The sequence below is a fragment of the Bactrocera tryoni genome, chromosome 2 (genome assembly GCF_016617805.1).
Source record: "Bactrocera tryoni isolate S06 chromosome 2, CSIRO_BtryS06_freeze2, whole genome shotgun sequence".
NCBI classification, from domain to species: Eukaryota; Metazoa; Arthropoda; class Insecta; order Diptera; family Tephritidae; genus Bactrocera; species Bactrocera tryoni.
This window is the reverse complement of record NC_052500.1, coordinates 2,149,850-2,438,207: the sequence shown is the minus strand read 5'-3', so window position 1 is coordinate 2,438,207 and position 288,358 is coordinate 2,149,850. Positions and strand designations below refer to the sequence as shown.

At 38.1% G+C, this 288,358-nt stretch overlaps 15 protein-coding genes, 4 non-coding genes and 1 pseudogene across 24 annotated transcripts; 8 read left to right on the top strand and 12 right to left on the bottom strand.

Moving 5' to 3' along the window:
* Positions 1 to 35,390: 35,390 nt before the first annotated feature.
* Positions 35,391 to 36,760, top strand: LOC120769417. The gene is made up of 4 exons (XM_040096397.1): positions 35,391 to 35,683; positions 35,755 to 35,999; positions 36,051 to 36,227; positions 36,304 to 36,760. Exons 1-4 carry the CDS (start codon positions 35,432 to 35,434, stop codon positions 36,590 to 36,592), a joined length of 963 nt encoding a protein of 320 aa, XP_039952331.1. The 5' UTR covers positions 35,391 to 35,431; the 3' UTR covers positions 36,593 to 36,760.
* Positions 36,761 to 37,226: 466 nt separating this feature from the next.
* LOC120769418 lies at positions 37,227 to 38,516 on the bottom strand (annotated as a pseudogene).
* Positions 38,517 to 38,887: 371 nt separating this feature from the next.
* Trnag-ccc lies at positions 38,888 to 38,958 on the bottom strand. The gene has a single exon. It is a non-coding gene; the product is annotated as a tRNA-Gly (tRNA).
* A 262-nt stretch (positions 38,959 to 39,220) lies between these two features.
* On the bottom strand, positions 39,221 to 39,291 carry Trnag-gcc. The gene has a single exon. It is a non-coding gene; the product is annotated as a tRNA-Gly (tRNA).
* Positions 39,292 to 39,565: 274 nt separating this feature from the next.
* On the bottom strand, positions 39,566 to 39,636 carry Trnag-gcc. Its single transcript has one exon. It is a non-coding gene; the product is annotated as a tRNA-Gly (tRNA).
* Positions 39,637 to 40,208: 572 nt separating this feature from the next.
* Trnag-gcc lies at positions 40,209 to 40,279 on the top strand. The gene has a single exon. It is a non-coding gene; the product is annotated as a tRNA-Gly (tRNA).
* Positions 40,280 to 40,611: 332 nt separating this feature from the next.
* On the bottom strand, positions 40,612 to 41,942 carry LOC120769577. 2 transcript variants are annotated; one of them, XM_040096635.1, is made up of 5 exons: positions 41,678 to 41,942; positions 41,383 to 41,624; positions 41,149 to 41,322; positions 40,853 to 41,087; positions 40,612 to 40,813 (listed from the first exon to the last, which is right to left on the bottom strand). In XM_040096635.1, exons 1-4 carry the CDS (start codon positions 41,873 to 41,875, stop codon positions 40,862 to 40,864), a joined length of 840 nt encoding a protein of 279 aa, XP_039952569.1. In that variant the 5' UTR covers positions 41,876 to 41,942; the 3' UTR covers positions 40,612 to 40,813; positions 40,853 to 40,861. The 2 variants fall into 2 exon arrangements, with proteins under 2 accessions (XP_039952569.1, XP_039952568.1); XM_040096634.1 differs by having other exon boundaries at positions 40,612 to 41,087.
* A 4,773-nt stretch (positions 41,943 to 46,715) lies between these two features.
* Positions 46,716 to 49,011, top strand: LOC120769504. The gene is made up of 5 exons (XM_040096536.1): positions 46,716 to 46,863; positions 47,505 to 47,878; positions 48,103 to 48,338; positions 48,402 to 48,581; positions 48,653 to 49,011. Exons 2-5 carry the CDS (start codon positions 47,609 to 47,611, stop codon positions 48,906 to 48,908), a joined length of 942 nt encoding a protein of 313 aa, XP_039952470.1. The 5' UTR covers positions 46,716 to 46,863; positions 47,505 to 47,608; the 3' UTR covers positions 48,909 to 49,011.
* Positions 49,012 to 51,317: 2,306 nt separating this feature from the next.
* On the top strand, positions 51,318 to 52,927 carry LOC120767715. Its single transcript, XM_040093912.1, has 4 exons — positions 51,318 to 51,524; positions 51,630 to 51,859; positions 52,184 to 52,360; positions 52,432 to 52,927. The coding sequence occupies exons 1-4, from the start codon at positions 51,318 to 51,320 to the stop codon at positions 52,697 to 52,699; spliced, it is 882 nt and encodes a 293-aa protein (XP_039949846.1). The 3' UTR covers positions 52,700 to 52,927.
* Positions 52,727 to 68,112, bottom strand: LOC120767714 (ethanolaminephosphotransferase 1). 2 transcript variants are annotated; one of them, XM_040093911.1, is made up of 10 exons: positions 67,822 to 68,112; positions 64,791 to 65,038; positions 59,039 to 59,107; positions 58,413 to 58,596; positions 57,556 to 57,812; positions 56,968 to 57,125; positions 56,691 to 56,871; positions 55,766 to 55,975; positions 55,575 to 55,616; positions 52,727 to 53,061 (listed from the first exon to the last, which is right to left on the bottom strand). In XM_040093911.1, the coding sequence occupies exons 2-10, from the start codon at positions 64,845 to 64,847 to the stop codon at positions 52,984 to 52,986; spliced, it is 1,236 nt and encodes a 411-aa protein (XP_039949845.1). In that variant the 5' UTR covers positions 64,848 to 65,038; positions 67,822 to 68,112; the 3' UTR covers positions 52,727 to 52,983. The 2 variants fall into 2 exon arrangements, with proteins under 2 accessions (XP_039949845.1, XP_039949844.1); XM_040093910.1 differs by lacking the exon at positions 52,727 to 53,061 and having other exon boundaries at positions 54,787 to 55,616.
* Positions 68,113 to 73,488: 5,376 nt separating this feature from the next.
* LOC120769425 (alpha-aminoadipic semialdehyde synthase, mitochondrial) lies at positions 73,489 to 80,814 on the bottom strand. The gene is made up of 9 exons (XM_040096407.1): positions 80,476 to 80,814; positions 78,425 to 78,571; positions 77,211 to 77,387; positions 76,293 to 76,671; positions 75,650 to 76,224; positions 75,200 to 75,270; positions 74,051 to 75,135; positions 73,810 to 73,986; positions 73,489 to 73,742 (listed from the first exon to the last, which is right to left on the bottom strand). The coding sequence occupies exons 1-9, from the start codon at positions 80,596 to 80,598 to the stop codon at positions 73,624 to 73,626; spliced, it is 2,853 nt and encodes a 950-aa protein (XP_039952341.1). The 5' UTR covers positions 80,599 to 80,814; the 3' UTR covers positions 73,489 to 73,623.
* Positions 80,815 to 84,323: 3,509 nt separating this feature from the next.
* On the bottom strand, positions 84,324 to 88,971 carry LOC120767216 (homocysteine-responsive endoplasmic reticulum-resident ubiquitin-like domain member 2 protein). The gene is made up of 4 exons (XM_040093028.1): positions 88,097 to 88,971; positions 85,772 to 86,292; positions 85,209 to 85,706; positions 84,324 to 85,111 (listed from the first exon to the last, which is right to left on the bottom strand). The coding sequence occupies exons 1-4, from the start codon at positions 88,382 to 88,384 to the stop codon at positions 84,769 to 84,771; spliced, it is 1,650 nt and encodes a 549-aa protein (XP_039948962.1). The 5' UTR covers positions 88,385 to 88,971; the 3' UTR covers positions 84,324 to 84,768.
* A 1,211-nt stretch (positions 88,972 to 90,182) lies between these two features.
* On the bottom strand, positions 90,183 to 94,867 carry LOC120767217 (cyclin-Y). The gene is made up of 3 exons (XM_040093029.1): positions 94,564 to 94,867; positions 92,166 to 93,353; positions 90,183 to 92,092 (listed from the first exon to the last, which is right to left on the bottom strand). The coding sequence occupies exons 2-3, from the start codon at positions 92,902 to 92,904 to the stop codon at positions 91,710 to 91,712; spliced, it is 1,122 nt and encodes a 373-aa protein (XP_039948963.1). The 5' UTR covers positions 92,905 to 93,353; positions 94,564 to 94,867; the 3' UTR covers positions 90,183 to 91,709.
* A 5,365-nt stretch (positions 94,868 to 100,232) lies between these two features.
* Positions 100,233 to 276,116, bottom strand: LOC120767652 (calcium/calmodulin-dependent 3',5'-cyclic nucleotide phosphodiesterase 1). 4 transcript variants are annotated; one of them, XM_040093822.1, is made up of 9 exons: positions 215,008 to 215,486; positions 176,523 to 177,596; positions 137,386 to 137,667; positions 135,193 to 135,877; positions 134,057 to 134,170; positions 129,275 to 129,901; positions 104,671 to 104,920; positions 103,314 to 104,415; positions 100,233 to 101,365 (listed from the first exon to the last, which is right to left on the bottom strand). In XM_040093822.1, exons 2-9 carry the CDS (start codon positions 177,118 to 177,120, stop codon positions 101,310 to 101,312), a joined length of 3,714 nt encoding a protein of 1,237 aa, XP_039949756.1. In that variant the 5' UTR covers positions 177,121 to 177,596; positions 215,008 to 215,486; the 3' UTR covers positions 100,233 to 101,309. The 4 variants fall into 4 exon arrangements, with proteins under 4 accessions (XP_039949756.1, XP_039949758.1, XP_039949757.1 ...); XM_040093824.1 differs by lacking the exon at positions 129,275 to 129,901 and adding an exon at positions 132,761 to 132,835 and having other exon boundaries at positions 215,008 to 215,483; XM_040093823.1 differs by lacking the exons at positions 176,523 to 177,596; positions 215,008 to 215,486 and adding an exon at positions 275,453 to 276,116.
* Positions 126,459 to 128,132, bottom strand: LOC120767654 (polycomb protein esc). Its single transcript, XM_040093827.1, has 4 exons — positions 127,946 to 128,132; positions 127,758 to 127,879; positions 127,520 to 127,691; positions 126,459 to 127,456 (listed from the first exon to the last, which is right to left on the bottom strand). The coding sequence occupies exons 1-4, from the start codon at positions 128,018 to 128,020 to the stop codon at positions 126,539 to 126,541; spliced, it is 1,287 nt and encodes a 428-aa protein (XP_039949761.1). The 5' UTR covers positions 128,021 to 128,132; the 3' UTR covers positions 126,459 to 126,538.
* LOC120767655 (serine protease inhibitor dipetalogastin-like) lies at positions 138,849 to 139,483 on the top strand. Its single transcript, XM_040093828.1, has one exon. The coding sequence runs from the start codon at positions 138,934 to 138,936 to the stop codon at positions 139,417 to 139,419; it is 486 nt and encodes a 161-aa protein (XP_039949762.1). The 5' UTR covers positions 138,849 to 138,933; the 3' UTR covers positions 139,420 to 139,483.
* On the bottom strand, positions 140,455 to 140,887 carry LOC120767657 (serine protease inhibitor Kazal-type 2-like). The gene has a single exon (XM_040093829.1). The coding sequence runs from the start codon at positions 140,786 to 140,788 to the stop codon at positions 140,540 to 140,542; it is 249 nt and encodes an 82-aa protein (XP_039949763.1). The 5' UTR covers positions 140,789 to 140,887; the 3' UTR covers positions 140,455 to 140,539.
* On the top strand, positions 148,719 to 149,099 carry LOC120767659. Its single transcript, XM_040093831.1, has one exon. The coding sequence runs from the start codon at positions 148,793 to 148,795 to the stop codon at positions 148,970 to 148,972; it is 180 nt and encodes a 59-aa protein (XP_039949765.1). The 5' UTR covers positions 148,719 to 148,792; the 3' UTR covers positions 148,973 to 149,099.
* LOC120767658 (agrin-like) lies at positions 149,480 to 150,138 on the top strand. Its single transcript, XM_040093830.1, has one exon. The coding sequence runs from the start codon at positions 149,588 to 149,590 to the stop codon at positions 149,804 to 149,806; it is 219 nt and encodes a 72-aa protein (XP_039949764.1). The 5' UTR covers positions 149,480 to 149,587; the 3' UTR covers positions 149,807 to 150,138.
* Positions 156,633 to 159,525, top strand: LOC120767653 (maltase 2-like). Its single transcript, XM_040093826.1, is given in 10 exon segments — positions 156,633 to 157,098; positions 157,101 to 157,241; positions 157,304 to 157,483; positions 157,552 to 157,709; positions 157,780 to 158,067; positions 158,132 to 158,518; positions 158,587 to 158,737; positions 158,808 to 159,000; positions 159,091 to 159,237; positions 159,310 to 159,525. Coding segments are annotated over 10 exon segments (1,968 nt in total). The 5' UTR covers positions 156,633 to 156,842; the 3' UTR covers positions 159,377 to 159,525.
* Positions 276,117 to 288,358: the final 12,242 nt, after the last annotated feature.

Below are 288,358 nucleotides of genomic sequence, written 5' to 3'. Positions count from 1 at the left end.
TAAGCCTCCTCAACATCGCGTATAAGGTTCTGTAGACCATAAGCGTGTCTACGCCAATAAAGAAGAAGAATCATCTTGAAGCGGAATCGCATACCAAACATCAATGAGAGCATCCCTACAATACATTGAGAGTATTCGAAATTTTTCAGATCTGTCGTGAAACAACAAAGCAATAAGTTGCAGTAGTTGTATTATGAGTAGTTAGCTTCTGGTTATTGAAGAAAGTTAAGCTTCTACTTATCCAGATATTTAAAATGTGTCCTGCATATTGTGAGATCCACATGATTCCACCGATCGCTTTGGTTGTTCGCAAAACCATCTCGTTTAACATCACTAGAGACCAGAAAAAGAAAGTATTACGTCGTGTAAAAAGTCTTTCCCCTAGTCCTATCGTTAGATGACGTCGAAAACGATGCTTACCTGCCATCAGACGCGCCCAAGATAAACTTTAAAACACTCAAAATAACAACATGCTTTCTCATTTGAACTCTTAATCGAGCCTCAATACAATTTCAGTTCACTTGGTTAGCTATTTTATGTATGTGTCTGCAATCGCCGTGAGTTTTCAAGTGTTCACAGAAATAAGTTAAAAATGTACACGGTTGCACACAAAATACAGACACAAAGTTTCAACGCGGGGATAATAAAGAAAATCGCTGTGACAAAAGGATTACGCGTGTCAAGAGATTTGCATGTGAAATGCGCGACAAACGCGGCTATACCTGTGTGTGAGTATAGACAATGACTGAATGTCTGCTTGGCTTTCAGCGTTTTTGTTGTTGGCATATGTTCGCAGCGATTCTCTAATACGCGCTGTGTAGGTGAGTCACGGAATCCGCGAATGTGGCACTCGCTCAAGAACAAAAACGGCGTTTATTTTTGTCGGCACTCAAACGTTTATCTGCGCACCGAATTTGCTGTGTGCATGTATGTGCAAGCCTGGACTATTAAAAATTTCATTTGTCACAGGGATTACATGGCGTAATAGCGGAGCTTTGTGTGGTTTCGCGTAGATATGATTTGGTAGCGCTGCCGCCGCCATCTGCCGGCAGTGGCGGTGTAGACGAAGCAACAGGTGGCGCACTAACAGACACGCAGGCACTGCAATGGTGATTTCCCACACACACACAGTAAAGTTAAGTGACGCGCTAAGCGTGTGCGGCACTTAATTAAATGCGTCGTCGCCGTGCGAGGTGAGGAAAGCTCAAGCATTCTACATATTTTTTAACAGCTCTCGCCACTTGAGTAAAAAAAATCCAAAAACAACACAAAAGCGGACAACCGGACAACCAGCAAGCGGTCTGCAGCACTAAAGCTGATTACTTGCAACAATGCCGCAAATAGTGTGCGGTCTTGCGGTGCGTTATGCGGTCAAGCGCGAGCACATTCAAGCACGCGAGGGCAAGCGGTGCTTGAAATTTACTCGAAAGCTGCTTACATGCACACATCTGTGTGTAGCTAAAAATTAATTTTTCCTCAAGTCCTTAATAAGTTTGATTAATATTTTCTGGCACAGCTTACCGCTGATTAGCCCCCGCTTTGGAAGTGTGCGTTGTTGCGTGGCAGGTGGAGTTGGTGGAGCAGGTGTGCGGAGGAAATGCATTTGACAACTTTGCCCGCTCACTTTGAGCGCTCCAAAGTGGATGAGGTTCGGGAGCAAGGCAACTGTAGCAAAAGCAATTACGTTTGGATGGTGTTGATGGCGGCTTTGATGGCGGCTTGTGGCAACATGGCAGCTGGCGTGCATAATGCGGCAAGGTTAGCGGTTTGTTTGCATGCAATTCGCCTGAAACGTTAGAACTTAGTGCACCGCTAGTCGAACTAAGCTCATGAGCAAGTGCAAGTGTAGATTGTTATATTCGGAATAAGGTGGCGTGATAATATTGCTCGGCTGGCTGGGAGAGGAGTTACACATAAACGATATTATTATATAGTATAATGCGGTTTAAAGCTGTTGCGGGGAATAAAAAACGAAACAAAAAGACTTTCATAGCATATCGAGGGTTAACAGATGAACCCTGTGCAGGTTTGGTTAGCCTATAATTAAAAATGTATTAAATGGTGCTTCACCCAACACTCGCATGTAAAATCATGAGCTCTTTTCAAGCGCTGATAATTCGTAATTTTAGTTATTGTACGATCTCCAAAACCGTACCATTACAACATAATTCCACAAAACAAGACGTCATTATTGCTTATGCGAAGCTAAGTTGACCGTCGACCACAGATACAGAGGCAATGCCAGCAGCAACAACGCAGGTTGAAGAGTCCTTGACGTTGCTTTTGAAGTGGCGTTCACATAAACGCTGCTCTGCCGTCGACTGCAAGCCACGAACACATATGCTTGAATGTACTATATACTTATATATTTGTACGTAAGATGTGTGGCTAATGCTTGCCGACCACCCTAACGTGGAGCTGCTGCTGCTGGCTCACTCAGCCGCGTACTTGTTGAGCTACATTTAATCGCAATTAGCGCCGATAACAATTCTAATTATGAGAAGAAGCCGCAGTAATGATTTGCGTTTGACGTGCACCAAGAGCCAAGTGCTAACGCTAGTAGCAGTGGATTCTGTGGAAGTGGTGCTCCAGCAAATCTGATTGCAATTGCGGTTGGGTCTTTGTACCGCGATAAGCGCTGATTACTCAAATATATGGTACTGTACTATGAAATACCCCCAGCTGGTAGGGGGTTGAATTTACCCGCGGTAAGGTATGCCTGTCGGAAGAGGCGACTTTGAATGAGACTTCTTCCAATGAAAAAACATTTGCAGTTCAAGCGACAAATGCCACCAGTCATTAAGTTTGATAGGTGCTCAACTGGTAGTATCAAAAGCTACTAGGTCTGACTGGAGTCTTAAATCTGGTTCCACGGAAAGCAGTTAGCCCTTGAAGTTCGCTACAATCTGCTCATCGAGTTTGACCCCTTGGGGGATTCGTGTTGGCTATGGCTTAAACCAAAAGGTAGGTAGGATTAAAAATTCAATTGAGTGTGGAGCCGCACTGCGGCCTCGTGCCGGACCCACAGCACGGCAAAGGTTTTGGGTCGGCCTTGAACCGACTAAGGTGGAAAAGGTAACTCTTTTAACTGACCAATTATAACCAAATAATAAGCATGTCTTATTTGGCGCGCAGATCACGCATTGTCTTGATCTATGTACTTTTAAGCACCGTGGAGTAAGGCCGTCGTCGGGAGGTACTAACATATCTCAGCCGAATAGCTATAAACAACTTAGAAGACAGAATCTTGCTATATAAAACTTCTGAACTTAAAGGTCACATCAGAAGCTGCGCAGGAATCAATATGCGGCCCATACTTTTACAACGTCAGGTAAGACGGCCTATTAAGCCCCGAAATGCCCGACAATTAGTCCTGGACTTCTATGCAGACGACATCGTTGCGATAAACTGGTTATAGTTAGAGCACAAACGTGGCTTGACGCTCGTGGCCTTAAACTTTATACTGAAAAAACTGAGCTAATATTTCTAGCTAGCCTAGACTCTAGTCTTACCTACTGCGCACAAGTCCAACATGCTGCACAAAAGACGTATCAAATAACTTTCCAACTTAGCAGGCTGATGACCATCATCGGAGGACCGACGCAGCAGAAACAAAAGATTCTGAAGCCGACTATACTGAAAGTCTTGCTCTACGGAGAGAGTTAAAGGCAGACCCATTCAGAAAAAACCACCGACCTAAATTCCTAGAAAAAGCGCATCGCACAGCTGCTCTAAGGCTGGTATCGACATAGTGCACAGTTTCAAGCGAAGCTGAAATAAGCGAGCATTTAAAAGGAAGAAAATGTGTACGTTGAAGGAACAAAGACCAAATGTCATCACCAAAAAAAAGGAAAAAAAAATGATAACTTGAAACGATGGCAAAATCGTTGGGAGCCCGGACATCAAGGTAGATGGACGACCAGGGCAATCAAAAATTTAAAAGAGTGATCCTGCAGGAAACATAGCTAGGTGGATTATTATACTACACAGATGCTATGCGGGCATGGATTTTTTAGGACGTATTTCCATAAAATGAGAAAATTCGAATAGACTTCATGTGTAGAAACGAAGAAAACTGGAAGAACATAAAGAATTACATAGTAAATGTTCTAAGAATTAAAAAACCGGAACTTGAACGCTGGTAATAATATATAAATCGTATGATGAGAAATATATAATGCCACCCTAAAGAATGAAGAATGAATTCCACAGTCATTGCAGAAATGCGAAAACGGTCACAGGGTGGAACGCGGTTCCTTAGAGAAGAGTTTTTTTGCGACCTGTAAGCGGCATATGCCATTATGTAAAAAATGTAAAAAAAATATACCATATAACTTACTTTTATGTTAATGAGCCGTAAAATATGCTTCATTTTGGTTATGAAGCCAAAATTCACAACAATCAAACTCCAAAATGAAGTCGAGAAAAGTATACGTGAAACCTATCTGAAGTGTTTTTGTTGTGCCAAATATTGTGCAAGCGAAATCGACAAATGGAAGTGTTATGAAGTGAAACTGTAAATTATGAAAGTTCTGTCTGCTGACGAATCGGAAGCAGAAGGAATCTCACAAACTCAAATCTCACAGCTTTAAGCACATTTCGTTGGTAGATATGTTTGCGTGTAATGCAATTGAGTAATATCCTGTGAACCGGTATGCTCTTTATTGCAATTCTTGTATTTACTCTACCTCCCCGCACGCTTGGCAGCGCACTTTAGCTTCGTTTTCATTGTGTCTTTTGTGCATGTTCAATGAAATGGCAATAAAATGCTTACACTTCGCATATGTGTGTGGCGACTTAATGGGTGCAACATTGAAATAGTTTCGAAAATTATACAAGCAACATTAAATTCCTTGTGGTAAATGAGAAAAATTATTATTAATTAGGTACATAGAGCAATTAATGGACAATCACAATGCTCATCAGTAAAAACACTTACCGCTCGGCTGTACCAATGCGTTTTATGCAACACTTCACCAAATGCGTCACCCTGTACATATATGCGCATATTGCAGCATCTGCAGAGACTTGCGACCGACCTTATCCAGAGTCAATGCAATGAAAAGTGAAATTGCACCAAAATGCAAAGATTGTAATGTCTGCCTGTCAAGGAAGAACCAGCAGCAAAGCGGAGAGCTTGCTTGCTGCACTGTTGCAGACAAACCGCTGCATATGCGTGTGTGTGCAACAGTCGCACAACAATCGCACAGTCATTGCAGAAATGATTATTATTGCCATCGATGCAAACATTACGTACATTACACAATATAATTTTGCTGTTGCATGTATTTATTTGCAAGTCTGTCCTTGCAAGCAGGCACACACAAACACATTCATATATGAATTGGCTGTGCGTGTTGTATTCAACATGCGCGTCGCAGCAAGCTCAGTCAATAATAAAACGGGCAATAAAATATTTATTACCATCAACTAGCAATCTCGGTTATGTTTTACTGTTATTATGGGTCACTGCCTACACACGCTTGTGTTGGCTTATGGGCTTACAAACATTGTATTTGTATTTGAATTTGAATTTGTATTTGCTTGTAATCCTCAACCGATTGTTAATCGAATTCAATTTGAGTCGCTGTTGTTGCTGTTTTAGTTTATAGCATTATTCAAATGATTGTTGAATATTTTGCTTGAATTAATCATTTGTGCCAAGCGCCAAGCGCCAAGTTTTATTGCAATCTCACAGCTAAGATCTTTGCTGCAGACCTTGGCAACTATTTTCGGCTTTCAAACAGATTTTATGATTTCGCTCTAATGACCTTTCAAGTATTTGTGAAGGCTGCTTTCTAAGTACTATTCTATTATTTAAATGAAAATGGCAAAAATTCTCCGTAAGTTTCTTCTGTATCACTGTAAATCAGCGAAGTTTAGTTGCAGCAGCACGTACATACACACGCACACAAACACTCGTCACTTGTCATGTGTCACCATGGGTACCTTGTTCTTAATAGAGCGTTAATTGAAGGCACAAAGTGTAATTAAAAATTATGCCACATCGAGAATTCATTTACTTAGATCAATTACATTTAACGGCACTAAATATTTTGCCAGTTGCTACAATGCCACAGCCGTTATTGCCAATTTTGCAGCTAATTAAAGCTTGGAAGCGAAAGCAATGCCTGAAAGCTTTGTCTCATACGTGTAATGGAGAAGTATGCTGCCAGCATAGAGGCGTTTGATGTGTGAAACCAAGCTGTGCGTGTGTGTGTGTCGATTCAGTAACTCAATTAATTGCTTAAAATCGCACTTTAATGTGATTTCGTAATTAGAAGAACGCTCTGCTTCCCCCGCATTCATTTCTCGAAGCTTTTTAGTCGCACTTTGGCACAATGCATATGTATGAGCACACGTATGTATGTGTGATGTATCTTTATTTGTATCCATTAGGGGCTTTTGAGTTTCTTCTTTTGAGACGCGTAGTAATTGTATTACGGTAATTGAATTCAACCTTAAATTGATTGTTTCAAAATGTAATTATCACTGACAATGAAACCATATCGCAACAAGAAAGTGGAGCACGCTTCGTTTTGCTTGTTTTCTAATAGCTAATGGCTGGTAAGCAGCAGAATTACTCATAATGCATTAAAGAATTACTGAATTAACATTTTTATTAATTCTTTCTCTTTGTAACACCAAATAGAGGATAAAAAAATTAACAATAAAAATTCAATCGAAATTCAAAATTTCGCGCAAGTGAGGAAAGTTTTCTGGTTGTCATTCACTTGGGAGCGACCAAAACCAATTCTTTATATATAGCTCACGCAGCTCACGATTTCCGGTTTTAGACCAAGTATCCTCTGGGTAGACAAAGAACATCCGTTTGAAGGCGAGCTAAAGTGAGAAAGCAAACCATCCCTCCTCAGGGTTGTGAGCTGGTCTTCGGACGCACCACCTGAAAAACGCCCCAAAGGATTAGAGGATAACTCGGCTATAATCGCGTAAGCGGTGTCTGCGCCATTAAATAAGAAGAAAAGATTTCAGTCAAGTCAAAAAATAATTTTTCAATTTTCATTTTTTTTACCAAAGTTAAGTTCTCATTTTTAATTCAACTTCGGGTAGCGTTGCTTCGATGGGTTCACGGGTTCCAAAAACTCGATTTTTTTTCGATTATCTTATTAAATTCTACCTACCACTAGAATATTGTCCTAAATTTTCAAATTATCCCGAGTAATAGTTTCGGAGATACAGCCTTGAGAACTTGTGCGTTCGAGGCTAGCTGGACTTTGTGCGCCGTCTTTAAACGCGTTTTTCTCTAAACTGCATTTTCGAAGTCGGTTGGCAAAATTTTTCGAAAACTACTTAACCGATCTCACTGAAATTTTGCAAAGGTCTTTAAAATACAATTCTTAAAGACTTGGAAGAAGGAGTTTTTTTCGATTACAACTATTTAAAAAAAAAACGTTGCGATATTTTCTCTGAAATTTTAATTTTCTTGTACAAATGTCTGCCAAAAATGCAATTTTCAGTGATTCGTTCCTTCGTCCAAGTTCTAAGTTAAGGTTAAGTAACTAAAACACGTATGTATATTGTCACTTTGGTTGATCTTCTAAGGAGTTATCCTTCCAACATGGGTGCATCTTTTTTCCACGGGGTCACCGGAAATGGCGTCGCAATGCCCGAGCTTAAAATATTTTTTTTTTTTCAAAAATTTCAGATTTTTTTTTTAATAGAGTATGTTTGTAACAACAAAAAATTCCAGTAAAATATTTAATTTTTTATATGAGAAAAAAATTGTTGAAGAAAGGCTGTTTCTTAACCGGGGAAACCCATTAAGGGGGTTACCCATTAAAGGGTTACATGCCTTTGACATCAATTTAATATTCGGCCATTGTGAAAATTTCTTTGGCTTCTCTATATTTAATATAGTTATGAAACGAGAGTACGAGAGGATGAACATGAAACTTTAATTAATTTTAAAGCTCTAACAGCAGATTAAAAAGTTCACAAAAACCTTTGAGAGCCAAGCTATGTGAACGAAAGTTCGGCTAAATTACTTTAAAGTGGCTTATTAATAGTGCCAAGCTCGGAGGTTTTATATTCCGACATAATTTCATATATTTTGTCTCAATTAAAGTTTAGGGTAATTATTTACACAGTCATATTTGGATGTCCAATGTTCAATTTCAGCTTTATATTTAGTTTAAACGTATGAACCTGGAAAGGTATGAGAGATTTCATGTGAGTATATCGCCTTATCTTGTGGCAAGCTCACTTACCATTTAGTTTCAGTCAGCCATTGACCTTGATATTAATATTCCACCCACGGCGCGCAATCAATTCAGCATAATTGAGTTCATCATACGCAGTGGTGCACCACAAACTATACATAAACTGCGCATTGTACAAGCTGTACACATGTATGGATTTTGTAAGCAAACAAATAAACAATAATCATTAAGCATGCGATTGCCAGCGCTCAACCTTGACAGTAAAACCAATCAGGTTTAATCTTTATGCATATTTATTTTGTTGCTGTTGCTGTTGCTGTTGGTTTCTCAATATTTGCATTGCATTAATGGCCTCAGCCAATACAAATAAATCGCTGTTGACAAAGTGGGACAAATAATGCAACAACGAAAACAACAACAACAACTACAACTACTACAAATAAAGTGGCTACATATATGTATGTATGTATAAACACTCAAGTGCGCCGTTATGCCAGGGCAGACTGGCGCAAGCGACCACAGCCATTACGCCATAAAAATCATTTATAAAATTGAATTTATGTGCAGCACACTATGTAAACACAAGGGCTTTAATGTGTATGTGTGTGCGTGTATGCATATATGCAAAGGTGTATTGTAATACACGCCTCAGTAAACCAAACATAAATGAGCACTCGCGACAAGTAAGTAAGTGCGCTGCTGAGCCTACTATACTTACTACAACAGCAACAACAAAAGCAAGCAAGAGAGGAGGAAAAAAATCAACAACAATTTAATATGTCCCGTGATACCAATAAATTATGCACATAAATCCCTTTACTCAATGACAGCAACAACGACAACAACAATGAAGCATTGAACCGAGCGGTGAGTGAAATGGCGATGACAAGTTGCAGCACACACACACGCATGCATATGTATGAGTGAACACATGCACGCGGGTTCGTACAACGAATTGTTGGCTGCTTCGCTGGAGTCCAATGAAGCAGAAAATAAATGTATTGCTACCTGGTGACACACCACTCAATGCCGTAACGCTTACCATTGGTCCGTTGGCTGGGGCTATTTTTTAGAGTGCGCCGCTGCCTTACACACAGAACTAATCTAATAATAACTTTAATATGAAGGCCCGTCGATATAAATATTTACTGGAATGTGCTTGCATCGATGCATATATAAATATCCATTAGCATTTACTGAGCGCGACGCTTCTGTAAAGTGTGGGCTGAGTGCATGGGTGTGCCTCGGTATTAAAGCCAAGATATGTCTGTGCTTTGGGAATTACTTCAGTTGGAATATGGTTGATTCTTGACTTTAAAGGTTTTAGTTTGCTGGATTAATAAGGAGCATTTTTATGGCTTTGGAGCAACAGAATACTCGTGTCGAATAGTTGGAACATTGAAAAAAAGAGAAAGTATGAAACCTGAGTCATCTCTTAGTTTGTGTTAGAGGGAGATTATATAACACAGGTCGAGGCTTCTAGCAATGTTAGAGCAACCATCGTAAGATGACAAAGACTATGTAAAAGTCTGCACCAATTCAGGTGGCAACGTATTGAGTATCTATTCGGCGTTTCATTAAGCACATAATACCAATATTACTTATTGATGAAGGATAATGATCATTTGAGAAGTTCGACAGTTGAAAACACATTTTTTAAACGAAATTTCATATTTCATTAACAAATTTACAGAAATAATCGAAAGCGCGCTAAAAGACATATGTTCGCTCGACAGCCGTGTCTAAGTAACCGGCATGGATCCGGTTTTTTATCCGGTCATGGAGTATCAACTCGACACCACTTCTCGAAACTACAAAATTACAGATTGAATTAAGTTTACTGCAGCTACAACAACAACAACTAAGCATTTCTCTGCTATATAATCACTTTAAATTCTTTTAATTATTATTATTAATAAATTTTTATTTTAGTTTAGAATTTCCAAAATTCTAATTATTTCGGAGATATAGGAATTTTGCTGACCCAAGAACCATACTGGTTTAGCCGGAACCAAAACTTTAAAAGCATTTTTCTCGAAACTACTTTTTACGATGAAGTTGCCACATTGAGATATTGTGTGTTCTAGTTGAGCCATAGCGGAATCGCAGGAAATTGTTAAGCTTATGAGCTAGCAAGAAAAGGCATCCTAGAAACGCTATCGGTAGAATGAGAGCGGATCGGTGTTCCATTGTGTTCCACTTCTAGATAGCTGGGCGTCGCGAAAGCTTGACCAGCGCTGGGCCACCATTGGTACTTGCGCTGTCGCAAAAGCTTTTTTAGCCCAAAGTAAGGCTACCCTCTATCTACTTATAGGGCTTTTAACAGGTCATTGTCCTATTGGAATTCATGCCGTAAGATTGAGGATCTTACCAGACGTGGTGGAAACAACTCAACACTTTTTTCTTGATAGTCCCGCGTTTGGGAGGTCAAGACTTTAAGACTTGAGAACGCATATTTGATATTTGTAATACTTTGAAAAATTTCCACAAAGTTAAAAAATTAGTAAAATTTTTTTTTTTTGTTTTTTCAATTAACTTTTTATTATTTTCCATTAAAAATAAACAAATGATAAGAAAATGGAAATGTTTTTTTATCAACTGCTCAAGAAACGTTCGAAATTCGGGCCTCTAGACTAGAATTCTCACTTGATACACATCGGCTGTTGGGATGTTTTCGCTATAAAAGATTGCTAGAAGTTCCGGCAAAGTAGAAATGCCACTGCTTGAGGAAAGTGGGTCTAAATAACCAAATAAAGTTTTTCAGAACATAACATTGTATTATACCTTTCTGTTCTCACAAAATCAATACTTTAGCGTTGCTCTAAATTGAACTTTGTTGCAGAAATGCAAATATTATTGTATTATGTACGTATATATGTATATATGTACTGTGTACACTATGTAAATTAACTTGATATTGCCAAACTATTTAGCATACCTTTGCTATTATACTCCACCCCATATTAGTTACTTTTCCTCATTGCCGCACTTGTCCGCAATTAATTAATTTAGGCAAATTTGTTTTAATTAAGAACTGAAAACTATGCAAAGAAGCCAATGAAGGCTAATAATATCTTGCTATCACTTACTTAACTAACTTATTAGATTAGCACATTTAAATGTTTCTCAGAGAAATTCGAAGAAAATTTCACCACAGATACCGCCAAGGATTATGCAAAATTTTCTGCCAAACAAACTCAGATATCAACAATTTGAATGCCACTGTATGACGTTACTCACAGGAAATGCGCCTTAATTGACTACACATTTATTATGTGTGTGTTTGTGAGCGTAATTTGAATATATTATCGAATTGATACGCTTGAGTGGGCGACCGAAGCAGCTTGGCGCAGAGACACTTGAGCGGATGCATATTTAAAGCTCATAAATTTGCATGCAAGAATTTATTGATTTAGTTATTAAGTAATTATATTTAATTATTATGCATCCTTCGGGACCAAAAACCAATGCCGCACACACACACAGACATGTGCGCTCCTTGGCTTATGTAAATTTACACATCTGGTTGGACACACATACACGCACACACGTAAACACGCAGACGTTTAAAGTAAATAGCTCGGTTTCATCTTGCAGCCGGACTTAAATTGCCCTACACACACATACACACACACTCACGCACATGTGCACATACACTTGCAGAATGAGAAGGCCCTTCCACCAATGAATAAAGGATATTTTATAAAGCATTTCCGACCACTTTGGTTGAACTCGACGGCAAATTACTTAATATAATTTTGCAAAAAAAAATTACAAGGAAATATTGGTTGGCAGTCAACTTGGACGGACGAGCGGCCGCCTTTGGCGCTGCTGTGCTTGCTGGTGTTATGCTGCGTCCTTAACCGGGCGCAAGCGGGGTCGGCGGGGCTATGTTGTGCAACAACGTAATTGAGAGGAAGACGCTTTGCATAACGCGCTGTCCGTGAGCTCAAGCAGACATGTATATGCGTGTGCGTGTGTGTGTGTGTGTGCGTGTTCTCATAATTGTTTGTCTGCGCTTCTGCGGCTGCTTATAAATTATGCATAAGTATGAATTGATATTAAGAAGGAGTGATGCATAAAAACCGAATAAATGAATTAATTTCGCCAGATGAGCCAGCGCGACGACAGTGGTGGGTGGATCGGTGCGTCGGCAGGAAGTCCGAAGCGGGATTTCCTTAACTCTCCTGCTCTTCTTCGCTTTCTCTGTCTCTGTGTCTTCCTCTTGCATTTACATTTTTATTCTTGTGTTCGCTATTTAGTAGGAAATTAAAGCTCATTGATTTCTCTGCCAATTAGATTATGCTGTAAGTGCCACGCACACGGCAGGTGCGTGAGTTGGCGCAGGTGTGTGTGTTAATTTGCGAAGGCATGTGAGCAAAGCGGCAAATTGGTCATATGGCGGCGCAGGCATGCGGTTGAGCGTGTGGGTGCCGGCAGGTGGAGCGGAATGTGAATGCAAATCTTTGCGCATGCTTAAGTGGTGGGTAAATGTCGGGTAACTACGTGCGGCGCATTTGAATTTATTGCGGTGGCACACTTTTCAAAATTACGTACTAAAATGATGACATACGCAACGAGAAAGAGTGAGGAAAAGAATTTAGCGCTAAGACAATTTACGCACTTGTTCGCACTATGAATCTGAATATTTATTTCCCAAACACTTTACGGTGCAACTCTCAACGCGCTTACCCTTTGACATAAGCACAACAGTTTGCGCGTGGAAAGCGAAGAAAACGTGACAGGAATTGTGTAAGTATTTGTTGACACTCTTGATTTTGTTTTCGCTTGACTTTTTGCTTGTCAAATCAAAGTGGAGACGAATTTTTAAATCAAACTAAAAACAAAATTGGTTTGTATCAAATCTGTGAGATTTTTATATTTGCATAGATATTAAAATACCGTTTTTTCAACCGATATTTATGTGCGGAACAAAATACTTTCAGAGCCAATGTGATTTAAGCCACTAAGCCGATTCATAAACCCATCGCAAGCTAAGTTCTGCACCCTTTCGAGTAAAACTTTTTAATTTAAGGAGTATTCTAGTCTAGAGACATAAGTTTCAGGCAATTTTTGAAGTAACGTAATAAAGGATCTCAATATTTTCCTTCTTCTGCCAATTGGAGACTCCAAGTACATCCAGGTCCTTCTCCACCTGGTCTTTTCAACGGAGTGTTTTCGTCCATTCGGATCACATGTCCTAGCCAGTTTAGTTCGCTGAACTATGTCAATGTAGAAGGTATCTTTGGTCACATCATCCTTCTCTTCCGTCGGAGCGTGGGCGCGAATCAGCGATATTTTGAAGACCTTCGCTTTGATGCGGATTGTGGCTAGACGTTCATCAACCGAGGGATTGGGAGGGCTCGGCGACGGAGTCTTTCGCCCACACCGAATTTGCGCTTCTTTATGTGGTCACTGTATTGAGTGCCGTCTCGTCGGCGGTGATGTCAGCCTTTAATTTTACGAAAACATCAACCACCGGACATTCCAGGTGCATGACCTTAAATGATAATCCTTAATGCGTTCAAAGCTGCTTTCTTCTTTTCATTGTGGGCGTTTTTTACATAGCGGGTCCCAAACCCAACGCACAATCCTGAGGAGAGATGGTTCGCTTTCTTACTTAAGCTCACTTTCAAATAGATGTTCTTTGACTACCCAGAGGATACTTGGCCTATGACCGAAAGTCGTAACCTGCTTGAGCCATATGTAAAAGAATCGTTTCTGGCCACTCCCAAGTGAATAGCACTCAGAGAACTTTCCTCACTAGCGTGAACTTCTACACATGACTCCATTTTGAAGGGAGGCCCTCAAAAAATTCAATCAAACTGTGGAGATTTTCCGCACCAATAAAATATTTGATAAATGATCTTACGGATCTTTTCTTAGCTCCAGTCACATCAAATTACAGGTCACAGTTTTTCTCAGAACTACTTCATTTCTCTATCTTTATTCCATCTACTGCCACCATTTTGCCATTTTGTAGGCTCATCTATATATTTCTATAATATTTTCAGAAAATATTATACATGCTTTGCTCTTTCAAAAGAAAAGAATCTTGACCAAAGCTCCCTCCAATATGTCAGCTTTCAGCATACTCTATTCTTAAGTTTCATCAAATTACTTTAATGACAGCAACAACTTAGCATACACCGCAGCTATTTAAAGTAGAGCACAAGGCATCCGCTGCGAAAATAACTTTTGACTTCCACGTTAACCACTTTTCGCCTGCTTCCTACTTTCTGCTTCAACGTTTCAACCGCAAGCTAACGCAAATTCGCAATTCATCAATCCCGTGGACCTTACACGAAAGCTTTAATTTCCGCTACACCCGCTGTTGCACGACGCACGCACACACACACTTCTTCTCTCGCGACTTACTTCCTACATTCGCAAGTTTTAAAAATTTAATTTCATTGCCTCTGCTGCCTTTGCAGGCGCTGCTTTGATCCTCAGCCGCTTTTACATACTCCAATCTGGAAAAAGCGAATCACTGCAGCAGCTACAACGAAAACAACAAGCGGTTAAGTAAGCAACGGCGCATCGCCGAGGCAGCTTGTCAAAGGCAAAACATTATCAATCAATTTCAAAAGCCTGCAGAAAGCCACACCCGCCGCCTGACGTGCAAGCCAGCGCCTACTTGCAAGAGCGCTTCCAACCTCGGGCCTATTATGCTAGACGAAAAGGGGGTTGATGAAGCTCAGCGCTACCAGCAAGCATAATATATGTATATATATATTAAGGGTAGGAAGAGTGTGGGTTTAAGTAAAAGTCAAAGGCAGAAATGAAATGGAGGAAAAACTCCGAAGACGCCTGTGAAAAAATGGAAATCACTCAAAGTCATTCCCTTTCATCATCTTTGAGTGACTTTTAATCGCAGAAAGGGTAAGTGCGTGCCTGAACGCTCCCACACACACACACACATATATATATTTACAAAAACGCAAAGTCAGTGACACAGCTATAATCGTATTTGTTGTTTTTGTAGATGATCGCTCAAACTGTGGATGATGACTTTTCACAAATTTGTCGCACAATATCAATTTCAAGCCAAACCATGTCAACGGCACCGCTTAGCATCAGGCGTCAGCGTCAATATTCCGCTAAATATATGCACACACACACACTCTCGTAATTTTTCGGGAGTTGTGGAATGATTTCCATAAACGAGTAGTTACTGTAGACGCGAAAATGTATGGCTTCAAGAATTTGTTCCCAAAAAAAGCTAAAAATTTCCCGGTTTCCGATATGTCATCGGCTTTTAATGCGATACTTTTTTTTGTGCCTCGGAGGTACGATGTACAAAACATCAGCCTACAAAGGCTTGGGGTATGGATTGCTGGTTTATAGGGCCCGCCTGCCACCTGTGTAGAGTCCTCAGAGATGTATGTAATTCTGATCGCCGTGACCTCTCAATAAGATTCGCTGCTTTTTGTATGCCTCCTCTATAAATATTATTAAATTTCCAACTTAACCCCATTAAATCAACTATTTTACGACAGATCAAAGACGTTTTCAGTGTCGATGCCAAAAATTTAATTTTCCCTTTATAATTGTTCAACTGATTTGCATTCACTTTTATCTCGATTCAATATTTAATTAAATTTCTGCTTAATCTTCGTAAGCAAATAAACAGCAACATCATTAACATGAAAATGTCAGGACCACATTCACCCTTACCAATGGCGGCAACTGCCAGAGTCTCCACTTAGTTTGCTTGCCGCAGCTATCGAAATTTGTATGCGAATTACTCGCAAACCGCGCAGACCAGACGACAGACAGATGCCTAGACAGTTATGTCGACCAGAACGCGCCACACAAACAACAACAACGCCCTAATAAACAAGATGCACAGACAGACGCACATTCGGTAGCAACGGCAATAAGTGTCACATTAACGGCAAATTTAACCGCGTTCCCGTTTTTTTCAAGTAGTGTTTCTTAACTAGCCAGCACTGCAAGTGACCAGATGCATAATTGTTTCACATAAATTGATTTCACAGGCGTTACGTAAAACTTTTTGTTTCGATGGCACCAGGCATTTTTGGAAGGCCGGGATGAGGTCGCTGATGAAGACCGGAAAAATGAGCAAATCTTTCTCGACATTAAAGGCATCGTCCACCATGAATTCGTTCCTCCTGGACAAACCGTCAACGCCAAGTTTTACATGGAAGTCCTCAAGAGACTCAAACAAAGAGTCAGTCGGGTCCGTCGAGACATCGCAGCCGATAGGAAGTTGCACCAAGGCCGTCATCCCAACGCTTCCGACGCCGCCCTACAGCCCAGATGTGGCCCCTCCGGACTTTTTTGTTTTCTTGCCTGAAAGGGCCGATGAAAGCCAAGCATTTTGAAACAACAGAGGGGATCCAAGCAGCATGCACTTCGGGTCTCAAGGCTATTCCATAGTATGCCTTCCGTGACGCCTTCAATGATTAGGAGCCTATTTTAAAAGTTTTTAAAGAATTGTTACGAATCTTCGGCAGTTTTTGAAATGTCCATCCGAAATTTTGCACTCGTCCTATTATCACCAAGAAGTTGGTCATTTGACGGAACCGCCGATATCGAATCACTAAATCATACAACTGCCATACAAACGGAAGGATTAGAATCCAGTGCTTGTATGAAAGACTTTTCCATTTTCCAAGACAACGGTGCAACCTCTGAAGAAATTGTTTAGACCAAATCGCTATAGCATATATAGTCCATAGCTGCCATACAAACTCACCGATCAAAATCTTCTTGCTGTAAAACATATTTCGCATTTGTGAAGGGTATTGCAGCTTTGTTGCAACCGACCGTTTACGTTTTTTCGTGTTTTAAAATACAATGGCGTCGCAGTACAATGTCAAATTGTCTCACCATACGCAAAAGTCTGGAGATTTTAATTTCAACTAAAGCTTCTTGTTTCCGCATCGATACATCAAAAGCCAAATTACATTCGCCATTTCTATTTCTGCGACAATAATATTACCGTCTGACTAGTTTTGGCCGCCAAACAGACATTAATGACTTTACTACTCCTTTCTGAGGGAATTGGAAGCATGAAGTGTAAGCGAAAGGAGAGCTTTTATTTGCAATTATCAGAATACTTTATGCACTTCGTTTGGGCGACAGCCAACATGTTAACACACATAGAAGCAATAAAATTTTATTTTTCAACAAAATAAAAAGTCGAATTAAAAATAAGTGATATATGTTTATTTGTATTTAGCTTCGCCCTCTATAGTTAAGTAGTTTGATTTATTGAAAAATGTTAACAGGAAGCTGAACGAGTCACTTTAAAGCTTTACTGCAGGCGAATATACTTTTGTGTATTTAAGCTTAAAACGTCATTTCCAAGTTGCTCAATAAATATGTAAAGCTTTTCACTGAAAATAATAAAAAAGCTTCAAGCGCTATTTGCTTAGACAGCTTGCAAAAGTTGCAAAAAAACCAAAGCTTATCATTTGCAATAGAGCTTTTTCTTAACTTTTACGAACTTTTAGTTACATTAAATTCTTAAGTGAAAAACTTTCTGTACAGAACTCGGAGAGTATATATTGTATATACTTATGTTATATATAAATTCTCCAGAGCCTTTATGTCTTTGCTTAAAGTTTTCTTTGAGGTATTTCCTATACATATGTATTTATATTTCCTATAATATACACACAACAACAGCAGTGTCAGAATCCGCTAAAAATATAAAAAGCTGTTTATTTGTTTGCGTTTCCATTTCCTTTTCCTTCAAACAATAAAATATCCCTTCTTACTGTTTACAAGTTCCCTTCGACCAGAAACTAAACAATCTTCCTGCCATCTATATGTCATCGGTCGAATAACTTAAGCCTTTCAGGTATTTTATGGGACAGCTAACAATCTGTTACAGGCAGGCACTGCTATATTCACAGCTTTCAGTAGTTTTCAAACTATTAAGCCCCTTAACGTTTTGGTTCATGCAGAGCCTTGAAAATCCGAACTTAATGAAATGTTATTGAAATATCGCAAAACATCTCTTTTTCTTCTGATCCAATATCGGTTCATGTGCTGTCAATTGTAAGAGACAGAGTGAGCTCATTGTCCTTAATAAGGCTAGCCTCTCTCTAGTTGTGGCATATCTAGCAGACCATTGTCCTTTCGGCGCCCAAGCTGTAAGATTGAAAATCTTCTCTGTATGGAAGAAGACGAGATAGAAACACTTCCTTCTAGATATTCTGGCGTTTGCACGGTCAACACTCAAATACTTGGGAGCTCACGTTATCAGATTTCCCAAAGAACTGCTGGGAATAGAAATTAAACGCCTAAGCAAATTTTTATTGGCTACGAAGCGGTTTGCAGACTAGTAAGATGGAGTACAAGAGTTTTGTTTTTATGGCATTACAACGGCCTGCATTCAGTAGTCCTAGTGCGATTGCCGGATCCGCCAACGAATTTAACCTAACTTCTGCTTGCCTCTTTAGACTAATTGATTAAACTGAATGTAACCATATTGCCAGTAACTATCCTTGGTGATCGGTGATGAGTCGGTGGTCAACTCTTCATTTGCTTCCAGCTCAGGAGAATACGGTGGATGCGGAAGTAATTCGAAGCCCAATTTATGGACATTTGCCATTGTTTTCACGGACTTATGACACGGTCTGTTGAAACAGAACTTCATTTTTTTTCAATGTGGCTGTTTTTGGCGACTTCGTCCTTCAAACGGTCCAATAACATTATGTAGTAGCCGCTGTTAATGGTCCTTACTTTTCATAGTAGTCAATAAAAATTATTTCATACGCTTCCCAACATACAGACGTCATATTCTTACCAGTGTACTGTTCCGTCTTTCCAAGGGCGCAGTCCACTCTGATGGTTGTCGATTAGACTTCGGAGTGAAAAGATGGAGCAATATTTCATCCATTACTACATATCTTCGCAGATACTCGGGCTTATTACGCTTGAATATCTCCATACACTGCTCCAAATGATCAGTTCGGAATTTTCCCTTTCAAAAAGCAATATTTATCACAATAACAAACGTTATTTCACTCAAAATGAAGTAATTCACAAACTAATGGTCCAACAGATGTTAAATTTATACAAACGCCCTTAAAATGTTGGCGCTAAAAATTATATGAATTTAATTATTGTAACGCCATCTATATACAAGGCCGGGGACTATTCACTTAATCTGTAATATATGTATATATAATTTTAAACAGACGTTGGCATCATCATGTTGCCACGCTAAGCAACATATTCACTCTATGTTGCTTGTAGACATTCATTTCCCCGCATAAAATACAAAATTCATTTCGAGCTGCGCATGTCACATAATTACACGCAGGGGAAACAGGAACGAGTTGCATTTCCACAAAATTTCCCTCACATACATACATACATATAGACAGCTACGGTTGACCGTAGTAAGCGCTTGGCTAGGCGTAGCACGTAGCACTTGGGAAATGTCGCTACAAATGCATGCATCTTCGAGGAAATGCGAAGTTTACAAATTTTACATTTCAACTGCTTACAACTGAATCTAAGGACTTCAGCGGTGTTTCAGTCTGAGTTAGTTATGGTAGGGTCTATCAAGCTTATGTAAAAGGTATCTGCAGAAAGTTTAGACAGACTTCGCAGCAAAATAAACTTAAGCACTTTTTGTTGAAAGTCAAATTCTGAAAATATAACTGTACTGCGCTATTTTTTCATGTAATATACCGTAAATATTACTAATAAAGAGCGGGATTTACTGCTCATATGAGAAGAATAAGTATTCTTCCAAATTTTGCGCCACAAATCGACTCTTACTTCCAGCGATTAAATTTTTAGTAAGCAAACACGAGTTTCCATACGAGTTAAAGAATTCCTTTGGCTCTACCGTTGTTTGCTAATAGAGTTCATTAACCTTTTCTTAATCCAATTAGAATGCATCCACTTGACTTGAAAGCAGTGTGTTGTGTCTTCTGGCATATTTAAATGTGCGTGTTGCATAAAGAAACTCGTTTGTTAAACTTGGCACCCACTCATAATTCCAGCTTGCGTAAATATTTTCGTAAATATTCAAAAATGCAATCCGATTCAGCATTTAAGCACACAATCCAGCTATGCATACCAACTAAGTATATATGCATGCAGATGTGTGTGTGTGTGTGTGTGCTGCGACTGAGAGTAAACAAAATATTTGCAATGGAGCTAGTCAGTCAACAAGGTGAAATCCTATTTTGTATTATGCTCCGACCTAAAGACAATTGCGTCCATCAACTGTCAGCCGGCTTGCCATTTGACATCAGTTGCACCTTTCATGCCATTCAGGCGTTCAAATGCCATTTGGCAGTTTAGCAGCACAAACAAGTATATCCCCGGTGGCAGCCAGGCATCCGAAGAACTCGGCAGCTAATGAAATGTCTCCTTAGTCGAAAGGCTTGACTTAACAGCTCTGCGCACACGCGCACACACACACATTCTAGCGTTCATATGTATATATTTGATATACGACTTATACATAACTGTATGTGCTGAGTGCAAATGTGTGTGTGTAATGTCCGTGCAAATTGCCAACGAACAGAATTCAAGACATAAAACAAAAGCATGTCGCACAAAAAAGAAGAAAGAAGAGGAAGCAATGACAAAAACAGCATAAATCCATTCACAAGGTGTTAAGAAGACTGAGCAAAATTCTTATCACAAGTTGGCATTTGGATTGAGTTCTCATGCTGCAACAAGAACAACGATCCACCGGCTGCTCGCTCGCGCATGTATGTGTGCGTGACAGGGTGAAAAGATTCCTAGTTTAGATGACGGCACTTTTGTCCTCCATTTAACATAATCGCCGGTCACAGGCAAGCGTTGCCACAAATCATTTGAATATTTAATTAACGTTGTTGTTGTTGTTGAGGAGGTATTCACAGCATTTGCGGTAGTTATTTCAAATAATGAGCTATTCGTACAGTGGCACACAAACTGTGTGGTTCAGTGAATGATATTCCTAACTGTGATTGCTGGTGGTGGTGCCGATGGACATAGGACCATGATGTATGGCCGCGAAAGCTGCTCTTAGACTCAGAAATTCAGGGTACAAAGATGACTCCGCACCTGGGTTCTCTGGAATGCTCGCACACTTTAATTTTATTTCCAAATACTCGAATGAACAAGTCGCCCAGGCTAGCTTTGGCCGCCGTTTCTCTGCTCATATACCTTCGAAGGAGCATGGGAAGGAAGTGCTTACTGGAAAAAAGTGGGGTGAGCTGTTTTAAGAATGAAAGTTTGCTGAGCTTACTAGGATAGGTACTTTAGTCTCGATAACTGCGGAGTGGGAACGTGTAGGAGCTTCATTGTCTTCTTGTGGTTTACTACTGGACTGTTTGGTCTCAGACCAGCTCAGCAAGTGTTGGTCAACTACCAGCAGCTGTGCAGTCGCAATGACCTTCTGGCCCGTGGTAAATCGGAGGAAGTCTGGGGCGCTCTTCGCTTTCAACTAGGTTCAACTTTAAGATTTAACATCTTACCGGATGCCTGGTGCATCAGATGATTGGGAGAAGATGAGATATAATCATCTCAACAGTTCTTCCTCGAATGTTCCGCTCTGTCCCGATTGAGGCAAAACCATCACGGTTGTCATAAGGAGTTTGCGAAGAGGGTAATAGGACTGGTGCATGATGCTTGGATCCCCTCTGTCGTCTCAAAATGCTTCCCTTTTATCAAGGAAACAAAAAAAGTCCGATGGGGCCATATCAGGTCTGTAGGACGGCTCATAAGAAAGGCGGTGTGAGCCGGTGCGTTGTCGTGGTACAACTTCCAATCGGCTGCGATGTCTTATCGGACCCGATTGACCCTTCGTTTGAGTCTCTTGAGGACTTTAACGTAAAACTTGGCGTTGACGGTTTGTCCGGGAGGAACAAATTCATGGTGGACGATGCCTTTGATGTCAAAGAAGAGAATGAGCATCGTTTTCACATTGGATTTGCTTATTCTTCCCTAAGTGTCTAAGTGTGATCCCTCCGCCATTCTGATCAATCAGACATCTAGTCTAACCATCTAACCTACCAAATAACCCAATATATACGAATACTGAAAAAATTAGATATGAGAAGAGTAAATGGTACCCTGTGATCGCTGAACAACTCGGTGCACGGAAAATCGTAATTTTCACAATTGGAATCACATAAAGATATTAACTGGCAAATTCTATTGCGTCGCGTGAACGTGTTAATATGAATCAGCAGCTGCAGTTTGTATAGGAAAAACGCGTAAAATTTATCGCATTCGCACAGAAAAATATTTGCTATTTTTAAGGAAGTGAGAAATGCCTTTTTTATTTTCCGCTTTATTGCTTTCGTAGTTTTTTCGCTAACCGCTGCTTTATGCGCCTTTTTCCAACCCACAATGCTCACGGTACAAATAACTAACCCTCTATGCCACCACCTCACTATGCGCTTACAGATAAAATTTTCTTTGCTGCCTTCCGTTGCTGCCGCCACACAAACAAACATGTGAGCGAATGTGGCGAATGCACGCCGATATGTGGATACCTGTTTTTGTGTTTGGCGGTGCCACGTTTTCGTTTCATTGAATTTCAAATGTGCAACGTCAATAGATGCTGCACTATGCAACCTTGGCTGTGGCTAAGAACACGCGCCTGTGTGTGTATGTTGTGTGAATGGTTGTGCGTTATAGCTTCCCAATCATGGCTGCCGCATGCGGTTGCCAAAGGCAGCGGTGAGCGCGAACGATCGGACTGTGTGAGCTGTGAAAATCGCATAACAAAGTTGGATGCTGCCACACACAAGTTAGCGCAGTTATACGTTTCGTGCCACATTGCGGCGATATATCGAATCGAAATCGAAAATTCGCGTCGATTTGTTGTGGAAAGGAATTTGATTTCCCTCCGCTTTTTTGCTCACCTCCATATTTTTCTCTGGTGCGTGTGTGTGTGTTTTAATGCGTGATTGTATAGTTTTGGTGGGTGCAGTTGCAACAAAGCATGGAAATTACAATGAAATTGAAGTCGGCTATAAAAGTCGTTTGGCCTACCGGCTGTGGTTTCCAATAGAAATGGGACCAAAAAAGGCGACCTAAAATTTCACAACGAAAAAAGCCAAATCAAATATCTATCTGCGGTTATTGCCGGGGGCAATGCTTGTGCAGCATAACTTTAAATGCACATTTGAGGCCACAAAATATTTGGACAAAGGTCTGCTTTAGATAGCAATTTCGAAACAAAGCGGTTTTCTGCAGTCTGCTTTAGAATATTTTTGACTAAAATGTCAGAAGAAAATGACTTGACCACAACGACTATTTCATGAAAGGGTACAACGGATATTAACCAGTTCAACGGTAACTAGACATTTCATGCAAAGTGGACTACATCTACAAAGCTCTGGACGCCATTTTACACATAGCACTCGTTGACTTTACCGGCAGATGCCTTGCTGCGAAATCTTCTCTAAGGCTCCAGAAAGCTTGGCATAAGAAAAGGTCAGAGCAAGGACACGCGTGGCGGCTTTTTCTGTGCTCGCATACAGACGAAGTTTGTGTGAATGGAGAATAATCGCTTGAGAAGCGGCACAGTGAGATTTTTCAAGGATGAGTCAAAGCTAGAAAGGTTGAAGGCATATTAAGAAACTCTCTAGGCTACCGGGATACTGTAGTGTCTTTCAGTTAGAAGCTGCGAGATCTAAGCTAGTCAAGGAGTGTCTGTCTTCACAGGACACAGCACCAAGCTATTTATCAGCACTCTCGTTTGGGTACCTGCTCATAACAGAATAGCTAGGAGCTTCAAAGTCTGGTAAGCGGACTTATTTCAATTCCCCGAAAGCTAATTTTATAGTAATTAACACAGGCCTGTGAAATAAAGCGTACCGAGGCAGAAGTTTTGCTGGATTTTTCGGACATTTGTTATTTCTTATATTTTCTTAATATTCAATTTGAAATTTAATGCAAATACTTAAATACAGTATTCCTTGCAGCAAACACACGATCATACCGTTCCACTTTACACTCATGTATGCTTACGAATGCCACAGCTTGAAGGTACTGCGTTCTGCAGCATATTTAGGTCTATGATGTGCCTTTGACGCCCACGCCAACAGCGCAAAGATCAGCAGTTCTTTTGCTGCCACCGACAGTTTTGTGGCCGTCACGGCACTTCGTCGACAGCGCAATAATCTTGGGCATGCTCTTGTGTACCTTTCATCAAGCACAGCATATTGCCGAAATTGCAGCGCTCTCGTGCTTTGAGAGCACCACAAAATCCTGCCAAAATGTGAAAAAGCGGCGAGCACCTGTCACCTCAGGCCAACATGCGGTGGCCCAATGAAGCGTGGTAAGACGTTGCTGCGGGAAAATGGGAACACAGAAGGAGTGGAAGTGAAGCTTCTTTGTCTCGTGCATAGCCTGCCTTTGAACCGAATGTACTCATATATGCAGTCATGTGGCGTTTAGTAAATGAATATGCCCATATGGAGTCGTGCATAAAATACAAAGAGGAAAAATTAAACGTGTCTGATTAAAACTTTGCTCTACTTAATTTAAAACACTCTATTTTGTGCACTAAAAGCGGCTAATAATCATGGACTACGGAGCTCTTAATTAAATTTTCAAAATATTATGCGGGTTGTTATGGACACGCGGACATTCATACATACACATTAGAGTGATTCAAAAAAAAAAATTTTTTTCATTGAGTTATAAAATTCATAAGAAATAAACAATTTTCCCAAAAATAATCAAACTTTAACTGTTAATATCTTTTAAACGTTTGGGTTTACGAAAAAATCATATCAGACCTTTTTTGTAGAGCATTCAATTTCCTACAAAATCTAAGGAACAAGATATTTTTTTAAGTAGTTGGAAGCGAGATATAAATTTTTCTATCTGATAATAAGAAAAAATAGTATAGTATGTAGGAGGACCTTCCCGTTACAATTAGAAACTCATGTTTGGAGAGGCTTTCTTAGAGGTGTCTAGGAGCCTATTTTTCCGAGTACCAAACGAATTGAATCACTCTAATACACATATATCAAAAGTCGTAATTGCTTTTTATCAAACCACACACTCATTTGACAACATAAAATGTAGGAGAGTGCGCTGGTTAAGGAATTAGTACCAGTTAGTGGTGTTGACCATTTTCGTAAAACAACCACGTTTTGCCAACGAGGGTTGCCAGGTTCTACATATCATGCCTATGTTCCGCCGAAACACGAATTATGCACCGATCATCAAACAGACCCATTAAATTAGCTCGTGCAGCCACCGACCGAAGCAAATGCGACTTAGTTCATGGATCATAAAATTGTCTACAAGTTCCCATTTTCCACCTCAGTGAAATGGAGCAGGTATATGCTTCTATATGACACTCTGTGGAAGTAATGAAAACTCTAAGTGTACTAGTGTGAGACGCTTAACACACCACTCTACCTGCCAATGGAAGTTACGCTTTGTTGTAATTGTCTCAAACTTTACTTCTTTGGCTACATATACACCCGTAAGTTATATATATATAAGTTCGAGTGGCGTTTTCGCTCAATTCGGCATTAACTCCTTTGACAACTGTCTTTTGCGCTTTCAGCTGCGATTGAATAAACTCAGAGACTAAAGTTTTCTCATCTTCGTCAGCTCGTCACTACTAAGTTTTAGTATCACGCGCAAGTTTAAATTACATACTGGCTTTCATGCTGGTTGAAGTGCAGGATAACTTTCGAAACCATTCTCAGCAGTGATGGAACAGCAATTAGACAGTACCAAAAGTTCTCAAATTTAATTAATAAATGGACTCTTGTTTATTTTATTTTAAAAATGGGAGACTTTTAATTGCTGTAAGCGTCTTTTTCTGCTAATAAGTTCTATGATATTTTTATAACTGCTAATATCGTATATGTATGTATATACACTGACATATTGTACAAATGTGTTAAATGTATGTAAGTTCTTACTTTGGACAAAACACTCCTGCTTAGGTACCTAACCTGTGTAGAAAAACCCATCAATCAAATGGGGTTCAACGCTAGGGTAACAGTAACGGTAACTGCATTAGCGGCAGTAACAAAAAACTGTCACTCACGGTTCAACGAAGCAGACATCCCAGCCGCGTTAACAGACAGTAATGGAAAGAGCGAGCATTTCGCATGTCAATATGTATTGCAAGTATTTTTCAAAAGCATTAGTAAAAGCTTTTAGAAAATAGCTTTCAAAAACAAAAAACAACAGATAGCAAAGTGTTCAGCTAGCAATCAATTCGAAAATAAATGGAAGATAGCTTTAGAAAACGTCACTTTAAATATGAGACGAGGAATTGCGTGATTTTATCACGTAACGTGCGTGATTTAGTATATATACATATATTCCGGCCTTCCAAAAAGGCCTGGTGCCACCGAAACACACCAGAAGAATTTAATCGCGTACCTCTACTCTATATAATAATAAATCTTCAGCAAAAATTTCTTCTTCTCGAACACTCCTTGCCTCCGCTTCATATAGCAGGACGCGAATGATGAGGGATTTGTAGAGTTTTGTCTCTGTTTTTCTCTGTTCGTCGGAAAAGGACTTTACATTCTAAAGGGGCACCTGTTGGCAACAGTGATTCTGCGTTGGATTTCAAAGCAGAGACTGTTCGTCTTTGATCGTCAGGAGAGGCCTTTACTTTCCAAAGTAGTACCTGTTAGCAAGAGTGATTACATGCGTAAATGTATAAGTTGGACCAAGCGGAGAGCAAATGTCGTGAGGAAAATGTGGAAAGCTTTCCTTGCTCATCTAACGTCAGAGATGAGGTAATTTGAAAAAGATTTACTTGCAAAACAAAGTACGGTTATGTCGCAAAATTTCTTCGGAGTAATTAAAAGTCCCATATAACCTCCTTGAACTCACACACTGTGCGGATGCAATGAGTGCGCTAAGCCCTGCTACACTTTTATTAAAACTGTCAGTGCAGGAGCGTAGCTAAGTGTTCTTTCCGCCACTTTTCATTTATGCCACTGAGGGAGTAGTATTTTCTATATTTTTTTATTTTGCCCAGCGCCTAAAGTGGGGTTTGTAAAAGTGCGGTGCCCAGAAGGTCACACTCAGGTAATCTATGGGCAGAAAAGTAAACGTGGGTCAGTGCTAGCTTTTCGTTTGCGGCGAAAGGCCTCTTAGCACATTTTCGTGCGTGTATTTTGTAAGCAAATGCAGTGGCGCCGCAAGGTGAGCTGAAGGAACAACACGAAAAGCCTATAAATGCGGCATTTGCCCTGACCTACTGACTCCGCTGACAAAGCACAGCCTTCCGCAGTTGCGTAGCTGGCCACGCGGCTCTGTGTGGTTGTGTGTGTTAAAGCCACCACCAAAGTTTTTATTTTTGTACATTTTCATTTAAATTTCTTTTTGAATGGTGTGGCGTTGCCAACTAAAAGACGCTTTTTTACAGTGAGTCTAGCTTTACCCATCGAAACGGCCCGAAATGTAGACCAGCTAATAAATATAGACGATGAAAGTACCAATTTAAATAACAACACCAACAAGGGAGGTGAGCATAATGTGGATAGAGCTAAAGAAAAGCGAAAACACACGGCGTAAAAAGTGTGAAGAGCTCCGCAAATGCTCGCGAGGCGCTGACCACAACTCGCACCTCGCCGCCAGACACCCTCTCTTAAGCGTTGCAAGTACTTTAAATTTGTCTTGTTAAAGTGCAACACAATTTATGCCACTGCCAAAGCGCAACAGTCGACTAGATAGTTGGGTCGGGCGCTACTTTTGGCTTTGCTACGAAATTATAGTGTCTATGCGCCCGCGCTTTCTTTAAGCACGGCGAAATTTACATGTTGCAATCACAACTTCTCAAGTATTTTAACTTTTCGGAGCAGTTTGGCAGGAAGTTATTTAAAATGTTGCTCTCTACGGTAAAACACTAGGGTGATGCAAAATGCCGCATAAGCTGGATTCAGTTTGGTTGACAACGCATTATAGATATTCCCAGTTGGTTTGGTCAGAAGCGAACAACTTAACGGCTGGTGGTTTTGGTTGGTAATTTCTTAATTTGCCTCAGATCCTGAGTTCCCTACCCAGTATTATTTTATTAAAACTATAGATAGGGATTTCGAACTGGTTCTACTATTTGCGTTTCTTTAGTCCCTATCTTCAACCTCTCATCAGTTATCAGTTTCTGAGGAAGGGAAAGTAAGAGTAATTTATTTCACATATTTCCACAGATTTTTTTGAACAACCCTAATAAACCGAAATTTTCGCAACAAAAGGCGTTTAATTTAAGTGCTGAAATCGCTAATTGCAATTTTATGGCCAAGTGTTGAATCATTTGCATTCGCTATCTCGAAAGTGGACGCTGAATATATCCTCCATCAAATGAGAGATTTTGGCTTTATATTAGCATATATTGGCTTAAATTAAGTGGACTTACAAAGCCAGGTGAGAAAGCAGAAAAGAAAGCAGAGCCAACTGAAAAGTTGAGAATCGAATACGATACTATTGGGTAGTATTTTCATATTTATAATCAAACTACAACTTATTTTTTTTTTATAATGAGCTTTAGTGAGCCAAATATGTACCATTTTGGTCGACCACATTTTGCCATTTTCCGCTAGTAACATTACTTCATCGGTGTAAAACTGTTTTAGTTTCTCGAAAAACTGCGACAAGTAATTCTTGTCTTCAAGCCAACTTTATTCCATTAAGAGAGTTCTGCATTGACCGAAACAAATGGTAGTCCGATTGTGCAAGGTTAGGGCTATATGTTATACGCATCAAAACTTCTCAGCCAAGCTCTGCCAGTTTTAGCAGAGTCATCAAAGATATGTGTGGTCTAGCGTTGTCATGATGGAAAACGGAGCCCTTTCTGTTGAACAGTTCTGGCCGTTTTTTTCGATTGCTTGTTTCAATCTCATCGGTTGTTGACAGTAAAAAGTAGAATCAATCTTTTGACCAGGCTGAAGCAGCTCACAGTGGATGATTCCTTTCCAATCCCACCAAACACTCATAACCTTTCGAGCTGTCAATTCTGGCTTTGTGACCATTTTTTGAGCTTCACCACGTTTGGACCATGATCTTTTTCACAGATTATTGTCGTATTTGATCCACTTTTTGTCGCCTGTTAGCATTCGCAGTTGTTAATTCGGTCCACTAAATTTTTCTCAGACAATTAATTTGGTACCCAAACGTCGAGTTTTTTTTTGTAGCCATGGTTCAAAACCGTTTGATGATGAATGTTAAGTTCCTTAGCGATGTCAAGGTAGCTTATGTGACGGTCCTGGTCAATCTTTTCTATAATTTCATTGACTTTTTCAACGATAGGTCTACCAAAGCGACGAAAATACTTTTTCGACTACCCAATATTATGATTTCCAGAGTATTTTTTTACATTTCATTTAAAGTTTCTGAATTATGCTTTGGTTTCATCATAATGGACGATATACGTAGAAGTTGCGACTTATCAACCAACCGTTGAAGCAAACCCTTTCTCTTTGCTGCCATTCCTTAAGTTACCAGCAACGAATAGCAGACTTTATGAGCTTTTGGCCATGAGCTTTTATTGCAGGCACGATATTTGTGAAGCCTCCAAAGACTTCCCAACTCAGTCTACGTTAATCTTCCAAAAAGTCACTAATTAACAGGCAACCAAGTTTCTTCGTTGAGACTCCTGAAAGCGGGCTAAGTAGTAACGGTATACTATGTATTGCTATGCTACGTTGGCTGGCGCAAGTTCTCCCGTGACGCCATGGTAAACCAAAAATCTGCTTGCCACAGGACGTGCTCCCATTTATCATTGCGATGCAGTACACGCGTAGACGAGTAACTGTACACAGTGCAGCAAGCGAATATAAGCTCTACATGACCATGGCTTAACTCAAAGCCTGGCTGTCGAAATTTTCAAAATGAACTCGCAAATGTGAGTGTGTGAATGGGTGAGTTCAACAACGCATAGAGGCCGCCTCGCATTAACGCCACAACGCATCGACCACCCAGTGGTGGCGCGACTCAACCTAAATAGCGTTGCTTGTACGGAACGAGGCGTGTGGTCGCGTGACGGTGTTAATTCCATGCGCGCCTTCATTCACATATTTGTTGTTGCTTTAGTGTTTCATGGCGGCATTCCTCGTTGTCATTTATGCGCGCTGACTTGTAAAATGCGCTCCGATTGAGCGTGTTGCGTCGACGCTTTGTCTTTGTTGTCCTACGGTTGCTAAGCATAAGTAGCGCCACATGCACACAAACACACTCAATTGGCAATGTGTTGCTGATGCGCGCATTGTGTCGCCTAGTGTTGGCTGTATGGCGGTCATTTGTTCAAATTCAAATTCATTAATGTATACATGTAAGTGTGTGTGACGCGAGTCTACAGGCTGAAAAGACTGGATGGTGGAGCGCGCGTGTTCTTTGACTTGTTGACTCGCATTTGGCGACTTATTTGCGTAAATTTGAATACGACGGACTAAGCCAGTCGCCCTTTGGCAAGCCAGCACTGCAAATTCGGCGACCACTAAACTTGTTGCCGCGCCCTCTCGTGCCTAAAATAAACAAAGCGAGTTGTTGGCATGGTTGGTTGATGCGCTCCATGCATTTGCAATGCAGATGACGTCATGAATCGCACAATTAGGTTGCTAATTTGAGTTGAACTCCATCAAATGAGTGGTGCTGGATTTTAGCGAGAGCTTAAAATGCTTTAGCAGCGCCGCATTTGGGTATAGTTGCAAGTTTTCAAACATTCCCAATTTACATACATATAGTAAACCGATATATGTATATCAATGCAACAACAAAGTAAGATAAATTAAGCGAAATTTCTGCAAAGCAAAAATTTTATCGTGAAACACAAAATCAAAATTTTAGAGAATGTATGTATAATTTGACTAAAAAATACAAAAATCTTTTTCGTTTTTTCGAATCACCAAATCTCCACAGTAACACCTCTATATTACTCTGTTTTTACTCCACCCAAATAATGAGAGAAAAGTAACATATTTTCTCTGTTTACCACTCTTTGTATGCTCTTCCTTTTCGTTGGCATCCGTCTCATTAGCCAATGCATTTTACAGTTAATAATTCAGATGTTGGCGTTTCCTAGGACAATGTAAGAAAGAAAATATGGGCACACAATAGCTACGCGAGCGTCAAGCTTATAAATGCAAACAACTTTTACTTCGGAAATCAAGGCGAAGTTATGACGACCTCACTCTGATAGTTGCTGTCTCAAAAGAAATAACGTTCAATTGCATACCGTTGCTGCTCAATTCTGTTTCATTATCGTCATATCTGACATGAATTCAATATGCGAGTGTATAACAATAAATAAAATGTTTGTCTCATTTGCTCTTTTTCGAGACTTTTTTCACTGCAGAAATTGTCAAATTTCGAAATGGCTTTCATTCCGTTCTCCTTTATTGAAGTGATAGAGTGGTCTACTTTTACATCAACTGAAACTAGTGCATGCCGTTCCGCAGCAAATGGTCATTATCGCTCTTGTTATTTCAAAAATCAAAATGAACAAGTAAGGAAGAGCAAAGTTCAGGTATAACAGAACATTTCATTCTCTTTCAACTTGCAAGTATTAAGGCCGGGAAGCACCTTCAGGTACATAATCCCTGTTAATTATATGGGTCTAGGGAGAGTTTTCACCTTACTTAAGGGAAGTTTGACCCGATTTAACCTCTTTGTAACACACAGGCACACAACTATCAGCAAAGGCTTCTCTCTAAATTTCAATTAAATATCTCAGCCATTAACTGATATTATTTCGATAATAAGGTAATAAGGTAATCTGTTGCCAACGGGTGCTACTTCGGACTAAGTAGACAATTGAGAAGTAAAGTCCTCTCTCGACGAACAAAAACAAAACTCTATAAGTCACTCAATATTCCCGTCTTGCTGTATGGTGCAGAGGCATGGACGATGACGACATCTGATGAGTTGACGTTACGAGTTTTCGAGAGAAAGGTTCTGCGAAAGATGTACGGTCCTTTGTGCGTTGTCCACGGCGGATATCTTATTCGATGTAACGATGAGCTGTATGAGATATACGACGACATTGACATAGTTCAGCGAATTAAAGGCCAGCGGCTACGCTAGCTAGGTCATGTCATCCGAATGGACGAAAACACTCCAGCTCGAAAGTATTCGACGCAGTACCCGCCGGGGGAAGCAGAGGAAAAGGAAGACCTCCACTCCGTTGGAAGGACCAGGGGGAGAAGAACCTGACTTCGCTTGGAATCTCCAATTGTGCCACCTTGCGAAAAGAAGAAACGACTAGCGCGCTGCTGTTTACTAGGCTATAACCGCGTCAACGGTTTCTGTGCCAGTAAAGAAGAAGAAGATATGGAAAGTAGGCGGGTTGTAGCTCGATTTCGCTAATTTTCACACTGGAACACAGAAATTTCAAAGAAATGTTATGTAGCGAGTTTGATTCACATTTATCGAGAATATCGAGATAAGTGATTTCACCCAAAGGAGGGCGGTGCGACGTCCATTATCCAATCTTGACTCCTTCAAAGCCCTATCATACCATCTCGGGGGTAAAATTAAATGTTTCTATTATATGTACTATTTCCTCTAGGCGAATTAGGTTGTTGTAACTTTAGTCGTTTAAGAGATATTAGAGGTCTTACCGGAACACCCATCTACGAATATGCCCTCACTTTTTGATTAAGAAATTATTGTACTAAGTTTCATCAAGGTACCTTCGTTTTAAATCAAGTTATCGCAAGCAAAGAAGGACGGACATACGGAGAGACAGATGGTCACTCGGATTTCAACTCGTCTAATCGCCCTTATCATTTATACATACATACGTAACACTATATCTAACTCGACTATTTTGAGATGATGCAACTAATCATATCATATTTAGTATTATTAGCAGAGAGCAGTCAGTCTAGATACATATATTTTATACTGGGTTACATACAAGCATACGGATGCCTCATCGCATAAATATGCATTTTCATACATTCTTCCACGCCAAACTGTGCTTTTCCACAAATTTATTAGATTTCGCGGATTTGAAATTTGGCTTTGTCAAAATTTTTCATTTTTTCAGCTCTCTTTGGCGCATTTTTCTTCTCTCATACGTTCTTGGTAAATTTAATAGAGAAATTTGTCCAACGTTGACTCAATAAAACTAAATATTTCTCATAAAATCCGCTTAGTGGTTTACTATTTTCGCTTTTCACTTGAAATAGCATTTGTTTGTTGAGTTGAGTGAGTTCTTTGAAATAATATTGCATGCAAATATAGAATCATTTCTACAAATGAAGCGCTAAATGACGCTATTTCGTTTTCTTGAAACAAAGCAATTGAAATGATATCTTTAAGTCCTTTGGTAGCTTAAGTCATACTATACTCGTACACTAGCGATTATTAAATGTCGACGCATGTGTTTACATAAGTTGCCGTTATACCGGAAATTTTTTGCCCATAAGCGCATTGCAACGGCAGCAGACTTAAGTGGCGTCGTAAAGACTGAATTTTCGGACCGTCGGTCTAAAGTCAAAAAGAGTCACGATATTGTCACGGTTCCAATTAATCAGCTAATAGCGACATCTTCCTATATTGACAATAAACGTTAAATCCAATAGTTTTATTTATTAATTCCCTGCCAGACTGATTCTCTCCAAATAATTATAGCACTTAGGGCACATATACAGGGTTTGTCCGGAAAGTAATAGGACTGATTTTCTTCCGCCGCGTCTGTACTTCGAAGTGTGCGCGTACCGACTGGATCGGTAGAGGGCGTTCCTAGCTAACGAACGAGAGGCTAGTCAGTTGTCTCCAAGCACCTGGAGAGTCAGGACACACATTTTCGCGCGACGTGTTTCTGTGAGTGGTGCAAGCCAAAAATGCAGCGTTCTTTAGAGCAGAGATACACGATTCAATTCTGAAACTCGGTAAATCTGCGACAGAGACATTTGATATAATCAAGCAGGCTTGCAGATGTTGCTTTAGCAAAAAGCGGTGTGTTTCGGTGGCAACAGGTCTTTTTGGAGGGCCGGGAATAGGCCGCTGATGAAGACCGGCAGAATGAGCAAATCCAAAGTGAAAACGATGCTCATTGTCTTTTTTGACATCAAAGGCATCGTCCACCATGAATTTGTTCCTCCTGAACAAACCGTCACCGCCAAGTTTTACGTGGAATTCCTTAAGAGACTCAAACGAAAGGTCAATCGGGTCCTACAAGATAACGCAGCCGATCGGAAGTTGCACCACGACAACGCCCCGGCTCACACCGTCTTTTTTGTGAACAGCTACTTAACCAAGGCCGACATCTCAACGCTTCCGCAGCAGCCATACAGCCTAGATGTGGCCCCTGAACTTCTTTGTTTCCTTGCCTGAAAAGGCCAATGAAAGGCGATCCAAGCAGCATGCACGTCGGCTCTTAAGGCTATTCCGGGGAATGCCTTCCGTGACTCCTTCAACGCTTAAAAAGGGCGCTGGCAGCGTGGCATCGACGCAGAAGGAGCCTACTTTGAAAGGTTTTAAAGAATTGTAACGATTGGTTCAATACATTTTTTTAAATCGACTCAGTCCTATTACTTTCCGGACAAACCTTGTACATAAATATTTTCCTCATTTTCGTCTGAAGTGGCCAACTTGTGCAACTGTCTACACACATTAGCACTTGGCATTAAGTAGAAGACGAATACTAATTAGGTGGAGTGTTTTCACTTTAGACTTCATAAAAACACCGAACATTTCCATTGTTGAATGAGCTTTATTTCCCGAAAGTGCACTTAGCTCAAGTGTATAGAAAGGGGCCTGATTATAGATGGAAAATATTACGCACTTGTTGCTACCTTCCTTAATAAATAGAAATACGTATATATAGAACCTAAAATTACAACCTACAACTGCTAACATCTGTTTGTAACAGTTTATCGCCCCCGATATCGCATCCCCGATTCGTATCTGTAAATTTTAATCTTAACTCTGCATAATAATACATACATACACGAAAATATAGCTTCGGCAAGTTGTTCATTTGTTTATATATAAAATGAACTTGACCGCCTGTAAGTCATTCGATTCTTATCATATACACATTTTATAACCCAGTATACAAGATTACCACATTTAACTGCTATGTCCAGAATTGGCATTAATCAATGGAATTATTCAAAGGCCGTAACAGTCTTCAATACATTTTTGAAGTGCCCTTGCGCGTATTGAATGCTAAAGCGGCAAGGGCAGGAAATATATTGATAACTGTAAACGAAAAAGCCAGATATCTAAAATTAGTGAACACTTGCTACCACTCGACTATTAATTGGCGCTGGAGTACTTACAAAATAGGTGTTTGTAGTAGATGGGCGCGTCAGTTCATGTTTCAACGCGAGACCTCGAACATTACAATGAGCAAAAGTAGCTGCGGACAGATCGTTTCGATACCCACCACGGAATGGCCAGCATTACGCGACGTATACCGTAGAGATTGGCCGAAGAATGCATACAGCTACTATGCGCTCGAAAATTATATACAGTGGTCGCGCAAAGACCCCGAACTGTGCAAGCGAGAAGTGTGCATTTGGAGTATTGACAGCAATTGGCGGGAGCATGGCATTTATATTTTAGAGGTAAACGTTTCAAGTGTTTTCTGAGTGACTTTGAATAGTGAACATTCGCGCTATTTTATTAATAAACACAGGATAAAATTAATCACGGTCACATGATTCGAGCAGATATCTGTTCCACCGAGCACACAGCACTTTTCCAGCAAACTTTATGTCGCACGAACTTTAAGTCGTCTACTGAGTTTCTATTTCGTGAGAGAACATGCGCATTCGTGAAGCAGCATCTCGAAGATTTTGGCTACAGAATTAATCTAAAGACGTGCTTTCCAGCGAAATTTTATCTGCTGAGTAAAAGCGATTGCCGTAAACTGGAAGTTAGGTAAGTTAAGCAGCTGCGTTTGTCTCGCTCGCCAATGGAATTTGTTTTCAGACCACGCACCGACTTCATTATCAAACCACTTACATTGAATGATGTTAAAGAAGTTGATGACTACTGGCCTTATAAGTCGGCCAGCTCCCCTTATATTATAAGCAGAAATATCAAGTACAATCTCTCCATGGGCGCTTATCATCCCGAAAGCGGTGAATTGTGCGCCTGGGTAATACAGTAAGTACATCGTATCGAATTACATAGAAAACAAAATTATTTTTTAATAATTTTCATCTGTTCTGTACACTTGTAGCAGCGAATTGGGCACCTTGGCGCTTTTATATGTCAAAAACAACTACAGACGCCGCGGGCTGGCCGAGGATTTGGTGTTGCGAATTTGTCGTACGTTGGCCGAGCAGGGTTGTGATGCCAGTGCGCATATCGAGGATACAAATGAGCCATCGACTAGGCTCTTTACAAAGTTAGGGTTCCGGCCTATTGAGTACAATTACTGGTTCATAAGAGGAGACAACGAAATTAATTCGAAGGCAAGCGTCGCGCCTGTGGCGGGCCTATATGGCCAAACTATGAAGCATGGTTAAGATTATAAATATTATAAAAACCCTTTAGGTTCAAGCTTATATATTGCAAATAACTTAGACCCTACCTAAGGAGCCCAAATTGTAAAGAGTTTTAAAAGGCGAGATCAAGTAGTTAATAAAAACCAATAAGTAAACAATTCGAGTTTAATATTAGTATAGACCTAGTAATACATATTTTTCATTGTTGAATACATTTCCGAGATAAAATATAGGAATTGCCTAAAAGTATTTATAATTTGAAATGGAGAATAGATACTACTCTATTTTTACCCCGCTCGAAACCTAACGGAATCACAGAAGTGCACTTCTGCCTTCACTTTTCTTATTTCCTATCTAAGACTCGAACAAGTTTTCTACGTCTAAGCCGCTTATCTTTGCAGCAAAAAGAAATAAAACAGTTTGGCGTCGGCTTTCCAAAGCGATATGCTGGAAGACAAACTCATGTGGAGGCATGCACCTAGGCATACATACACATTTTCTCCGATCATTTCGTACAACAGTATCTACACACACACACTTGCACACATTTGTAGTCACATTAGTCTTCGTTTCCATAACTTTTCTTTGCAAAGGAAACAACTGAAATCGATTTAAATGCGATTGAAACTAAAGTAAGCAACTAAGTATGTAAGTTCATTGATGGCAACAAAGTAGTCTGTAAAAACCAAGAACAAAACGAGCGCACACTACTTGTTAAGGGTGTTGGCAGTTTGTAGACATTTCAAGTTGCAAACAAGCTTAAAGTAGACTCAATTTTTTTTTGTTTTGTAGTGATTTTATTTTGAGCTCTCTTCTCAATTTCAGGCAGCCACTTGTCTGTGCTGTTCCGCTTTACTTCAGAGATCCGCCTTTAAAAACCAATAGTCGTACTCAATTGCTTCAAATCCCAGCCGCTTAAAGAGTTTCAGCGATGGCATATTTCCGTCCACTATGTGAGCCGTGGCGTCACATCCTTGCTTGAACAACACGTGACACAGGCGGATCACCAAATACTCAGCCAGACCCTGTCGCCGGTAGTTATCTTTTACATACAAAAACCCTATAACGCCCAACTCATTTCTGATTTGGGTAAATGCAGAGAAGTATAAACTGTTAGCGTGTGGTAATTACAGTTATACTACACAAAGAGATTTAGTCAGACTTACATCAAGACCCAAGCGCACAGCTCGCCAGTATCGCGGTGATAAGCGCCAAAGGAGAGGTTGTGCTTTATGTTGCGCTCAATAACGTCGCGGGTGCCCTTCCTTTTGTAGAGCCAAACGCTCTCGACTTCTTCGACGTCTGCCAGTGTCAAAGGCTTAATGAGGTAATCCGCGGGTTCTCTAGAAATCAAGGTAAAGTATAATAAACATGAAATACCATATAGCTGGTTTACCTAAGCTGTAGTTTGAGGCTGCCTTCTTTACCCAAGTGATACAACTGCGCTGGATAGCATTTGTTTTCCACTGAATACCCTTACTCTTTCAGAAATTGTGTAACTCTTTTGGAAGTTTTTTCCCGAAAAATAACCTCATCACAAGATAATATGTCCAGATTACTTAAGGCTGATTGGAAGAGTTCGTTGTGCTCATTGGAGTAAGCATCTACACGAATAATATAGGATTCACCCATCTGATCCTGTGAAGGGTTTTGTATTTATATTTAATAAATTCCAATTTGACAAGATCTTCACTTTAATTGCTCACGTCCACTATGTAAATGCCATGCTCTCGCCAGTTATTATCAATACTCCAAATGCGTACTCCACGTTTGCATAGTTCAGGATCTTTACGTGCCAATTGAATATAATTTTCTAGGACGTTGAAGCTGTATGCATTCTTCGGCCAGTCTTGTCTGTAAACATCGCGCAAGTCCACCCACTCTGCTGTGGGTATCAAAACACTATGTTCTTTGTTGTTCAGGCTCATCGCTCTGTCGGAGATCTAACTCTACTTGTTCAACTAGCGATTCCGTCTTTTGCTATAGAAGTCAATTATCACTGTTATCATTTCAACTATCACTTCAGTATCACGCATGACTATTATGCAATTTATTTACTCTCATAGAGAGTGATGCACTTTAGATTACATTTTCAAAACAAATTCCTACAAGCGTGTATGCGCGGGGCATACGAAAGAGAAAGTTCTATTGGCCATCTTATACACATTTTCTATAGTGGGTATATTCATTGCAAGATCTTTTACGAAATAAGCTTGAACAATTCCATTACATAGAACGTAGATAAATGCGAAATCAAGTTACTCAAAAGAAGATCGCCACACCAAGGGATTTCACCAAAAAGTTTCTTCTGTTAATTGCATCGACCGGGAATCGAACCCGGGCCGTCCGCGTGGGAGGCGAACATTCTACCATTGAACCACCGATGCATATAAAATAAATAATTCTTAAAAATTCTAAAATTTAGTTTATTTTAATAAACTTTTAGAAATTTAAAAAAAAGTCAGATTAAAAAGTTACAAGCATTTCCACGACTCACTATTAGCTCAAGCTCCAGGAGAATATAACTATCTCTCCAGTGATGATATTTACTATGCCTGAAACATCACCCCGCATTTTTTGCAGTGTATCACTGTATTTCGTTTTGAAATAATGTTTCATACAAACATTTTTTAAATAAAAAGTTCGAAATGCATCGGCCGGGAATCGAACCCGGGCCGCCCGCGTGGCAGGCGAGCATTCTACCACTGAACCACCGATGCTTTTAGCAACCCTGTGCACTTAGCTACATAAATAAGTAACTTGTTAACAAGTTACCATAATATAAATTTACTAGTATTAATAACTATACAACACGCTAAAACTGTTTTCTATAATTTTTGTTTCAGTATTATTCAAAAGTCTCTTGAAAAGCAAAACAACATATAAACAATTTAATAAAATATTGTGAAAAAGTTACAAACCTTAATATTATAACATTCCTCTATGAATGTCCACGTATTATTAGTTATTGATAAATATATTCAAAAAGTTGTTTGCATCGGCCGGGAATCGAACCCGGGCCGCCCGCGTGGCAGGCGAGCATTCTACCACTGAACCACCGATGCTTTTAATTCGATCGGTTCCAATTTCTCATTTCCGACAACGTTGCTAGTAACTAGTTACTTAGACTTAAATGTCGATCGATGTCTAAAGCTCTAAACCACACGAAACCAAATTTAGTGAGAGCAACAGCAGCTTAACAGTGTGATAACAGAGAGTAAAGCTATGAAAGAGGCTTTCTGTTATGAAATTGCAAGCAATACTGTCTCTGGTGTTATGAGAGGCTGTTAAGGTTTACTAGCGACTCACTAATTTACAGAGACATTAAGCACATAGGAAGAAGAATATGATTTTGTATTTGGGAATGGAAAAACTTTATTGGTGTTTATTATAAATATAATTAATAAATAATTTATAAAAATATAGAACAACGTTTTTCAGATGGCTTTCGAAAGCTTAATCAGCCTTTCTCTCTTTATCTTTCATTCGAATCGTAGCGCACGTTCATATTGAACTTAATTAAATTACAGGTCGAAGAGACAGAGGCAAACGTGAAACTAGAGATCAGTATAAGTTGGCCCCATTTTGGTGAGGGATCAACGGGGGGAACTTTCGTTTGGAGATTGGAGCAGCATAAGCATCGGTGGTTCAGTGGTAGAATGCTCGCCTGCCACGCGGGCGGCCCGGGTTCGATTCCCGGCCGATGCAATCAAGTTTTTTTTACACACTACTATTAATTAGTCCATACAAGCATTTACTTTACTTCTTTGCAATAAATGCATTTACTTAAGCAAATATTTCAGCCAAAGCTTATCAAAATTTTACCAAGACGCAACTTGAATACGGGGATCACTAACAAATTGAACAATGCAAGCCGTTTAATTACTCAAGATGAGCGCTTAATTAAAATTTGCTCTCTCTATCTCTCTCTTTTTGAGAATGCAGTCTCTTTTAAGTATAGAATATGATAGTACTGGCAACTCTTAACTGCTCTTACTCTTATAATTAGCTATCAAAGTAAAAAAGATTGAAAAGAAATATTATTTTGTTTTACAAGCTTATTAAGATTAAATCAAATAACATTGTAGCACTTATTAGTACATTATTTACTTATTTTGTACCTCACTATTACGTGCGTTTATCTTTGTGACAAGAATAATGTATTTCATAATTTCTTGTAAAGCTCTCAACCTTCTTATCGCTACACGCAATCCAATATCAGCAAATGAAATCATTAGACACCTTTTAAGAATACATTTTATTAGAATTAGCACCACTTACTTCTGACATTTACTTTATTTCCGGTAAAGTTGACCAATACACATTATCGATTGCCTTAAAACCCAGTCTTTCAAACATTGAGCGTGATGCCACATTTTGGAAGATAACAGGTGCGGTGACTTCGAGTCCTTTGGATGCAATCAATTTGGACATATAACGCACCACCAAACTTCCAAATCCCAGACGCTTATGAGACTCCATTACCTGCAGTAAACCCAACGAACCAATCGGTAATCTGCAAGTAAGTACAATCTTGATTATTCATTTCCCATACACACATTCACTGGGTTACCCACCTCAAACACCAGGCCACCAAGTTATCGGAACCGTCGTAGACACCAACACTGTCTGAGTAAGTTATCATTCTTTCCACGAAGAGTAAAGTGTCAGACGTACGATGTGGCCACACGCTGTTCACCAGCTCGGCATTTTTCGGATCCAACCGCCTAAGAGTGAAACCTTTAGGCACGCTGTAATTATATTGAGCGTATAGATACATATACATATCTACATTATACATATTTAGTTACTCTACTGCAAATTGAGTCGCTTTGTCTTTGTCGATATGATACCAAGCGGTGCCGTCTGCCTCAAATTCCTCTTCCCTTGCACCTCTCTCTATGAATAATTGCTTAACAGTGGGCGTTAGACATTCCGGGTAGCCAAATACTAGAAGTGGTTCTTTGTTCTTCAGCATTCTAAGCGCAGTCAGTAAACGCTTTTGATTGTCACTCAGTGTATTCATGAACAAATAGGTTATAGGTTTCTTTTTCTATAATTGAATGAATTAATGACAGAGTACACACATATTGGTGGCCGACTTACAATAGCCACATAGGTCCCATCGCTTCTCCAATCTCCATTCAATGAGTATATGTTTATTTCGAGATCCTGGTTCTGAGTTTTCCAGTCAATCAAGCATTGTATGGTATTGTATGCAAAAGATAGCTGCTTTTGGGCCAAGTAAAGGTCTCGCAAATCAATCCACTCTGCTTGTGGTATGTCAACTAAAGTATTTGCCATGCTCTTAGCAGTACTGCCGAAGATGATGTGCCGCCGTGCGAACTTATAGCAAAACCAAGCAAAACTGTGGCAAAAACAGATTCTGCATTGTCATGTAGCCGCTTGTGCAAATTTTTATAAGAGTCTTACACTCTTGTGCTAAATGCATTGATCTCTTTGAAGAGAATGTTGCAATTCATGTGCAATTGTTTAAAAATGTTCTAATCTTATATCAAAAGAGTCAATTTTATTGTGTTCTATGTGCTAATATATACTCATACTAATAAACACTTATAAGTTTTACATATGTATAAGCGCCCAAGCAGTTATTTCTGTTACTAGGCGCTTGAGTATTTATAGTCAAGGAAATATGTTATCAATTATAAAATCATAAATTTTCGATTGAAGTCATTCACCTGCTGCTGGTTTCAACGCTCAATATGTTTTGCTGACATTTTTGAAACTCAATTTTTCAAGCATGCCTGCCTTGGGATCACATAAGGCTGAGCGTTTTCCAACATAGAAAAGAAGTTAGCTTATACGAGGAGGTAATATAGGGTGGTCGAAAAAGTCTTTTCGTATTTTTAATCAAACTTCAACTTATTTTTTTTATTTATAATGAACTTTAATGAACCAAATATATATCATTTTGGTCGACTACTTTTTGCTATTTTTCCGCTAGAGACATTATTCCACAAATGCAAAACTTTTCTGATTTCTCGGCGAAACACTGCAACAAGCCATTTTCACAGGCTTCTCCTGAAGCCAACTTTATTCCATTAAGGGCCACATGGTGGGTGCATCAAAACTTCCCAGCCAAGATCTCCCAGGTTTTGCCGAAACATCAAAAATGTGTGTGGTCTACGGTTGTCCTGATGGAAGACGAAGCGCCTTCTGTTGATCAGTTCTGGCCTTTTCGATTGCTTGTTTCAATCTCATCAGTTGTTGATAGTAAAATGTTGAATCAATCGTTCGACCAGGCTGGGGCAGCTCATAGTGGGTGATTTCTTTCCAATCCCACCAAATATTCAGCATAAGCTTTCGAGGCGTCAATCCTGACTTTACGACCATTTGTTGATCTGCATCACGCTTGGATCATGATCTTTTTCGCATTTTATTGTCATGTTTGATCCACTTTTCGTCTCCTGTTAGAATTCGCTTCAGAAATGGTTCGATTTTATTTCGTTTCAGCAAAGAATCGTTGATGTTAATTCGGTCCATTAAATTTTTCACAGGCAATTCATGTGGTACCCTAACAATAGCTTCTTTTTGAAGCCAGCCTTTATTAAATGGCTCAAAACCGTTAATGATGAATGTTAAGTTCTTGTGCTACATATATTTTAAATATATATGCTATCACAATCAGCCACCTAAAGGCCCAGGTGTGTCATCAGACATACACTCTACCTGTCTACCTACCTAGACGTAGCTTGCTTTCAAAGAGGCTCCTTAAATAGAAACAATGTCACTTATAACATTCTTCGATCTTTAATTCGTAATTCACAGAATCTTTAAGCGCCTGCAGAGCTTTAAGCACAGCTTCCAAACTGCAGTTGTTTGTGGCTAATGGGTTTCCCAGCAACAAATAATGACCAGACCGAGAAACAGAATTGCAAATCTAAATAAATACTAGTTGAATGCGCCTAACTCACAAACACAAATACAAAGTATATGAACAAACTAAAGCGTAGACCGCGACTACGGCTTGTCAGTGGGAAAATAAAATAGCTGAATGCAGCGTCGTTGCAACGACATTTGTGGCAACTAGTTGTGTAAAAGTCGAGAAATCAAAGAAAACAACCCAATAAACGTCTATAGCAGAAGTGCCTAAGGCGAACGCGGAAAGAGCAACAGCTGAGGTGGAAATTGTGCAGCGAGGCTAAAGAAGGCCGGCGACGGCAGCAAGGCAAGAGCATGGCGCAAAGAAGTTGCACATGCAAATGAAAGCGAGCACATCCGCAGCTGCTGTATTGCCTTTCACTTCCGACGGAAGCCTTTGCCGGAAACGAACTGTGCGACCGGATTTCTTCACAGACATTGTTGTGATTTTCTGCTCGCTCTTTACTCATCTTGTGTACAGAAGAGAGCTAATTCGGTTTCTGCTTAGACATCCAAATATGAACTATGTGAATTTTGACAGTAATTGTGGTATTTATGTTGAATCTGGCAAACGCTTGCCGGAGTATCATAGAGCTAAATAACTAGATTTATATATATGTAGACACATATGACCCTGCCAACGGTTTAAATGTGTTTAAATGATTGGATTTGCAATAATATATCTAAACTCTAAGGAAACACCGAATATTCGTAAATGAGCGCTAAATTTAATAGATAAAAAGTTATAAGTATAAGTAGAACAGATAGAAATACTGATTGTCTACACAATAATGCGATAAAGAATCATTATTAAATTATTGTTAAATATTACCTCCTAAGAAGTTCCATTACAACCAGTGGCAACGCATATTAAACTGACGTTAAGAATATGTTTCGCATTTTTCAACAAACGCCCCTTACTGCTGGAGCACCGCGGCGTATACGCGACCCACCGAATTTCCTTGTACGAACTTTATCGCAGCATTAGCGTGATACTTTCAGCAGCAAGGCGCCCTAAAGTGACAGCTGCTGCTCGCGCTGAGCTAATGCCGCATGCCACAACTGCACACATGCAGCATAGAGGCACACACGCACGTATATTTATGGGTATAATATGAGCGCTAACTGTGCGGTTGCACTCCTTTTCATGATGGCCATGACGTCGCTGATTATGGCGCCGATAATGTTACTAATATTTTTATAGAAATATAAAAAAGCGTGCGAATAATGCATCCTGCAAGCAAACAGCTGGCTGCAGACGCGCATACGTGCCGCGTAAGAGTGTGTGTGTGTGCCAAATGGCTGCTCGCTCGACTGCGCTCGACACGACAGAAACATTTTGTTGCATCATTCGCATCGTCAACCGTTAATGGCATTGTTGACATCACCATTGTCACCTCAGTAATTTCTTAGTTGCGCCACAGTGTTTGCGCTCAGTGTTTACGCTCCTTTCGGTATTTTTGCAATTTCATGCCAGCGTGCGTTTTTACGTGCCACCAACCCCATTGTGCCGCGCTTCGCCATCAAGCACAGTCAATTGTTGAAAATATTGTTGATAATGTTGCAAAATAATAGTTTCGCGAAGAAAAAGCTTTAATTAGGTGAAAAACAACAAAGCGTACAATGAGAAACAGACGTCCGTTTATGGTGAATGGTTTCATGAAAATAACAAATAAAAACTTCACGAACAGCGGAAGTAAGAAAGGACGCAAGTACATGCTGAAAGCGGCATTCCTTCAGTTTTCCTTTTACAGACTAATCAAGTTTTCATGGATGCCATGCTTCTGCATAACGACAGAATAACGCATTTTTTTGGCTTCTCGGTAGCCAGGAACTGTTGATGCCAGCGTTGTTTTGTTGTTATTGTACTGTTTTTTTTATCGATGTTATCACAATTTTGTTTTTGCCGCGGAATTTTACCTTTAAAATTATCGGTGCCAAGTCTGGACTGTACGGTGAAGTACTCATCAAATCGATGTTTTGAGAGCTTGAAAATTCAGTCGTTACAGTACATATATGTGTGAAAGCTCGCATTGTCGTGGTGAGAAGCGATCCGTCTTTTCGGTGGTTGCTTGTCTGATTTCTTGAAAAACAACTGGCAAACAAATAGTTGTGAATCACTTAGAATTCACTGTTCTGCGTTGCTTCAGTGGTATGGTTGCGACATATCCGGCTTTATCTAAAAAAGGCAGCCATTTGCTTGGAAGTGCTTCGAGCGCGAACAGCTTATTTTGGCTTCGGCTTATCGTCAAAAACCCTGCTGTTTACTTTCGAGCTCTTACGTATCTAGGATTCATCATCTGTCACGTTGTCATAGACGTGTTTCAAAGCACCGCTATCGTAGTTCTTTAACATTTCGCTGGACCATTTGCCAAGAGCCATTTCTTGAGCGATTGAGAATTTGTGTGGGATTCAATGTGAACATGTATTTTTGCAGTCAGATGTTCATGTAATGAATGAACGCTGATCGGACTAATGCCTATGATTGTCTCAACCTCACGATAGGTCACATGAGGATCTTACAATACCAGTTTGTGCACATCATCAATATTTTCCAACTGACTTTGGACGACGTTTACGTAATATTTCTTGGACTTATCTACGACCTCGTTTGAATTCACCATACTATTAATAGACACTGGTCCATTTTTTGGCCAAAATGAATATTTTAAATTACTGTAAACAACGCAATTGACGATGACAGATTGCAATACTAGGATGTATTAAGTCTTTAGATTATCGACAGTCGAACACTGGTCTAAGAAACTGAAAAAGATGTCTACTTTCGAATTTTTGTTGCTTGCAAGAAAGCACAGATATGTTGATTGGTTTCAGCAGTAGATTTGGGCCTTTAAAGAAAGCGCATGCCTTCACTGGTCTCTTTCAATTTAATTTTCGATGATCTAAGCAAATATTTCAGCATTAAATCATAATCTCAACATTAATTGAGTCAACTGAGTAAATTTACAAATATCATTATTTCTTCTCTTGCGAAACTGTCGAGTGTAGCTGTGTGGCAGTTGAGAACATTTCTCTTCCTAATATTGCACACGAGGAACAGAGAATATCAAATCAAATGCGATTAAGCGCGATAGAGCTCCGAGTCGCAATTATCCAATTGCTCAGAGAATGCCAGTATTCTAGCTCATTGCAAAGAGGTGAGTGTGTTCACAGCTACTCATAGCCTTTAACGCAAAAATATTATTATCTGCACACAAAAGCAAATGAAAGCTGCAAAAGCTGCTACACAAGCAAAAAGCTCTCTATTAAGATCATTTTGTATATGTATGTGTGTTTGAGAGTGCTGTTGTAACGTCTCGGGTGAATATGAGTGCCTTCAGTCTCTTGCTGTCAGCGCGAGCGGAGGTTGTAGTGGCTAAACAGCGATCACATTCCGTTACTCAATTTAGGTACGTATGTGTCTGCCTGTGTTTACACTTTGAGAAGAGCGAAATGTAATTTATTATTATTTCATGGAAAAAGAGGCAAATTAGCTGGAAAATTTACAAGACTAGCGGCATATGCGAAGATTAGCAGATTTTTTCTTTTTTATTGAACATCTCTCAAGCAAAAATTTACACCACCTAAAGGACCTGCTGCAACTTAACTGTCTAACTGCAATTTCCAATCACTATCGACTGCAAATGCCCGCTCGCGCGGAATGCTCGAATTTCGCAAGAAACCAACGCATTGCGACAATTCCAACAATTCCAACGCGAAGCCGGCCCAGCAACACCAACTGCTGCGGGCCATTTGAATACGCATCGACCAAATAGCTTTTCTTAATTGCTTTTCGATTTGATTTCCATGCCGCTCGGTTGTTACCGTGTTTAGGTTTCGCATTTCCCATGCACTTTAATTCAAGTTTTGTAGCTTTGCTTTACACTGACAGCCAATCGCTACAAAACTTCAGCCCATCAACAAATATATATACTTGTATGTGTGCGAGTGTGTATGTGTGTGTGTGAGCACTTGAATTGACTGACGTTCGCCAGTTTGCCGCGTAAACTAACAACAACTGCGCAACTAACTTGGACTTTCATTTGAATAGCAACAACAACAACGAGTGCTACCTCAAAAGCTGTCATCTAAAGGCTATAAAGACTAGCATCATCATCACCATCACCAGCTCCAGGACCAGCACCAACAGCCACTATGTCAGCAACAACTGCCGCCGGCTCCTCTGCCGTGTCGCCAACGGGCTATTCGCAACTCACTGCCATCAACGAAATCAGCGAACTGCATCAATTGCGTGATTTATACCGTCGTGATTGGCCTGCCCACTGTGTGGGCTACTATTGTCTGAGCAATTTCATTGACTGGGTGGAGCAGCGCCAGCGACTGAGCTCAGTGGCGGATATGAGAAATCTGCAGATTTTCACACTGAACAACGATTGGCATGGCGATGGACTTTTTTTGGTTGTGGTGAGTAATTGAGTAGCATAACAAACAAGCACATGCACAGGGCGGTGCAAAATATTTGCAGACATACAGACTTAAACCTAAATAGATAAAATATTAAAAAAAAAATTTGATTTTATAAAAAATTTGCGCAAAACAATATTTAAGACGATTTTAAAACCTTATCATCTTTAAAAAAGAAAGAGAGAATTGTTTAACGGTACAATTAACGTTTCCATCCATCGCAGGACCGTTATCAGCTGTTTGTGAATTCACTGCTGTCCAGCGAAGAAAGCGAGCGCTTGACCACAGCTTTAGCGCTGCTCAACTGGGCTTGGCCGGGCTTTAAAGTGAGCTCCTTCCGGGAGCGCCATCGCCCGTCGGTGCTGAGTGTCGTGGGCGAGAAGCAGTTAAAAGTCGAGTACGACAGCTTAACCCTTATGTACTACCAGCCACGGCAAGAAGTGCTGCAGCTGCCATTGAGGTACATATGTGAAAAGGCTCTTATGTGTTAAAACCGCATGTTGATGTATGTATGTAATTGTAGCTGTCCCGATGGCTATGTGCTACGCCCTTTAAATGCCGCAACGGATGCCGACTTAATCGATACACTATGGCCAAATCGTCATCAAGGTTCCCCCTTCGTGATTAAACGGCTGATCGAATGGAACGCGAATATGGGCGTCTACACTGCGGATAGCGGCGAGCTGGTGGCGTGGTGCCTGCGGTAAGTCAACATCAATACCACCGTATAGAAGTTAACGCTCTAACAACTGATTTTGAATTTTTCTTTATTAGGCTACAGGGTGGCTTTCTGGGCGCCTTGCAGGTGAAGGAAAATTATAAGCGCCGCGGTTTGGGTAGCCTAGTTGCTGCAGCCACAGCGCGTCGTATAGCCGAGCAGGGCGACGATGTCATGGCGCTGGTGAACAAGGATAATCGTGCCTCGCGCGCCACGTTCGACAAGCTGGGATTCAAGGTGGTCGACAACTGCTATTGGCTGCGCACATTTCCCACAAACGACATCGAACGCGCTTGGCCAGATGGCGAGTAGGCAGCATTTCATTCACTGGTGGCGGTGTTCCCACTTATTGTACTGTTTATGAATGAGCCAAAAGTTATAATTAAATAAAGTTGAAAATGAATTTTTAATGAGACTACGTCAAAATGACAATTACTTGATGGGATTTCAAATGTGTTGGACCAAAAATCTTCTCAAGTTGTCCGAAAACCATAAAGACCAAAACTTTTCATATAATTTCGTATTTTGTCAATAGATGTAATACGCATACTATTGTATGTATAAAATATTTCCTTAAATTAAAATATGTTGCGAATAAAGTATTTATTCTTAACGTCATCCCGTTTATCTAGTATCACGAGCGAGGATACTCGTGTCTAAACTCCACAGAATTTTCACCCTTTTCACTAACTGTAATACGAATAAAGGAAAATTGCAGAAATTGATAACGTTGTGTGAAGTCGAAGCTTTGAAAGCGCTCTCCCAATCAAACAATTATAAGCGCAACGCGCTGAACGCTTTCATCAAATGGCACAAGCGCTTTAAGCTGCTCCAACGAGTGCAGGTGTACACGCTGAACGGCGAACAATGGCGCCGCAGTGACCCGCATATGGTTGTGGTATGTTCCAAGGGTGAGACTGTGGCATCAAATAGTTTCAACTAAAGCAAAAGTGACTGACACATTAATTTTACTTTGATTGCGTAGAACTGCTTCCAGCGCTTTGCGAATATACTATCAGTAAGGGATGCGCAATCGGTGCTGCCTTACCGGATGATGAATATCTACTGATACCGTACGCGGTTTGTTAAACGAGCTGCAGCCGAGGGCATACGATTCAACAACTACCAACTGCAGCGAAAGAAGACATTGAATGTTAAAGTGAAGAAAATACTTGAAGCAATAAGTGCATGTGTGTTTTAAGCGTGTGTATTTGCTTATTAACATTTCCAATTGCATCTACTCGTACGCTAAGTTGCCCTTGCGGCTTCAAAATATGCTCCCTAAACATTGCCTAAGCGAAGATAATCAACTATTTGTGGCATGCCAATTATGTAGAAAGTTTGGAAATCACAATTTTTTATTAAAAAACAACAATATACAACAATCTGCAACAATATTGGTTAATATGCGGAAGATTCGGGTATATTGGTAGCTCGGTGCATTATGTTAGTTTAGGGCTTTGTTACTCATTGAGCTTCAAATATTACTAATAAAACTATTGGCAAATGCCAAAGTGACTTTCGCAGAATGTTGCATGTGAAGCCAGCTTACAGGCGATTCGGCTTCACCTTGTTGCTTAATCTTGGCTCTTAAGATGGTGTTGAATGTCTATACGAACGCCAATGAAAAACGTGCAAGGATCGGCGAACGCAATGAAGCATCGAAGATAATATATACAAAATTATGCGCTCAACTGACATACGTTTCATGTTTTTTATTTTTATTTTTTTTTGTTATACCCTATACAAGGTATATTAAGTCTGTCATGAAGTTTGTAACACCCAGAAGGAAGCGTCGGAGACCATATAAAATATATATATACATAAATGATCAGTATGTTGAGCTGATTCATTTTGCCATGCCCGTCTGTCTGTCTGTCCGTCTGCCTGAATATATACGAACTAGTCCCCCAGTTTTTAAGATATCGTTTTGAAATTTTGTAAACGTCATTTTCTCTTCAAGGAGATGCTCATTTGTCGGAACTGCCGATATCGGACCACTATAACATATAGCTGCCGTACAAACTGAACGATCAGAATCAAGTTCTTGTATGGAAAACTTTCGCATTTGACGTGGTAGCTTCACGAAATTCGACATGGATTACTGCTTAAGGTAATAACATAATCTCCGAAAGAATTGTTCAGATCGGATTACTATAGCATTTAGCTTCCATACAAACTGAACACATAGTTACTGAAAGAAATGCATTTTCTCGTTTTTTTTTTCGTTACCAACAAACATACTTGTAATCTCACAATGTAAAGAAAGAGAGAGCTCTCTTTTTTGTCTTTAGCCGATCAATGAATATGAAGAGTACACTATAGTTATTGAGAGAAACCAAACATTTTCACTCTTTTATATAGAGCCAAGAAATTACATGACACTCTCCTATTCAGTGATATACTTAAAATTAGTGCGGCAACTCTTACTCTTAGTTTCAATGAACTCGTAAACGGGGAGATTGCTTATGTGAGACCACAGCTTTTTATTACAACTTGTATTCGCTCAATGACAATGTGCTGATTATTACATGTGGCCTTGTAATTGAAACCCGGAATAAAGTGTTTGTGAAGCTCAGCACAACGCTCACAAGCAGTTCATTGTTATTATAAACATATTCGGTGGCCACCTACTTATCCAGGTACAAGGGCATTCAGTTGCATTTGAAATCAATTAGAGTACAGCAAGAATTGCGAGTTCTACAGCGCATAACCGCCGCAATGACAAATCTATTAATAACTTTAAACAAAATCGACGATTTGAGATCGATGCGTGAGCTGTATAAAGCATGTGGCATAACGCAATTGATTGGCTATCAGACGCTGGGCAACTACATCAGCTGGTTCGAAAGAGACCCACAACAGAAGCATATCAAGATTTACACACTGCCAGATGTTTGGAGAAAGAGCGGACTCTATTTGATAGTGGTGAGTGTGTGAGAGTTTGCAAGCACAGAAGTAGCAAAACCAAAAAAGCTTAAAACTTAATAAAAACATAAAATCGATTCAAGAGTATTTTCAATATTTGTGCAGGATCGCTATCAATTGATGGTAAATGCCTTAGATACTGCCGAAGCTGCAACTGAATTGAGAACCGCCTTACTACAGCTTGACTGGAGTCGCGGTTATAAAATGACTGGCGTGCCGGACATACACCACGATACTATTTTCAAAATACTAACAGACTTGAATTTACTCATCGACATAGTGCGGCTACAAATAATGATTATGCCCAGAGCAGAGGCTTTGGAATTAGAAGTGAGGTAAGTGAGGCATAAAACTCAGTTTATTTGGCAGCACTTAACCGAATATTTGGTAAATGCGGGTTCACTCCGATGTCGTAGAACCAGCGATCTTAGCAACGTTTATACTATTGCTTCATTTTCTTATCCTTTTATTTCCTTATGCTTCATTACTTATTCTCTTATTTCCTTAAACTTCACTTTCTTATACTTCATTTCCTTATCTTTTATTTCCTTTCTTTTTCATGTCCTTTTTCAGCATTTCCGTATTCTTCATTCAGTCTTCATTTCCTTATCCTTCATTTCATTTCGTTCGCTAACTCATATCTTTGGTAACATTTCCAGCGTCTCACCGGAGTATGAATTCCGCCCGCTAGCAGCAGACGAAGCTGCCATTGTAGACAATATTTGGTATTCACGTGCCAAAGGCAGTTTGGCGTTCATCAAGCGACTCATTAAGTACAACTACAATATTGGCATTTATTTGAAATCAACTGGTGAACTGATAGGCTGGTGCATAAGGCAAGCTTACCCACAGCTCAGCTACATATCCAAATGCATTTTACTCTAAATATTTTCTATTGTCTGAACAGATGCAATCTGGGTCTACTCGGCATGCTACACGTACGGGATGCGCACCGAGGGCGTGGTCTGGCCGGCGCAATGGTACACTTTTTGTCGCGACAGTTTGCGCAGGCCGGCGACGACGCCACCACTATGATAAGTTACGGCAATTCGGCATCCATTGCGCTATTCACGAAACTGAATTTCAGAAAAGTCGGCACCACTTACATTTTTAGAACAAAACGCAGCGAAAACAGCGAGATCTGGTCCGACGAGCTGGAGGCAAAGGAGCGATAACAATTAAAAAAAGCAAACAAACAACAATAAATTAGATAAAATTTATTTGTATTTATTTAACATTTACGTGTTGTCACTTACAAACTACCGTTTTTACAACAAATAACTGTAGATAATAAGTAAGTTTGCATACATTGTTTATATGGCACTTAAATTCTTTATTTGGTTAAGATAGTAACGGCATTCAAATTGTACCGTGAGGCTAAATTAAATATCGTTTTGGCATTATCTCTTTGGTTTTGGTTAGGGCGTCGGTGGCGCTTGTTTTTGTTGCAGAAGTACGCTCAAACCGGCGTTGAGTTGCGTCGAAGTTCATGGTCGTGCGATGCTGCCGCACGCGCCGCTTCCATTTGCTTTGTAATCTACAAAAGTTTTAAGGCGAATTTAAAAATAAAATGGGCAAGAGGAAGGAATTTATATCTTTAGTTTCGCTATAGAGTTATCCCATTTGGTCGGCATGCGGATATGTATATTTAGTAGGCGTTTAGTGAGCAAATATAGCATGCAAGAGATTATTTGAGCAATAACACACTTAATCTAAGGACATAGAACGTAAATGCAGACCATATTTTAATTAATAAGCATTTAATTTTAATGCTAAACGTATATCATATATATTTTTGATACTCAAACTGATAGTAATGAAGAATAATTTTTAGTATTTTTAATAGGATTCTTCATAGTACTTCAAGGCTTTGTATTGCATGCAACTTTAGTAGCTTTATGCAGGCTTTCAAACTTCATTTTATTTATCTGCTTTCCTAGAGTCGTACAATAAGTTATTGTTATTGCATAAGAATAATTCAATTAAAATATAAATAAATGTTTAATATTAATTTACATAAATCAACTCAAGCAACAAAACTACTGCACATATAATACATATATCCAGTTAATGCATTAAGCGAGCACGTCAATGGAAATCTAACAGGCAGTTTATTATTTATGAGCATAATTAAATTTCCATTTCGGCGTTACGGAAGCATAAAGCAATTAGTGTCTGCAGCAATTATAGCGGCGCATATTTTATAAAATGCGAAAAAAAATAAAAATATCACACGCACAGCACGTAGATACATATATAATATATATGAAAGATGTTTGGAGAAAGGACGAAAAAATAAAAATTCTGGATAAATAGTGCAATGGTTCACGGTATAGCACTGGTTATATTTTAGGAAAGGATAACTGATGCGTTAGGCAAACAATAATGGTAGAAATCAGTACGAAATATTGGGTAGTCGAAAAAGTCTTTTCGTATTTCTAATCACACTTCAACTTATATTGGTATATTTGTCACAGCGTGTATACATGCTTTTCCAGAAACACATTTGAGTCAAAGCGACAAATCTGTGCTTGTAAACCAAATCAACCCAAGCAATGAAAAACTTTGAGTTTTTTTTCTAAAAATAGTCATTTACGTATATTTATTATTTGACTTCAGTATTTGTTAGATAAGTTCAGAGTTGCATTTGTGTAGATATGTATTTCTATAGTGACTAGCAAAATATGAAGTCTATATAATAAGGATCACTTCTTTGTCAAAAAATTTTAAATTATTTTTTTTTTCAATTTTAGTAGAAAACACATTTATCTTTGCCTGTGCATTCCAAATTTGTATACCAATTTGCTTTATTTTCAGATTTATCTTAACTACACCTTCAATATGCTAGCTTATGTTCTAGTTAATAGTCGTTGTTGTTTTACTGTTTTTATTGTTAGTACAGCCAAGTATTAATTACACTGTAAACTTCCCGTTATAATATTCGTTAGTGCTTATGAGACTTACCAAAACTAGAATTAACCAGGTTACTTATAAAATTATATATTCACATAATATATGGTTAGCAACTATGATGCTGCTTACTTTACTAAACTCGTGATAATATATTCAATATATTCTATATATATGTACAAATACATACCGTCACCTAAAATGCCACCAACGTATCATCAAAAAAATTTAAATTATTTTTTTTATTGCTTACGATTCACCACATCGTGTAACATACATATATGCAGCATAAAATTTTCAGCCTCCGTTGTCAGATATAACCATTATATAACCAATATATACCAAATATATAACCAATATATAAGCAATATATAACCATTTTATAACCAAAACTCAAATTTTCTTTTAATATGAGTGGTTTCTATTACATCGCTTCTCTTACACCTGGAAACTTATGAAAAGTGATGTTACATTATTTTGCATTTTAGGTGACGATATATTTAATTATATTTGATTTGGGTAATATTCAACCCATAAAACGCTTGAGATGTCGAAAAGATTGAATAAATCTTATAATATCTTAATATATACCTAATATCGCTCTCAAAAACCGCAACAAAAACGAGCTGAGGCACGATAGTTATTATACGTCATCAACACCTTGATTCGGCAACTAACTTTCGGTTATCTTTGTCCTATTGAACTTTGGCATTTCAACTCTTTCTTGTGTATATATTTACTCGAATTTCCGTTCCGTAATTTTCTTTGTATATATGTATGTATATACATACTATGTATGTACTATATATTGAACTCGAGATTTAGCCTAAGAAACCCTCAAATGCCCCTCAACTTTTGTGCTTAGTAATAAATGGAGATCTTAAACGGTATAATATATGACAAGTGGTATAAATTCGTGACGTTAAAACAAATTGTATCATTTTATATAATGTGATATGATGTTAATTACTCAAGTTATGACAGTTTGCTTTGAATTGGCCCATTTTTATTATTAACTGAACGTTTACTCAATAATGACTCGGTTAATTGTGTTGATTTATGAGAGTTGTTTACCGCTCCTAAGTTCTTTGGTAGGTTATTTGTTACTGTTTTGTGTTGCATATAGGAAGTGTATCTTACTTTGAAGCAACGAATGTTGAAGTGGTCGCACATCTCGCAAACCTGAAAAACATTAAATGCGGGGTATTAAAAACTAAGCAGCATGAGAATTTCTTTAGTAGAAACAAACTCAAATTAACTAAAAAAAATTTATACCAAAACAGTTTTTAAGTTAATTTTTCTTAACTTTTCAGTCGCACATGTGTACTTACCACCCTTTTTCCGTAATGCAGATGTGCTATGGTGACGAAAATCGTTAAGGCTTGCAGGATCCAGCATTCCATGTCAGCGCTAATTTCGCTGCCCAGCAGCTGCTCATACCAGGGGAAACAGGAGGCCGCCACAGTGGCCAAGAGTGGCCACAGCAGCAGATTGAAGCCGTCACAGCGCACATCGGACATTTGCGCCACTATCAAGCGACACTATTTGCGAAAAACGAAGCAAATATGTAATAATAAAAATATTAGAACACACATAACTCTGGGCAGCTAGACTGCTGAAAGTGTTACAAGTGGCTGATATTTGAAAATGAATAGAGCGCAATATATTGTCTCGCCAACAACACGGCAGCGAAGTCATTAAACTCGTGAGTGGCACTCAGCTGAGCGATAAGCAGTATTGCTGGCTTAAAGCGAAAAATATGATCGTCATATTAATTGCACTTCGGGAGAGGCACAATAGGAAATTAGTGGTGTCAGGCGTGGAACCCTGAAAGTATGCAATGATTTGGCTGCGAAAGCGTTATCGTGTATGATTTGTTTGAAACTGTAAGGAAGTGTCTTTTACTCAGACTCATAGTAAGTAACAAAATAGCAAAATATTAAAAAAAATCATTTTGAAGTGAGGAGTGAAAAAAAATAATTATGGAAGTATATAGTAAATAATAGTGAATGCTTAGTATTTTAAAAGTTCAAACCGAAAGTCTACTAGCCACTGTCTACAAGTTATTTGTGACTTGCGTTGCATTTCATTTCGACTCAATCTTTCTCATGTCCCGATTTGCTTTATCGCTTACAAGTACTTGCCTTTACACTTCACTAGCTTTAAGCCACAATCAATTGTGTGGGAGGCATTATTTGGCAGATAGCAAAGTGTGCATCCATGCACATAACCGCAACCAAGTACACAAGCACTTACCGCTATATTGGAAAATAACGTGCCGAAGAGTATGAAGATGATGCGCGGCGACAGATCGATGATGCTGTTGCGCGAGTAGAAGCACCAGAACGTTGTGATTGCGAAGAGCCACAAGAAGGGGAAGAGTGGGCGCGCCGCCTCCAAGAATGGGCGCATTTTGCCGGTTTTATGTTTGTATGATCTGCAAACGAAAACAGCATATGAATGTGGGCAACTTGAGATATGCGCAGAAAATGTCATGTATCATGTTCAGACTTGAAAGAAGACAAGTACTTACAAATAAATATTTTTGATGATGATTGGATGACTGCTCACCATGGCCGAACCAATCAGCACAATCTCGAATAGGTTGGCCATACTGAGGCCCAAGAAGGGGCGCGCATGCCAAATTTCCGGGCCGACAAGTGTGGTGAAGAACAGCATCAAGCTGACGCCCTGTCAAATTAATTTGTAAAAAATTGTCATTTTATTTACAGTTAATGATTTTGTAAAATTTTAGCTGCTACTTTATGTAACGGTCTCTGTCAAGAACAAAGTGACATCAAAACAAAAGAAATGTTGTACACAAAGTGTCGCCTTGGCAACGAGTGAACAGAAAGTTTCATATTTTTTGCAACGTTTATTGCACTTAAATATGCCACACTGTTTACGCAGAACCAAAGGCCGACCGCACAACTTTTAAGTTCCAAGCCATATGCCATTTGAAAAAGTCCTGCGGGGACTACTTTTATGGCATAAGGCTTTGACTTTAAATAAAATGTGAAAACTCTTCTGCTTCGCATTATATTAAGCGCTCATAGCAGTCAACGCTGCGCTGATGCTACACCATTCAAATGCGGCAGTTTTTCTTGTTCGGTAAGCTTACCCACATCGTGCAGTCGTAGCCCCATGGCAGGAACATCACGCCGGTGTTGTACTTTTCGACGTGTGTCAAATAAAAATTAAGAAAAACATTCCATATAACGAAGAACATGTGAATCGGCGGCAAATCGTTGGTGCCAAACAACGAAAACATATAAATTGGTATCAGCACAGCGGAGTAAGAGTCCAAGCCGTGGTCGAAGAGCTCGCCCAGCGGACCGCTGGTGCCAGTGCGTCGTGCCTGCTTGCCATCCATGCCATCTGCGGGGAAAATAGAGACGCGGAGTAGAGGTAAAATGAATATTAAACGTATGCAAGGTGGTCGGCGCTAAAAAGTATGCAACAAAATTTTGTGCAAACGGGATAGCACTCAATTTGAAACTTTGCACCATAGCCAAATTACCGGGCACGTTTAAGTGAGTCATATGCAAACAACAGGAGCTACAGTGGTGAGCAAATAAATGCATTCAACTGGTAACATCATATTGGGTAGTCGAAAAAGTCTTTTCGTATAACTAATCAAACTTCAACTTATTTTCTTTTATATTTTTGAACAGCTGTAACTTTTTTTCAACTTCCACGAGTTTAAATTTTTTTTTGGTTAGACGAAGCTTAAAATCTCACCTTTCCAACACTGTATGGTATGACAAAATGTGATTGGTAGTACTGGAGATATACGACTGCAATGACAAATATTGACAAAATACGAAAAGTCTTTTTCGACTACCTATTTGTATGTAAAATTTTTGGAAAATTAAAACAAAAAAAGTGTACATTAGAAAAAGTCATAAAATTTGACAATCGCGCGCAAGTATGCATTCTCTAGCACACCGACCAACCCAACAGTGCTGCGAAACTCACCTAAATTGTAGTAAAGTAAAATATTAATGGCGGCCACTGACCAAACCCAGCGCGGCACCGTGTGCACTTCGTGGTTGGCGCCCTGAAAGTCCCAATCGTAATATGCAATTAAAATGAAATTGACCACGGTCAACAGGAAGCCGGTGAATGTGATGAGGTTCGGTGCTAGCCATTTCGGCAGGAACTGCAATAAAACATTTCGCCATTTACATACAAACATACATACACGATTATGTTAGAGTTATGTTATGTGTTCGAGTGCTTATGTTGTGCGTGTGTGTGTGCCAGCGCTTGCAGAACAGAACTCGTAAAAATCCGTGTTTGCTTATGCAGCCGGACACCAAACCTCCAACTGCGGCCAAAGCAGCCCGAAATGCGGATTTCAGTTTGGGAATTGACGCAGTGGTTTGTTTTTAGTTTTAGACGCTGTGGCCGGTAAAAATAAAGGATTTCAAATAGCAGCGACTCCTGCGCACACACAAACACACACACACAGACAACACAGCTTATTAAACTTTCACATGCTCCAGCAACGCATGCAAACACTGTACAAACTCTTGAACACAAAGATTGCGGCGATCAAAGGTTCTTCCGACTCGCTCCTGTGCACTCCACGTGAAACTCACCTGAACACACCAGTTCCAGAAGGGATGCATGATATAGACGCTGATGTAGCCGGTGTCGATGCTGCTGTACTGAAAGTACACAAAAACAAAAACACATAAAGATACATGAAACAGCCGACAAGGGATGGGGGAAAGTCATTAAAATGGCTGAAATAATTATAAATCGAAATGGTAAAGGAAAGATGTAGTTGTAGTTGTATATTCATGAATAGTGCCAGCTGAAACCGCGAGTTTCAATTAATTTTTAAATAAATCCCTGCCGTACTTTGTGCGTGCTACTACTACATTATTGACTAGTGGCAGTAATTGAATTTTTTGTTAGTAGACAAGCGCACTTCAGGCGGGATTGATGGAAAGTCGAAGCGAGCGAGTGCAGCTACACGTTTTCGTTTCTTTGAACTCTGTCGACAGCACAACAGATCTATCCAGATACAAGTTTGCAATGACTGGAGATGGAAGTAAAAAGTTGAAAATAAGTTGGATTAATAACTGCAGTCTGAGTGTTTCGTTTGAAAAATCTTTTATGATGCGTTCAAAGAAGTTTTTGGTAGCAGATTCGAAGCCATCTTACAAATGTGGTCGGATAAGTACTTGGCCTGCAAAACAAAAACAAAAATTTTGGAAAAAATTGCGATTTATTTATCAATATAGTCTTCTTTTTAGTAGACAGTGATACTTCATTTTCATTAAGCTATTTTCTGAAGGTCTGCAAAGTGGGCTTCCGTGAAGGCGAGTGACTTTTTCACCTTTGGAAGTCAAGTATGGGAAAAGTTCGCACTTAGTTTTGACTATTTTGGCCATTGCGACCACAAAGTATGAGCCGGTTTCTTGGAATAGTAGAAGAGCACTATTTGACACGCAATAAATCTGAGCCGTGTTTTCTGTAACTCGACGTTGATTTGGCCCAGTAATTCGGCAAAGCAGAGTTTAGTAATGAATACGTTCCCAATGATGGGAATATGAGTGTACAGTGTCCTAACCACATGTAGTCAAATACCGCAATCTGGCTCTAATTATCGCGTGAACAGCATGCTCGATTTCGCATATAAGTTTCTTTCAAGAGTCTTGTATGAATGATTTAAGCTCATTGTCAATAAACTGATTGGATCTTAACAACGTGGTTTTAGACCTGGTAAAAAATTGAGATATTTCAGATTCTAGATTTTCACAATACGTCAAATCCTAGAGAAGAAGGCTGCCTATTCGATGTCATGTCTAAATTTGGTATCTCTGCGAAACTCACACGGTTATGCTGAATGAAGTTGAGCACAACCTTTAGCTCCATCGAAATCGCGAAGCACCGCTCTCGCCATTCGATGCCAGGTATAAGTATTTTTCAATATAATGCTGGAAAATGTGATACGTGTCGCTTCAACCAAATAGACACGGTCTACTCTAAAAGCACAATGCCAGTGGAGTACGCAGATGTTATTGGCATCGTGTTCCTTAACAATAAAGAGCATCTTTTTCCAGCCTAGAAAAAGAAACAAAAGATGTTGATCTTGTGGTAAACGAGGGCAGGACAAATTACTTGGAGGCCACATACAAAGGTTCTACGGTTGGAAAATACACTGTTGGTAGCTATACATTTGAATGAGTTAAAGACTTGGTATATCTCGAAACCAGTATAAATTCCGAAAATAATCTAAGCTTAGGTATCAAACGCAGAATAACTCTAACCAACACGTGCTGCTTTGAAACCAGTACGCAATTGAGAAACATACTATATACCTCTCTAAAAATAGAAATTACGCTCTATAAGTCTCTCATTTAACTGACTCATTGGCATTACTGGGTATTGAAAAACTACTGAAAAACTACTAAAAACTGGTTATATAATCCGAAGTACTAACTCTAATATTGTCTATAAAATTGGCAATTTTAAACATCTTAGTCAGTTACTTATTGAATGAATGCAGCTGCCATTAAAGCTTACAGCGAACGCAGCTTTTCAATTCAGTATAATTACTTCTGCTTTTCCTAACTGATTATATTAGAATTGAGCTTGGCACATACTGCTACATAAGAGATTATAATCATTGCTATAATAAATTTTTAATTCATTAAATATGTTAATTAGTAAACAAGTGCATATGTCACATATGTGTATGTATGTATTTGCAGCATATGCCAAACGAGAAGCCCAACGCTAATGAGCGGAAAAAATTTATTTGAGGTGATTAAATCATTCTGCAGCATGCACTTTATCAAATAGGGCACACAGTGTTGCAAATAAACAAACAAAAGAGTGCACGCAGTGGCAAGAATCAACAGACGGTGCTACAAAAACAAAGCCAACAGAAAAAGCTATTGATTTTAACTGCACCAAATCTACAAAAAATATATTTTCCCTTTTCATCAAATATAAATATTTCTTTATATGTTACAATGTTTTTGCAGTTGTTGGAAAATAATATATCGAACACTGAAGCGAGTTGTTGTGTATTTAACAGCACGCAATATACAAAAAAGCTTGAGGGGGTGAGGCAAATGACTTTCACTAATAAACGCCCACTTTACGTCGCTTAAAATCGATTGTTTTACAATTCAATATTTGTGGCAGCCAATTGTACACGGACATTTCAAACTGGCAGTCCCTCAAGGAAATGTTGAAACAAATGAAATGAGCGCATACTCACACACACAATAACGAAATTTTGCATTTTTGAATATAGCGTTGGCCTAGGTATTAATAACATCAATTTTTCAAAGGCCTTAAATTAAAATTTCGAAAAGGAAATTTGTATAAAAAATCATTCTCACACTCGTTGGCAAACGTGAGTGTCTGCCATGCGGCTCAAAAGTTCTTTTTCGGAAGTATAGCATGTGACACCCATTGTGCAATGTGTATTTAAATATGCTACACACATACAATACGTATTCAACTTATGCTTGTGTGTGGTCAATGACTTTTGCCAGCGAACGGATGAGCAAATTGTAGATAAGCGCTCTGAAGCGTGCACAAGCGGCCATCAAACAGCAGCGTTATCACTTTGACTATTCATTCGTCCATTTGTTGACATGCTGTAAGTTCTATTTTCGTCACTCACATACATATTTATATTCATTGTAAAGCCAATACAACAAAGGCTGAGTGCGATTAAGCCAGCCGCGAGAAAAATATAATCAACTAACACATACATATAGATTCATAAGTATGGTAAATGGCGTTATGAGGAAATCTACATACATTACATCGCAGTCTATGACTTTTACAAGCACTTTAAAGCGCTATTTATATGCTCGCTAATCCACTCATCCATCAGCCTTTGACGTTTTGATGCGACTAATTTGCTTGTTGTACTGCCATTCATGCAAGTTCACCATGCATCAATTTAAATTTAATTGTCAATTGTTGTAAACATGGAAATATATGTGCGAGCATTGTAGGTGCATAAATATTTTCTCCTGTGCGCCTAACCAGTGCACTTGTACGTGTTTACGGACAAAATTTTCTGACTGCCGACTTAAATAACAAGCTTTATTTATTTATTACAACTACAAATATTTACATTAGATGCGGTGGGAAAGTATAGCTTTTGGCATATATGTTGATTGCCAAGTCTACTATTTCATTTGTTTTGAAAAATAACAGCGTACACTTAACAGCGCTTGCAAGTGAAAACATGGCGTATGAGTAATTTTGAGCTAAAATCTACGCAGATAATTTCTTAAACCTCAAATTGAACTGAATACGCAACAAATATATGCAGATTTCCGAAAATTTGTGTTTCATCTGAAATTTTAAAATAAACTATGTACTACTCTGCTATGAAAGACCTGTGTACGTAACTCAAAATTCTGTTTCAATAATATCAGTGAAGCCTTAAACATTGGCCGCAAAATTAGTCAGAGGCTACTGAAGCTTGCTTTTGTATAAGTATAAATTTTCTTAAATGTCTAATATTATTTGTTATTCAATTTATGTTTCTATTTACATAGAGTACCAGACGCTCATTAAAAAAAAAAAAACTAATTTCAATCAAAGTATGTTGGCAATACTAAACTCAGTGGCGTGATTGCGCATTAAATGGAACATTGATAATTGATTCTTTGCTGCGTTGGTGTGTCTTTATTTATGTCTGTAAATTTTATATATTCTTTTTGGTTTTTGTTTATGAAAACATATAAATATTTAATGCAGTCAACTAATGAAGTAAACATTGTATTATGAGTGAGTAAGCCATTCTTTAACCATAATTGAAATGGTGAATTAATCAATTTATATATATGTATATAAGTATATATAAGCTAATATTGGGTAATCGAAAAAGTCTTTTCGTATTTATAATCAAACTTCAACTTATTTATTTTATATTTATAATGAACTTTAATTAACCAAATATGTACCATTTTGGTCGATCACTTTTTGCCATTTTTCCGCTAGAGACAATATTCCATCAGCGTGAAACTTTTCTGGTTTCTCGGCGAAAAACTGCGACAAGAAATTTTCGCAGGCTTCTCTTGAAGCCAACTTTACTCCATTAAGAGAGTTCTGCATTGACCGAAACAAATGGTAGTCTTATCGTGCAAGGTCAGGGCTATATGATAAATAAATCAAAACTTCACAACCAAGCTCTCCCAGTTTTTGCCGAGTCAACGTCAGCGTTGTTTTGATGGAAGACGAAGCCATTCTGTTGCTCAGTTCTGTCCATTTTTTTCGATTACTTACTTCAATATTATCAGTTGTTGACAGTAAAATGTAGAATCAATCCCTCTAAACAATCAGCATACCCTTTCGAGGCGTCAATCCTGGCTCTGGGACTATTTTTTGAGCTTCACCACGCTTGGACCATGATCTTTTTCGCACATTATTAGCGTGCTTGATCCACTTTTCGTCTCCTGTTACCATTCGCTTCAGAAATGGTTCGATTTCATTTCGTTTCAGCAAAGAATCACAGATGTTCATTCGGTCCATTAAATTTTTTACAGACAATTCATGTGGTACCCAAACATCGAGCTTTTTTTAAATGGTTCAAAACCATTTGATGATGAATGTTAAGTTCCTTGGCGATGTCATGGCTGCTTATGTGACAGTCCTGGTCAATCTTTTCCATAATTTCATCCACTTTTTCAAAGATAGGATGCGAGGCGCATCTTTTACATCGAAATTTATAGAACGGAAGAACCATTGTTGTGCTACACGAACTTATACAGTATCGTCTTCGTAAACTTCACAAATTTCATTGGTGGCTTGCGTTGTGTTCTGCGCTTTTTTACACAGAATTTCAAAATTAAGCGAATTTATCATCATTTTCACTAATTTTTGAACAACTGTAACTGTTTTTCAACTTCCTCGAATCTAATTTTTTTGTTTAAATGAAGCTTAAAATATCACCCTTTAAAAACTGTGATATGACACAATGTGATTGGTAGCACTGGAGATATATGACTGCAACGGCATCTATCGACAAAATACGAAAAGATTTTTTCGACTAACCAATATATTGGTTATCAGATACTCATACATATTAAAACAAAATTTCAATTTTGGTTAAAAACAGTTATACATATATTGGTTATTATATCAGACAGCGATTTTCGATTTTTTTTTGATGATACGTAGTCTTGCATTTTAGCTGACGATATATGACACTGCTCAATAAAATCACCGTCTTCAATGAAAATCATAACCCTAAATAACTGAAGCTGCTGTTATAAATAACTTAATTCTCGAAACTCTTTCTTAAAATCATTCGATTTATTATTTAAATAATGGCACTTATGTAACCTCAATATTGATTGAACTTACCTTATATCGATCGAAGCCCTTTAAATGGGACTCTGTTAAATATTTAATGCCAAACATGGTTGTTGTTTTTTGTGGTGGTGTCCAACGTTATCAACTTGCTTGATTCAATGTAGAGTACTAGTTTAGGCTTAAAAAGTTGTTGTTGGTTTCTACTAGTTTATATATTATAGTCACGTAGTAATATTTTTATGCTACTAGACCCTTAGCGGCGCAAAACCGCTTGACATCTTCACTTTAACACGCTGCAACTTAAAACAAAAACAAAAACAAAACATTCAAAGGTTGAAATTTCAAACGAGGTATTTAATATTTTTATTATTTTAAATATATTTTTGCTGCATTATGCTGTTGAACACTATGGAGCAATGAATTTCTCGCGAGTGCTGGGAATTCGCGTTGGAATTACAGCAACACTGCAGGATTTTCACTTTAAACTTAAAAGCCAGGTTTTTCACTTCACATATGTTGCACGAACCTTCCATGCAGAACTATTTGCACACACACAAAAGCACAAATATGCACACGAGCAGACTTTTTATTGCTTCGGCAACAACTTTTTTAGTTTTCGCACTTACGGCCTTACTTTTTGTCATTGGCGCCGTTTTTTATTGCTTGCGCTGCGCTGCGTGTGCCGTTAATGCCGCTGCATTTATTGCCACTTTCAAGCTGAAACAAAAAATATTCAATTTCATGGCCTGCGCCAACCGGAGAAATGGTTAGCGTATACAACAACTTTGCGCCAGCAACAGCCGCACGCAGGCGATGCAGAGCGGAGTGAAATTCATTGAACGAACGAATGTGACGTGATAAGACCGCTCGAGCGTGCTGATCATTATACGCACATACGCACACATGCACAACTGTCGAGGAAGCGTTGAAAGAAACCGGAATCATCCATCTCTTGCGTAAGTGATTCTTTACGTTTCTATGATTTTATTTAATTGCCAATTGTTATTTTCCACGCGAAAGTGTAAAAGCAATGAAGCGCCCAACTCGCACCCTACAATGTGGACCGGCTTCAACTACACTACACGTGTGTGTATGTGTTGCATGACATTGAAGCTCAGGCGGCAGATAAGGTAAACTTCCGCCTTGTCAACGCAAATACTTCCATATACCCTGCAGGAAAATCAACTAGTTACACCTTACAGCCAGTATGAAGGACGAACCGAACCAGTTAGTCGACTGCTGGTGTGCTTATCGTACTGGATCTCATTTGTGGAGTTTTGCTTTGAATTATGCCATCACAAACTAGTCTACCAACCTAACAGCACAAGAAATATGATAAGGCTCAATGAAATGAGATATAAATATGTTTTGCGATTTTGCCACTTGGCGAAGTTTGCAATAAATTTCATAAGTTTGCGCCGTTAAATGGTCCCTAAAAACTCATTTCACAATTTTCAGCTCCAAATTTATATTTTTGGATCTTTCAGACTCATTAAACTAGTAACTAGTATTTTTCCTGCCTACTATCGCCTTTCACTGCTGGGCAAGTACACCTGCTAGGCAGTAGAGGCGGTCGACATTCAAGCAGACACTGAGCTACTGTGGCATATTGCTAAGATTTGTAAAGCTTTTGCTACTGTTTACTTCAAACTCTGCAGTATTTTTATTATCTTTTATCTGTTTTAGCCGCGGTAACCAAAACAGCTATATATAAACCCGCATAGATACGCCTTTGCAGTGGGTTATAAAACAAGGTCTTTATCGCACACTTGGGTTTGGGGTTACGTGTACTTTGTGCTGCTTACGAGTAACGGTGTACTTGTGTATGTTTTGCCGGCATTATGGGGTATAATTATCGAAAAGCCGCTAGTGTATGACTGTAGTTAACTTTGGAATGGCGTACGAGTGCTTTATGACGCTAGCATGCCACTATGATTTACGACTACCTAAGCTCCCGTGAACCCGTACATATATCTGCTTCTTACTTTCGTTTAAATATGTTCGCTTTAAGTTAGATTACATTAATGGTGAGCATTCGGTGAAGATGATATTTTTAGCATTAATACTTGAAGATTGTGATTAACTTTGATGCTTTCTTGGAGTGAGTTTGGCATCAAGAGAATTATGTGCCTTTGTGACGTCATGAGTGAAGAGCAAGTTTGACAGTTCATTTCGTTTCTGACGTATCGGTATTCTTCATAGTTGAATTCAAAAACTATTTTTGAACTAACAGTGACCACGGCGGGCTCCGTCGAGTTTAAAAGAAGGTTTCCAACTACTTATAGTAGACTTATATATAGTCAAGCGACTTTTTTACGGCGATCCTGCATACCTCCGTTTGAGCTTCTGCCGCATACAATCCTCTTATAAACCCCATAAGCTCTTGCAAAGTAACAGCAGCGCTTATACACTCATTTTTCTCGAAGCAACAGTTAATTTGGATTCTTCCACAAATTTGTAAGCCTCGATTTCCAACTGCACTCAGCCGCAAATGCAAGTGGGTTGAACTTTCTGTCTGCCACCACTGTGCCTCTGCTAAACCGCTTGAGTGAAGCAGCAAAAGCGCTGTCACCAATGGGAACCGAGAACAACAAGAGCAGCAGCTGAGCAGTGCACATGGTGCATTCAAGAGCGGCTATCAATTTATGCGGATAATTATGTTGGCTTTATTTATTGCTGTAAGACATGGCAGACGAGTGTGTACCAGTGTGACTACGTACATATAAATACAATATGTAAGATTTATGTTTATAACTCTGCATGAAGGTCATATGCAAGCAACCCCACAAACGACTGCCGTCAGTCAAGCAACAGCGAACGATTTTGTGAAACAAATGATTGCATTTGCAAGCGCAAACTTATTTTTAAAAGCTTTCGTTTCACTGTATTTCGCAAACGACGAAAATTGCGAAAATTTGCTTTTTCACTTTTGTTTTCAAGCACAACTTCACTACAACAATGCGCTAATTTCGTTTAATTGACAAAGCGCCTGGGAAAATGTTCATATTCTACACGACGACGCTCTCATTTAAGTTCGTATGACTGTGCCAGAGACATATTCCGCTCTTAAAGTTTAGTTTACCGGTGTATTGCCTGCTTCCTTTTCGGTTTGAACCGGCAAATGTCTGACAAAGAATAAGGCGACCGGTTATACAATAACAAATAAGTTACGAATATGACGCGCAATAGCACGGCGCGCGACGCAAAGAAGAAAGACTAAGCACGAGGTATCAGGTAGGAAAGGACAACAGTCATTCCAGGCGACGCGAATACAGCCACACGCACGCACTGACTACTGGCACGGAAAGCAGACGTGTGTCGACTACTGGAGATCGACATTAACGGCTCGCGGCTTTGTTCAAGACTGACTGGCAATCGCCAGAAGAGCACAAAAGCAATGGCAAAATGAGAAACAAACGCAGAAGCCGCAATAAATGAGCTACGACACTGGGACGCGATTATTCCTTCACACGCTTGTACATATGTTGACACATGTGTGTGTATGTGTGTATGTATGAACATAAGATTATGCTTGTATGAATATACGAACTTCCGACTGACTGCTTGGTAGTGAAAACCCCAATCGTACTCAGTCCATGCGGCCTCCAATCGCTGTTTTGCCTTTGACGTCGCCTACAAAAACAATAGCTTCTTTCGCGCGGGCAGTCTTCTGCTTTTGCTGTAAGTTCGCATTCAGTCTTTGCTTGTGTGTGTGTGTGTGTGTGTGTATGTGTGTTGTCAAATGTGTAGTACGCTGATCTGCTGGCTCTTAAACACATACTTTTATCAGCAAGCGTTTGCTTCCACTCACATTATTATTGCCTATTATTGCTGCTATTATTGCTATTAATTTAAGTGCTTACATATCGACACACACACATACATATTCTGGGCACACCGGTTGCAGTCACGCTATAATTTGCTCCACTGCCAGCGCTGCGTCCCTCTCTTGACTGCTGTGGCTTTTGAAAAAATATTTTTTTAATTTTTGCTCGAACAAATTTACTTTTCGTCGTATGATTTTCTGTGTTTCAGGGTTGTTGTTACTACTTAGGGGCGGCATTTTACTCTGCTGTGGAATGTGAGCAGTAACTGAACACAACCTTGCATGTATGTATGTATGTATACAGTACCCATTTATAGTACGAGAGTCTTATCAATGAAATTGTTACACTGCCCGTATTTAGCACACATAAACAATACAGTTAGACATATATATGTACATAAATTTAGACCGGGTTCAGATACGGCAACTTTAATTGCGACACCTCGGGTTTAGGCAGCGACGAAGAGAGGGGTTGCTCCGGCAACACTTTTTGGCTTCGCGGTCATCTCAGTTCTGGTATGCAAAAGCGCTTTGATTGCCGCGTCAATGAAGCGGATGTAATTTTGATAATTTTTTTTTTTAAAATAGCATATCAGCAAGTTGACCGAAGCGAGTTGCTCTCTCTGAACGCGTTGAGTGCCTTCAAAGGGGCGATTGCTGATAATGAGCAACAAGAGTTTTCGTGTCTGTCACAATCATATGATAATTTATATTTGTATTTACTTTGATGTAAACTGTTGCTTCTCAGAGGTTATCAGGCTAGGGATGCTGCAAAAAAAATACGAAAAATAAGTACGCGCTTACAAGAAAAAGCTATAATTTACATACATTGCTCACTATGTGCGTAAATGTATATATGTATGTAAATTTATATATGCTCTATTTTTAGCTAGCATCAATTTTTTTACCCAACGTCTAAATCGCTCGGGAAATTTCAACATGGATAACTCGCGAAAAAAATCGGCGAGTGTTCACGGTCTGCTCTCATCGGTATTTGTGGAGCATTAGGATCTAATGTCTTGCTGCATATAGCACCGATGGAAATTGCTGCAGAGAGTATGGCCGCGAAAGCTGGCCTTGGACGCAGAAATTCAGACTACTTAGATGACTCCGAGCCTGGATACTCTGGCATGTTCGCACACTTTGATTTCATGCCGAAATACTTGGATTACCAGGTCGTTGAATCTAGTCCTGGCTGTCACTCTCTGTACACATACTTTCGAGGGCGCCAAAGAAGGGCTCCCTGGAGGAGAGGGGTGGTGAGCTTTTTTAGGGATGGATCAAAGCTTGCGTGGAGGTTTTGTGGAGGAGTACATTCTTCGGAAATTTCCATCAGCTCCAGTTTTAGGCTTCCTGACCACCTGATCACCAAGCGGAGGTTGCAGTAGATATAATTCTCCGGGCGCAGCCTCCTTCAGAATGGTGCCTGTCTACTCCTATTGTAGGACAGCAACTGAGTTCGCTGACGGTGCCCTCAAAACTTGTGAAGTGATGTCTAGACTCCGAATCTCTAGAATCGAGTTATTTTATGATTAGGCGGTTTTCGATGCCTGAAAACAGCGGTGTTGCAGGAAACTGTAAGGGTGATGTGCTTGCTAATAGCGGAATGGGAACAAATAGAAGCTCCTTTGTTTCCAAATAGTAGCAGTTGTGCAGTCGAAAGATCCTTGCTCTCCGCTCTCAGCAAGGTGGTTGCAGAAGTTCTGATTGTACACTGTCCGTACACACCAAGATTGGATATTTTACCGGATGAGATAAATTCATCTCAATACTATCTCCTCGAATGCCTCGCTTTTGTCAGATCAAGGCAAAAACACTTCGGATGTCATACCTTTAGGCATCCAGGTGAAATAACGACCTCATAAAGAGTTGTGACAGTCTAAGAGTGATCCCCGCAGTAACCTAATCGAACCTTGCGTTTAACATTCACTATACCTGAAAGTAAAAGAGCAGTTAGATACTTAAGTATGATGTATTTGTCTAATATTTCATCCGCTGCCACCTTTAATATGTTCTATAATGTATTCGAACATCCGGCTTTAGCGCATGGACCAGTTGCGTATCACTATCGACTAGTTCCAATACTTGCATTTATCTAATGTATATGTAAGTATGTATTTATGTGGATGATTATTTTTCCATGCTGCGACTTATAATTGACATTATTACACTTGTTTTTGCTTGAGTTGACTTCACCTTCAAACTTTTTATAGGCAGCTCATTACGAGATCAATCATCTATTTAATTCAATAATATGCTCGTAGATCAGGATTTTGCGTTGTAAAGTGGGTTTTTAAGGAAATGCACGGAAGCTTCAGCTAAGTGAGCTAATCTAGGTAAGTGACAATTTGTACATTGCCGCTATCGTAATTTGATTCATAAGGTATCCATTCATATCATAGGGTGTTCATTCAATTGACAGCTTTGGCTTAAAGTTGCTTGTACAAGAATTCTACAGTAAAAGAAGATATCTCCGACTGTTAAGAAATATTGTTTAGACTTTGGACTTGGTAAAGCCGCTCTTCTGCTTATTAAGAGAAGATGCGACTACATTCTACAAATGTACATACATGTGTGAGGCAACTGCCACGTGTGGCTGAGTGTTTTAATTTATTCTGAATATTTTTGTGAGTTCCGTGAGCCGTATCAATATTTTATAATCATCTGTAATTATATGATAATTTAAAATATTTCATTATTATATAAGAACATATGATTTTCGGAAAAATAGTTCCTTCACTCCAGTATAACTATTTATTTGCTCGAAAAATTACTTAATTTCTTCAACGTTTGTTGTTTGCAAACAAAGAATTTGAATTATAAGTAAAACTATTTAAATTCCAGCAGCGACCACAGATTATTCAAGCACTTAGCAGCGCCATTTACCATTTCTTTTGTTGATTTCGCTTCGTCGTCATGGTTTTTGCGCAACAATCCTGGCAGGTGAGCAGCCACGCTGCTTGAGCAAAATGTCCTCGAGCAACTGCTCAGGCGCTCGCCATTCACCGAAGAATAGACTGAAAGAAGCAAACAAACGATAACAACAAAGCGAACGAGAAACGAAATTCAAAACATTCGCGTTGAAAAGCCGCACCGGCTGCGCTGCGTAGCGTGAGCCATTGAATGCGACAAAAGTGCCATCGGAGCAGACGACGCGGGCAAAGCAGACGAATGCGTCGTTAAAAATCATTTATCACTTCCTGAGAATTCATGCGCGCCCATCGTTCACCGCAGCCGGCATCATCGGCGCAAGCACACAGATGAATCACTCGCACACACACATATACTCACTCACAAGAACACGTAAGTGCGCTTGAGGCGTTGCAAGCAGGTGTTTGTGGTGGCGCTCCGCGGCAAAACGAACGTTGCAGCACTAAATCAACGCCGGCAGACACTAGAGCGCTTTTCCAATGCTTGCATTGCGCGGAAAAAACATCATTGCTGCGAGGCGGCGAGTGTTCATGAATGGAGCAAATCTTGCAGAACGAGAAGATGCGGCAGCCGGGCGCAAAAACGGTTGAAGCACGTAAACAAATGTGTTTGAAAGTGTGGGCGGACGGACGACTGACGCGACCGACTATTATATGGCGCGCATCCAAATAAGAATTAAATAAAAGAGTAAAGACTTTAAGACCGTTACGTGCTGAATAGCCATTTCTTTTTGCATTTGTCACGGCAATTACCTAATTTGACAAATACAGTAACTTATAACTGCACATTTGTTCGATAACATCCAAGAGGTGGTCCATCGAGTAAGACGCTGGAAACGCAGATGTGGAGGATCAGCTAGCAAAGGTTTTGCAAACAAAATTCGGCGACGTTCAAAACATGTCTACACGCCTTCAACCTCTCAATAAATCCCAATGGAAACTCTCTTTCCCTATTTTTTTTATGGAAGACATGCTTTTCCGTGAAAATTTTAATGTTGAATTCTTTTTAGCTAATTATAACCTACTTACGCGTCAATGCTCTTCTACCGTTACCTAATAACATACATACATACATTTTTATGACAAATTCTCAGAAACATATTTTCCTTCGGGGCTAAACCCAACCACAAAGTTGTGGAATTTAGACTGAGTCAATTTATGGTGTTTGATAAAAGAGATTCGTGGTAATAATTCAATGTGAAAATTGCCGATTTATGACATAGACTAGAAGAACGGGGAATATTAGTAGCAGTCTATGCCAGCACCTACATTTGGTGGTTTGGCCAATAAAAGCCACAATAAAAATAAGAATTTAAGCAGATACTGAGAAGACGGCCTAATCTTCTTCTTATTCACCTTCTTCTTCTTCTTCTTCTTTAGTGGCATAGACACCGCTTACGCAATCATAGCCGAATTAACAACAGCGCGCCAGTCGTTTCTTCTTTCCGCTACGTGGCGCCAATTGCAAATTCCAAGCGAAGCCAGGTCTTTCTCCACCTGGTCTTTTCAACGGAGTGGAAGTCTTTCTCTTCCACTTCTTCCACCGGCGGTTATCGAATACTTTCAGATCTGGAGGGTTTTCATCCATACGTACGACATGACCTAGCCAGGGCAACCCGCTGTCACTTAATTCGCAGAAATATGTCAATGTCGTCGTATATCACATACAGCTCATCGTTACATCGAATGCGTTATTCGCTGTGGCTAACACGCAAAGGACCATACATCTTTCGCAGAACCTTTCGAAAACTGGTAACGTCGAAGTAACTCTTGCCAACATAGGCTACTTTGGACTGAATAGACATTTGAGAAGTAAAGACCTCTCTCGACGAACAAAAACAAAACTTCATAAGTCACTCATTATTCCCGTCCTGCTATATGGTGCAGAGCCATGGACGAAGACGGCCTATAGCTGAGCTTTGTTCATCGGTTTAAGACTCTTCTAATTCGCATAACGCTCATAAAGCGCTTGAGTATTCGAAAAGTTAACAGATCATATAAGCGACCAAGCGCCAAAGTCTTTATTATCTTCTATACTAAATTTTGGAAAAATATAAAGCTATAAATAACTATAAAACAAGACTTTTTGTTTTCTCAATTAAATTTTAACGAAAATCTAGTTTATCAACTAGTTAATGATTCTGGTGGTTTCCGTTGCCGTTAATCCCTCAGCACGTAGACGTTGCAACATTGGACGATAGATGTCGGGCGTGAAGGGCAAACATACACCGCGCTCTTGTATTTCACCTAGAAAAACCGAAGACACATAAATATAAAGAAAGAGAGAAGTCTTGCAAAAGCCGTGTCAACTAACCATCCAAAATCATCTTGGCTGCTATGGCCGCGGGCTTGCCCACAGTTTGCGCCATTGCGGAGTGACCGCCAGGTTGTCCGTAAACAACAAAGTTGATGCCACGCTCCTCGCGTCGGCCATCTTGCCAACGTATGCCCACCTCGTGACGCAATATGACTAAATCACGCTCCTGAGGTTCTGAAATGACAATAAAAAGTTGTAATGCAACGCTAATATAAGTAGAGCCGTAGATTGTGCTCACCAAATGCCAAGCGCTTCGCCAAATAGTGACTTAATGTGTCCAATGGTGTATTCAGCTTCAACACCGGTGTATCTTCCAATAGCCCCAGACTCTCTATGCCTTCAGCATCTCCAATACGTTCGGCCAACTTTTGCTTTAAATTCTCATAGAAGATACTCGAATCGGACATGCCCAACATGTTGATCACTAGCTGGCGCCACGTTACATCCGGTCCATGTGGATGCAACATTGGATGCGGCTCAGGATCAATCAAACCGAGCAATTGCATTGGCTGCACACACTGCGAGAAACCCTGGTATCGTATGGTGCCACGCAGCAGCGTATGGACATCTCTGCCCAGCCCATAAAGCTCAGCGTATTTTGTTGAATCGCGATTCGGAAAACCTTCCAGTGCAAAACCGGGCAAGAAATTGAGACTTCTCGGATTTGATAACAAATCGCCGCCACCTAAAATCTCTACAATCTGCCCTTTGCTTAAATACTTCGCTGCAGACAGGGTGTTCAATAGCACACCACGTGGTGACCAAGAAAACTTATATCTCAGCGCATTGTCTGAGTGCTCAGGCGCCGGCAAACCACCACAGAAGCTAACAAAAGATTCAATAACGCCGCCCTTCTCCTTCACCTCATCAATGCATTCCATTGCAAGTAAATGATCAATGCCTGGATCTAGACCGACTTCATTCATAATGGTGACACCGTTACGACGCGCCTCTTCGTGCAGCTCTTTGATCTCATCATTCAAATAACTGGCTGTGACCATGTGTGTTTTTTCAGCCACACAACATTTAGCCACCATACCGTGCAGACCGTAAGGGAGCAGGGAGATGACAACATCTGATTTGGCGCACAACTCTTGTAAATGATCGGTGTTTTCGGTGACATTAAGGTACACACTGTCAACTCCATTATATTTCCGTGCCAAGCCATCCGCTTCTTCCTTCAAAGCGGAGCAGACGGTAATCGAGACATCATTTTCGCGCGCCAGCCACTCGACTAGTGGCGCTGAGACCATACCTGCACCCAAGATAAGCGCCTTCTTGGACGACTCGAAGCGACCTTCGATTTTGTGACGCGAACGATAGCTACACGCAAAATCGGAAATTATTTAAAGGTGTGAATGATGCAGAGTAATACTATTTATAATACCTGTTGGAGTCGCGCAGCTCCTGTATATACTGGAAGTTATCGGTCAGTCTTCCGTTGCTAGCAATGATCGCCTAAAAGTAAGAGAAAATGCTAAATGGGGAAAAAATGCTAACCAGAAACATAAATCTAACATCTTCAGGGTCCATTCTGAAACAAATATTATGCAGTGCTAAAAATAAACGCATCCAATTCTTATCAGATCCGAATAAGACTGCACGTTTAATGCAACCTCGGCGCTATGCTCGTTTCCCGACTTTGTGCTCGTTATACGAGTGTCGTTATCAGTTCTTTGCCGCTATTTTTAGCTGCACGTATTGATTGAGATTATTTATGTTACTAGTACATGGTAAATAAAAGTTTTATGAAGCTAAATAATCGGGAACTTATGCTGGTCACAATGAGCTTAAGGATTGATTTTAGTAAATTCATTCATTGCACTTAGGTACTCACCGATTTGATTGGATATGGAAAGTTTTCCTCCTCGAGCGGTTTTTTGGCATCACTCTTAATTATGTCGTGCACAAATGGACTAAGCAGCTCTCCGAAGTAATCCGTCGATTCACGTGGTAACTGTGTGGGCATATTGTCGATTGAACAGACTAAAACGCCTGGGCCCTTAAAGCTCTTCATGTCCTTATTGCGATCGGCGTCGTACAAGCAGAAAGGCGTGTCGATTGTAGTACACTCATTCATGAACTCAATGGAGCCACCCGGGTCGGCAGAGATATCACAGATAGCCAACATGCGATGCGGCAGCGCTGGACTTCCTTTGCTGGTTGGCAACCAAGGCGTGTTCGCGGGTCGTAATAAATTTTTAGCATCCGGTATGCTTATCAATTTCGGACTACCTACTGCCCAGTAGATACCGTTAATGATCACTGAAGCATATGGTGCAATCTTGGAACTGAACGTCGATATATAACGCTCGGGGAACTCATCATATTCACGAGCATCAAAGCCACCACCTTCACGTCGCTCCAAATGATCCGAGCGACTTACTTCACAGCCATACAACTTATTCTGACCTAAGCACATACAAATTAGACATGTGATACATATTAAGCATAACTAACTGTAATTGCTGACTACTCACTGCCATGCTCAGCCACTTTGCGTAACATCTCAGGTGGCACATACTCAATCGGCAACTCCTGGAATACCTCTTGCGCACCCTGTGACACATTGCCCGACCCAGTGAACACAACAGTCAACGGACCTATTGATTTAGGCATCATGCCTAACGAGATTTCATAGCCACAATCTCGTATTGCCTGTCGCGCCATCGACGAGTTCCGGTAATTATGCGCCGGTCCGATATGCATGAAGGGTGTGTGATGTCCCAGCGCCAAAAGACGTAAACCAACACCATGCAGTATGTTCACCATGCCCGCTACGCCAGCGTATTTGCCGAATGCGACTTGACGTGCGCCACGCTCGTCCACTATGCGTTCGTAATCAATCAGTCGAATATTCTGTGAAAGGCATCAAAATCAAAGTGACGAGTTGATTGTAATGTAATTAATAGGAATCTGTGAACCCAAAGTGTGGATGTTGGAATAAGTGCATGTGTACGGATACAAGTGACAAAGAAGGTCTGAGTATCTAAATTGGATATGATGCAATGTTTCGTAGCTACGGAGTCCTCGAGCTGCAAATAACTTTTTACTTGGGTTGGCAAGTAGACTAATTGATTTCAAACCGTGAAAATTTATTAAAATAAAGTGGCATAATGTAAGCTTTGATATACAGACATTAGCCTGTCTCAACAAATTTGTGATAAGCTCAAGACGCTTTGTCGATTTGTAAGGGTCTTATGACCCTGTATATAGGAATTTTTTGGTACCACAACGGACCGACGTTCTAAGCAATCCAAGTGAGATGTGTGTTGAGATCGAGCTCGTAACCTAACTTAACCTAACGTAACCTATGACATATACTCATATATGTAAGTACTTAGTATACTAAATGACCTTTCGAAATTTGGAATATTCGTGTGAGTTGTCGTACTCACCTTCTCTAAAACGGCATCCAGGAGAGGCATATTCGACTCCTGGGCTTTAATGGTATGCGAGAAGAAGCAATATGTCTTTCCTGGAATGAGCGAATCGATCGGCACTTGTTTCACACCAAATATCACGGAAGCCTCACTGATATCCTCTTGCACCGTTGCTCCAGCATGCAAATAAACCTTTGAAGAGAAGGAGAAGGGCTCGTTATTAAATGAACGCAGTTACACTTTTGATTTTGAAAGGACTTAATGGGATGATTTGTAAAAGTTTTCATAAAAAATCTGGGCACCAATAAACCAGGTCTACGGCTTTTTCGAAAATGATTTTGAATGACCGTAAAGTGAAGTTGATCAAGATAGCCTTCGAAGATTCCAAAGGGATGAGATGATCATTTCGCTTATGAATGTTTCGTTATGCGGAAGCTGTCTCAGATCAAATGAAACAAATTTTGAAAATAAAATGTGTTTTTCTATTTTGAAATATGTATGTACTATGTAATGTCATTAAAGTATGAAGAAGTGGACAAACAACAATGACTACAACAAAAAATTCTAAACACGGTTGTCGTGTCAAGTGGCTAAAGTCACACCATAATAATTTACAACCGATTGTTGTTATTCTGTTGTCATTTTTGCTCGTGAGCACTGGATTGGCCCCCTGTAGCGTGATATCTTATCGCTCGTGACATTCCTACATTGGTATGGAATCGTAATCGGCTGCTGCCTTATCAGCTGTTCCAAGATCAGTAAACAGATCAGTTAAACGGAAAGTTTGTTTTAATGAAGTTATTAATTGTTGTTGTTTTTTATGCTCTTATTCTGTTTATTAAATAAGGCTTTCGAATGCTTTCGAGATCAAGTAGTGATTAAAGGTTTATAAACGGGTTAATCATCATTATCATTCCAATAAACTCGTAGGTATGTACTAATACCATATACCTGGCTACTCACACCGGAAAACTGAAATGGTAACGTCGTAAATTGGGTTGCAACATTTTTTTTTTAATTTATGTTTAATCATTAAAACGTCGATTTGCCTTTGATAAGCATAATCATTATGCTTGGTATTTCGTTTTTTTTTTTTGTTTATTGCGCAGCTAGATTTATAGTACTGCTTAAAGATATCTTGAAATGAGAGCAATATTTTTATTTTCGATTTCTGAGCACTTTTTCACATTTGTTGTTTTTGGAGATTTTTTCAAAAGTTTTTTACTCACCTGCATGGGATAGGCTCGTCGATTCGAGGGCTGTACTATGACCTTAACGCCCTGTTTTACTAATTTTTGCACATGCGAAGGCCCGAATGGAGCTCGTCGCTCCCAAACGGATTGATCCTCTCGTCGTATGGCAATCACTTTGCCGTGCTAAATAAAACAAATAAATAAAATTTATTAAAAAAACGAGATTCAGTTTGAATAGTATAACTGTAATGAGGTGAACTAAGTCGGAGCAATAAAAATGCACAATTACTGTGCTTTACGAGTTATTAAGCAAATGATTCTGCGACCTCGTCGGCCCAGTTAGGCTAACTTGAACTATAACACGAGTTGGGTAAGAGAAGAAACAATCTCTTTATATAAAAATGACAATAAGTAAAATGGATTTGAACCCTGTAACATAAGTTTACTGTTAAACTATTAAAAAATATTATTTTCGGTTCAAAATGACCTGGCGAAATTGTTAATCGTCCCTTGAAATACGAAACAACGTAACATCATTTTTCATAAGTTTACAGGCGAAGGAAAAACGATATAATAGAAACATGTCATATCGAAACAAAATTTGGGTTTTGGTTATAAAGTGGTTGTATATTGGTTAGAAAATGGTTTTATATTGGTTACATCTGAGAGCGGAAGCTTGAAATCTTACGATATGACATATACAAGTAGCTTTCTAAAGTAAACAGGACTTAAAAAAAAACAAAACAAATGGTTTTTTCGGCAAAATCAATTTAATTTATTTTATTCAAAATAGTCTCCTTCTGCTTCAATACGGCTTTTTAGATGGTCCAAAAGCATGTCGAACGAGTGTTTTAGCTCGTTGGCCGGAATGGCCGCCAGTATGCCGGTGCAAGCCTTTTGAATAGCCTCTACGTCTGCATAACGCTTTCCTTTCATGGGCAAATGCAGTTTTCCGAAAAGGAAGAAGTCGCACGGTGCCATATCAAGGGATTAATGATTAAAATGTGATTTTCGGTCAAATAATCGGTCACAAGCGTCCTTCGAACGTTGGATTCTGAGCAATTTTTGGTCGTCAGTCAATTTGTGCGGAACAAACCGTGCACACACCTTTCGTAAGCCCAAGTGTTCGGTCAAAACGCGATAAATCGATGTTTTGGAGATGTTCAATTCCATTTCCATGAATTTTAATAATGATTTTGGCTGATTTTTAATGAATTCACGCACAGTTTCAATGGAATTTCCGGTGATCACGGATTTTGATTGGACCACATGTTGATCGTCATTTATTTATATCCTCACGACCACTTTGAAAACGTTGAAACCACTCGTGCACTCTGCTACAGGATAGGCAATCATCGCCATAAACTTATTTCATCAACTGAAACGCTTCGGCAAAAGTTTTAGCAATTTTAAAACAAAATTTAATGTTGGTTCTTTGTTCGAAGCTCATTTTCGCACCGATAACACAAACATACTGACACTTAAAACGCAATAACTTCACTTCCAATCAATGAAATGTCATTTCACTGGATAATCGATAAAGATAGCAGACTCTAACGCACCAGTCGATATAGAGGTGAAGACACCAGGGAGCGCTAGATTCAAGAATCAGATTGGAACGCTCCTTGTACAATGTGATGTAGTGAATCTTAACCAATAAAAAATCTAATTTCGTTTTTTTTTTGATGATACGTTGTTTTGCATTTCAAGTGCAGCCCTGTGCATAATTAATTAAAAACTTATTTAATTTTTCTATGAAACTAAAAGAAAAAGTAAAGTACGGGATCTTTTTTATTGACTTTCACATAGTTCTAAGCCGTAGAATCTGCAGATAATTTAATTATAAGCCCTAGAATCTGAGGGTTAAACCAGAAAAGTACCGTTACACTTTCATACACATATATACCGTTATTTCACTAATTAATTCAGCATAATGTTTCGTATATTGCTTGGTTACGTAGAAAACCCGAACTTATATTTTGGATAGACTAAAAGTAGGTCAAATGTAAACCTCCTATTCATTTTGTTATTTGCAAAAATTCCGTCAATTATGCCGCCATCAATGAATATCTGATGTTTTCACTCACATGACGCCATCTATTAAATGACTTTGTCGCTCCATCCTTCGCTGTTATCACATTGCTTTTCGTTGCTGAGGCCGTTGCAACAGTCACTGATAGTGTGGCACGAGACTGCAGCAATCGCATCATCTTATTGCCTATGTCGAAAAACTCATATACTCGTTGCTAAATTGAATACTTCGTAAACTTTTGATCTGCAGCTTCTATTTACGTACTACATATGTATGTATGTATGCCCGATTGCGAATGTATGTAAAGTTATCAACAACAGCGCTGAAATAATTTCACTTTTAAAATCGCGAGTCGCGCTTAATTTTCACTTCGAGACACTGGCTTTCGGTCCGCTTCCTTCGGGAGTTGGAAACGTTCTAATCGCCACTGGAGTCGACGAGCCCCTATCAGCTACCCAGCAGCAGCGAAATTTCGTGCGAAATCGGAAATCTTTTATGTCCGAAAAATAAACACCATAAAATAGATTATTCATGTACATATCAGGGCATAGAATTGCTCTCCACACACTCCTTACTGATAAGGCGACCCGACCATATCAATAAACGACGGACGTCCATGTACACACATACTTGTGTACATTGAGCATATGTGTCGTATGTAATGTATTAAAGATTTATCAATCAATCCAATCTAAGACATTCTCTTGTTAACTATTTTTTAAGAGATTAGGACATTTCAGAGATTCTGGCATTCACATACATAAGTACATACATATTCTTAATGTACTTCAATTTACATTTTATTTTTGTTTTTTTTTTCATTCTGTGCTTTCCTTTCCCACTTTCATCGCAACTTTGCAATTTTTTTTTTTTTAATTTCCAATTCTACGAAATTACTTCACTTCTACTTCTTAATGAATAATTTATTTAATTTGTTTAAAAATATATTTGTAATTTCCGCAGGTAATATTGTAATGTTCCCGTTTAGTTTGACCTTTAGGCACCTATCTTTACAATTAGCGAAGTTAACAACCCTTCCTTCAAGAGGTCAATGACCCCATTGCTTACATATAGCGAAAACAACAACCTTCCCTGAGGCTACAACCCTTCCCTGAGTTGGTCAATGACCCCATTGCTTACATATGTATATCAGAGGCAAGACCATTGCCTGAGGTCAGTGTTTATAATCAATGCGATGAACAACCCTTCCTGAGGTCAACAACTTAAAGTCAATAATCCCTCTTCACATTTAGTGATGTTAAAAACCATAAGAAAGTCAACAACCCTTCTTGAGGTCATTGATCTTTTGGAGGTCAATAACACCATAGTTTGCATTTAGTGAGGTCAAGAAACATGCTTGAGGTCAATGAAATACGGATTTAAATAAATGAAGTTAGCGATGGACCGGAGACTTTACCTTGAGGTCATAGAACAGGAAAAAATCGGTCCAGGCCTCATCCCGAGAATATTTTTACCAGTTGTGAATAATTTCAAATGAAGTGTATTCTTACAGTCGAGAAGATAGCGATACACACGGATTTTACAAACTCAAAAGTTCAGCGATAAGTCCAAAAGAGTTTTAAAAGAAGAATATCAATTAACACGATCAACTTCAAACGAGGTCTTGATAGATTATGGATTTGGACACAACATAATCTCTTTTTACTGTTATGGAATTTTCCATTTGGTTTTATTCGGCGCACACAAACACAAATTGCTTTTTAGTTGCAGCAGAAGAAATGAGCCTTTGCTCTCATTTATCTATTGAGATGTTGTGCCACGACGCACACGACTCATTGTGGCATTTCATTAATGGAAAGCAATAGTGTTTTTGTAATATTTACTATACATTATGAGGCACACACGCCGCCAACACATGCTGATGCTCCGGTTTGGTGCTGATAAGAGGAACCTGATTAACGCATAGTTCGTGATAAGCTTAAGCCACTTGTGTTTTGTTGTTATAACGGCCTCATCCTCACGGCTCAAGAAACATTTGAGGGAGTATGAAAGCACATTCCCGAAGAGATATAGGGCACTAATATAAGCGATTTCAGTTTCCATGGACTTCAACCTTGAAAGGAATAACGATATCTCCTGGTTGCGATGTGTAGAAGACCGCGCCGAAAGCTTTTAAGATAGTATTATCCTCTTGCAGGGTGTATTTTGGTTTAAGTCACTAGTTTTACTTATGTGCGCTTGTTACTCCAAATACAGTCCCACTTTATCGAAGTTAAAGATGTGGAAACTAACAGAGACTTCACTATTTTATTCTTCACTGATCGGTAAATGAGAGTATCGACGATGAGACTAGTGTTGTTGTTGTAATGTAGAGGTGCTTGGTGTCAATTTTACATTTAGCTCAAGACACTCACGAATTCTGGTCTAGATAGCCATAAAATTACCGTTTGACCCGTCACGTAAAAAACTCCCCCAATGAAAAGAAGAACACAGCCTCGGATAGGAGACTTTTTGATGACGACCACTGCAAAAAAAACAATTGCGCTTTAAGAGCATGCACCTGGAATGCCCGGTTGCTTAATTGGGAAGGTGCCGCTGCCCAGCTAATTGATGTCCTCGTAAGAGTAAAGGCTGAAATCGCCGCCGTTCAAGAAGAACGACGGACGGGACAAGAACTGGGACAAGCAGATCCTTGTGGCATTTACTACAGTACAGAGAGAGACTCCGTCACCGAGTCCTGGCATTCACCCCGGTGGATGAAGGTCTTGCCAAAATACGTTCTTCAACATATCGCTGATTTGCGCTCACGCCGCGACGGAAAAGGGAAACAATGCGATCAAAGATGTCTGCTATAAGCGCTTGCAGCGCACCTACGAAAGCTGCCAACGCCACGATGTCAAGATCGTCAGTGTGGGCAAAGAAATAATGGAACACCTCCAAATGGGTTGAAGCTGATCGAATTCGCCGGGAAACAAATATAGTTATCTTTAGTAATAGATTAGATAGGAAAATTCATCAAGCTACTTGGCTGTCATGCGGGGACCTATATTATATATTTGTCGGGATCTATTCTGAATAGGTTAACAGCTTCAGGGTTTCAACCGCTACAATATCCCCAATAAAGGCAAATAGACCTCTTCATCTGCATTGGGTGGAGGTTTGACTGCAAGTACGACCTTGACTGGGAGGCAGTCGGTGAAGGTGTTAATAGCTCCACTGTGACTGGTGTTTAATGCGTGTCTGAAATTATTTGCATGCGTAGTCCGAAGTAAATTGTTCTATGTCACAGACACTTTTTGTAGCTTTCATCTGCCAATCAAATAAAAGATAAAATTGGAAAATAGAATTGCTTCCAAATTTACTAATTTTCGAGTTTGGTCACATTAGCAAATTGCTGATTCGAATATCGGTCTTGATTATGTTCGACAAGAGGAAAATCCAATTAGATTCTGTGGCACCATTCAAAACCAGAACATAAAGCTTCTTTGCCTGACTTATAGTGCATCCAGGAGATCATATCGATGGTGCGTAATTAACGACCGATGGCACTAATTTTTAATGATAGAATAATCAGTTTTTTTATAGCCGAAGCTTTTTTCTATTACATATGCGTCCGGAATCACGAATTTAACTGCCCCCAAAAATATTTGGGTATTCAGTGAGAGTCGCAATAACTATTACACGATTTCATTCTTTAAATGAATAGATTTTTTTTTGTTTTATTTTGTAATAATCAGAATGGTTTCTTATACCATAAATATACTTCCTTTTTTATTTATAAATGTGTATTATGTAAGTATATGTTTGTTACTTAAAAGCTATAAACAAATAATAAACGCCAACAGACGCCAACAATAGCAAAAATCAGTTAATGTGTACTAAAACGGTATCTTGACAGTTGATGCCGTAAGTGCAGCTAAATAAGGATGCAACGTCATAAGCTACAGATTTCAATAGTTTCGATATATTTTAGCAGAATTCTTTCACAATGGTTTATCTATTAATCACACTAAACAACCATCGCTCAAGTCAGCGTTTAGCGGCATGTAACTGGTTTTTCCAATACTATTCTAACATTGAAATTCTTAAAAAAAAAATAATAATAATATAGAGAGAAAAACAGTTAGATTTCTTTAGAAACAGTGAATAATTACATTTCACATGCATGTAAGCATATTTGTATTAACATGCCGCGTCCAAAATGTTTCGAATTTAATATAAAGGCCAAAGTTTCCAAACATTCGTATTGGCGCATATAAACGACGGTGGTGTTAACGTTATCGGAAGATAAACAAACATTGGTTAGATTAATACAAATATTTTAAAAATACATATAGGAAACTGCCCATAAATTTTCCATCTAAAGCAATTCAATTTCTGACTCCCTTCAAAGTGTCGGCGTTTCGGGCAGCAATGAAGTGAAAAATGTCACCACAAAAGTGCGCAGAACAGAGATCACAGATGCGGTATTATCGTTATTTTCAGTGGCTTCAGCTGCCGCTGTCGCTGTACTTTCCGCGCCCGCCGCGTCGGTGGCAGATGGTTGACTGTCGGCAGCAGCATCGGCGGCAGCGCCTTCGTTTTCCGGATTGCGCCGTTCGTCGGCCTGTGCAGCTTGCTGCACTTGTCGCACACCTCGTCGGATTTGGTCCGCATCCGCCGCATTGTTGTTGCGATTGATGTTATTGTTGTTGCGTTCATTACGCAGGCGCAACACACCGATGTGGTAGCTACAAAAGAAGAAATTAGAGATAAATGTAATTATAAAATAAATATATATATAAAGGAAAAATACATTTTATGCAATATATTAAATATTTGACTTACAGATAAATACCACCAGCAATAATGACAACCGCAAGACAGCGCAATGGAGATGAGTTAAAGTACAGAATTGTCAAAAAGATAGCGAGACGTGTAATCGCAAAGAAACTGTCCAACCAATCGCGATTCTCTTGCTCCTCCTGCACAATATTGGGAAAACGTGGCGCGACTGCTTGTTGGCGTTCTGGTTGTGCCTGCGCCTGTTGGGGTTGCTCGCCGACAGCCGCCTCCGCAGCTGTGTTGCTCTCCGCAGCGGGCACAGCTTGCGCCAGTGGCTGCACGCGGCCTGGTTGCGACAACAAGGACGCCGCCGATATCACAGGATTGTTAGCGCCGGCTGCAGCTACACCCGCCGCTGTGGTTGGCGCTATAAAAGGCATCTGTTGTTGAAAAGGATTGAATCCCAATGGACTTACACCGATTGCCGGCAAATTGGCTGCTGTGGCCGTTGCTACATTTGGCATAGAAAAATTGGCGATTCCAGTTGACGGTGAGGTAGCCCTAAAATTATTGCAATTTTATTAATATAGTTTTGGGTATATTTTAAAAAGTGCGAAGAGACGCACATTCGAGTATACTGTTCCATATATTGCGAATAGACTTGCTGCATCCATTGGTACATAGCGGCTTGTTGTGTGGCCATAGCTTGAATATTGAACTGTCCAGGCATCGGGAATGGTAACACATTTCGTGAGTTGTTAGGATCATATGTAGGACACGGCGGATTTTGTAATTGTTGGTTGAATTGTGGAAACAAAAAATTCTGCTGCTGTTGCTGGTATTGTTGATAGTATTGTTGCTGATTATTGTATTGAGGAGCAGCATTTGCAGAATCAGATCCAGCAACATGACGCTGTCGCAGCCCGTCGCCGGTATTACCACTGTGAATCATGTTAGCGGAGGAGGAAGATACGCTAACTTTCGACTTCTGTTTGAAATTGGTATTTAGAGAGTTTTTCGGTGTGTACACTAAATGTATTATGTGATTTTGTGTATAAACGTCTTTGTAGCTCCGTATAACATCCTTCAAGAGCAAATTATCATTCAACAGCTGACCTGAATATATTAGCTTCTGCTCGTCAACGGGCTGTAATGGAAGAAGCAAGTGGTACCAATTAACACCTTTAGACATAAACTACGTTAAGTACATAGAATACATATAAGCATATAATTTAGTTCAAAATGAGGCCTAACTCAAAACAGTTTCGATACTTCTATAATACGCAAAAGATGCATTATTTGCTCAGTTGTTGTGAGACTTTCTTTGAGTATATTTACAGCTGATACATACACGCGTACAAGTGTAAGTGGATGTGAGAGAAGAGTGACGTGTCCATTACATTTTCCACGTTAAGTCGCTCAACTAGAGTTGGATTTGCGTACTCGCATAGTTTTTCATGAGTATATTGGAATTAATTTTATTGCTTTCGGAAAAGCGTGTAAAACGTTATTTGTTTTGTTGGAGCGAAATGTATGCATGGTAGATTGCATCTGGTGCAATTAACGAGAGCGTGTAATACAGAAACATGGACATTGGCATTTTAAGACTTGAACCTTGTAACTTTTCACATAACTAAGCTTTATTTAATACAAATATATGTAAACACAATGCAAAAACAAAAAACAAATATGAGTTTTACAAATTTACACCCACTAAAACTTTAAATTCCAATAAAATATTGAAGGATATTTTCAGCAAGAGCGTAATTGTAACGGAAATTTTAGATGTAAGTACTTAACAACGTTTATAGGACGAAATTTTTGTATGTACACGTGGCACTATTTAATATGAATAATTAATTTCACCTCAATGCGTCGATGTTTTAAATATTATTGTTTCTGATAAGACAGCTGTTATATATAATACGGCCTAACTTTGTCTGCGGGCGATTTTGCGAGCAACCGCTTCAAAGACACACACTAAAATAAATACAATAAGATTTACAAGCAATCAAGAATATTCTAGGAGTGCTATTCATTTGAAGGTTCTAATCAACTGCTATAAAATAACACACCAAAATATAAATACAGTAAAAATACCGTATAATCAACGAAATACGAACTGAAACCTAAAACCTTCGGTCTGCGACCGATCGAGATGTTTGCAAAGCGTTGCCTCGACTAATGTAGGTTTATATACACAAGTCAATATATGCATACATACGTATGCATAAACAGAAATGTACTTAGGTAGGCAATAGTTGAGTACACATACTGAAAGCTCACTGGAACATTGATAAGATAAACGATCGCCACACAAAAATAAGCGAAGCAAAACAACAAAATCCAGAGTTTTGCGTACTGTTACTTTGTTTGTAAATAGAAAATATTATTTTGTTAATTATGCAACGTCGACAATTTATAGTGTACTTAAAATATACATACATATATCACAACACATTTTCGTATCCAATTTTTTTATCAACTTCCATAATACTAAAATAAACAACAAGTCTTTTAGAGACACGCCAATGAACTTAATTGTTACCATCATCCCATTTTATGCTCATAATATTGTTTCAAAATTTGCCTCTGTGTAATTATCATTATACAGTTATAATTAAGACTCTCATCAAATCATTATACAATAGCAACAACTGAAAAATATTTGCACCGTCACTTTTATAACACGTAAAGCTAGTTTTAAAAACAGCTATAGAACAAAATGTGATAATATGATACTATACAATAGTATCAAAAAAACACGTACGCCTCATTCGATCAAAACAGTGCGCAAAGATGAGCAATGTGTGTTTATAATGTATGCAACATTCGCAAAATTGGATTCTGATAAGAAAAAACATGTACAGATAACCAGTTGGTTATCATAGGAAATTGGATAATATGGAATTTCATGTTGTTATAGTTGATGTAAGTAAGCAAGCACTCACCGGTTTATTCGGATATACCATTTCCAAATGTGTTTTTAATCGCTTAACCGTCCATAGCAAGTCAATATCGAGGATCTGATCTTCATACTGTTGGTTTGAGGCTTTAATTAATAGTTTCACACTTGTTGCTTTTGCAGTTGTTGTTGTTGGAATAGACGCTGACGCAACACTTCCAGCTGAGTTCACTGTTGATGCAGTTTTTGTAGTCGCTGCAGCACTCGCACTATCAGCAACCGCGGCGGCTGAAGACGTTGTGGACGAAGTTGTCGCTGCAGTTGTTTCGTTCATTTTTCAAATTTGCAATCACAATCAATTTTACTTTAATATAATTGGAGATCGCGTCAAATACAAAAACTAAAGTCAAATGGAATCTGTGAGCTGTTTTCAATTGTTTGCTTGTTTTGTTTTGTTTTGTTTCCACCCCAAGATGAATAAACTTCCCCAGAGAAATTCAGTTTTCTCTCTACACAACGTTTTTGCAAATATTTAGCAACTGCTTCAGTTGAATAATCTTGGGTTACTGATGTTTATAAGCGACTCTCATCTATTTTTAGTATTGAAATTATTTAATTTTTCTGCTACACACTTCACACATGTGTCCCACCTTACGCTGTTGCCTCCTTCCGCAGTTTCTAAATAGCAATTTTTTCTCTTCTTGCTTTTCGTATGTGTATTGAAATTTCAATAGCTCGGCTTCACTTCACTGTAACTTATTCTTCACTATTGCGCGTTCTATTTTCGTATATTATATGTTGCACAAATTCTGTTAGCAATATTTATTTAACTTAAAAATTTTGTCAGATTTTCCATAAAATTGTTTGCGAACCACAAGAAAAATTCGATTTTCACACAATATCTTCGCTTTTGGCAGTTTTGCTTCGTCTACTCGTTTTATTTGTTTCTACTTGATTCACTCTTCAATTAGCCCTGCCGCGGCGTAAATTTGAAAAGAGGCAACACTAATTTGAAAATAAAATTTCAGAAAACTTTTTTCCAAAGTAAAAATTTTACTACAAATGTGTTAGGGAGTATTTTTAGAAATTAGCAGGAAATATATACAATAAAATATTTATTCCAATCAATATTAACATCTGACCAATATGTAATAAAATAAATGGGAAAAACAAATTACCCCCAGAAAAATAATCGGGCTTTTTTCCCTTTTGACTTATTTTGCAATTTGTTTCTTCTCTTATTCGACTTTCTTTTATGTTTGCACTTTCCAAACACACACCATTATCTTTGCATTCACACATTTGGTCATTTCTGATTGGTGGTTGGTTGATAAAATTTCGATGTATTGGAATCAAATATTATGAATGCAACACCCTACCGTCCCTGCCAATAAGAGATTATTCGAACGTATAAGAAATCTTCGTCATGTGATTAATATATATAAATAATACTGTGTTAATGTAAAATATGACTGAGGCATGCGTTAGAAGCCTCGTACCTTGAAAAGACTATAAACTTTTCTTAAAAAATGGTAAATTATTTTGTAGTTTCTTAACCGAGCGGAGCTGTATCGCTAATGCTTGAGCATGGCTATAAATTTATGAATTGGAACCGAAAATCCAATTCGATTACTTCTTTTTTATTGGCAATCAAAATAAATAGGTGGCAACTCTAGAAGGAAACTAAAATTTGTAATTTGCGTTTCCTTATCTTAAAAGAAAGATGCTTAACTTGGAAAATAAATGTCAAACCAGAAATTTGTACGAAAGTTATTTTATTTGAAACTATTTGTGTGGTGAACGCGGCTTCACCGAATTGAATTTCGTTTCCGCTTCTGTCGAGTGCAAGTCAACTAGCCAGTATTTGGGAATGAATCTGAATGAGTTTGTCGCTGGAACAACAAATGAAGTTTATTAAAACATTCCTTTCAATCGTCTAACGTAGCCAGGTATGAACTAACCTTAATGTACAAAAATTGATACCAGTTCCGAAACTTCATCCCGTGCCAGGTTTAGAAATGCCTTTAAAATTTGTATTCAAACAAGCAAGTATGTGTGTAGATGCACATTTTTGATGACGATTTTTTCTAATATGGCTTGATTTTAGCAACATTCATAAACTTCCCATGGCATTATATCGAATTGTAGTCTTTATTGAAACATCGTTATGTGTAAAAGAAATACAAATTAAATGTTTTTCCATTTAAGTATTCGCATTGATATTTTGGTCTTTTTTAATAATTTAATTTGTTATTGCATATTTTTCACTACATTCTACCTCAAAATAGATCTTTTGGTTATTTCTTTATCTCCTAGCATTTTCTGATGATTTAATTTTCGTTACCGTTATTATTAATGCGTTATATAGAAGTAAAACTTACATACATACATATATACTAAAAAGTTTCAAGTATTTTCCTTTGATGAATGTTGTTCGCTACTTTTAAAAGTACATATTTATAACTAATTATTACTAATTCATATATTAACGCCTATTAAACAAAATCGATTCGTTTTTACTTATACAAAATATGTATTATTAAATACGTATGGAAAACTAAAATTTTAAGAGGAAATTCTATGAAACATTAACATCACAAAATTGTTTTTTTTTTGTTTATACAAAAATATAGAGTTTGTTGTGTTTAGCAGTGTATTAGCGAGTGGTTGATGAGAGCGTTGTGAGCAACCAAAGTTTTATTAATTTGAAAATTTGTTAATATATAAAAATATAATTTAATGCAATTCCTTCATAGGATTTTTCACTTATCGCCACTAAAGTTCGTTATAATAGCACAGTAACGAATTATAAAACAAATGTAAACCTTTGATGATGAATATTATATTATTTTTTAATCGATTTTTCTTAGCATTAAAAGTATCTACATACGTTCCAGTGTTCTGAAGTTTTTTTTTTATTCATTTCATGTTATTTGGCCGCTGTATTTATTTATTTTTAAAATGTCAATATTATGTACCAAAGTTCGCACCGCTTCTTTACATGTCCTCGAAAAAGTACGTATGTGGTATGTAAAGTTTAATTTAAAAGCTTCTCAAAACGGTCTTTAACGCTTAGCTTGCACAATTCGAGCATATAAAGGATATATGTATGTATAACATTAATGAAAAAGCCTGCAACAGGGCGTTTTCGGAAGAGACATTGTTGGAGTTCCAGATTCGCTTGTTAATAATGCATTCCTTTTAGTTGTATGACGTCTTCAGCAAATAAGTCATATTTATCTTTAGATGTATGAAATAAGCTTCTCAATGTGGCTTAGATATTGCACATTTATCTAAAATGTTGAACGACTTCCATTTGAATTTTGACATTGGAATGCTTCCAACAGATACTACGTCGAGCAAGATGGCCTTCAAATAATATGGTGATATATTTGAAATAACGAAAAAGTGTGCAAATTAGTTCGTGTTAAAAGGTTGAAAATTATACACCAATAAGCCTTATATTTGCCATAACGCTCCACGTCAAAATTTGGTGGCAACATTAATATACTTCGGCCTTATTTCTTCCCAGTTCATAAATTACAGGTTTATGGAACAGACAAGTTAAAAATGTGTGCGCTTCATATATATAATTTTGTTGCTGTACGTCAGTTTTACATCCGATTTTTTGTTTAATTGATCTAATATACTAGCGAAAATCACGAAAGTATAGCAACAGATCTTCGTGGTCCACCCTGACTGATATTGTCCATAGAAGACCATTTCTTCATACCATTTTTTAAAGCTTCGGCTGTTACTTTATCTTGCATAACACGAGACATGGCTTCCAATTTCTGAGCACGTTCTTTAGAGAGTGGTTCAGTAGGGAAGGACAAATCATTCGCCTCGGCAAGCGTGCGTAAATCAAAGTAATATTTGGCGTAGACGGATGAGGGTACATTTATATTGAATTGTAATAATTCAAGAAATTGACGTTCTAGTTCATTCATATCCTCCACAGTAATGTCTTTTAATATCTGACAATAATCCACATTCCACACTGCCTGGTCGTCCCACACCTTGGAGGCGAGTAATATGGCACCTATGTTAGAAGAAAAAAAAGAATATATAGAATTAGTTACAAAATTTCACATTAAATAAATCCTCTAACTTACCCAGTACCATTCGCTTCCAATTGCACGGTGCCAAATCCAATTCTGCGTAAGTTAGCAAACGCTCGAGATAGACTAGTGTTATAATGGCACATTCGGCAGTCAATTGAGCTGCATTGAATAGAGTGCGTACGAACTTGTAAATTTGTCTATGCTCTGGATTATGTGAATCATAATCCTCAGGCACGGCATCGTGGGTCAAAGGGTGTAGTTTCTCATCGAAAATGTCAAGACGACGATCCGATTGTCGATTTTTAATGTGATAGTAAATTGCGAGTGAGACACATTTCACCGTATTTTTCAGATTCGGTTGTGACACCGTGCTGTCATCCAAATAGATAGTAGAACAAGACGAGCTCTTTTTTAGGCCTCCACCAGTAGAATTCGCAGCTTGTTGGGCGATTTGGTGTTGTGACCGTTTTCGGGAAATTCCTCCATTTTCGACTTTGGAGCGTTCGAGAAACATCGTTGCAGCTGTGGGGTCCACAGATGGATCCTCTTCGCCCTCAAGCGCTTCACGTTCCGAAATGTGTTGCAAATTATGAGGGTTGTCCAGTGTGCCAGCACTGTGATGAATAGCCGCCGTGGAAGCAGAAATGTGTCCATCCAGCTGATGTTGTGAAGATGAGATGTGATGGCTGCTATGTACATGATGCCGTTCCTCATAAACGGGTGGAATTTCTTTAGATTTGCGATCGGATTGAGGACTCGCATAAGCGCAACAGGAGTTTTTGTTTCCCATGTTCCCACAACGAAATATGCAAGCTATTTAACTATAGAACGATTATGTGACTATATATCGTATGATATATAATAAATGAAAAGAGATCTATTGAATGCGAGGAAATTAAAAATTGAGGCCGATAGAGTTACAATTTGCCTAAGCTGGCATCGAATCTATTGAATTGATCAATTTCAATTTTTAGTTCATACTTTTTTCATAAATTGTTGACTAGTTGGGATATTTTCTATTTTATTCAACCAAGTTAAGTATGGTTGTCTTTCATCAATATTTGGCATACATGTAAACGATGATTTGTTTAGCGAAATAGCTAATGATGGAGACTGGTTTCATCTGTGTATAATGAAACTTTAAATATTGATTTCTAATATTACACAAACTTCCTCAATATTTGGCACATTTATATATATAGCTGCATATTTGCTGATAACCGAGCTCCTTTTCTGAATCTGAAAATATGATTATAGCTATAGTAAACTCTAAAGGTATTTTTTACTTTCATAACTAAATAAAGTTTTCTACATTTAAATTTATCAATTCTACACGGCAAACATGATAAGCCCTGCAATGGATTATTGGTAGAAAATATAAAAAGGACATAAATATATGTATAATAATCAATTTTCATTTTTAATTAAGTTAAGGCAGCAGTGGAAGCTAACAATTATGAAAAGATTGCGCTAGAAAAACAAATATTTACCACCGAAGAGTTTCTTCTCTTGCTTACGTCCGTAATTACAAAAAGCCGGCAAATGTATGTAAATGCCTGCTTACTTATCAATACATATGCATACATGTTTGTGTGCATATCAATTACTGCACAACGACAATTAGACCGTATTTACCAAGCAAAAATATTGTTTTCATTTATTTCTTATAACTGTGCTTTTGGTGTAGATTATTATTTTTTAAATAATATATATGCTGTTGTGACTAAGAAGTTGTTAAGAGTTATTGAAAAAATCAAAATAATGAGTATTTACTCAAAGTTAACTGTTAATTGCGTAGGCGTGTAGCTGAACCGATCATAGTTAAGAAATTGAAAACCTATGGTGTTCGTTTCCAAACTAACCGGATTCACGTGTATGTATGAATAAATGTACGTAGCTGCCACAAAAACTATTTAGGAAATTGCAAAGATCTTGTACAAACTAGACCAGTAAGCCGTAAATTTGCGTTTGCTTGAAATTTTGCTTAAATACATAGATATATGAATTATTATTTGCATATGTAGCCCACCTTTCGACATCATAGCAGATTAAGATAAGAGTATAATTAATGAAACGACTCATGATTGTTGGGAGCTTTATAAAAATGTTGACATAATCTACGTTAGCTACATATTACGAAAAGAAACAGGTTGGAATTCACTAATATACGAAATACTGATTTAGAATTATTTAGTTCCTTGGATTGCTCGTTTTGCAGCCTACAATTTATACAATTTTACCACTGCCTAGTTTTTTCAATTGGTTCGTATATAACACTAGGATACTGAAAATAAACAGACAGGCGGTGGACGAATTGCTTGCAGAAAGTAGCATTTTCCAGCTAGCTTTTTCATTTATAGCATACAGATTTATCAATCTTCCAATCCACACATTCCAATTTATGTACTGATTCATAGCTATTTTGTTGATTCATAGTTTTTTCACTTACAAATTTATTTATTTTGCAGTTTACGGTTCCTTTGTCCGTTTGACACCTTGTGAAGACGTTTGGTGTGGCTCTTTCGAAGTATTTGTTGTTGCGTTTGCACAAACTGCAATTCGTCTGTTGAAAAACTATTTATAACATCTTTGGATTTTTACATTTTAATATTGCAACACTTTAGTTCATCTCAAAATGATGATGTTAAAACCGCACATGTACGAGTATTTCTATCAAAAAATAAATAGAATTTTATTTTTCTCACAGAAGTTGCGGTTTTTGTGATTTTTCGGTATTTCGTTTATCGGCTTGACCAGTGTGTTCGTGTGCATTGCGCATGGTTGTATTTCAATGGTCGTTATATAAAGTACGCAAAGTACGAATAAATAGAAAGCGTAGAAAAAAATATTAACAGAAATTATTATGAAAACTCAGAAATCCATTGTAAGGCTTCGTTCATGGCAATTATGCAGCGATTAACAAGATTTAAGTGTGTGTTTGTAAATTTGAAACGTGACAACCAATGTTAACGCGAAAGCACAATTGCTAAGTAAATACTCTCTAATGCAACCCTGCCATAAACAGCTGATGGATATTGTAAAATGATTATTTAAACAGGTTGCCAGACTGATGCGAGTATCAGCGCTCTTTCCAATTATTTTCAACGATTGTTTGTTGTGCAGTTTTAGGGATGTTATCTAATGCTGTCCGTTTAGCAGCCATCTGTTAGTCAGGTTTCCGTTAAAAAAAAAATTATTTACTTTCTTTGTTGAAAGAAGCAGTCTTGGTTAAATTAATGAGAACTTAATTGAAACTTTTTAAAACAATTTTCACATGTTTCTCTTGAAGCCAACTATACTCTATTAAGAGAGTTTTCCATTGACCGAAACAAATGGTAGTCCGATAGTGCAAGGTCGGGGCTATATGGTGGATGCATCAAAGCTTCTCAGCCAAGCTCTCCCAGTTTTTTCCGAGTGATCAAAAATGTGTCTAGTTTAGCGTTGTCATGATGGAGGACGAAGCCCTTTCTGTTGATCAGTTATGGTCGTTTTTTCTCACCAGTTGTTGACAGTAAAATGGAGAATCAATCGTTCGACCAGGCTGGACCAGCTCATAGTGATTCCTTTCCAATCCCAACAAGCACTCAGCATAACTTTTAGAGGCGTCTATCCTGGCTTTGCGACTATTTGTTGCGCTTCACCACGCTTGGACCATTGCTTAAGTGAAGCTAAAAATCTCACCTTTCCAACACTATATAGTATGACACAATGTGGTTGGTAGCACTGGCGATTTACGACTGCGACGACATCTATTGACAAAATGCGAAAAGACTTTTTCGACTAACCAATATTATACTTACCACTTCACAACTTCTTTAGACATAACAAATAAGAGACATCGGTTTTAAAGTTTCATTATTTGTATTTAATAATATTCCTCATATGTATAGCATTATTTACTTGTTGTCTTACTATAAATTAAATAATGTAATAAATTACATCTTGTATTTATTCATCAAATCGACATAATCAACGTTATTAAGGTTTAGAGTGTAATTAAAAAGGTCAGTGCCTTCAGACGAAGTTAATGTTGGCTTTAATTTTAAATATAAAAGCACTTTATTTAGGTAACAAAACTACAATGAAGTTATCCCAGTTTGTGTAATTAGGCAAGTAGAAAAAAATTCTACTTTATTTAGCAGTAAACCTTGCTTGAGTTCAATTAATTAAATGGTTCAAAAAAGGAGAACTTGCTAAAACTATTTACAGTTGATTTCTTGTTAATATATAAACTTTGAATGTCTGCATTTTATTGTGGAGATTTTAAATGGATGTAATTTGTTATTCATATTTTTTCCTTCACTGAAATATTCGCTTCAAGGGAGCTTTTATTTATTTTTTTTTTGTAATATTTTTATATGTATGTATGTGCATTGTTCTGATTATTTAATATAATTATTATTTATCAAGCAGCTAAATCGTAAAACTAATTATTTACCTTAAATGATTGCTTTCTTTCCATGTATGCTTTCCCGTTTTGCCATAACTTTTGCAGCGACGACAATTCTACAGTATATGTAACTAACCTCAAAAGTTTCGAACTTGATAGGGTTCGCGTTTGAGTAGATAATCTACATTTGCTATATGTTCTAATGACTAAACTTGCACTTTGTTACTTTGCATTAAATTCTATTTTCGATTTTTTAAATACACTTATAAGTTTGCCTTCCTTGCAACTCGCTGCCAACAATTTATTTACACAACAAACACGATTAAACGCAATTCGCATTTTTCACTTTCATAAATGTATTTTTGCATTGCTGATTTTTCAAAACTTGCAGTCGGCAAATTCTAAATTCTGTTAAGTGCAGCAAAGTAGATATTTGTTTTTGTAATTAATAAATTTCGCAAGTACTTAAGTAGACACCTATGTATGTATTTCTTATGGTGGCTTTGGGGTTTCATTACAAATGTTTTTTTATGCAGTCGAGGATTTGCTCATTGGCTATTTGTACAATTTACAAGAAAGGTGCAGTTGATAGTTGATAAACTAAATGAGGCCTGGTTGCACAGTGTAATAGAGGCACTGAATGTGTAGCTTCGTAACCGACTGATGGAACTGTAATTGTATTAACAAGAAATGGTTAGGTTATGGGGAATTTTTGTTTTAGCCATGTCATTTTAATGATTTTATTGAAAGACAGTGCAAGAAAAATATATTGTAGGCAAATATTTGTAACAGTGTTATAAAAAGTTAAGTGTATGAGGAACTTATGCCAGTGATCTAACTGCAAGTGCGGGGTAACTGCAAGCCAAGAGACTACTTCTAGAGCAAGCAATACAATAATTCACTGCTTCCTCTCTTCTTTCTCTTCTATTCACTTATCTCATTTGACTTAATTTAAGAACTGGAACTATGTTGCATATGTGACTCCGAAAAGGGCACCAAAATCTAAGTTTTTTCCTCCTTTTGAGTAAAGCAAGATGTAAAGCCATTGATTATTTCCATCTTGATTCCAGTCGGCTGAAATGGCAAATAGCCACAGAGAAGAGTCAAAACAGGCGGTCCGCGGTCCAATATCATCAAACCAAGACTTAAGTAATTAATTTTTGTAATATAATAGTAGGTTCAACTTATTTTTTTAAGCAAAGAGTAATTGAAAGTCTTGCAGTTTTTTAACTTATTCTGTTTTAAGCAAAAAGTCTTGCAGTTTTGGAAAAAATTATCTATCTGAAAACGTTCAATCAAAAATTTTTTCGGTGTGTTGTCATTTCCCCAGCATTGCTCAGTTAATTAAGTGCCCAGTGGCTAGCAGCTAATCAGAGCTCCGCCGCAAAATTCTGTTGCTTCATGAAGTTGTAAGTACTTTCTGCTTGTAACTGCTAATTTTATTCACATAAGTGTATATAAATATACTTATTCAGTTTTAACAAATACATGCGCGTACGTCTGTATGCACATTTATTACAATTTATGCATTATTTTTTAGGCTTCTGTTGATTACTGTACATAATTTATTAAAGTTTTTGCATCATGGACGTGTTTAATTTCAAATTTCACAAAAATTGTACATTTATAAGATCTTTGCTATTTGCTTTTTAAGTGTGTAAGGATTTGCTGCATTTTCAAGCTTAACGGCATTTTAGCATTTTTGCTGTAATAATGTTTGGCTAGAAATTGAAATGTTGCGAATTGCGCGCAGAATTTAATTTTTGCAGGAACACATACAATTTTCACGTCATATTCCTTCAAATTATTATTATTTTTATATTTTTTTTAATTTATGTACCTTTCCCTTTATATCTACAACATTATGCGCTTTAAATTATAACATGAGTGTACTTTTGTAATTTTACATTTTTGCTTTAAATACTTTTGTAAAGTTTATACATACATGTCTGCACCACACGCACACATAATGTATAAAGTCAAGGGCGTTATATTTGTCTATGCATAATTTTCACAAAATCTACATAGGTCAACCCTAATGCTTGGTAAGATCGCTATTGCAAGCATGCCCGCGCGGCAAAGGCAGCACAAGTTTGGCGCCAAAGCCGATTCGGTACTGGGTCGACCTATGTAAATGCACATAAATAGTTATATATGTATGTATAAGCGTTGTTATACTTAATTGAGTCCAAGTAAATGTGTACTTGTATGTTGTGTGTGTACTCACAATGCAGCATATATTTATACTATTTATTCAGTATATTATTTACTACCTTAATAAAGCTATGATCCCAATTTCAGCTGATAATATAGGCCAACCTGCTAAGTGTAGTTACCATTGCTCTCTAGCTCCAGCGCTCACCCTTCGTTTTCTTTTAGCACTCACACAATTTACGGTTATAACGAGAGCTGAATCAATTTTCATGCTCGCAGTCGACAAAGAAAAGAGCAATGGTAATCCTTATACGTTGTGGTCCCGTTATCAGACATTTGAAAACTTTTAACCAAAATTATCTTCTAGTTTCTCATTGCATTTGGAAACAATGTAACGAAAATAAGAAGACAAAGAGTAAACAAAACGTACGACAATCAAACAATTACTTAATAATTAGTCAACAGACAACAAAAGTGTCGCGTATAAAAATAAATTTACCATTTACACACACATACACACACCCAATGTATGACTGTTTGCTTGCCATTACTATAAACAATGCAGTTATAATAGCTCCTATAAGCAGCTTATGCGTATGTATGTATGTGTTTTGTAGTATATACGAGTATTACTCGGTAGTCATGTAGGTATATACAAAAGTTAGCTTATCCGTTAGTTATGTATGTATAGTGGTTGCGTGTTTGAGTAGCACAAGTAAAAGACACGAGTAGACTAGAGTTGCTAGCATAGTATTATGTAAGTAGTGTAGAGCAGCAGTTAGGCTACACAAGCACGCGGTTGCAGGGAGTTGCAGTAGAAAACTTGAAATCAGGAATTACAGGCAAGGCGTTTATACTTTTCAGGTTATAAACATGTTTGGTACATATAAATATTATAGTGTTGTCAATTACGTGTTTTGTTTGGGAATATTTGCTTAAAAATTTTTTTTAGGAATTAAGTTTTTCAAAAATAATATTTTTCAAAATTTTGTTAAAAATTAAGTTTTCCAAAAAAAATATTTTTTTCAAAATTTTGCTGGAAATTAAGTTTTCCAAAAAAAATAATATTTTTCAAAATTTTGTTAAAAATTAAGTTTTCCAAAAAAAATATTTTTTTTCAAAATTTTGTTGGAAATTAAGTTTTTTAAAAAATATATTTTTCAAAATTTTGTTAGAAATTAAGTTTCCCAAAAAAAAAAATATTTTTTTCAAAATATTGTTAGATATTAAATTTTCCAAAAAAAATATTTCCTTCAAAATTAGTATAAAATTCAATTAATTAACCAAACAAAATTTTGCTATTTTATTTCCTTTCTACATTGCCAAGAAAAGATCATAACAACAATAGAATTATATTTAAATAAGCTACAAGCTACTAAAATGTACAAGTATTTGAAATAGAAAAAAATTGAAATTTAAAAATCGAATTACGTATTTTTCCATTAAATTTTATTTGTAACAATTATTAAGTGCTTAAAAATAAATTTGTGTACTGCCATAACTAAAACAAAAAATATTACTAACTAATACTTTTTAATTAATTAATTAAAATTAATTTAATTAAAGAAAGTTAAATAATTATTTTAATTAATTGTTTTAATTATTTAAATTAAATTAAAGAAAGTTAATTAAGCTCCACACTCAATTTACATTGCACACAACTTTTAACAACTGTTTGCCCAGTTTTGAAATTATAAACATTTTTATGGCGCTCGCGCATACCTACATACATATGTACAAGTGGTATACAACAGTTATAGTCACCTACTTCTCTTGTTTACTTAATTTCTGTTTCATATATTTTTAGTTGTGTTTTTTGTTTTGCACATTCCTCGTTCTCGTACAATGCAGTTTACATTGCCACATGTTTAAAATTGCATATTTGCGGCTAATATTTCTGTTTACATTTAGGGCTGTATGTTTATGTATGTGTGCATGCTTATAAATATTTATCATTATTGCTGATTGATTGAGTTTGTTCAAACACACTTTTTGCTTCACAAGCTGTATTTATTCGCCACGATCATTAACGGTAATGTCAATAAAAGTGTAAAGTTCTGTTTGTGTTCATAAAAAGCCTGCCGATGGCAGAATGTTCAATCAAAACTCATAACTCTTTCACATCATTTTTTCGTTAGCATACTTTTTCATAAACTAAATTAATGTAAATTACAATTTTTGTATTTGTTTTTATATTTATTTGCAATAAAGTACATTACCGCAGACATTTTCGCATTTTTTATGTACAAAGCTGCTAATATTTAAATTTCATTATAACATAAACTTAACAATAATTTTGACTTATTGAAGCATATTTAGAAAAAAATAACTGTATTTTAATTGTTTGTATGCCCGCAACACAACAATCGCACGAATTCATGGTAGACACACATTATTACGGTGTATACCTACAACATAATATTTTTTTTATAAACAAAACGAGTTAATTAATTTTTATATATACATAGAATTAGTATGTATGTATTTGTGTATTTTTTGTATTTTTGTATTTTTGTGTTTTTGCATTTATCTGCAATAGTTTTTTTCTTATACTTTTCTACACATGTTAGTCTCTATTCAGTTCCAATATGTGGTGTTGCCCTTACTTAAATCAACTGTTGTTACTCAGACTTGCGCTGCCAGCCGTGTGTTTATTCCTCACTTTCGCCCTCCTTTTGTTGAGCTTTTTCATTGCGAGCAGCCTCCTCTGTTCGGGAAGGAAAAATAGTAAAATTTAGATTAATAGCGTTAAGCAAATTGATTGCGTCGCATGTGCCATAAACATTCACACTGAATTTGCACTCACAGACCACACGGCGTATACGCAACAAATTGTCAAGTAGCAAACGGTCTTGTGCAATGACATGCACTGACATGTTCATATGAATTGAGTAATTCCAATTCATCGCGTGTGTTATTATATTACTTATTAAATAATATAGATGTGTACTAATTAACGGTAATCGGCAAACAACAAAAGTAACTTCTAAACAAATCAACATTTCCCCCTCCGCACGCATGTTCAGCAACTGTCAGTTGTTGTGAGAGTTGACGAGTCTGCTGGGCAAATTGCGGCCAGCCTTTTCGAAGATAAATTCCATTTACAAGCTTACCAAATGTAATTGCCCCGCAGCAGTGATTTGTTTGCGAAAATGGGGAAATCACTTGTGACATGAGCAAATTGGTGCGCCAATTAGATGAAATTGTAATCATCTAAGTATGTATGTATGTATATTGATGCTGCGTGGGTGTGTGCGCGCTGGTAATTCGTATGTACACACATTTATATACATATGTAATTATGTGCATGCATATGTATATGTATATGTGTGTGTGTGGAAGGTAGTTGACTTTTGCAACTTGTCAGCTTTATGGGTCTGTGAAAATGGGCAGGGAATTGTTATGCAAATGGATAAGCAGACTTTCTGGTTGCGCTGAACCGATACTTTGCCAGGCGGCAGCCTGCAGTGTATTTCATTAGCAAATTCGAAAATATACTCCCAGGCGAATGAACTTGCCGTTTCTGTTGTGGGAGGAAGAATTGTCTGTGCTTACTTTCCATGGTATTGCTCTGGAGAATTGGAGGCGAATTTCAGCACTTTCTAAAAATGGCTCAGAATAAACAAGAAGCTGCATGGGGTTGGGTAACAAGCAGTTAAAAATTTCATTGTGCACTTTCGAATAACAAATCGAGTTGGCGTTAAATGGGAATTGTTGTAAAATATTAATTCATACAGAGTTCAAAGAGGAGAATATTTTGGGAATATATACATATGTATGTATGTATACTAATGGTTGAGTTAGAGGGGCGAGGGTTGGCGAGATTGCCAACTTGAGTTTAGTAGTCATCTTTTTGACAACAAAACTAACTCTATCAAATTGGGAAGGTTTTAGTATGTGGGAATACGGCTTTTGTTAGAGGCTTCAAAGTCCAGGATATATACATAAGAAGAAGAAACCGTAGAGGGCACCATAAGGAGTCGATTAAAAACTAATATCAATATCTAAGATAAAGAAGAGAAGGATTCCCTTAGCAGTACATATTTCTAAATTTTGATTATAAAGAGAAAAAAAACCGACTTCAGTCGAAATTTACATTTTGGAAAAGCTTTTAAATTATTAAGAAGAAACTGCTGGAATCCATTATTAATGCATTTTTATTCCCCGCATCGGCTATATAAAAACTAAATGAAAGCGTAGCTCGCAAATATTTATTAATTAGCTAATGAAGTCGACAAATTTGTGGGCAACAACAGTCGGCGAAGGTCAGTCGATGTTTAAGTACAGCAAATTGCGTTTCGGGTAGCACTGTCGTTCCTGCGGTCGAAGGGTTGGAGGTCAAACGTTAATTGAATTTCAATCAGTGAACATTTTTGGCAACTTACGCGCAAAAGTACACAGCATGTGCGTGCGAAATTTATAACAAAAAACAACAACAAAAAAACGACAGGAAAAATAGTTTGGCTCGAAGCAGTTCTTGCGGTCTTCTTGGAAACATGTGATTAACCCAGAATTTCCTTAATTAAATAGAAATATCTAGTTAGAGAAGAGAGCTGTAGGGGGGGAAGGGGCTCGGGGGGTAGGTCAAAATATTAAATTGTTTGCAATTTTACGCACTTAGGCATTTACAAGGGACAACAATCAGTTGTACTCACCTTTTAGTGATTGCTCTTTCCAGATTTTCTTATTATCATTGAGACAGGTAAGCCAGGGCTTTCGTATGCTGAACTTGGGCTTTGTACCCGCCGCCTTGGCATTATTATCTTCTTGTTGCGAAGACGTGGTTGAACTACCGTCAGCATCGGTCTTATTGCGAGGGCTTGCAGCTGCGCCATCTACTGGCGCATCACCAGCATCAATACTCGCATTCGACGTCTTGCACATGGGCGCCAACGGAGTCAACACATATTCCAGCATATCGGACATTACCGACAAACTGGGATCCACAATAAAATCAATAAAACCGATTTGCGACTCCGGGAATAGTATGTTGTTGCGATCACACATGGGACTGAATGGCAGACCAAGCTCGCGTTCCAAATCTCCCTGCCGAAAGAATTCCTCGAACAACAGCATCGTCCAGCGATGGTGGAGATTCCAACGTTTAGCCGGATGCGAGATATCACAACAGTGCAGCACCAATGCCATTGCCTTGGACTTGTCCACCGACGCCTCATTTAGGGTGAGCAAATTTCGCATGTTCTTCAGCTGCTGGAAATGGAAGGACATATCGGTGGCCAGCACCATGTCAATAATGAGTGTGCGAAACTCGCGAAACTCTTCGCGCGACAGATTAACCAATATATTGCAATCGTCCTCCTTGAGCAAGCGAAAAGCGGCGCTCACATGGTGATTCTCCAATACGGCGCGATCATTGTAGAGTAGTGCCTTTTCGGAACCGGACATGACGTGGAAGTTGTTGGTCGTGCCGGTATGTTCGAAGTCGTGTATGAGAGCGGCAAGTAATGTGGCGAATATTTCCAAATCGGTCAACCAATTCATGAGACCCGTCTGACAGAGCACATAATGCGTCGTTTGGGTAACATCGGCCGCGTGTATGTTGTTGTGATATGGATTACGATAGCGGCAATAGCCCTCTTCGACGCGATTCAAAAATATTTCCAATGTGGCAGGCGCTATCTTGAATTTGTGTATGATGCCGTAGCGGTTGAGCAAATCGTAGCTGAGATATTTGATCGGCTGACCACCGGCGGCCTCCGCCAGGGCGAACACGTCAAATGACCAGTCGTCCAAGTTCTAGGATGGAAAAGTTACAGAGATAAGTAATTTTGTCAGAATAAAAAAACTTTTGTAATAAAGAGTTATGGTGTTATTAGTCCAAATCTGGGCGAAAGTGGATAAGCAGACGGACTAAACTCGTCTTCTTAATAAGTTTGGCTATTACTATTTCTTCTTCTTGTCTTGCTGAGGACATCGGTGCGAATTTTACGAATATTTCTCATCGCTAGCTTCGCTTTTCTTATAGACTAATAAAGCCACCTAGACACTTACCTTGAGTATTTGGACCACTTCTGGCGGAAATTGCATGAGCGCCGTACGCGAGACACTGCGGTATATTCGGTCCACAAATATACCGGCGCGTATGGCGTGGGCGACAGTGCGGAATTTCGGCTTTTCATCGGTTCGCCTGCGTGTGGTCGCCGATTGCCGCGTGAACGTCGAGGCCAACCACTCGCGCACCTCGGGTGGCACAGCATCCGGTTGCACCTCGGATAGTTCGTCATCTTCATCGGCGAGGCGTCTGTTTATTGGTGGAAACGGACGTTGTGGCAGGATTGTTTAGAGGTAACGGGATTGTGGGGTTAAAATGGAGGAAGAGAGAGAATACCAAAAATGTATTATTATATGAATTCACAATTCTATTTCGCTAAAAGCATAAGTTAACCAAAACAATACAAATCTTTTTACAATTTTTAATTTGGTTCAAGTTAATACATAATATAAAAACAACAATGAAATCATACTCTTTCATAAAAAACAAAAGCGCCACTTCTCATGTGAAGTTACAAACCAAAGAAAATTCAACAAATTTCATTGCTTGCGGCATTCGCAAATAAAAAATTGCCAAAATTAATAGTTTGCAACGCGGCGCTAAAACTGAAAAGTTGCTAAAGTTTTGTACTTCGTTTTCGCTTTCGCTTTCGTGTTTGTGTTAATTCGGGTTCACTGTTTGTATGCTAGCTTTGTGGCAGAGTTTGTAAGAGAGAGTGAGTGTGTGGCAACTGTGGGCGGCGTACGACGCAAATGAGTGCGTGTAGTAAGTAAGTAGCGGAGGCGAACTGAAGCGGAAGTGAAAGTGCGAAAATGCGAAAATAGTTTGCAAACAAAAAATCTGTGTGTTTTGAGCTTAATTTTAGCAGATTGTTCTTAGATTTCGGTTGGAGTACATTTCGAGCCAACCAACACAAACACAGTTAAGGCCAAAGCAGTTAGTAAGAGCGTGAGAAGTCACGAAGTACACTGAAAACACAGCACAGTTAACATATAACAGAAATAAAGTACAAAGTGTTGAAGAAAATCAGGAAAAAACCAAAAACAAAAACAAATTCAAAACAACTTCAAATTTTTCAAGTAGTAAAGCAATTAGTAAACAATTTAGGTGTTACAGTAGTAAGTATATAAATTAAGTGTCGAGTTTTTTACAGTGTAGCTAGAGAGTGTTAGGTTTTTAGTAGTTGAAATCAATTGTGTGCGTGAGGGTTTGTATGTACAGCCTTTGTAGTGGACTAAAATTTATTTCAGTTAGCTTTTTAAGACAATGTGACTATATATATGTACATATGTGCGCATATATATGTATGTATGTATGTATTTGTATGCTCTTGTATATATGTATGAGTGAGTCCTTTATTACATATGTATGTGTGCAGCAAGCATGTTAAAGTGGCATATATACATATGTACAGTGTTAAATACTTGAGCTACATGTATGCTTGAGGCTTTTAGAATATTCAAAATAATAAATTATTGCAATATTTACATGTTTGCTGTTAATTTGAAAGAAAAATAAGTTTATTTTTTGTTTTAATTGTGTGAAATAATTGTTGAAAATAAACACAGTTGTGTGTTTTTCTCTTGTCTTCACATACACAAAATATTTTACTCTACCATTTCTTACTATTTCAAATTACAATTACAACAACGCTACAACTACACACAATTGTATGTGCTTAGTTAGTGTTATCTGGCTATCAAATGCGTGCAAAAGCCAAATTGGTTTCATTTATCCTCGCTTAACACCATCGCTTGTGCTAGTGTGTGTATTAAACATGAAAATAATAATATGAAACTGAAGATTTCACATACAATATATTTGTATTTGTTATTATAACACTTTACTTAGACTCATTTGCCGATATGTAATTCAATTCACTTCACTACTGAACCAGCAACATTCCTGTGTTCCTAAAGAACGTGTGTACATGCACAAATATTTCTGGTTTGTTGTGTTGTTCCAACAATATTCTAACAAACAGTGGAATATTAGGGAAAATATGCATAATACAGATTTATAGCCTTAAGGGGACACCTAGTGTGAGTTAAAAAAAAAAACTTTTTTTGTTGTTTTCATATTTCGATAGTTTCTACCTTTAAATATGACATACTAAAATTTCAAACCGATATCTCAAATAGTTTTTGAGTTACAGGCGTTTAAGGGGTAGTCGCTCAGTTCCTTCAGCTTAGTTTTAAACGCGTTTTTCTCGAAAAAGCATTGTTATATGGGTTTACGGTTTTCAAAAAATCGATTTTTTATTGTCTCGTTAAATTTTAAAATATCTCTGGAATATTGTTCTAAGTTTTGAACTCGATCTGAGTAATAGTTTCGGAGATACAGCCTTGAGAACTTGTATGCTTGAGACTAGATGGACTAAGTGCACCGTCTTTAAACGGGTTTTTGAAGTCGGTTGGCAAGATTTCTCGAGAAAGAGTAAACCGTTTTTCATGAAATTATACACCGGTCTTTCAGATACAATTCTCAAGGACTTGAACGACGAATTTTTTTCGTTTGCAACTATTTGAAAAAAATGTCCCAAAGCATTCATTGAAATTTTAATTTTTTCGTAAAAATGTCTGCTAAATATCCAATTTTCAGTTTTTTTCCTTCGTCCAAGTTCTATGTTAAGGTTTTAACTAAAACACGTAGCTTTCACTTTAGATGATCCTTTAAGGAGTTATCCTGCCAACATGGGTGCATCTTTTTTCCGCGGGGTCACCGGAAATGGCGTCGCAATGGCCGAGCTTAAAATATTTTTTTCCAAAAATTTCAGAATTTCTTTGTTAATAGTGTATGTTTGTAACAACAAAAAATTCTAATAAATATTTAATTTTTTATATGAGAAAAAATTGTTGAAAAAAGGCTGTTTTTACCCGAGGAAACTTTAAATTTATTGCTGTGATAATTTGAAGACAAATAATCTGATAATCTTGAAATTTGTTTCTGTCTGTTCTATACATAATCCTACGATCGGATTTGAACTGATCAAAAAACGAATTTTGGCAGATTGAAAATGACCAAAATTTGAGCAAAAATTCAACAGTTTTTAACCGCCGCCATAATCTTGATTTGTGATGTTTTTTCGATCGTAGATTATTGTACGGAAAATATCTTTTTTATACACGGAGCAGGCCGGAATCTCTGCAGCAATGAAGCACCTTTTTTCAAAAATTTCACTGTGTATTTTTGTTGTTGTTGTAGCGGCAGAAATCTGCCGAGTCGACCGTCCTTGGCCTGTCCGCACCCATTAACGTGGACCCGACTGTTGTGGCAACGGCTCGGAAACATTTTCTCTGTTTTGGCTTTCATTGCAACACAAAAAACTTCAAAGTACACAATTTTCACTTTAATTTATTTATCTAACTGCGGCGTTAAATTTTCGAAACGCAGGCTTAACGTGAGTAACAAGGCTTCACTTTAAATTTTGCGTTTTTGAATTAGGAAACCAAAACCTTTTGCCACACGTACAAAACTTCTGCAGGTTACGCTTAGATTTACTTATGCACACGAAACTTTCCATCAAAAGATTTGCACAGCTTAACGGTGTAATTGAAACTTAACAGCTTTTCATGCATAGTGCGATGCCGTTAAGTTAAAAGTTTCCGCGTTGCACGAAAGTTTAAGCCGTTCTAAATTGTGTGGCTCATTTCGCCAACTGATTTGCAGCATCGAAGTTTTGCGGAAATTATTTGAGAGTATTCAAAATTTAGTTTTTCGTGAATTTGACAAATTTTCATAAACCGAAATAAGAAATAATAAAAGCACAACTTATTTACTATACGATATATGCAAGATATAACAATTCCATATAAACATACATATGTATATACTAAAACAAGCAATACAGATATTTGGCAGATAATAGAGAGCTTCCTAATTCAAATTCATCACCACAAGTCGCACTTAAGCAATTAAGAAAAATAATAATAAAACTGGTTTATTAGAATAGTGGCGAATGTCGCACAGCATAAAAGATGCTTGATAGTTCACTCGAATTTCTTCGGAAGATAATTAAGCCATTCTCGCTCGAACTTCTTCAGAATATTATTGAGTCAACTCATATGAATGACAGAATTTTAAGAGAAACTATTTGCTACCAGAAATATTATAATTGCAAATGCTGTGACCAAGAATTGAGCCCGCGACCCGAACAATGTTACCCACATCGTAACTAATTCGGTTGCCGCTCTTTCACACACACACACGCACTGGATTTACTACCAAGACATTATGCACATAATATTTCGCCAACGAATTCCTCAACCTCGTTATGTAATGAAATATAATGGCTTATTATGGCCAAACATAAACTCAAATTAAATCAAAAACATAACCGAAGTAATGTGTTTACAAGCAAAATGGGAATTTTTCGGCGCTTATTGCGCTCACCCGCTTAACTTCGGATTTAATGGGCACATTAACTATTTCATTAATGTCAACCTTTGTCAATGTATGTGTAACAATAGAGCTACAAAATCAGCAACAAGAATGAGCAGTCTGATGGCCAAACGCCTAAAAGCAGGCAGTAGAGATGAGCATTTTGTTGACAGCTTTCAACTGCAGCGTTGACAACTGATGTGGCCGCCGATTCGCAAACGGAATTTCATTACTGTGTACAACCTTTGATGCTGACAAGTAGCCCGAGCGATGGATAATGAGTGACGGAACGTCTTTTGAGTATTCAAAGAACGTTATATTCACAGAGTAGCTTTGATTCGCTGTTGAAAGACAGCACTACAAGAATGTCATTATAAAGTGGAGAACACATTGGAGTTCCTATGTTAAACAGTATTTGAATTGTGATAGTCATTTCAGCAGCAGCACTGTTGGTCACTTATTGCTTTAAAGGCGGGTACACTCTTCGATTCACTAGCACTAGCTAAAAGGCTCGATCGCTTACTCTGTGGCCATATTTAAAGGCCTGTGTATACATTTTATATCGATAAGGGTTGGAGTTACCAGAGACGACTTCGTTGAAGGTTGGGTAATTACTCTAAATTGGATTTCTGAACGCAGAAATGAAAAACATAGATTTCTTTCACCGGAGCATGTATCCAATTGGAACAATAAGAATACCCCTTTTAAGGTCAAAGTGCCTGAATATGACAATTTTGAGAGAAAAAAGCTAAGAAGACAATTTTATTTCTTCTACAGCAGAGGAAAGCGAGGAACCAAAACAACCGAAAATGCGGCAAAGGCCAAATGGTGCTAGCCCCGAACAGCAACCGGCAATTCAACATGAGTTGTTTCCCACGAGCGAAAATTTTCCGTGTTTCTATTCTCCAGGAGCTTGCGAAAATTTGCCAGCTGCAGCAGCTAGAATCCACAAAACTGCGCCGAACGGCCCTTCGGGTGCGTTTTCCACACAAAATCTGAAGCTTGTGTGAAATGTTGTTATGCTTTTTTCTTCTAATAAAGCTGCCACTTTGTGTTGTTTACTCTGCTTCTTTTGCAGCGCTTACTTACTTTTGTTACTTTTGTGTGGCTGGCTGTAAAACTTTTCATCACGACTCCAAGATTTCGGACTTTTTGTATTTGTAGCAAGTAAATTACGGCTCTAGTTCAGACAAATTTGCCAAAGTTCGTCCGAGTGGCAACTTGGCTGCAGTACGCCACATGCACAGTTGACCGTGGGAGGTGTCTACGTAGACTGGCTTGGAACTTTTTCTCCGTTTTTGCGCATTTCAATTTCGGTTGTATTATTTTTTGGGCTTTCTGGTTGGTGGTGGCACAAAAGTCAAAATGTTAGTTTTCGCTTGTAAAAAGTTTGCTTTTCCCAAACGCTCACGGCAATAACTTCTCCACTGGAGTTTTGTTGTAGATGCTTTGTTGGCAGTTTTTTTTTGTTTTGGTTACTACCAACTTTGGCACTCGTATGTGTGAATGGCTCGGTTTGAGGCCCTTAACGGCGAGCATAACTACGATGTAATTTAGCTAAAACCATTTGCGCAAATTTGTTGAACTCGTTATTGTTGATGGTGGCATCGGTTGCTGGTCGCTGGTTGTTGCTAAATTGCAACTTGTTATGAAGCTCGTTTATGAAGCTTTATGGGGTTATAATGTGTTGGTATGAATACAAATTGCTCCAACAACGCGACTCTTAGCGCCTTCTACGGTTTAGGGTCCGAAGGCAGTGCGCTACTGGTTGTTGTTGTTGTTTAAATGTGAAATACTGCGAGGATTACGGAAATTATGCGAAAATTGCTTTGGTGCTTATATATTTTTACAGTTATTTATTGTATGAAAAGTGGACCATTGAGAGTAGCAAATTTATTTATACGTGTTAGGGACATATTGACACCTCGGAAATTCGCTCAAAAGTTCCAGGAATTTGTAACATAATGTTAGATTTCATTTACTTAACTCCCACGATAACTCAGTTAATTTAGTTTTGTTTGTGTGACTTCAAGTTACTTTTTAGTTATGTCTTATATAAACAATTTTTTGTTTTTTTTTTACAACTTTCAACTGTGTTCAAATCTTTTTGATATTTCCGACCTAACCCTGCAATTGCTGTAAGGATTATAATGTAATATAAAGACTTGTTGCGAAGAATAAAATTCCGCGGGGTCACCGGAGTAAATACGCACAACTGAACCCACAAACAGAGACTTGATCACCGAAAAGCCGATACAATTCCTCACTGTGATATGGCAAAGCACTAAGTACTGAAACTATAAGCGATTGTCAACATCAGTTTTTGAGAGTGACTGTTATAGCTTCCTAAAAATTATAACCAAAGAAAGCGCTTTCGATAACTCTCGCGTGGAACTTGAAAAAAAAATTATATTTGCCAAATTATCGCAAAATTTTACCCATTACTTCAATGAACAATTTCAAAATTTGGCACTTTCCTCTCAAACATGTCAAAATCGAACATGCTACGAGCTTCTTATACGTCTTATAAGGCCCCAGTACACTTGTCTCCTATTTGGCTTCAATAAATGCAAAGTCGCCTGTGCATGCCACAAAATTCAACCGAAACTGGCGAGCACACACCATGCAGATACAATTAAAACTTAAGGATAATCCTTGCCTTTGCCTGTGGAGCTGCGAAAGCGACACCGAAAGCAATTAACTTAACTAATGCACACCTTTTGCGTTTCTCCAGCAACTCCTTGGCGCGGTACTGAATTATGAATTGTATCAGCTCGACAGTAATGACACTCTGTCGGCTATTTTCGCGCCGCAAACGACTCATGGCAATTGATGTCGCGCAAGTTGGCGTCTGTGCGATTCACACGCGCGCACACGAACACACACACGCCAAGGGGGCCAGCGGCGCAAATTCGCAGCTACGGCGATACCGTTAACAGCTGGTAGGGTATTAGTGCGACGATAATACGACGTGGGCGTCGGTAAGTCAGCGTTGGTTGGCAACTAGATACGTCTAAGGTAATTATTTAGTAACCGCTTGAAGGACGATCGGCAGCGCAAGCGACGTGGATGTGGCCGGTTGCAGATGTCACAGGGCGCTGCGGTGGCACACTGAAAGTAGATTGATGTGGGCGCGTGCGGTGTCGTTCCAAAGGCCGCGCAAGGCAATAGTTCTTGTATAATATGTATAACTAATCACTCGCGCTAAAGTTGTGTGCTCAATTTGCGCATCTGGTTGGCGGGTATTGCTTTTCACGGTCTATATTTCACACATATCCAACTTTTTTTTTTTGCTTTCGTGCGCGTTTTTATTCATTTGCGGATATTAATTGCTGAGCAATAATTCAACGCGTTAACCGAAGGCCAAGTTTCCACATATGCACACACTTATTTGCCACATGCGAGAGTCCGTTTACGCGACCCCAAGAGTTACATAGTATATTATCCGGAGCACACACCTTGAGGCGCGATGTGAGCAAGCTGAGCAACTTTTTTTTGACTGCCAAGCAGTTGCTGTGTTTTTCGCACTTCTTGCACGCAGAAAATTAATGTCCTTGAAATCACACCTGAACACCTTAATCCTTATGTTAATACCGCTCAGACTCAGCGACTTATGTGTTGGCGTATTTTCGGCGAGACTTATGGTTTTGTAGCAACAAAGCACTTCACCGAATACAAAACTTTTACTTGTAATTTATTTTATTTCACTTTGCTTTGGCACAACATTGCACTCTGCGTTATTCCGTTGTTCGTTCGCCACTTGGAGGCTGCACTAGATGTAACCGTAACCGTACTGTTGCTGCGGCTGCTCAAAGCTGCGACGCGCGTCGCGTTGAACTTTTTTCCATACGGCTGTGCTCCGCTTAGGTTGCACGTTAAATTTAAACTAAAAGTGCAAAGTATACGAAGTACAAGAAAGTGCCGACGAGCAACACAACAAGCAATTCCATTTCCCCATTCACCGTTTTTTCAATTTCCTTCATTTTATTTTTTGCAACTCCCTTAAGTGCTGCCGTGCCGCTGGAAGAGTCATGCAACGCCGCCACGCAGCAGCTAAGGCAACATTCGTGGCGTGAGCGGACTGAAACGTCTTGGTCACAATTGGCAACAACAACAACAACAGAAACGCACTTAATAGCAACACAAACAGCGAAACAAGTGTTGACCAATTCAATGGGCTTAGCGGTGACGTAGACTTAGGCAACACCAACACATACACAAACACGGCACGAAAAAAGTATAAGCAATAATAATACAAATATGGATGCGGAGGGTTGGGGGGCAGTGTGACTGGGGAAGTCGTTCCCAACAATTAATTTTGTTTAACTTGTGGATATTTTTATTAGCGCCTTTCATTTCGTTTAGCAGCGCCACGACCACGACCACTCCCACTGCCATTCTCCGCCGAGCACACTTCTATGCTGGATTGTATGCGGAAGGTTTGTGTGGGTGTGTGTGCGCTGTTGTTGCGCCTCCATTGCGAATTGTTGCGAATGCAAACACGCTAGCGATTGCCTTGCCGGTTTTATTACTCACTTGATACTCGCCTTTAATGCCGTTAGAGCTTTTGTGGCACACTTAAAGGATAACAATTATGTAGCTGCTCAAACGGCAAAGTGGAGGTACTGAGTGTCCTAGAGAAACGGTGTTCAAATGTATCTAAGGCTACATTCCTTATAGAAGCGCCAAAGTAGACAGAAGAGATTAGTTAGTGCAGTGCATTCAATCAGTGATCAGGGACTGGCTATAAAGCGTGCCTGTGAAAGGTTTGCGGGTTTTTTGCAGTGGTCTAAATCTCGTTATTTAATCTCTGCGGACGGAGGTTTAAGGATCTTGGATCCATATTTCCGATTAGGGACTTGGGCTATGTGAGTCTTTGAGACGGAGTGACAGAAGGAAGGACACAAGAGACCTTAAAATTGGAGATTCCAAGCGAAGCGAATGTATTGGGTCGAATACTTTCAGAGCTGAAATGTTGTCATCCATTCGGACGACATGACCGAGCCAGCGTGGCAGCTGACTCTTAGTTCGGTGAACTATGTCAGGGTCGTCGTATATCTCATACAGCTTATCGTTCCATCGAATGTGGTATTAGCCGTGGCCAATGCGCAAAGGACCATAAGTCTTCCGCAGAAACTTTCCCTCGAAAACTCATATCGTCGAGTCATTAGATGTTGACATCGTCCATGTCTCTACACCATAGTGTGGTTTTTGTTCGTCGAGAGAGGACTTCACTTCTCAATTGCCTACTCAGTCCGAAGTAGTTACCTGTGGGCAAGAGTTATTCTGCGTTGGATTTCGAGGCTGATATTGTCGTTCCAGTGGACAGTGGTTCCAAGATAGACGAAATGATCTACGACTTAGTAGGTATGACTGTCAACAATGACGTGGGAGCCTAGTCGCGAGTGCGACGACTGTTTGTTTGATGACAGGTGATATTTCGTCTTGCCCTAGTTCACTACCAGGCCTATTTACTTTATGTAGAGTTCCAGTAAACATTTCCTTGAAATTGACTGAGCAAAAAAGAAACGTATTTCTTAATGAGAAATTATCAAATCTTTACCCCTTTTGCCCACCAAAGCACGCCACTGCCGTCAGCTGCGAGTGCTGTGCATGCGGCACGAATCAAGCCGGGTAGATAAAAATGACACAAGAATATGCGAAATGTTTAGAGAAAAGCGGTAATAAATATGACATACTCTGCCAGCCATGGAAGAGTCGGCTTTATAACTCTTCGTGCTTTTGCTGAGTCGTCACAGCGCTTCGCCGCAGTTACGAGTATATACCATATACTACACGGAATTTCGCAATGAAAATGCCATCGAATCACAAAATGCCAATATTTTACTTCCTGATAGTAAATGTTCCGTTATACAGGTTGTTGTAGTAGTAAAAGAAGGAGAATAAAAACTGGAAAGTAGCACGAACAGCGGCGGAGCAGGATTAACGACGGAGCACGTTTGTGCACGCGAACGTTGCAGACACGGCGCAAGCAACATCAAAGAAGACGCCAGCCACAATTCCAGGTGACTGCCTCACACACACACCCTCACACATATGCGCATTTTATATGAGGGATTTCGCTGCGTGCAAGCGCCGCAGTGGCACCTCTGAAGCGTGTCTAAAATATTTGTGTCGAGCCACTAATACCCCACTTCTGATAGCCAACTGCGTGCTCCGACGCCATTTCCTCTGACAGCGGTGCTGCAACATTGTGCGGCACTGAAGTTGTGCCGTGCGCCGCGCATAAAAAGACAGGAAATTTAACTTGAAGTTGGTAATTACTAAAGCATGCTTAAGTCCTGCCAACGGAATGCTTCAATGAGGAGTGCTCGAGGTAGCCTCGGCCAATTTGTGGGTCAACACTTCAAGAAAAAAGAAGAAAAAGCACGCACAGTGGCACTGTTGGCGAAAATAACAAGGAAACTACTTACTTTAATTAAAAAATAAAGTCTTTTCGTATTTTGTCAATAGATGTCGTCGCAGTCGTATATCTCCAGTGCTACCAATCAGATTGTGTAATACCATATAATGTTGGAAAGGTGAGGTTTTGAACTATTTATAAAAGGCTGGCTACAAAAAGAAGCTCGATGTTTGAGTACCACACGAATTGTCTGTGAAAAATTTAATGAACCGAAATAACATCTGCGATTCTTTGCTGAAACGAAATGAAATCGAACCATTTCTGAAGCGAATGGTAACAGGAGACAAAAAGTGGATCAAATACGACAATAATGACTGAAAAAGATCATGGTCCAAGCATAGTGAAGGTCAACAAATGTTCGCAAAGCCAGAATTGAAGCCTCGAAAGGTTATACTGAGTGTTTTGAGGGATTGGAAAGGAATCATCCACAATGAACTGCTCCAGCCTGGTCGAACGATTGATTCTACATTTTACTGTCAACAACTGATGAGATTGAAGCAAGCAATCGAAAAATCGACCTGAACTGATCAACAAAAAGGGCTTCGTGTTCCATCAGGACAACGCTAAACCTTTGATGCCTCGGCAAAAACTGGGAGAGCTTGGCTGAGAAGTTTTGATACATCCACCATATTGCCCTGACCATCGGATAATCATTTGTTTTGGTCAATGCAGAACTTCCTTCCTTAATAGAGTAAAGTTGGCTTCAAGAGAAGCCTGTGAAAATTACTTTACGCAGTTTTTCGCCGAGAAACTAGAAAAGTTGTACACTCTTGGAATAATGTCTTTAGCGGAAAAATGGCAAAAAGTGGGCCACTAAAATGGTACATATTTGTTTTATTAAACTTCATTATAAATATAAAAAATAAGTTGAAGTTTGATTAGAAATACGAAAAGATTTTTTCGACTACGCCATTATTACATAAATAGTAAATGTATATACAATTTTTATCGCTTAGTATATACAATATGTCTGTATTAGGTGCATTTGCTATCCAAAAACCCGTAAGAATATGCCACATTGCAATGTTTTGGATTTTGTCGGCTTTGGCGCACTGTTTCGTAGTTTCCACTCAGCGATTTATCGGACTCATTTACCTTAAATATAATAAAACCTTTTGTTTTGTGGTGTTAATTGCTTATTTTCCGCATGCTTAAATAAAAGTAGCTGAGCTTAACCTTCGATTGTTGCTTTTTGTTGGTAATGTGCTTTTGTAGAGAGAAAGCCGTTAATTCCGCCAAAATATTTATACAAATGAATTTGGCACACATTAAATATAATTTTGGGCAAAATGATTTGTGGCATGCTCTTTCACGATTACAACGAACAGGAATTGACACCTGAATGCCAGCAACAGGTTTAACGCCTTGCAGGTACGTCTGTACATATGTGTGTATTATATATCAGAATAAACATATGTGAGTGTATAATCACATACAGAAGTGCCTCACATACAGAAGTCCCTCAAACGATTTCTGTTATAGCTGATTTGAATAAATATTGCTAACGGAAATGAACGTTTAATCAGCGCTTCCGCCAAGGACGTTTTAAGAACGCTTTCTTTAAGAACAAATAAGAGTGTTTTGAAGTTGCGTCGAAACAATTTGGACTCACTTGTGCAACATCAGTTACTAAGTTGCATATAAGCAACTAATTGCTATGCAAACTTCAGTCTCCTTCCGTCTGTTCCGTCCAGTAAAGTAACATACGAAAAGTGTGTTTTTTGTTTTTTGAACAAAATAACCACTGCATATTGAAAGGTATTTCAATGTTCGCATGTGGCATGCAACAGTCAACTAACTAAGCGCGGAAAGTTTTTTGCATTTTCTGCTTGCGTTTTGCAAAAGTTTTGTTAATAAGCATTTGCAGATTGGCTGCTCGCACACGATGTTGCCACACGAAATGCCGCCATTTCCACGAGTAAACACGCATTTAAATGCCAACTACTTCGGTCTATATTTACTTTCGACTTAATACTTGGAATTCTGCGAAGTTTTTAGTTGCAACCAAATATTTGTTGAATTATATCACTCGCATGTGAGGCTGAGGCTGTCGACAAGAAGTTTTGCTATTAGCCAAGTTCTTAATTGCGTTTATGAACCAGCATTGCTTAAGCTAACGGGCTTAAGCGGATGTGGTTAACAATAAATGCGCGAAAAAAAGTTTTGCACTAACTTTCACGATGAATATGAATCCGAATTTAATTTATTTTTTATTTATGAACTTTGGTACCAAATTGGGCTAAAGCTTTAAATGTCTCATCATAGCGAGTCTCATAATAATTAACACAAATGCTCGTAAGAAGAAGAAAAAGTGATCGACAAAAATCGTACATATTTGTTTATTTATTATTATAAATACAAAAAAATTAGTTGAAGTTTGATTAGAAATACGAAAAGACTTTTTCGACTACCCAAAATCAAGAAGTTGAATATTATTATAATAACCCATGCCAAATATGAGCAATTTCTCAACAACAAAATTAAGTCGGCTATAACTTTCGTCATTATTTCATCATACATGACTATATATATGTAAATATAAAAAATTTAAACGAATTTCCGAATCCCTTAGGTATGTATGTACCTTCAAGCACTTCAAGTATTAACTAAAGCGCGTTTTCCCACGGCTCCACCAGAATGCGTGTATTTACACTTCAAAGGACTAAAATTTCTGATATTTGCTCCTTTCATTCATCACATGTTTGTATTCACATTGGAAATTGTCCAAAGGAAATTTTTATTTCTTTTCGTACTTTTCACCGGAGAATTAATGAAGCTGCTGCGTGCTTCCCCAATTTGTGCCTTCAACTTTTGATTGATTATGGCGAAGTCAATGGCAAAGTGAAACGGAAGCAATAACAAAGAGAATTGGGCAAAAATGTGAACAAAGTTCAATACGCCATATTTGAGCAAATATTTAAAGGCTTCATAAAGCGGTCCTTTTGTGGGTCGATTAAATGTGCCGCTACCGTTTACTCAATATATATTAGAGCGAAATTTGACCTAATTGAAGCCATTAAAAAGCATAAACATTGATCGAACATTATTATAGGTTAAAGTGGGTCAAAAGACCGGCATACGAAGGAATTGAATGAAAAAAGAAAAGGAAGTGAGTAGACACAAAGGAAGTGCAGTGGAGGGGGACGGCATGCTTAAACTTGAAATAGTTTTATTTGCGCGTGAGTAGAATCGGTAAAGTTTTTTCAGCTTTTTGATTTCACAAAAGTTTGTCTGGCTTTTTGTCCGGTAAAAAATGATGACTGATAATAAAGCAATAGTGCTAAAGGAGGGTACACACATTATCAAAAGTGGAAGTACCTGAGTAGAGGAGGCTATATTATCCAAAGAGGAGGTATTTGAGTAGAGATTCAATGAGGGTTGAGGGATAATAGAGTAATTACCTTAAAAGACTCTTTATCAGCTGTTAACATCAAGGAACTATTAAAACTGTGCTTGCTACCATCAGAGAGCCTCTCAACATCTTTAATGAATCGAGTAAACTCTTTTTGTTAATTTTTTCAGACTTTTTGCAAACTAAGCGTCGCCTTAAAAGACTTTTTTTGGTGCAATTAAAGAAAAGAGATTTATTACTTTTCAAGGATATAACAGCATTCAACACTCGTTTTCATTAAAAAAAAGCATAATATTATAGCACACCTCGCTAACTTCCCATTTCATATATATTTTAATGTTAACTATTTTATTTAAATAACTTTCGATCATTAACGCTACAACACGCCCTCATTAAAAATTACTTTTATCGCTTTCAACCCGTAATATTTGTGTGAATGTGCGTACTTAAGTTAAAGAGATGTTAATTAAACGAGTCTGCACGGGGCGTGCGGGCGGAAAGCAACTTAATTAAATTTTTATCCGCTGTTGGTGCACTTGACGTTTATGCCTTCCAATCTCCTGATATTAAATATATATCTTATCGAATCAGTAAGCTCGCTTTGGTATTAATGCAAACGCAGGCTCTATTTACATACATACATACATACACACATTCATAGCACATGCATGCATACAATATGCATCCGCAAGCCATTCGAGCAGCCAAAGCGCAACAATTTTGTAATTACGGCTGACAAATGCATTAACAGCAACACTGTTGACCGTTAGCCTCAACAGAAACTGCAATAATTGCACGTATGTAAATAATTGGCCGGCATAGCAAATCGTATGCCTGTATGTATGTATGTGTTTGTGGATATAGCTGGTTCATTATATTTTAAGTTCATTATCACTTCAAAATCCGTTCCGAGCTTTTTGCAGCAAATTCGGTAAATATCAGCTGCAGCAGCACTCACACACGCACACACATATAAATATACATATATGTACATGGAATAATAATGCATGGAATGGATTTGTAATTTCGAATAAATTCTAATTAATTCACAATATCGATATGAACGTATCACAATATTTGCACTTTCATAAACATAATTACTGACGCTGCACACGTCGCGCCGTGCCGCTCCTTCGCTGCCATTTGCTGCACAAATTGCAATTGATTTTATTGCTTTTAAGCGTTAATTTCGAAATCACATAAATAGTTTTGAGCAAATTCAACGATTCAATTTCAATTGGGTAAACAAATAGTTGCAAACACACCTCCCGCACAATTATTTATGATATTTGCTATCGCTTGCCGCGCTGAAGTAAGCGCCCTGCAAGCGTAACGGTACATTTCTATGCACATTTGCTATTTTGAAAGTCTTCGACGTGCTTTGGCGCTATCTAGCAAATGTGATATTGGGCTCAAAAATTACTGTTATCGGCGTGGCAGCTTTCATAACGGCGCTTCTTAAAATAATTGTTAACTTCATATCATTGCCGTCCATATCAGTATCTCCTCGGCTTATTGTGAAAATTAACCGACATTTGTCTACTTTGGATATTTATCATGGATTTCCTTCTAATGCTTTTTTCTTATCACTACCAAATAAATAAAAAATGCTGCTCATTTTTGGCTGAAATTACATTGGTGACGTGAGAACGTTGGGGATACAAGGGTGCGTCAATACATAGTTTTCTTCCATTGGAAGTCTTGTGTATATCGTAATTGCTCAATAAATTGTAGAAAATTGTCATTTAGAGATCTTTTAAATATTTGTAAAGCAGAAATTGCTAAATAATGACATGATTAAGTGACAGTTCACATATAAGGTAGTCGAAAAAGTCTTTTCGTATTTTGTCAATAGATGTCGTTGCAGTCGTATATCTCCAGTCCTACCAATCACATTGTGTCAAACCATATAGTGTTGGAAAGGTGAGATTTTAAGCTTCATTTAACCAAAAAAGAAATAAAATTCGGGGAAGTTGAAAAAAAGTTACAGGTGTTCAAAAATTAATGAAAATAAGGGAGAAATTCGCTATATGTGACCTGGTCTACGAAAAGGGAGCTAACGTGCGAAAACTAGTTTTCTAGGAAAAGCTGTTAAAAATAATCGTCAATTTCCCGTTATCTCATTAATTGTTCTCCTTCCTTGGTTCGCTCGTTTCCGCTCTGGAAATTTCGATGTGAAAGATGCCCCTCGCTCTGGTCGACCCATCGTTGAAAAAGTCGATGAAATTATGGAAAATATTGACCAGAACCGTCACATAAGCAGCCATGACATCGCTAAGGAACTTAACTTTCATCATCAAACCGTTTTGATCCATTTAAAAAAGTCTAACTGCCACATGAATTGTCTGTGAAAAAATTAATGGACCGAATCAACATCTGCGATTCCTTGCTGGAACGAAATGAAATCGAATCATTTCGGAAGCGAATGTAATGTGCGAAAAAATTTGGTGTGTGTGGTTAAGCTCAACAAATGGTAGCAAAGCCAAGATTGACGTTTCGAAAGGTGATGCTGAGTGTTTGGTGGCATTGGCAAGGAATCATCCACAATGAACTGCTCCAGCCTGGTCGAACGATTGATTCTATATTTTACTGTCAACAACTGAAGAGATTGAAGCAAGCAATCGAAAAGAAACGGCCAGAACTGATCAACAGAAAGGGCTTCGTCTTCCATCAGGACTACATTAGACCACACACATCCTTGATGACTCTGCAAAAACTGGGAGAGCTTGGGTGGTAAGTTTTGTTGTATTCACCAGACCTTGCACCATCGGACTATCATTTGTTTCGGTCAACGCAGAACTCCCTTAATAGAGTAAAATTGGCTTTAAGAGAAGCTTGTGAAAATTACTTGAGAAGCCAGAAAAGTTTTACACTGATGGAATGAGTTTCAACGTACTATGAAGTTATTTCTTTTTAATCATTTTTAACGGCTTCTACACTAGTAAAAATGTGACATCGAATTTTTGATTTCAGCGACCAGACGAGTTCTGAATCGCTGACAATCGCAGTTAGTTTTAAACCAAAGAACTCATCATCTAAAATCTAGAGTATAATTTGCTAGCCTTCGTAAATTTCATGTGAGTGTAGATAAAATGTATGGAACGCCATAAATAAGGCACATTGGGCTGGGCGTGCTGCTGATTGTAGTAAGAAAGGCAAGCCTAAAAAATGCCCGCAGGCATTACTGATCAAAGTTTTCATTTTTTGTTGTCGCCAGTTAATTAAATAAACGTGATGAATTTGATAGGCGCTGATTAAAATAAAAAAATATATATTTTTTTGAGGTGTCGACCCTCACAACATTTCTTTATTGCATGAAAGTAAATAGCAGATTTGTTGTTTATTGCTGTTGAAGAAAGTACATAAGCAAGCATCTAACCTTCAACTATTTTTTAAAGTTTTTTTTTAATATTTTGCTTGAAGTATCCAGTTTAGAAAAAACACTTTGAAAAAAATTTCCAAATTTTATGATTTTTGCAGTCTTATTTATTTATTAAAAATAACTTAAACAGAACAACTTTAAAATTTTTAAGCTTATAATACTTCCTCTCTTTAACCAGTTTTCATATCACTTGCACGTACAATACTGAATTATTTACATTTATTTAAGTATACAAGCGTTGGTTTCCGCTGAATATTTATTTATAATTTGTTGTTGCTTTTGCTAAGGTTTACAAAGGTCGGTTTGTCCAGTCGCAATACTTTGCATATATGTATGCATACATATGTATAAATATAATAATATTCACAATAAGCTGGCAAACACAAAGCAAAGCCTGCTGCAGCCCACATCTGCGCCTAAAATTATGCTGCTTTCATAGACAGATTTGCGTAATGCGTAGATTGCGAATTTGCCAGGATCCTCCCACATTGGAAAATAACAATGCACACAACGGTAAAACGGTAGAGGCGTGTGTGTGTGCACAGGTCGATCTCCTTTGCGCCACCGAAGGTCAGCGAGCCGTTAGAGCGAAACAGCAATAAAACAGGCAAACAATTGTTGGAATTGAATTAAATCGGATTTGCAGCGAGTAAATTGAATTTTCATACCAACATTTTCGCTCTCAATTCGTTTGAGTGCATTAATAAATAAAAGTGTGTGCCGGTGAGTAGCGCTTGCCATGCATGCGTGTGTGTGAGCGTGTATGTGAGAGATGAATGCAATTACTTGTATTAAATGCCTGTGCTGGCGTGGAAATTCTTTTGTCGGTGCGTGATTTTCACTAAAAAGCGCAAATTAAAAATGCTCTGCAAATTACACATCCGAAGCTAACACTACGCATAACCCGTTACTGATAGCTATAAAGCTCTATAGCACCTGTGAGATTTTGTTTTGAGCTGCTTTTAAATTTTTTGAGTAGAATTGCAATTGTGAGCACTTTGAGCAGAAAATTAATGCTGAGAATCAAAACAAACCGCATCATAACGGTATTAAGTAACGGAAATCAATATGTGTGGGACTGGGGGTAACGGAGCACTCAGAATTACGCGCTTTAATAAAATTTAAGTTTAATTGTGAACATTACTTTTTATGTTTATCTGTGGGTACTGAGCACTTTTCGCCAATTTTTTTCTTTTTCTTCTTCAACACAAAGACTCGTGTGCTTTCTTTGCAAATTATTTGCTTTTTCGCAAAATTACAATTCATTTAATTTGCCAAATTCGTTTAAATTTATGGCTTGAAGCCACACACGGAGCCGCTCTCGCACAACAATGCGTAAAAGACTTGCAAAGTGTGCGTAATGAAATTCTGCAGGGTCTTCTTTGCCGGTATTAATATTAAGTAGACGGGTGTCAAATTTCCATTAAAACTTGATTAGATTTGCACTCCACCCTGCTCATATTCGGCTTAGTAATCAACCGTGGATGGCCTCTTGGGACTTGCTTTAAAACTTAAACATGAGTATTTGTTTGAATCGGTGAAATCGTGTGTGTGTGGGTATGGGAAACAAAGGTGAGACAGGTGTGCAAAGGAATGTATCTATATGCATATGTATGTGCGAGCTCACTCGGGATACTCATGTGCACATACTGATACATACATACATATGTATGTATGTATGGATGTTCGTATATACATATACTCAGGCATGCAACCGGTGCGCGTCTTTGAAGCTCAGATGAATATCCGGAACTTCTAATTACTGCGGGAATTTTCCATGAAAAGCGAACTTTGAGAATCACTACAACCGATAATTTCCACGACAATAAACTGTGAGTGATGGAGTGCGCCATGATTTGCGACGAGTGCACGACCCACAGATTTATGTAAAACCGAGTAGATGGAGTAAGCAAAGTTGGGCTTTTGGTATGGCTTGCGCGCTGGAAAACATAATCACCGCGAGCAACACGTACGCCTTACGTTTCCTGAGTGTGCAGTTGCGGAGGCGTGAGAAGCATGCGAAGTGAGAAGAGTGTTGGTGGTTAAATGCGGAGTTTTCTGGAATTGAGCTCGCACTGACACACCTTCAAGTAGGCATTGAAATGCGCTCATTTTATATTAACTGGAAATGCACACACTCACATACAAGTATTGCGCAAATTGGCTGTATACAAAAAAAAATAATGATTAAATTAATGATATATTTTTCACGCGCCTGTATTGAAAATACCAACAAGTGTTTTTTTTTCTCATTATGAAAAAAAAAATAAAAAAGTAAATATTGCCAATAATTCGAGTGCCACATCGCTGGATTTAACCGTTTACGTTTTCGCTTGGTGTAAACAACAACAAAAGCACAATAATGGCACATTTACTGCCAGTGTTTATACACTTCTTTGCTGCCAATGAAAATATTTTCGTTGCCGTCTACTTTGGTGGTGTACAAATCAACACAATTGCACGAATTACACGAACAAACAATTTGCCACATTCTATTTAAAGCAAATATTTGCGCAAAATTCCAATTTACATTTCGAGTTCTATTGACCTATAGTCAATGCTTTTGTTATTGTTGCCGTGTTTTATTTCATATTGATTGGTGAGGTTGTTGTAATAGTACTCCGAGCAAGGACGTTGTCGTTGTTGTTGTGCTCGAACTGTAGGCCAGGATGAATGCTGTCCTTGTGGTTGTTGTTGTTGTCTTTGTGTTCGTTGTTTACTCTTAAAGACAATAACACTTGACGCGTCACTGGACCATTGACTACGAGAGGCTGAAGAGCAGCCACTAAAAATACACACACACACATTCTTATGTACATATACATTTTCCTTATTTACATACCCATGAGAGGGTTAAATGCCAGAGGAATACCCCTGCAGCTTTAAGTACATTCGAAAATAACTGTATTGCCGTTGAAGTGCAAGGCAAAATTAAATAATAACATACATTGTCAAGTGTCAAAGTTGTATTGACACACAACAGAACCAGCTGGAATGATTTCTCAAAGAGTTTATTGTAAATAAATTCGGATCAATAATTAATTATTTATTAAAAACTACTTTTTATTTATTTTTGCTCTTACACAGTTTAAGTTACTATTTGGTAATTGTTTATGGCAAAAATTACAGCTATTCAAGAGCTATTTCTCACATGTTCACTGCAGAACGGTATCACACCTGCATGGTGCACATTCTTGAATGCATTTGTTGATATTTGCAAAGAAGTTAAGCGAATAAATATGCCCATGAAGAGACTACACAGCTCGGCAGGCGACTTAACCCATAGATGTATATACAATGTACATATGTACATACATATGTAAATATATAAATGGTCAGCAGCAAGAGCTTTACTCGCCCAATAGCCGCTTTGCGTGTGCAACGGCGCTTTCCAACGAAAAAGTAACACAAGTCGGAAATTGGCGATGAAGAACGGAGAAAAATACAATATTAAAAGCCAAAAGTCAAGTAATGATATAAAAATTTTGTTTATTGACTTTACGTGTCAAGGATAATGAAATTGGGATAACTGCGACAAAATGTAAAAGGACAATCGCTCGTAAATTGCACACTTAAAGTAATGGGGAGATAATTTTTGTATAGACGTAAGTGCGGCATGACGCCTGCTTCTTAAAGCCGCTAATTGGAACATTGTTTTCGAATCAGTAAAGCTTAACTGTATCATTTGATGCATTAAAGTGCTAAAAATGAAATTGTCGCGTTTTCACTAAAAGCTTTTCAGTTATGCTTTGTGACGTTCTCTATACCTTAGCCTTAATCTTCGTTTATTCCACACTCCCACTAAAGTAAATATGCGACGCCAATAGCAGTTACGATCATGCTGTATGAATTACTGAAAAACTGACATAAACTTAAGTGAAAATTACGAAAATGTAAGTGAAAAACATTGGCATAATTCCATTTTTTATGATGTTCACTTCAAATTTCACTTGAGATGAATGAAAGTAAAATGTAATAACGAATCGCATTTTTATTAAAAACTAGTGAGATTAATAAGTACATACATACATATAAAAGACATTAACAGTTAAATAATACGTTTTAACCAATTTTTAGGCGTTCTTGAGCGTTAACGCTCAGCAATTTACTCCTTAGCTATTACAATTTATATCTAGTTATAATAGGCTTATATAATATTAAACTACCAAAAACAAACATTCATTCGTTTCAGCATATTTCTCCGTTTCTCAGTTTGGTATATTTTACTTGGCATTTTCGATTTGGTTAGTTTGCATACTAAATTTCTCCTACTGCGACTAAATAATTAGAAAAGTATAAAAATGATCACTCTCTGTCTTTGTGAGATATTTAAGGCGTTTTTTGCACAATATTGGTCTTGTTCCATCGCCAGACTGTACCATCATCACATACATAGACGAGGACACTCGAATCACGTGAGAAAGCTACTTGCCTCACAGGAGAATTGCATTTTAAATTATTTAGTGTACTCGTGTTTGTGTGCCCAGGGTCACTGGGATCGAGTTCCCATACGTACACCTTGCCATGCTGATTTCCCAATGCAATTATCTTGTGACACGGATTGAATCCAAACCGAACAAACCATATTTCACATTCATCATAGTCAAATTCGGCGATAATGGTACATGACGGGTCATTGGGTTTGAGTTGTGACAATCCTTGATGGAGCTGTCCGGGTTTCCAGCAAATTATGGAGTTCTCGCATGATTTAGATAGAACGAAATCGCCAAACCATTGCACACAATCCACATAGTTTCGATGTATATCTCGTGTGGAGAAATCGGGAAAGTGCTGCATTATTGTTGGAAAAGGCCTCTGTGATTTGTTTGGATTGAATGTACGCGAAAATTCGATTTTCTCTTTAAAATCTTCTGTATTTATACACCACAGTTTTAAAGAGTGATCCATGCCACTGGACATAATACGTTCGCCACGATAATCAAAATCGATAGAAAGCACCTCATCCCGGTGACCTTCCACACCACCAAAAATTGCAATACACACGTGCGATTGTGTATTCCAAAGGCGTATCGCATGGTCTTTACTACCAGATAATAAGAGATGCGGCTGTCGCGGATGATATTTCAGTTCGTTAATGGCTTGCCCATGGCCGATGTAGTTGCCCACAGTTTCATTTTTTTGCACATCAATAACCCGAATCACACCACGATAACCAGCCGTGGCAATCAAGGGTAGTGATGTTTTAATGTCGTATGACCAAGCACATGTGTAGAACACCTCGTCTGGCTGAAGTTGAAGGAGATTGATTACTTTTTAGCTAGTATGGGAATGATAAATGCATTAACTTACATCCGGGTCGGCGTAACACATAAGCAATTTTATACCACCTTGCCGTGGACACTCATAAATGGTGCAGCGGTTGCTACCTGCTGTGGCGAATATAAGCGGCTGATCGTTCCCCAACCACTGATTGAAACTAATACCGAAAATCGCCTGTCCATGATTTTCCTTCACATGATAACTACAACAAATTAAAATTACGTGATGCAAACACAATAGTTTGTATGTTTGATGCAAAGCAGCTTACTCATATTTATATGCAGGTTTACGTGCTTTTGATTTGTTGCTACGCCTATGACCACGGGATCGCCGTGTGGTAGGTGATTTGCTGCGAGAGGTATTATTAGTGCTGACGCTGGCTGTGTCATCCTTTGAAAATGCAATTTTAACAAAACATATATTAAATATTCCGCACTATAATTGGAACTAACTTACACCGCACGAATCTTCACTGTTTTCACCATGTACACTATCTTTCGACGTCACTTTGTCACTTTTAACTTTAGACATTTTTCATGTAACAAATAACAAATTAAGGCTATGTTTATAGAACAACCATTTAAATACGTTAATTTAAAGAATTAAACACGTTTTCTAATTGTTGACCGGTGCTCACTTGTTTGTATTTTGGCGGCAACTTTTTGGCTGTCAAATATCGACGTCAGCTGAGCGAGTCTGGCTATGTTCACAGCCCACTAACTGTGCAGGGTTGCACGCTCAGCGAAAAAATTAAAATAAAATGTAGCGTGGCTATCATATGGTTATTTATATTAAATATGATTTTACTTTTTATTGCGTATGCAGTGAAAAAAACTTAATGACAACAGAAATTGTTAAAGGGTGGAACTTGTTTTCAGTACAGCACAGTATATTGTATAGATTAGAAACGAACCGGCAGATTCCTATGAAATTAATAATTAGTCTGCCTCTTTGCAAAAAACAAAAAATCAATATCACCCTGTGCCAACATCTGGTTTTTTTTTATTTTCTGATATAAAAAGTATTTTAATTAGAGTCGGTTTCTTTTTAATTCTGGCTGGGAGCTTATACATATATAATATTAAGAGAATTGGTTAGTTTCTTGCTTGTAGAATAAGTTATATATGTACATATAATCCAAGAGGTGGATATGCACAATTTGTTAAAGACAACACATTTAATATAAAATACACACACATTCTTAGTTGTAGAACATGCAATAAAAATTGTACAAAGAACTTTTATAAAATCGAAAATTAGGCTAAAATGAATACTGAATGCAAGAAAACATGCTTTAGGTTCTGAGGAAAGTCTTAAATACCTAAAAAAGTGTGCAAGTAACAATAACTCTCTAGGAAAAGTGTTATATGTTAGAGAAGCTTTGCACAAAGTCGCATAGAATGAAAGGTGTAAGACAGTTTTACAGATGGATAGGAGAAGATAGAGTTCATAAATGGGACGTACACAAAGGAGTTAGACAGAGACGCAGCGGTTTGCGACAAAGAGATCAATGCAGTATTTTACAGAATATGTTTCATGGTGTTTGTTGTTGTATCGATTTAAATACGAGTATATTGCTTAACGGTTAATTTGGTAGTGTGTCTGAATCAAATTGAACAACTAAACGAACAAAACGAGTTTCTTGGGTATTCGTTAAAGAAAATCTACGAAATCTGCTATGTAAAAGAATTCAGTAAATACAAATTAGTTAAACAACGAAAGCCATATAAATTAGTGTCAACAACAAATTTGCAAAAGTTCATAAAGTTATTTGATCTTATGTACGTTTTATTCGTCGACGACATGGACCTCGCCCAGACCGGTGTGCGCAGGCGCCTTTGCCTCTGCATGGTTGCTTTATTACTACTACTGCTACTACTGCTGCCGACACTCTGACTACCACCGCCGTCACTACACTGTTTATCGCTTTTACTCTCCGCAAAGCTAACCTTAGCTGTGCTGGTGGTCGACGTGTCTGCCGCCACGTCCGCAGGTTTGGAGCTGTCGTGCGCAGCTGTTTCTGCCGGTTCACTGGCGTTCGGTGCGACAGCTGTTGTCGTCGTCGCTGTTTCCGTTTCCGCTTCCGTTTCGGCAGCTGCTTCTGCCTCGGCATCGGCTTCCAAAATCGTATCCGGCGGTCCGGTGGGTCCGCTGTGCGTTTGCGGCGCTAACGTCACACCTTTGGTGCGGCTGTCGATGCTGGTTTGATTGTCAAATGCATTGCTTTGTTGTTGTTGTTGGTCATCAGAGCGCGAACAACAACTATTGCACAAATTGTTGTTATCCTGATTGCTGTGACCACCACCACCACCACCATCCTCACCAGCACAGCCATGCTGTTGGTGGCCGCGCCGGCTACAATAACTGCCGCTGCAGCATTTATGCGCATCGCCGGCCTCACGCGTCTCCTGACTGTCAACGTGGTTCGTTACGTTTACAGTTGCAGTTATGTATTTAAACGGACGACATTTTCATTTTCAGCAGTGTGCAGTGAGTAATAGCAACAGCAACACACACAGAGAGCAAGGGAGGCGGACAGCAGTTGTCCGTTTTTTGATAGTAGAAAGAGCGGAATTTTGTGTAAATTTTCCCAGAGATTTTTTTCATTTTCAATAATTTTTGTGTTTTTTTTTCAAAGAGAGCGCAGAAAGAGAGAAAAGAAATTCAATTAATGCTTTTAATATAAAATAAAGAATAATAAAATATTTTAACAAATCGCTTGGGTTGTTAGTAGAGAGGGTGTTAGAGAAACGTTTGGGTTTTTTCTCCTTTCAAGTTAGACGAGATCATATCGCCATTACTATATAGCTACTATATAGAATTTACAGTTGCATTATAATAAAATTTTCTAGCAAAAAAAAAGATCTTTATAGATGTTAAAATAATATTTTTTTCTTGATTTCGTCGAATTAAAGTTTAATTTATTATTTGAGCCAATTGTTCTTGTTTCAATGAAAGATATTTCTTGTATCGAAATAGAGAATGTTAATACTGTATTTAAGACCTCTTTACCCTAGACACTTTATTGTAAATATTTTCAGGGGACATATAAAATATAATTATTTAAATAATCCCTTTTTTCTTTACATAAAATTTTGATTAATTTGATATGTGTTTTACAGATCTCTTACGAAGCAATCAAAATAATTTAAGTAAGCCTCTTATATCCAAAAAAGTAAATTTATGAATTCGTACTTTTAATTTAAGTAAAAAATCTGCTCACTGGAATCCTATCCGTCGTTATATAGGGTTTGTGTATATATTTTAGTTATATTTTCTAGTTAACGTACCAAACTAGAGCGAAGGCTGTCGCAGTTAAGATTTGTAAAAGCTTAAATTTCTAGCCCTATTTGTACTCTTTTTTTTATAATTGCTGAGCCTTACATGTTTACATTTACATACTCGTCCAAATATTTGCTCTTTGTTCCACAGGCTGCCTACCTTTCGTGCCCAGTTTGTTTGCATAACAATTCCTACCCGTTTATTCAACAAACAATAATGGGAACAATGAGGCACGTAAAGCTGATGTTGAACTAACACAATACTTAGTATTTATAGATGAGCGATGCATATGTACATATGTACAAACGAGCATGTATGAATGTGTTTATGAATGGTATGCTGATTTGCGAGTATGTTCACGGCGACGAGACATTACGTGGATGTGGATGTGGATGCGGATATGGAAATAAGTTGGTCCTAAAGTTCAGAAAGGTTGAGAGAGCAGGGCACAAGAAAAGTGAATGCCATTTCAGAGAGAGAGGGGTGTAAGTATGTAAGTAGCGCGACATAAAGCATGTCTGCTGCTTAGAGAGAAGTCCGGAGCGGCTTATATTGATTAGGAAGGATGCATAGACAAGGCGGAAACTGGGGCATGCGGCAACTTGTGGCCTGTCCGTAGGTGTACAGGTATCCACAGAGAAGTTCAGTAAGGTATAATATAAACTAATGAAAATTTTCCACCGATAAATTGCTTTTGTTGAATTTTTCTTTTGCATTACTCACTAACACATATATAAATTTAGTTAAAGATAAGCTATTGCTATGTTGAAACTTTATATGTTTGCTCGAAGAACGTGCACATACAGAGAAGGTGCCAGTACTACTTACAACAGCGCAAGTAACTAGCTAAATTGATGGGCAAGTATGTATGTAACTAGCCCATTTGCGTCTATTCTATGAAACACGAAAAAGTTTTCACTATAGCATATTGGCAAAAAAGAGTTCGGATAGCGAAATCACATTTAATAAATTTGAGTGCCTTTAAGTGGACAATGATTGTCGCATGAAATATAATTCAATTTCTAAAATCGCATTTTTTGTCAACTTTCTTTGACAGCCAGAACTTTGTCAAAACTGCCTGTGGTCAGTGCCAATCCATGGTTGAGATTTATTAGAATTTCGTGCAGTTTTGACAGAACTCTATAAACTGTCATCTTAACACACATACAGTCACATACATATAAAAAAAGAAATTGAAATAATTGGCGGAGAGAATAGAAACGGAGAATCGAAATAAATGTCTATTTATATAATTGATAGGGGCTCCGAGCGCTAAATACATATGTATATTAGAATTAGACTGCTTGCACTAATGGATGCTTAATTGTAGGCTAATTTTGTTAGATTGCTACATGATGCAGACATTCGCCATGAGTTAAAAAAATGAATGAAAAAAAAGAAAAAGTTTAAGTAAATATTTGTTGGAAATTTTCGCATATTTTCACATAAAAATTAAGCACAAGTTAATTAAAATATTTTACTAAACTTTTATTCGAAACTTTGTCAAGACAAAAATGTAGTAAAAGCTTGCAAATCACCTGCTTATTTTCCAACAAAACTCAATTAAATTTTTTCTCGTAAAAATTGTTTGTAATCACGAATGAAAATCACTGCTTACAAAATGATGGATGAATGAGCGGAAATAATGTTCCAAAATGACTCGAGAATGCACGCTTGATGAGAGAACACAAAAGTGTGGTACAAGCTAATGAGAGTAGACATCTATGTTATGTATCTATATACACTTAACTGGTCCTTTAACTATATGCCACTAAGATAGTTACACATATCCTTTTGAGGTTATGAGCCAACGCAGAACACTTAAAGGCTTTCATATTACATAGTGGTGATTAGAGTGCCAATTATATAGTAAATCAATAAATAAACATTCAAATATATATTTTTATAAAATACAAAAATTCGGGATGGAACTAGGCAACGCTATTTGGCCTGTATGCGTGAGAATGTATAAAGTAAACAGACACTTACTCTGCGTTAGAAGTTTGAGCGTTAAGTTTGGAAGAAGATCCCCTTATGGAACATTCATTTGAAGTAGTTGATCTTCTTCTCGATGGAGATGGAGAGAAATTTAGGTGAAAAATTTCGAAATTACAAAATTTGTTTGTGTAGTAAATTGAGTACAAAACAAAAAAAAACACATTATGAAAGATAACAGTACATTCAGTTATATGACTATATATGTATGTGACACCTAGTAAAGTACCAATGAAAGGACAATTTCACACTTAAATGACAAAAGTTCAACCACTGAGTGAAAGCTCTTATTTTCTATAACTCCGTATAACGTTTTATCGCAGAATTGCAAATACACCTGCTCATTTTTGCTTTATTTAAATAAAAGACAATTACTACATGATTTCTCAAATACGATTAACACTTATACATAAATATAATGAGCTGATGAACAACAAACACAAGTGAAGTATGAAATACGATGAAGTGAAAGTTCGAGGCTCCAAAAGGTGAAGTACATATACATTGATAAAAATGTTTATATTTCAACTATTGATATAGATATTTTCTTTAAAGTTTGTTATATAATCGTCTTCACCTACTCTGCCTACTGATATAATATTAAGCATGTGTTCAAACTCGCTCTTTGCAAGACTCTAAGCGCTTACTTTCGCTACTAAAAGCATGGAAGCCGGTGGCCAATCAGCTGTTGTGAACTTCGCAGCAAATAATTTCCTTTTAATAAGAAATCAGAAATCTTACAGCCAATATTCAACTGCTTAAATATAAATGGTAGAAGCGGAGATTTTTAGTTCCGAAAACCAATTTTCGAAAGCTTGATTTTAATGCTGATATTCGAAACAAAAATTCTGGCGCTAATTTAACTACTTGGGATCTTTTTTATTGATATATGTGTATATATTTCTCAATATAATGATAACGAGATGCAGGGCTTTTGGTGTAAATAATTGTAGACAAAGCTGTATAAGTAAACACATAACTGCGTCGACAAAAAAAAAAACATTATCAGCGATTACCACAATTTTCGAAAAAAATGTACCTTACTGTTTTTCTTTATAAAATTTTTTGAAACTATAATTTTTTTTCGTTAATTTGTATGACCTATTTCAAGTATATCGATTGTTCGCAAATGTTGGCTAAAAACTTTAGATCTATATTTCTAAGAATTCACTGTCTTCTCGTTTATGTATGAAACGCTATTGAATTGTGGGTTATGGCAGTCACGCTAGGCGAACTGACCAGCCTTTAGTCAACTGCTTAGTAAAGACCAACTTGCAACAAAATACTTACTTGGACTCGTCGAGGAAGACGGCTTCGAGAACGCGTGCCGCATAGTGGAGGTTGCGTTGCAAGACGTCGTTCGAAATATCGCCAGTATTTAACAAATGCAATAAGCAGCGCAATCTGGAAAAATATTTAATTTAGACTCTTTAAGTATCTAAATCTACTACAAGGAAACGCTAAATATATATGTACAGAGTTTTTCCGGAAAGTCAGAGGACTGAGTCGATTAAAAAATATTATTGAACCAAACGTTACTATTCTTTAAAAACTTTCAAAATACTCAGCGCTGCCAGCGCGATTTTCACGTATTGTAGGCATCACGGAAAGTATTCTCTGGAATAGCCTTGAGAGCCGAGGTGCATGCTGCTGCGATCCCCTTTAATCGGCCTTTTCAGGCAAGCAAATAAAAAAAAGTCCGGGGGCTAAATCTGGGCTGTAGGGCGGCTGCGGAAGCGTTGGGATGTCAACTTTGGTTAGGTCTTAGGCGATGTCTTGTCGGACCCGATTGACTCCACGTTTGAGTCTTTGAGGACGTAAAACTTGGCGTTGACGGTTTGTCCAGGAGGAGCGAATTCTTGGTGGACTATGCCTTTGATGTCAAAAATGAGCATCGTCTTCACTTTGGATTTGCTCATTCTTCCCTGTTTTGGGCGAGGAGACGCCGGCCTTCATCAGTGACCTCTTCCCGGCCCTCCAAAAAGGCCTGGTACCACTCGGAACACATCATTTCTTGCTAAAGCAACATCTGGGTAAGCCTAATTGATCATACAAAACGTATGATTTATCGAGTTTCACACAGACTTTAATCGCGTACTACTGCTCTAACGAATGCTGCATTTTCGGCTTGCACTAACCACAGAAACACGTCGTGCGAAAATGTTTGTTCTGACTCTCCAGGTGCTCGGAAACAACTGACCAGCCGCTCGTTTGTCTCTCTACCGAATCCAGTCAGTGCGCGCACGCTCCGAAGTACAGTCGTAGTGAAAAAAATCAATCATATTACCTTCCAGACAAACCCTGCATGTACGATCTATAACAACAGGAATGTTGGAAATCGAGTTTAGGACAATTTCATTGATCAAAATCGAGTTCCCTGGAAGCTAACCTTACTCATATCTACATTTAAACGTCGAGACACTCACCTCACTGCCGCTTTATCGCAAGCGTCCGGTGTATCGACAGCTGGTAAGTTTTCCGTTGCCAAGTCGAGGCTCGCGCATTTATCTTCGGCACCTTCGCGTACGCCCGCGCTATTTGTTTCGGCGTTCGGTGAACCCGGTGCTGGTGCTTGCATTTTGTTGGCGGTGGCTAGGCTGCTGTTGGCGGCGCTGTTAAAGGTATTGCTTGTGCTATTAGTGGCCGAGGCGGCGCTATTGCTGTTGCTGCTGTCTGCAGCGGCGTTGTCGGTAGCACCCACTTGCGTTGCCGTAAAATTATTACGCTGGTGTTGTGCTGAGTTCCCAATGGCTGGAACGTTCTTCGGTGTGGTATTCGCAGTAAAGTTCGGTTCCACTTCAATGTGTCGCTCGCTGTTACTAGATCTTCTAGTATCGTTTACGGCGCGATTGTCTGTGCTTGTCGCCGGTGGAAAATTGCTTGGCGTTTGCTGGCTCTTCCTGTCGCTGCTGTTCAGCAGTTGCGCAGCTAAGTCGGGAGCTGTGCCGGCAAACGGTTGTTGTTGTGTATGCAGTTGCTGCAGCGTTGGACCACCTATAGGTGTTGTTGCAGCTGGAGATGGAGATGTAAGAATGCCTGGTTGCTGTGCGTCTAGCTGTATGAAGCTCTTGCGGCTATTAGAACGGCGCACAATGGTGAGAGAGCCGTGCCCTGTCGAGGAAAAACAATATTTACATATTGAATAATATTTGAAAGTGACATAAATATATATATTTTGATTATAATATCGCATACAACTATCGGAATTGCAAGTATATTAGCTTTGGTTTGCAAGTGTAAGAACATGCTGCTCAAGAAATCTTTAAAGCGTTGGTTCATGAATTGGTTTAACTGCAAATATTTGCAAAAAATTCAGTAACCAACCGTGTTATGTTTATGTTCGTTTAAACTGAGCAGCTCGCATTAGACTTCACGGCTTGCTCGAGCAGGCCGAAAGCCTGCCCTAAACACCTCAGGCCTGGCTTCACATGAACATAACGAAGCAGAGAATAAGCATGCATAAATACGAATGATAAGACAGTCTCGATCGGCATTAAGGGTTTTATCGTTTCGTACGGCGCATTTTATAAAAAGCCGAGTACTGGCTTTGAATGTTCTTCCATGAGCGCGGGTGGAGAACACAAATCGCAAAAGGAGTTATAGCGTAAGAAAACTGCCAAAAGTTATCTGGAAGAAGAGAAACATCTCCACAATTTCTCCTCGCTTTCCGGTTTAAGGTATACTGAACCTATGTATAGAATCGGTTCTCGATGGCCTCCTCAGCAAAGTTTGCTATACTACTTTAAGCGCTTCGTCAGCTGATATATGTATAAAGATCTCTTGACGCATACTTTTAAGTTTGCAGCATCAAAAAGTACGCATGCTTCAATAGTCTCCGATTGTGATCCCCGTGATCTCTTTAGCTCCAGAAGCAACCAGAATTTTTCAAATGACAGATTTTCATTTCGTTCGATTTACATATCTATTTTTCTTCACTTCAGTAAATATTCTGTGATACAAATTGAATAACCCAGCTCAATCAACGTGCTGGTATGAGACCCGCCCACAATCATGTAATGCTAACAATTGCCCGATTCCCCTTCGGAAGCCGTGCACAAATCAAACATTTCCCTTTGCACTTTGCCTTTATGCTTTTGTTGTGAACTCCTCTTAGAGCGCTTATTTGTTTGCTTGTGCATGTGTGCGTGCATGCACACGCCAATGCACAAAATCACTTAGGGGCCGCCAAATTACAAGAACGCCTAAAGTGGGCGGCCCTGTTTACATTACGGCTTGTATTCTTTATTTCTTTGCGACTTTCACTTGTGTAGTATTTGCTGGCCAAAGAAGATTTATGTTTATTTTATGCCTCTTGACGCTTTGGTGTTGTGGAATCATGCCTTCGGAATTGTGTGTTATAAAAGAAGTTTGCTAGCCGGCGGCGCGGTGTATTCACCGCAGCATGGCAGCTTATGAACAAAAGGATTTTGCTCGATTTGTTGTGGGAGGGAAAAGCAGAGCAACAAAAAGTGCTAGACAAGTTTTTTTGGGGAAAATTCTTTCATTCATATATTGTGAACTGTAAGTCTAGCAAGGCGGCTTAGGGATGGGTTTGAAAAAGCTTGCAAATTATTTCAAATATATCGATATTTTTTAGCTTCAAAAATCAGTACACTCACTTCCAATTTGACCATTGATAGTCACACTCTCAACGGTGCTGCTTGCGCCACACGCTGTTGTGCTTGTTGTAGTGCTGTTTATTTCCTCACTTGTGTATAAGCCCCCCGCTCCTAGGCCGCCGCTTATTAAGCCTGCTGAACTGCTGCCAGTGGGACTGTCCGCCTTTGAGCGTCTGTCACCACCTGCCACACTGCCACTTGTTGAGCCAATCGACGGTGTATTGCCGACGGTGGGTAGATCGTCTCGTTCACGCTTGGGCAAACTCTCCGGTGTGCTGGCCACTGCCAAATAGACCAAGAAAATTATAAAATTAATTAATATTAGTTCATAATGCTGTGACTGTGAAAAAATATGTATAATATTATATAATCGCATATAACTTAACAGCTTTAAGCTTTTACAATTAAATATTTTTGTGTACCTAAAACTGAAAGTTGAAATTAAATTTTAGATTTTTAGAGAATTTTATCAGTAGTAGTAAGCTTGTATACTTGAATTTGGTCAAATAAAAACCTAAAAATTTTTTTTAAAGATTCTCTAATTAATTTCCTACTGGGATTTGCTAAAATTTACAAGCATTGCGCGGTTGGAACCCAAATTTCAGCTCTTCAAATTACTCAAACGTGGAAGATTAAAATCATGTAAGACCCAACGTTGCTTGGGCGCTAATTTCGCATAACTGTGACTTAGCAAAGAGTGGCGTACCTTTTGAAGAATTGATTATTAATTACATGACCCTCATCACAAAAGTAATTAGAAACTATGAAATCAGTAATCAGTAGGGATTTGAGATAAGTTACTAAGTGATTAGACAGCGTGCCGTTAACTTAACGTAAGATGAAGTAAAAAAACTATTCTACTTTGTAGCAACATGTTGCAAGACTATAAAAATTGGTACGAAAATTAAATAAATATTTAAAAATATTTATACCCATGTATATTATACATAATATAAATAAGTTATTAAACAAATGTATACTCATTCATATATACAAAGGTGTATATAGCAGTGGCGGATATTTAATTTTGATTTGCGAACATCGGCTACTTAAGACACTTCAAGTGCTGATTAGTTGCCAAAGATTACTATTTCTTTGACAAGTTAGTGCTTCGGGTATAAATAAAGGGTGACTCATATATATATATAGCACATGATTAAAAAATTGTGAAGTCGAAAAAGTCAGCTTTTATTTTCGTTAATTAGTGGAACGCTCATGAACGTTTTTACTACTTTAATCCTCAGTTACTACTTCGGAACTGCAACCTGTTTCCTCGTGTCCTTTCATCACTTATTTGACGGATAGTAAATTCGCAATTACTTTCAATATAAAATAACCTCGCGTTGGCCATTCTAAACATTATACGCACCCATTAAGTTATCAGCGGCGAAATTGATAAAACGGTAGCCCGTCAGCAGGCAAACCATTCTTGTCAACATTTAATATCATTGACGGGCATTTCAGTTTATTCCAGCAAATTCGCGAATTTACACGTATTTTTCGAACGAAAGAATTCTATTTTTCTAATTTCTAACAAAGCTGTGCAAAATGAAGATTTCAATGAAGTTTTCTCTTAGCCTGCTGCTGTTGTTGTGCTGTAGCCTTTACCAGGTATACGCTAGCATCGGCGCCGAAGCGGCAGCTATCAACGCCATCGATGTGGATTGCATTTGCGGCCGCGACTATTCGCCAGTCTGCGCCTCCGATTCGTTAACCTACAGCAACCGTTGTTTGTATGAATGTGCACGCAACAAGTTGAAGGCCAAGGGCCGCAGTTTGGAGCTGGTGCGTTCGGGAGCTTGCGCTGGCGAGTCACTGGGTAGAAAGCATTCGGCGGTTGCGGAGCCGCTTGTGGCGGCCGTTGCTGAGGAAGATAATGACTTGGATTCATGCATCTGCGATCGCAGCTTGAAACCGGTTTGCGGCTCAGACAATCGCACCTACAACAACGCATGTCTCTTCGAGTGCAAGCGCTCAATATTGGCTCGATTGGGAAAAGTATTGTCCATCCTGCGCCAGGGAGCTTGCAATTGAGTTAGATTTCGTTGCTGCATGTCGAAAATATTTTAAAATGTTTACTAAATAAATTTCAATAAAGAAAGCAAAATTTCGATGTTGGAGTTTTTTGGAAAATTTTGTTAAAGCAGGTTTGTGGTATAAAGAGAACTAAGGAGGGAGGATATAGAACGATGGTCAAAATTTTTACGTTGAGCGAAGAATAATAGAGCCAGCAAGTTTATAAGGAAATATTTCATACGTAAATACTAAAAAGCTTCTAGTTTGTTGGTAATGGAAGTTTGAAGCTTTTGCTTACGATTCGCTGACTTATATAAATATTAGTAAGACGGCGGGGTCGGAAAATCAAACTTTCTGATTTGATAAATCATTCTAATTTATTTTTGATATCGTCATGGTTTTTCCTTTGGGTAGTAAATTATTATGAGGCTTATCAAAACAATAAGTATAATTGAGAATAGAGAGAGCAGAGAATAGAAGAGAGCGAAAATACTCACTTTAAGTCGTTGTAGCATACTTATAGGCTCACTTTCAAAATTGGTAGAGAAAATCATTTTAGACTCTAAAATTTAGAGTATCTGTCATTGATCCAAAACAGCTGGGTTTGCTAAACTTTTTAACGACAAAAATCAGCCGTGATACTTAAATTTAGAGGCCTACGTCGTGAATGGTGCAGCTCTTCTGATATGTAAACTTAAATATGTTCTAGGCAACCATATAATACATTATCGGTCAATGATCATTTTGTAATTCATTTTCTTGATAATCCATGTAATTTATTGCCTAACCCAGTGGCCCCACTACAGCATACATACAATATGTGTGTATGTATGACTCGGAGGAAACTTTGTTATTCTTGCCTTTTTCATAAATTTATTTAGTTGATATATCAAAGTGTTATCGCTGCGATGGCTGATATGTTTAAAGATAACACTTATAATCGAAAACTGATAACATATTATTACGTATATATATATTAGCTTAATACCCACACACATACATACATGCATATATATCAGCCCAACAATGAGTAACTTTCATAAAAACATAGTCTTTAGTTAATCACATTTATTTTATTATTCGAAAAAATGGAGGTCACTTCAGCTTAGCACAAACAAAAAAGTTCACATTACAAATGTCACTCGTCGCATGGTCCGGAGCGCAGCAATTCCAGACTACGTCCTCTACGCTCCTCGTCCTGACGCTTGCAATCGTACATGCAACGATTCGGATAGGTCACCAGATTAACGGCGCAGACTGGCTCGAAGTCGCGTGGACATATGCAGACGGGTTCCTCGTTAGCAGCGTCGACTGCTGCAGCTTCGCTCAGTGCGGCACACAGTACGATGCCCAGCAGGAAGGACGCAATGTAGCACATGAATTTCATTGTTTGAATATTTAATATGTTTTTGTTGTTTTTCCGAATTATACGGAGTTAGTGGCTTGGTTGAAACTAGCGGTTACTTCCGTGGGTTACTACACGCAAGTGCTTTCGGCAGACAACTGAATTGCGTGGCTTTTGTGGAAAAGAGTTTTATAGATAAAAAAGCAAAACAGCTGTGCTGTGCTCTTATCAGTTGAATAAATAAGGTTTGGGGGTCGAGTGACGGCCACCGAAACGATTTGGTGATTTGGTAAGCTTAGCTAAGCCGAAAGCCTGATCATTAGAAACTAATTGTAGCTTCGAAATTAGTTTGTTTTGTGTTTGAATGTGATTTTTTCTGTGATACATACACACTATTTATAGTATATACGTTTATAAAAGAGTTTCGCTCTTCGCCAACACGCTTTTAAGAATTGAAGTTAAAGTAGTTAGTTACAACTTGTGCAAATACAAAAGCAAAAACAAATGTTTATGTCTGAATTATTATATTAATAACAACTGAACAAATTTAGTGTGTACCCTAAATGCACACGAAATTCAAGGAAATTTCCGGAAATTAGTCAAACTCAAAAATATCAGCGCGAAAAATTATTTTTAACTATTTTATTGATTTAAGAATAAATATGCATGTTCCAAGATAAAATGTGAGATTGTTCATTTTGTTAATAACTTACGTCATAGTATATAATATTATTATAAAGTTTATTAAGATTTATTTCTGTAAAATTGCTGCATTCAAAAGGTTTTCTAATAGAAAACGAAAAAAAATGTTATTTTCGATTGCACCGAAGCTATTAGAGCATTTACAGGTGCATTTCTTATAGAGATATTAGTAATAGTAGTAGTATATGTAGTTAAATCTGGAACCCCTAATTCTTTTTAGCCATGTTGTTTGATATAAACAACCTTCAAGTTGATTTAAGGTTACTTAAGCGGTTTCATGGATTTCTTCGGGCAAAAAATAGCCATTTTTCAACATTTATTTTAATATAAAAAATGAAATATTTTATTAGATTTGGATTTTTTTTATTGTTATACATATACTATTAACAAAGAAATTCTAAAATTTTTAGAAAAATATTTAAACTCGGCCATTGCGGCGCCATTTCCGGTGACCCCTCGGAAAAAAGATGCGCCCGCACTGGCAGGATAACTCCTTACAGAATCATGTAAAGGGAAAAATACGTGTTTTCGTTAAAGCCTTGGACGAAGAAAAAAAACCTGGACGAAAAAAAAATGAAAATGAAAGTTTTGGCAGACATTTTTACAGAAAAATGAGAATTTCGCGATATGTTTTTTCAAATAGTTGTAATCGAAAAAGAAATCCTTCGTTCTAGTCTTTAAGAATTGTATCTCAAAGACTTATGTAAAATTTCATGAAGACCCGTTGATTGGCTCTCGAGAAATCTTGACAAACGATTTCAAAAACACAGTTTTGAGAAAAACTTTAAGCCCGTTTTAGTCTAGCTAGCCTCGAGCGCACAAGCCCTCAAGTGTTGTAGAATTTAATAAGACAATAAAAAATTCGATTCCGTAAGCCCATTTAACCCTTTAATAAAAAAATGTATTTTATGAAGATCCAGTACTTTGAGTTTGATCGATCAGTTTGTATGACGGCTAATTGCTATAGTGGTTCGATACAGGCGGTTTCGATTAAAGGGCACCTTCTTGTGGTGGAAAGGACGTGTGTGAGTTTTCAAATCGATATCTCAACAAAAGGGGGAGGGACAGTCGGAAGTACATACAGACAGAGGGACATGGCTAACTTTCTGATGGATCGATTCGAACATTCCATTCGAAAAATATCTCTAATTCAAAAATGTGGAAAAGTTGCGTGGTTAGCGGCGACTAGCTCATATAGCCTGCAACATAATATGCGTTGTAACATACGCACCATTGGGGCACGGGAGGGCAGTGAATGTCAAGGAATAAAGCGCAGTACGGCTCATTCGCGCAGTTGGGTCCCTACGAAGCGTTCATGTACGGAATTAATTATAAATCATATTAAAATCTTACGCTCATCGTCGATATGAAGTCTCTTCCGACAAAGGAATGTCAAAATGCACCTGCGAGTTATTCAGTCGGATATCTCAAAAACTGACGAACAAATTTTTATGTTCTCTAAAAACCTTCAACTTGAAAATACTGGCTCAAAACTTCTCTTTCTAGAACCATAGACTCTTAGGCAAAGTTGCTCCGAATAATTCTTCATATTTTTCCGCATACTCGATTTTACCGTTTTTTGGCTCCCTATAAATCAACCCGCTAAATGTCTACTACTACCAATGTATATGATCTCCGACGTTTCCTTCAGCGTGTTAATAACTTTGTGTCAAACTTAATATACTCTGTTCAGTGCATAGATTTTATACTCTAGCCTTTGAAATCTACTAATTTTTCATATTTTCAATAATAACATCGGTTTTCGTTTATTTGTCGTACATAAGATGTGCTTGTGATTGCTCAGCATAAACTCTTAAAAATGCTTATCACTTTGAACTTGACTTACTGACCCAGAATGCTCCACGATTTCACACAATGATACATAAAATATATAGAAATAGTATAATATCTATGAATTGGTGTAAGCCTGTAATTGGATTTAATCGGGGGTTTTCTGTAATTCGAACAACCGAATAAGCAAAGGGCGTTGTAGACATTTATTCATGTAAATGATGTAAGACAAAGTAGAAATTATAACATTAAAATCCAAATATTAATAGCAAGGCCCCTGATGTGCAAGGCTCAAACCGGCGTTGGTCCTTTGTTGGCACTCCAAATTACAATCGTTGGCGTATGTGTTTCCGTCGCTGCCGCAGACAAGGAGGAAGATGTGAGGACAGTTGCAGTGCGCTGCTCCATTCGACCCTGTGCAGCAGAGCGCCAGCGTCAGCAGGAGTAACGCGTATAAGTTGAAAATTTTCATTTTATTCACTATATTTTTATGCTTTAATTCGGAAAGGTACAATTTCGTAAATTTTTATATATTTTAATTAGAAAATCTACAATTTTGTGGATGACCAGCTATGCTTTGATTAGAATAATGAAAGTGTTTTAGTCCGGCGCTGGTATTTGTAGGCAGATGCTGTATATTTGAAGAAGCAATTGGATGATCTGAAGCTCAACTTAAGTACATAAATAAAGCGAGATTATTTGTAAATGATTTGCGAATTTCGAAGAAAAAGCAGCAAATTACTAAGAAGCAATTAATAATAAGTGATTAAAAGTGCAGTCAACGCTCGCAAATTAGAACCTTCAGTAATTAGAATTTTTGAGAAATTAGAATCATCTTAAACATTGATTAAATTTCTCTTACTTGGTTTGCATTTACTATTTTTATGTTTGCTTAGAAAATAATTTAACCGATTTAGAAACTACCCGCTGAATATATTATAATTATTTTTGGTTTTGGAGTTGAAGGATACTTCGCACTTTTTATCGCAGTAATTGTTGGCATTCAGCTCTTGCATTTGCATTAGAATGCGGGTGCGTCGTAATCATTCAATTATACGCGCTCACTCGTTAAAACACCATTATAGCCAGAAAATAGCTTTGAAGTTTTTGTATTGAATCAAGCAAATAAAATAGTTTTCACATCATTGCCTGTTGTCTTATGCACTGAGCACAGTTAGTGTTTTATTAATAATTACAACATCATTACATATAAATATTTATAATTCAAAGCCGCGTTCAAATGAAAGTGTTCAACTAGCACGGTCCGTCACGCGTTTTCCTTAATCCTCTGCTAGATCTCTGACTGCATTTTAGGTCGCAGTCATTGCTATAGGTACGGCCATTGCTACCGCAGACAGGCGCGTAGTTGTAAGGACACGCACAGAGCTGTCCATTCGCTGCTGTGAAGCACATCGTCAAGGCGAGGCAGAGCACCACAAAAATGTTTAATAACTGCATTGCAACCGCAAAACTCTCGACTACTTGTTATGGGTAGTAAAAATGACACGATCCGTTGTATGTTAGGGCTCAGGGCTTTCCTTCGACTGTGAAAACATTTATGTTTGGCGTGTGGCATTTATACAGTTTGCTACTTTAGTCGAACAAATTGATGATCCGTAGGCAATGAACGAAAGCTCGAATGCAACTTTTAGTATTCTTATTGCAAAGTGCATGTTTGAATGGAATACGAGGGCGGGTGCTTAAGATCCCTAGCCTAAATCTCTAGAAGAAATTTAAAAAAAAATCGTATATTCCTTCGTAGTCTGTTCTTATATCTGATAGTGACTAACACTTTTCATATCTGCTTTGTGGTAAGAATTAGTTAGCATTTGCAAATTAATTATGGTACTCATTATCGGTTAGATTTTTTAAAGTTAAATAACTTCATAATTTATTTTAACATTTTTCAAAACCATATACTTTGAATACCATAAAGTCACTTCAAATGCAAAATAACGTATCATCAAAGAAAGCAAAATTGAGTTCTTCATTGCTTACGAGTCACTACATCCTATTACATATACATACGTATCATAAAATTCTAAGCTTCCGCTGTCAGATATAACCAATTTATAACCCAACTTATAACCACTTTATAGCCAAAACTCAATTTTTGTTTCGATATGAGTGGTTTCTATTATATCGTTTTTCCCTCACCTGTAAACTTAAGAAAAGTGAACTTTTACAAAATCTACATTTATAAGTTCGATGAAGTACTTATAAAACTGCCCTTGTAGCAAAACTAGTTGTTGCTAAGGTTTCTAGGAATCCATTTATATTCCACCTACTATGTACATGTGATTGTAATTGAAACGAGATACCTTGCTCTGTGATAATCTTTCTATATTTCTTAATCTGGAAATAAAGGGTGTCTCAGAATTAACGCAATTTTGTTATGAAATAGAAATCATGGTTTTTAGTCATTCGAATGCAATTTTTTTATTGAATCATAAAGTATATAGGATAAGATTATTTACGGAATAACACATCGGCCAAATTGGCGCTACGGCTTTCCATAAACATACGCACTCGTTTTTCCAAATTTAAAGGGTTACATGGGCTTCCTCGTGTAAAAAACAGCTTTTTTTAAAAAATTTTTTTCTCATTTAAAAAGTGAAATATTTTATTAGAATTTTTTATTGTTACAAACACACAATATTAACAAAAAAAAACTTCTTTTTGGTAAACTATTTTAAACTCGGCGATTTCGACGCCATTTCCGGTGCCCCTTGGAAAAAAGATGTCACGCTTTGGCGGCATAACTTCTTACGGGATCATCTAAAGTGAAAAAATACTTGGTTTAGTTAAATCCTTAACTTAGAAAGACGAAGGAAAACATTTTTCAAAAAAATTAAAATTTCGTGACAATTTTCTTTTCAAAAAGTTGTACTCCAAAAAAAAAGATTCTTCATCGAAGTCCTTAAGAATTGTATCTTAAAGACCTGTGTAATATTTCACTAAGATCGTAAGACCGTAGTAGTTCTCAAGAAATCTTGCCAACCGACTTCAAAAACACAGTTTCGAGAAAAACGCGACGGCACACTTCGCCTAACTAACCTCGAGTTCTCAAGACTGTATCTTCTAAACTATTACTCGTATCAACTGGAAAATGTTAGACAATATTCCAGAGGTGTTGTACAATTTAATAAGCGAATTAAAAAAATCGATTTTTTGAAACCCATGTAATTTTGGGTCACCCTTTACTTGTGTTCTGTGTGAACCAGCCAAGTGATAAATTTACCATTAAGCTAAAATACTAGTTCTATGTATGTTCAAATGTGTATGAAGACCATAGAAGTCTCAGGTTGAATTATACGTCACCATTTTTATGCGGAAATTTTCGATATTCCGTTAGTAAATTCGGAATTTCTTACGGCATTTAGCTGTTTGTTCGACTGCAATAGGTTTAGTGAGTAATTAACAGAACATTAATCTCATAAAACATGATATTCAAATTTACAAGTCACTCAGTTGCCATACTTACTTGCATCTAAAAAAATTAAAGTTTGAATAACCTTAAAAGCTTTATGCCAAAAGCTCATAACAACTGGTCTAAAGCTTAAAGCTTTTAATACAAAGTTTCAGAATGTAGTGGAGCTTTTTTCAGCAAGCACTAAGTTCTAGTTAGAGCTAGTTTGCAGCCATTAGTAGGCTGATGAGATTGTGAACGTGGAGCAAAATAGTGCAAATAAAACAGTTCTTTCCAAAAAGCTTGAGCGCTTTCAATGCTTTACACTGTTGCCAAAAATAATTAAAAAGTTCAAGTACAAAATACATTGCAAGGTACATATATGAATTTAGCGCCCCACTGACTCTTCGTTGCATTAGTCACCTGAATAATGTTTGTGTTTGTAATTGGCTTAAGCAAGCTTTTTGAAATTCAAATAAACTTCAAACTCTGTGCTCCAGCGGCGCTGCAGTGCCCACTACACTTATTGTTGTTGGCAAGTTGGTGTGCTTTTATTATTTACACCTTGTGATGAATGACTTTTTCTCCTGAAAGTGTCAACACAAGGGGCACATAGTTGTAAACAAGAAACAACAACACTTATGTATACGAAACTGCCACACAAACGCCACTTGACGCCACTTAGTTTAGTATCGAATATTTATGCGCCGTGGGGGTTCAAGAGTCTCTAATTAAGTATGCAAATTGTGGGAATTGACGATACGAAAAAAGAATAAAGAGGAAGTGTAATTAAAACAGAAGTAATAATAAAAACAACCTTTCGAATGCTCATTCTTCAAATGTATACGCGCCAGAGAGTTAAGTTCTGTAGGATTTGGAATGTCTGTGGAAAGTAATTGTGCTAGAATATTTTAGAAGTAATGCTAATAAATATGAGTAATTTCACTTAGATAGATATTAATTAATGTTTATTTCGATAGAAATACAAAACACAAAACAAACTGAATTGTTGAGAGAAGAAATGGTTATATATGTATATATATATATATAGATATACAGAGTTTGTCCGGAAAGTAATAGGACTGAGCCGATTTAAAAAATTCATTGAACCAATCGTTACAATCCTTTAAAACCTTCAAAAGAGGCGCCTTCTGCGTCGATGCAGCGCTGCCAGGCATTCTCCGGAATAGCCTTGAGAGTCAAGGTGCATGCTGCTTGGATCCCCTTTCAGGCAAGAAAACAGAAAAAGGTCCGGGAGCCATATCTGGGCTGTAGGGCGGCTACGGAAACGTTGAGATGCCGGCCTTGGTTAGGTAGCTGTTCACAAGAAAGGCGGTGTGAGCCGGGGCGTTGTCGTGGTGCAACTTCCAATCGGCTGCGATGTCTTGTCGGACCCGACTGACCTTTTGTTTGAGTCTCTTGAGGACTTCCACGTAAAACTTGGCGTTGACGGTTTGTCCAGGAGGGACAAATTCATGGTGGACTATGCCTTTGATGTCGAAAAAGACAATGAGTATCGTTTTCACATTGGATTTGCTCATTCTTCCAATCTTCTTCAGCGACCTCTTTCCTCCAAAAAGGCCTGGTGCCACCGAAACACACTGCTTCTTGCTAAAGCAATATCTGGGTAAGCCTGCTTGATCATATCAAACTTATCTGTCGCAGATTTACCGAGTTTCACACAGAATTAAGCGCACATTTCTGCTCTAACGAACGCCGAATCTTCGGCTTGCACTACTCACAGAAACACGTCGCGCGAAAATGTTAGTCCTGACTTTCCAGGTGCTCGCAGACAACTGACCAGCCGCTGCTTCGGCTAGTGAATCTAATCGATGCGCGCATGCTCCGAAGTACAGTCGGCGTAGAAGAAACTCAGTCCTATTACTTTCTGGACAAACCCTGTACATACATTTGTACATATTGCCAAATATGTGCCTCCAGCGAAGACCATAACGCGTAATTCCAAGCCTTTGTTGAATTCAACATCTTAATAAAGGAAGAATTGTGCGCAGATTGAGCAATTTAGTTTCTAGAAGTCTGAACTAAGCTCTTACAGTATTTAATGAGACTGTCTTTTTACAAATCAGTGACTAGCTAAGCCTACAGGTGACTACATTGAATAGATTTAAGCGTTAAAGCTTACAATGAGATTTGCGGTACATTTCGCTCTTTTGCTCCTCATTTTGGCTTTGGTTTCAAAATGTGCTGCCATAAATTGTCAGCCCTGCAAAATCCAGGAAGCAAGAAGGAAGCACGCCGAGGATATGCAGCGGAATGAAGAACGAGTAGGAAGCAGCACTGAGTTGCCAATAATGCACATTTGATAAAAAATAAGAAATGTAAAGCAATATCTACAATGTGTTCAATTAAAAAATTGTGACAAAATTAAGCATGAAAGAGAAGTATTTTCTGCAGTGAAAAGACATCAGAATAAATTAAGCAAAAAATGAACTACTAGTTTTATTGTGAGCTTTCAAAGCAATGAGCTCACTTCCCAAATGGGTCGCTAAGTAAATATTTGAACTCATGTGAGCTTGATATAAACTTAAACAGGCACTTAGTAGTGCTGTAATTAAAACGCCACACACGTCCACTATTTACATACATATGTATATGTATGTGTAGTGCTCGGTCGCCGTATTTGTAATTAATACACTTATCATGCGCATATAAACAAACAGCTGCGCGCTTACGTGAAACGTCAAAAGAAAACAAAAAAATCCGACTTTGGTGGAGAGCGCCTCATTTACTCATCGCGGTGGTTTCCTCGCCGCCTCATTTGCTTTCAATCGCTTTTAGTTGGACCGCTTGACGGCGCTACACTTCAGTTTCGTTTTAAAGCGCAAGCCGATCGTTTGCTTTCAATTTGCGAGTGAGTGGGTGAAAGGTATAAGTTTTAATTGGAATACACGACAGTAAATAATACACATATAATCACAATGAAGTCCTTTTCGCTGTTCGCCGTGCTGTTGCTGGTCCTGGCTGCATTCGCCACGCTGACTCAGGCCTCATTCTGTCCTTGCGATCTCACGCAGAAAGGACAAATATGCGGCTCCAACGGCATTACGTACAAAAATCGTTGCGAGTTCGAGTGCACGCAAAAAGACTACAAAAAGCTGGGCCGCACGTTGAACATTGCCAAGACGGGTCCCTGCTAGGCGCCACTTAATTCGGGGTTGGCGAGAGGTGTGGCATATTGAAAGGCAGTTGGTTACAGGTGGAATTGGCAGCTGACAGCAGCGTTGGGTGGGAGTGCGGTTTGGTGTGAGGTGGCAGGAAGTCTACAGGAAGCATTGGTGTTTTCACGGGAAATTGAGTGAAAGAAAGGTGTGCGCTACGCATTACATATATACAAACGTTATACTGTTCGCCAGTGAAGTGGTGCAAACATATAGTATGCACATGTAGTTTTAGTTATCTTGAGATTTCGAGCACTTTTCGTGTTTTCATTATCAATTATAAATGAGCTAATAAATAATTACCAAACCAACTGAATGTGCTTTACTTCAATGCAATAAGTCGAGGCACTTATTAAATATTAATAATTTTAAGCATAAACGATAGAAAACTGCGTTAAAATGCGTTGAATGCGAAAGTCTTACTTCCTGTGTTTTCCCGTGGGGTCTGATATTAACAACGTCCTTTAGATTTCAAGTGAATTAAGGTCGGTTCATATAGAACTTTTGCTGCGCTTTACGTCAGTCATTTGTTTTGACAGAAAAGCTTGATGTAGGCTTTTGTATGCGTTTCTTACGTTTTGTCAAGGAACAATCGCCATTTTTATTTTTATTAGTTAGAAACACTGAAGTTGAGCGTTGATTCTGGCATACTATTGCTTTCTTTGCTTTGCTGTCAAAATATGAATTGTCAAGCAAAGCGCGTAAAATTGTATGTGAATGGTCCATAAGCCCTAAAAATGAGCGTGAAATGATCTTTTCTGCATATCAAACCGAGACTTATGTCAAAAAATAGTCTTTAATTTCAATTTCAAGCTCTGCTACCCCATTCATATATATATTAGAAGATTCTACACTACAGTCTCTCATATAAGCATAGAATTCGCAGCAACTCTTTTTTTTTGCTTTTCACCTTCTAATTGAGTTGTTGCTGTGTGAGTTTTGTTTGACTTTTTATAGCTGTGAGTTTCGCTTTTCAATTGCTGGCTTTTAAGGTGCGTCTTTTTAGCATGTAAATATGTACATATATACACATAAATATATATGTACATATATACCTTTTGTGTGCTCTCCTTGCATTAATTTATTGTGTTACGCTTTGATTTTGTTTGCTTTTTTTCGTTTTTGTTAAGTGACGGAGGTCAATCAAAGCTTAAAATAAGTAAACAAACTACCCGTTAATTGAGCTTCGCTTCGCTTTCGGACGTGCGCTGGGCGGCGTATTCAGCACAATTTCTGCGAGTGTACACTTTTGTTGTTGTTTTCTTTGTATGCCTCATGCATATTTTAATTTTGAGTACAAGTAAATGTTATTATAGTTAATGAATCTGTTTTCTTTTGTGCTGTGTCTACGCTTTACTGTCATTTCTTGTTATCAGTGTGTCGCATTATCTGTAACTGTAAACATAAGTTCAAATTTTTGTTCGGAACTGTGACGCATCGGGGAGAGCAAGCAAACAAAACAATTGAACTAAATTTTAAAAGGTTGAAAAATGACTGAAAATTTAATTTTTCCCTTTATTATGTTGCCAGATAACCAATTTATGAACTTAGTTACTTGAAAAACTTCTATGTATATATTGGGTAGACGAAAAAGTCTTTTCGTACTTCATATCAAACTTCAACGTATTTCATAATTTTATTCAAGAATATTTCAGACTTTCTGAGAGATTGGTGTTTCATAACAACTTATCACTTCTTTAGTCCTTTGATATTGCAATTTAAACTCAATTACTAGTGTTAATTTAATAATAAACTAATTTCATAGCTTACCAAAATACATTTCACAGCAGATTTCTCTAAATTATCTGCGAAGCATCCTTCGTAGGCTGCCGTTACGAGGACAAGTCGATACTGTTTATTTATGCATTCAATGGCTCACAAGCCACGAACCACAAATTGGAAAGCCGTCCATAAGACGTCGAGGCATCAAGTTATCAAGCTGAGGCAGCAACCACACTCTGCTACATTCAATAAATAAACTTTTCTTCATAGAAGCAAGAGCCTGCGCAAATTTACGAAGGCAATCTGCAGTATATTTATACTTGCATTCGAGTTTCAATTACTGTGATTTATAATTGAGTAATTCATATTTCTTCATCAAGCGAAAGACACAAACAATACGCACAGACGACAGAAAGCCTGTGGCATCAAGATTCAATAAAGATTTCGCTTGGAAAATTCAAATGAAAACGCCTTCTACACCTTGAGACAGCAGGCACGCACACATTTACATCTACGAGTATGTACAACCAGCCAATGGCGACCGACTGTGATTTTTGTTGTTGTACATCAAAATACAGGTGAGCAAATTTGCTAAAATTTACATTTTACCGGCTCGCAGCTTATTTAAATGTGTGTCTGGTGCGTGTGTCGTGTTCGTCGAAAAGGGTATAAATTGTCGAAATCGCATCAAATACGCCAAATTAATATCCTTATCCTTACACAATTCAAATGGGATTTACAATGTTGCGTGCTGGCTAAGCTTTATTGCATTTCGAACCTCATGAAAGAAGTGCAAACGGCTTGCGTGTAGGCTTAAGCGCCTTATTATATGCTATCATTCGAGACATATCTTTAGCATTTCTTTGGTAGACACAATTAAATTGTTAGCACTCGAATGCATATGATAGTGGCTTTTTCAATTTCGGTTATGTTCCTTTTAAGTAAACTTTCCTTCGCTTTGTTTTTGGTGACTCGTGTCGATAAGGCGTGTAATATGAAAATAACTCAAGGCAAGTGAAAATAATAAAAGCGAATGAAAGGAGAAAACTAAAAAAATCGGGATATACAAGTGTTGTTACTATATTCACACATAAAAAGCACGTTCACCGATGCGAATGCGTGCTGCAAGTACTAGTTTGGCATATTAACACCCTGTAGGAAATATTTCAACTAAGTGCAGATTTTTTTAAACCAAAATGGGATATATTCGTACATACTTATTACAGTTTTAAGAGAATTCTTCATAAATTGTGACAAAAAAGCAACCGGAATTTGTAATTAAATTCTCTGGGTAAATTATGTTTCAAAAAAATATATTTCGCTAAGAACAAAGATTTGTCTCAAATTTTGTATTTCTAACCAAAATTCGTGTGCGGATTGGTTGAAAAGGAAGAGGCATACGGTGATTTAGTTTTATCAATAAACGCAATCCTTCTAGTGATATAAAGCCTGCAAAGATAACCCCGTTCTGGACGACTTTCGACCTCTTCAACTGATGAAAATATTAAGAAAGATGCTAAAAGCAAACCGTAAGTAGGTCTCTTTGGACATGCTTGATCGTATGAATTCCGATCCTACATTCATGGAGAGCATTAACTGCAGAGGAGACATGGATTTATGTGTTTGACAAGCAAATAAGTCAGCAATCATCGGGATGGAGGGAAAGAACGAGCCGAAACCGAAAAAAACCACACCTGAGCCTTTCAAAAATCAAGATGATATTCATTGTTTTTTTCGATATTTGTGGTTTGGTGCATAATGAATTTGTTCCGGTAGTACAGACGGTCAATAAATAGTTATATTTGGCGGTGTTGAGGCGTTTGCCTGAGAACTTCCCTCGAAAACGGGCGGAATTGCGGAAGAACAATTCATGGATTTTACACGATGATAATGCACCAACGCAGCGAGCCACGATTGGGATCGATCTAAGGCCATAAATTCAGCATTTGGCTCCATGCGATTTTTTCTTGTTCAACAAACTGAAATTGTCGATCCGTGGAACCCGTTTTCAGTCGATCGAAGAAGGAGCTGAAGGCCATAACAAAAAGTGCTTATGAAAAGTGTTTCGAAGACTGGAAAAATCACTGGCATAAGATATTTACTAAAAATGTGTGAACTCTTTCATTTCTTAAACGAATTTAAAGGATTTCGGCCAAATCTGGCTTTATTTTTATTTGTGAGACATTACACAACAGGTATTCAAAGAACTGTTGCAAACTTTTGATAAAGTGATAATGCGATATTTTCGCACAGTGCTTAAGCTCCATTCTAGACCTCGCACACCTTCTTGTACATATCTTACTTAATCTACGAACACTTGTAAGCCATGGCATATAAAGTTTATCTGTAAACATATTGGCATACACATGTACATACATATGTATGTGTAGCACAAGCGAAACTTCTCCCTTCTTGTGCGCTTATCTTTAAAAGAAAATATCAGAATCTTAAACGAAATGCTTCTACCAGCAAACGAAATAAAATTGCGCGTCACAAAAAGATGATATCAAAACTTACACATACAAACATGCGTTTTCTGAAATGTGTTCTCGAAAGATAAATTTGGTGTCTTTCTTTGTTGCAAAAGAGCCAAAACATGTGTTGCTTGCGATAAGCGCAATATTTGTGAAATACACGCTCAGACAATGTAAGCGCTGGATAAGTGCATCTACGTTGTTGTAGCTGGCTATTTCATGCATGGCATTTGTACAATGTGATTTTCCTACAAAGAAGACTTCGAGGATTTCGATGTGTGGTTGTGCAATAAATTTGACTTATTTCGTTTAACAGGGTGTTCCACGAGAAATTTTTGCTATTGAGGACAATGCTCGCCATTTAGAAAGCTTTTGGAACTTTCTGATGAACATTTTTTGAAAGATGAATGTAGACAGAAACAAAGTTCAGATTTTTGCACTCGTCTTAGTCCTATTTTCTCTATACAAAAAGTATAGAAGAATATCAAATTTCTTATGAAGCATATACATACGTATGTATGTATATTGGATGATCCAGCAGTGAAACTAATTATAACAAAACATCAGCGAAGAAAATATGACACAGCTTTTAGAACTATAGAGCGTGTCGGTGCTTAAAAACCTTCTCTAAATACTCACGTCAAAAAAAGATATAAGGTTTGGTTAAGCCAAGCTAAGAAATGTGTAAAATGGCATTCAAACGTATATGTGTAGCGCAGAGGTAAAAACCATCCTCTCCAAAGAAGTGCCTACCAACACTATTACCAATAAAAACTACTTGGTTTAAGGTCTATAGCTCGTCTTAGCGGCAGCCAAGCTGCTCATAATTACTTTCATGATTGCTGCTTTATCATCATCAGTCATCATTATCATTTTTATGGCTACTACAAGCTCATTAAAAGCCCCCTTCAACACTATCACCTTGTGCGTTCGTTGAAGCATTCGCCGAACGCATAATAGAGTTGCTGATATGCCAGTTATGGGGTCGCAATTACACACACAGTCGCATATCTACTCCCACCAACATTAGCAGATTGCTAAAGTCACTAACTTAACGGTGTTTGGTGTTGGTGAAGCGCACAAGGAAAGCAGCATCTTCAAGTGCGTCAACTACGTCCTCCTTTCTTCACTCCTTTCACCGCAGTTAATGTACTCCTCACTTTCGCTGCCGTTGGCAATTCTCACATTAACCTCGTTTTTAAAGGTTCGACGACATCGCCACCACTACTTTATTATTCTAAGCTATCCAGCCTACTTAAAATGCAGCCACCTCATTTGGGGTATGACGCAGCTTCTTCCGACGCTTTCTTGCTCCCCATTCACTTTTTGTTCTTGAGGCAGGCAGCAAGAGGGAATGTTTGTTTGTATCCTTTTCCGCAGCTCACGTCCTGCGCTGCGCCACTAATTTGCGAATGCGTTGGAAATCTTGGATTGGTGCGCATTGGTGAATGTGGCGGTGCAGTTGAAGTGGAAAACTGAAAGAGATGCTTAGCGTTGGAGGCGCAATTTTATTACAAAATTATGAGCTGTGAGAAAATTCTCATTTTAATTACACAAAGCACACTTGGTGGGCTATGTGCCGCTACACTTTCTGCAGAGTAAATATGTAGATGTGTGTTTGTGTGTGCTTTGTTTATGTCTGCCAGGGTGTTCATGTGTAAAAGCCCCTTAGAAACTATAAGAAAATTCAGGATTTGAGGGCGATGAACATACTTGGCACAACTTTGACTGCTTTTGTTGCAGCTGTTGGCCTTCTTGCAACAATTGTGGCTGAGATATGGCCGGGTGCAGCAGTTTGTGGTACATATTGCTTTGTCTGGAAGTATGTGGAATTTTAAGAAAATATCACTAATGTACTTCTCCAACTGGTTAGCGCAGACAAACAGTCGAATTTAGTCACATAAAAAATACGAAAAGACTTTTTCGACTACCCAATATTATATTTTTATCCAATAATGTTAAAGATCGCAGAGAGAAAAGGATTCTATACTTATTTTTATAATAAAAAATGCTAAAAAGAAATAACTTTTAGCATAAAAAAAGAAGTGTGCTTCCCTTACAATTAATAATCTCGATCATATCACATTTGATAGCCAAAAAAATGTTTACATGAATCACTGGACAATTGTTCGTCATTTGCCATAAATATACAAATCAATTTTTTAACTGTAAAAGTCAATGCGATAATTCAAAATACATATCGAAAGCAACAACTACATACACAAAGCAAAACAACTACACTTTCCCAACAGAGCATTCTCACAAAGCGAATATTATCGCATAAATGAGAGCAACCGGCATGGAGAGCCATGTAAAAAACCCCATATTATTTTAGCAACAACAAAGAAAGCACGGCTGAATTTATTAAATATAGCGGCACAGCGCTGAATCGACAGTTTTGTTGCTGCCATCGGCGGAGAGAGTCACTTGGGTGAATGCGGTGCCGCTGAACACGATCAACGGTATTTTTTCTGTAAGTATTTGGATGCAATTATGCAGTTATAGTGGGACTAAGATGCACTTATGCATAAGCTGAATAGCAACAGCATCATCGCCTCTGCAGCCGGCACTATTAAAGGTGTGGACTGAGCTGATTGCCTAACTGTCTGTGGATGGCACTGGCCTAGAGTGCTGTGTTTAGAGATAGGGATCGATGTTGCGTTTTGCACATTGTTAAAGTAATTTGTATTTCCGAGCGCAAAGGCACACAAAAAACCAAACCAAAAATAATTCTTATAAAAAGAACAAACCAAAAGCTGTGATAAAAATTTGTGTTCTTTGCTACGAAATCGAATTTAAGTGTATTAGTGTTCGTCACAATGTTTTCTAATTGTTTGGGGCTTAAGGCCCTATTGCTGTTTTTCACTTTTTGCTTGCTTCTGCAACGTGCGCAAATGTCGGCAGATGCGGCAATAACGGCGAATCCCATGCCCAACACCGAAAGTGCCAGCGAGCAATTGAAAGAGCCCATGCAAGCAAACGAAATGAAGATGACGGCGACTGCCAAGGAAACCAGCGCGGGAATGTCGGAGATGTTGAACGATGAGTCTATGCCAACGGAGACCGAAACCAAAACCGGACTACGGCGACTACGGCGACCACGGCGAACGACAAAACGGCTAGCGATGAGAAAGACTGGTGGAAGCACATGATACTCTATCAAATCTATCCGCGTTCGTTTATGGACAGCAATGGCGATGGTGTGGGAGATTTGCAAGGTGCGTGAAATGCCATATTAGTTGAAATGGAGCTAACAGCTATTTAATTTTGTTTTTTGCAGGTATTATGATGAAACTACCTTATCTCGCCGAGACTGGTATTCAGGCCGTTTGGCTGAGTCCCATTTTCAAGTCGCCCATGGTCGATTTCGGCTATGACATATCTGATTTCAAAGACATCCACTCGGAATACGGTACAATGAAAGATATGGAAATGCTGATAACGGAATCGAAACGTTTAGGTAACTGTTAAATGCGGTACCGTTAATGGCAGCACTGTTCTAAATTTTTCTTTGACACCTTCTTTCAGGCATTAAAATTATCATGGACTTTGTGCCGAATCACACTTCCAATCAAAGTGTGTGGTTTGAGAAGTCAGTCAACAAGGAAGACGGTTTTGAAGACTTCTACATTTGGGCAGATGCTAAATTGGATAAGAAAGGCAACAGAATGCCACCAAATAATTGGGTGAGTGGGCAGTCTCAGCACTCAGTCTCAGCGGCTTGATTAATGATAAAATTGTGTTACCATTCGACAGCAATCCGTGTTTTATGGTCCCGCATGGACATGGAATGAGAAGCGCAGCCAATACTACCTGCACCAGTTTACGCCAGCTCAACCGGATCTGAACTTCCGCAATCCCAAGGTGGTAGAGGCTATGGACGATGTCTTACGTTTCTGGTTGGATAAAGGTATTAACGGTTTCCGCGTGGATGCTGTCAACCATCTATTCGAAGACGTAAAGCTACGTGATGAGCCTATATCTGGCAAAACCGACGATATGAATTCCTACGAATATACCAAGCACATTTATACCAAAGATATGGTACGTGAAACTATACTTGTTGCTAATGTTAAGTCTTAATTCAACTTAATATCTTTACTTACAGCCGGAAGTACTGGATATGTTGCAGCATTGGCGTAAACTAATGGACGATTATACCGCCAAAAACGGTGGTCCCGCACGCATTCTCATGACCGAGGCATACGCCGATCTGAAAACACTCATGGACTACTATGAAACGAAAGACGGCAAACGTGGTGCAAATTTCCCATTCAACTTTAATTTCATTACCGATTTGGATGAGCATTCCGATGCGCGCGACTATGTGTTCAACATTCAGAAATGGCTGACATACATGCCGCGTGGAAACACAGCCAACTGGGTCATGGGCAATCACGATAATATGCGCATGGCCACCCGCTTCGGTCCAAAGCGCGTCGATGCGATGCATATGCTGATGATGACGCTGCCTGGTGTAGCGGTCACTTACAATGTAAGCGCGGGCGTGCAGTGTTTGGCCAGCACATTTAAAATAATTTGGTTGCTTCTCGCTTTTTTTAGGGCGAGGAAATTGGCATGCAGGATTATCGTGATATCAGCTGGGAGGACACCGTGGATCCACCTGCGCGCAATGTTGGGCGTGAAAAGTATAAACAAGTCTCTCGTGACCCGGAGCGCACACCTTATCAATGGAATACGCAAAAGAATGCCGGTAAGAAAAAAAGCGAAGTGAGCAAATATAACGGCTGTTACAAATACATTAAATTTTTTCTTGCCGCTAGGTTTCTCTACTGCCGAAAAGACATGGCTACCCGTCCACCCTAACTACAAAAATCTAAATCTCAAACAGCAGAAGTCTGAGAAGAGTCACTACTCGGTGTATAAATCTTTAGTAGAACTACGTAAGATGCCGGCACTTTGCAAAGGACGCTTCCACGCGGAGGTGCTGAACCGCGATGTCTTTGCTTTCGAAAGGTAATTACATAAAAAATTTTAAACCTTCCGAACTTTAAGCGCTTTTATACTAAATGACTGTGTTAATGAACCAAATATTTGTCTTTGCAGGGAGCTCAAGGATGATAACTCTATCATAACTGTCATCAATATTGGTCCACGCGCTCGCGCTGTCAATTTGACCGAAGTCTTCGACCTCAAATACCAACAGAAGCTGACTGTGATGGTTGCTGGCTCCAAGTCTACACATGAGACTGGGTGAGTTGCGTCTTTTCAAAGATTTGCTTTCGCTTTTACTAACCAAACCCTTCCTCCTTTGTGCAATTGCAGTAAAGCGCTCGCCGCCGAAGCTGTACCCTTGGCGCCCTATGAGGGCCTCGTTTGCATGCTAGAGTGAACAAAACAGCTGATTGATCCTTTGTTAATGTTTTTCTGTTTTACTCGAAACATTTTCCATCATAAGTTTGTTTATGTATGGGTTTTTATTAATTTAACAAGCTTTATGTCACATTTTGTGAATAAAAGAACCTCTCTAAACTAAAAAAAGTGCCTTTTAATTGTCTAACATTATGTTCTCTGGTAATTACAGAGCAATTGGAAAACTTATAAAACTTAACAAATTGCTTGTGATTTCGCATTTTAATACTCTTGCACCTGTCGCACGAGCAGCGCGTCGAAATGCGTCTTGTGGCAAGCAAATCATAAAATATTTAAGTGTCTTAATGTGTCCGCTTTTAGTTGAATGCTTTTAGGAGGCTGCGAAATTGCACATTTTCGTAGTTGGCAACGCCTACAGCGCCAATGTTTAAACTTAATTAATTGTTGCGAGTAAAACGAAACGCAAATTGGCTATGAGGGGGTACGACTTTTCTGTTCGCTATCTGGTTTTGATGACGTAACACATATACGCATGCAGTGGGGCCAAGCCGAAAGGCTGGCAGTCAACCAAATGCTGCAGGCATTACAAATGACCGAATGTGTCAAAAATTCATGCTGGCAAACAAATGTGCACCGAATGCCATAACAACAGTGTGAGGCGCGGCAGTGCGCTTTGCCTGCGTCTCCGTGGTGTCTACGGAGATGATTTGCAAATTGCTTTTATTTCAACTGGCTGGATTTCAGATTTCTTTGAGCCGAAAAGTGACATTCTAATTGATTGCAGCGCTAGAGTCAGCACCGTGAACGCGTTTCAATTTGATGTTGTGTGCTTGTTTCGTCATAGATTAGTTACTGCAACAGTGTCGTATTGACGCCTTCAGCTAGAGTTTTTGGCTTTTACTTTGATAATGATTGCCTTTTGAAAAGTGACATCAATCAGGCAGTGTTAGTCAATCTTCATGTTCTTTGTTCTACTATTAGAAGGGATTTTAAAGAAACAATGCTAAGCGGCGGATTAGTGAAATTTGTAGAAAGCTGAGTTCACAAAGCTTCAGAATTATATAATATATTTATGCTCCGCTAGGCAACCTTAGCAAGTGGAAAAGCAGAACAGAAGGGATTTTACAAATATTGATAGCGAATTTCTTTATTATTTTCACTCATATTTGAACAGCTGTAACTTTTTCTCAACTTCCTAACTAAATGAAGCTTAAAATATCATCTTTCCAACACTTTATGGTATGACACAATGTAATTGGTAATGTACGACTGCAACGAAATCTACTGATAAAATACGAAAAGACTTTTTCGACAACTCAATATTAAAGATTTCAAGCAGATTTCAGTTAGTCTTTGATATACAATTTTTTTATTTGATCGTTCAAACATCATGCATACATTTCGTTTTAAAAATATATTATTATTTCTTTCCAAACTGTAAAAAGCCAATAACAAATCATTATACTTAATTTTATTCTTTTGTTAATTTTTTTTGAAATTTACGCTACTGAAAGAGCTCATGAGTTTTGTTAATAATCGCTGCAAAAAATTATTCCTTATATATTTATTTATAACTGTAATGTTCTTGAGTCCATCAAATGTGTTTTAGCGTAAAAACAATGGAACTAATAAAAGATATGACATAGAAGTAAAAAGAAATTTATTAAATCTGAAAAATTACACTTCAATTAATCATTTATGTTTTATAATGGAAACTGGTATGACTGTGAGTCGTGTTTAAACTAAAATTGATTGCAATAAAAAAATACAAAAAAAATTTAACTTTGATCGCATCGAAGCTACAAGACCCTTCACAAATACAAAAGATGCCTTACAAAGACTTGATTTTGTTCGATCAGTTTGTATGGCAGCTATACGTTATAGTCACTCAATCAGAACAATTTCTTCGGAGATTATACCATTTAGATAATAACTCATGATAAATTTCGTGAAGGTAGCTAGTCAAATGAAAAAGTTTTCCATACAAGCAATTGATTCCGATCATTCAGTTTGTATGGCAGCTATATGATATAGTGGTCCGATTTGAAAAATTTCTCTGGAGATTACACCATTGCCTTAGGCAATAATTCTCACTAAATTTAGTGAAAATTGCTCGCTATAAAAAAGGGCTTTCCATACAAGCAATTGATTCCGATCATTCAGTTTGTATGGCAGCTATATGCTGTAGAGGTCCGATATCGGCTTTTCTGACAAATGAGCAGCTTCTTAGAGAGAAAAGAACGTGTGCAAAATTTCAGATCGATTTCTCAAGAAGGGCCTATTTCTTGGGATTTTGATACTTTTAAATCACGACTAGAAAAATGTTGTAAATTTTAAACAATAATTCGAAGCACTGACGCTTAACTTAGATTTTTTAAAATATTTTATAATCTTAAAAAGAACTCCCTGACGGCTTTTACACACATACAGCATGTGTATGGTACACACAAGCACGCCAAAGCCGCCAATAAACGCTTTCGCACCCACCTGGGCGGCAGACGATAAACGCAATTAACTGAAAGACCGCACACGAAAATACTTCAATTAAATATTTTAAGTTAAAAACAATTTATTCTGCTCTTAATCATCTCGCAGCATTCAGCTGAGTCACAACGCCACATTCCACTTGAATCCCTATGAAGGCATTGTTTTCGCTAACACCACACCTGCGGCGAAGGACCGCAACAGCATCGACATAGCGTGAGTGGAACGTAAACTTTTTATTTGTTTTACTAAAGTGTTTAATAAGATTTAATTCTGCTTTAATGCACCATCTTTTAACAGTTACAGACGCACCGTTGTCAGATTGTTAATTAAATCGGTGAGTATAATTTTGGTGGCACTGCTCGTACGGCGGGCGTCGTCAAAGAAATGGACTCAGCTGCGTTGCTGGAATCGAAGTGACAGGCGAAATAATGAGGGCAGATTTCGTGGGTAGAGCGTGTTCTTTTCATTTATTTTATTTTTTGGCGTTTTTTTGCCTGTTGGCGTTGATGAACTTAATTTTACGCATTTTTGATTTTATCATTAAGCTAACGCGACTGCGTGAATGTCGGAAAAACGTTGGCAAATAAGGGAATAATATCGTTTTTTGACACACAAGCTTATCCGGAGGTCTTGATTTCATTATTTGTCAAAATTCAATTAAGGGTGCCAAATACACACTGTGACTAAGACAAAACAAAAAACAAGTATGAAGTAAATAAGCAAATTATTATTATTTTCGCATTTGAGTGCTGATTTTATCAACTGAGCTAAGAATTTCATCTTTAAAAAAGAATTTTCCGCTAGTGGAAAGCTGACGTTGCAATTAAGTTTGAGGAAGTTTTAAATTTCGTTCATTGCGTTTACGAGTGATTGCACAAATTCACTGCCAACTGTGCAGAAAATAAGTAATTTGTCCTAATTCTCCGAACTTCAATGAAATTGCGAGAAGTGGCAATCATTCAGAGTTAATAATTGGTTTAAATTTGCCTCGTTTACGTTATTATTATTCTTGATTCTCAGAAACCAGCTTTTGTGAAAGCAATTACCTTTGGTTATACTTAATCATCGTTAAAGTATTATATCGCATATCCTTACCTGTAATGACACAGAAAATTAATTTCAATTAGTGAGGAGCAATTAAATATTTTATATAAAAAAATATAACATAAAAACTGAGTTGTTTTAAGATATTTTATTTGTACAGTTTTCTTATAAAAATAACACTGGTCTAAAGTGGTTTGGTTGCCCCAGCTATAATATCGATTTTGGATATATTTGTGGACACGTTTATGAAACTGTCAATGGATTTGTAAGATTTGCCCTCGTTTATTTTCTAATATTAATTTTCATTTTACTTTACAAAGATCGGAAAACATGAAATAAAACAACCGAAATCTTTGGAATATCTATTTTGTTCTGAAAAGTAACGTTGTATCGAAGTTTACAGAGAGACAAATGTCGGGAACATATGTTATATCGCAACAAAACACCCTTTATGAGCTTTTCTTTTATAATTTTCCAGTCGAAAATCGTTTTCTAAGAGTTACCAGTATGACGTAGTGACGATCCTATCAACATTGATACTTTCTTTCGTCAATTTTAGACGTAGTTAAATCGCTCTCTCTGTACCCCACTATAAAGTACAAAATTATCCGGAAGTTCATCTATATTTTTACGGAGAGAGTCTAACGTGATACTCAAATTTGCTTCTAGAGTCTGACAATTTTTCAAGATATTTTACGCAGTTTTTTTATAATTTGGTACTAAGTGGCTGCCTTGCAAATTTTCTACAATCAACACAATCCTTTTCCTAGCTTCAATTTCGGGAACAGTTGTAACATTGAAATATTTTACAAATGTCTATAAAAAATTTCCTTTCACATACTTTTGAGCGAAATTTTCATTGAGTAAACAAGCAATTTTTCGGACTGTAAGTGAAAATATCTCCACGTTAGATTTTTAGTAAAACTTTAAATGCGGCCGCATAATTTTTCGCATAATATCGGTAAGGAGACTGAGAATATGGATCACGTGACGTTGTTATGAGCGAAAAAGGTGCGCAGAACCCTAATGATGACTGGAAAACTAAATTTTTATTACTAACAAGTCGTCTTGCCACCTAAAAGTATCACAATTTGCTAAGATATCAATTTTCTTCTTTACTGAACACCGAGTCAATAGCAGCGCATCAGTCATTTCTTCTTTTCGATATTTAGCGCTAATTCGATATACTAAGCGCAGGCAGGTCTTTCACCATTTGGTTTCTCCAACGGGGTGGGTGTCTCACTCTTCCTCTGCTTCCACCGGCGGGTACTGAATCGAAAATCTTCATAGCTGTAGTGTTTTCTCCCATCCGAACAACATGACTTAGAGAGCGCAGCCGCTGTCTCTTGATTTGCTGAACTATATCACCCATCGCCGCATATTGGTACAGCTCATCGTACCATTGTCTGCGATATTCAGCGTTGCCAATGCGCAAAGAATCATAAATCTTTCGCAGAACCTTTCTTTCGAACACTCCTAAGGCCGACTCATCAGATGATCTCAATGTTCATGCCTCTGCAACATATAGCAGGACGGAAAAAATTAGGAACTTGAAGAGTGTGGTGTTTGTTTGTCGAAAGAGGACTTAAATTATCCATTGCCCACTCAGTCTATAGTAGCAACTGTTGGCAAGAATGATTCTGCGTTGGATTTCACGGCGTTTGAGTCAAGTCGGGATGGCGATGCCTGTTTGTTTGATGACTTGTTCACAACCGGACTCACATGCTTCGCTTCCTTATCAAGTCTGGAGAAATCAGACTTAGCTAACTATTGAAGATTGTATCCTCCCTGTTTAGCTCTATAGATCGTATTATTTTCAACAGCAATATATTGAAGAAGTCACACGAACGTCGCTTGGTATCGAACGGCTCTAGAAAAAATACACTTAGTTTCCTAATCTAAAGGGCTATACTTGTATGTAATCATTAAATTCATTACAAATTCTTTATCAAAAATATAAAAACACAAAGCTGGCATTACTTTGCAATTATAAGACTCAAAAGAAGAAACTTTAACAACAACATTTATTTTACTGAGACGCTTTTGTTGTTGATGTTGATTACATCAATTGTGCACAGAGTGGCTGCCGCTTCTTCTTATATAAATTGCAAGGCGCTTCGATATTTGAAAATTCCATTAAAAACGGTAATGTTGTTACTGCAAAAATAACAGCTCAAACAAGCGCCGTACATCAGAAGCATTTTACTGAAATTTACGCAGACTTACACAGAAGCGTTTGGGTTAACGAAATTGACAGTGGGTGGCTGCGCGATTGGGCGGCGAGGCGCTCAACGGTAACATTGGTTCTGGCGCTGCACCGAATGCATCAAATAAAATATCGCCCACTTTACGAGGACTAACAGGGCAAGCAGATGGAAAGTGTTTCATCGCATGCAAACACACACACATACATATGCAGAGAGTGACAATGTTGAAAGTAACCTTCGGTGACTTTGAAAGACTTTCTCCTTAAGCAGCTGTTATGTGAAGGAGTGCAAGTTGAGACGTGCGCCATTAACAATGCACGGTTAAAGACTCTATGTTTGCTGCACACTCACACGCACTTACACACACCGACCCATTGGCTGCTGGCGCCAACTACGGTTCGCATTTATTAACTTCACTGCGACTGCAATAGTCTTAAGCGGTCAACAAAAGCTGCTATAAAATATGAGAAAAATGCCAGATAAAACAGTAGAAACAAGAAGAGAGATAGAAGAATGCGGTGAGCAATGGCTATGCGCTCGAACGTGTGATGTAGCGGTGGGACGGTGAATTTCAATCACGCACGCGATTTCATCACGTCTCAGCGCTATCATGCGCTAACTCACTTATGCGCACAAGTGTCTGTGGAAGAATGAGGCATGCCACATCCGCCGAGGTGAGTGGTGAGGCATGCGTCGCAAGTGCGGATGTATTGTGTTGTGCGGCTAAGTGTTGAGGAAAATTAATTGGCCACTGTTGTGGGGCTCGTGCAAGGCATGCCGAAAATTGCATTTGTGCCACGAAAGGATGCGCAAGAGTACAAGCGGCCAGTGAAGACCGTTTTTGCCATGCAGCACTATGCGCATGCATGCGTGTCCTCCGGCATGATGGCATATTTTGTCGTCATTCGCCTCAAAGTGCGCAGTTGACATTTGCTGCGGCCACTTGACAATAGAGTTCATTCAGCTTTGTCAATGTTGCCAGCAGAAGCTGCAACGCATTATATAACCTCAACTGCAGGATGTTTACGCTAGCCACCGTTGTGCATAAGCTATTTTGTGTCTGCGTATCTAAGGATTTCTGTGCATTATTGCTGTTTTAGTGTCATTCGCCTGGGGCCAAGTTGCAGGTTAATTTAATGCAACAACACGCGTCACTCGTATTGCCTTGCAGCGGCTTTGGGTTACTGCAACCACTTGTGTTGATAGTGATTAGCGCTGCTGTTGGTAATGAAGTTGCTGGATGGGCGCCTGTTTGTGATTGCTGCTCTGGTTATTTAGTTGCGGCTATTTGTCACCATTTGCCGCATGACCTCCGGTGCAGCGAAACAGCTGTGTTAAACGAGTGAGTTAAGGTAGGTCGCCTAAAAGCACATGCAGCATTCTATCTATTAGCATGATAACTATAAATTTGTTAAAAGTGTCATGTTTGGGAATTAGGTTGGGTTTGATACAATTTAGGTTAGTTAAACTGGCCGGCTGTGACGCCATACATAGACCTACTGGTGTGCTTAGTAATACCAGATTAAGATTCAGTTTAATATGAGCTGAAGTTTACGTCGCACAGGCCGTCAACACCTTTTGCGAAGTTTATTCTAAACTAAATGTCTAATTCTGATATTTCCTTCAGATCCTTGAACTGCGAAGATCTTAGATGTCTAAGCTGAGTTCTCGATAGTGCTGGTCAGAAGCATAGGATGTGTTCTTGCGTCGCTCTTATAACCTGGAAGGCTTTTAAAGACATTTTCTGACATAATGCGATGTGAGATTATTGCCTTAATTGCCGCCTGGATATTGTCGTACATAAGCTAAGCCACTTTCCTGACCGCAAATACTACCGTCTGGAAGATACCGCAATATCTACGAATTGTGAAGGGCTACTTGAGATCCTGTTCCGAGCAATTTATTCCAGCATCTACTCCACTAGTCATTTTAAATCCCCCTGTATAAAAATTATACGTTCCGCTGTGGAGTTGCATGGACCTGCGCCAAATAAAGCTTGAGGGTATGCGGTCTATGTTATCCACTAACCCTCTTTTTACTGAGCTGTGCGTGAAGGTTCATGTGGGAAATTCACCCAATATTGCAGATGATTTTGCTGCAGAGGTTTCCACTAAAATGTCGATTGATGGTGATTGAATAAGCCGTTGTACCGATCTTGTTAGATTTTGTTGAGAGGATTCGCAGATTTTATAAAACCTTGGGTCCCAGAATGTTGGTTTTTTCGTTAATGATACAAAGGCGATACAGAGAAAGAAAGGAATGCATCGGGTGACTTATGCTGGTGTAGAAAAAGTATTCGAAAGAACCACTGAAAGTGGTATATTGGCTCTATGAAACTACAGTTATGTCGATAAAGTTTTATAGGGTTTTACTTGTATGTATGATAGAGGCTACATTCGCTAAACAAATAAACTGGAGAAAGAACGAATTAAGCTTTGAACGGATGAATCGCAACTTAAGTAGAAAGTGGAACGTATTGAAGAACTCTTAACAAGCAGACTGTAAGAGTTCTTCAATAACTCTAGTTTCAGGCTCCTAACCCACTGAAGTATCTATGAAGCAGAGGTGACTGCCATCGTGGTAGCAGAGCTATACTACTTTGGAGGGACGCTTCCTACTATAACGCAGTAGCGTCGGTATCGGAGCATGTATTCTGGCTTTGACGTCCACTTTAGAACCAGTGCGAGTTACTGCTGGGTAGACTCGCATATGCAATGCAAAATTTGCAATATGTAAGTGTGTAGGTATGTATGCACTTTGTAACTTTTGGTTTTTGGCAGCAGCTTGTGTATAGAAGTGCAACGCACACATATGTGAAAAGACATGCATGCATGAGAAAATTAATAACAGTCTTTGTTGTTGTTCATTGGAGTGTCGAGACACTGTGCCATTTACACCTTAACTTTTGCCACTGGCAGGGGCTTTTAATTAGTCCATGCGAGCAGAAACCAGTTGAATTTACGAGCCTGCCCTGGACATATTGGCAGTTTGGCGTCGCCTGTGGGTGCGGTTTATAGAAATAAGTAAGTATGTGAGACAGGCAACAGCTGAAAGTGAAAGGGAAAGCGAGAGCTGCAAGGGCTTATAGAAGTTCATAGAGCGCCACGTCCGAACCAACTAAAAGTAATTTGAGTTATGCGTTTGCAGGTGTGAACAAGTCGTTAAGCAGGTATGTGAATAATATGCCATAAAACTATTTGTTCACTAACTAGGAAGCAGTAATGCAGAATTTAATAAAGAAATTAAACAATTTGTGTGCTATTGTGGTGGACATATTTCACGCAAAATTCCATCAATTTAATACCAAGCAAGAAAAAAGACTTTTCTCTAATTTCCATTAGCGAAATGGAATGCCACACATCAAATACTATTTAAATGGATATTCGGAGGTTTTGCTCATTGCAGCTTTCAGCGACCTGCATAAATTACCGTTAATGCTGTATATTCAAATACTTGCGTAAATACTTTTTACTACGCTTACATACATACCTACATACACACATTTATGCATACATGTAGGTGTAAGTAAATACTGCTATGAAGGAGACTGGCGCCGGTCGATATAGGCAGGTGCCCTGGAGCGTGTGCATTATAATGAAAGGATGTCGAAAAATTCGAATTTCATTGCCAACAGCTGTTAAATGTGCGTAATTTCAATAAGCATTTCAGCCTCACTTTCCGCTCCGCTACTCCCACAACACACTTCATTCCTGAGTGCTGTAGATTTTTCCCCAGCCATACTTGGGTATGCGCTGGCATGCACCGAACTGAGTTAAGAGCCATTATATCCCTTTATTACGCTTACGCTCGTCCTTTTCTCTGCTCTTACTCACATTTCCTTTTCATGTGAGTTTATTTTTTTACTTATTTATCTCTTTTATTTTATTTTTGCCGTTAGATTTTTACGTTACTCTCTCAGTCGACGCTGCATTGTCAATCGTAGCGTTCGCCTGACAGACAAATACATTCTTATTCGTATCCAATTCGCCGTCCCACCTTTGCCGGTGGTCGCAGATACAGTTGTTTCTCCGTTTTGTCGCTGTTCTCTGTCATTTCTACTGTGCGCTCCTCCATTTACAGTAGCGTATGCTATTTCCTTTATAGCGAGTGGCTTTTGAGAAAATAATGAGCGAAAACAATAACAAAAAGCAATTCAAATAAAAATAAAATACGCACATATGGCAACGCAGCAATAGCATGCGGGCTAGATATGCAGTAGAGCTCTTCAAGACACATACCTACACATGTTGGGATCCAAAACCCACGCGAATTCCTGCAACTTCAACAATAAAATTCTCTAAATTGTATTTTGTGCATATTTTGGTGAAAATCCCACAAGCGCTTCATTCGCACATCTAGGATGGGCCCACCGAAGCGTTGGGAATGGGTTGGAAAAAGGTTGTTAGAAGTTCAGCGATCCTAACTTATTACACAAAACCACAACTTGTGTGTTCGTGCAGCTTTTTGCTGCTTCAGATATTTGTTTGTATATGTGTGTGTGAGCATTTTTTGTTGATTTTTGAATCCTTTGTTTTTGAATGCACGATTTGTGTGTCCCCAACGTGCCTGTGGTAATAAAAAGTGACAAGGGCAGCCAGTCAATGACAGCAACAACAAAGTCGAAGACAAAGTCCACCATGGGTCTTTGTGCGCAAAAGTTCTGCAAAAACGGTCTGCCCGGCTGGCATATGTCTGCATGTCGGTGTGTGAAATATTAGACTAGAAGTTGTACTTAATTGTTCAAGGACATTGCTTTCTCGTTATTTTGGGTATTCATGCCGCCATTCAAAAGTAATCGCACATTAGGGTTGGAAGCCATATCTCAAAAGGTAGTGCTCGGTTTCAATCACATTTTCTGAGCGTAATTAGTATTCGAAGAAAATTATTTTGTGTAACACAGAGTTCTGATGAAATGAGTAGGAAGGGAATGACCACAGCTGAAGCTCGATATTTGAGGAACGATTTAGTATAAAGGTTACAAAAAAATTCTCCATAATTATAAATAGTGCTGATGAATGGAAAATCTTATGCCCCAATGCTCTTCCGCTTAGAAGGTTCTCTCAAGGTTAGATTTGAATTATATCCTACAATCATGATGAATGTGGACAAAGTATTCACGGTAATGGCCTTTAAGTTGACAAAACAACAGCGAAAACTAAGGAGGCTTAAGTAATAGTAATGCGCGCAATCCAAATGGAACTGAAAGGCATAATAATTTTCACATGGGGGAAATGCTTTTACGCTCATCTCCTATTGTGAAAGTGTCAGGCACCCATGCCAAGGTGTCGAGGCACCCATGCTGATGGCTGAATGGTCAGTGGATGGTAACCGAATAACTGATCACGAACGGTTCCCTCCGATGCTTTGGCGATGTCGAAAGTATAAAATATCTTCTCTACGCATACTGGACTCCGCGGCCTAATGATAAACCTTTTCGACTAGAATGCCAGCAACAAACGCAGTGGGTACCGAACCAAGGATCCCCAACATGAACCCTACACCTCCAAAGCAGCCATGGCTGTTAAAGAAGAAGAAGATCACGAAGTGCGGAAAAGCCGGTAACACAGGGCAGTCTTTATGCTAAGTAAGATTGCCAAGGATCATGTCAGATTAGTGGTAAGCTATGTGTTCGGCAGAGACTCGTTTTTTTAAACCAATAATTCGAGTAAGCTAAATTGACATCACAAGCTTCAACGTGTCGGCATTTTTGGCAAACTCTAAAATAGCTGCTTCTTTCTTCAGCATTTGGTCAACTTTTTACCACAGCGACTTCGAAATTCTGTTGCTGCACAAATTTAGAATTTTAGCTCCCAACTCGTTCGATGGCGTCTTTGTTGCAATGTCACTTTAAAAGTGGCAGCAAAGTTTTCCAACAGCGGCTTTGCATGGCTTTTAAAATGCAGTCTACGGTTGGTTGTTTGTGTTTATAGATCCCGTGTGAGCTATTGAAATTGCTCTGCATATGTTGCTATTCCTGCGAGCGTACATGTTTGTGTGGAGATGAAGTGGCAAGTAGAAAGTTCACCGAAGTGGCACTTACAGATGCAAACAAGTATTGATTTATTATAGAGAATATTCTAACGTGATTTGTTAGCACTTGGTTGGACTATTTTTACACTCACATACATACTCCATATGCACAGCAGCATATATAGTATATATTTTGCATATGTAGATTCTTTGAAATTTATTGTAGCTTGTGGGTGCTGCAATAACACGCTGAAATGAATATCTGATTTATAGCTATATATGCATGGCACTAACTAAATATATGAAAATGGAAGAGAAGTATAGTGTTTCTAATTAAAGGAGAGAATATTGGCAATAACGATTCTAACGAATAAAAGTGCTTCATGAGGTTTTGAAAAATACCATGGCAAACAAATAAAGTATGCAGAGGAGAGGCTCTGTATTCATAACCACAAAAGGCTGGGAAAAATTTGTGAAGAATCGCCATATCTGGTGGCAACACAAGTCTGCCATAAATGTGAAAGCTAACGCCGGCATTGAACCGCCTTTGCACTTTTGCACTTTTCCATTTTTCTGTGTCATTCGCTTTGGACATTTTTCAACGGCCATTTACCAGCAGTGGCATTGCCAGGACTTCTATTATAACAAATTGCAGTTTAATAGCATTTCAGAGATAACTTCGGCCGCGCTTGGCCGAGCCACTGCCGTCATACGCGCTTCGATGGCTTCAAGCACAAGCGACACTATCTGGCTGTATGCATGTGTGTGTGTAATGGGATTTATGCGGTCGTTGGGCCTTTCAAAAATTCGATGTTCGCATTCTTTATCATTAACCCAGCGGCAGTGTGAGCCACGTCAAAGAATGTCTTCATTTAATTTCATTTTCTTCATGCCCGCAGCCGCAACAAAGAAGAATCACGCTGACAAGCAGAAAACTGAACTATGCGAAAGAAATTGCCAGCCGCTATAAATGGCGCTTGGTGGCTGAGACAGCACACAGCTGCGGTCCGAGCGCAATAATACTCGAATAATGGCGACTGAGCTTTCCTGCTGATACATAGACTGCATGAGATGCTGTTGTTGCTGTTACTGTTGGCTTTGGGCAAACAGTGTTCATGTTGTCCTTCCATTGTCACGCCACATTAAGCAGCCGAACAAGCACATTAAGGTGGTGCAGGGCGTAGAAGAGGCGATGTAAGCAGGAGGCTGGCGGGACGATACGGTCTTTCGAAGGTCGTTTGTGTGAAGCTATGCATCTAGTGCTCGAATCTATTAGACTTTCGGACAGGTTTAGCCAATAAACGCTTTTGTGTTTTCCTTTTCGCTCCGCTAGGCAGCCACTCTTGAGGCACAGCTGTGCGGCATGAGCACAAAAATCTCTATACAAATTGGTTTGTGGGCGCAAATTCAACATCTTTGCGCAACAGAGACAGGGCAGGCAGATATTTCGGAAGGTATCACGCGGTTTCTCTGGGTGTGGGAAAGCTCGCACATTTCTTCTCATTTATGTTTTCGGTTACGCATCATTTTACACCATCGCCACATACCGACTTCAGCTCTGCGTGTCATTTACGGCGCTTGGTTAGTTGGATGTGTTGGATTTTGGCTACTTCGCAACTCAATATCGATGCTCGCGGCGACCACACACAAATTTGTTAGCATACATCCTGGCGCTTATGCCCTGTATCGATTTTTAACGGTAAACATTAGAACGTGCTTAATCACATCGTCTTAAAGTATTGCGCACTAACTTTGGCCAGCATTTGAATGCAAACGCGCCAAACCGAGAAGCTGGGCCGACATTTGTATTCAAGGCGAACTAGTGGCACGTGCCGGAATGCGCCCGCCTTTGCGTTGTCTGAAATGAATTCTTGGCATTCACTCGTGCCGAGAGATTTGGCGACTTTACGCCTCGTTTGCTTGTTTCGCGTCCCTCCAACTGGCTGGCATACTTTCGTGCACTTGGCACATACTTGTGTGAGTAAGTAATGGGCAAATAAAAGGACGGACATTTCCAAGCGAACCGGCGCCGAGGAAATATGCCGACTTTCATGGCTAAGTGAAAGCAAACAAACAGCTGACAGTTGCCGCGCGGGCAAGGGCAAAGTGCCGTGCAGATTCCTTCGTTTAGCTTTACTGTTATGCCTAGAACCATATTTCTTAGCTTGTCAACACTGTCTAACGGTTAACGTTGCAATTATTTATGTAACCGTGTTCTGTTGCAACAAGCGGCGCTTGCGGATGCTGAGTGGTATGTCGCCCGGAGGTGGCAGAAAGACGAAGCTTAGCGATCAGTTGTTGTAATCGGGAAACGGTTATTTGTATCGCTTCCGGGGTTCGCTGCATCAAAAGTCAAGGCGGCTGTTTCGCTCTGTTCTTGCAAGGTAAAGGAGAATGTAATTAATATGGTTACATCATTTCTTGTTGATAAATGGATTTAATGGGAATTTCTCAAGATACTAGTCTAATCATAAAGAGCAGTAAGTGGAAAAACTGTGAGTCGCTTATTTCTTCAGAAATCTCTAACTCGGTGAGTAACATAAAGGTTGGGTTGGTTGGTAACCCGTAAAGCTTAATATTAATTTTTTAAATTTTTTGCTTTTTTAAACGAAAATATAAAGTCCCTTTGGTCCAGTGTGGAACGTAAAAGGTCCATTGAACTGCTAGCTCTTAGCAAGCCTCACATCACCGCAATGACAGGCGTCCATTGGCACTCACGCGGTGAGGCTAAATATTTTGGAGAACGCAACTTGTCAAATTTGCAATGAAGAAGATGGGAAGGAAGCATCTAAGACTTTCTCCTCCCCTGTCCAGCTTTCGCCAGACTAAGACTGAATCATCTCGGGCACCATTATTTTTGAGAACACGGCGAATTGACTGGAATTGATATTAGTCGTCTCAATAAACGTGTGGCAGTCTTTGGGCGTCTTGTCGATATGCGACGGTCTTTACGATCCATACATAGGAGTTCTGGATATCACAATGCACAAGAGTTTTTGGCTGTCCAAGTTGAATTATTTGTGGAATCACGAGAAATCAGCCTTTTTAACTAACCTAACCTAACCCAAAATAGAAAATATGCACAACGGAACTAAATCTCAAATATATTTGTTACCAACGTTTGATCAAGGCCATTAAGTCTTGGTCTATTTTAAATTTGTGTCTTTTAAATCTGCTGCCATTGAAGCATTTTAAAATGTAATCTTTACAGAGACTTTATGCGCCGGCTTACAGCATTTCTTTCACAGCCACGGTTTTTGAGCGAACTTAAATCTGGCCACAAGTCCCGCAAGTGCCACGCTGGCAACGATAAAAGGTTTTCGCTATATTGCCGACAATTCGACGCAGTGTTCCTCTTAAATGCTTTTATTGCGCTTGCGAGGCGATCAAATTTCATACCTTAAAAGCATTTTCATCGTCTATAAGCGCTCGCGCACTGCTTCAATAAAAGCGCAACAACAAATGTTTATGGCGCTAACCGCAATCGGATGTTGTGCACAAATGGCGCTGTTCCACGACAGCCACCTCATGTGGGTGGGTGTGAGTGTGTGTGTCGGTAAGCGCTGTTAACGGAAGTAAGAGTATTACTTGCCTGGCCTCGGTCCATGCCACACGTTGTGCAACTTTTTATTGCTGCAATTCGTTGAACGGGATTTGCTGCTGTTGCCATTATTTTTGTAATATAACGGATTCAATCTGATATTGGATACTGTGTTATGCTAGTATGTGTTGAGTATGACGCTAAATAGTTGCTTGTCATGCTTCGCTTTGAGTGACAGTGTCCAATCGTGTAATTTTTTTTAGGTTTTGCTGGTCACTTTTTGCTGCAGCAAAAATAAGCCGATTGGTGTGCGCTCGTGGCTGATGGCTGCATCGATTGGCGTTTAAGCTGCATTGCGCTTGCCGAGAATTTAATTCCATTCTGCGGTATTGACCGGTCAACCCGGATTACAACAAAGGATGTGAATAGAAAATTATGAGTACTTATGGGCGATTACTGATTTATTTAGCTGACACGGATTAAATATCTATTTTTTCAATAGCTAGTAGTTTTTATTGTCCAAATCGTAAAATTATTGCGAGAAATTGAGAAAAAGTATATGCATTTATGTATCTTTTATTAAAAAAAAAAATATTTTTTTTCGCAAAATATTTTTTAAAATTTTTTCTAAATTTAAGCTTCAATTAGCTTTCTAAATATAGTATGCGAAACTGCTGATTTACGCATCATTGTAACGCGATTCACTTTAGACTTTTAATGACTTTCTCTTAAATCTCAAAACAATGCTTTCAAAGGGAATTATAATTTGCCCGTAAGTGATTTGTGCATTAAGCAAGATGATTTGCTCATTTACATGCATAAATTTAAAGTAACTTTTTCGCATAAATTAAAAAAAAATTAAACATTTTCCGCACAATAAAGTCGTTACATATGCCCTTCTTCTACCTGTGCTGCCTGGCGCCCCAACAGCTGCAGTATTCTACTGTTTACAAAGCACTTGGGAATATGTTTTGGAGGGCACCTGGCTACTCGTCCGGACCTCGGCCAGCGAACGGCCCAACAACTTTTTTGTCAGCGGCGTGTCTCAGAGGGTTAACATTCGTGTACAAACACGAGCAATGTTAGAGCTGACACATATGTATGTGTGCGTGGAGGTGTGTATGTCGGTATGGGAGACAAGTATGAGAGCGTGTCCTCCGACAAACTTAGTGATGTTGTGCAGAACTTTGCAAACATTGTTGCAACAAACAGCTGCTAACTCGTCGCTTTGTGTTTTGAGCAAAGGAAAACTTGTCAACTTCAAAGTCAGGTCCGGTTATTGTGCGTTTGTCACAGGGAGCACATTCTTTGTCGCGAAAATGAAGGAATAAGCAACACAAACAAAGCACATGCTTGTGAATTGCCAAAGGGACGCTTAGCTTACCTTTGAAAGCCTTTGAGTGCTGGCTTCTGCTGCTTTCCTTACTTTGATCTTTATTTTAACTTTTATATTAATTCATTTACTTTTAGTTAAATCGCTTTTGCTGCTGCTGTGCAAGGTCAATTAGACAATTAACTCCTCTTTCGTTTGGGCTTTTGAAGTTTGTGAGGGTTTATATTAGTATTAGAAAGCAATAAGAGTACCGTAAGTATCAATTATAAAATCGCTGAAGGTCAGCGCGGATCATAAATATGTTATACGTGACTAAATACACCTGTTTGCGGCCCACACTTACTAAATCAAACTGAAAATATTACTCCACTCTCCACTCGGCTGAAAATATTAACTTCCAAGTGATTGCATCGCAAATGAAGCATTGTGGCATAAAAATAAAATTTAAATCAATCGCAGACCTTTCAACTTCACACATCCCCTCTTCCACTATCCAATCTGCTACTGGAAATGTAATTTTCTTATCACTGTTTACGCTCAAACTACTTCCACCTCTCGCGCCACCGCAGCGCACCAAACTTACCTATAACATAGGAGTAGCCATCCAGCGTGAGCACACATTTGCGCGTCATACCGCCACCAACACCCGTCCTTGTGTGTGCAGTGCGTCCGAAAATCGCCTTATTGAAGCTGTGACTGCACGGACTGGTGTCCTCGTAGTTGAGGCTCTCACGCCGTCGTTCACCATCAGCGCCGGCGAATTCGTCGATGCCACTGCCACTGCCAAATGCACCGCCTGTCGCGCCACCCATTGTGGCACCGCCGCCAATGCCACTGCTGCTGCCACTGCCACCGCCAATGCTTACCACACCGTCACACGAATGCTTGCGCACGTCGCGCGTTTCCGTTGCACCGCCAGCGCTGCCGGCGCCATCACTGCCAACGCGACTACCGACCGTTCGCGACCGCGCCCGATTACGCGCCAAATTCACTGCCAAATCTGCATTTTGCGTGTCACCCGGCACTTCCGCCATATTTGTGTCTGCCACAACGGAGGCAGTTGCCTGCAGATTGAGCGCTTTGGTGGCCTCAATGCCGCTGAGCGTTTGCGGTTTATCGCGTCGTGTTTGCGTATCCTCATTCGCTGGTTGTCGCGCGGATTCACTCAGCGAATCGCTCATTGTTGCGGTCGCGCGGAGGTATGAATGCGCGCACACAGAACCTATCTTTGATTAGTTCGCCAGTCAGTGTTTGTGTTGAGGCAAACGAAGTGGAATTCGTTTAACTTATCGATACATTATCGCATAGTAATGCCTCGATTTTACGTGTTACTTTCACCTTTTTACAGTTAGTTATCAGAAGTGTGATTTGATGAAAATTTAAAGCTTTTTGAAATGCATTTCTGGCAATATTTGGCGCGTACGAATTTCACCGATTTTAAACGATTTTGCGTTCTTCATTGGGCAGCATTCTTTGATTATCGCTTAGAATCCAAATCGACGGACGTTGTTGTTGCGCGGCGTATACCAGCTGTCGAACACCTGATGCACTTTAATTTGATTGAATTTGTTGATCACTCACTTAAATAACACGATTTTTTGATAAACTCAGTTTGATAGCACTTTATGTATGGGTTTGAAAGTAAATTTTTAAGACTCTAAAATAATAGATTTACAAAATAATAATTAACATAATAGATGTGTAAGTAAGCAAATTATAGTATAAGATCTAGGAAAGTTTCTCAGCAACATTAAGTTTCATGCTACTTTTTAAAGTAATTAACTCAGCGTTATTTGAGCTCGCTAGTGCTCCATTAAGCTAAGGAACGAACTATAAATAAAGTTGCTGTGATTGATTAGCTTCTTCAACTCCATCGCAACATCATTATGACAAACAGAAAATTTTTACTAAATGTCGATGAAATATATTAATTACCTTATATCGCTCATAACCGTAAGCGGTGTCTACGCTAATAAAGAGGAACCTATATTCGGCAAAAAGTGTGATGAAGTTTAATATCTAATAACCAAAATCAATATTATATAATATTGAGTAGCCGAAATTTTGTCTTATTTTGTCAATAGATGTCGTTGCAGTCATATATCTCCAGTGCTACCAATCACTTTGTGTCGTAGTATATATGTAGTGTTAGAAAAGTGAGATTTTGATCTTCATTTAACCAAAAAACAAATTAAATTTCGGGGAAGTTGAAAAAAGTTACAGCTGTTCAAAAATTAATGAAAATAAGAAAGAAATTGTGAAGTTTACGGAGAATTGTTTGTGAAAAATTTAAGGAACCGAAATAACATCTGCGATCCCTTGCTGAAACCAAATGAAATCGAACCATTTCTGAAGCGAATAGTAACTGGAGACAAAAAGTGGATCATGGTCCAAGTGCGGTGAAGCCAGCATTGACTCCTCAAAGGTTTTGCTGGGTGTTTCGTGGGACTGGAAAGGAATCATCCACCATGAGCAGCTCCAGCTTATTCGAACGATTGATTGTACAATTTGCCGCCAAAAACTGATGAGATTGAGGCAAGCAATCGAAAAAATGGAAAGAACTGACAACAGAAGGGGTTTCGTCTTCTATCAGGACAAAGCTAGACTAGACACATTTTTGATGACTCGGCAAAAACTGGGAGAGCTTGGCTGGGAAGTTTTGATGCATCCACCATATAGCCCTGACCTGGCACCATAGGACTACCATTTGTTTCGGCCAATGCAGAACTCCCTTAATGAAGTAAAGTTGGCTTCGAGAGAAGCCTGTGAAAATTACTTGTCGCAGTTTTTCGCCGAGGAACCAGAAAAGTTTTACACAGATGGAATAATGTCTCTATAGGAAAAATGGCAAAAAGTGGTCAAAATGGTACAAATTGTTTATTTATTTATTATTATAAATGTAAAAAAATAAGTTGATTTTCGATTAAAAATGCGAAAAGACTTTTTTGACTACCCAATATATGTTTTCATTATAGCATTTTTTTGTTTTTATTGTGGTCAGCTGAAACTATCACATTTGCTGTTAACAAAAAAAGAGCCAATATATACAACATGCTGAATATATATGTATATATTTTCTGCGTGGCTCATAAAGTTACTCACTCGCTGGCATAAGCCAAAACACTCATTCGTCATGCCAATACATCACTTTATCGCATTGGAATCAATCAATGTCACAAACTATTAACAATTAAATAACAGGCGTAGTCAATAAAGCGTAGCTAATAACCGTTAAAGCACTCGCTATGGCATATACATATATACATGGCGGCACACATGCAATGATATAGACATTATACTCTGTTGTGTTGTGGTGGATTAACACCCATTATTGTGAGCACGAGTGCGCGCCCACCCACTGTGTGGCAGGCAATTATGGCGTGTGACGCAAAAGCGCAAAGATTGTAAAAGTTTGACATTAAATTCAAATGTGTGTGGCTGCAAGCAATCGCAGCCGTATCTGCGCTTAACAAGTGCATGGCAGACATTATCAAGCTATGTTCGATTTATCGAGATTGCCAGCTGGACGGCCGCTTATGGCAGCAAATGCTTGGCTGAGCGTATTTTTATTCATTTAGAAGCTAATTTGCTTTAAGCTATTAAACACGAAATAGTATTTATTTAATGGCTAAGAACTTAAAAGCATATGTAGTTTCGCAACAGCTCGACAGCTACTCATTTATACTTATAAGGTGGCTGAAACTTATTCGAAAGGAGAAAAACTTTAAGAATTCAAAGGTTGTTTGTTTTTTGCAACGCTCTTCTTTATGCTGATTATAAAATAAAGTAGAAATCATTAAAGTGCACCCACACAATCACAAGCGCAAATTGGCACTCACACGCTTTGTTGCACAGATGAAAAATGTCGGCAGAGGTCGCCACCTCCCCGAAAAGTGAAAAGCAAACGGTTAGTTGGGAAAAAACAAAGCAACGGTGACAATTTGTAAACGGTTATTGCTGCAGCAGCATGTCGTTGAGTGCGTGCTTGTGCCGCATTGACGTGCAACAGCCACACACAGTCAACGGCAGAGGCGGTGGAGACAATTTTTGCAGAAATTGGCTGTCAGACTTCGGAAAAGGACACACATGCCAGTACATGCAGACAGTAAACAAACCAATTCGCATGCATACACGCAGACACACATGCAAACATATGCAGGAAAGTGCTACTGTCTGTGCTCATAAAAATTTGTTGTTTCCGACAATGACGCGCAGAGAAGAGAAAACATGTTAAAAGTGAAATGTGAAAATGCACTCATCGTTAATTTACACACACACACAAGTATGCATGTGTGCATAATAAGTAAGTATGTGTACGTGTGTGTGTTAATGTGCTTTGCCATTCATACGTAAATGTTTCGCTCCGCTGAGTGAAGTACAACCAAGCGCCAAGTGCCGGAGCAAAATTGCCAGAAAAACGGAGCGTAAAACAACGAAAAAGCAGCAGCAGCAGGAGGATTAAAAGCCGTCTGGCTGTCAAAACACACGCAGCATTGGTCCTTGGACCGACGACTCAACGGTAATCGTCTGTTGTGATTCTGTGTGCACTGCGCACACGTTGCCACTGATAGGATCTGCGGCGCCAACGAACATATTTGCCCCCTCCCAATTATGCATAAAATATGCTTTTGATCTGTCGAAGTTTGCATGCGTTCTGGCCATTTTCACATGCTTGCGTGCAGCAATTACTTGCGAACATGACAAATTGTTCTACCGGAAATTCTATCTAACCTCAAAAGTTCACATATGCCAAACAAATTGTTATGCGAGCAAATATTTTTCGAAATTAGAAAAAACTTTCATGTTTATGTTGTGATATGAAGCTCTGACGCAATACTATATGGAGAAAAAAATCTGTAAAAAAATATTTTTTGGTAAACCATCGAAAAATTTCAATAAAATTGTGAAAAATTATTGCGGGAATTACATTCCCCTAAATAACGCGTCCCTCAGTCCTCTTGGCTAATGGTTAGAGAGGATGGTTTTGCGGATCCTGCCGATGTAAGCTAGAGCGGAAGACCCACAGGCTCCAGAAATGACGTGGGGGAGAGGATATGATGGCCAAACGAACATGGAAATCGACACATTCCTTCGGACGCATTTCTGGGAAAGACCTTGGAGGATGAAAGTCTTACAGATTAATCTCTATCAAAGCTCGTGTCATCTGAAAACTCAGAAAGGTAAAGGAAAACCTCTTTGATGGACATCAGAACTATGAGAGACCAAATCTTCCACTGAAGCCCGCAAAAGCGGTACTAGCGGCGACCGGGCGCTGTTTAAGAGGAGATTTCCACATACAAGTCGTAAGGAATGCAGACTAAGAGAGTTTCAGGAGTTCCTTGTGAAAAAGACGCCCACTTTCCACTTGCAGCTTACTTCGGCTCAGATTGCGCTCAATCGCCTGATACTGCTTGTAAGTGCAGGTATTTATTTGCTTTAACATCCAGTGTAAATATTGACGTACAATATTAAGTATAAGCAAATGTACGCGTGGCTGAAATCTGCAAAATGCATGTTGACACAGCTCCAATACAAACAGTGCTACAGCTAATCCTTTTGCCATAACAATAATAATAATAACAGAATTTGTTGACATCATCCGCCTTGTGAACACATGGCATATTGTTGTAATGGCGCTTCAATTGCCACAATCTGTGGCAGCTGTCGTTTCTATTGTAACATTTGTGGCAAATTGCAGATGACAAGTCGAGAGAGTGCACTGAAGAGGAGAGAAGTATATCAAAATATTATTTGAAGCAGTTCTGTGGTTTCCTGTTTCATCTAATAAATTAAGAAAGAGAAATACTGCACTTGAGTGCAGCAAACCAATCACATTCTGGATACAGTTAGAACGTTTGCGGTTAAAAAACATTTTCGAGTAGTTAGTTACTACTAACGAAAATGAAATGATGAACAAAAATGATGGAATTATAAGAAAAACAAGTAAGGAAGGGGCAAGATCGGGTAAAACCGAACATTTTATGCTCTTGCAATTCGCAAGAATCAAAGGAAGATAACTTAAGGATCAAAACGTCGGATCGGAATCTAATTATAGTAGTAACATTGACCCGATTTTATTTATGTGTGCCAATACTATTTACTATTAACATGTCACATATTAATAAGATGTTCTCAGAGATTCATTAAGGTACCTCACATACCATGCTCATAAGGAGTAAAGCCACCCGGGTGTTATTTGTTTGTTATATGGAGTCTAGGTCAAGTTTTCTCTCAATTTTATCCATTTTAGGAACAACGATACACTATTATCAGTAAGGTAACTGACATGTTGGCCGATATTTGCGGTTAAAGTCATCTGGAAGTTGGAAAATTGTTCTAGTTTTGAAGTATTGTTCTGATTCAACCCATTTATGACGCCCAGACATACCATTGTCAGGAAAGGATTATGTCTGATTGATTGGTTGAAAAATTGTTCTACAAAAACTCAATTGAACCTGATGAGGAGCTATAGAGAACCAAATATAACAGCTGAGAGGCGATTTGAGGCTTTGCTGAAGCAGTAAAAGTTTAATTATACTTTCAACAACAATTATTAAGTAGTTATACATGATTTCTTCATTCAAGCAGATTTACCGATCCGTATTCCATTGAAACTGTCAAAAGATTTAGTATTTTACTCCTATGAGAATATAGTGACCCTCTAATTCGCAACCCACATTCTTTGCGAGGTTCGGCTTCAAGAATTTGAACAAATGAATAAGAATTGAAGGATGATTCCTCAAGTGCTTCTTCTTTAACTTGAATTTCATTTCGCCCCAATGCTCAACTGCAAAATTATTTAATTTTTTGTTTTGTTTGGGCAAACACTTTAATAAATATGCCATATTTCTCTCCGCAAATTGTGTATAATTGCTTCGTGCAACAAAAGCGTAATTTTTTACTAAACAATAACAATAACAATTGCTTTTGTAATTTGCAGCACGGCACCAAAATGACATTAAAACAAATGACCGTTTGTGTTGTTGTTGTTAGTTGGTAGTTGAGTTCGTGGCATGGCAGTTGTAGGCGTGATAAATGTGCAGCGTAACGGCGTACCTTGCCACACATGCAACGCCAACCTGGCGCACGAACATTCATAATTACAATGTCGTTAAAAACTCAACGTGTTGTAAATCACTACGGCGAGTAAAACAACAAAAACAGCCAAACAGAGATTTGCAAACAGAGATTTGCATAAATGATTATGTTTTTCAGTTGAAGAACAGCAGGCGAACACAGTTTTACTACAAAGTCGGTGCTTAAGCCTCGCTGAGAAGGCGTGAACATAACTGTACTGACGGCATTATGGCAGCTGGGAGATTAGTGCTCAGTGTCAACACTAAAAACTGAACTGAAAAAGTGGTGAGGTGTTGTTGCAAGCTGTTCTTTTATTTATTTTTACCACTAACCATAAATATATAGCTTTTAGGAGCCATAAGATATATGTACGTCATATATATGTATATACACATTCGTTAGAGCTAGCGTTCACAGCACGTAAATAAATAATTTTTGCATCGGCAACACAACTTCACCATTAACTTAGCTCTGCATTATCTCACCACTAGCTAAACATCCTAGAAAAAGTTTCCGTGATTTAAACTTTTCAACTTCAGTCCTGTTGGGCTACTTAAGTTATTATCATTAAAAATTAATTAAAAAACACTTAATTCAAAAACTGACATGTGTGAGTGGAAGTTACGCCAAAAGCTGAACGCTAAGTGATGCAACACTTGTGGGTTGTAGCGCCGACATAAAAGAGAGCATACTTTGTTTACCAAGGCGCAGTTAGCAGTGGTAAAAGAGCTGAAAGCTCGAAAGCATTAAAACGTCAGACAAGTACTTAAGTCAATGTGTGTAAAACTTTTTTTGGCGCACACATGAGAGAAGCTTGAAATATGGACTCATGTCTGCGAATGGAATTGGACAGTGAGGTATTAGGCAGTGAAATGTGCGAAATTATAAAGTGCAAAGAATTTAGTAAATTTAATAGCTGTTCTTATGCCCCGAACAGAGTATATTAAGTTTGCCTCGAAGTGTGTAACACTATAATGGAACTTAGGAGACCCTATAAAAATATATATTAGGTAGTCGAAAAAGTCTTATCGTATTTATAATCAAATTTCAATTTATTTATTTTTTATTATTTATAATGAACTTTAATGCACCAAACATATACCATTTTGGTGGACCACTTTTTGTCATTTTTCCGCTAGAGACATTATTCCATCAGTGTAAAACTTTTCTGGTTTCTCGGCGAAAAACTGCGACAAGTAATTTTCACAGGGTTCTCTTAAAGCCAACTTTATTCCATTAAGGGAGTTCTGCATTGACCGAAACAAATGGTAGTCCGATTGTGCAAGGTCAGGGCTATATGTTATATCCATCAAAACTTCTCAGCCAAGCTCTGCCAGTTTTTGCCGAGTCATTAAGGATGTATGTGGTCTAGTGTTGTTCTGATGGAAGACGAAGCCCTTTCTGTTGATCAGTTCTGGCCGATTTTTTTCGATTGCTTGCTTCAATCTCATCAGTTGTTCACCGTAAAATGAAGAACCAATCGTTCCACCAGCTTGGAGCAGCTCATAGTGGATGATTTCTTTTCAATCCCACCAAACACTCAGCATCACCTTTCGAGGCGTCAATCCTGGCTTTGCGACCATTTGTTGAACTTCAGCACCCTTGGACCGTGATTTTTTTCTCACATTATTTTCGTGTTTGGTTCACTCGCTTGAGAAATGGTTCAATTTCATTTCGTTTCAGAAAGTTAATTAAGTCCATTAAACTTTTCCCAGACAATTCATGTGATACCCAAACATTGAGCTTATTTTTGTAGTCTGCCTTTTTTAAATGGTTCAAACCCTTTGATGATGAATGTTAAGTTCCTTAGCGATGTGACGGTCCTGGTCAATCATTTCCATAATTTCATCGACTTTTTCAACGATATGTGAACCAGACGAGGTGCAACTTTCACATCGACATTTCCTGAACAGAAGCGAGCGAACCATTCTTGTGCTACACGAAGTGATACAGCATCGTCTCCCTAAACTTCGCAAATTTCATTGGTGGCTTGCATGGCATTCTTCCCTTTTTTATACAAAACTTTCAAAAAAGCGAATTTCTTTATTATTTTCACTTATTTGTGAACAGCTGTAATTTTTTCTACTTGCCCAATTTTTGCGTTTAAATGAAGCTAAAAATCTCAATTTTTCAACACTATATGGTATGACACAATGTGATTGGTAGCACTGTAGACATACGACAGCAAGACAGCAACGACATCTTTTGACAAAATGCGAAAAGACTTTTTCGACTACCCAATATTAATACTATTTTCTATTTACTTGCACAAATTTTCATTTTAAAAGTACTCTTTTAAAGTTTTTTTTCAAAAAAAGTTTTTGATATCGTGTTCCTCTGCTACCTGTATTAACATTTTCATTTCGCTAGAAAGTTTGCAACAGTAATGTCTGGTTAATAAGACATCATAAATTTTATGCTAAGTTATAAAGAAAGTAAACTCACTTAACGCCATTGAGAAATTTTGACACGTTCATAAATTTAAATCTACGCGGATTCTTGATTTTAATTTATGTGCTGACGCTTGCCACCTAACGGTTATTTATACGCTCGTCAATTTCCAATAAATGCTTAAATTTCATGTTTTTTGCTTGAACGCGCATTATCGGCTTGGCGCTCGCTTTGAATATTAATGGAAATAATTAACTGCCATTTCGGAGTGAATTTAGTGCGCCAAAATATGTGCTGAGATTGAATTTATGCTGCACGAGCACTAAAATTTACGAGCTCCTAAAGCATTGTCCTGTGCAGTCATTGCCTTTGCGGTGTATTATAAAAAGCCAGTTGTAAAAGGCAACGCTGAACTCCAGCACAAAGCAGAGGTCACCACGGAGACCAAGCATGCACAGAGAAAAAGAATACACACATGCATGCTCACAGAGAGATTACAGGCGCGTTTTTCTCGTTGCGATGTACGTACACCCGTATGTATAGGTGGGTTACCGTTATCTCATCTCGTTGATCTGAGTTGCTGACTTTTGACCCGCCTGTTGCTTTGTTGCGACCGACGCGGAGAAAGTCAAAATATACTGTTGCAGCTGGAGCGCACAAAGCGAGTTCAAAGCTCCAATGTGTGATATCAGATTTCCTAAATCTTTAAATCTTTCTTCTTTTGTGAGTTCAAGAACCTGTCGTTCGCATATAAAATCGCAGCTTTAATATGGCGCACAAAGTGTGTCAATAAACTCCGCCCAGAACCAGACTGAATTTACAACGCAAACTATTTATTGCTCAATACTTATGTGCAATGTGTGTACTTTGATATTTGATTGTGCTCACAGCATTTATGCGAAAACTTCAGCCATCAGGAACTGTATAAATTGCTTAAGTTCACAGCTAAGTGGAATGAAAGGATATGCGATTCGAGTTCGTTGAGTCGAGATGAATGTGAATATACGCTTTACTTCCAGCAATAAAATAGCTTTCGTTCAAAATTAAATAGTTTGTATGCATATCAAAATGTGCTGCCACATTAACTGCTCGAACTAATGGCATTACTATGTTTTGCTGTTCGCCATGGCGTATGAGTGACTTTTATTGTAGCCAAATAGAAAATGTGTGCATGTGTGTGTTAATGTTTTGGTAGCTCGTTTCACATGCATATAATATTTTAGCTGTCATTCTGTGATACTTTTAAAATATTTCAAAATTTTGATTATTATATTGATTGAGTGTCTTATGAAATAATTAAAATGTGAAAATTTTTCCAATTTTCTCCTTCTTATATTTTTTCATTTTTTTACAAAATTATCAATCATTTCTTTAATGGACAATTGAAAATTTTCAACATTCATCTCAAAATATATTGAGTAGTCGCAAAAGTATTTTCGTATTTCTAATCAAAACTCTATTGACAAAATACGAAAAGACTTTTTCGACTACTACTATTTTTCACATTTTTATAAATTTTATTTAAATTTCATATCATCTATACTCCTCTTCTTCTTAAAGTCTTCTCCTCCTTTAAGGCGTCCATATATAATTGAAAACGCAACCCTGCTAAAGCCGCCAGAAGCTACACCCAAGGTGCCATGGGCCAAAATGAAATTAAATCAGGAATATAAGAAAAATAAAATATTTAAATAAGAAATGCGAGCCAAAAGTATCGCATAAATAATCTCTCTTTACAAAGCGCAAAGCGGAGAAAAAAAGGAAAAACAACAGCAAAATGCAACTCCCGTGGCAACCAGCAGCGTGACAGCTGGAGCATTTATGAATTCCACAGTTGTGTGCAATGAAAGTGGAGAATGGCAGAGTGTAAAACACAAATAGCAGAGGCACAGTGCGCTACGCCTGGGAGCGAGGAAGAAACGGCTGCCGGTGGCAAGCGTGAATACTGTGGCATGCAAACAATGTCAACGCTCGTGGGCTGAGGGCGGCCATAATTAGGCCCGAGGCACAGGCAAATGTTGCCGTTGCCTCAATTACAGGCACAAATGAGAGTACAAATATGATACACAGTCAGTGTTTGTACGCATGGGCACATAAGCGCAACGGCAGCGGCACAGACAGAGGCAAATGTTGAAACGACACTGTCAATACAAGCACTTACGCACCCACACACTCATACACTTAAATACAACGAGCGAAATATACGGCTGCATTCGCTGATTAAATGAGTGTGTGTGCGCTCGGCTTGTTACTTTGCGCCTTGTAACTCTCTGTGTATGTGTGTGTGGGTCTGTGTGTGTGAAAGCTGTGCCAATTTTTCATTTAGCTGCTTTTGTGTTGAAACAAAAAACATGCACAGACAGTTGTTCGCAGGCGGCAGTGAGCAGTTGGCTGCGCTCCGAGTCAATTTACCGTCATTGTGTCGCCACTACTGTATGCAGACAAGCGCGCCAGAGGACACTGGCGTAACAAAATGCCAACTCTGGCGAAAAAACGAGTTATAGTGGGTGTATGTGTGTGTGCGTATTTATGCAGAGGGTCATGCATATCGCATTCCTACTTCAACATTCTAATGCGACTTCCGTTTTTGCCAGCGGCGTTGCCTACATATCCAGTGTAGACAGTTTTTTAACAGATAACGAGCGAGGGATCGGGCGGGTAAAACCTGGGAACAAATAATTGTGCTTCTAACGTCTGCGACTGCGAACCTTTGATTCGCTCTTGGTTATTTCCTAGTGGGCCTCCTTTTCGTTTTCAGCACATATTTCCTTATGGGATTGCAGAATTGGTTACTTCCTGCTTTGAAATAATTTCAGCGCAGAAACGGACACTGCGGCTTCATATAGAACGTGTAAACAATGAAGCTAAAAGTAAACGAAAAACACAAATGACAAAACGGTATAAGCGTCCTTGTCAATTAAGCAGTTAAACACACATACATTGATACCCACAAGCCAAGCAATGGTGGGAGGCCAGGCGAGCCTTAATAAAGCTCCCTCCGCAATTATTACCGGGCGTATGTTTGTTGTAGAAGGTCATGTCTTAGCTGCATGACACGAATGAATGTCAACGAGGTTTTCGAGTTGGCGCAATCGATAGCTCGGGGATACAATTTAAGTGGATTGCGTTAATAAAATGACGAAAAAAACTGTTTCTTTACTGCGGCCGTTTAAGCTATTTTGGTGAGGCAACGTTGTTTAGGGTTACCTTTTATTTAATTTTTAATAAAAAAATGTAATAAATTTGTTTGGAAGCGTTTCGTGGAGTTTAAAATGTGCAATTTTGAATTCAGCTCTTTGAAGGGCTTCGTCTTCCATCCAGACAACGCTAGACCACACACATCTTCGATGACTCGGCAAAAACTGGGAGAGCTTGGCTGTGAAGTTTTGATGCATCCACCATATAGCCTTCACCTTGCACCATCGGACTACCATTTGTTTCGGTCAATGCAGAACTTCCTTAATGGAGTAAAGTTGGCTTCAAGAGAAGTCTGTGAAAATTACTTGTCGCAGTTCTTCGACGAGAAACCAGAAAAGTTTTACACTGATGGAATAATGTCTCTAGCGAAAAAATGGCAAAAAGTTGGTTGATTAAAGTTTATTATAAATATAAAAAGATAAGTTGAAGTTTGATTAGAAATACGAAAAGACTTTTTCGACTGCCCAATATATTCACTTAAGCAGCGCTAGGAGTCTTAATTCACGTACTTGCGGTCAAAAAAATGGTTTCACGGCATAATATCTAGAGTATTGAGAACAAAAACTATCGAAAAATGAAATTATGAATAACAGACTATACAACTTTTGCAGACATACCGAGTTAGTTATGAAATTTCTACTAAAAAAATATTTACAATGCTACCATTGTAGTAACAGATCATAATGACAAGAGCTTTGATGTACAAAAAACGGTGATAACTTCTCGTTGCTATAGTCCAAAAGTCTGCAGAACGAAGCAAAAGAAGCGAAATTCAACAGAAAGCTTTCATACTCCCAGAAAACCAAAAAATATGCACAAATTACTGACCAAAGCGCGGCAGCAAAAACCAAGAAACAAGTATTCGTTAAATCCGCCTTGAGAACTAGAACAGCAAACAAATACACGTCACGTGCCAAGAAGCCACGTCTGCGGTGTTTATTTGCCAACAGCAAGGCCTATTACGAGAAACCCCTGCGGTGGGCATAAGAAAATGCTGTTAACACAGAAAATGGAAAATAATAATGTCAAATGTAGGTGTATACTATAAATAAACAAGCACATTCGCACAATAGATAAACTTAATATAAATGTCTAATAAGGATAATTGCTTGTATGCTTATTATTTATGGGATCAAAAGCGCCGTGGTACCACTGGCGACCACACGAAAGCGGCTGTTCAACATACACACACACATACACATACATATAACTATAACAAATACACACGAAATGCTATTCAATGAAATGTAAAGAGGGAGCCACACAAATGAAGCCATTGTTGCCACTTGCCAGCAAGCTATACATGTGCGTGTGTGTGTGTGTCTTCCATGTGAAGTTGTGTATACACATATAAAGGAATAACAACGCATTTGATAGCATACGCAACTCGCTTTCTTTGCTCGCACAATGCGTGGTGAGGGGCAAATTCTTTACTAAAACGTTGCTAATAACAGCATAAACAACCGGCTGCGATGAATACTCGTTGCTTTGAGCCATACAAAATTCTTTGCCACACACTTTCAGCTTCGTTTTTTTGTATTTTGTGTTTTGGTTTTTGCTTTTGTGGTTGGTCGCCGCGAACCGCAATTTCAATCAAGCCAGGTAGGCAACAGAATTTGCAATTCAAATATGGAGACTTGCAACAGTGCCAGCTTGTGCCACTTGGCCGCATTTGGCAGCGCTCGCTGAATTACTTTTTTAGTCTGTGCAGAAGTGGCACACCAATACACACATGCACAAAATGAAAGGGCGAAAGTGAGTTTCATTTCGAACGCGCGAACGCCTGGCGCTTTGTGACGGCAGCAACATAATTTCAAACCCTACAAATAGAGCGGCGGCAGTGGCACTGACGGTGCAGCAAAATACTTGAAAAAAAGGCTAATGAATGGCGCGCCGCTGCTGGCCTTTGCAAACAGGGCCTGCGGCAGGCGGTTCCTTTACTTTGTGCGCCGCTTTTCGACAGTTACCGTTAGTCGTTGTGCGAAAGCGTTGAATTTATGCTTTCCGGTGGCAACTTTAAAGCTATTGCGTTGACATGGTAGGCGAGTTTTGTGCGGACTCAAATGCAAACAGTTTAAGGCAAGACATTTCAGCGGAATTCAACGCTATAACGGTTGTACTCGAATGCTAGCATTTCCATCTAAATACTCGAGTAATGCATTCGTGCCAGAAATGAAAATATTGCCATAAATGCAGGCATTTGCCACAAAGTAAGTTTAGCGCTTACTAATGCACATCGATATGTAGACACCAGCACAATAACACAGACACATACAAGCGCAGCATAAAACTATCGCCGATGTTCGCATGAAAATTTTATGGAAAAACATTAGTACTATAGATGACGCCAGTGGTGTACACGCTGTAGAGACTTATCTGACATTTGTGGGATTTCGGTTTATGTGAATCGTATTGCATGTTGCGTATACGCAGTGTTGAATTCAAACTAACGACGTACTTTCCATGTGCCACATTGCATGGTAGTAATCATTTCACTCTAATCTCTGCATCGCATCGCGATTTATACTAATATTTCGTGGTTGTGTCATGAATTGTAATTAGGGAGATTTGGAGTTAGTTTTGTGAATTCACGATTTGTATATGGCAAAGTAAATGCTTTCAATAAAAGTAATCGCTTTTATTGCTGCTATTTTATTGTACGATTACCAGTTCGAATTATTTGAGGTTATGCATACATTTTCGACAGGTAAATGCCACATAAAATGTTTATCTGTAAACATTTTCAGTAAGCATTTTCAACATAAGCTTATATATTGGCTGGTCGAAAAAGTCTTTTCGTATTTTGTCAAAAGATGGTGTTACAGTCGTATGTTTCCAGTGCTACTAATCACATTGTTTCATACAGTGTTGGAAAGGTGAGATTTTCAGCTTCATTTGTACTAAAAAAAAATTAAATTCGGGGAAGTTGAAAAAAAGTTACAGTTGTTCGAAAATGGGCGAAAATAATGAAGAAATCGCTGTATTTTGAAATTTTGTATAAAAAAGCGAATAAATATGCCACGAAAGCCACCAACGAAATTTGTGATGCTATATCAGTTCGTGTAGTACAACAATGGTTCGCTCGCTTCCGTTTTAGAAATTTCGAAATTTCGATTTACATTAATGAAAGTTTTGCACTGATGGAATAATGTCTCCAGCGTTAAAATGGCAAAAAGTGGTCGACCAAAATGGTGCATATTTGTTTATTTATTTATTATTATAAATATAAAAAATAAGTTGAAGTTTGATTTGAAATACGAAAATACTTTTTCGACTACCAATAAATGTATGTATTTTTGGATAGTAAACATGTTCTCCCCGAAAAAACTTTCCATTCTAGATCTAGAAAAGCTGAAGTCTTGGTTTCACTGAAAATTAATTTAAAATTTTTCTGTCTGGAGTTCAAAAACTGTTCAGGAAAATCATTCGAAAATGCATTTGAGGCAGAAAAATATAGTTTCTATTGATTTATTATGAAATAAATTATTACATTCATCATCAAATACTATGAATGGCATACATACCCAAAAGAAATATCAATGAACTATTGTATTCAATTCATAAATGAAAAAACATTTTTTTTTGAAAATGTGAAAACAATTTGCACTTGAATAATTATATAATCACATAATTATTTTATAACAAAATCCTTTACTATTCTAAACCCTTGTCAGCACAGCACAGTTTTACTTGTGTATATACAATATACAAACACATCCTTGTTTGAAACCACAATTTTTGCTTCGTTAAATAAAACATGAGTTAAAATTGTTGCTTGTTTGCGCTTGGAAGCACTAATGAAATTTCATTTTTAAGCGCACTCAAGGTCTCCAAAACTCAAATTATTGCGCAATATCCCGATATTACTTTCAATTAGTTGTGTTGTTCATTCGATTTGTTCGACTATTAATTAAAATGCGATTTCAGCGTGATTATATTGGTGGATTGCATATAATCGCACCGTTTGGCTTAAAGTAGCGAGTGTCAAATGTTAAATTAAATGCGCTGAACTTATCAAAGCGAGCTGTGAACTTATTACATTCATGTGCGCCGAGGAAAATTAATGAATTTCGGCGAATGACAATTTTAGTAGAAAATATTTTCAAATAAGTTGTGAAAGAATAGGACTACTGAAGGCAACTGTATGTACCATATATTGTAAAATGCGATATTAATATTCTGATTAAATTTTCAAGAGAATATTATTTAAAATTTATTTGTTGATATTTAATAATTTAATATTAATTTTTCAGACACATTTTATTTTCGAAAAAAGCTTCCACGTCCAACATATGCATATTATACTACTACAACACATTATTTCCTATTGGCTTTTATTTTGGAAATTCCTCGAACTATATATAAATATATTATATGTGACCTGGTTTACGAAAAGGGGGCTTAGGTGTCAAAAAAAAGGAGAACAATTCATGAGACAACGAGAAACTGACGATTATTTTTAACAGCTTTTCCCAGGAAACTAGTTTTCACACGATAGCCCCCTTTTCGTAGACCAGGTCACATATAATAAATTTTATATTTCTCAAACTATTTTTAAGTAGTCGTGGCTTACAACTGGACCAATGAAGACTAGTCCTTTCTTATGTCAGACAATTCAGCTTCTTACAAAGACCTTGGCATGAAAATTTCATAATAATAATGTCCATGAAAAACTACCACAAATTGAACAAAAAAAATATTTTTATAAAATTCTCAAACAGGAATCTCAAAGCTCAAAAATTCGCCTTATTTACCTCCTTTTGACTTGCATGGCTTGCAACTGAAGCTATGAAAGTGTATACATAATTATTGATCAAAATATTGCGCAGTATTTATTTTAATTAGGAGCTGTACAATTTCATTTGAATTTTAATTACAGCGCAACACTTCAATTTGTATAATTGCCAAGGCGTCAAAATACCAAAGGTACACGCATACATACATACATATATAAAGCAGAGTAACTACGCTTAGCAAACTGAAAATAAACTAGACCGAAAGAGACGTGCTTTGTGCCTTTAAAATATGCATTAGTCAGTTTAATCTTTAACCCGCACTTTAACTCGATTTTTTAATTTCGTGCAAATAAAAATCAATCTAAATATTTTTGAACGAAGCCTGATGTATAACATGTATGGAAAAGAGAGAGTTGACAGTAAGCTTTAACTTTACACTAGTTGCAAAGTAGTCCATAACTAGTCGATTTCTCTGCAGGGTATTAATAGCATATAGATAACGAGTGTAATTGCAATTGTGTGTGTGTAAGTAGTTGGTTATGATAATCATGGGAATGCCACATGTGAAGCACTGGGGTCCTGCGAAATGCGCGCAATGCGGCAGAAAGCTATGTGGCATGTGCGCACAACCACGAAGTACTAATGCATGCAAAATATACACTCGCAACTGCAAATAATATTGTTTTATGTGTGGCACGCATGTGTATGTGTTTGTATATGTGAGAGGTGCGGGGTAATGAGGTTAATTGTTGCCGCCATTTTTGCCATTATTATGCCATATTGGCGCCAGCATTGATGGCACGGCTTGCCTCACTAATTTATTGTCTATATATGTGCTAAGTCAAGTCGCTAGGCTGACAGCGTGACCGCTAATAACACGCTGTATGTCGGTACTTAGTCCTTAGCGAATTTTTATTGTAGTCTCCTTTCGCTGGAAACGGGTTGTGTTCAATTACAGATAGACATATGGACGTAAGCACCAAGTATATTGCAAGTGTGATCCTGCCACATTATAGTTGCACTGGCGCGTACACGCCCACTGACATGCGAACCCAAAGCGGCCAATGCACTTTGCCACTTTTAGGAGTTATACCGAGGAGTAGTGTGTTGGGTTCACGTTTTGGGGATAGTGCGGTGTAAAATATGCAGACTAAAATTTAATATTCGAAAAAATATATAAGTAAATTAAGAAATTCGTGGATTCGTGGAAACTATTTCAATCATTTGTGAGATGTGGAAATAAATTTAAATATATATATATATATTTTTTTTCGTTTTTTGATTTTGTTTACACACACGTCCAACGAAAGCCATTTGCCTCGAACTATTAACGAATGAAAATTGCGGTCGCTCTGTTCTTGCCACATTTTATGGCTTACACATTTCATATTTATTAAATAATTGTGGGCACACAATATGTCTTTGGCATTTGCGGTTTTAATTTAGATTTTTAATGCCCGTTACTATTACAGCGATTTGCATTTTAATAGGATTTCATTTTAAATACAAAAGATTTGATGACCATTTATTATTTCTGTGTAGGTGGCTATGTATTACTGTGGGCAAGAAATAGTAAGACTTTTAAATTTAAATTTTGTGTGAAAACTCATTCATTTTTTACTGGATTGGTTTGACTCTCAGTGACATCTGTGGCAAATGGCACATCAAAATAATCTTTAGTGTTTAAAATAATTTTTAAAGTTAGTGGAATTATTCAACAAAGAAGTTGCATTAAATTTTTGTGCGGAATCAAATTTCTGGTGCCGGAACGTTCAGAATGTTGAAAAAGGCCTTCGGTAATTATTGTTTATTGCGAGCAATCCAAAGAGGCTCGAGAACGCGTTGACTACGAACCACACCCAGGACGGCCATCAACCGATGACTAACACGTCAAAAATATAAAGGAATTGGTGGCATAATCGACGATTAACAGTCAGTTATCTTACTGACATCGTTGGAATATCGGAAGAATAAGTGAAATCCATTTTGAAAGATCATTTAGGCCTAAGGAAAGTAAAAGCACGATTGGCGTCAAAATCACTAAAAAAATTTTCGAAAGCAGAGTCGCGTTAACGTCTTTTAAACAATGCTTTCTGACTACCAGGATGCCATGAAACGTATTATTACTGGCGATGAGTCTTTCATCTATATGCTTACGGCCTGGAAACAGACGATCAATCAGCCGAATATCGTGACAAAAGTGAACCGAATTCGAAAAAATCAATTATTATTCATTTGCGTGAAGCTATTCGCAAAAAGAGGTCGGAATTATGGGCCGATAACTGTAGGTTTTTACGCCACGTTAATACACCTTCGCATACTGCATTGATTCTTCATGAGTTTTTCGCGAAATTTTGAACCAATATCGTTTGAGTCAACTGAAGTCATTAAGCTTGAACCGCTACGTGCATTGAACTGTTCGAGGATTGGAAAAAATGTTAGCTCAAATGTATTGGGATCAAGAAGTAGACGCGACAAAGATTTTGCAGAATAACTTAAGACTTTTAAAGTTATGGACATATCAATTATTCTGTCGATACATATTTCTATGGTTTTGAATTCCAAAACAGTATTACCAGCGTCAAAAATTGTACAAAATATAAAATTAAAGGAAAAAGCAAAATAATATCACAAAAATATTTTTGTCATGTAAAATAACAAAAAAAATAGTTTCCATTTAAAGTGGTAAAATAACTAGTTCAAGCTTGAATGTAGCAAAAGCCTCTTCAATTCAGAATACCGAACAAACATCAATATTCGCTTTTCTCAATTTTCCCAGAAAAATTGCAAGTTGTAAAACATTTATAACATTTTTTTTTTTGAAAGTAGGTAACAATATCGCTGTTTTTGCTATAATTTCATACATTTTCTGTTATTTTTTAACGTGCAAGGTAATTAATATTTCAAATGTGGATTGCATTGCCAAAGCAGTTTTCAAAAATGTATGAATATATAATATAATGATGCGTTGCAAATATTCAAACAGATTTGACCAATAATGAAATGCAATTTTAAATATTATGGCTTCATGCGTCAACAAACTAAGGCTCCGCATGCACGAGCATATTTGCATGTGAACGACAGTACGTATGAGCAATAAACTCACGGCGCCATGGAATGAACTCATTTTACGCATATTATTGGTAAACATTTTTAGTGCACATATCAAAGTGTATTAATATATGCGTGACTATGTGTCGCAATTGAAAAAAGTACTTTACATTAATTCATATATTATTTTTTAGTTTAATTTAAATTTTTATTTTTAATTGTAGCCTCATCAGTGCAGCAAATCGTTACATATAATTGTATTGTGAATTAAATTTTACATTAAAATTAAACAAAACAAAACTTTGAAATCTTCTATGCACTCACTTACAGCATTTGCGATTGCCACTGACGCATATGACTCAGCTGTGTTACTGATAAATTGAACAATGCTGCCTTCAACTACTTGCAGTTTATTGTACTGGCACACATTTCACAAGTATTTAGCTCAACTGCTGTAAGTACAACGCATTCAACGCATTAGCGTGTCTTACAGAATTTCCCATTCATTTGCGTGTGGCCTTCCTTACATGCAGACTCTCAGCAGCCGCGTGAATGCTAAGTAAACCTTTTACATATTTTTTTAAAAATTCTATTTTGCATTTTTATTGCGTTGAATATTACCGCCGCCAATGGCAAATGCCAGCAATATATCTTCAGCGCCGTGGTTTGCTGTGTAACATGACTTTGGGTCAGAAGTCATTCGCTGCGGAGCTCCTTATGTTTATGGCCTCCACTTTAACATTTACGCTCACATTCACTTAAACATCTTGTGTGGTAAATACACGTATTTGCATGTGTGTTCGTGGCTGGCTGGTTGAAAGCGGTGGGAAAAGTAATGGAAATCTATTTATCAGAAAATATTCTTTGGCGCCTCGCATACAAGTTTGAATACCACACGCGCTGCCAACATGCGCGTATGCGCCTACAAATAGGCAATGAACTTGCGAGTGTGATGAAGTGTTTCAGCTTCAGGAAAAATTATGTTACGCATAGTTCTAAGCGTTATTAATGCTGCGGTTTGTTGCGAATTCGCTGAAATCAGTCTTAATTGTGGAAATTTGCAACTTTGAAGAAGGAAATTTATATTTTCAGCATTATTAGTCAGTGGCAGAGGGAAATAATGACAAAGTTCGGGCATTAAACTTTGGAAATTTCTTTGAAGGCCAACACTTGTGAAGTCAATTTCTTGTAATATTTGGTATTTATTATAAATATAAAAAAAATATTTTATTAGAAATATTTTAATAGCATTTATCAACAATTTACTTTAACTAACGGTATACTAGTTTTGTTTACTAACCCATTCCGTTTGCCAAATCGCATATCTGCTTTAATTGTATTTGCATATTGCAACTTGCAAAGCTAAAGCAGGCTGTGAACGCGCTGATAAAATTTAGTAAGACATTTGCAATTTAGGCCTCACACTTTTTCCCATTCACGTGTGTTTTCGACATTTCTGAAATCTTGTTTCGCTCTATCAAGTTTTCTGCACACATTTGCATTGCTTTTGGAAAATTTCCTTCAAACGTCTGCTGTGCATTCGAGTCGATAAGCACTGGCAGAGGCTCTGATGGCTGCAGGCTTTTGGTTAGAAAGCAGAAAGCAACAACAACTTCAAATGCAATTAATGAAAAGGAATTCCCCAGAAAGAGCGTGCATTTATGCGGAAACATTGGCAATGCAAGTGAAAGTTTTATTCTGTTAATAAACAAGACAAGCTAACAATGCTAAAGCTATAGTGGAGAGGCAGCAGCGCTTGGTTTGCAATAAACTGACTTTCGAAATACGCATTAGATGGTTTTTATAGCAGATTATTGCCTTGCTTCCAGTGAAATGCAAGAAAGGTAAAAAATGGTTGTTTGAAAAAATAAGAGTTTCATATTTCCATTGTAATTAATTAAGAAAATAAACTTTTGCTACGCAGTAACCGACGGCAAAGTATTTATTTGGAAAGTGCGTGGCATAAAAGTATCAATTTCTTTGTAAAAAGTGTGGAAGAAATGTGATATAAATTCTAAACCACTTTTCTTCATAAAGACCAAGAAAAATTTCATTAATCAGCCACTTCACCTTTAAGTTCTTTCTCGATTTTTTAAACTCAAAAATACAAATAAAACCTTCCGTGTATACATATTTTTTTATATGTTGTCCAGTTTAGATGTCTACATTTAGGCGCTTGTATCTTCAAGTATCCTTTCAAAGTTTTCTATGCTCAAAAGCAAGAAATGTGTAACGTCCATTAGAAATGTTTTTATTGAACGAAGGTGGTGGGAGTAATAGCAAGCAATGCTGAAAAGTTCGCAAATAAATATAAATGATATAAGAAAATATTTTTGTATTACTTTGGGTGCGACAAAAATGGGCAAAAGTTCAATACATTGATTTCATTATTATTCAGGTCAGGCAATTGTTGAGTGATAAGCAGAAACTTGAGCAGTAGGCAAGCAAAAAGTTGAGTAAGAGTAAACAAGGCAAAACCGGCAGCCAAGTTTTAAAGTCACGTCCGCTTGCAGGTTTGAAGGTTGTATGGCAGAAGAATACGCACACAATAAAAATGTTTGATTGTGACAAAGAAATAACAAAGAAAGAAAGGTTTGACAACTTTTCGCACAACTGTGGTTGGAAGAAAATGTCATTGCCAACATAACTGTGTTTGCTTATGAAGGTATTATGTTTGGCTTAATAAATATTTCATGAGCAACATTTTAACTTACTACTACATTGTCTCCAGTCAGACAAATATGCGAGCTCTCTAATTACACTGCCAAGTCGAGATTCGCTGGTAAGCCACAGAAGCAACCGCGGCTTAACCGCATCACTCAACTCCAACTAAGCGCAAATTAGCGAAGTAACAAGCTTTTAATATTAATGGATTATTGCTGTGGCGCCTAAAAGACGACGACATTAGCGTAGGGAGTCCGTAACAGACGCATTTGCGAAATAATATACATCATGTAATTACTCAAGCCAGCGCTAATAGCAGCCAAGAGAGCGTGTTGGCATGAGATGAGAGTGAATATAAGGTTTTGACATTCGTCTGACATCAGTCATCGGATTAAAAACAGAAAAATACACAAAAGGAAGTATAGTATATAACAGTACCTTAACTTTTTGTTAGTATTTAAGTTATTGTAATGAATAAAAAATAATGCTGTAATATTTTTAGCTTCACTTTTAAACGAAAAGCAGCATTTTAAGGTTATTTCAACGCTGCGCGAAAGTGTGATGTTCCTTAGCTCACTTTATTTCTCCAAACTGAACTGTGCAGTCACCAAAATTACACACAATGGGCGGTAAGCGTAAATACAAACAAAATAATGTAAATTATTAGCGTAAATATTAAAGTTTCGAGCATGTGTGTAAATTTTTGTTAGTGTAAGCGCCTAAATGTATACAACACTTGCTTCAAAAAGACCGTTTCCTCATATATGTTTCTCTGCTTTCTCTACCGCGTCTTCTTTGGAAAGTTGTAGGACACACAAGCAAACGCAATCGTGAGGTATGTTGTCACGTCACCAAAAAAACAGCAACAATATGAATAAATACAAATATTAAGGTAAAATTGTCGACGTTATTTCCTTCACCTCCGAATGAAAGACACACTCACACACACACGTTGACAAACACACTCGTACACTCTGGCTGTTGTGTTTCACACCTAAGCTTATGCCTGCCTGTCGTCATCGGCGCTGTTGCCGTCATCGTCACCATCGCCACCCTCGCCGTCATCATAACCGTCATCATCATTTATGCAAACAATTTTGTAGCCAAACATTTGATTACAACACGATTGTCTGTGTGAAAGTATGCCTTGAGGTTGATAAAGGCGAAAAGCAGCAATGTCTTCATTTTTGGCAACATTTTTGTTATCTCACCAATACATACGTAGACAGGCACATACTCGCTTTCGCTAAATTAAATACGCAAGTCGCTTGAAGAGCCACACTGGCGGTGTTTGTGTTTGTGCATAAGGCGGGGGCATTTTTTATTAAGCGTTTCCAAATTGACAGGAACTGAATAACTTAGGCGGATTTCAATATGGAGTTATTCGTTTCTATTTGACAAAATTTGAATATATTTCTCATGCGCAAATTGCGAGCGAGTGCTTATGGAAGCATATTGTGCAAATATATGTGTTAAAAGGCTGTCAATCGATGAGTTGCTTAAGGGTTTGCCTTATTTAAATGCCCATGCGTGAATGGTTTGATGTTCTGTTGTGGACAGACTCATTCTCCACACATTTCGCACGATTACTTTGTTATGCAAATTGTACTCGCACTTAGCAGCGAATTCCTATATGAATACTTTTCGTGGAAATAGGCGGCTTTGCTCAGCAGGCAGCTTCAATAATTATTATTTGCCTCTTTAAAATTAGTTTTTCGTTTCGCTAAAGCAAAACGAGGATAATTAAATTAAAATTTAAATTATTAGCACTTTTTGCTTGATTATTTGCTCATGTTTTACGCGTGAAATACTACGAATTCAATGCTGGTTAGTGTCGCTGTAGTAGATTCCTTGTAGTTGTTGCTGCTCAATTCCACTGAATATTACTTCATTTCTTTCATTGTACTTCTGCATTTGCCAAACTCAATTGCAAACAAGACTTTCGTATTTGCCTAACGACTGGGTGAATTAGTAATCTATAGAAGCTAATCTTTCATACATCATCGCTAAAAGAGGAGTGTATATGTAAGATATGCTAAGAAGATTACTCGTATGTATTTATATTATGGATTAGAAATATTACATTTGCACCGATATATTCATTAATATAGTTGATGGATATTATAAATATTCAATATAAACTTCAAATTTAAAGGGGAATTTCATCTATTATTCTAAAGAACATTCTTTGGCATTTATTTTTTGAATATTATTTTTTACAAATGTTGGCCGTGGCTAAATCTCAGATGGTCCATACATTGAGTCCAACTTTCGATTCGAGCACTTCGACTAGTAAATGGCAAATGACAAGGCCTGAATCAAAGCGGTATTATCCGCATAGACTTTAAACTTTACATATTTCTTCAGAAAAAAGTCTACCGACGTGATATCATACGATCTTGATGACCAATCGACAGACCCAAAATGTGAAATTATCTGCCCACCTAAGAGTTCTGTCAATAAGTCCATTGAGTGTCGCCGAGATCGCGAGCTTCAATTTCAGGCATAGGTGATACTACCCGCCTACAAATCACACCAAAGCGTTGTTTTTCTGGATATAATGGCATCTCTTGAATCTCTTCAGATTGCTCTTGTGGAAATTTTACTTGTTTACATACCCATTGAACTATAAAGGGGCCTCATCGATGAACGAAATTCGGCTCGAAAACGTCGGCGGCTTCTTGGAATTTTTCAAGAGCTCATAGAGCGAAGCGATGTCGCTAAAGAAGATCGAGGGCTTGAGTTCTTGTTCAAGCTGTAATTTGTAGGCTTTCGATTTAGGATCTCGACGTGAAAAGCGCCAAGTCGTTCCGTACGACAATCCAAGATGCTGCGAACGGCACCGCATTGACTCTCCACGGTCTTTGTGTACACTCTCAGCTACTTCTACTATATTTTTTTACTGGGGCTGGACGTGGAGGAGTTGTAAACGTTGTTCAGACGTAAGTCTTTGCAAGATGAAATGTGAAGGAATGCTGAACAAAAATAACGTAACAGCTTGACGCAACTTACGCGTCGGTTCCCATGACAGTCGGATCTACGTAACCGGATGGACCCGGATGTTTTTTCCGGCCAAGGACCGTCAACTCGGCAGATTTGGGAAGATATATCGAACAAAGTGATTGGTGAACTTACTTTTTCTGAATTCGCATTTAATTAGTATAAAAAATGAAATTAATCATATACTATTCATTATTTGCTTAAGAGGGATTTGCTCTACACACACTTCATACTAATGAATATTCATTGAGAATTTTCAAAAATTCAAAAAATTTTCCTTAAAAAAAATTGAGTTTGATAGGCCAGTCTGTATGTGAGCCATATGCTAAAGTGATCCGAGCTAAACAATTTCTTCGCTTAAAAGAATTAAATCATTTCGCTGAGCAACAACAAAGGTTCTGTGTTTTTATGATATTAAGAGCCAAACACAAGGAAATATGAAAAGTCCTTTTACTTGTATTTGTTTTCCTTAAAATATTCGAAGCTTTTGCGGGTTATGCGAGTCATTGTTGTCGTTGTTGTCGTTATTGCTTTTACGAGCTATTTACATTTCCTTCCGCTGTGTAGTTTTCGTCCTTTATACTTGTCTGTTTCACTCGTTTACATAACGGCATGCCGCAATTTGTTTTCCCCCGCAGAAAAAAGGCTCAAATTCTCTTTTGTGTTTCTCCACTTTTCATTGATGTGATGTAATAATAATAAGCAATATAACTCAACGAGAATTTTATTGATTCGCATGCATACACTGCCAAAGCTTAAACGTGTTGATTGTAAACTTATGGAAATTAATGAGACTTGCTCTAAAGGCTTCTATCGGTACAATATTTCTCAATATTTTAATCGATAAAAAGTTCTTCAATTTCGAATCAGTCAATATTTCTTCTTCCGATATTTGGTTTGCTAATCAATAATAATACTGATATTTATTGAAAATTTTAATTTCGTATTTAAGTTGTCTTTTGAAGTTGCTTTTGGTTTGATACCAATGGTAATGGAAGTCTTAAGTCACTCTAGATTCATTGATTAAATAATTTAAAGACTATTTCGTCTCAAAAAACAAAAAAATGTTCTGTAATGTTGAATAATTATTATATTGAACCTAACCCTGAAACATCGAGACGAACTCAAATCAATTTTGCGTCCATACAAGCCGTTCTTAAACATGTTTAACAACCACTGATGACCACCATCGGCGAAACAATGACCGACATTTAAAGAGTGATCAACATAATCATCGTCATCAGCGTCATCACCACAGCTGTGCGGTAATTAACTATCAAGGGTAGCATTTAAGAGGCGGTCTGAACCTGCAGTGAGCGCGCAAGCGCTGATAAGCATGTTTGTAGACGCGAAAATGTTAACAAGTTTTGGCAAGGAAAAAAAAAAACACTGGACAACAGTGTGTTTGTGCGTGTGTCGACAACATGTTCAGCAGTCATCAGTGACAGCACCTGTCATGTTGTCATGCGCTGACGAGCGACGCAACCGACTCGGGAAGCTGCCGATTGCAAGCCTGTCAAGCCACTTGTTCAGCTCAAGCTGCCGTAAGAGCAATAAGTGCGCACAGCGATCTGCGAGATTACCAAATTTGTGCGTGTGTGTGGTGCATGTTCGCACTTGACGCCGCAAAGTTGTTGTTGTTGCATAAACGAAAATCACGCAAATTTACAAAACACTCGAGCAGCACAAGTTCAACGCAAGCAACAAACAGCAACAACAACAAGCTCAGAAACCAGTTCTATGCAATGCGTTAATGCTTCAAGTTGGCATTTTTCGATTTTCAATTTCTGTTCGCTTTTTATGCGGCGCAATTTGTAGTTTTCTGTTTCTTATTAAACATTTCGCGTTCATAAAAGCACAAACACACACACACAACCGGCACTTATCACCTGATGCTTGCGCAGTCGCTCCTGAAATATGCAGGCTACAAAAAAGTATGAAACGAATATTAAAAAAAATAAAAGTGTGGCAGCGTTGGCATAAATTGTGCAGCTCGCTGCTTTGCTTTGTTTTTCGGCGCGCACGCATTGAAATTTATCTCGCTTAATTGCGTTGATTCCGGCGTTTCCGCGGGCAAATGCCGGCAATCAACGGCTTTAAATTACAGCAATTTCGGGGGCAGCGACGGCATCCTTGCGTCAAGACGCCGGCAGATCACTTACGCAGCGGCGGTGGCAAGTGTGGCAGTCAGTTGAGGCATGCAATTTATTGCTTAAATAATGCAATTATCGGCGTAATGAACTGGAAAGCTGTTGCTGGGAATGCGTGTGGTGACCCAAATTCCTCTTTCGTTGGGATTTTAATTTATTTAGTTTTCTCATTAACTCGCCATTCATGGCACTCATTGTTTCCGAGGCAGGAAAGCATTGCTGTTTAGGAACAAATTAATATATTTTTGATTTATTTCCAAAGAAAATTCGCTGGCTCATATTATAGGTGGGTCGAGTATTGAACCTGTCTCATTAATTAGGTGCTATATATGAGTTTCAGCTGATTTTTTCGTCATTTTTTTACACTACTCAACAAATCTGAAGAAAAAACTTGCGACTGATGTGCTAAGATGTCTGTGGTGTGCGTTTGTGGTGTCCTGATCACGAATTTGAGTTGAAAAATGTACCATCACGTATAACTATTGTCGTCCTTTTAGTAAAAGGTGTTGGTTTGACCCCTACATCCCTTGAATATAACACAGAAAATCCCAGTTGTATGAATTGTTTACTATTAATATCGGTTATAGTAACCCAAAGCATCTGGAAACAGCCTCCAACATCATAAACTAAAAATAACTGTAAGCTCGTGTTAATAAGAGTATAACCGTTTCAGTCTAGGCACAACTTTTTCCAAAAAAATAAAAATCCAAATTGCCTGAGCCTACCATGACCTGCTTCAACATATTGTTTCTTCGTACAGAGCTGTGTATCGCAACAGATCTGCAAACAAAAAAACTTTCGGTTAACACTGGATAATTGGCCTCACTGCTTTATGTTTGCCTGGCACTGCATCTCAACGCAGCAAAAATCGTCGAAACTAAACAAAATATTTCTGAATTTGTTAAAAGTTGAGTTGCTCTTACACACATGCACATATACACACATTCGCTGTATTTTTTTCGCTGTGCGGCAGCAACGCTATGCAAGCGCACTGATTTACACGCAGCCTCACACACACACACATACGCCACAGACACACAATGAGCTCACACATGGCTATAAATACAAATTTGATCATTAAAGAATGCGCCAACATTTTTGGAACGTGTTTATAATTTGCAACGGCAGCAGTCAGCCAGCTATCTAGCTGAAAGTTATACTCTCCAAATACGCTGGCGTTGGCTCAACAGCAGCAACAACAGGCGGTGGCGGCGTCGGCGTCGGCGGTGGCGGCGAATCGTAAAAGGCATATTCGTACGCATTACCGCAACAAGTGTATAGAAGAAAACGAAAACAACAACAATTTCATTCAAGCAACAACGACAAAAAGCAGCACTACCGTAATTAAACCGCATCATTATGTAGTTACAACAACAGCAAGCGCAGCAAAACAACTGCAAATATTCACTACCAAACTGGTAAGCGAAATGCTCAGAATTGGAGGTGTTTACGGGGTTGCCACCTGCCGCTGAAATACATGCATGTTTCTATATTTTGGTTTCGAAAATTGAAAATTAAGCATTTTGGCTTATTGAAATTTGTTTCCACGGGACTTGGGTTGGGTTTGCGTAAGTGAAATGAATCTGGATTTTTATAGAATTTTATACGAACGCGGACTATCGGACTATCAACTCGGCAGCGTTTCTTAAAATTATTCAGAAAATATTTTTGTATTTTTTTATATTTTTTTTTTTTAATTCCCTCAATTCTTGTCTTTTAATGAAAAAATTGGAACTTTTCGCAATTACCAACGGCAACCTCGTGCAAAATTCAGTGCAAATTACGAATGAATTAATTAAAAATTCAGCAAAAACTATTTAGGTTTTGCTGTGCAGCTACAATAAAGTTACAGAAGCAACAAAAACGAATTCCCCGCGGTTGAAAAAATATGTGCGTGACATGAAAATTAAGTGTGTTCGCACAACAACAACAACTACCACTAAAGAGTAGTACACAGTAGTAACAAGTGCAACAAGCTGAGAACACAACGCCACAAAAACAAAAACACAAGCGAGAAAAAACATAAAAATATATACGATACAACAACACCACTCATGAAGAGCTGAAAAACAAAAGTTGAAAAATTGAAAATTGAAAAAAATCTGATTATATTTTCATATATTCTAAAGCACAGCCAGCGGCGGACCGGTCGGCAGCGGCGAGCAACTACAAGCATTTAAAAAAATATTATTTGTCGATATGTAGAGGCGGTTGTGTATATACACACCGCAGACAATTGCTGCTCAGTCAGTAGTGGAATATTATCGGCCACTTAACACGTACAAAAATTTAATATGCCTTTGCCCACTTCGGGATGATTTATAATGATTTTATACTGCAGCTCAAAATAGCTTGAATGGCTGGGGCAGTTAGTCAAAATTCTAGCAAAGCTCTCGGGGGATTTGAGTTAGCACGAAATTAGGATTTCCCGCAGGTTTTGGAACGACGCTTTGCCTTTCTAAATATTTTGCGGGCTTGTCCATGCTGTTGGCATAGACTGCGTAAGCATCTTTTAAAGAGGTACTCAAGGTAATTTTTGATTGAAAGTTTGATTGTGGAATAATTTAAATACCATGTCATGGTAATTGCTTACCAAAATTATGTCTATATATAAATTATAAATAAATAAAAAAAAATAAGTTGAAGTGTGATAAGAAATACGACAAGACTTTTTCGACTGCCCTATATTAAGACATAATTTAGGCATAATTAATTCAAATTTTAGATTTGCTATTGTACTTGCTCCGTTAAACCATCTCACATATACTACACCTTCTCACACTTGATGAACCATTACTTTTATTGAAGGCTCAATGCGCGCAGTATCTGCTTTGACACTTAAAATTGAATTAGTAACCGGATAGCTTGACACTCAACTCAAATCAGCCATATTTTCCAATTTGCAATCAGATGGATTTGTTTCAGTGTAAATCGGCAGAGGGGTAAGAGTGTGGAATCACACATAAAGTTATCCGTGAGACAGTAATTGTAGTAAAGTATATATCATGTGTGTATGTGCCTACGTGTTTGACTAATCGACAGCTCAGCTTGTAGATGTGTTGCTTTTCGAGATGCAACTGTGCAAATAATGCATTGGTCATCCATTGATCAACCGTTACAACGCGCACACACTCACACGTTTGTTTGCACTTAGCTTCATTTGCTTAAGCTGCCGGAGGTGTACTTATAATCAAATATATGTATATATATTTGTAAATTTTGGATTTGCTTCTGCTCAGAACTGATTGAGCTTGATTGTCGCCTGTGAATATCCGAATCGACTTAATTATTGTATTTTGGACGGAAATGCCTGTAATAGAGTCAGAGATAACTGGATATTCTTGTTATATAGAGTAAGTCCAAGTGTGCATTTCCACCAAAAATTGGTTTGGTATATGTTTTACAAAAGTCTCTAGCCCGACTTAGTACTTTTATGCGCTCAAGTCTCTAGTAATCCGAATGCATTCAATTAGCAATGAAGACGTATGTTTTATGGAAGTATTTCCCTAAAACTCGTTTCGAAATAATTAATTCGTTTATAAAAGCTGGAATCCAAAATTGGCCGCAAATGGAACCCCGTAAAAAGCAACAAAAATTAAGAAAAAGTTTTACTTCGGTTACTCTGAAGCTAATATCCTTCACAAATATAAAATATTATTCACAAGAACGTTGATCGAGAAGTTTGTATGGCAGCTATATGCTATAGTAATCCGATCTGAGCAATTTCTTGGGAGATTCCACCGTTGTCTTAGGCAATAAACCATTCCAAATGTGGTGAAGATATTTTATCAAATGAAAAAGTTTTCCATACAAGCAATTGATTCCGGTCGTTCAGTTTGTATGAAAGCTATATGGTTTCGATAAATGAGCGGCTTTTTGGTTAAAAAAAGACGGGTACAAAATTGTAGGCCAATATCTCAAAAACTGACGGTCGGACGGACATACCAACGGGCATGGCTAAATCTACTCAGTTCGTCACACTGATCATTTATTAATATACTTAAAGGGTCTCTGACGTTTCCTGTGGGTATCACAAAGAAGTTGTCAATATCAATATAACCTGTTTAGGGTATAATAAGTGGTTTCGATAAAAGTCCAATGACAAATATAGTATACAAAGTACAAAAATGATTGGAAATCAATGATTTCGGCAACGAAAGCTTCCACCTTAGCAACATCAAAGCATTTACAGTCAAAGTAAACTATTTATAGTTGAGAGAATGAAATGGGTAATGATAAAAAATATATGATATTTAAACTATTATTTAATTATTCAATTGCCCTGCTCATCTCTTAATATTTCGGAAATAAAATAAATGTACTTGATATCATTCAATAATTTACCTCTCCCAATTTAGTTGCTCGCGCCACTTATAACCATTTCACCTTGAGACATTTAATTTCCAACTAAAATACATATTAACGCCAAGGCACAAATAAACAGCACACACATATGTATGTATATATTTCAAAGAACCGATTTGCTCAAATAAATATCTTCACAAAATATCTCATCTGTCAATATGCCGCGCATAAGCACACCACACACGAGCAAAGCCGAGAGCAACTCGCTTTGATCTAATACGCTCTCACACCGCCAAACACAAGGCAGGGCAGCGATTTATTTATATAAAAGAGGAAGAGTCAGCACCATAGAGGCCAACAGGCAATGAACTGAACGAAATGGAGAGTCTTTGCCGTAGCGCCATTAAGTGCGGCAAGCGGCGCGCAGCTGGTGGATAAACACTTGGCCGATAAACAAAACAAGAAATCACACAATCAAAACGCATAACTAATAAGCTGACTTGCGGATCGATAGAAAGCCGCCGCTGCTGGTGGGTGTGAGGCACAAAGAAAATGTGTTTATTTGCGCTCGGGAAACACTCAATTGCGAGCGAGTTAATTATTTGGAAAAATTGAAAGGCGGAAGTAGACGTTTGTACTACGCACACGCCGCAGTTAATAAACGGACATATTCCTCAAATCAATAGTTGCGAGCGAATAAGCGGTGGACTTGCACTGCATATGGTGCTTGTTTTTGCATATAACGGTGTATATGCATATGTATATTAACTGCCATATGTTTAAGAGACTTTATTACCTACATATATATATCTACATATATGTATATTCTATGAAAGGGCTGCGTAATCGGACGCTTGGGAAGCATAAATTTAAAGGTGTGTTTTTATTGCGGTGGGCTAGTTTAGCAATTACTAAGGATATATAGAGCTAAGGGGTTATGCAGATACGTTACTCAGCGGTATTTGGTATCAGAGATAATACTATGCATTTTTAACGCGAAAGAAACTGAACGAGAGTTTTTTTTAATATATTTCAAAAAAACACAAGTCGTTGCCTGGTTTACCGATACTCGAAAATATTTTCAAGTTCAAAATGCGGTATCCACGGATCTGAGCGATCTAAATTCGATGATTGGTTGAAATTGAAGGCGCAGAGACGCTTGTTTTCCGGGATCAAAACTTTTATTAATATTCATTAAAAAAACAAAAAAAAAACATAAAAAAATCCGAGCATTTGAAATGGCTGGAAAAGGCAAGGAAAACTCAAATTGATCCAAAATAATATAACAGCTGTTGCTCTGATTACACAATGGTGAATGAAAGTAACTACATACATATGTATATAATCACACAGATACACTTTTATTTTACACCTACGCACCTGCTTAGTCCGAATAAACAGGCGTGTATTTAATTTATATATACTATATACACAGATATCTATATATGCTAGGTATATGTAAGCGATTCTTTGCACATACATACATACGTACATACATATATAATATTTGCTTATATTCATTTGGGCAAATGTTTGTCCAATTTATTAGTATATACATTCTATTTGTCCGTACTGCCGTCAAATAACAATAATAAAAACAAACATATGCGAGCATATTTCACTAATACCGCAATGGCAAGAAAGAAATATTACAAAAAGCAACAACAAATCTCAGACCGCAACTAGCCATAAAATTTATCTCCATTCACTGCATATTTAATAATGGATAATCGATGTCCGTCCACATTTGCGTGTTCACACACATACACATACGCCTTGCTAAGCCTTTAGACGAATTAGTGCAAAAGAAAAATAAAATATTCAAAAAAGTAGGAAAAACGTGGCGGCTCTGATAAGTCAATGTGGCAGCCCAAATGCCGACAAGAACAATAAAACGATAACGATTGTGTTTTTTTTTACGCAAAGGCTGAAATTATGCACATATATTTACGGGAATATGTTTTCCAAGCAAATACAGCGTTATGTAGTGGTCTATTGGACCAATTACATAAGCATATAGGCACGTACAATAAAAGCTTTCGATTTCAGTGGTAAGGCGGTAAGCGGAGCATGGAACTTTTGCAGTGAAATATAGGAACTGATTAATAATTAGTCTAATGGCAATTGAACTAGTCCGGTGAACCTCAGTTTTATAAAAATCTTAGGCCAATTAACTTCGGCTAAGCTACAGCTATCAGGAAAAACATTTTAATATCGAGAGTAAAATTTTTCCTAAAAAAATAAATTTCAACTAGTACCAAACTGGTTCATTCTTAACTAGTCAGCTGACTAAGTTGTATGATATACCACTCACTTTACCATTAGTCCTTCTTAGCAATCTGGTTTGAGGTATGTACATATGTTTACATGAAAATGTGTGAACATATTGACTTCAGCGTTTGCCCAAAAGATAACGGTATACCTTATCGCGGTTGTGATTTGCAACACCATTGAAATAATGAATTAGTAAATACACCAATACAAATCGCATAATAAATATCTGCATATATGCCAGCTATACATATGTACATATATACACAGTTATGTATATTTGCATGAATTTTCAGACGCCTCTAATGACAGACAAAAACATATGCATGGATATGTGGTGTGTATTTACACACGCTTGCATACAAGAGTTGCTCATACGCACCCTCATGTTTTTTACAACGTGTTATGCTTAACTGTAATACTATGATTGGCTATAGCCTAACTTCTCATTAAGCCTCCTATAACCACAAAGCTAATTCGGCTTTAATTGGAAAAGTTTCGGCGTATTTCTCCTTTCACGCATTTTCGGCAACGCTAACGGCTCAATGATGGAACATGTGTTGACATGCCATCGATTTGGGAATTATGCGAAAATCCTTTGAAAGCACTTGAGCTGTTCTATAAAGCATTGAAAAGTTATGGTTGATAATTGTTCGTTAATTGTCAACACAAATTTGATGATTCCTCTACTTTAATGCTTAAATCTTCCATCTTGCGGTTTTGGTATTGAGTTTTTGGAATCAATTACAATAATGCAACAACGTGTAATGCTGTATGTATGCATTTCTCTGTAATCAACTGGTTACATTTGTGCTAATACATAAAGTGCCGATAAATATAAATGCGTCGAATGTTATTTACGCGTTTCAAAAAATCGATTTTTTTTGTCTTATTAAATTCTACAACATCTCTAAAATATTGCCCTAAATTTTCAAGTTGATCCGAGTAATAGTTTCGTAGCCAAAGCTTTGAGAACTTGTGCGCTCGAGGCTAGCTAGCCTCAAAACTATGTTTTTGAAGTCGGTTGGCTAGACTTCTCGAGAACTACTCAACCGATCTTCATGAAATTTTACACAGGTCTTTGAGATACAATTCTCAAAGACTTAGACGAAGAACTTTTTTGTTTCGATTACAACTATTTAAAAAAATTTTTTTTTTTTTGTAAAAATGTCTGTCAAAAATTCAATTTTCAGTTTTTTTACTTCACCCAAGTTCTAAGTTAATGGTTTAACTAAAACACGCACTTTTTTCATTTAAATGACCCTGTAAGGAGTTATCCTGCCAACGCGGGCGAATCTTTTTTCTGAGGGGTCACCGGAAATGGCGTCGCAATGACGCAATATTTTCAAAATATTATCCAGCCAAATCAATCATACGTTAAGCATAATTAATTATTTAAGGGGGTATTCTAGTTTAGAAATAAGAAAAAATCGATTTTTTTTGTTATAAAAATGTATCTATTCAAGAATATGTCTACAAGATGATTTTTCATAATTCAGATTTAAAATGTTTCACATATATAGGTTTTTACTGACCCAACATCCAAACAGCTTCGACCGAAATTGAAAATTTAAACGCGTTTTTCTCAAAACTGTAGTTTCAAAGCAATGCCCACGATTTATCAGATTTACCTGAAATTCTTAGAGAGTCTTCTTTGTAGACTTATCTACGTCTAGAACTATCCAGACTGCCAAATTTCAATTTCTAGTATTTTAAATAATTCTTAACAGTCAAAAAGGCAAAAAGTCAGAATTTTTTTCAGTCAGTCACCATTTCATGCCATAATGACTAGATGACTTTTTTTTTGGTTTGAAATTGGTAAAAACAACAATGGCCACGATTTCTCAGTTTACGTAAAATTCTTAGAGAGTTTTCTTTATAGACTTGTTTATGGCTAAAACTATCCGTATTGCTGAATCTTAGTTCTACTACTTTAAAAAAAATTCTAAGCAGTCAAAAAAAAGTGGCAGAAATTTTGTTGTTTTTTCAGTCAGTCACCATTTCTTGAAAAAATTTTTTTTACAACTTTTCCGTAGTTCCAGACATTACGATATTGTTCTAAATTATTTTTTTGGTTTTTTCTTTGGTTTCAAATTGGTAGGAGTAATGACTCACTATATTAACTGTCAATTTTTAGAAAATTTTAATTTTTTGCTGTATTTTTTTAATGATAATAAATAAAGTCAAAAACTGATTGGAACTCATGTCTCTAGACTAGAAAACCCCCTTTATATCACAATAATATTTTAAATGTCTATATTTTGAATGAAAAGACGGGCATATGAGTGTTCACCACAGAATACTATTTCAATTACTTTCATGTCCATCTTCCTTTAGACTCGCTTTAGACAACCCAATAAAAGCTTTCGATCTCCATTTTCTCACAAGCAGATATCAATATTAACCCTGTTTGCACCATTGTGCGCAGCAAGTTACAGAGTGTCTGAGGCACTTGATCAATCAACTTAACTCAAGTGATTTCCACTTATGTGTCAATTATAAAAATCGAATTATAGTTACCAACAAAATTACAAAAAAAAATTAATATAATAAAAATAATAGTATGTAATATTTTTTCTAATTTTTTTTAAGATACATATAATTGTTTATGTTAAAAATTTTTTTCTAATTTTTTTAACTCTAGAACTTTGCTGAATGCATACACAAGTTGCTCAACAATTAATGTTTTTTCTCTAGCTTTTTATGCGCCACTTTATTTAGCCAGAAGCCAATTGAAATTCTCACATAAATCCTACATACTTAATATTTCACAGATTAGTTCATCATGCATGCGAGGGAATTCTTAAAATCAACATTTTAATTTTTGCAAGGAAAAAGTGATGAGACCACTTAAAGGCGATGATTGCAAGCGAATAAAACAAAATTTATGGTATTAACAATTGAAAACTTTTGCCGAATGAAAGATAAACAACGGAGTTGACTTATCGGTGCGCCCAAGAGCAACGCCCACAGCGGGGCGTAATAAATGCAAGGTGTGTTTGCGGCAAAACTTTTGTTTGAAAATTGATTGAAATGCAAACACATAAAACTTTAGTGCGCTCAAAATAAATACTTACTCACACACACACACATGTGTCAGCACATTCCCATGAACCCATATGGGGTGCCTCCTGTTTTGAACAGTGATTTTTGCGACAGATTTTGCGTTAATACACGAGAGTGTTTGAGATAACAGTATTTTAGTATGAGAGTTACAGTTATCGCGAAATAAATTGTCGGTGTGAGATTTCTAGGGGTGCAAAAAGGCTTTTATAAAAACAAATTGATAGATCACAATGAATATAGTCAGGTGTGTCGCACGTTTAGGTTTTTGGGAAACTAAGAACACCCCTAAAGTTTGCAATTTGCTAGAAACGTAGAAAATTTTTAGCATATGCAAACTGTAAAGCACGAGTAAAGTGAAGGCTTGGCAGGAAGACGGGAAGGAAGAAGTTGTGTAGCGGTTTTAGTACCGAAAACATGCGTTACAAAATTGAAAAACTTAACGGTTATGAAAAAGAAGCACTCAAAAAATTTGTGTATTTCGTAATTACTTGTTTATTTATATAAGCGAATTGGCACACAGCTTTGCTAAAAAATAATATTTATTCGAGATGTTGCATATATTAGGGTGTTAATTAACTATTTTTACGATTTACAATCACCGTTTTCCTTTCGTTAATTAATTCGCTTTGACAAATTAACGACAACTGTTTAGTTATTCATAAATTCTCACTAGCAAGACTTGTTTATTGTTTCGCTGAAAACTACTTTTTTATTAACAAGCAGATTCACGACTTTTTAAAGTATTTTTGCACTTCACATATATATTTATTAACATTTACGCCATTATTTTTGAATAAATATTATTATTTTTTTGTTTTTGTTTTTTTTTTGTTTTTGCTTTAGCTCTTTACCGCTGTCACCTCGTAGCGTTCTATACACCAACTAAGCTTTTTTTGCTGCTTTATTTACATTTAGTTGTTGTTATTTTCTAAATCAGTTTTCATTGTTCACACACACACAATTTTTATTTTCGTTGAGGATGAGGATAATACATATAAGCCTGCGATTTGTTGGCCATAAAATTGTGTTGTTTATTGTGTTGGCTTTTATTATTGCTAAGTTTAATGCTATGCTTTAGTAGCCAATTTTATTGCACAATATTTTTTTCGCATATTTTCCCGTTAGAAATACTTTAGACTATCAACTTTATTTCAATTACCGTTGGCTTGTACCATACAAGAGCGTTTGCTCTACCACGAAAGTGCGACGCAATGAGCCTTTTGTACCGACGCGCCGAAAAGCGCAACCGAAAGCGTCCGTTCAACGTCTGACCGACCCGGGTCCAGGTGTAAGCGCGTTTGGGCTCAGAGCTACGGGCGCAGCTTTTGTTCAATGTTTGGCGCTCAGCGCGCAGTTTGGTTTGTTTGGTGCCACAAGTGTGTGAGCACTGATTGTTGATGCTGTTGGCGCGTGCTTCGCGTACACCGCACACACACACACACGCTCACTGGTAAATGCCAAAAATTGCACACATTTCATTTATATTACACCGAAAACAACAGCTGTGTGGCGAACACCTTTACGACGTAGTAAATTTGTATGTAAGTATATATGGGTGTGTAGCTGAAGCAATGCTGATAACAATACGAAGCGGCGCGGCGCGGCGCGATTTTTATGACCAAAACAACGCGTTGTACGAGCTGCTTGTGCTACAACGTCCGTACATGCTGCCTTCTTGGGATAAACTGGATTTTCGGAGTTGGCATTTGGCGAAAATCGCAGTCGCATCACAGCGGTCAGAGCCGAAGACAGCGACGGCGACGGCGCACAGCAAAAAGCAGAGCAGCGCTGAGCGGCGGCCGCAACAACAGTGATAAATAGAGCGATGGCGCTACACATTGCATAGAGAGGGGCTGCCAATAAGCCAAAACCAATGGCTGTATATGGGCGCGACGGGTGACAGGGCGGAGAAGTGGATGGCCTGTCAACAACAGCTGATGGTGAGCGCGCAGCGGAGCACACAAAACACTGCGCACAGGAGCAAAGCGGGAGTAGCACTGTTAGAGGAACCACCTGCAAGTTATGCTTGGAAAGGGTGCCACAGAAAGCTGCCTGGCGCTTTTCGTAATCTAATGGTATTAATATTTAAATAAATAATTACTGTTATAATAAGTATGTGCCATGTAGTTAGACCTGACCACCAGTCTGTGACAAACAACAAAACTTCAATTGGCGTCAGCGACATGTTCACAATGTCATTGGAGCACCCACAATCGTGAGAGATGCTGTCAGTTAGCTGGCCGGCATTGATGAGCGCTAACACAGGCAGCGCTCTCTATTGAAAATCTACCACTGTCCGTGCTGTCTCGCGTTTGTTAGGAGAGTCAATAAAACGCTGTGAGATGCGTCAACATAAACGCCGAACACATTGGCATGTCTGCAGATAATTTATCTACAAATAAAGCATCAGAGATGTGCTCGTATGTGCGCTTTGTTTCTTTAAGGTTTGTTTGTGATTTGGTAGTTTATATTTATGTTTCTTTCAGCCTGAAAGCGGTAATGCAAATATATGATATTAATAATGATTCAAGCTATGTATATACGCCAGGGGGCTTAAGAAGGTATAAGATAAACAAATTGCCCTCTTCTTATGGATTTCAGTTCATCAAGCATTCTAAAAATAAAATAAAGCTCATAAAACTTTTAAAATCACAAACGAAGCCTCGAAGCACCTTACTGTAAATATCCACATAGGTTTGTCTGTATACTCACTACCAATACTTATGGAGAGTAAAAACAACGCAAAAGTGATAGGTTCTGCAAAAGAGGCGCGTTCGTTTTGCGCGTGTTCATAAAAAGTTGATTTCTCCCCCCTTTTAGGTAGGGTATATGCAATAAAGAATAAATACGTACTGAACAGTAAAATATTTATGTGTTTGTTGTTCACACCGTGTGACTTTTCATTGCTTTTGTTTGTCAAAAGTATAAGGCGTCTTCTCGGAGCTCGCTTGGGGTTGCTCATATATTGTAGAAAAAGCGGTTACAGATACTTATATACATATGGCTTTGTTAATTTCCCGGTATTTTTAAAAGCTTCCATGAAACTTTTTCGCTTTAGATTATGAATGAGCAACGTAAGACGACAGCTTTGGCCGTAAAGCTTTTCTTTACAGAATGTGTATGATAATAATTTTTATTCTCTAAAACTTAAAGCTCAGGTGTACAGTTTGCCATCTGCAGATAGGCGTCTTATTTGTCAAGTTTAACGAGAAAAACTTAAAGCTCTGGCAGTTAAGAGTTAAATAGACATTACGTTAGTTAAATGTAATGTCAAATGTCGGGAAGCATAAGTGGAAATACAGCATCTACCAATACGGATGACGTAATTTGACAGCTAGTGGCGGCCATGTTTGTTTACGGATTTATGTCAAATTTTGTCGGTGTATTCAGTAAAGCTTGCCTATTCATCGTGTCACATTCCTCTTTGGAAATTTTTCAAGGTTATTACGCAAATTCACACTTTTCGAAAACTTTTGAAATTCTTGTTCAACGAGAAATCGTCTTTTCAGATTAGGTTCATTTCTTGCTTAATGGTTTCGCCAAGAAACAAAATTGTCGCTATTCGGGTTAGTCAAATCCTCGTGTGGTTCAGGAAGACAATTGCATCCCCAAAAAATTACCGGTTGGTACCGATTGTGGTATGACGGGATTCTCGGGCCTTATTTCTTTCGAAATGTGGCAGGAAATGCCATCACTATCAATAGCGAGCATTATAAGTCGATTGACGGGCGTTTTTCCAATGATACAGCCAAACAACCGCAAAGAAAGTAGGATTTAATGCTTTTAGATTATTTTCTCTGAGGCACGTTAAGTCAAAGATTTGCACCAATCAACCAGTGCCGCCCGAGAAGTTCGAAGTCAACATTCAGCGCACTACAGACGAAATGCACCACCGAGTCAACAAAAATTGGCGTAAAGAGTTTGAGATATGTAAACTGGGCAGTGGTGGCCTTTTGGGCTACATTTCCTACAAGTCATAAGTGGCATCTATTAGCAAAAAAAAGAAAATAACTCGTTTTTAGTGTTTTATTTCATTTGAACATCACGCCGTTCTTGTTGGTAGACCCATTATATCTATTTAATGTTAATGTTATTGTTTGATATGAAATATCTGAATTCCCATACATTACCACAATGACCACCAATCGCTGTTAATAAAAATTATGCTCATAAAAATTATTTTTAACCCCGAAAGCTTAAAGCTCAGCTGCATTTCGGTACACTTAGCTATTTGAAGAATTGTCCCTGCTTTTGTAATAATTTTTGCCTGGCATACCAACTAAATAATTATCTGCCATATGTTAAAAATCCCATTTCCGCTAAATGGAGTTTTAGTTACTCACTTCTCACATTCACAGAGTTCTCACACACGAAAATGGAGAAAGAGAACTGCTCAATGCTTGGTCTGCCTTTAGGCACACAAGCCAAACACTGCGCTGTTAGCAAAAGAGAGCATTCTCGTATTAACAGTATCTCGGTCATAAAGGCACGGGCAACAGGTTGCTTGATTTTGTTGAGCTAAAAATATACACAAGGTTCTTCATAGAATTATTGCCAGGATAAGCACCAAACACAAACAGAAAACTTCGCCTTGATAGTATAGATGATAAGTGTGCGGATGTTGCTTCCAAAGCTTAAGGTGAATACATTCAACCATACCATAACATACATCACAAAGTCTATTTGATCCCTTGCCTTTGCTGGGGAGCATATGGCGACTTACCTTGAGGATTTTCTTATACTTTTCTCCCGTGTGTTTCGGTATCGGTTAGTATATTTGGTATTTCTTTTACTCAACATCAAAGATGGAATGCGTGAAAACCAATCAGTGAAAGTCATCGCAAAAATATGCAGTCTAATTGCTTACCTGTAAGAGAACAAAGAAACGAAAACGAATGAATTAGATATGAGGTATTCCTATTAAAGTGCGTAAAGGTTAAGGTAATCTGTGATTTTTGTTTTTGGGTTTCTGGGAATTAGCTTCGTTGGTGTCTAGTCGCATTAGGATATGCTAATCTTGAGAAGACGATAAGGTGAATTTGAGTGGCGACTGAAATTATTTGTTTATATCAAAGCTAACGAAAATAAAAATCAATTTCTTCCATTTCTGGGAGAGTGTCACGAAAGCAGTGAATTCGGTTTCAACATATAAATATAAATAATTGATTGAAACAGCCTGTTGGGATCGTTTCAGATTTATTGAGTCTATTTTAAAACTATTAAGAGATTATCTCGAGAATTTTTTCAACAAAAGTTGGTTCAAGTTGCTTAACTAAATTGTGAAATATCATATGTGATCTAGAGAATGGCGGGGTTCATAGTCAAAAGTTGGAACTAATTCATATGTCAACATTGTATATACTATCTTTGGCACAAACTTCAATATTGCTGAATATGTATTTTGTTTGAATTGCCCTAAGAACTTGTGCGCCTGAGGCTAGTTAGGCTAAGTGCGCCGTCTTTAAACGCGTTTTTCTCGAAACAGTGTTTTTGAGGTCGGTTGGCAAGATGTTTCAAGAACTACTAAACTGATCTTCATGGAGAATCTTTGAGGTGCAATTCTTAAAGGCTTGGCCGAAGGATTTTTTTCAATAACAGCTATTTGAAAAAAGAATGTTGCGAAATTTTCACTGAAATTTTATTTTATTTTTTGCAAAAAATGTCTGTCAAAAATCCAATTTTAATTTTTTTCCTTCGTCCAAGTTCTATGCAAGTTAAGGTTTTAGCTAAAACAAGTATATTTCACTTTAATTGATTCTGTTAGGATTTAATCTGCCAACGCGAGTGCATCTTTTTTCCGAGGGGTCACCGCAATGGCCGAGCTTAAAATATTTTTTTCCAAAAATTTCAGAATTTCACTATTAATAGTGTATGTTTGAATTCTAATAAAATATTTAATTTTTATATGAAAAAAAATTGTTCAAAAAAGGCTGTTTTTACCCCCGGGGAAATCTATGTTACCCCTTAATCTTTTTATTTTCGCTCGACTCAAATAACGGTACACCTCTTATACGAAGCATGCAACCTCGGCCTGTCTAATAGCTGAAACTCATTCAAGTGAATAAATATTCTAATGAACTAAGCCCTCAAAGTGTGTATGTTGCGATTATACATATATATCAGCACTCTGAAGATTAGGCTGTTATTACGTATTTATAATTCGATTTCTACAACTTCCGTGCGAGTATTTCACCAATATACAAATCTTTTCAAAAGTGCCACTAAATCCTCTGTTTGTTTACACACACTCGCTTATTCCGTTTAGAGCTTTCCGCATCCATTTGTGCCATTGTGCGCTTCAATGTATATTGAATGAAGATTTGCAAAATACGTCTGAGCTTATCGAGCCTTTCAACAACAAAGCATACTCGTACATATATATAGTATATATCGCCTCAACATTTGTGTATACAAGTGTCTTCATTATTTGTATGTTCTCGACGCCACATAATTCGCCACTCGTTCTGAAGTGACGCTTTCGTTTCAGTCGAGCGAAGAGAGCGAATATGATGACGGCAAACATACCTTTGTTCATTAATTAAATGCATCTGAAGTAACAAATATCAATTAGTGGAAATTTCACACTGGTTGAACTATAAATACGAAAGAGGCAACCTTCTCATTGCATTTCCAATTGCTTCGGTTGCCAGTGGAACGCATCATTCGTTCGAATTTAGCAACAAGTGGAAAAGTCAAAACATAATCTGAAATCTGCTTTTCAATTCGACAGTCATTCAATTTGGTTCGCAATTTCACTTTTTTAATTGACACAGAAGAGTTGAATTGAGTTTTTCATGTCACTTTCAGTTATATTCGCATATTCACGTGATTTGTACAGTTAGCAATGCAACATTTTATGGATAAATATAATTCAGTTGCAAGGGATTCCGTACTGATGGACTGTGATTTATTAATTTTCGTTTGAATAGCAAATATGTATGTACGTGAGGTGCTATATGTGAAATTCAGAGCACTTTTTTGGAAAAAAATTAGAATTGTTTGATATGGTGCGTAAAGTTTTGAAGAATTTCGAAAATAAAGTAGAAAAGCGTGATTATATTTTCTAAATCCATTTTTTGATATGTGCAACTAGCAACTGCTAGTTAGAATTTGATAACCTTTTTGCAACAACTTCAATAAAATGCCTTTAATTGAATAAAAAAAAATCGAATTATTTTCGGTGTTGGAGCGGATTTTGGAACGTGGCATCTAAGCCGGTCGAGCATTTTCTCGAAACTACTTTTTGAGTTGGTTGACACGATATCTGCAGTCTGCTTAAGCGATTACTTTGAAATATGATAAAAATTGTTTCATCTTAGTCTGAAAAATGTCTAAAATTTAGACATCTAGACCAGATTACCCACATAAAAGCAGAGTCAACTTATGATTTTTTATCGAGCTACTAGCTGACTATCGAAGAACTAATCTTTCAAAAACACTTTGATTTGTGGTAATAGATTATGAATATTCGTTACTAAATACTCGTGTATTTTCTCGATTTACTTAGATTTTTACGAGGCGCAACACTCTCCAAACTCACCTTTAGTTCTGGTTAGTTCCTTTCGACATCACATTAAAATTATTAGCATATTATTTTCCTCAATGGCTTCATATAAGTTTGAAACACAAAAGCATTGGATTACACTTTTGGCAACGACTGTTAGCTAGTCACTGATTGCTACACGAAAATATACACCGTTAATTATGAAATTATTATTGACAGTTCACTGCACTTTCATAGGTTTATAAGTTTAACCACTTGTTGATCTAATTTTGATGTCCAAAGAGCACTTTCTATCGTATAAACCTTATATAACTATTATCGAATGAAAAAAAATACTTTTGAAAATCTTTCCTATGACCGAGTCCTTGAATTTGTATAAACAGTTTTTTTCACTTTTTTACTTTTGCGATTTACGGCGCTCAACTTAAGCGCGTTCGCGTCTCTGCACTTCGGCGTCTATTATGAAATTAAAGCGTTTTGCGCATTCGCAGCTGAACTCAAGCCGCCGTTTAGTCAGCGCTGCGATTGTTTGCGCTGTGGCATGCCACAAATCTCAGATAGCATGTGAACGCAACTAAATTCAAACATTCAACATTTAAAAAATGCATGGCTGACCAATGATTATGAATCGCACACAATCGCTTTAGGAAAGTGGAACTGAGCGTGTTTATCGGTTTTAGGGCTTGTGGTTTCTCAAGCGTTAGGGCTCTTGGCAACTGCTTGTGGTCACTGCACCCAGAACGCAGTTGTGGTGGAAATCTATGACACCGTTTACATAGCTGATTGGAGCTTTAAAGTGAGCAATTTTAAATATTTGTATAAGCATATGGAGGACTTGAGGTGTAGAGGATTAGAGAGAACTAATGCAACCATAATAACCAAAATTATCTGAAAGTAAATATATAAGCGCATATCTGCAGTTTCATACGCATATCTAATGCGTTATAACTATGTACATACGAGTATATAATTGTGGCGCGCTCTGCAAACTGCATTTCTGTTTTTAAAGATAAATCAAGTCTTTTAATGTCAAACGAAATGATCTTTGACGTATCAAAACACAAAAATCTGATATTATTTTTGCACTTTTAATATTTCGCACGCAGTTATGTGATAGCGTTGAGACAGTTAAACGACGGTTAAGATTGTAGCAAATCTGTTTTAAGCCATACCCACAACGAACCCATTTGGGATTGCGAAGTTAAGCTGAGAAACACGTTTTTTATGAAGCTTCTATTAAATGTTTAGCAAAAGCATTTCTCTAATGTAAAAAAAATTGTTCCTTTTATTACATTTCTGTTTGCGACTGAATACGTTTTTTGCATTTTACATACAAGTATATTGAAGCAGTTGCTGCGGTATAAAGCAATCAGAAATACAATATATACATGTATGTGTATTTTATAAGCATGTGGTTATGTAGATATTTTTACATGAACTCACCAAACTCAAACGGAGAAATTTTATGAATTTTTCTTTTGGTTACACATTCGAATTTCCTACCGAGCTAATCGAGCTGCCGAACTCTGTTTGAGCTCACTTTTTTTACCCTTAGCTCCTTTTTTCGCCAGTTGCTAGTTTTTGAGCATACAGTTAGGTGTCAGTAGTTGCAAGTGGCAATTAATTTTAAAGCACTTCGAAAAAGAAAACGAAATGCCTAACGGTTAACTGGGAGTTTTTTTGTTAGCTTCACAAGCGCTGATCGAATAAACCACGATTTAGTAATATCAGCTAAGTTCAGTGGTCAAATGGCGAGTTCATAAACAATTATGGACACATTCTACTGAGATTAATACAGTTGTAAATAAAAGTAGTTGTGTGGTTTACTGAAACAGTTTTCGTTTAGTTTTTGACAATTTACCATTCTTGAGAAGTAAAGATTCGAAATTCGCTTTTTATTCAAAAACGTCGTCGTCGCCGATGGCATATACCAATAGATTTATGTGTGTTTGCGGGAAATGTTGCTCAAAACATAATCGGTTGTATGCAAGATATATTTTATAGTTTTACGATCTGGCCAATTTGACCGCAATCGGTTTTAAATCCACAGTCTCTTAGGCAAAGTCATTCAGATCATTCAGAATGAATCGCAGAACATTCGCCGCATTCCAAATATTTCCATTTTTTATTTCCCTGGAAATCAACCCGTTCTAATGTACATATATGCATTGGGTTCTTCAGAGGATATCTATACAAATTTAAAATGATGTCAATCCGTATTTTTCGAAAGTTAGGTTTAGCGCATTAAAGTTCCACACTCCGACTTTCGATGCTTTCCCTAAAAAAATTCGTATATATGTATATTAGAGAGGGCCGATTTTTCTTACTTTAAAAGAGCGTATGAGGGAAATATTGTGCTATGATACTATGGGTCTAAAACTGGTTCGAATTTTTATATCGCAGTTCAGAAAATCTGAACCATCGATGGTAGGGGAGATATATTTTATAGTTGCACGATCTTGCCGATTCGATCGAAACCTTTTTTAAATTCATAGTTTTTTAGACAAAGTCGTTCAGAATGATCTGTAGAACATTTTCCGCAAACGCGATTTTCCGCTATTTTGGTTCCCTGTGAGTCAACCCGCTCTTATGTATGTGTATTTAGAAAGGCTTTTCCTTAGGTGTATTGTTAAAATATTTTCGAAGCGTGGCCCTTTAGTTTATTTCAATACTTTGCAAAAATGTCTAGATTGAAAATTTTGCCCACGCTGTACTGATGCTCTACCAGAGATCGTGTAGAGTCATCTTTAGCAATTTAGAAGTTACCTTTTCTGTTGAAGTTTTGATACATGATCAAAGTATTCGTGAAAGAAGCTTATTGGACTTTATCTGAGCGGCAAACACAAGACATCAAACGTTGGTTATGATTTTCGTCGGTCTTTCTTATATACGATCGATAATTAAGTAAGATCTCGAGGTGGTTGGATAAGAAAAGAAAACAGTTGTTGTTGTTATAGTGGCAGAAAACAATCCAGAAGTAATTTCGTGGAATTGTACCGAGTTAACAGTCATTGGCTGCATAAAAATACGGATTCGACCGGGTACTTAGAACAGACTGTCGTGGAACGGAAAATAAAAACAACATTCAGTGTGCAGCAGAGCTTGACGAATACAATGGCACTCTTTGCCAATTGGCAATATTAGAATACATTCTGCCTTTCTCAGGCATGAATGAGTTAGATGTCTAGCACAGAATTACTAGCAAATCTGCTGGGTTGCGCATACCGCCAAGCTTAGCTAAATTGTCTAGTCCATAGAAGTACTCACACTTAACCGCGCACAGACTAGCATATGCCACACGCCCGCAAAAGGTGCGTACGAACGAAAATCAAAATTTGAAATTATTTTAAATTGCATTGAATGTAAATGTCAAAATACCTGTCTGCCACAAAAATGCGTCAAATGCCAATTTGACGCCGTTGCAAATCAATTCAATAAATCAAATGTCGACGTGGCGAGCCGCAAGTAGCGAATGTGCATTCGCCAACTTAGACGGGCTAGCGGGTAGCCAGCACAGAAGGAGCAGGCGCGGGCTTGCCTTCACCGCCTCTAGCTTGTGGTAGCCTAAGCCAAGTGCAGGCGAGTGAGCGCTGAAGATGGGGGAGGCGCAAAAGCTAACTGTTGCCTAACAGTTGTTCAACGCATTTTTTGATTTTTGCTGCCATATTTTCATGAATAACCGACAGCGATAAATAATAAAAAATATTCAATAGTGTCAAGCGCATTTTGGTTTAGCCACCACGCCACGGTATAGGCAAACGTTTTAGACAATGATTTCATTAAAATAAATTATTAATTTTAACATAATTAAAATAATGAAAATAAATATTGATTCTAATATTTGCGAAAACTTGCATACCCACAGCAACAACAGCACAAAACACTTAAGCGCACGCTTATATGTACATATGTAAAAAGTTTGCTGCGCCAGCGGCGATGGGCGATTATCTGCTGTTTTGGTGGTTTTGCTGGTTTACGGTGTTTGTCTGCGCGATTTGCTCGCGCACTAATTGAATCAACCGCAAAAGTGCGGCGCGTTGTGTTTGCAATGATTGCCATATTTTTTGCTTGTTGCATACCACACTCTGCCATTGGGCTCTTGTTGTTGTCCACTCACATTGTCGTTTAGCGTCTCGCTTCTGTGTATCGCGCGATTAGATTTCGGCACCAAGTGGCAAGCAAAACAAATTGGCGACAATTCCGTCGCAACGCTGCCACTTGCCAGTCGGACGAGCGTTTAAGTGCGTGGCAACTGCTTTTTGTGGCATCTGGCCATAATTCGTTTGGTGGAAATAAGGTTCGGCAACCAATTTGTGCGCGCTGCAACAACAGCAACAGCACAATTAAAAATAGAATGAAACTGTCAAAGCACAAAACAAAACAAAATGAAAACATTGTCTTGCTGTCCGCCAGTCAGCCAAGTCAACGGTGCAATTGTGCGTCTTGACACCAAGCCTTTGACGTGCAACTGCTGGCGGTGTGCAGCTGTGCGTTGCGGATTGTTGCTCTGGGATTGTCCACGCAGATTGTTGCCTTTATGCGCCAAAACAAACAATATGAGCAGCTGTGGCAACTATGCAACGCTGCCACGTTTGGTGCTGCATTCTGCGCATTTAACGGTTTTATCGCCTTTTTGTCGCGGCCAAGCCGTATAATGTGTTGATTGAACGCTTGAATGGCGGCGTGTCAGCACGCACGCACGCCGTCACAGCGCGCGGGCAGCCGAAAAACCCGAAAAAATCTCACAGTGGCTCAGTTGCACAAGGCGCTTGGCAGCCGTCTTTGTGGCAAGCTGCACTCCGCATATTTCACTTTTATTTCTATTTCTATTTCTGATCAAATTAAAATTTTTTTGTTTCTCTTTTGGTTGTGTGGCATGCTGCTTAATTGTACTCATTGGGCACATTTTCTGTGCCTAGGGTTGGTTGTTTTGAAAGCTGTCGGTAATTAAAAGCGCATACGCGGAATTTTATTAATACTTGGTCTCGTGCCGAAAGAAATGAAAATTGGGGGCTGTGGTCGGATTTCCTGTGATTCAAAGGGACTCTCAATGACGACCAGTCTACTTTGACATTCATGAGGAACTCAGAGCAAGCTTCACTTGTTGTATTAGTACTAACTGAACAATATTTTGGGAGCAAACGCAGGAAAGTATGTGGTCGTACTCCGAAGAAATATTTTTTGTCTCCTGTTTGACTTGTATGACTTATGTTTCAAGGATTTTACAGACGCAGTTATATCCGAATTTACGACTGCGTGTCAGTCGCTCTTCCTTTTTGGAGACTCCAAGCGAAGCCAGGTCCTTCTCCACCTAGTATTTCCAACGGGGTGGCGGTCTTCCTCTTCCTCTTCTTCCCTCGGCGAGTACTGCGTCAAATACTTTCAGAGCTGGAGTGTTTTCGCCCATTCGGACGACATGACCCAGCCAGCGTAGCCACTGCTCCTAATACGCTGAACTATATCAATTCCGTCGTATATATATCTCATACACCGCATCGTTCCATCTCATGCGTTATTTGCTGTGGTCAACGCGCAAAGCACCATAAATCTTTCGCACAACCTTTCTCTCGAAAACTCTCAACGCCGACTCATCAGGTGTATTCATCGTCCATGCCTCTGCACAATATAGCAGGACGGGAATAATGAAAGACATATAGAGTTTGGTTTTTGATCATCGAAAGATACTCATAGGGTTTTACATACTTTATAATTTTATTACCTCAACTGCACACTTTTGAAATACTTCCCAACTACTTTCCAACTAACGGAAAAAAATGAATGATAACTACATACAAAGGCTCGTATTAAAAAAACGTCTATGTGTGTATGACATATAATACATAAAAATATTGAATTTACATATCCATCTGTACATATATACATATATAGTATTCTAAAAGTTTTTTCACATTTTTACTCGCTTCAGTTCAAACTTTAGCGCTTTTTCATTGAGCTGCGACATCTTTGGAAAAGTTTTAAAAGCACAATGAAAGCTTGAGCTAAAGCTTTCGAAGCTTCTGCGGTGAAAAGCGGCCATGCAAACTTTTAGTTTACCAATCTTGTTTTAAAGAGAGGACAATAAATGCGAAAATGTTTCTCGCTGATAAGAGAAATAAAATTACAGTTCTTAGGATTAAGTCTTCATTGCGAGTGCTGAAAGTGAAATTCTAAAAGCTTAGAAACAAAAGTAGAATTATGTTATAAAATGAGTGTTGTTAAAACATGTCTAGAAACCATATACAGTTATACAAGTATATTGAAACATTTGCTTTAATTTTATAGTAGAATAAATATCTTTCAAATAAAACGCTGATATTCAATTTTTTACTGCTTACAATTCACTACATCAAATTACATATCCATATGTATCATAAGATTTGCAGCTTCCGCTGACGGATATAACCAATATATAACTAATATATAACCTTTTTATAACCACAACTGAAATTTTGTTTCAATATGAGTGATTTCTATTATATTATTATAACTTTTGTTACGTTATTTTGCATGTTAGGTGACGATATGCACTTATTTTGGATATTGTCAATTTAGTAGTTATCGTACTACAATATCAACTGTGTGTTCAGACAACACATTTACAATTTGGTTTCGAAATAATAGGTTCTGATTTAAGAGGGGAGCCTGCTTTAGACGCTCCAAAAAGTCGATTTTTTGAGGATTTTTTTGGGAGGGAAAGATATAATTGATTGATGTAAAATTTCTAGGGTTTATAGCTATATACTTAAACATCATTCACAAATTTTTTGGATACGAAATCTTTCATATTCTGCCTTTGGGAAGCAATTGCGTGCTGCATCTCGCATGAGCGTTTGTCGGACGGCGGGCAGGATGTATGTCGCAATTTCTATCGGAAACAAAAAATTCAAAGAGATTCATATTTTTTAATAATTTATCTTCACTGTTAAACTAAAAAAATTCCAAAAAAAATTGTACATTTTTTAAATTTTTTTTAAAATTATAAAAAAGTGGTTTTTGACCAAAAAAAAATTTATTTTATGTTGTTTAAATATATGTTCAAACTTGATTTTTCTTAGTTTTTTTAGTTTAAATAGAAGAAAATTGAATGCCAAAAGTAATTAACTTTGTTCAAGTCCATACGACGTTTAGGTTTGTTTCTATCCTGTCCGCCAATTAAGAAAATAGTAAAAACAAAAACCGAGAAATCGCGCGTCAAAGTTTTCGCTTTCTGCCCAAGCGCTAATATATCTGCTAGACGCTCGGTCCCTTTTACCTTCGAAAATATTTCGAACTCCCATCTATATCTTTGGGGACATATTCTTAGATTATTTTTAAAGAGATTTAAGCAAAATAATCTAAGTTTTAAAGCTTCCAAAGCAGGCTCCTCCCTTAACACTACTTATATCATCAGTATAAATAAGCTGATTATTGCATATATCTATAATTAAGACATATAAGTAATATAATTCAGAGCTGGAGTAATTGAGCCATACTGTTATGACTTCATAGTAAACTAAATTTCAACTGCGTCTAATATACTTTCAACGCTTCTGCCCTTCGCTAGAGAAGACAAATTTAGCTGACTCCCTTAAAGTATAATTTCTTTTCAAATATTTTACTACTTTATACTACTTTTATGGCTGCCATGATGAAATGGTTTGAAACGCAGGATTTTGGTTTGATTTCCGACTTGATGCACAAAAAGGAAGGTTTTTCTAAAGCAGTCACCCCTTGGCAAGCAATAACAAACCTTCGAACATATTTGCGCCTTGAAAAAGCTTCCCAAAACGCCGCGTGGAATGAAAAGGGAGAAAAGCTCTAAGGTGTAAGTGTCTTTTGCAACTATACTATATACAATTGTATGTATATACAGCCAACCACAATAGTTGTACTGCTGAGTGGAAGGCAAGAGACCGATTTTGGCTTAGTGCATTTCCCTGCAAAGGGACTTTTGTATTTAGGTTATACTGTGTGTTTCAACGATTAAGTGACAATTAAATAAGTGTGCCACTTTATTACAGTTAATTAATGGAAATTATTTAAAACACACAAACGCACAAATTTAAGATACGTCCATATATATTTATATATACATGAGTGTATTTACAAAGGCCTTTTGTGTAAATTAATCACCTCTTTAGTATTTTAAAATTGATTAATTAATTAGTGATAAACAATAGACATCAATTTCAGAATATTTAATATATGTATACAGAGACAGTACAGAAGTGGAATAAAAAATAATATACTTCCGTACATTTATAAAAGAAAGGCTGTTAGCTTTAAAAAAAAAATAATTGAACTAAATATGCTTCGAGTGACTTTTAGTGGGATGTTTTTGAATATTTAAACTATCGGATTATGAAAATTAATTACAATTTTGCAAATTTCTGGAGATGAATATCGTCTTACAAGTACAAAGCGTACATCAATTAATACCAAAATTTTTAAACGAAAGAGTTTTAAAATATATAAAATTGTATAAATTATGCATTATCGCCGGCCGCTGCTCTTTCAGCCGCACATCTTCATTGGACACTAATTGATGAAGTCATTAAAATAACATAATAGGTTGGAAACAACTCGTCCGAAACCGCTTCGATGAAAGCAAATGCCCTAAAGTGTCCACAATTTACATTTACAGGTAAAACCAAAGCTTAACGCTTACGCTGGCAGCACTTCGCACCAACAACAAGCAGTGCACAGGCGCCAATGTTGGGAATTATCGGCTTAATTGTCATAAAGTACAGCTGACATGGTGTACACGCAACTTTATTGGTAACAAAGGGGCAGGAGAGTAGTAGGAGGGAGGGCACAAGTCGTCACTTTCACTTTGATGACGCCGCCAGCTAATGCGGCTAACAAAATGTTAATACAGCCCTTTGGAGCAATGGATAAAATGAGAAACTGGCTACAAACGAAAGTGAAAAATAGCAAAAACAATAACAAAAACAGTATCACTGGTTAAGCGCTTTTCGATGACTTTGTTGGGACTTCGCTGGCATTTGAATACCGAAACGTGCGCGGACAAATTACAAACACATTACCGAAATCTAAGTAATTCTCACCTGTAGCCTGAAATACCGTTAATTAAAGCATAATTAGACTGTGCTGGCAAGTATCGCAAGGCGTGAGCGGCGGCGCACAGGGTGGAAACGTGTGTGCAGGTGGAAAATTAGATAACAATTTGTTGCTGTGGACGACGGTTGATGCGATTTAAATAGCAATCACAGCTGAAAGTGATGAGTCAAGGGATTAAGCGAGGTGTTTGACAGAAGTGAGTTTTATTTTTACTTTTTGGTAATCAGGCGTAGCAGCTGTTTCTCTCTCAAAGCTAAAGAAAGTGTGGTCCAGAAATTAACAGGTTTTGAGAATTGTGCAATGCTGGAGTATCTTAAAACCCTTATTACTTTGAAGGTCAGTTTTTACTTAAAAATTAAACGATATCGACTAGCACAACAATGGTTTGCTCGCTTCTGTTCGGGAAATTTCGATGTGAAAAATGCTCCTCGCTCTGGTCGACTTATCGTTCAAAAAGTCGATGAAATTATAGAAAAGATTGACCAGGACCGACACATAAGCGGCCATGATATCCCTAAGGACCTTAACATTCATCATCAAACGGTTTTGAACCATTTTAAAATTGCTGGCTACATGAAGAAGCTCGATGTTTGGATACCACATGAATTGTCTGTGAAAAATTTAATGGACCTAATTAACATCTGCGATTCCTTGATGGAACGAAATGAAATCGAATCATTTCTGAAGTAAATGGTAACAGGAGACGTAAAGTGGATTAAATACGACAATAATGTGCGAAAAAGATTAAAGTTCAAGCGTGGTGAAGCTCAACAAATGGTCGCAAAGCCAGGATTGACGCCTCGAAAGGTTATACTGAGTTTTTGATGGGATTGGAAAGGAATCATCTAATTTGAGCTGCTCCAGCCTTGTCGAACTTTTGATTCTACATTTTACTCTTAACAACTGATGAATTTGAAGCAAGCATTCGAAAAAAAATTGCCAAACCTTATCAACAGAAATGTCTAGGTCTCCCATTAAGACAACCTAGACCACAGTTATCTTTGATGACTCGGTAAAAACTGGGAGAACTTGAGAAATTGGCTGGGAGGTTTTGACCACCATATAGCCCTAACCTTATACCATCGGACTAGCATTTGTGTCGGTCAATGCAGAACTCCGCTGATGGAGTAAAGTTGGCTTCAAAAGAAGCCTGTGAAAATTATTTGTCGCAGATTTTCTTTCAGAAACAAGTTTTACACTGATGGGATTATGACTCTAGCGGAAAAATGGCTAAAAGTGGTTGACCAAAATAGTACATATTTGATTAAAGTTCATTATAAATATAAAAAAAAGGTGAAGTTTAATTAGAAATACGAGAAGACTTTTTCTACCTAATATAAAAATTTCATCTTCACACATCTTTCATTAATCATTTATCGCCTCAAAAATCTTGGTAAAGATATTTTTGGTAGCATTCGTTTATATAGTGGCAATAATTATGAACTAAATTTTTTTTTGTTGAAAATTAATAACTTATAAATAATAATTATAACTTTTTAAATTTTATATGCTTTTATGCAAACATTTGTATACAAAATGCCTCATTAAACTTAAACGGTAAATACGCAGGCACTAATCTTCCACACTGCAATTTTTCAACGCTTCTTTGAACCGGCCTCAATATGGGTATACATTTCTGGTACATTTGTTCGTATACAAAGACCTTAAGTTCTCTGTACAAATGCCAACTAAAGCTTAATTTTACGATTTATTACAAATATACCGTTCATTTATTTACCGCTTAGTCAGTCACTGCCACCATTTACACACATATGGTCTGACAGGGGAAACATCACTGTCGGCTATTTGTATAAATTTCCGATGATGTGTGAAGATGGCTGTGCATGCAATTGTTGCGAATGACTGGCTGATTTGAATGCATTTGCCTTTTCCATTTATTGTGTGTAATCCCCACAGGCAACGATTGGCAGCTGTTCGAAGGCGACAGGTGTTCATTGTTGGGAACGGATATTACACTCATTCGAATAAATGCGAACTGGTGGCGCTCTTTAAACATTGATGCATGAGTAAAGTTGCAGAATTACATATTTGTGCACAACTGAGTTCTATTTTATGGATGATGAGACTTAGAACCGGTGTATTTGACATTTTTTTGTAGAATTCACCAACCTCTGCTATTCATCGTTAATGTAATACCACCGCAAAAGCTGTGTCTACGCCAGTTAAGAAGAAGAAGAATGTAATAAAAGTAATTACAACCCTGAATCTGACTCTTTAATTGATTTATTAATGTATCGATTAATGTTTACCGTTGTGAGCACTTTATGCCACCATCATCAACTCAGCTTTATGTGATAATGGACATAATATCTGGCCATATTTCAACGAAATTCAGAGTTACATGAATGCCTGCCATTAATCACATTTATGCTTCGTTAACCCTTCACGAGACAACATTGACACATGACATACATTTGTCATCACATGAACTCGCAACCGTCAGCAATTCATAAACTTCGTGTCTTTCGCTTCTGTTTCACTCAATCAGTTGCTGCCCACTGCACATTTCGGCAACGCGCCGAGACCGCGACCTTTAAAATTACTGTCAGCGCCCATGTTAATTAAGTTGTCACTATCAAATGCGTAGGTGTGTGTGTGTGTGTGTTGTGGGAGTGTGTTTGCTCGGAGTGATGGGCGATTACGCGAGGTTTCAAAAAATAATAAATAAATGCGGCTTAAGTGCGTTAAAGCTCACAAATTAACTGCAGCGTCGATAGAGCGAAAGAGATTAAAGGTTGTGGGTCAAAGTTCAAAGGTAGAATAATGAAAAGTGCAATCATAACTGATTTTTAATGCAAGGCTTCATCATACAGTTTTAAGTGTACTTCTTTCTTGTGCAACTTTAATTAATTCTTACTAACAAATAATTATTTTGCATGTAAAATAATGAAAAAATTGATTTAACTTTGGTTCTCTATCGATTTTTTGGACGCAGTGCAGCCAAGACTTTCTTAAAGTGAATAATACGTTCACATCCTGTTGTCATCAGCGGTTTTTCTTGAACAGCACTGATCATCTTTTCACATTTTCTTGCCCCTAAACCACATATAAATGTAATTCACTTGCTTAAAAGTTCGTGGAAAGAAAGCTACCTTGCATAAAAGGAAAGACAGGATAAACCGGTTTCATTAAATCACAGCTTACTCTGAGCACAATCATATCGCCGCTACACGATATGCCAACGAATGTGTGGAATTAATTTATCACTCAGTAGAATTGCTGCGAGCACAAGTCGCCACAAAGAGCGAGGGCATAAAAGCCTTTGACACTTGCATATGTAACTTAGTATGTCATAATGAATTGATTAAGCGACGGCATTTAAGATTTGCTTTCGTTGGCAATTTAGCAAAGCGCTGTAATTTATTGGCGCATAGCAGAGTCAAGGCGTTTATGGTTTTTTCTTAATTTTATATGAATTATAATGAAATATGCGCCTTGAAGCGAGCATTTTGCGCTAACCGAACAGGGGTTGGTGGGGTTGGTGTGTTTAGCATTTTTCTCAGTTGAATTTCCGCACGTTCCTTTCAAGCTTCACCCATTATCCTGCGCAGGAGTATGAAATTTCATTCGCTTCGGCTTAATCATCTGGCTAACCTTGCAGTGTGTGCAGCGCGGATGCCATGGCGAATAAGTAATATCCTCGTTGCGTCGTGATTCGCAGCGCATGATGTTTTGTTGTTTTTGTGTATTTTTTCTGCATTCTGTCATTAATTTACTGCTGCAGTTGATAAACCCGTTTGACAGCGTTTGGCTTCCTGCTTGCTGCGCCGCACGTCTTCGTGTCCAACGCAAAACCGGATGAATGTCAGCAATTCATAAATTTCAATCGACATTCAGTGGAAGAAAAAATATTTTTATGTTGAAGCACCATGTGGCTCAAGGTAGATATGCTAGTTTTGTGGTTGTTTGCAATAAAAAAGGCGCGCGATTTTATCTCTAAATATATAATACTGGAGATTGTTTCCCATCTACAAATGCGTCTTCAAAATAAACAACTGAGGCTACAAAAAGGAGAAGTCGCCAAAAATTTTTCCTTGGCTTGCTATGGTTTGGTATGAAGTATCTTTTGTAATGGTTTCCATGTTTTGCAAAAAAAATTTGCTGATATTTAGGCATACTGCACTGCTCACAAATTTTCCTTTAATGCGAGATAATTAAACTTTTGGTTCGGCTCGAACTTGAAATTGCCTCACCTTGGCTGACCTCGGCTCTTTTTCCTTACAATTATAGTACATTTATGGCTGCTGTCGATTACAGTTATGATGAACGGACAACCACGATAAAAATTCCATTTTCCATGCAAGGCTGCATGGGATTTTAAGAAGTCATACTTATGAATGACACGCGCTTCTCTAATACGGAAAGCAATTCGTATTGTCCTCATCTGCTTATGACTCACTGCCAACTGCTTGTTGTCTGCATTATTCCCGTTCTGTTAGCCGTATTTTCTCATTTGCCATACTTTGCACCCACAGTCCGGGAGTCGCTGGGATCTATGCTTAGCCTCATTATGCCATTATAGTCAAGCAAAAGCCGTGAGATGCCTCATTAATTAGCCCGTGGCGCTTTCTTGGCAGGTAAATAATTTTTTTCCGAGAAGACTCGCAAATAGGACGTTTTAGAGAGACCGCTTTGTGAATTGAGAGAAAGATCGTTTCTTCTTTTCGTACTTTTTTCCATGATTTACGCGCTGCTTTTATATATATAGTTATATATTTAATTTTTTTTCATAAAAATCACATTGTGTGCACCCTGTTGTAACCCATGCCATTTTCTAAAGGAAGTTGTAAGTTCACATATATACACAAGCACATTTTTTTTATATATATACATATATATTGGTGTCTGATTACTCCTAAGTATCAATTTCCTCCTTGGGTCTCGGAGCGCTCTTACCATTAAGCGCGTAGGATAAGACTAACTAAATATTGCCATCCTTGTTGGTCACTTCAACATATCAGGGCGACTAAAGACAATTAGAAGCCTCGCACTGGATCATAAGAGCGGGGAAAACTTAATTTGGAATTTAAAGTATGTCAAGGACACACTACACAGACTACTTTCCTGCACAAGTGCACGGGAATGCCATTAGCCATGAGAGTGCTTTTGTGTGTTATGTAAGTACAGAAGAGAACAAGATTACTTAAGTACCGAACTGCAACGTGACTAGACTGAGAATAAAATTAAGCTGCCTGCCTGCTTGAAGAAAGGAAGATGAGACGTTGGGATATTCAATTTCAGCGCTATTCAACATTGAGTTTGCTTGCTTTAGTTTTTTTTATTGAGTCTACAAATATAACTAAATTGCAGTTGGGATGTGAAATGCTCCTAAATGTATGCTATATTAACAAGTTAAAAATTCTCAAATTGCGGACAGTCTAAAATATTTTCCCATGCAATCAAGCGACGCACCCACTGGTCGAAAGAAAAGTGTGTCAGTTAAGAAAACATAAAAGTACAGAACAATCTGCTTGTCTCTGCGTCTGCCAGAGAATACTTTGCATGACTGCAACTAATTGAAGTTCAAAATAAAGTTTTCTGCGCACATTAACAATTTCGTCCAGGTACTGCACGGTGACCAAATGAAAATTGCCCAAGAAACGCACGAAAAAACAGCAGGTGTCATAGGAGGGAATTAGGGGCCCGCAGGCCGTCGCAAACGGCTGGCAGTACAAAATATCAACGGCATTTTTAACAAAGCTCGTCGCTTCGTTTCACTTTTTTGTATTTTTTTGTTTACGGCCAACTGTATGTCCTTCTTTATAGGCTTATGTTTGCCTACGCAATCCTGAAAGTATGCTTCCCTTACTGTTAAGTGTTTGCTGGCTACTTTATGCGCCGTGAGTTCGCTCACAAAATTAAATGTGAAACTCACACTCACAAATCTGAAAAATGAGGGCAGAGCTACGCAAATGAGCAGCGCTATGAAATTGAAGTACGCGCACAGACACACATACCCACTTACAGGTCATTATGTAATGACGCTGAGACGCTCTTTTAAAGCTTAACCGCGGGCGTTGGCCAACGAAAAAATGTGTCAAATTTGCGACCTTTAAATGAAGAAGAAAATGGTGGGAGGCGCAAGGATGTTTGTAAATTATAGACAAAATTTCTGACAGTCATTCGTTTTGAGTGAGAAAATACAGACAAATTGGTATAATGATTTATTGTACCTGGGATTATCTGTCTCCTTCTTCCTTTTGCACTTAGCTTGTTAATTTGTTTGTGGTTTGTTTGTTTATTTTTCTTAAGTTTTGAGTGTTATTCGTGAAAACAGGATCAACCAGATTTAAGTACGTAATATCCGGTATTTACAGCTATGGGCAACAGTACAAAAACCTCTCTTCAGCTGTGAGCAATTAAAGAGTGAAATTGTCTGGACATTTCAATTAATTGCTTTAAACGCTCTCTGCTTAAAATTCATGCACGAATATGTGCTCGTATGTGTTGGTTGGTATGAATGGTCGGAATTCCTATAATTTGCCAAAAGTGACAAATGATAAATATTTGCATAACCACAGGCGCACAAAGCAGACAAACCATCAGAAGCAAGCATCCATAAATTCCACAACACAAAATTAAAACATAAAAGCAAGGGAAAATTCAAATTTTGTTTCACAACATACTATTGGAGAGAAGAATCCTTCCTGGTATATGTACGTATACCCATATGGTTTTACAAAAAGTTTCAGACAGTATAAGGCATGTGCAACAGCTGAAATAGATATTCTCCGAACCCTAATGTTGGATACTTAAGTATATTGAAGATATATAGTGTACTATATACAAGACTAAGTCAAAAATATTTATTATGATTCAGGAGCTGAGGGGGAATTATTATATTGGGTTGTCGAAAAAGTTTTTTCGTATTTTGTCAATAGATGTCGTTGCTGTCGTATATCTCCAATGCTACCAATCACATTGCGTCATACCATATAGCGTTGGAAAGTTGAGACTCCAACCTTCATTCAACCCAAAAAAAATAAAATTCGGGGAAGTTGAAAAGTTACAACTGTTCAAAAATGAGTGAAAATAATGAAGAAATTCGCTATATTTTGAAATTTTTATATAAAATATGGAAGAATGCCACCAATATAATTTGTGAAGTTTACGGAGACGGTGCTGTATCAGTTCAAATAGGGCAACAATGGTTTGCTCGCTTCCGTTCTGGAAATTTCGAAATTTCGATTAACACTGATGAAAGTTTTACACTGATGGAATAGTGTCTCTAGCTGAAAAATGGATTAGAAATACGAAAATACTTTTTCGACTAACCAATATATAGGGTACTACATACAATGGTAGGTCTAAAAAATTTGCTTTGAATAAGGAGCTGAGGGAAATCATTATATTTGGTGGATAAATGAGAACATTTTTACCGTTTTTATACCCTGAACACGAATTGTGAAACATCCGCAAGGAAGCTATAACCCTCCGTTCGTCACTCTGTATACACCCGAACTAGTCACTCAGTTTTCAAGATATTAGTCTAAAAGTTTGCACACGACCTTTTCTCCATAAAAGGCAGCGTACTTTTCGGAAACACTTATATCGGACTACTATAACATAAAGCTGCCATACAAACCGAACAATCGTAGTCAAGTCCTTTTATGAAATTTGTTTTTATTTTATGAGATATCTCAACGAAATTTTCCAACTATGTATATATATATATATATTACTATAGCATAAGTAATCCGATCTGAAAAAAATCTGCGGGTGTTGAATTATTGCTTTGAATCATAACCCTTGGAAAATTTCTGAGCTGTCGTACAAAATAACCGATCAAAATCAAGTTCTTATATGGATCCTGTTATACTTGTAAAAGGTATTATAGCTTCGGTGCAGCCGAAGTTAAGGTTTTTATATTTATTATATATTTCGTATATACTCAAACGCTGATTTTTCTATTGGCTTTAAACACTGTCTGCCACCAATACACCAGCCATTTGTTGTACATATGTATGCACTTGTATTTGTAAGACTAAAGCACATGCATTCAACACGACAACCGTTAAAGCGTTAGCAAATCGTAAAAGGCGCACCTGCCACAGTCGCGTCTGCCATAATTGACTGTAATCCTTCAATGCAATCAACGCTTAGCAGCCGGTTGCGGCTTTGCTTTTCGCTTGTATTATCCAGATTCTGCCATTATGACACACATACACGCACACACAGCTACGCACTTCGCAGACATCTTCTCTTTCATTATAAAACACCTGTCGTTGGTAACGCATTCGCACTCCATCACTTCATGTTAAGCTCTGCCCCAGTGACCTCACCGGTTTGGGCATTGCGTTTTTCAACACCATTAAATCCAGCCAGATGGCCAACAAGGTCGGCTGGGTGCGTGGCCGCCAGCCATCAGTCGTGTTCTTGTATTTAATCAACTTGTTGATGGCTTGCTCTCCGATCGAGTTTCATTTTGTGGCTTAACTTTCACCACTTTTCACTGTGTGCTTGAAGCATAAATGATAGCGACAGTGGATAAGTACAGATATGCTCGCTCGAGAAGGCTGGCCAGTCCGGTAACAGAGGGCAATCGCATCAGCTCAATTGCTTATTGAATTTTATATTGAATGCAATCCATTTCCGTTACTTTGTTGCACTACGTAGTTTCTCTTGGCAAGTCAACCAAATGATGGTGGAGACTATTTGGACACAACGACTTTTCATTTGATCGGCAGTGTATGGTATGGCGAATTCAGAAAAGTAGTCATAAATGTTTAATGGCGCGTTTGCTTGACTAAATTTATGTCATGCATGTTTCCAGAGGCAACTATGTATTATAACTCAGAATGGATACCTGAAAGATATGGGGAGAGTTTCTAAAGTAAACGTGGAATTAACTACCTAATAGTTCCTTCACGATTGTTCATTGCCGCGGATTTACAAAAAACTTGCAATTGTGCTTTAAAAACAGAAAATTTGTGAGTTTTTTGTGAATTCTTTCAACACTCATCTTGTTGCTCGACACTTTATTTTCACACTTCGAAGAAGCCTCAGCTTTTGCTTAAGAGTTCTGCGCTGGCTTTGCCTTGGAGGCATTGTGCGCCACATATTCCCACCTTGCCACACTTGAGTGCTGTTGTGCTGTTGTCAATCCTTTTATTTCCCGTCAGCGAGCTTACAGTTGGCAGTAAAATGCATTGGTTGCTTGACACTTGTCAAGTACAGATTTGTATATACGAAGGGCGAGGAATGCGAGGAATGTTTTGGAGTGCATAAGTGTTGCTGTATCTTGTTGCAAATATATTCAGAAATCACTACAAAACCCAATGTGCGCATCAGCATTTGCACACGCATCACTGGCGCTATTACAAGCAACTGCAATAACAACAAGTAAGCAAACTGCTGCACTATTGACTTTTACTGCAGCCATAATCTGCCTCCTAGTGCAGCATGTACTATATGTGTGCAGCGCTCGTCGAAGCGGATTGGCTTGAGTCTTGTTTGTGTATACGCGTGTGTCTGCGAATGCTCTCCTCCACTTCATTTAATCTTTTATTCGCCGTGATTTCTGCTCAGTGCTTACAGCGCACTTGGCAACTGCATTAAAGCCTAACTGCACTGCATAGTGACTTTAAGTCTGCATCAGTGTTTGTGTGTGTGCGCACATGCGTCCGTACTGTTGTGCCGCATGCATGACTGCCATACTGACTGCCTGACGAAGGCAGGAGCAGTAAAGAAAGGCATTGGGGCAGATCGACCTTTAGATGCGTATATACGGATATGCAGGACACACTAACTGTGAGGCCAGTGAAGTGGTGGACATGCACTACACACACTCAACCAGTTATGTTAGTGTCGGTGAAATCTGTAAACACCTGCGAGCATAAATGCTGCGGTAGTATTTGGCTCAGCTCGTGGTTTGCCATAAAAAGTTTTCGCATTTAGAAAGCTTTCCGAAAATTTAAAATTGACTACTTCAAGGCAATCCACACCAACTCTCATGGAGTCTGAATTAAATACGCATCGTACCCGTTAACCATGCATACACACAGCCTGATTTGCACAACGATTTAAATATATGAGTTGAGTATAGTATTACCTGGCGTGTTCAGCGGGCTCCCTTGCTTTTATCTATCCACATGAATGACTTTGCTACGCAATCGAAAAACCAGCGGTTCAAGCAGCGCAATGTGTGAAAAATTTAACGCGCTTCTTATACAAAGAGACATTTTGGCTTCAGAAATTTGCTGATTATGAACAGTTATGTATGGCCAAGGTAAGAGTAGCGTTGATATTATAAAAAAAGGATAACAATAAATCAATAAATTCGTATTAAACTTAAATATGACTTTTTTACGGTTCAATATCCTCACTTATTCCGCTATTATATATAAGCCAACAACCTCAATGCATAACAAACATTTTATGCCTGCTTGTGATATCTCCAATTAAGTAATAACTTACTCGGATAATACGTGTAGGCAATTGCTGGTTAGTCTATCCGCTGTTTTCTGCACTAACTTTCTTGACACGAGCTTTTGCGCTGATTTGGTTGGAATACGCACCATTCAATAACCAAATATAAATTGCCAGTGTGAGTGCAAATTATCGCACACAAATCTTCGCAATTATAGCTTTTTTTTAAAGAGTAGAGGAGCATTGTATGTTAGGACCACCATGGCGAATGAGTAATGTCCCGTTGCGCGACAAATTGCAGCGATTGTCACGATTTTCATTATTCTTGATTTTCTTTTCTCTCCTACATGCACTCACTGTAGCAGCAAGCTGACTAGCAGTATTACTAAAATTTAATTCAAAATGGCATCAAACAGCCGTCAAATAGTTGGCATAGTTAGAATGGTATGCCATGGCGGATGAGTTACGCAATATTAAATTTTTATGCACGCTCCTTCTTAACTATGCAATACAATTCGATATGCATTTAAATATGTGTTGGATGTGGGTTAAAACTAGTAAGTCTTTCCGCGGAAACCGATTCGTCGAAATATGTTTTTTAGGTTGCCGTCCAGAACGGCCAACAAGAAGAATTGGCGCTTGAGAATTGACGATTAACAGTCAGAGATCTTACTGGCATCGTTGGAAAATCGGAATTGCCCATAGTGGTACATTCCAACAAAGCTCAACTAAAGCATTGAGGGCGAATTTATACAGTTACTAAATTATCATACAGCAAATGCACAAATTTATTACCTTCCTTCAAATGTAAAAAAGGCTCTTCTTTTAAAAATGAGATTATTGTTCATAGCATTTGTTGCGACTCACCTGAAATGCAAAGAAATTAGTATTTTATTAGATTGTGCTATAACATATTAAATATGAATATGAAAATTTATTAATAAAGCTTTCAATGAAAAAAATAAATTTTTAAGATACTATCAAAATTTTCGTATCGTCAGTCTTATCTTAGATTGCAATATTATTTAATAATAATCGGTTTATTGTACTCCCATCGCAATGCCCTTATGTCAATAAATCATTTTTTATGCAGTAAATTTTGTGTCACGAGCGTCAAATAAAATTTGATGACTTTTAAATCGCTGTAAAGAGTCTCTAAAAGTTGACAGTTCTTGCGTTTGTGTGTGAGTTAGCCAGGCTATATCCATATGCAGCCTCGTATGACAATCATATGAAACGTTTTAGTCATAAAAATTCATTTTGAATTTTTAAAGTAAGTACTTTTATTGTTCGGATAATCATGTTTATATGTTGACGATCCAAACTAACAATTTTTTATATATATTTATAATATATTTAACGTTTCGAGGTACTTAAATTATAATTTTATTCAATTTATGAAACCCAAAATTTAATTATTTTTAATGATAATTTTAATAATTTTTCATGATGAGACTGAAATACACTTCAGATACTAAAAAAGTGTCTATACACTAAATTGATTTTTATCTGTCGATTTTTATGGCGGCTATATGCAACAGTCTCAACAATTGCTTGGGAGATTGAACCGCTATCTTGGACAATAACACATGCAAAGTTTCTTCAAAATATTTTCTCAAAAAGTTTTCCATACAAACATTATATTTTCCTATCGTTCAGTTTCAGCTATGTGCAATATTGATCCGAACTGAACAATTTCTTTGGAGATTACATCATTGCCGCTAACAGTCCACAACTACATAATCCATACAAAATTCCGTGAAGGTATCTCGTCAAATGAAAAAGTGTTCCACACAATGACTTGATTTCGATCGTTCAGTTTGTACTTGGGGAAAAAAGAATGTATGCAAAATTGATATGTCAAAAACTGAGGAACTTTTTCACATATATGCGGACAGACGGACTCAGTTGCGCTATTTATTTATAACCCTATAAAGTATAAAACATCAGAGACCCGATTTAATTAATACTTTATAAGTCCTCTGATGCTTTCTTTTGGGTATTTCAAACATAGTGATATACGCAATATACCCTATTCAGGGCATGAAATACATAGAGAATAGTTTTGTATCACTAAGTACACTGCATTTACTATAAATATTTAAGATTTAAATTTTCAACTCAAAATCTGCCCGCTTATCGAAATGTTTACTCTCGGCGCTGGCTGCGTTTTGCGGGTGAGAATCCATACTTTATTAAATGACATAAATTATTAACTTGTGTGGGCAAATACGCTCAACGGCCTGCCGCATAATTTATTTACGCGAATACGACTAAAGCGTTGACCGAATTGACAGCAGGGTTACAAACAGGTACTTGCAAGGATATAGCACGCTGGTCTCTGCACACTCTCATAAGCTCACTGAGCAATTGGGTTGGGGAAATCATGTATTTGTACGCTTGCGGAGATGATTTGTTATGCTCACGAATCGAAACCTACCCGAATTTCAATATTTAATAAAGCACTTAACGTGCTGTGGCAGCGAAGGTGCTTGTGTATGTATGCGTTCAGGTAGGCCTCAAATTGAAATGTCAACCGCAAAATTCTGCGGGCTGATTTATATGTAAATTGCATTCGCATACAGATGTATAAATAAACGTAATATTTAATATTTTCTAAATTTACCAAAGGCAAACTTATGATGGAGCGATGAAAACTCAATGAAACATGAAACCAATTTGGATATTGGAGACGGGGAAGAGAGGCGAGGAAGGGAGGCATAATTTAGGATACTGGGAAAATGCATATTAGTTGGTGAGTTAATAACAGGTATTACGGATTATTTTATTCTAAAATTTGCATATATATTTTTTATTTATTCTATAGCTTTTCAGAATTTTCAGAAAAATCAAATCTAACATATTAACTTATTTTCTCTATGAGTATAGAATACAATTACTAGAGTCTCATATATAAACATAAATGATGCGTTAACAATAAATTTGTACTTCAGAAATATTAAATGCTTAACGCAATTTATATTAACGGATAATACCGACCAAATGAGCAGTTAAACAGAAGTCTAAACAGATAGACGGGTGTTATAAAATAGTTGCTGAGGAGGCGAGTGCAAACGAAATTAGTATTTTAATAATATTCATGGTCTTACGAAAGCATTATGAGGGCGAACCAAGTTGTGGCATTTGCAGATTATTGAAAACTGTTCGCAAAGTCTCGCTTATTTGCACCGACCATTCACCATTCACGAGCATTTGTAAACACTCAATTGCATTTGTATTTGTTTTGTGGCGCTGTGTGTGCGCGCGTTTGGGAATTTCAGCGTGAATATGCGCATTCCCATTGGATTTTCGACGAGTATTTGGCAAGTGTTGCTCACACTGGCTTTGTCTCAGCCCGAAAGCCGCATGAAAGACAAGGGAGCAGCGAGCACATATTGAAAGTAAAATTTATTTTCACGGGTCACAACCTGTGCTGGCAAAGTTTCTGTTGTCGTAATGCGTCTGCTCTGCTAAAAGCTTGTTTTTATGTGTGTGTGGGGGTATATGTATGTGCGCACGTGTGTTCACTTGGTGGTTTGGTCTCAGCTGCAGCAGAAATTGCTTTTGTTGCTGCGTGTATTGTGGCAAGTTCGTTTTGTTTATGTTGAGGGCTGATCTGGGCGAGTGAGCGGCGGCAACACTCACAAGTGGCATGTGAAAGTAGTTCAACTTCAATTGTGCTTGGTGGCATCATTGCAAACAAATGCGAGATAAAAGTTTTAAATAGAAAAGTTGTCATGAAGTCATTGCAGTGTAGATCAGGCGGCATTGTGTAGGTTTGGAGTGGTCTTGGTATTAATTTGTGAAAATGTTGGAAGTAGTTGAGGAAGACTTGAGACTGTAATATATGACACTGATGTGTATATTAGAGATTTTTGGAAAGTTATTACTGTTGGCTTAAACTATTTGAGGTTTTTAGATCTATACAATGACAGAAAGAAACAAACGATTTTTTTCGAAAATGCGAAATATGCAGGAAAATTATTTATAATTTTTCCTTAACCAAATCAGAACCTTCCTTTCGTGTAGAGTGATAGTTTTAGACGACTTCAAGGTGTGAGGAACAAGCGCTGTCCCCTAGAGAATCTCCTTCTCTGCATGCAACAAACTTCGTTCAAAATAAATATTGTGCCACAAAGCAAGAAGCTCTTTAAATGCCACCTAATTGCCCTCATTGAATGCGCTTCACTTTATTGGTCGCTCTGCCTTGATACCCATATATTTTGTTGCAGTGGCAAATGACTGCTGAATGCTTTGCGAAGATCCGCTTTTCCGTTTTTATCGCTTCTACTTAAATTTGCATTTCCTTCGCTTCCTTTGTCTTCGCGTGCATCCTTACGCCGTCTTTTACGTTCGTCAACGTACCGCGTGCTGCGTGCTGCGGTCGATTGTGAAAAAGCGGGGAAATTGCAGTCATTACGACGGCTTTGTGATGCGGTGGAAAGCGGCACTGCAAGCACGGTTGCATTTGATATGCGACATTGTTGCGAAGAATGCGCCAAAGAAAAGACGGAAAGTGGAAAAATTAAAGCGTGAGTAATACTGCGAAGAATACAATGGCGCTACGCTTTCCAATTGTCGCTTTGTGGAAGCTCACTTTGCATATCTTTAGGCGCTGAGCCTCTGCTCGAGCTGAAAATTAGCTGCCTGCGAACATTGTATACTTCATATACGCTGGTTTGATGAGTGCTATAACCGTCAAGGCATAATTTGCTACTTTTTCCTTGAAAAAAAAAAATTAAAAGGAAAAAAATAAATCTGCTGAGGTTGTCAACAATTATGAATAATTTAAAAATCCAGCAAAATGTGTTATATCAATAGAAATGTTTTCTGTTGAAAAAATATTTTTTAATTTAGATATCAAAAACTTTCTAAGTAATAGCCTTTATCACAATGATTGGCATGTCATCGACGAATGCTGTCTCGGTGGAAAAACCGGGTAAGAATCAATAATTTTGCTTCTTTACCTTAACAAGAAAATTATCAAAATTCTCTGAACGTATAATAGATTTATAAGGAACGTTTGATGGAAAGAAATGCAATCATGAATAATTATCGAAAAACTTTGTTCAGAATTATTGAAATCATACAAAGTTTTCTTTAAAATCTCCAAATTTATTGCATATTTTGAGAGCTCGGTGCATTCTATGGTAGTCGAAAAAGTCTTTTCGTATTTTGTCAATAGATGTCATTGCAGTTATATAACTCCAGTGCTACAAATCATATTGTGTCATACGAAAAGTGTTGGAAAAATGAGATCTTAAGCTTCATTTAACCAAAAAAGATATATTCGGGAAGTTAAAAAAAGTTACAGCTCTTCAAAAATGGGTGAAAATAATGAAGAAATTCGTTTTATGTTGAAAATTTTCTATAAAAAAGGGAAGAATGAAGAAAGTTTACGGAGACGATACTGTATCAGTTCGTGTAGCCGCAATGTAATTTGTAAAGTTTACGGAGACGATACTGTATCAGTTCGTGTAGCACAACAATGGTTCGCTCGCTTCCGTTCTAGAAATTTCGAAATTTCGATTTACACTGAAGAACTTTTTACACGTCTTTAGCGGAATAGTGGCAAAACGTGGTCGACCAAAATGGGACATATTTGTTTATTTATTTATCAGTAAAATATCAAAAAAATAAGTTGAAATTGGATTCGAAATACGAATAAACTTTTTCGACTAACCAATATATAGGTTACTGCATACAACGCTAGGTTAAAAAAATCTTCTATGAACTATAATTTCCACGTGCGTTAAGCAGCAAATAATTAAATGCCACACAAATAAATACGCAATTTGCATATGATACACATAAATAAACGAACATTAAATTGCATGCGACTTTTTCAAATGCACGGCATTTGTGAAATAATTAATTGTGACACAAGTAATTAAAATTTCATGAAGTCTACACGTGACCGACGTAACCACAATTTGCAAATGCCCATAAGTGGCAGAGTACGTGAAATGTGAAATCGCTTAAAAACAAAAATAAAAATTAAAACAAAAATAGAAAACAGAAAACCCAATTAAATAACAATTTAAACTGGTGACTTTATCGAAGGCGACGCAGATGCAGCTGCTGAAGGTCAGCTGAGTGCACAAGTGCAGGCCTATTACAGCCAAGTGGCAGTCAGAAAACAAATAAAAAGTAGCAAAAGCATAATTAGTAGTAGATGCAGTGCGGAATTCGCAATTGTTCTTCGGAACTTTTCTGCGCACTTATGAACTCTGACAAATGAATGGAAAAATGTGCAATTTCGCACACTTCCCCCACAGTTTTCCTGCAAGTCCTGCAAGTCATTGAAACAGTGTGAGAGGCAAATTCAGAAGCAGTTTGAGTCGGTGCGCGGGTGTGCACACTGCTACAAACAACGCAAGTGGCAGCGAAGAAAGCAATTAAGCGTGTATGGGAAACTTTCTGAATGCCTTCTTATGCGCTGGCATGTTGCTGGCGCTTAAAGAGCGCGAAATGAACATTAAAAATGAAATGAAAAAGTTCAACTATACGGCGGAAGCCAGCTTCAGCTGTTACCACCAGCAAATAGAAGTGCTCTGCATATGTCGAAGCAGTTCTATAGCTGCGCATTTGGTTGAAATATGCCACTATGTGAGTATACATTTTTGTGAGGAACATAAAATTGTTAGAAATAGTAGTTTCGAAAATGATGTGCTTTAAGTGTCGAATTCGGAGAAAACTAGAAAATTAAAATGATGCCTCGCACACTGCACATTGTACAACTATGTCATTGAGTAAAATAGCGCCAGTTTCCCAGTGCTTTATGAAGCCTAACAATGCAATTGCATGTGCTTTGAAAATTCGGCGGTCGCCATGGCGTATGAGTAACATTTCATTAAAATTTTACTTTCCCCGCTATATGTACATATACTATGCAAATACATATATAGAAATGTATTCAAATTCATTGTTTGCGCCAACAAGTGCTACCATTGCTTGCAAATGCAACAACAACAACATTTTGAATAAATTGATTTATGAATAGTGTGCGCATTTGGTTGGTGCACTTGTCCGCATGCTCACCGCTAGACTTGTGTATTTTAATATTTTATGTGGAATATTGCGTTAATTATTAATTTAGTGCAGCGCCGCCGGGCTCACATGTGGCACTTTGTTGCATTGCAAACAGCTTAGCGGTTTGTATTCACGTGCGACGCCACAATTTGCACTTCCGTTGCACATATGCGCAGTGCCCATGCAAGCGGTGTGCTACCTGTGTGCAACCTGGAGTTTTGTTTCGAATTAGTTGGAGAGAACGTGCTTTTGCGCGAATCACTGTAAATATAGCTTGTGGTTTGAATAAACTTTTACTTTTTAGCGCTGAAAAGATAGGAGAGCCAACTTTTTAGTTTTAATTGTGTCTTATTTCAGTTCTTGCAATGAATATCCACTGCTAATGGACCTTCTTCGCAAGAGAAAGTTCTTTGTTCGTACTGAAATATCGATTTTCTGTTTCCTCTACGCCGCTGCTTCATTTATTTTTAGTCTGAAGTTCAGAGTTTACCAAAAGTGTCCGACAACTTCGCCTCTCAAAACGAACAGACATTATCAACACATGCAGCCACGCATAAAAGCAAAAAACAAAAACCCATTTGGCAGCTACTCTCGGAGCGCATACACAACCATAACTCTGCGTATAAAGTGTAAAAGTTATCGCTTGCCGTATGTGTGGTCTGGAACTCGTTAAGAGGCTGCCAGCTTCCGCATCAGTTCCACGTTTCAGTGTATTTTTATAAAGATTATCAGCGTATAAAGTTTTTATGGAATTGCGCAGCCTCTCCTGCCTGCGAACCCACACCTACGACTGAATGTGATGAAATCGTTTAATTTTCGCAGCTTTCATTTCATCCCAAAACTACACATGCCATAAAACTTTTGTAATTGCCGAAGTATTAACTTAATTTGGCCATTATTGTACGGACATAATTCACACGTTCATCACATTCTTCAGCAACCAACAGCCAGCAGACACTGATATATGCCTGTGTATGTGTGTTTCTCACCCAAAATAAGCGAATTGATGTGTGAAATATTTACGAGAAAGTTTTATTGCTTCCGAAGATTACTCGAAGGCTGTGGTAACTCCAATAAAAGTCCTTAAGAGTTTTGATTGTTCACTTGTTCATTTGTGCACAGCTTTTTTCGTGCGCCATAAAATACAGTGACTACAAAACTATTTATTTGTGATTATCTGAAATTTTTACAATAAAATATGACACTTTATATTATAAGATTGTGTACTCTCTATGATTTTAAGTTAGCATCCCCAAAACAAAGAGAAAACTTTAACTTCACAAATACAAAAGATTCCTTAAAAAAACTTGATGTAAATCGTTGAGTTTGTATGGCAGCTATTCACTTAGTGATCTGATCTGGGCAATTTCTTCCGAGATTGATTTATTGCTTCAGATAACAACCCTTTAAGAATTTCGTGAAGATTTCTCGCCAAATTAAAAAGCTTTCCATACAAGCACTTGGTTACGATCATTCAGATTGTATGGTAGCTATATGCTATAATAGTTCGATCTGAAAAATTTCTCTGAAGATTACAGCATTATCTTAGACAATACTTCTGATAAGTTTGGTGAAGATTGCTCGCCATAAAGAAAGGCTTTTCATATAAGAACTTGATGCTCATTACTATGTTTTTATGGTAGCTATATGCTATAGTTGTCCGATATCAGCCATTCTGACATATGAGTTGCTTCTTGATGAGAAAAGGATGCGTGCAAAATATCAAATCGATATCTGAAAAACTGAGGGACTAGTTCGCATACAAACAAATAGACGGATAGACAGATGAACATGGCTAAGTTGACTGAGCTCGTCGCGCTGATCACTTATATATACAAGCATATATATTATAGAATCTCCGACATTTCCCTTCTATGTGTTACAAGCCTTGCGACAAACTTAATATACCCTTTTCAGGGTAAAAAAAAAACAACTTTCTTTGGATTGTGACCGTCTGCGGAAACGATAATTACGGCCTATGGTCCTCTTAGTAGTCAATATAGTAAAACTTTATCAATTATAGCGTATCAATAACTTGTAGATATTATATATAACATATAGAAAACTAACGGTATTTTCAGCGTGGCACGTATCGAAATTCGACCACACAAAACAATTCAATTTCGCTCGTGTACATGCAGGCAATTTGTGATCGCATGACATTGACAAGCGGAGAGTGAGATTAAGTGATTTGGCATAGTCATTGATTGCGTGTGTGTGTGTGGCAAGTAACAAACTTAAGAAATGCTGGTATACAATTCAATTTGTAGGCGCACGTTTGCCACCGTTGCAAGAGCAGCAAATTAAAAATGAATACAAACGCTTGTCTATACATATTTAATGCGCATAGTATACAGACAGATACATATGTACGACACATGTATGTATATACATATGTAGGTGCATATATACTAACACTTGGAGCCACTTTTAGTTATACTATGAACGGCAAATTCCAATCACTTTCCAATAGATGCCTATTTCGTCTATTGGTGACCACAGCACAGCCATAGACACAAGCACACATACGTACACATGCACATTGCTCTTCGAGTAAAGAGCAAATTATTGCAAGTGGGAAAATTTTGTTTATTTTAGCAAACGAAATTGCCGCATTCAATTTGCGGTTATCACTTGAGGCACGTGTGGCAAACACATGCCATGCTCCCAGTTGCCTGCCGCATACACAAACAGACATTTCGACATTTGTGCGTATGTTTGGCAGCCATTTCGATTGTCTCTTGATGGCCGCGCCATTCCAAAATTTGCCACACACACACTAACACACACATAGGTACGCTTGTATACATGCTAACGGCATTTTATAAAGTAAACAGCAAAATGATTAAAAAAACGCTTTCACTTTAGTTCAACTCGGTCACTATTTATTTAGGAAACGAAACGAAATATTTGCGGCCACTTCGAACTCACTTCTCAGCCTCGCATCGTCCATTACACACTTTAAGAGAATTGTAAATGCTATAAAATAACAAAAGGAAGAGGAGAACGGGGAATTGGAGTGGATTGTAAAAGTCTAATCAATATAATATTAGAGAAATTGTGGCAATACTCCACAGCCAAAATACATTTAACCAATATTGAGACTTACCAACAACTGGAAGCATGTAACCACAGCACAAAGTCATGCCCATACACATATGAAGATATGTGAAAAATATGTACTTTGTGCTTTGTGCAAACACTTTCGAGTGACTTCAGCTGCAATTTCTTGGTTTTCTGCGAAACACTCGTTTGCCGAGCTCTTATAAAGTTATTAGCTTTGAGCTTTTAATTAAGTATGCTAAAATATGCGTGGGGGCTGCAAGCACGGGGAATCTAGATGTTAGCTAGCCTTGAGAGAGTTGCTTGTGTTCAGAGATATATGCACTTGCATTCCTGCTGAAACACGCATATGGAGATTTACGGCTTATACGTGTACATAGGTATGTGCGTATAAACAAAAGAACTGATTTTCCTAAAACTAAAGCTTCGACTGCCATAAGCAACTAAACTACTTGCTTAGTCATCCAACAGAAAATGGGATTTTGTATAAACTGAATATCGACAATTATAAATAATTAGAAGAAGTGTGCACCTGCAGATACCGTTTGTGCGTTTTACTTTATTAGATAAAAAACTCTTTATTCCCCAAATTTACTATGTTACTATACTAACTGGGAATTAAGAAATCCAACTAATATTTTTCAGAAGCAAGAACGCAGGTTACTAGACTTTAGACGCCGTCGTAACTAGACTTTTTATATTTAGTATTAAGGCCTCATAACAACTCTATTACAAAAAGCAGTCGATAACTTTCTCTAGCCATTCCAAACAACCATTATATCGATATCCGACCAACTGGTTAACATATCAGTTATTATGTCGGTTAATATGTCGATTATTATATGGGTTATTATGTCCGTTAGTACGTAACAAATCAAAAATAATTATGTGAAAAAATAAATTTGCTTAGCAGAAAGTAATTTGAAGGCAAAAATATGTAACTTCTGTAAATATCGGCTGTGTATATAAAACACGATTGCTTTTGAGGCATCTGCAATATCAAATAGCGGAAGTATCAACTACGCTCGATGTTAGCGCTCCCTTGCCTGTTTTTCTGTCATTTTTGTATCACCAAACGTTAGCACTACCTAAAAATAGTCCTGGGTAAAAAATAAATTTAAATATGAACATAGTCATACATAAGTATGCAAATGTAAGCAGGCATGCGGGTGCAATTATTACGTGCTCCAGCCAAAGGACCAAAATACCAACATTGTGCGCCACTTGAAGAGCAGAACTCTTTACATAAACGCTGGTAAAGGTGGTTAACCAAAAATACCCATTACGAATAAGGAAAAGATGAAATTTTTCATTGCTAAACAAATTTTTTTAAAGCCATATCTCTCAATAAAAGAGATCGTCAACAGGGACTTCCATATAAAAAGAAAATTGCTTGCTGCGGCGGTTCTAACTAACCGGCACTAATCCTCGAAACTTCCACAAAAATGTTTTCCGCCGCTACAACAATAAAATAATTGCTTCAGAAGTCAGTTTCATCCTATAGAAGCTACTGTATCGTTTTGAGTATATTATGAATTTGAAATATAATACTTTTCCAGAGCAGGCATGCATTTTTTTTTATTTGCGTCAAGTTTATTATCGCTGCTATTTTATTCTATTCTATAATTTAGTTTATTATAATATTTTGCAAAAATTAAGGTAAATATTTTCTGCAAATATTTCCAAGCGGGTCGTTCATGTCGTAAATCTCTGAGGGCATTCAGCACAAATGCTCGACATTCTGGGGCATTTGCGACACAAGTACATGAAATGCGCCACTCTGCGCCAAACCCTCAACCAAGCGGTCTGCTTAGCAATGCAACGAACGGAAAATTTTCCAAATGTATTTATGTGTGTGTTCAGGTGTGTGCAGGTTAGACACGCACACAGATGAATGTTTTGTCAGGCAACTTTTTTGGAATTCCCTGCACTGAGCAAAGGCCTGTAAAATGCAATGCAGCGCATATATTTATAAACAGCTGAACATTAGGTAGGTGCCACTTGTTGTAGGTAAGCGTTATTATAATAAGAGTATATGTAACGCTATAGCTGGAGGTTTGAAAACAAATATTTTTACATAAGAACTATTTGAAATTAAACTCAGCATGCAGGCACTATTTTTTATTAATTATTTCGCAATTATATCTATTTCTAAAATTTCAAATCGTTGTAGACAACATACTTACAGATATGATATTTTTGTGTCCCTAAAATTCCACAGTGTAGCCTGAGTCACCCTACGAGTCTTCTTTACACCGTTGTGTATATCGCATATGAATATTTCAGCACATTTAATGATGCTACATTTACATTGCCACAAACGTGTGTCTCAAAAAGCAATAAAATATTGTATGCTTTACATGGCTGAGGCTTTATTTGTGCCATGTTCTTTGCGTGTTTACACACGAGCATTTTAAAGAGCAGTTCTTCTGCTGAAAAGCTGTGGAAATTGAAACTTTAAAATTTGTTAGCTGGAAAAAAGGTTTTCATGCAAATCGATAAAATTGAAAAAAGACAGAAATTTAAATTTTGGGGAAATGAGAATTTCATGTTCTGCTTATGATTTGCTATTATGCAGCGTTGTAATCATTCGAAGGGAAAATATAAATCAATTTCAACTGATAACGGTAAGTAAGATTGGAATGTGTGTTTGGGCCGCCGGTGGTTGGAAGAAGATGACCGTTTCCATGACAGTCAGTTCTAAGTAACCGGAATGGAGAGATGGATATAAAAGCATATGCAAAACAAATAAACGCTGTGCATAGGCTCACTGCCAGACGTTGCTGAAGTTCTAGCTAATATGCCTCCCATTGACATCTAGGAAGACAAATTCGTGCGATTGACCAGCTATCAGAGCCATCTGTATACGTAAAACAAGAGGACAGAACCAAAACATCACACTGTAGCATCAACGGTGGCAAACCTCAACCAAAGGACGGTGGGTCCACAGACCAATCTTGGACATTCATTCATGGATAGATAGACAACATGGGGACCTAGACTTCTAATTTACACATATACTAATTGGGAATGGATAGTTTAGGAGCTATCTCCTTTGATTCCATCACGACCTTAGTCCGTACTGCCCGACGTGTACGGAGTGCATAGAAGGCGCTGAGCACGTATTTTTTCGGTATATAAGGAAAAAGTTAAAACTTCACTTGGCGTTAGTTTTTTAGTGGAAAATTTGACAGGAGTCAAGTGTAGGTCCTGTATGGAAAACTGTTGGCGAAGCGTCAGTTCTAATTATGGCAAAACTAAGTTATATACGCTATATTAGTCGTCCGTTTGCCTTAGACTTCTCTTTCCCATGAAGTAATACATAATCCGGTGGTTCCGTAGGAGAGATGCTTCCTCCTACTATAAAAAAAACCGACCGGGCCCGAAGTTCTATCCGACCAAGGACAGTCAACTCGGCATCATTCCTGGAAATTACTACAGCAATGTTTTCTGCCGCTACAACAACAATACGAACAGAAGGAGATGATACGATGATTTGAAGTCCCGCACAGGCCGATGATTCTGAGTAGCCATTCAAATAAATGTGCAGCATTGTTGTGCTAATACCAGTTTTGCACTAGCCAACAATTAACATAATTGAAATTCAGCGCTGCAAACGCAACTGTTGTGGTCAGTGGGTAAATAACAGAATACACAAACAGCTGCGCACACAACCGGCACACACATACACAGGTAAGAAGAACGAAGCATAGCCACGCTAAGCCGCATTATACAGGTGTGCGCCAGCAAGCCGACAATCCGCGCTTTGCAGCCATTCCACGCAGCCGCCACCAACCGCCAACGCCAAGGACAGACGCCAGGTGAGTGCTGCCGAATTCTGGCGGAATTAAATGAAATTCACGCATTAGATGTGTGTGTGTGGATGTGGAGCGTGCGAAGGCGCTGCTTTTTCGCTGACATGTTTTCATCATGTATTCCAGGCACTTCGCCGCGTACCTGCTGTGTGTGTGTAGAACATGTGTGGGCGCCGCCTGCAAGTATGCTACATTTGAGGTGTTGGTTAGCGAGGAGCTTGCGTTTGTCGATTTTGCTGTTGTTGCGGTGACGGCGCGGCTTTGGCGGACAAAAATACGCATGCCGCAGCCGCAACGCGGTGGCGTGTTATAAATTTAATGAAAAATATTTGACGCGCACAACTCCTAATGGAATTGGCTACGTGGCATGCCACACGCACACATGCGCTGGTGTGCCAGAACGGTGACAAAACATCGAAGAAATACTCAGCAATTTTTCATTTCCGTTGTGTTTGCGTTTTTATTTGCAATGCTTTTCGAAAGCCGATTTCTGAGTGTTTCGAATATTACTTGGATGCATGTTTCCGCGAATATTTAATTAAGACCAATAAATCGCAGTCGAGCGATAAATGCAAAAGCAAAAAATATTGCTCAAAGTCGAATGACAAAGTGCCATTGTCAGCCGTCGCTCACCGTGCCGCAAACGCAAACTTTTGTGGCGTTGTCATTCGCCGGCATTTCCGTTTAGCTTATCTCAGCTTGTACTCTAAACGTCAGCCATTATACTCTGCCGCAGGCGAAATGCCAGAAAGTTTGCATTAGTCAGCAGTGTGTTTGTGTTTGTGTTTGTGTTTGTGCTTGTGGTGCGGTGGCTGCTCGAAAGTCTGCTCAAGTGCCAACTTCTGAATTTTAAGCGATTTACGTGACATAATTCCGGCTGTGAATATTTACGTGGCGAAAACTTTTCTTGCATAAAACCGAAAACTGCCTAAGTAAATGTGAGTGAGTGAATTAAATTGAGCTTTTTCCAACGCCGGCATAACGCGGCAACGCGGCGTATGAGCAACTTTTATTTTTAGCTGCCATATTTTAAGATCTATATGCAGATGCGAACAGGTGTGGCATTCAATTAGTTGTAATGTATGCCATAACGCCAGACTGATTAGTCATAAGTGCAGATTATGCCACTCTGGAGACGCTGCGTGAAAAGCCAGCCATAACATATGCAGATTAGAAGCTGTGTAGGCTTGAGGCTGGCAATTTATCTTAGGCCTATGTAAAGTGGCTAAGGTTAGGAATTAATAAACATGTTTCATTGTGAAAGAAACAAATGAGTTTGACATGAAAAGGGAGATTAGCTTCCGGTATTAAAATGTATGTAAGTATTGAGATTTGAAAAACTCTGAAGCGGTTCGAATTTGTTTTCTCTTTAATGGGAATAAACATTTTAAAATGCAAGGTTTTTATAATTTTATAATTTTTTAAGCAACAATTTGTTGTTATGTTAAGTTCACAGGGTGATGACTGAAGAAATTTTGGGTAGTAGAAAAAGTCTTTTCGACAAAATGTTCATAGATGTTGTTGCAGTCGTGTATCTAAGGTGTTACCAATCACATTGTGTCATGCCACATAGTGTTGGAGAGGCGAGATTTAAAGCTTAATTTAACCAAAAAAAACTAAACTCGGAGAAGTTGAAAAAAAGTTACAGATGTTCAGAAATGAGTGAAAATAATGAAGAAATTCGCTATATTTTGAAAATTTTGTATAAGAAAGGGAAGAATGCCACGCAAGACACCAATGAAATTTGTGAAGTTTACGGAGACGATATTGTATTAGTTCGTGTAGCATAACAATGGGTCGCTCGCTTCCGTTCTGGAAATTTCGATGTGAAAGATGCACCTCGCTCTGGTCGACCTATCGTTGAAAAAGTCGACGAAATTATGGAAAAGTTTGACCAGGACCGTCATATAAGCATAGCCATAGTGAAGCTCAACAAAAGGGTGCAAAACCACGATTAACGTCTCGAAAGGTTATGCTGAGTCTTTGGTGGGATCATCCACTATGAGCTGCTCCAGCCTGGTCGAACGATTGACTCTAGATTTTGCTGTCAACAAGTGATGAGAGTGAAGCAAGCAATCGAAAAAAAGGCCAGAACTAATCAACAGAAAGGCTTCGTCTTCCATATAAAATTCGGAGAGTTTGGCTGGGAAGTTTTGAAGCTTGCATCATCGGACTTCCACTTCTTTCGGTCAATACAGGATTCCCTTAATGGAGTAAAGTTGGTTTCAGTTCTATGCCGAGAAACCAGAAAAGTTTTACATTGATGGAATAATGTCTCTTGCGGAAAAATCGCTAAAATTGGTCAACCAAAATGGCATATATATTTCAAAATAGAAACATTTTTATACCAAATTTAACAATATGAATAGAAAACGCATTCGAACACACCCTAATACTCAACGAACACGCATGTAATTGACACCACCTTTACATGCACATAAACAACTACAAACACAGGTGTCTTCACATTTCAATTTCCAGTTTAATGAAAAAATAATCAAATTGTTTGCATGCCCATACAATCAAGTTGGCCTTCGCTTATAGCCTTTTCAGCTAATACTAGGCGCGTAGGCAACGTCATATCTTCCAAACAAAATATAGTTAGAAGGCAAGAAAGTAATCAACTTTCGTCAGGTAGAGGCACAAATACAGCCCATATATACGCCTCATAAAGTTCTATGGCCTTCAATTGTATGTACACCAAGGTAGATGTAACACTTCACCACAAACTCAAGTCGGCTGAGTTTCCGAATTGCCGATGTATTTGATTGGCGTTCGATTTATGATTGGACGCAGGTTAAATAAGAGTCATTGACACAGCAGGCGAAATCGACACCCACCTACACGCTCATTTATGGGAAGTGTGTGGACTGCTATTTATATCTCGGTTCAGACTAAGCCTTCTAGCAAACCACTAACTCCTGCACATGTGTGTTGGTAGAGTTTCAGGTAGAGGATCTTTGGTGGAAAGGTATGTTTATCTCTGGTTACGCTTGCTATGGTTGCCAAGCTGCATTGAGCTGCCACAGTCGCCGAACAGCGCGTCAATAAGTACGCACACAGATGCACCTACACATTCACTGCTGTTAGCACAAAGCTGGACCAACTCCTTGGAACAATTTCTTCCTTTTATTCTATTTGCACGTAAGTGTTATAGTTTTTAATCAATACAATCAGTCATAATGGTAGGAGAAAAATATTTATTTAGAACTTTGCCCTCTTCTGTCGGTTTAATAAATAAAAGCAACTTTAATATAGAAGAGCTGAAACATTCTGTCTTTACGAGCAGCATTTCTAATCCCAGAAGAGCTATAAGGCATCAGTGAGTTTGCGCAACCTCTCCTCCAATTTTTTTCAGGTAGCTTGGTGTATTGCTATAATCGTTTTAGTTTTCTTACACTGGGAGCAGACATGTGTTTTGTGAGTAAGTAATGAATCAAACACATATATTTATACATACATATATATCCAAATATTTGTGCTATCATGAATGTTTGTGTGTCTCAGCAGTGCTGAATCCGTTTCACGTACGCTTTCTTGGAATTTTCTTTTAATATATTCAAAGGTATCACTAAACTGTATGTATGTTGAACGTCTGGGAAAAAGGTTGCTGGAAGTATTGGTTTCAACAAAATTGATTGATGTTATCACAGCCGCAAAAGTAATCGAAATCTTCAGTATTGAATACATTACTATCTACCTATGTGTGCATGTAATATATGTATATGAGTAATGCACATTTATATATAATATATAGTAACGGTGTATTAAAATACAGCCAGTAAGCAGAATGATCTGTAAGCGGAGGATGAAAATGATGCTTTTGATTTTAATTGTGTGCGCAATTTGAATATAACCAAGCTTAGTATTACTTATATTAATATTAAATAAAAAATTACAAAAATGTTCCAAAATATTGCTGGTACGAATTATTTAAAGAAATTAGTGTGAATAGTATCAGACTTAATCAGATCGAAAATTGATGTTAAGGCCGCCACAGTACCCTACAACCCTAACAAACTTTATCAAGCTTTGGGAAGAAGCCTGCGTTAGTCCTCTCTTCCTATGGATTTTTCATAAAAAAATTTAAAGAAATTGATAACAATTATACGTAGGTTCTCTTTCATATTTCGGAATTTGGCAAGCCCAGTACTGCAATCTGGCAACTCACAACTTTATCATAAAGTTTGACATTTTTATGTTATACATACTCAGAACGTTTTGACATACAAGCGCTATTTGTGTTGTTTACAGTAACTTAAAATATTCAGCTCGGCCAAAATATGGAATAAAAAAAAATACTTAATATTTAAATAACGTCATTTGACCGCTTCTGAGAATGAGGCAACTATAGGCATAAGTGGGACTAAAACAATTGTACACATTGGATTCCACACCATTTGTCAATCGCTCAAAAGAAGGCTGTTAAAAAAAAATAGAGTAGCAATGTTTTGAAACAAGCCTATGCCATCGTCAGAGGAGATGAATGGTGGATTTACATTTACGAGCCCGAAAGTAAACAGAGAATTTAACGAGAGTTGTTCGAGCACGAAGCACTTCGAAGCAAAAGGTTGCCTGTTTTTGTTTTTGGGAAAACTGAACACGACAAAACTATACCACTAAAACAACGTGGAACAGTAAATTATGAATGGTATACAACTAATTTTTTGCCAGTCGTCTTTCAAGAATACAGGAAAATCAACGAGCAAAGAAAATGATCTCTTTTCAACACGGCAATGCGAACTCACACTTATCGATTGAAACAACTGTATTTTGAGCACTCAAAACAACAATTTGATGAGTCATCCTCCATACAGTCTTGACTTGGCGCAGAATAACTTCTTTTTCATTCCTTTCGTAAAATATAAACTAATAGATCAACGTTTTTCGACATCTGAAGTGCAGGTTGATGTGTTCAGAACGCTTGTTTTGAAGATTGTAGCTCAATCAGAGCGGCAAAAGTGCTTCGGAAATTGGTTCCAAAGAACGCAAAAAGGTATAGCTCTTATTGGATAATATTTTGAAAATCGATAAATCAGTTTTCGATAACTAAAATTTGTTTTTGTTCTCTAATTTCGATGGTATAAAAGGCAACACTCATACTAAAGTTTAAGATAGGGTTTACAGATAAACATCATCTATCCCTACATTATTGGGCATTTGAGTACATCTGAGTTGACTACATTTTGTTAATTTTCCGGTGAATTTTATGCAGTGTGTGCACGATATACTACAAACATTTACGCCTTCTACACTTAACTGTATATACTCAGATGTACTCTTGCATATGCAGAAAATACATATAAATATTGATATACATATGTATATATAAAAGTGCTCTATAGACCTTTTCAGAAGTTTACAGTCATACGTGGTTGAATTATTTATGGGAATTGTACGCTAATCCCAAAAGTAGTTTTCAACAATTATATATTTCCTTTTCTCATCATTGCACGTTTGAGTTGTCCAATTTGGCTGAGCTGTGTTTAAAGCTTATTTGTTTTTGTAATGTATAAGTTAGTTGAAACAATATAAAATTACAGTTTCTGTTGATTTTTAAATTCAAAATGCACACAAAAGGTTTTTTGTAATACAGAAAGCAAAATTTGGCAATAATCTCCTAAGTTATTCCCATATCATTGTGTACTGTAACACTAAGACTCTTTAATTTCATCTTCATCGCCATCAACATCAACTGGTAATCCACACGTCAATAAAATATAGGAATCGGTGCTTGAGAATCGACGATTAACAGTCAGAAAACTTACTGGTATTGGTGGAATATCGGAAGGATCAGTAAAAACCATATTGAAAGATCATCATTTTGAAAGATTACCATTGTCATAAGTATATAAGATTTTGAAGAATAAATTAAAATTTACAAAATTATGAACAAAGCCTTACCAGTTTCTGCTCAGCATACTCATAACAAATATTGTAGACACACAAGGATTTTAAAGGTGGTTTTCCGGTTTATGCGCCACAGTTCTTTATATATTAATTTTTATAAAACATGCAAATGAAGTACCACAAATGAATTCAACATCAATTTCCTTTGCCAATATAAAATCTCGAGGAACCATTTGTCAAATGAAGCAATGAAATGCATTTTGAGACCTCAAATCAAGCGAGCAGCTTCAAACGTGCCGAAACTGAGCGTGTTACGACTATTAACCGAGTGACAGCTGAAAATGTTGAGGCGAAAATCAAGCTTTACGAGCACACAAACAAATTTTGTAGAAATCACTGATAAATCCAAATCGATTGCAAAAACAGTATGTTATTGACAATGGAAATTTACTAATTTCCGGCCATTAGCTGTCAATAAAATGTCAAATGAAAATGTCTTTTCATGGTTGGAACTGTTTGTCGCTCGCAAAGCTTTGCCATATGCATGTGTGTATGTGTTAGACTATACTAACACAAATACTTGTGGGCTCCAATAAATGGAATTGCGTGTGCGGCTCACTGTCAGATTGTCAGTCCGGCTCGAAGAGCAGTGATTACGGCAGATACACACTGGCCAGCGTGTGGCGAATCAACAGGATAATACATTATAAAGCAATGAAATGCTCTGGCATTAGACAAGCTGCCCGCAAGCTAACACAAGCGAAGGGCTTAGCAATTTTGGGAACATTCTAACAACGATAGAGCACTGCAGGAAGCACACATTTGGATGCCAAGGACAGCAAGCATAATAAACTTAGTTAAATATGAGATTAAGTGCAAATGAAAATTTAAATCACTCTGTACACTTGGTATTTTTGCTGCGGCATGTGTGCATGTGTGTGTGTGATCTCGCGTATTAACTCGAAAATCAGCGAACGATTCATCAACATTTCATTTCGCCTTCAACCTCACCTTCATGCAGACATCCTTCGAAACACGCCCTTACACCCAGCCAATTATATTCATATTCCCATTTCCTTTCGCTCTTTACATTTGTCATTCACCTCCCCATTCACACTGCCACACGGGCGCACTGTCAACAGTGTCGTTGCGCTGTCGTCGCCTTCGTCATCTTAGTCATCACATGTGGCAATGTCAATGTTGCAGCAACAACGCCTACAGCAGCTGCAACAGCAGCATCAGTAATGCAATTTAATTATGCAACACACACACCCGCACTCACATTTGCAAGTACGTGCACGATGCACGCTCAGCAGTCGCAGCTGAAGATGGATTGAGAGCGGGTACGAGCCTGTAAGTGCATATGTGCATATGTGTGTGTGCATGTATGTGTGTACATGTGAGTGTAAGTAATTTCATAGCGGATCCCTGTACTGAAACGGTAAACTGGCGAGAAAATTACTAGTTAGCAACCAGGACCTCTCTGACTGGTAGTCTACAAGTCCCAAATGGCCTGAACTTCGCAAAAAAAGTGAATGAACTACTTCAACGTACTTCATCTGATATATAGTTTCATTGACTCCTTATAGCTTTAGCCTGCTTGAAAGTTATATCCTGATCACTTTTAAGCAATTTTTTCATCCACATTAAGAGCTCTTACCAGGCCTATTTTGGCCTAGTCACGACTGGTATATTTTTAAAAAATAACGGGTTGTAAAAAAAATATCGCACTACTAATCATTTCCCTGCTGGGCAGCCACAGTGCACACACCCATTCGCATTCCATTTGTGCACCAAGGAAATATAAGATATTATTGCACATTTTAATTTTCCACTTCATTGGCTAGACATAAATTTGAAATTACATGTTTGCACGCACATGTGTGTGTGTGTGTGTGTGGATATAAGCAAATGCAGTGCGCACAAGGGTGGGCGCTTATGTAACGTTTTGCATACTGTTTGACAGACGGCACACAACGAAATGGTGACAAAATGTGTTTACCTCGTTCACCGCAATTTGTTGGTGACTTCAATCGATATACAGTACACGTATGTGGGTACCTTCGTATGTAAATGGTATAAACATTACTTATGGTATTATTAAATGTCAGATTATAACTGATTTTAAGCCCTTAACTACTTAGTTTTGAAGTGTCTACTGAAGTTTCCGAAATTGCAGCTCCAATGCTAATCTTTGTTATGATATTAGGTTTCGGTTTTCAACACATTGTACGTATGTAGGTGTATGTTGAACAATGGAAAGCGTTAAAAGTTTTAGATAAACAAGTAAGGAAGGTCTCAGTTCGGGTGTGACCGAATATTTTATAATCTTGCAACTTCAAAAGACCAAACTCGGTTAAATACCTTCACGTCCGTATTTTCGTCATTTTCATCTTGCCCTACATCCATATAAGATCAAATTGACACAAGAACTGAAGCCGTTTGATCACCAGAATCGTCATATGCTCGTAAATTGGGCTGAACAATAACTTAAAAATGATCCGAGTTTTCAACGGAAAGTAATCTTCAGCTATTCAGGACCATTTCTGGCTGAATGTCTTCGTCAATAAGCAAAATATGCGATATTGGTCAGACAGTAAGCCACACGTACTTCATGAATCACCACTGCGTACCGAAAAAATGACGCTTTGGTGCGGTTTATGGGCCGGCGGCGTCATCGGGCCGTACTTCTTCCGCGATGGTCAAGACCGGCACGTTACTGTGAATGTGAATCGCTATTGCTCAACGTTAACCGAATATTTTAGGTCTGAATTGGATGATATGGGCTTGGACAATATGTGGTTCCAACAGGATGGCGCCACCAGCCACACAACGAATGTCACAATCGATTTATTGTAAACTAAGTTTGGTTAACGTGTTATCTCACGAACGATTTGACGCCGTTAGGCTATTTCCTGTGGGGCTACGTAAAATCTATGCTCTATGCCAGCAAGCTAGCGCGATTGATGAACTTGGTACGAATATCGAACGTGAAATTGCAGCAGTATCAGTTTTTTTCTTGAAAACCGTCAAAAATTAGATTCAGGGTCCAGACTTCTGCAAGCGTGCCCTACATAATGACATGGAATGTACTTTCATAGTATAACTCCATATCAATCTTGATTAGCATACAAATTACAATAGTTTCTAAACTAGAATACAAATGTTTTCACTTGCTTTAAAGTCATGGCGGAACCTCAGTCCTCAGCTACTGTCGCCAATTCATATTCAGTAGTTTAGTGAAAACTCAATCGCGGTTGTGGCCCATTTAGGCAAATGACGCAAATTACCATAAATAAAAAAATAAAATTCATTGCTCGCCTGCCCATGTTGTGTGCGAATTTGCCTTTGGCCGCAGAGCTAGTCATATACGACTGTGTGCGTTTGTAAATGTTCTGCTAATACCAAATAATTAATGACTGTGCGAAAACAATTCAGCCTGGTAATTAATATGGCTCACTCACATTGAGTCAATAAAAGTCGCTGCAGATGCTCCGATAAAAAAGTGACAAATTATTTAATCTCTCAATTTACCAACCACACTCGAATAACTCGAATAAATACATTTTGGCGCATTTTCATTGAGCCAGTTTGTTCTAAATAAAGAATTTCCTCGGCAAGCATTTATAATGCAGATATTTGCCAAACAATCAAAGTGACTTGCATGGAGACGAAGGGGAAGAACGGATATAATGAATGGGACATTTTTACGGCGAAATTTTACATTATTTGTATGCTAATGAAAGAATGAGGATGAGTTTTTTTAAATTTTTAGACTAGAGTGCCCCGTTATGGGATAATAAGTTCAGAGAGACGCTTTCAGCGCTGCTAATTGTATATCGCTTTTTCTCGCCTATTCCAACATTTTGTTGAAGGCGAAAGCTTGTCCAAAAGTACATTTCTCCAAATGAAGGCTGAACCTTAATCACCTCGATAAATGTATGTAGTCAGTACCTTTTTGTTCTGCTGAGTTATTGCCATTCGAACTTCTTCTTATTCGTGCAATGATTCCCTCGGGTTAACGTCTCATAGTGCAAATTTGAATTCAGTCAATACATTTTTCTTTGTGTATTCTGGATGTCAGATTTCCTTTCACATGATCTCTGGTACATCCTAAACCGAATATCTGCAAATATAATTCGAGCCACATGAAAATAACTGAAAACATGCTGAAAAAGAGTGCTCCTCTCAATATAATGCCAAGTCTTGCTAAAAATGCCACAACTTACACATTTAGTACGTGCGAACAGATTTTGTTTTTCAATTTGTGTCATGCAACTTGTAATAGCAAAAACTATTTTTGGCACTTTCAGCATTTGAAAATTTCGAACTGAACACTTTCCACTTATTACACAAATTCCGCTCTCTATTTAATGTACATTTACGGAAAGTCCTGTTCCGTTTTGGTTTAGTTCATCAACAAGTTTCAGACAACTATTGCAAACATCTAAATGGTATTTCCAGAAAAAGGACAGTAACACCCACAAAATCTGTCAAGTGCCAAAACACTTTCGTGGTTACGCCAGCGAGCACCACATGAATGAGTGTTCAACCTAAGCGCAGACATGAGTTGAGCTGAACAACTTCATCAATAACGCGACAGTTAAGGATGATAACGAAAAGTCGCTCTGAACTCCGCTTCATAAGAGTATCACGCCGTCAAGCATCTTTCATTTACCGAGCAATTGAAATTTAGTCCAACTAAAATGGTTATTGTATCGCCGCTGACATGTTGCGGCTCATCATTATATGTTGTAATGGCAAAATAATTTGCTTTGGCGATTGTTGTTGCTCTAGTCAATTTTATTACTTCTGAAGCTTCTGCTTGATGAGAAATTGACTAACTGCTTGACAGAAGACACAACAATAGTTGAGCGCTTCCTAAGTCCAAGAGTCGAATAAATGCATGGGTTTACATTTATACAGTTATATGTAGAAGTATGTGTTTGCATGTTTTCATTCATCAAACTCGAATTAATCACATGTTACACAGCAGCTAAGTACTGTTAGACACATCTTCGACGACTTGTGCAAATATGGCAGCAAATATATCGAATTCTGCTCTGCTGACATTAAGCTTCCACAGAATTTGTATAATTCCATACACAAATATACATATGTATATAAATAAATGTGTTTTCCAATCAGGCAGCAGTCAAATATACAACTCAGTCAAATACATCAATAAATACTTGTATATTTAAGTTTGTCGTTTGCTTAGATAGTTAGTGTTGCAGTCAAACTATAAGTTGATTTTGCGAAGTTCACTCTCAATGAAGTCAAGAGATTGTCACGCTTCACTTCAGCTATCATTAGACGCATAGCTGAACCAATTTGACCTTTTATCGTCCACACTTAAGGCCCTTGAAGTCTGCAGACAAAAATATTTAAGATAGTTTTGCTATTTTGTAAATTAAAAATAAAACTCTATACTTATATACTTATTCGCCATTCTGTTCGAATTCTCTTCATACTTGGCTGAGCTTTACCTATTATTTTATGAGATATGTTTTGATGCGTGGTAGACTCTTTTAGAAGATGCCTTTTCTAATTATCAATGTTTTCACAAATTTCCAGTTACCTCCATACAAGGTTCATTGCTATTTTTAGCTTACCGAAAGGCTTTGCTGACCTCACTCTCCACCAGCAATGAAATCACGCTTTTGTCGAAAAATTTCCACCGTATGAATAACAGCAACAACAATAGGCAATAATCATAAAAATCAATGCTGTATACAGACGCATGTATAGCAGAGAATCATAAAAAATAATCGATAAACTGTTGAACAGTCTAACGGTCATGTGTAAAATGAACAAAGAGATTAAAGCGATAAAATATTGAGGTGAAAAGGCTGAATCGGCACGAATGAGAGTGTAAAGCATACCCAGAGGCATGATGAAGAGGTGGCTATGTGTAAATAATGGAGCGTAGCGCCATTAGAGGTGATGGGTCATGTACGCTTCGTTTCAATTTTTGCCAAAAGCATTACGAAATACGGTAAATTCTCCACAGTTAGTGATTTGAAGTCAATAATAGCGATAATGACAGCAGTGGGTTCGAAGATTTTTCTAATGCGCTTAAAGGTCATGTGATACCGAATATACTTATCAAAAAGGTAGTAAACAAATACCATTAGATATATGTGTGCATTACCAAAACCAAATTCAATACTTATATCAATATCCATAATATTACCATTACTCTCATTAACATCAAAACTAATACCTATACATACCAATACCAATACTAGTACTAATACTAATATCAATATTAATACCATTACCATTTCTAATACTAACACCAATAACAATACCAATACCAATATCAATACAAATACCAATACCAACATCAATACCAATACCAATACCAGTACCAATACCAATATCAATACAATTACCATTTCTAATACTAAAACCAATATCAATACCAATACCAAATCCAATATCAATACCATTACCATTTCTAATACTAAAACCAATATCAATACCAAATCCAATATCAATACCAATACCTATGTCAATACTAATACTAATGCTGATACCAATAACAATACTTACACCATTACCAATACCAATATCAATACTAATACAAATACCAATACCAATTCCAATACCAATTCCAATACCAATTCCAATTCCAATATCAATACCATTACCATTTCTAATACTAACACCAATGTCAATACCAATACCAATGTCAATACTAATACTAATGCTGATACCAATAACAATACTTACACCATTACCAATACCAATACCATTACCAATAACAATACCAATACCAATATCAATACTAATACAAATACCAACATCAATACCAATACCAATACTTACACCATTACCAATACCAATGCCAATACCAATACCAATTCCAATACCAATTCCAATTCCAATACCAATACCAATATCAATATCAATACCAAATCATCACAAAAACCAAACCCGCTATTGACAACGATACGATTCTTACTTCCAATCGCAATCAAAAAGCGAATAGCGATTTACTATCGATATCCATACGAAAACAATCGAAAGTACCAATGAAAGATCTCAACAAAAAAGGATACCAATAACAATAATGAGTAGTATAATTATTCAGTATAATGAAATTTTTAAATTAAAAATGTTCGAAAATTGCCGTCATCATTTAAATTCGTTTAGGTCCACTCCTCTGGGCATAAAATTTAAATATGTGCATTTGTAGGTATTGTCAATGGCGACCGCACTGACCTTCATAGAAGATCAGTCAGCATGCCTTGCCAATTGAGTAACATAATCGAAAGCAAAACATGGCAAAACCGCAAAGCAACAAAGAACAAACAATACCAAAACGAGCACAATAAGAAGAGCTTAACGCCTGCACAGCATCAACAAGTTGCAAGCAGGAAATTTGCACTGGCACAATGAGCGCTATGAAGTGAGCTTGTATGGGTGAAGGTATAGTATGAGTGAATATACAGTGATGCATAATGCTGCTGCAATGCGCAAGCTATTTCCTTTCATGGCACAAACTGTGTCTGTATTGTAGTTTTCATTTCGATGGAATGGCACATGTGCTGGCAACTAATTGATGCAGTCACCACATGACCGACAAGCCAAACGCAGTGACAATACACGACTCAGCCTCAACTCGGGTTCGCAATGACACGCCAGTAAGGATGCGCATCGTCGTGGCTGCAATCAAGTGACTATGTTTTTCTTGTTGCATGTGTGCTACATGCTCATTATGATTTGTTGCGTCAAATGGCTGTGCAAACTAATTAACCTATGAAATTGCCATCAACGCTGCAGTGTCAAGCGTTGCATGTCATTCCCTCTAATTGTGCGCATATCTATTTTCAAAGACCTGTTTATAGTTAAATATGTATTGCATATGTACACGTGTGTTGGTACGTATGTGTGTTCGTGAGTCTGTATTCATAATGCACTATGCTGGCTATTTCTGTCTCCGGGAGAAGCGAATTTAATTGATTGTGACACAAATGCACAATTGAATTATGTGGCACACGCACACGTGCCGTTGTGGACTACAGTTCCACGTAATTGCAAATACAAATTATTGCCGCACATTCGTCAAGGGAGTGTCTATTAATTTGCAAGTTAATATCTTTGATTTTCTCATTATTACCTCGGCATTATATTCTGAGCGCCTTTCGCAATCCCATTGGCTCCGCAAAGCCTTCAAAGGATTTAGGTTCTGCAAGCAGGCGGATTAGTGTTGCGTTGCCATGACACGAGCGCCTGTGCTAAGTGTATTAGCGTTCGTTTGCTTTGCGCTTAATTTGGCAAATCAATTTAGAAGTTTTCCTTCAACTTAAATTAGTCATTAAAATTTTCGCAAAACTAATTCAGCACAAAGAACTTGTAATCCTTTTAGATAAATTTCAAATAGATTTTGCATGAAGTAAAGTTCTGTTGCTTTTATGTCAGAGATTTTGCTATACTTTGTGGTTAGTTATAAGTCGTTTTAGCCAGAACAACTGAACTTTCTAGAGAAAACAGATCTTAAAGCTTCGAAATTTTATGAAAGCGCTCTTTAGTCATTGAAAGACAAAGCAAAGTTTGAACAGGCTGCATTGTGTAGTAATTCCGCTCTGACATTGCTGATGACATACTTGCGTAAGATCCCAGCCAGTATCATACCACCGGGTATAATGTCCATGGAACACAAAAGAGTATACCATACGTCCTAGAGTATGGAGAGCTACAAGGAGATGGACTAACAGCTTTATTGGAAGAGTGTAGAGCAAACATGGAAACGAACGTTCTACGATTGCGTCAGAGAATATCTCCATCCGACCTTGGAGCACGTAGATGAGATACAAGTTTTGCATCCAAATGCATCGTTTACGGCATGACTCTGAGAGAAATCTTTTCTACAAACACTACATTGTCCGCAATATCAGTAGCATCCAGTAGCTGCGGCGGTGAAAGAATGCTGTCGAAACTGGTAGGCGTGGTCCAATATGTTTTATTACGCTCATTGTGCCCTCGGGTGGTAACCAATTTAATTTAATTTTTCCAACAACTTTGTGCATTTGATGAAAAACCTGATTTCTTTCCACCACAGCTGCGAGCTAAAGTGAGAAGGCAAATCGTACCTCCCAAGTTGTGTGAGCTGGTTTTGGTCCTCGCCATGTAAAAAACATCAATAATGAAAATATCAAAACAGCTTCGGATGAGATCTTAAGTCACTTCCCCAAAATAACTTTGTGGTATGCCCTATATTGCTTGTGTTCCACGACCTGCGGTGTTTCCATAAGGTCAATACCATTACAAGGCGAGCTAAAGTTAGAATTCTCTGTCTAACCTTTCATTTTCTTATATTGCCATATGGCCAGGTCCACAGAGAATATTAAACGAGTAACCGTGTGCATAACCTAACGCAATGTGACTTAGTATTGCCGGATGACCTTGATTTCCGCTGGTTATACACTAAAATGTTTACGCATTTGCTGGCTAGGGTAGAAGCACACTTGGCTGCTTTTGTTGTTAACACAATTTCGGCCTGAAAGACTGAATTATAGTCATGCTAAGACAGACAGAAGAAGCCCGCTACTGTTCCTGTTTCACCTTTTGATCCCTCAGTGAATATGTAGATGTCAATGTTGTAACTGTCGATTACGGACCCATTAGTTCAATCTTCTTTAATGGGGAACGAAAACTATTAGCTTAAGCCAAGTTCATTAACAAGGTCGAGTAGGATACCATGGCCGCAGTGACTCCTAGTCTGGCTATGGCATACAGGATCACAAAATTTATAATCTAAAAAAGTTTTCAACAGTTTTGACGAACTTTTGATCTACCATAAGCAAATCTTGGAACAAAAGAACTATAACCTCCGTCGCCATAAAACAAAAGACATGAGTTTTCAGGGTGTGCTCACTTTCAGACTCTCTTAAGTAGACGGCAAGCTCATAAAGTGAATATTAACATAAAATGTTTAAAAACACTCACAACAAGCTTGTAAAACTAATCAACACTAAATGCAACAACAAAGTACTCAAGGTCTGCGTCATCAGCATTCGCACGGCCGCCGAACGAGCGAAGCATTAACGAAATGTTTACTGCACACTTAAAAGAAAAACAATAAAGCCAACAACTATAATAAAATCCTAAACTGTTCGTACACAACTAGAACAACTTTGAAAGCGAAAGAAGAAGCATAAAATACTAAGCACACAGCTGAAGCAAGCGCCACATTCACCTGCCGCAACAAGAACATTAACGAAAGCGCGTCTAACTAACCGACTGCTTGTCTCTTCGGCCAACTGACTGCAGCTTTGGCGCTGACGCTGTGCGAGCGACCCCTGCAACAATGGGTTATGATGCCGAGGTGGCCGAGTGTGCAGTGACAGACAATTTGTTGTTTATGTTGACATTGCGACGCCCCCATTGTCAGCGCATTTGTTCGACTGACTGCCATACAAATACAGCGCTAAGCAAGTGCGTGTGTATGTGTTTGAATATGCCATGTAAGATGCGCTTGTTGATAAGAGTGCGACTAAGGATGGCAAGCGTTCAAGGAGGACTTACAGCATCGCGCTGCAATGCCACTCACACACACACACACGAGGTTGCATATGTGTGAGTGTCAACTTGTCAACATGTTGGCATAAAACTTTGTTTTTCGCCTTCAGTTCATTGCGTTTATTTTATTATTTTTCCATTTCGCAAGTTATCGATTACCACCGGCGCTCACCGAGGCGACATTGACAATGTCAGTGTTATCACCTTCCTGATACTACATATTGTGTGTCGCTTTTACGGCCAGCGCAACAACAAACGTGAGTCAAGGCGTTCAGTGCAACATAATACCAGCATAACCTATGGTAGTTGCTCTCAAAATGGCTGCGAAGGAAAGGTGCACACTCAACGATTTATACGAGCGATCAAAAATGAAGAGCGAGCGCAGCTATTAATTAGGCTTAGCACTCGCTCACACACAGCCTGAGGTGCCAGGAAGTTCATACGTGTAAATATACGTAAAGGCAGCGGCTGGAAATGGTGTCACAAAAAATTGGAGCAATTTTTCAATGTCCCATTGATCAAAAGGATAGCACCCTCCCCCTCAGCCGCTCACCGACGTGTGCATCTGGGAAGAGCAACAGCAAGTGCGACGCCGCCAGTAGTTCGTGTTGCAATTAAGTAACCCACACACATATTTGCGTATCCCACTCAATGATAGCGTCGCACACACACACATGCGCACTTCAGCATCGTTCGCAAATAAAACACTCGGCAGCGTCCGCAAGGTTGGGTAGGCAAATAGAATTACTTATAAGCCACCTCTGTAGCTGCCAATGCCACAGACACACTCATGTGAGGCGGCCAAACGTGTGAAGGTCCCACGAGCGACACAGATAAGCAAATCAAATTCAAGTTCATGGCGGAAACGTGTGCATGCGTGCGCGCGCCTGTGCGGTTGATAAGGATGCACACGTTTTTCAGCGCGCTCTCGAGATTACTTGCCGTTGTGGCGGTGTAATTTCTCAGAAGCGTTTTCAAATTTAAATGTAAATATCCAAATGCGGGTGAGCGTGAGGCTTTCTGAAGCTTGCCAAGCCTTGTTTGGTGGGGGATGAAAGCTACAGTTTGACAGCTAACTGTCAGTTTTTTGCAACAGTTGATGGCATGACTAATGTGGCGCTATATATTTTCGTGTCTCTCATGTACATTTCATTTAAATGCCTCAAATTAGATTTTGGCGCACATGATCAGGCCGCCATTTACCAAAACATGCTGAGTATCTATGTGAGTGTGAGTTTGGTCCATTTATATTGGATTTGAATCGGAATTCGCAGGGCGGGTATTGAAATATCTGCGTTTCTTTTATTGGATGGGTTTAATTTCGGCATTCAGTCAACGGTATATATATACATATGTACATCTGCGTGCGAACATGCTGTTGAGTTTTCCCTCAAACATGTCCCTTTGCGCCCAAATACCTAACTATGTATGTATGTATATATCTGGCTGTGCATGTGCACAAGTGTTTGTGCGTGTGGCGGCTGTTATGTTGACGGACGTGTCTCCCTTGTGAGTTGAGCTGGCAGATTTATCTCCGATTTGCGTTAATCTCACGTCCGTTTGCATATGTATATGTACGTGTGAAAAACCACATATTTACATAAGTTTTTACATCTGCATGAATCGTTGCATGCCCAGGCTAATCCTGCTGCTTACAGATGTTATTTGTTTGACAAATTGTAATTTGCATTTTATTTCATTTTTATTTCGTTATTAAATTTTTTGATTGGCGAATTAAATAGGCCCATTTATAATCAATTTCTGCAAATTTGAAACGTAACCAAAATAGGTTATTTTTTGTTGTTGTTTTTATAAACGTATTACTGAATATCTTTCTTCGGATCTCCACAGAATTTGATACGATAATCTAATAAGAGGGCAGCTTTTTATCTTTCGGGATTAGAGAAGATATTGACAAGCTGGCCGGCAGGGGTAATGTTGGAAAATTCTACGAAAATATGCGGCGACTAACAGAAGGTTTCAAGACCGGACCAGAGCATAATAAAATTATGGGGGGAACACTCCTCCAGCCTTCTGAATGGCAGTGAAAGCATAACGCCAGGAGAAGGCGAACCCGATTTCCCAATCGATGACGATGGAACAGACGTTCCATTGCCCGATCACGAAGAAGTTCGAATAGCAATTACTCGTCTAAAGAACAACTAAGCAGCGGGGGCCGATGGATTGCCGGCTGAGCTTTTCCAACAAGGCGGCGAAGAACTGATAAGAAGCATGCAATAGCTTCTTTGTAGAATATGATCGGACGAAAGCATGCCCAACTTTGCAATTTAAGTGTGTTCTGCCCAATCCACAAAAAGAGAGACCCCACAATCTGCGCCAACTACCGTGGGATAAGCCTTCTCAACATCGCATATAAGGTTCTATCGAGCCTATTGTGTGACATATTAAAGCCCAACGTCAACAAACTGATTGGACCTTATCAGTGTGGATTTAGGCCAAGAAAATGAACAACTGAACAGATATTCACCATGCGTATAATCTTGGAAAAGACGCGTGAAAAGAGAATCGACAAACACCACCTCTTCGTCGATTTCAAAGCTGCTTTTGACAGCACAAAAATGAGCTGCCTTAATGACGCTGTGTCTGAATTTGGTATCCCCGGAAAACAAATACGGCTGTGTAAACTGACTTAGAGCAATACCAAAAGCTCCGTCAGGATCGGGAAGGACCTCTACGAGCCGTTCGATACCAAACGAGGTTTCAGATAAAGCGACTCCCTATCGTGCGACTTCTTCAATCTGCTGCTGGGGAAAATAGTTCGAGCTGCAGAACTTAATTGAGCAGGTACAATCTTTTATAAGAATGCACAGCTGCTGGCGTATACCGATGATATTGATATCATCGGCCTCAACACCCGCGCCGTTAGTTCTGCTTTCTCCAGACTGGACAAGGAAGCAAAGCAAATGGGTCTGGTAGCGAACGAGGGCAAGACGAAATACATATCTCCTGTCATCAAACAGACAGTCGTTGCACTAGCAACTTGGCTCCCACGTCACTGTTGAAAGTCATAACTTCGAAGTTGTAGATAACTTCGTCTATCTTGGAACAAGTATTAAGAGCAACAGCAATGTCAGCTTTGAAATCCAAAGCAGAAGAACTTTTGTCAACAGGTGCCCCTTCGGACTACGTAGGCAATTGAGAAGTAAAGTCCTCTCTCGACGAACAAAAGCCAAACTCTATAAGTTACTAATTAATCTCGTCCTGCTTTGATATGGCGCAGAAGCATAGACGATGAGAACATTTGATGAGTCAACGCTACGAGTTTCCGAAAGAAAGGTTCTGCGAAAGATTTATTGTCCTTTTCGCTTTGACCACAGCGAATAACGCATGAGATGGAACGATGCGGTGTATGAGATATACGACGACAATGACATAGTTCAGTGAATTAAAAGACAGTGGTCATGACGTCCATATGGATGAAAACACTCCAGCTCTGAAAGCATTCGACGCTCTATCTGGCAGGCGAAGCAGAGGAAGACCTCCACTCCCTTGGAGATACCAGGTGGAGAAAGACTTGGCTTCGCTTGGAATTGATTTTGGACGAAGTTACCGCATTTCGTCTTGTAGTGGTTTACGACCGCGATCGAATTCACCACACCATCGATAAACACTGGTCTGTAATGGAGCTCCATCATCAAAATTTGAAATAAATTCATCGATGCACCGTTTATGTGTTAATACACGTCGGATATGTAAAAAATAATAGCGCCAAAATATGTGCGATTTAATTTCATTTTTGGCCGATATCAATATTTGAAGTTACTGTAAACAACACACATAGCGCTTGTATGCTAAAATGTTCTAAGTACGTATACCATCAAAAAAGGCGAATTTTACTATAAAATTGTGAGTTCTAAGATTGCAACACTAAGATTGCCAAATCCCGAAATATAAAAGGGCAACCTACGTACTGATATCTAATTCAAGTTGGTATGTGGATATAGAGCTTCGAATAGGAGATATTGATTGATTTCAAATTGAACTTATGAGGTTGCTGGCTTGTGAGTTTCCATTATATTTTGATAATTGTTTTACAAAAACAAATATAATTATAGCGCAAGTGAATTATCTGAAAATCGGTAGCTAACTTTATTTTCTACTCATTCGAACTGGAAACCTTACGCGGCTGATTAGAGACGCAGTCACCTTGAAGCTGCCTCTTTGATTATCTCTTTCGTGCGCCGTGCAGCAAGAAACTTTGTCTCAAGTTATTTATTTGCTGAAACTTTTACATTGAGGCACCAATCAAGCAAATACTCGCGCAATAGCCGAGACAAATACCTACCAGCAGCCTACCCGCCCACCCAACGCGCAGCTCAAGTATTTTTCGGTGCACTTACCTATTGTGTATGTGGCGCCGTCGACGGTGAAAGTGGCTGCTTTGCATTTGTTGAAGAACCGCGAAGCGAAACCCAATGCAGAGTTCTTCAAACTCGACGAAACCCGACGAATCGGCGAATCCGGGCAGGAAGAGGGCATATTGCGCGCGCCAGCGCCACCCGAGCCTGCGCGCACATTTGTCACACTAATGTGTGTGGCCATGTTGGCGTTGGCGTTGGCGTTGGTGTTGATGTTGCTGTTGTTGTCGCCACCGCCAACGAACGGGCGAGTGGCGGTGGTGCTGGTGATGACGTTCCCTTCCGCACTGCCACTCAAATGTGCAAAGCTTGCGGTGCTGGCTGTTGTTATTGCTGTTTTGGTGACAGCTGATGTGGCAACAGTTTGATAACAGCTAACATCAACAGCATTTGTTATTCTTGTTGTTACATCCGCACTCGCGTTGGCCGTTGCGCTGCCAATTTGTGTGGCAGTACCAGGCACGGCGAAGGCGCGCCGAAAGTGTGGCGGCGAAATGCGGCGCGAACTTGGCTGCGACATGCTGCTGTTGCTCGCTACTCGTGTGTGGGAGTCGGAGTGTCGGCAGCGCGCGTTGTAAATATTTTGTTGTTGATTTTGCGTTGTTTATCGCTAACACCCAGTAGACCAGATTATCAACTAACTTAATTTTTGTTTTGCACTTCCACTTTTACTTTAATTTTTAATTTGAATTAAAGCATTTTAATATTTTTTTTGCCACTGCACTTCATTTGGATTTGTAGCTATGTACTAAATATTTATATTTAGAGTTTTCAGCAACTCATTGTTATCACTTTCACTCATGAGAATCGAAATTTATAGAATTTTAAGTTTGGGATATAAAACAATAAGTATGTGTTAGTGAAGCGAAAGTAAATAAGTAATGGTAGCAGCTTAAAGTTAACTAACCTATATATGGGTTAGTCGAAATTGTATTTTCGTATTTTGTCAATAGATGTCGTTGCAGTCGTATAAGTCCAGTGATACCAATCACATTGCGTCATACCATATAATGTTGGAAAGGTGAGATTCTTCCTTTAACCAACAAAAAATTAAATTCGTGGAAGTAGAAAAAAAGTTACAGCTGTTCAAAAATTACTGAAAATAATGAAGAAATTTGCTATATTTTGAAATTTTTTTATAAAAAGGGAAGAATGTCAAACAAGCCAATGAAATTTGTGAAGTTTACGGAGACAATGCTGTATCAGTTCGTGCAGCGCAACAATGGTTCGCTCGCTTCCATTCTGGAAATTTCGAAATTTCGATTTATACTGATGGTATTGTGTCTCTAGTGGAAAAATGGCAAAAATCAGTCGACCAAAATGGTACATTTATTTTTATTTATTTATTACTATAAATATAAAAAAAAATAAGTTGACGATTGATTAAAAATACGAAAAGACTTTTTCGACTACAAAATATAATATTAAGTTTTCGATACAAAACAATAAGTGCGTATTAATAAAGAAGAAATAAATTAATAAACAAAGCAGCTATGAAATAAATTCCGTTAAAACCTTTTTTAACGCAACAACAACAAATATACATAATTTCTATTAAAAATGGAGGCTTTAATGCCGACAAACTCTTAAACATCCACCCTATTGACGAAAACAGCGATAAATTACGAAATGAAGACGGCTGGAGAGCCACTTGCACGCTCGCATTGGAAAAGTTTAATAAAAGTCAAGAACACTGGTGCGATAAATAAAATTACCTTGACAAATCGGAAAGCAAGCGCTGGCAACATTTTGGAGCAACGTGAAACTAAAATCTGGAAAATATTTGTGCGTGTGAAAGGTGCAACCAAAATTATGACACCGCCACGAATTCCTGGCTTTGACATGGAACGGGCTACTTCATTTGCTATTAATAGCGTCCAAGTAGGGGTAAACTTATTACAAAACACGGTTATCTATTCTGGGACAGCGCGCATTTTTATTAAAAAAAACCTCAAATTAACATATACAAGTATTTTCCATAACAAACGGAATGTGAGCTGTAAGAATGTCAAACTCTTGATACGAGCACTCGGCGCTGACCAGAGTCATGCCTCCCTCGTCAATATTATCATATCCGCTTCTCATTTTCATTTATCGTCAAGGCAAAGAAGGCAAATAAGATGTACCAGCAACGCCGGAAAAATCACAAAATTTGAATATGAGCGGGTGCAGCAGATTCACTTTTGTTTGGCAAATTGAATGCATGGAATTCGGCGATAAAAAATACAAAGAGCGGAAAAGCAAAAGTATTTCAGGAAACACTCGCTTTTACCCCCCGCCGAACAATGGCCGAACACCCTGTGCGCATTTTTTCGGTCAAAAGCTATTTATATTGCCGTTTTAGTCGGAGTTTTCGTTGTGGTGCGCGTTAAAAGGAAGGTGGGTGCAGTGTTAGAATACGCTGCTCCATGCGGTAGTTGCCATATCGAAACAATGGCTGAGTGCACGGCAAGCGCGATGACCACCTTTCAGCTTGTTTAGCGCCAAATGGATGTGTGTGCGTGTGTGTCCTTTTAGTAATGAGTGTGAGCATAGCAGCTTTTGGTTAGTGTTTTCATATGCTTTGGATTTGGATTATTTTAGCTCGTCGCGCTTTGTTTGTTGTCCAGTAGATGACTAGCAGGTGTGTGTTAAGTAAATACAAACACGGTAGGGGAGGGTCTGAAACGCCCTGCGCTGTTCGGGAAACTAATTTAACAAATTAAATTTGGCATAAGTGTGAAGGACACAAGAGGCTTGTGATGTAATTTAAGATTTAGTGATTGAAAGTATGGCAGAAAACGACGCGAATTGGCAAATTAATTAATAATATTTTTTTCACAGATAACGAGACCATTTCAACCATCATCTAACTTACTTAAATTAAGGAAGTTGCAGCGAAAACAAAAAAATTAAATTAAAACAACAAACAAAGTGTATATAATGCTAGTTCCTAATACGAAAAGACTTTTACAACTAACCAATATAATGGTTATCGTTACAACAGTCACTCTGCTGTCTAAAACTGCAGAGTTGCAATAGAAAAGTGTTCGAGTTTTACGAAAATCTTTTTTTAAGAAGGAGGAAGCATCAAAAACCGGAGTGCGGCACATCAATCCACTAAACCTAAGCTCCTCCCAACTCCAGACTCTCCCACTGAACCACCTGATTAAGTATTACTCCGTGTGCTCTTATAAAATAGTGTGTGTGTGCGTGTGTGGCGCACGCAGAATTGCAAAGTGCAGAAAGGCTTAAATAACAAAAAAAAAAACAATTTTAAATCCCAACCAAGCGAAAAGAGCTTTATGGAAGACGTCAAACGTGCTAATCCTTTTTCAATCTCGTGCTGCTTTCATTGCGCAGCTGGTTTATGCTCACCGAAGCTTCCGCTTCCTGTGTGCGTGGGTTGCTTGGTCTTGCTTATTTTTCTCAAACAGTTTTCAGCGTTCTTTGCACTGTGCTTTCTGCACAACTTTTCGCACGAGACCACAGCAGGCGCTTTCAAAACTAATCGAATTGGAGGTGAACGCCTTTCCTGATTTTTTCTAAGCGCGCACGCTATGGCAACTCCCTACTGTTCTTAAAGCGGTTCTTTAGTGAAAAGTTGTTTACTGATATTCCAACAAAAGCAAAAATTAAAAAAATAAAGATAAGTGGACAGAAGTAATTAGCGGCGCTGACCTCTTCCAGCGTTTCGAATTTATATGCAAAGGCGCGCACACATGCATACGTACTTCTGAGAAAAGATGTATTTTTTGTCTTAACGTCCTTATATCTGTTATTTTTTCCCGCATAGCTGTTATTTGGGTTCTGTTTTCAACTCTATTACGCTTGTCTCGCCTCGCTTTGCCATTTGCGGGTCAGCAGGTATCTTCTTTTTTTCTTGTTTTTGTTTTCACGCCATCTATACTTATTTACAGGGTGTTGTCTGCGTACTTAATCAGTTCGAATTAATGTTAGATGTCACTGGTGTGAGACTCCGGTGCGCGATCTCCGGCTTAGGGCGCAAAGGCGTCAAACTGCAAATTTGTATGTGTTGTTGTGTGCGCGTTTGATTACTTTGCTTGCGGGTGAAATATTTATTGCTTTTCTGTTTGGGAGCGTTGAATAACTGTGCTTTATTTTAGTTCTTGTTATCGTCATTATATCTGGTGTCTTTCACTTTCACAGGATCCCTGGGTAGGAAACTGAAAACTTAAAACTATTATTATTATGAATACAAGGCTTTGGGCCCAACATTTTTTATGAAATCGTAAGAACGTTTTAAATATTTTTGTTATGAAAAATTACTGCCGTCTCAAATTTACTGACACAAATTTTCTGTTTATTCCTTTTCAAGCTCATTAATTGATTCGCTTCGATTTGATCGGCACATATAGAATATTTCATGAGACGATCTTCTTTGTATTCCAGCTGTGATCGGAAGAAACGTATGTGCAAACAGCTTTTTACGAGTACTTATATAGTCCTACATTCTTCGTGCTCCAATGGGAATTCCATATGAGTCATTTGGAACTTAGAAACTATTCGATATTAAAATACATATTCGCTATAATAAGAAGCTTTCAAAAATAATTACTTCTAAAGACCATGACAAAAAATATGAGCAGGTCTAAGGCAAGCTGCGAGCCAAGCGCTTTTAAAGTCACTGAATTTTCCTAGAGTTTCGTCAAAGTTAGTGAAAAAATGCTTTGATCCTTTTCTATTTCAAGATAAACCTTCAATGCCTTCCAGGGAATAGTGATATCTCTGGTAACTGTGAAGCACATGAACCAGCCAGAACAGGCACCAACCTACAATTAGAGTCCGAAAGAGTGAGGATATATATACATATATGTATACGCCTTTGACACTTTTAGATAATTAATTGACAAACATGTAATAAATTTAGTTGATCCTCGTTGGAGTCAGCCCTCTCTTATTTGTAGGCCGCACTTTCCGACAATTACAATTCAAAAGGAATGGCGTAGAACTCTTATAGTCTAATTCTGTCTAAATGTCAGACATGTCTGTAGATTAGGTGCACCATACACTGCGGACAAGCTGTCAGGAGGTAGAAGAAGAGTAAATTGTAACATATTCTATGCAAATGCAAGGCTCTATGCAGGAAAATAATCACAACAATTGGTTTTTGGACGACGTTTCAGAGGTTAAACAAATAACACTTTTTGTACTGATGAATTTCATTAGAAGCAAGTGATGGCTCGGAGAGGAGGCAATAGAGTGAGAGAATATTAGACGCAGTGGTATCATGATGGACCGCCTAAAGGCGTATGTGGGCTGTCAGACTGCCACACTATCTGCCTGCCATTCTAAGCCGCACTGTACATTATTTACCATTATACTCAAACTAAACGTTCCTAGACACATTTTCTAACTAAACATAAACTATGTCCACCCATATTAACTAGTTAAAGCTAAGAAAAGCGGTGTTGGAGTTGAAATTAATAGCCCGGTGTAACTTAGTTATTAAGTAGTTAGAGAATAAATTAAGGCAGGAGAGTGCACCAAAGCAATTTGAGAAGTAGAATATATCTTTGAATGAAAAAATGTGACATTTTTTGTCTGTAAAAAGTGTCTTCCGTGTATGATATTCAAATAAAGAATGAAAAAATATATTTTGATCTCTTTCTTCAAAATAATACCAGTTATAATAAGCAAAAAAAGACAAAGAAAAAATAAAAAAAAAACAAATGCGCTGATGCGGTTTTGGTTGTCATAAACAAGACAAGGCGGCATACATGAAATGATAAAAATTTAATGAAACTATTAAAAATGAACATATAAACTCCTATACATATATAAACGAAGTTCTTTTTACTATAATCACGTTTTTAAAGAGATATTTTAATACAAAATTATGAGAACTTTGCCCTTTCAATGTGGGTTACTAATCATGCCAGACTATTCAAGGTTTGCTGGTGCGTTTTATAATCAGATTGTTGAAAATTCTTAAAATTTTTAATAAAAAAATATTAAATTAATGGAGCTATGTAAATTGAAATCATACTTTTAATTTTTATAGATAACTTCAGAGAGAAACTTTGAATGATAGAAATATTATAGAAGGGCAAAAGTCTGGCCTTTTTGTAGAGACTAAAGCTCGGACTTAAAAAAAAACACGCTAAGTAGGAAAGTAAAGTTAAACAATTTTTTGGCCTAGAAAGTGCATTTATACTAAAGCGGTATATGGAGACAATATTTTATCCTAAAAAACTGCTGTACTTATGAACAATTTTTGCTTATACTCCTTTGCAATTATTTATTAATTTTGAGTACGGTTTTTGTGGTAAATTTTCATTGATTAATTTTTGCCTTTTCTGGCTAATTTTTCTTTTTTTTTTCTTATGAGTCACTTTAAATATAACAATTCACTTGAAAAAGAACATTAAAGCGTGCTAAAGGATTTTTTTATATTTTTTTGAAAAATAACCTTTTTCACGCACGCATTGTGATGTTTTATTTCACTTTACACACTTTTGTCGCACTTTATGTGCTCTTCTCGGAAAATTCTTGATAATTTGTTGAATATTAATTTTGCTTTATTTACGCTTCACGTAAGCCTTTTTATATCGAACAACTCACATTAATTACTTAATTTCACTTTTCAGCGCAATAATTGCGCGTAAATAAATATTAAATCGCTGCCGCCCACACACATGCACGCTGCAGGCCGATGCAAGATGGCAGTTGGCGGAGGCAACACAATTCAAACAAACACTTTAAGGTATTAACAAGCAATCCGTAGAATCAAGCGCGCGTGTGTTGTCCTTCTGCCTGCGAAAGTATTCCACGCCTATGTGTATGCACTCGCATGCACTTATAGGTATGTATGTATAGTATAGACGCGAGGCAGAATCAAGCAAGAGTGCTTGTTTTTCACACGCTGGCAAAGAAATTTACGCGAGCGCTTCGTATTTTCCGTACCTTCCGGCGGGTGCGTTGCCAATCAACTGAGTGGCGTGCCAGGCAGCAAATCACTTCCTGCGCTCGTCGCACAGCCGACACAACAAGCCGACGCTCGTCTCGTCACTTTTTGCTAGACACAGCAGGCGGTGGGGAGGGGGTGTTGCTTTATCAATTCACCAGTCGTAAATGCTCAGCTGGCAAATATACAATTGCCGCCATCAACAACAAACTGGCAGAGCAACAAACATAAACAATAACACAAACAATAACAGTTATACATTCTCTGTGTGCGGGAGACGCCTGCTGATAGGCAACGGAAATGAACACTCGCGTGTAGCAACGAAAGTGAATGGCAACCAACAGGCGGACAGGTGTGCTTTACGACACTGACGGTCAGAGAAGAGAGCCAGAGAGAGATATGTATAACTTAGAGCGCCGTTGTGTGAAATTTAAGAGACAGGCTGGCTGAAGAAATGATTGTTAATAGAATGAGAGCAAAGACTTAAAGCTTTGCTACGTCGGCTGGCTTTGTTATCAATGAGTTGCATTGGCTGGCATTGATAATGAAAATTGATTACCAATGCTAGCGCTGATAAGAGGGAAAACTAAATTGAACAAAAAAGTTTTATTTGTGATTATTTTCTATATTATGAATTTCAATTATTACTGAAGTGGTTTGGGAAATTTTCGATAATTATATAGATATTTATAAAAAGAAAAGGAAAAGAAAATTTTCAAACAAAGCTATACTCCATTCTAGTGATATGAGTTATATATTAAAGGTTTATTATAAAACTTGTGAATACGGAAAGGATAAAAAGAGTTGAGTAATACATGCTTTACGTTAAACAGCTGATTCAGTGGCCCACACAGGAGTGCACAGACATATATACATATATTTATTTATATATGTGTGTACATGATACAATACCGATACAAATAATTTTCCCGATAGCCTTTTCAATGTCAAAGTTCTCGTGGATATAAGAGCGCTCTCACCAGTGCTTCAAATATGATTTGCTCTTAAAGCTGTTTACATTAAAGAGCAAAAAGCTTGCTTTACGGGTTCACACTAAACTTTGTGAATATTTTTTGACTTAATTAGCATTATTTGTCCCGAATTTTTGAGTATAGATACGAAATTTTTGCAAAATTTAATTTAAATTCTAAAATCATCAGTATTTTGTGTTCCTTCTAATATAAATCAATGGTGAACGACTTTTTATAGTTTTCTGCAATTCAATTTGAATTCTCTTTTACTCCTTGTGCTATTAAGCTAATGCAAGCTCTTCAGCATTGCAGCTTTTCACCACACCTTTTGATTTAAGAGTAAAGCGTCGAGCTTTAACAACAGAAAATATATCCAGTTGAAAGTTAGGCGCCATAGAGGTGAAAGCTCTCCAGCAGCTTACGAACTGTTGAAAATGTAATTTGAATCCACTTTTAGCTACTCTTTTGTGTATTTTTGACTTTTGATAGCATTAATGCGGCAAACCAAAGTTTGTGCGTTTGTTGCACATCGGTTTTCGAGCTGCACTGTGCACATCGCGCAACCACTTTTGTGAAAATTTCCTCCACACGTACTACTTGCAAGTGAAAGTCAAAAGAAGTGAAGCCGTTCGTGGCGTACATGAGCAGTAACAGGAAAATATTGATAACAACTGTTGCCACAAGGCAAATCGCTTATCTCGTTGCCATAGATGGCGCTGTCGTTGCGACCGCTGCCGGTAAAGGGCGGCTGCATGCAAACGATGTGACAACAATGGACCAGCAATTGAATACTTAGCAGATTGGAGGGAGGCAATTGTAAGCGAAAGTGACAATGGGAAATATGACTTGAATAGGCAAATGGGTTTCAAGGTGCAAAATGGAAAGTAACATTCACACAAATATAAAAATTGTACAAAAGGAGATAGGGAAATAAGTCGATTTCCGCGAAAAGGCATCCAAGTCAAATATTTTTACATGTTTTATTAGACACAAAGACATGTGTGGGCACACACACACACATACAGTATATGTATATATGTATGTGAGAAGAATGCACGCTTTTAATAGAAATTGATAGCTTGCCGCTACGCAATTTCCCGGCACTCCATCTGTGTTAAACGTGTGAAACAACACACACTTCTACATATGTGCGCCTGCATGTGTCTACCAACGCGCTTGACTACCCATCGCTGACAATCCACCTTCTTTTTATCCCTTTTGCTCTTTGTTGCGGCACTTAAGATATATTGACACACGATTTGTTAGAAACAAGTAACTGTAATTTATGTGAGAGCGTGCAAATGACTGTTTCTACATACTATATGTATATAATGTGCATATATATATATGTGTGTGCTTTCTAGCGTATAGCTAGAGCTCAGTGGGATTCGTTTCGCTTCATGATTCCGGCTGTTGTCTTGCTTCACTTCACTGACGCTGGCATAAACATGGCTTTCCATTTGGATTCAGTCGTAGATTTTTGTTAGCAAATACAGTTATGTAGACAGTAAAGATTTGCAAGCATATACTCAACAGTTTATAAACAGAAACACTATTGCTGCTGCGACTCTTTTATCTTACAAAATGGGATAGCTTCCTTCAAATTCGAATCCAGCCTTAACTTGTAGATTTGTGTGGAGAAATCTTGCAACAAATTTAGTTTTCATTTCGTTGGGTGACAAAATCTTGAAAGTTGGCAAAACGATGGAAGAAAAGATGCTTCAGCAGTACTAAATAACAAGCCGAACCTTATGCCTCATTACCAAGAAGACATTATTCATTTTGTTCACAAAAAATTAATTTTTAATTTATTTAAATTTTATTGTAAATTATGTAAAAATTTTGCTCACATAGTAAATTGGCAAAGAAAATACCTGTGTCTTTACATGCCTAGACATATGCGCACCCACGACCCGTAGATCGCCTTAAAAGCATAATTAATTTCGCTGCTTGCATTTAAGCACCTTTAGCGCCACTTTATTGCCACGATACAAGGCGAATTTGCATAACTCATTGCTGCGTTCGCATGAGAACTCATCAGTGGCAGATAATCGGCTCTAAGTGAATTACGTCAATAGACACTCACTCACCACACACACGCACACACAGTGATATGTATGCACGTGTGTGTGCTTGTGGGCGGTTTTCAACTTTGTGGGCAATTTGGCAAAATCAAAAAGTAAGAGCTCTTCGAAACGGCAGCTTTGTGCATATGTAATGACAATGCGAGATACTTAAGTCGCAAGTTAAGCAGATATTACTCATACGCAGTGTTGGCTGGCATTAGCGCTGATGCGCTTACTTGCGCAAGCTATTAGTTAAATGTGTCATCTATCCATCTAGCAGTAAGATATAGATTCATAAGCGAAAATCAAGCGAGCATCACTCGACTTACTTATTAATTGAGCTTCTTGCCATGGCTTGGAGACACCGTATTTTGCCCTGTTGCCACATTTCACTAATGAACGCCATTAGATTTTTTTTTATTTCTTTCTTCTGCTTTATAAATGCATGTATGTATATACTAAAATATACATAAATACTTTCGAGTGCGAGTTTCTTTATCTTTGTGTAGAAATCTATACTGTCTACTGTTTGACTTGCATTCCTTTCACATGGCAGATTCCCACGATAAATTGGCCTGCAATTTTCGCTTTCTTCTGTGCTTACCTTCCATTTGCTTTACACTAGAGAGCGTGGCTTCACTTCAGTCTGGAACATGTATTTCACTCCGCACTGCCTGTGTATTTGGACTGCAACTGATTTGTGCCACCCGCGGGAGTCCTAGCTGGATTTAGTATCGCCAAGGTATTATATTGCGTCCCACTGCGCATATTTTATGTGCTTGGCTCTTAATATGATTATAGGGTCAAATCTACACTGTGATGTTATAAAAGCATGACAAGTGTTATGATGGCCGATTAGTGCATGAAAGGTAAGTATTTACATAATTTTGGGTTGTTCAGTCCTTGGAGAAATGAGATTAGTTGAAAATTATTAGGCATTACAATTGCAGGCACCAAAGTGGTTAAAGGCGATTTGGCGTCACATTTTATACTATATTAAGCAATAAGTATATTGTCTTATTTAATAGAAGGTCGAATTAATAATTGTGCATTGGATGCTTGTGTGATAAGGTAAATTTTAACTCATTTTTATTAAATATTTTCCTTTAACATTTCTTGCTATTATAGCGCGAACTTTAAATTAATTCGTTTGTTGTTAGAAACTCAGAGAATGTACTTAGAATCAGGGAGGCATTAGATGTGGTGGCTGCTGGTAAACGGCTGCTGGTATATACTAGGTTCCAGGCCATAAAGGAATTCCGGGAAACGATATAGTAGGTTTCACTAAAAGCGATATACAATGAAATTCCCGAAAAGCTGACAGACGGATTAAGGGTCTCCAAGAACATGTACAAGAGCTCAGTAGGAAAACACGCAAGCTCTGTACTCACACGTTCTCGAAAGTACTGCAGGACGGTTGTTGGTCTAATGACAGGTCACAACCTACTGGCAACACATGCGAGCCGGATGGGCATAAGTAACGACGATACATGCAGAAAGTGCAAAGAAGTAGGTATAATAGAGACGGTAAAACACCTTCCATGCTCCTGTCTAGCATTATCTACAACTCGACTCAAATATCTAGAAGATTTGCAGTTCAAGTGGCTAGATGAAGTTTCAAAATCAGATATCAAGACGCTCTTAAGGTTCACAAATAGCCTTTACATCCTTTGACGAATAATTAAGCTCGAATTATAGTAAACTGTATCTCTATTTGGCATTACTAAATACCAATATTTCTATATACGCCTTAACGGCCGGCCAGTATAACCTAATCAAAACATATAAAAAAAACTTAAGTGAATTCTACTTTACTAAATTGCTTTACATAAACTGCCGGTATAAACAATAGCACTTCTGCGAAAAAATGTAATGGCAGTTAGGAAAAGGAATAACAGCCTTTATGGGGTCTTAATTTGACTTGGAGAAAAACACAAAAATATAAAAACAAGAAAAAAACGTAAAGAGCTGCATCGAAGCTGTAATACCTTTCACAGTTGCATTTCTTATAGCAGAAAAGGGTAGAAAAAGAACATTATCTTGATTGTGATCGGTCAGTTTCTATGGCAGCTCAAGAATGTATTGCTCCGATCTGAAGATTTTGGTTTGAAATTGTTTCTAGCGCTTCTTTCTAAAGCGTTTTCCAATAAGAGTGATATGATTTGTTTTTAATAGAAAGTTGTTATGGAACTTCAAATGTTTTTTTATTTAATGTGAAGTAAAATGGATTTAATTTAGTTCTGAATATACTATCACTCAAGTGGCCTCCAAAACTCCTTTTAGGAACGCATTTGATGAACGAAATTTTCGATTATTTTTTCCACTAAATCAAGTTGTCATGAGTAGCACGTCCAATGTTGACTTCTAAAGCTGAAAGAGAGTCTGGTTTACTGCTTAAGAACAATGACTTGAAATAACCCCACAAGTAGTGGTCTAATGGTGTTAAATCATAACTTCTTGGTCGCCATGCAATATTAGAATTTATTGAAAATTGCACTTACTGTGTGGCACGTAGCCCCGTCTTGTTGAAACCTGATCTTGTTAAGAACAACTTCTTCCAATCGCGGCCATAAAAAGTTGGTTGTCATCCATCTATAACGCTCTCCATTGCCAGTAATGATGTCACCAGCTTAATTTCGAAAGAAGTAGTGACCGATGATTCCGTCCTAGCAAAGCCGACACCAAGCTGTCAACTTAGGTGAGTGTAATGGTTGTTTATGAATAATTTATGGATTTTCTTTCCACCAGAATCCACAGTTTTGTTATTTACCGCACCATTATTATAACCATAAAATGGCAAAAGCGTACGAAAAGTTGCAATTGATAAATTAATATTAGGTATATGGGAACTAAGAGAAGTATTGACCCATTCAATCTATTTTTAGCACACAGACTTAGTAATAGTTATCAGGAGAAGATTCTCTCTGAACTTCAATTATATATC

Coding starts and splice junctions, on each gene's coding strand:
- LOC120767659 (XM_040093831.1), top strand. CDS start 148,793: ATGAGATTTGCGGTACATTTCGCTCTTTTGCTCCTCATTTTGGCTTTG.
- LOC120767657 (XM_040093829.1), bottom strand. CDS start 140,788: ATGAAATTCATGTGCTACATTGCGTCCTTCCTGCTGGGCATCGTACTG.
- LOC120767655 (XM_040093828.1), top strand. CDS start 138,934: ATGAAGATTTCAATGAAGTTTTCTCTTAGCCTGCTGCTGTTGTTGTGC.
- LOC120769417 (XM_040096397.1), top strand. CDS start 35,432: ATGTTTCAACGCGAGACCTCGAACATTACAATGAGCAAAAGTAGCTGC. Junction 35,684..35,754: donor ATGGCATTTATATTTTAGAG/GTAAACGTTTCA, acceptor TAATAAACACAG/GATAAAATTAATCACGGTCA. Junction 36,000..36,050: donor TGCCGTAAACTGGAAGTTAG/GTAAGTTAAGCA, acceptor ATTTGTTTTCAG/ACCACGCACCGACTTCATTA.
- LOC120767658 (XM_040093830.1), top strand. CDS start 149,588: ATGAAGTCCTTTTCGCTGTTCGCCGTGCTGTTGCTGGTCCTGGCTGCA.
- LOC120767714 (XM_040093910.1), bottom strand. CDS start 64,847: ATGTTTGGCATTAAATATTTAACAGAGTCCCATTTAAAGGGCTTCGAT. Junction 58,597..59,038: donor TCTGGAACTGGTGTGTTCAG/GTGAGTTTCACG, acceptor GTTTTATTGCAG/TTCCTGCCGAAATGGCTAGC. Junction 55,617..55,765: donor TGCATTACGGAAAAAGGGTG/GTAAGTACACAT, acceptor AATGTTTTTCAG/GTTTGCGAGATGTGCGACCA.
- LOC120769577 (XM_040096634.1), bottom strand. CDS start 41,875: ATGGCAAATACTTTAGTTGACATACCACAAGCAGAGTGGATTGATTTG. Junction 41,625..41,677: donor ATGGGACCTATGTGGCTATT/GTAAGTCGGCCA, acceptor ATTCAATTATAG/AAAAAGAAACCTATAACCTA. Junction 41,323..41,382: donor GCGACTCAATTTGCAGTAGA/GTAACTAAATAT, acceptor ATATAATTACAG/CGTGCCTAAAGGTTTCACTC.
- LOC120767654 (XM_040093827.1), bottom strand. CDS start 128,020: ATGTCTAAAGTTAAAAGTGACAAAGTGACGTCGAAAGATAGTGTACAT. Junction 127,880..127,945: donor ACAGTGAAGATTCGTGCGGT/GTAAGTTAGTTC, acceptor GCATTTTCAAAG/GATGACACAGCCAGCGTCAG. Junction 127,457..127,519: donor TGTGTTACGCCGACCCGGAT/GTAAGTTAATGC, acceptor CTTCAACTTCAG/CCAGACGAGGTGTTCTACAC.
- LOC120769425 (XM_040096407.1), bottom strand. CDS start 80,598: ATGATGCGATTGCTGCAGTCTCGTGCCACACTATCAGTGACTGTTGCA. Junction 76,225..76,292: donor CAAAGTGGCTGAGCATGGCA/GTGAGTAGTCAG, acceptor GTATGTGCTTAG/GTCAGAATAAGTTGTATGGC. Junction 73,743..73,809: donor AGCCAAGATGATTTTGGATG/GTTAGTTGACAC, acceptor CGGTTTTTCTAG/GTGAAATACAAGAGCGCGGT.
- LOC120769504 (XM_040096536.1), top strand. CDS start 47,609: ATGTCAGCAACAACTGCCGCCGGCTCCTCTGCCGTGTCGCCAACGGGC. Junction 47,879..48,102: donor ATGGACTTTTTTTGGTTGTG/GTGAGTAATTGA, acceptor CATCCATCGCAG/GACCGTTATCAGCTGTTTGT. Junction 48,582..48,652: donor CTGGTGGCGTGGTGCCTGCG/GTAAGTCAACAT, acceptor TTTCTTTATTAG/GCTACAGGGTGGCTTTCTGG.
- LOC120767217 (XM_040093029.1), bottom strand. CDS start 92,904: ATGGGAAACAAAAACTCCTGTTGCGCTTATGCGAGTCCTCAATCCGAT. Junction 92,093..92,165: donor TTGGAAGCGAATGGTACTGG/GTAAGTTAGAGG, acceptor CTTCTAACATAG/GTGCCATATTACTCGCCTCC.
- LOC120767715 (XM_040093912.1), top strand. CDS start 51,318: ATGACAAATCTATTAATAACTTTAAACAAAATCGACGATTTGAGATCG. Junction 51,525..51,629: donor GCGGACTCTATTTGATAGTG/GTGAGTGTGTGA, acceptor ATATTTGTGCAG/GATCGCTATCAATTGATGGT. Junction 51,860..52,183: donor GCTTTGGAATTAGAAGTGAG/GTAAGTGAGGCA, acceptor TAACATTTCCAG/CGTCTCACCGGAGTATGAAT.
- LOC120767216 (XM_040093028.1), bottom strand. CDS start 88,384: ATGAACGAAACAACTGCAGCGACAACTTCGTCCACAACGTCTTCAGCC. Junction 85,707..85,771: donor ATGGAACAGTATACTCGAAT/GTGCGTCTCTTC, acceptor CAATAATTTTAG/GGCTACCTCACCGTCAACTG. Junction 85,112..85,208: donor ATTGCTGGTGGTATTTATCT/GTAAGTCAAATA, acceptor CTTCTTTTGTAG/CTACCACATCGGTGTGTTGC.
- LOC120767652 (XM_040093822.1), bottom strand. CDS start 177,120: ATGAGCGATTCGCTGAGTGAATCCGCGCGACAACCAGCGAATGAGGAT. Junction 137,668..176,522: donor TGGCTACTCCTATGTTATAG/GTAAGTTTGGTG, acceptor TCTATTTGGCAG/TGGCCAGCACACCGGAGAGT. Junction 129,902..134,056: donor GTCTTCCTCGACGAGTCCAA/GTAAGTATTTTG, acceptor CCACGTTGACAG/TCAGGAGACGCGTGAGGCCG.